The sequence below is a fragment of the Esox lucius genome, chromosome 16, assembly GCF_011004845.1.
Source record: "Esox lucius isolate fEsoLuc1 chromosome 16, fEsoLuc1.pri, whole genome shotgun sequence".
Lineage (NCBI taxonomy): Eukaryota > Metazoa > Chordata > Actinopteri > Esociformes > Esocidae > Esox > Esox lucius.
The window spans coordinates 15,529,787-15,757,289 of record NC_047584.1 but is presented as its reverse complement, the minus strand read 5'-3'; the positions used below and the strand labels follow the sequence as shown (position 1 = coordinate 15,757,289).

Below are 227,503 nucleotides of genomic sequence, written 5' to 3'. Positions count from 1 at the left end.
TGTCCCTCAAAGCCCTTCAAGTAGCCCACGTTGAATAGAGTGAGTTGACACTGCATGACAGTGAAACAACATAATAAAAAATACATGAGCACATGAATAGAAGTAGGCGCATAAATAAATAAAATGGGTGGCCAAAACTGGATAAACTGAATGACAAAACGGTGAAAGGGGAACAAAAAGATATTTAACACGCTAGATTAGCATTAGAATGCAATCTACAAGGCAGAACAATTGATGAATAGGTTTACCGGCCAAGAATGAAATGGACTAAATGCCTTTTGAATAGATATGCTTTTTTCTCCATGGAAGAAAAGGGGACTCAATGGGAAAGGTGGAGATGCAACTATACAAATAACTGGGAGAAAACTTTCTTCACAGAAATTGTTTTTCAAGAGTTGATTCCAAGATAGGCAGGCCGGAGAACTATACACGGACTTGCAAGACTTTTCTATGGGAATTACAGTTTTATTAAGGCCTAACCACATGTTCCTAAAAATATTGCATTTCTTTATTCCTTTGTTTTTAGATGTGATGTCTGTCAATCACATCTCAAATGTCTCTAATCACTTAAGTATTATCAAGCTCAGCCTCTTATCCAAAACAGTGGCCACAAAAACACCACCTGTCGTTTAACAGACACCTATACAATGCCTTTTGGCTGTGGTAGTATGTCTGTTGTGTGATGGTCTGAAAACACATTGTATACATGACATGTGAACTAAGAGATGGTCATCCCTGTCTGTCAAATTCATCACTAAACCCCATGGGGAATTTTGACCTTGTTGAGGTTATCTGACCAGCAGGTCAGCATGGAAGCAAACAACTTTTATCATATTGTTTGCAACTGATGTAGCTAACTTTTTCCACCAATTGATGTTGTCAGGTGTTTCCGACATTGATAAAACTTGTATCAGATTGACACAACTTGTATGAATCTTACAAATTTAACATTTTCCCATCCACCTGTAATTTTATTTAGGTTTGAAACCAAATATTGCAGTGCGTTATTTGTAAATAAACTACATGATTCTGATAGGTTACAAAACTTATTACAAAAAATATTTAACTCTGTGTGAAAGGGTCAAGCAGACCTGTGGTAATATATAACCTTTCTGTCTTACTATTGGCAGATGTTCACTTGCATACAGTTGGGAAATTAAAACAAAACGGGATATTTATACTAGCAACTGAATCTTTTTTTTTTTCTTAAACATCTTAATTCAAGCATGCTAATGAATATAAGTGAGTTTCCTACCTCTGAATTTGTCCTGTTTTTGTTGGGGAAAATGAGGGAATGTCAGTTTGGGTATTGGAGTGTGTTTCCTGCTGTGAGAAAGGCAAAGCATTTTTAGCCGTACCTGGGGTCGAGGCTTGATTTCCACTTTGAGGGGGGTGAGCAATGCATGCTCAATGACTGTCCAGTAACAGTCAGAATTGCATCCCAGAGCCAGCAAGGAGAAAAATCTTTAATTCTGTCCTTGAGCAAGACTGTTAATCTTAATTTTATCCATGGGTCCTCTTCAATTTAAGGGTTAGGGTTAAAAGTAGATGTCAGATTTTGGTCGGGGCTTGTTTTCAATTGAAGGCTAAAATAAGGTATCTCATTATGTAAAGCAATTGTGTAAAGCAATGACAGGTACATTTCCATATGAAATTTAGTACGTAAAAATAGTCAGTTAGAATGTCCACTCTGTTTATCACTGAGAAAAGTAATCCAAACAACATTTAAATCAGTCATGGAACTGAAGAGTTGAGTAGTCTCCATTGATATTTGGCTCATGTGTTGCAGTCATGCTGACTATACTATTAATGTATGTCTGGGACCAGTGGTTAACCAATGGTTTTGGGCATTATTGAATGGGATAATGCTTTTGTCATCACTTCCATGATTAACCTATGGGGTAAAACAATTCCTTCTTTACTCAAAATTACCTTTTTGTCACAGGAGTGGTATTTGTGATGATTTCACAGTGTGTTTAAAATAACTTTGCCTCTTCAGAACAGGGGGCCACACAAGATCAACATGGTAAATAACAAGGATAGCCCATTATTCAATATGCCACTCATTATCCAATAACGTTACACCAAAGTTAATCAGATAGAGACTAATTCATTTTAATTTAATGTCTTATTTAACATAACCTTGGTTATAGTGCATTTTCATTATTAACTCTATTTTTAGTAAAATAATAAATGAACAGTTTAATTTTTATGTATCAAAAATGCAATGTAGAAGATAATGTAGTTAGAAAGTCAAGCCTCATTGTTATCAATTTATGCAAATGTTTTTTTCTACTTTCACATTATTTAAAATAAAAATAAACTGGCATCATGCCCTTCAGTACATCAATTGAATATTGAGAGGCAACGTAAAGGCTTCTATCATACAATTTCAAGCCTCGGCTGTCTCAGATTTTATAAACCCTTTCTGATGCCCTGATATCATAAAGTCTTATGTTAAAGCTATTATGTGCCTGTAAGACATTTGTAGAGGAGAGATTAGGCAAATTATCATACATATGTAGCACTGGTTCAACTCTATGTTGACCTTGGATAGGATGTAGAGGTTTCTAAATTCCTAGTTTGCTCAAGGCTACCCCACAAGGGGGTGGATTAAAACCTGGCTTCAATGGCTTAGATAGATCACGTTTTGCATTTTGTACTGAGATGAATAATAATAAACTGTCATCAGCTATTTGTTGTTTTTATTTGAGTTATTTTGTTATTCTTTTTGGAACTCACCTGTATATTCCACTGTGAGTGAAAGCAGGTAGATCTACTGCTATAGGGCAGGTTTCTCTGTTAAGAACCTCAAAGACATCACTGACTTCTCTAGTTCATTTTAGGCAAATCAAAGTGTGAAAAGTCCTCTCCTGAAGCAATCTCTCCATCACCAGGTTGTGTCAAGAATGTTTATGAAGGCTGTGTGCCGTATTACCTGTAATCTACAGAGAAGGACCTGGTATATTTCTTACCTCTCTATGCTCCCAGGAGGGGAAAATGCCCCCCAAATTATCTTGCATTGCACCTTTTCCACTACACCTCCATGTCTCAAATCAAAGGCTCCAAACCATACATGTCACTGTGCCCAAGGTGACCAGAAGAAATGAGAAAATCTCTATACAGTACATTCCCATAAACATGCCTCGTCCTCTGAAGTCTGGCTTCACTTTTAGGAGGTCCAAGTTTGTTTAAAAGTACATAATGCAATGGGTATGAACACCTTCTGGGGCTCAGGGAAGCATGCTGAAATTAGGAATAGGGGCATAAGTTGAAGGTTCCTGAAGAGAGAAGATGGTATTTATGAAGTTTCTACTGATATTATCCATGGGTATCCTAAAAAGTTGAGATCATTTACCAAATAGTACTTTTAGGAATCCATATTATCATAGGTCACCAAAAGATGAGATGTATTTGCCTCAAATAACTAAGTTAACCTCGAAACAACTTGACCTGTGCTTGTATTGTGACTGTGGTACACTTCTTTGTTACTGCAGGAGGAAATTGTGAAACTACTTCCTCATTCTTGTGTTTGTGGAACATCATGCGTTGGAGTCACTGAGGAATGATACCTTTGATCATCTGTAAGTATTGTTGGCATAACTTTACACAATTATTCAGGAAAGGTTTGTTCAGCCTTTGTATAGTCATGAAATTGCTGCTCATTTCCCCCAGGCCAATCATTCATCCAATAAACTCAAGCAGCTCTATAATATATCATGAGGGAGATGACTTGGATTTCATTACGATTTTCGCACGGAAGGTCTGAAATGATGATATGTAGTAGATTAAGCAGCAGCAGTTGACTTAGTGGTCAGGGAACACCTACACCCAATCAAGATTAGACTGACTATGTAGAGTGGGTCCAGTGCCTTTTGTAAAAAAAAAAAAGTTTTAGTATGTCACATATTTAGAGTGTAATTCAAATTGGCTTCTGAATGAACTGTATCAGGATCATGTCTATACTCAACATTGAGTAGGAGTAAGAGGATTTGAATATTAATCACATTTTCATGGCTGTTAAAGACAGGTCGGACCAGGGCTACCCCACTGTCATCATGGCATGACTGTACACTTGTATCCCTTCTTAAACACACATTGAGGACTTTGTAAACATTACTTAGTGAGGCACAGACTCTCCTTTATCCTCACAGCAAAAGGCTGTCTAACACTAAAGCTCCCACTACTGCCTGAAATAAATTACTACACTACTATTCTTTCCAATCATAAACAGTAGAGCTGCATGATGGTTCTAGATAGTTTCATTTAAGTTAATTCAATTTAGTCGATGGGTTCATGGGGCAGTAAAGTGGATTGGTCCATGGGACACTATAGTGAATCGATCCATGGGGCGGTGTAGTAGATGGGTCCATAGGGCGGTATAGTGGATGGGCCCATGGGGTTTCATAGTGGATGGGTGATGGGACAATTTAATGGATGGGTCTATGAGGCAGCATAGTGGATGGGTCCATGGGGCAGTATAGTGGATAGGTCCATGGGGCAGTATAGTGGACGGGTCCTTGGGGCAATATAGTGGATGGGTCCACAGGGAAGTCTGAAAGCTTCTCATTGACACAATATAAATCCTTCTATAGTGCACACACTGTCCTGGTACTTGTAGAGGTTGCTGATTGATTGATTTCAATATCTAGACTACTGGGAATTGTCAATTAATCTGAAAGATAACTCTAATATGTTCAAAATGCAGTAAAATGAATAATATGTGGAACATCTACTGTTTGGAGAGGTTAGTTTTGTACTTCACACTGTATTTTATCTTAAGACACCTAAAGACAAATACGCAGGTTGATTTGATTTGGATTTAGTATGTCCTTTATTTTATAGTGTGATCAGATTGCCTCAGATGGAGACATGACAGATGGGTTATCGGATATGGTATGACTTCTAAACCAAATGTGTATGCATCGAGACAGTCAAAACATACATCTGGACCAAATGAATCTTCCAAAATGTTTCAACTCTTACAGTATGCTGCTTAACGTGTGCCACGCATCCTTTCCCCTCGTCACAAACCCCAAAGTGTATGGCATGTGTAGGATTACTTTGTGAATCCATCAATACATTTAAATAAGATGGAAGGTGTACAGCTTTAAAAAAATATTCTGTCAACTGACATGACATTTTTTGTTCCATTTCCAAATGACCGCTGGCAGAGATTGTCAGCTCTCATAATTCTCAGGTTTTTAGGGCAAATATATCTATCGGAGAGAGAAATAATGAACTTGAAGAGCTGATGCCCTGAGGTGCAGTCACAAAGAATTATATCCTTCTATAAGACAGGACACAGGCAAAAGATAAGTACCTGGCAGTTGGCACCCACTCTGCTACATGTGCCTATCAATAAAACAGATTATTTTCACTGGTTATTACATTGGGGATCTGGGGGGCTCTAGATTGCACCTTTAATGAGAAGGAATGATTCCTTCCCGCACTCTCCACAACTACTTGAAGTAAGTGAGATGTAATATTCTTTTTTTATCCATTTCTCCCAGCACTTATTAAAATGAAATCTTTCCCATGTTCAGCTTTATTTATTCACATTTCAACAGGATTATAATATGCAAAGCTTGATTTGGGATTCACTCTGTGCATTGTGATATCATGGTTTTGCACACAAAATCTGCATACTTGCTTAAATTAACAACAGCAGAAAAATAGATAATTGCTAAATGATATGTTGTTCCATTACTAATCTCCATGTCCTGAAATTTTAGCATCCTTAGTCCCTACTTTAGTGGATGACAACTTTGGCTTTATCAGTAAAAGGAGGTGCACCGCCTGCTTTACATAGCTCCTCTGCAGGAAAGCTGCAGTCAACGGATTCTAAAAGGTGAATTTAATCCCAATTTCCTGATGGCTGTTGATGTTGTTAATATCTTAAATTGCTCATGGCATTATCAACAACAGCCCAATGTGTTCTGTGTCAGAAATACGTTTGAACTATGTTCTGTCTTTACTTTGCCTTGTGAAATAGGGAAAAAAATCATGGCCATTTTAAATATGTAAATGGTTGCAATTATAATTGATTGACGACAATAGTTAAAATAGAATATAGCACCCGTTATTATCTGCTGGTGCTTCTGAAGTGTTCTGGTGATAACAAAGGCATAATTGTTACAAGACCCATGTCATATCCAGCAGCAAATTCATGTTTTCAATTTGTAAACATGGTCAGCATATGAAAGACTCCATTCGTTGTACTCATTAGGGGCATGACTTCATACTGTAATTTTTAAATAATGTCAAGGTCTTCAAAACGAATCTATTATTAATGGTCCACTCAGATTTCACATGTTGCTGTGTAAACTTATGGAGCGCAGAGCAACTGTTCCTTGGAATAATAGTTGAGTTGTATAGAACAGTAATGACTCTTGAACAAAGCCTGTATGTTGGCTTTGTTTAGAGGTGAAAACTGACCTGAATGGCACATGTCCGCGTGTTCATTGATTCAGCACAAGCCTGAATGAGGAAAGAAGGATAAAAAAGGTAAAGCTCATGAGATAAAGAAAATAACAGCGAAAGAGGAGAGGGAGAACAGGGCTAGGCTGTAGAGAGTCATCAGAAGTCTGTCTGCCCTTCCTTTTCCCTTTGTAATGATAAAAAAAAGCATCGCCAGGTCAGGTATGACATGTTCAAGTACCCGTGGACATTCCTTATTCTGGGATCTCTCTCCTCAGTCAGAGAGAGGCCCTTTATTTGGAATAGTGTGTTGAATAAAATTCCAGGTGCTACCTTAAAGTACATATAAAATAGCTGCCATATAAAACTGCCAATAGTAACATCAATGTGAAGGCTAGTTATTTGGGCCGGCGGTACAGTGGCAGCACTGCTTCTGCAGTCAATGAGGCCACAGATTAAACTTTCCTAGGTGGAAAAGGTTGGAAACTGCCTGCACACAAAGTTCTTCAAGCAAATAGGAAATCTAGTTGTTTGTTATAATCTGAAATGGGTCATGTGGAAAAGTGTTTCTTGAATTGCTATTTAAAAATGTGTTAAAGGCTAGAGCCTTTAGCGGCACCCTAACTTTTTCTTCTGACTGGAACCCATAGAAAGTGTCACAGATGACACACTGGGAACTTGAATACGTTCAAACCAGCTCCAGACTTGAGGGAGGAGATAAAGGAAAGCAGGTGTAAAAATACGCATAGTTGACATTGAGCAATAATGAGACATAGATTTATGGATGTAGGGCACTATGGAAATGCAAAGTCAATGACTGGGGCTGTCTGCTTGATTTTACTGTTGCGTCATTCAGGATGCCAGGGTACATTTTTGCCAAATAGATTTCTCACCTATGTCTTATAACGCAGACAGGTCTCGTACACTCAAACACCGCAAACAAACATTTGAATATCTCATGTTATGGGATGTCTCATATATCTTTATTGTTGGTTGGTGAACAGGGTGTAGACATCCTCGAATGTGTTTCTCTAATTTGATGTACAATGAATCTTGACTGCTTGGGTATTTCAGGCAGCTGGATTCTTGGCACAGTCAGTTCTTTCATTTTCCCCACACATGAACAACGTATCCTGCACAATGGGTAGTAGACAGCCCATTATGCTATCAAGATGACCCTTTGACTTAGTGATCCATTCAATCATTCCTATTTAGTCCCATATCTGTATCACCCAACTCTGGCTATCTAACCTATTCCTCACCTAGATGCCCGGAACCATACAGCCAACACAGCGACGGCACTGGAAGAGACACAGAGAGAATGGAAGAGATGTATACATTGCAGCCAGCAGCGATTACTGAGGTAACATGAACCCTTGGATCAGACACAGAGACACAGACCTTTTTTTTTTTTTGTCTCTTCTGAATTGGTGGACAGCTCCAGGGCTGACATTTAAAACATAACATCACAGAACAAAAAACACATTAAAGGAGAATGGCAGGGCAGGGGGTTTAAGCAAAAACCTGAAATTCTAGTTTTTGGCGAAGGAAGCTGACCCAAATTTCCTGCCCCTTTTTTTTCGGTAACGTGCTTCTGCAAGCCTGGGCCCGGGGGTGACATCGTATCCCTTACACAGGGACTGCCAGTGCATTTACATAGCATGGTTAATGAGAGATCAACACCAGGAAACCGTCTCGAATATAATGCTTTCTTGTAAAAATAATGAGCGAGCGATTGATCCGTACTCAAACAAACCGGTTTGCTGAGTTAATACCAAAGGCAGATTAAAGCCAGTGCCAAAATGTGCCCTGGCATGCAACGCCTTTCGCTTAGAGGTTCCCCAAACTTGTCATCACATTAGCACATGGTCAAGGAGTACATCCTACCACACTCATAATCTGCTTTCCTGCACAATTAGCCTTCTATAATAAGCAGCTGTCAGACAGCCCACAGAATGAAAAGAGGAAAAAGAGAAATCACTGAGTCTTTACAGACGAGGATCTTTTACTTCTTCTGAAATCTAGAGGCTACGGTTCTTATTTCCTCTTATTTCCCCACTTGCTATGCTGGTATTCAGTCTGAATGTTTTGACAACACAGAGACACTGCTGCTTTATTTTGCAGAGACTAGCCATTGTGCTTTGATGAAGCCACACAAAGATGGATAAAAAGAGAAGGAAAAAGCAAGAGACAGGCAGGAAGACCCGAAAACCAGTCTGGATCTTTCTGAGCTCCAGAAATCTGATTTTAGAGAGGGTCTGCTTGTAGTAAAAATTCGGAGAATAAAATAATAGATAATTTTCTACTGACAAAGGGGAGGAAACTATGGGTAAGAGAGGAAAATAGCAGGAATGTATGGCGAAGTGAAGGATTCCGAAAAGAATAAGGAGAATTCAGTGCTGCTTCTCGCAAGCAAAAAGAGAAAAAAAAACATTGATGACACCCGGTTCCATTCTTCCGCTCTCCCCTTTCTCTGCTCTTCGCCTCGCAGCGCGGCGGGCTAAGCTGGGAGCTGTAATGTCATTAAATTGCAAATGCTTTTTTTTTTTTTTTTCATTTCCGACACACACTGTTTACTTATCTGGCAAAAACATATGTTGGAAGGAATCCGTTAAATTCTGCCCATTGCCTTGGGTGAAAGTGCAATAGAAACGGGCCCACTGAGCTCCTTCTGTCGTCTCCTTTTAGCACTTTGCCTTATCTACAAGGCTGCTTAGCAGCAAACTGGCGAGTTCAATGAAAAATGAAGATACAGTGCAAGATTAGGGAAGAACAGTGAGGGGAGAAATGCTTGGAGAGAGGGTCATCCCATTGCAAATGATTTCACTCCTCTCCATCTGCATAAATGACTATTTTTTAAGGCATCTCCAGCGTCTGTATATTTTTCTCACTCTGCCACACATTTAATTTCACGGCCCGTGTTCTGAATATGCTTAAATGCATATCTCTGATGCACCTTTAAGCCAGAGGAAAGAGGATGGCGGGAGGGGGAAGGGGGTACGAAAGCAAAATTAAAGATAAAATGGTGTGATTTGCACTACAAGTCTATTACTTTATGGCATTTACATATAGTTTACCTCTGCAAATCCAAGATTTTTTTTCTAGCACCTTCCTATCAGCATTCGGGCTTGTATAAATATGTATACATCTTTGTTCCTCCAAAAAATATATAGAATTCCCAGCTGTAATGGAAAGTTTGAAGGGTGCACTTTCTTCCCTCAACTTCTCTTCCAGGGGTCTGAGCACAATGGGGGGTACTCTGCTGGCTGGCCCCACAAAGATACAGGCATGAACCCGCTTTGTGCCCCGTGAAGCCCCGGAGCTCCCCCCTTGGTGCCGAGACAGAGAGAGAAGTGGTCTGGGTCAGATTGGTAAACGCTGGCTGTACAGCGGCTTGATGACGGATCCACCCCGAGACTCCCAAGAAATGGAGCGCATTGCATAAACGGGGTCCTTGGCATTGACACTAATGGCGTCAAAAAGTACACTGTCAAGTGCAATGACAGACATGCTCTACACGAAGTGTACAACGCTAGCAATGTGACACACTGAATGGTCCCCATCTACATGTCAAATATAGCTAGGCTATCAGACGGCTGCATTTTGTTCTACTGTGTTGTGATGGGGAAGCTGGAGCCGAGAAAGGAAAGCCCGCCCCTCTATGAAGGAAAGGAAAAGGCCTTGGATTGGCCTGGGAGTGAAAGGGAGAGAGAGGGCTATTCAGAGCACGATTCCTCTCATTCATTGTCTGTCCCCCCTTACATTTGAATACTCTCACTCGCTGCAGATTAGAAAACGCTTCAGCCTTCGCATTGTTGGCTTTCTCTCTCTTCTTTTCTATTTGCAATTAAATGCATTTCAAATGGAACAACTGTACAGAAAGCAATTCTGATAAGAGGGAAATCCATTGCTTTTCAACCTTCTTTGTTTGGGTTCTGAGTTTTTTGGGCACATTTTATATGTGAATTGCACAATCAAAAACATATCATTGTGGGGAAAATGGCATACAACTTAAATAGTTCTTCATTGAAAATTAAAATGTTTTTTTCAAAATAATTATTTTCCTCTTATTTTCCCTGTAGTTTACCAGAGCCTCTGTCTTTTATAGCTCTTATATGTTCCCTCCAAAAGCAGCCTTGTTGTGCTGTGTGATATCATAGCCTCAACCTAGGTCCTGATCATGTAGCAGGATCAGTCGATTAGCATACACTCTCATCTGGTCATTTACAGCTAAACATACTCCGTATGCATTGTGTTTGCTTTGTGTGCAAAGCATCAACTGCAAAACCAATCTCTTCCCCCAGCCATGCATTTTTGAAGGATTTGAACACTGTAAATAACTCCAAAACCTCTTCTTACGAGGTTCACCCCTGGAGCACTTTGTAACTTATCAGGGCTGCCTTGTGCCTCCTCTAATGCCTGCATTATGCTCAAATGTAAATCGGTAAGCTGCCAGAGAGGTGGGCGGGAAGCACTGAAGAAAGAATCATTGAACGGTCTAGCCAATATTCTGATTTTGGCATAGTGAAAATATATTATTTTGTACCAGTTTTGTTTTCAGCAGCCAGGTCCAAAACAATATACCACATTTTGTTCCCTTGTTATACTCTAATTGTCGAACAATTCCATCTGTGCTTGGCAGACCTTAAGAGATGGGACAAGGAAAAAGAGGATCATAGAATGTTGTATAAATGACTTAGTGTTCCTGAAATCCTGGTTGTAGGATTCCATATTTCCTGCTTATTCTCACTTATTCGGGAAATTCTCTAACCAGGATTTTTGGAAAACCAGAGAATTTGTAGGAAGTTAGTGGAACTGTGCAAGCCTAATCATTATGTCATGTTGCTCTTGATAGGGTTTATGAGAAAATCAGTGAACATCCAAGCACTTTAAACACTCAACACTATTCTTATCCCTTTATAATGCAAGTTTAATGAATTCCGATTGAAAAGTGCCCACGGTCTTTTTTGTACTTCTAATTTCCATCTCTAATGGTACAAGGGGACAGATTAGTAATTAGGCCTGGCCCCTTAAATGCATGTAGCCTAATGAACATTGTAGCGTAGGCCTTCTTCTATGTTGCCCATATAGCCTACATCTCGCTTTGATGATCAAGGATAGCATCTAAATGGATTTGAATGCATGTTGACCTTTAATGGCAATTTATCTAACAACATTGCTTTTCATGCTGCTTGTCCTTGAATTGGCTTCACATTTTGAAGATAACATGGGAATCTTCAAGCTAATTGACCTGAAGCATTATTTCACGGCATCTATTAATCTTATTTTCCAGTGACTAATTAGGACAGTTTGTGAGAGAAGTTGGTAAACTGTACTAGAACCATATGTTGCCTCTAGATATTAGTTTGAAGGTGGATATAGAAGTCTTAAAGAGGATTAAGATGGTGTACTGGGACACTCAATTTATAGAGCTACACCACCCAGTCCAACGTATAGGCAATATCAAGTAACTCATTGCTTGGCATGGTTGGAATTTGAAATGGTGGCAGCAAAAGTACAAAGCTTTGGACCTAGGCTATTTCATGGTATGTTTAGGAAAGCATCATGAAGGCAACTTAGGTGGCTTGGTCAATCATGCCCCTGAACAATGAGCACAAACAACACAATACTGCCCCCCTGACGTCATTTAGATGTACTGCACCTCTCCGTCACCCTGTACACACTCTGACAATCTATGACTGTAATTCAATGTTTTTGTGGCAGATATCCAATTCAACTCATGGCACTGAAATTACAACTTTAAGCATATCATGACTGAATCATCTAAAAGTATTACACATGTATTGTGAAGCTCACTTACAGAAGATTTGAACACCATGCATGAAATGTTCCTGATATCTGTTCCATAACTTGAACAGAATTTGTGCCAAGACTGTTCTATAGACTGCTACAGACTACTTACAGGGTAAATAAACCAATATCGTACTGTGTAATTTTGAGGACCTGTTGTCATATGATGACAGATAGTGGTGCTGACACACTATCATGAAGTATTTCTCAAAAGTACAATATTGGCCACACCTGTAACCTTTTATTAACATATGAACTTGTCTTAAAGATTTCTTAAACTAGCACTAGTTTTCCATGTCCTTCTGCTGAGTAGATGTAAAAGCATAATTTTTGCCGTAAAAACACATTGTATCTGAATGGCTTTCAAAACGTACACTACGAAAGGGGTGGCCGTGAATTATGATTATTATCATTATGTTAGCAGGCATTTCCACCGTGATCTGAGAGGACAAGATGATGCCTTATCAATTAGGCAGAGGTTCTTTAGTCTGGGTTGAGTGATGGTTCCAATCTGGAGATTCAGCTGCTCCTCCAATTGGTTCTTCCCATTTTCAGCCCACTGAGCTCTGTTCTCAGTGGAAGGAAGTGAAGTGCTCTTAATTACAATTTAGAATGGCACTCTTTCTTCCAACCAACACATTATTAATCTCCAAATGTGCGCAGTGTACAACACACTAAACAGAATATTCACAGAGCCATTTAGTAGATGGATGCATTTGGCCATCAACATGGTAACAAGTAGATCATTTTGCAAATTAAGCATCACCTCCCGTGATATCTCTTTGAAATGCTATTAATGGAGAATTTTCATTTGCAGCACTTCAAAGGCTTAGCAGCACTTTCCCTTCATGCAATGCTGGCCTTTCATTAGGAACTTTACATTTTAGAACAATGGCACATCCATTGGGGCTGATACAGAGAACTCTCGAGACAACCGGGCAATATTGTCACCCAAACAAAAGAGGACAACATTACATGCATATTCCACGCTGGTGCAATTAGCAGCTCAAAAATCAACAGCTCTCAAATTGTCCTCATACATGTTCCCCCGACCCAGTGCAAAATCAAAGGGTAATATTACATTCATTTCAGGGCTGTCCTTAGCCTTTTCGAGGCCCTATTAGAGATTTTGTTTGGATGCCTACCTGTAGGCAAAATATTTAGTGGCCTACTCTCTTACAGATGAAGAGTTTGAAAATTACTTTTCTTACAAATGTACACCTTTTGCGAAGGGACATAGAGAAAACATAATCCCAAAGCACATTTTCTGCAATTATATAATTGTAAAGAGAAGATATTAGACACATTTAATGAAAATGTAACTTTGTATATATTGTATATTGTATGTATATTGCAGATATATTGCGCAAGTAAGTGGAGAAAAAACAACAACAGCATTTGCAATTAAAAATGCAATTCTGACAAGAAAGACTGCTGATGCAACCGAATAAGAAGACTGCACCTGTCGTAGCCTAACTGATTTGTCCAACAAAAAATTGGGGACCCCCTAGTGGACAGGAGTCCCAGGCGGCCGCCTAGTCTCCGAAAGCGATGGCCCGGCTCTGATTCATTTGAATGATAATGAGTATGAGGTATACAAATGGAAAGGAAAAATGCATTAATAGGCACAAAACTCCCTCTTTTACATTTTGCATTCAAATATACATTTTAGAATATTTGTAGAATACCTGTGCCAGACTAGTGGTTTTATCTGAAAGGTCACTGAAAGGTTTATTCATTGTATATTTTCATATAACCAATGTCACATGTGAACCTCCTTTTAGTACATTGTCACTTCATGAAAAAATCAGTAGGTGGGATTTAAAAAAATATCATACAACTGCACACACAGTTAGACATTACATATAATACAACTGCACACACAGTAAAACATTACATATAATACAACTGCACACAGTAATACCTTACATATAATACAACTGCACACAGTAAAACATTACATATAATACAACTCCACGCACAGTAAGACATTACATATAATACAACTGCACACACAGTAAAACATTACATATAATACAACTGCACACAGTAATACCTTACATATAATACAACTGCACACAGTAAGACATTACATATAATACAACTCCACGCACAGTAAGACATTACATATAATATAACTGCACACACAGTAAAACATTACATATAATACAACTGCACACACAGTGAGACATGACATATAATATAACTGCACACACAGTAAAACATTACATATAATACAACTGCACACACAGTGAGACATTACATATAACACAACTGCACACACAGTGAGACATTACATATAATACAACTGCACACACAGTGAGACATTACATATAATACAACTGCACACCCAGTAAGACATTACATATTATACAACTGCACACAGTAAGACATTACATATAATACAACTGCACACACAGTAAGACATTACATATAATACAACTGCACACAGTAAGACATTACATATAATACAACTGCACACACAGTAAGACATTACATATAATACAACTGCACACAGTAAGATATTACATATAATACAACTGCACACACAGCAAGATATTACAAATAATACAACTTCACACAGTAAGACATTACATATAATACAACTGCACACAGTAAGACATTAGATATAATGCAACTGCACACAGTAAGACATTAGGTATAATACAACTGCACACAGTAAGACATTTCATATAATTCAACTACACACTAGCACAATACTATTTTTCCAGTGCATTGGCCACTATGAAGTAGTATGTCAGGAAATAGATTTTGCTCCAAAGATGGCTCTCTAGCTCCACCATGTGTCTCAATGGAAGCTTTGGGGTACTATAAGAATGTTTGAAATTCAAAAGCTTCAGTAGAATAAAATGTATTTCTCTCAACGTGCTCTGAAAATAGATTGAAATGAATGTAAATCTAAAACAGTTCTTCAATCCAGAGAAAATCTGATTATTTATAGGGGAATGATAATATATTGTCATATATCTTGATAATATACTTCTAATGGTAATGAAACTGTTGAGTGATTTCTAAACCGGATCTAATATGATTTATATTTTCTACTCTATGAAGTTACAAGAAGTGTTATGCATATGTTCTAGTTGTTTTCTCTTCAGTTAAAAAGTGCATATTCATTGAGGTTTCGCGACATTCAGTAGAACCCATGATTGGAAAGAGCTCCCTCCGGGGTCTATCAGATGATACCAGTGTGACTGATCACTAGTTCCATACTGTGATAGAGTACATGAAAGGTTTAGTCATTCACTGGCAATTACGTAAATAAAACATTTTATGTGTGGTTTTGACATCACTTAATGTTTTGTTTTTACCTTTGCCAGCAACAAGTGACTATATTAAATAGCCAATACTGTATTAAACATACTATAAATCATCAGCCGCATTCTGAGTTTGTGGAAACCCCCCTCCCGTAGGTTTTCCAATGTGAAAAAAGAAATTCAGAGTTTTACAGGTACTGCTCTTGTTCCAACGATATTAAAACTAAAACAGATTCTCAAAGAATGCATGCCTAATGCTGAAAATCACTTAAAGCTAAGTGAAATTGAACTTAATCATTTTTTATAGCCTGCATCATTTACTGGCAACAAAACATCATTTTGCTAGTAAATATATCATGAAAAAAGCAGGTTTCCACTTTTCTGAAAATAATTCTGGGGGAAATGTTTTTTTATGGCTTATGTCTGGCCTGATTTCTAATTCTCAGTTCAGCTTGGGTGCCAGTGTTGTTGCTGTAATGGTAAAAATAGGCTATGCAACATTTTCTGGCAATAAGCTTTGTTGCCAGTCATTTACCTTAATAAATCATGGCTCAAACTTAAAAAGTCTGCGAAAGGATTAAAGCTCTGCACAGGGAAGAGATACATTCTACAAGCAATTCTGAGTAGATATTCACACAATATTTGTTTCATAGTGTAGGTCAGGTAATTTAACTGCACAGGCACTAATAAACACATTTCTAATAGAAATGTTGTGCATATCCATGATGAAATGTTGTATGCAGCAGGATAGTAAGGTCTTTTCATACTAGGCCTTTCAGAATCTAAAGACCACATAACAAGAACAAGTCAGTATGGTACAGTGTCACAGTGTAAAGACCTGATAACAGGAAACAGTCTATACGTTAGTATCAGAGAGTAAGGACCAGATAACAACAAACAGATCCAACAAAACATAATGAACTCTGTCATTTATATTAGCCTACAAAACAGAAAAGCAATTATGAATGTAAAATAATTAGTATTTAATTGTTTTTCATATAAAACAAAATAAATTACAAACAAATAATATTTAAAAAAGAAAGTACAGACTCCACAAACCCAAAAAGCAAAATGCACTCCCTCACTCCCCACTCCATCAAATAACATACACACGCACATACAGACACAAAACCATTGGGTTTAAAATAGATTTAAAAGACACCATCCATTTTTGGCCACTAGTTTCAAAATTGGTTTGTGCAAAAGCAAAAGTCTTCACAAATATTGTGTACTATATCATGTACATGCCAGTTTGTGCCCCATCAAAACCATTAACTTTTAAATTCTAGCTTTTAAAATTGTATGGCTAAATCAGGTATAATATAGATTCTACCTGTATACAAGTCACATATAAATAACATATTACAAAACATGCAACCAAATATGGGAGGTTTAAAAAATAAAAATAAAAGCCCCAGACTGCATCATTTTGGTGTTAAATAGTGGTAATAAGACAGGAATGGTTACCAGATGTTTTCAAATGATGGTCACTCAGAATATTGTATAATGTTGAGAGTGCTGTTGATAATGTTAAATGGAGTTACTTTGGTATCTCTGTTGATGGTACTCAGAACTTGATACACAGTCTGGGGAAGCAATAAAGCTTTTTCCGGAGGGTCAATAAATGTGCTTGTCTGTAACCTTTTAATTATCCCTACTGAGTATTATCTCATCTGCTACCACGGGATCTTAACAGCCATTCTTTAATTGAGGCCATGCACACAGCAGACATACTGACAACATTGTTGTCTGGGCTTTTATAAGACCCAGGGTAGTTTTTTAATCACTCGTCTGCAGAAATCTTTGTTGGCTAACACAATTATTTCTGGTTAGAGTGGTTGCTTTTACTGTAGGCCTGCAGCCCTCTGTCAGTCCATGGTGCTGAGTAGGTTGGAAATTCAGAAGTAAGCCATGAAGAGATTTTTTTCTTGAAAAATGAGAAAGACGAAGACCATTAAATTGAGTTAGTTCCATCCCTGTGTCTTATTGAAAATTGATCATTGCTGTGAACTAGTCTACAAATCAATTTTTAGGGTGAAGACTGAAGATTACACCGGTGTGAAAAATGATGAGAGCTCTGGTGCTGTGTTTGGTTTGTTTTGTGACATGGCCTGATTGTACGGTGGCTCAGTTTCCTCGAGTCTGTAGCACGGTGGAGGGGGTCGTTTCCAAACGGTGCTGCCCTGCTCTTGGCTCTGATCCTGCCAACGTGTGTGGAACTTTAACTGGGAGAGGAAACTGCTCCAACATCACAGTGGACTCCAAACCCTGGGGTGGACCGTATCGAATGAGAAATCGAGATGACCGTGAAAGGTGGCCAACGAAATTTTTTAATCAAACTTGCAAGTGCTTTGGTAAGTAGATAATATATTATTTGTGATTAAATGTTTTTAAATATGCTGTTAATGTGTTTTTTCTTGCTTCTAAAATCTTAAGTAAAAAATATCTTAGTATACAATTTTTCCTCGTTATCTTGTTTTTCTTTCAAGATAAATACATTCTCTGATTCATTGATATATGAAAAGCATCTCATGCATCACTCTTTGTTTTCAGAAAGTGGATGTTTGTATTTCTTTCATTTTTTTTATCATGTGTTGTGTTGATGCAGGCTGTGTGTTGGAATGAATCTTGAATTGACAAGATAAACTTAAAAGTCACCTTCCAGTCCCAGGCTTCCGTATTAGTATGTTGTACAGTTTTGTTATGATCTATATTCCTTTTCTGTATCTAGGTAACTTTGGTGGCTTTGACTGTGGCCAGTGCAAATTTGGCTGGACTGGACCGAACTGTGACGTGCGTAAAGCCCCAGTCGTGAGGAAAAACATTCACACTCTGACTCCAGCTGAGCTCAATGAGTTTCTGGATGTGTTGGACCGAGCCAAGAACACCATCCACCCAGACTATGTCATCGCCACACAGCACTGGCTGGGCCTGCTGGGGCCCAATGGAACCCAGGCCCAGTTCTCCAACATCTCAATATACAACTTTTTTGTGTGGCAGCACTACTACTCTGTCAGAGACACTGTACTTGGTAAATGTTATGGATCAAACAAAAAAAAAACACTGCTACTCTGTCAGAGACACTGTACTTTGTACATTTTATGGATCAAACAAAAAAATATAAAATGAAACAAACAAGAAATTATAATGATGTTTGGTAGTATGTGCTCAAAGTTCAGTAATAAAAAAATTGAAGGACTATTACATTTCTAAAACCAGTATTGTTCATCTTTCATAGCACCTGGACGTCCGTTCAAACACATTGATTTCTCCCACAAAGGACCTGCCTTTATAACCTGGCACAGATACCACCTCCTCAGTCTGGAGAGAGATCTGCAGGTGAGAATGACAAGGTCATTGTATTGTAGCTTTTCAGTTACGCAATCTGATATAAAATCTCTGCATCCTTGAATGTGTGTACCATAATGATCCCTCTGCAGAGACTGACCGGCAATGAGAACTTTGCTGTTCCATACTGGAACTTTGCCACGGGACAGACTGAATGTGATGTCTGCACAGATTCTCTACTGGGGGGACGCAACCCAGACGACCCCTCTCTCATCAGCAACCAGTCCAGATTCTCCAATTGGGGGGTGGTGTGTGACAAGTAGGTTTTTGGACCGAAATGTATTCCACACACTGTGCACCAGTTTCCTGTCCACAGATTATGCCTTGTCCTAGAAATGATCCATTGAAAAGGCTTTCTAGTCTGGGACTAGGTGTAATTCATGTCTAAAAAATCCAGTCCTGTAGGATTTATAACTTTCTAGACTGTTCATAATTCTAATGATATTCTGTCTTATTTTATATTATTAGTGTTCAGTCTATCGGGTCTGGAGCAATGTATATCCCAATGTTAAATGAATGTTTTTAAGCTGATTGAATAAATGTATGATTAGAATGGTTGCTCTTTCTTAATCCACATTACCATTCTTATTTTGATGTCTTCCAATATGTTTGTGCGTGTTTGCAGGCTAGCCCACGCGCGCAAGAGTTGATCTCTGTGTTTGTATGTGTGTGTACAGTGGCACTCAAAAGTTTTTCACCCCTTTGGACTTCAACATACTACATTACTGCGTTACCACATTTAATCAAAATGGATTTCATTTGGAGTTTTTTGCTCCTGATCAAGACAAAACTTTTTTCTTTTGTTCTAAATTAATTACAAATACAAAACAAATTGATGGATAAGTATTCACCCCATTTGATCAATATTTGGAAGAGGCACATTTGTCCTCAGTTTCAGCCATGGGCCTATTTGGAAAAGTCTCTACGTGTTTTGCACATTCTTCAATGCAAAGTTGCTCAAGCTTGATCAAGTTGGATAGATACATACTGTATATTCCACATATTTTTAATTGGATTGACATCCTTGCGGTTTTCTTGTGGACTTCAGTAGGTTGGCTTCCAGGATTTCTCTGTACTTTGCTGCCTCCCCTTTGCTCTCTATCCTGACAAGCTTTCCAAGCCCCTGATACAGAGAAGCATCTGGATAGCTGAACCCACAATGCTTCACAGTAGGTATGGTGTTCTAAGGATGATGTCCGGAGTTATGCTTGTGCCAAACATAGCGCTTAGCATTGATACCAAAAGCTCTAATTTGGTTTCATCTTCGTCCACTTGGTCGCAGTCTTCAACATGCATTCTGGCTGAATCGAGCTGAAATGATATGTGTTTTATAACAGCAGCCCAGCGGTGGAACTGGGCTGGAAGTCCTGGAAGTCCTTTAAAGTATCTATGGGCCACTTGATGGCCTCCCTGACTTAAGTCCTTTAAAGTATCTATGGGCCACTTGGTGGCCTCCCTGACTTAAGTCCTTTAAAGTATCTACGGACCGCTTGGTGGCCTCCCTGACTTAAGTCCTTTAAAGTGGCTACGGGCCGCTTGGCGGCCTCCCTGACTTAAGTCCTTTAAAGTAGCTACGGGCCGCTTGGTGGCCTCCCTGACTTAAGTCCTTTAAAGTATCTACGGGCCGCTTGGTGGCCTCCCTGACTTAAGTCCTTTAAAGTAGCTACGGGCCGCTTGGTGGCCTCCCTGACTTAAGTCCTTTAAAGTAGCTACGGGCCGCTTGGTGGCCTCCCTGACTTAAGTCCTTTAAAGTAGCTACGGGCCGCTTGGTGGCTTCCCTGACTTAAGTCCTTTAAAGTGGCTACGGGCCGCTTGGTGGCCTCCCTGACTTAAGTCCTTTAAAGTGGCTACGGGCCGCTTGGTGGCCTCCCTGACTTAAGTCCTTTAAAGTGGCTACGGGCCGCTTGGTGGCCTCCCTGACTTAAGTCCTTTAAAGTGGCTAGGACCGCTTGGTTGCCTCCCTGACTTAAGTCCTTTAAAGTAGCTACGGGCCGCTTGGTGGCCTCCCTGACTTAAGTCCTTTAAAGTAGCTACGGGCCGCTTGGTGGCCTCCCTGACTTAAGTCCTTTAAAGTAGCTACGGGCCGCTTGGTGGCCTCCCTGACTTAAGTCCTTTAAAGTAGCTACGGGCCGCTTGGTGGCCTCCCTGACTTAAGTCCTTTAAAGTGGCTACGGGCCGCTTGGCGGCCTCCCTGACTTAAGTCCTTTAAAGTAGCTACGGGCCGCTTGGTGGCCTCCCTGACTTAAGTCCTTTAAAGTATCTACGGGCCGCTTGGTGGCCTCCCTGACTTAAGTCCTTTAAAGTAGCTACGGGCCGCTTGGTGGCCTCCCTGACTTAAGTCCTTTAAAGTAGCTACGGGCCGCTTGGTGGCCTCCCTGACTTAAGTCCTTTAAAGTAGCTACGGGCCGCTTGGTGGCTTCCCTGACTTAAGTCCTTTAAAGTGGCTACGGGCCGCTTGGTGGCCTCCCTGACTTAAGTCCTTTAAAGTGGCTACGGGCCGCTTGGTGGCCTCCCTGACTTAAGTCCTTTAAAGTGGCTACGGGCCGCTTGGTGGCCTCCCTGACTTAAGTCCTTTAAAGTGGCTAGGACCGCTTGGTTGCCTCCCTGACTTAAGTCCTTTAAAGTAGCTACGGGCCGCTTGGTGGCCTCCCTGACTTAAGTCCTTTAAAGTAGCTACGGGCCGCTTGGTGGCCTCCCTGACTTAAGTCCTTTAAAGTAGCTACGGGCCGCTTGGTGGCCTCCCTGACTTAAGTCCTTTAAAGTAGCTACGGGCCGCTTGGTGGCCTCCCTGACTTAAGTCCTTTAAAGTAGCTACGGGCCGCTTGGTGGCCTCCCTGACTTAAGTCCTTTAAAGTGGCAACGGGCCGCTTAGTGGCCTCCCTGACTTAAGTCCTTTAAAGTAGCTACGGGCCGCTTGGTGGCCTCCCTGACTTGGGCACCTCTAACCGAGGTAATCTGTTTCCCTGTTATAGACAGATTCACAGCTCCGCAATCTTCTCTCCCTGATTGGTGCTTTCGAAGAAACTTATAAAAGATTTGCTTTGAATGTTTGTTTCTTTTCTGCATTTGTAATTAACCTTGAACAATTTGTAGATTTTATTCTTCACTTTGACATTATGGAATTGATTTGTGTTGATCGGTGACAAAAATAATGAAATTAATTAAAACACAATAATCTGTGTGTGGGGGGGGGTACTTTTGAGAGCCACTATATGTGTACCCATGTTGGTGTAGAATGACCTACCATCTGTTCTTCCTCCCAGCCTGGATGAGTATAACCTCCAGGTCACTCTGTGTAACGGGTCCAGTGAGGGACGTATAAGGAGAGGTCAGATGGGAGGACAGAGGACCAACATGAGTCTGCCCACCATGAATGATGTCAGGAGCTGTCTGAACCTGAGAGACTTTGACAACGCTCCCTACTACACTAACTCCACCTTCAGCTTCAGGTCATTTTCCTTTTATTAACCATTTCCCCCATGCAAACCCAGGTGAAGAAAATAGGTCTATATTCTTATATTTTAATTATTTTAATTGAAACCATTTAAAATACATTTAAAGGCTGACTTCACATTAGGTAAAAAAAAAGTTTTAATGCAATGCATAGCATACACAAAGCGAACTACTGTACACAAATCCATTATCACTTAGAGGTTGCTACTCAACAGTGCGAGAGAAAAGAAAAGGTATAGTAAGTGACTGAGAATATAGAACTACAGTATAACAATAATAATTACAACAGGACACAGCATCACCAATTGATATTTTTGTATATTCGTCCCTATTAAAACTGAGAGAGTGTGCGTCTGATTGTATGGGGTGACTGCCTGTGTGAGTATTTGTGCCCAGTTGAGCTATGTTGTTTAAGTTACAGCTTACATATGGAAACTGCCTTTGAGCCTCTTAGTCTCAGTACTCTGTCTACTGAACAGAACATGGCTGGAGTGAGAAGGGGGCCTTGATAATGCTGCAAGCATTTTTCCATAATTCTTTCGGATAGACGTCCTGGATGGGTGGGAACATGGCACCAGTGATGCTTTGGACTGTCTTCGCCGTACGCTGGAGGGCCCTGCTTTTGTTTGCGGCGCTGTTCTCATTCCAGGCTGTGATTGAGTTGGTCAGGAGACTGTTCATTGTTCAGTGAGGGTTGTATGCCAAATGTCTTCAGTCGCCTTAGGATATAGAGTTGCTGTTGACGACAATGGTGGCATTGATGGTTCATGACAAGTCACACAAGGTTATATGGATGTATAGGAGCTTAAAGCTGCTCACTCTCTTGTTGATGTGGATTGGGTGTGTCACCTCTTAAAACTTAAGTCAACAATCAACTCCTTTGTTTTGTTCATCTTAAGGGAGCAAAACGTTTCTTACAGCAACAGCCTAGGAAGATTTACAGGGATGGAGGAGTAGAGAGGATGAATGAGCCAATTAGAATTTGGGGATGATTAGGAAAGCCAGATTGGCACAGGGTCAGGACACCCATTTAAGCCAAGTTCACTCTACTGGCCCTCCTACACAACTTCCAGCATCTAGTCTACTGTCCATGGGCCAAACAACACAACGTTTGTTTGCATCACACCCTGCCGGGGGGCCCAAATTAACTGGGGTCAGTGAGGAGTAGGTGTTGTTGCCTGTCCTCAAAGGTCTGCCCTCAGAATGTCCAGTATCCAGTTGAAACTGGTGATGCCCAGACACCAGGGCTCAGAGATTGGTGACCCGATCTGAGGAAAAAATAATGCTGGATGCTAAGCTATAGTCAATGAACAGAATTCACAAATTTGTTTTCCCCTCTCTAGGTCCATTGCGGCTGTGTGAGAAGTAATGGAAATGGCATCCTCTGTTTATGACATCCTCTGTGCCAATCTGTCATTGTGCTAGGGAGATTCAGGGGTCCAGTAACCATGGCCAACTACACTGGATGTAGGCAGGGGCGAGGGTGACGGGACATCAGCTCTCAGTATCCAGCCTGGGATACTGAGAGCACATGGCCATCTAGAGTAGCAAGACCTTCCCTGGTTGGCTTAGCGTTGTCTGCCTGGAAGCAAGTGTAGAATGTGTTGAGATAATGTTGCCACGTTAGCTTGTGGTGGAATGTAAGCAGATTTTTTTTTTTTAATGACTGTGCCCCTTTTGTCCTTTTTGGGCACCTTTGGTAAGTAAGTTTGGTGTGGAGTTGAGAAGGTTGAGGCAGCATGTGTAATAATCCTGATTTGATAAAGATATGTGTGTCGCTTCTGTCTGCTGTATGCGATTAATGCACATGCATTTTGGGTAAACTATTTATTATAAGCAAAGCAAACGGCTCTAACATTGTAAGCATTTAAGGTACCAAATATTTTGAACCCATTTCTGATAGATGGGTATGTAGCATGTGTATGTCTTCTGTTTCCTTCAGAACGCCTTAGGAAAGTGAGGACAAGTCTAAGCAGTAAATCAGACTGGGCGAGCAAGGACATTATCAATTGTAATGTTATTTTCTACAAAGAAGATCATACATAATTGTTGCCTTTCTTTCCTTGAGGCCTTTCAATGATGACAACAAAATAATGCTAATAAAAAAGAATATAACAAAAATGTCTATAGAACCATAACCAGTTGAGCTAGAAACTATTAAGTTGCATTTGGTATTCTAAAATGAGAGAGTATAGGCAACAAGATACATTTTTTTTCACAATTTTCACGCCTCTCAAGATCGGAAATCGTTTATTTAATTTCTATTTATTTCAGAAGTTGCCGTCTTACAAAAAGGACAGTCAGGAATGGGTTTAGTTAGTACCTCAGTTAATCTCAGTGGACTCTCTGCAACATACAATTTACAGTTTTGATCTAACATGCACGTGCTTCAGAAACCATCTAAAGGTAAGTCAAGTACCTTGCTTTAACTATGGCAGATGGCATATTGGGTTTACTTAGTGGTAGTAAAACCCAATGGTTAAAAAAATAAAACATTTAAAATAATTGTGGCGTTATGTGAACTACTCAGAAAGGCAGAGATTCAGAAGTTTGGGGGAAATGGTTAAAGACTCTGCAGTCATAGACTTGAGGGGAAACTGGTTGCCCCATTGAGGTTCAAGGACAGAACAGATTTGACTGAGGTTAGCAGGAGCTTCCCACCTGTAGGGGATGACAGCTTTTCTAAAAGAAAAAATCTTGCAGATGTAAAAAATTTACTTAAAAACACAGTTTCATTTGCTTCTTTTTATTGTCTTATTATATGTTAAGCTATGTATGTATGCTATCATAGCAGTAACACATTTTTTTTTGTAACAAAACAAAGTGTTTACATACCAAATCAAAATAAAATTCCCAAAAGATCCATCTTAGGACCAAATTCCATGTTAGTTTAGTAGAAATAATTAATTATTAATAATAATTACTTTTTTATATACTTTCAAGAAATTTAAATGTGTTGGTATTAAATTCATAACATTTATATTTTTTCTCCACTTTATTTATTAATATTCAGACATGATAATTTATCCACTAAGATGGATACAAATCATAAAATAATTTAATATAATCTGATATTTGCAGGAATTCTCTAGAGGGCTATGACAAACCAAATGGAGAAGGTGAGCTTGACTCTTCAGTTAATAACCTGCACAACCTGGTCCACGCCTTCCTCAATGGAACCAGTGCCATGTCTCACTCTGCAGCCAACGACCCCATCTTTCTGGTAATGAATAATCATGATAAGTAAAATAAAATACACACCTATTTATATTATTATACTTGTTATAATAATTGTAAAATAAATGAATATACTTAACCAAGAAGCGTATTTGTATAGGTGCTCCATACTTTCACCGATGCCATTTTTGAAGAGTGGATGAAGAGGTCTGTTCCACCAAACTCAAGTTTTCCTGATGAGATGGCCCCCATTGGTCACAACAGACATTACAACATGGTGCCATTCTTCCCTCCAGTGACCAATGAGGAGATTTACGTGGCTTCTGATCAGCTGGGATATTCTTATGCCATTGCACTGGATGGTTAGTAGTTAGTAGTTTTTAAAACATTTTCAATACACTATCTTCTTTCTACAAAAATGGCAAAAAGACCAAACCTTTAGGGAGAAAAATACATTTAGGGTTTGGAGATAAATATTTATTTAGTGAATACTTTGCCATGTTTTGGTTGCTACGGATGTGACCTGGTTGTTTTTCTGTTAGTTGTATATTTATGAATACTACCCAGCTGTTAATCCACTTGTTACTTTATGCAGGCACATCCATTAATACAGTGAGAGAGAAAAAATATTTTATCCCCTGCTGATTTTGTACGTTTACCCACTGACAAAGAAATTATTAGTCTATAATTTTAATGATAGGTTATTTGAACAGTGAGAGACAGAATAACAACAAAAAAACACTAAGTAAATGAACAACTGGGTCATGTATGTAGCGACCAAACCATGCGAAAGCCCAAGTTTACTAATAAACATGCAAATATAAATGACATTTCTACCACTATAATTTAATTCCTACTACAAAATATTTGCTTACATTGTTGTTTGAGTTACTGCCGTAAAAGCATGATTAACAGCTCCATAAACGGAGCTTGTCCCTTACTGAAAATAATGTTTTTACTTTAACATCAAGATTAGGTATTATATGGGTATATTCGATTATATATATATATATACTGTAATACATTTATATATACACACAGGGGCAGTATTAGTTATTTGGAGGTCCTAGGCAGACAATCATCATCTATTAATCGTCATCTCCAACATCATCTATATTTTAACTATTGTCCTAATCAAAGCTATTCTGGCAATATTTATAACATACCTTCTTTCTTTATTGTTGAGTAGAAGTGCCAGTTCTAAAGACACTTGCATTGCTGCCCCTTTCAGTAGAGTAAATCAATTTGTTTTACCTGAAGGGTACTTACAACTATAGTGAAGCACAAAGCATTCAGGCACTTTTTTCAAGTGTACAGTTCAATAATCGACATCATGTGCACTCATATACCTTCATTTTCTCACTATGCTGCATCTTTCCTTATCTGTCAGCTGGGAAGGCCACATATACCTGGATCAGACATTATATTGTGTCTCTACACAGTCAGAGGTTTCTTGGGGAGCCAGGGGAGGGTAAACATTGCCAATGTGTGATCAGTTACACTGTTGCTAGCACCATCAGAATCAGCACTGGCGTCATTGTAATAAAAATGGGTGATATTAGAAGAACAACATGATGGAATTCTTATGCTATTTTCGCTATTTTCCTCCTTCCTTCTTTTTTCGGCCCCGCTCACATACCAGCATTTCATATTTTCAAAACTTTGCTGTCCATCTCTTGTGTAGTGTAGCAAGCTCGGGCTGCCTGTGTTAGCTACCTAAGTAAAAGAGGGCGGTTCGGTCTCAAACATAAAGTATCATTTTGAGTAACATGTTCAGATCTTAAGACAAAAAACATTTCTGTATGAATTTTCACGTGGCACTAGGCCTTCTGGGGACAAAGGCACCTTGCGGAATGTGCATTCTAAAACATATTTCTAGCTAATCAGAAACAAGTATACAACAATACTAGGGTATTCAATAAGTTATTACCTTGCATTTGGCAAAAATACAGTTCAGTAGCTAACTTTGGACGTGCATTCATTACGTTGTCCAGAGACTGCAAAATCAACAAGCCCCTTAAAAATCTCCTAGGTTCTCTGACTTTTTGGTTTTATCATATCCACTAAATGCCAGTTTACTTTTTGCAAAATCAACAAGCCCCTTAAAAAACTCCTGGGTTCTCTGACTTTTTGGTTTTATCATATCCACTAAATGCCAGTTTACTTTTTGAACTGCATGAATCCTGTTATGTCTGGTGAAAACCAAACACTTCATTAACCATTAACAATCCCATGCCAACAAACAATCAAGAGAGTTGGTGGTAGTGTGATCTGAGAAACTGATCAACAACTAAAAGTGTTCAGTTCAAGTCATTGCAAATTAGTTACTAACTGTAACTGGGCAATCACTATTTCACATTAAGTATCCAAATATGCAAATGAATCTTAATAGGGGGAAAAGCACAATATGCTTAATATGAGTACAATGTTATTTGGGAATGGGGTGGTAGAATATTAACTTCTTCAATGGAAATGTTAACTAGGTTGTTTAATATTTACTGAATTTAAGCAACTGTTTACCCTAATTTATTTTAAAGGTTATCCATTTTCTTTCCACTTTTTTTTCAGAAACTGACGTTGATCCTGTATTTGCCATGAGATCTACTTTGACAGGTATTTTCTTGGGTCTACTGGCTGTGCTCATGGGATTCATGGTATACACGCTGTACCGGAGAAGAAAGCGTGGCTTTGAACCCTTACTAAAATACAATACAAAGTACACAGACAACTCTTGATCTTTTCTTGAAGTGAAGCTTAACTAAAACTAACTACAGTGTAACTCTATGCCTGTATGCAGTTCATGTTATTTTAATGAATGATTGTATTACGAGGACCTATTGCAACATGACTCAGATAAGTCCTTACTGTATTTCTTAAACACTGAATCCCAGGGGTATAATATTAGCACTGTCACACGTCTATTCAACCAATCAGAATCGCTACAAGGGATGAGAGCACATGGCCATTCACAAATTTGGGATGAACCTATAACAATATTGCACATATACTGAATCTTTATAAATGGTTACTGCTTGTTCTTTTCTGTGCATGTGACTGAGTTTAATCCTTTTGTCAAAAATAATGTCTATGATTGACAATAAAAGTGAATTTAACATCCAATTCTAAAATGTTTTTGTCCTTCATTTTAAGTTCACCTTTTCCTTTCAAATTTCATACAATGATAAAATAACTGAAATAAAATAAGTATTCTTATTTGAATGTCTACCAATAACATGTCCATCCATTTGTCACAAATTAATACATTATTTTTAAATTATATACAGTGAGGAGAACAAGTATTTGATACACTGCCGATTTTGCAGGTTTTCCTACTTACAAAGCATGTAGAGGTCTATAATTTTTATCATAGGTGCACTTCAACTGTGAGAGACGGAATCAAAAAAACAATATCCAGAAAATCACATTGTATGCTTCTAAATAATTAATTTGCATTTTATTGCATTTTATTAGCAGTGTATCAAATACTTGTTCTTGTATTTCCCCTAACTAATGATTAGTAATTTTTTTATAATGACCTTTATGAAACATACTCATTATTGACAGCATTTAATGTAATTCCTTATATTCAAGTAATGATTAATACATTCCCAATAGGTTATTAACTGTTCTTTTATAAATGCTTTATTGTCTGCAGTTATAAGGTTATACCAATTATTATTGTAAAATATCATTACATATTTAGTATGTACTTATTTATGCCTGTGATATGCCTCTTCACTCTCCATTCAATAGTCACAAGCTAGGTCATAGGTGCAAGAAATCTAGTTGATGACACGTTTATGTCATCCTGTCTGCACTGACATACCAAGCCTCATAAGGTTTCATAATGTGTTTGGAGCTCATGTCACAGAACAAAGAATGTTTGGTTCTCAGATGAATTTAACAGTCGGTCAGCAGATAACTTAGATGCAAATAGTACTTAATTCTCCCAGTCCAATGGCCTAGGGTCCAGGGGTCAAAGCTGCTGCCTCTGGTGTATATGTTCCAATCTGGCCAACTGCTCTTTCAGAAAAATCTTCCCTTGATGTCTTTTTACAGTCAGCAGTTGTGTTGTGGTTGTTGAACATTCTTGTCACAAGGGTGAGCACACAATGTCATTTGTATTACAGCTCAGAGGAGAAATATCTTATGACCTAGATTACTTTTCACAGGAAACAACGTTTGGTACAGTATTACATCTGAAGTAGCCTACTGCATAGGCATACTAAAAATGTCTAAGGATTGTTTATATTGTGCAAGAGTAAAGGGAAATTATTGGTCAAAGTGTAACTTCAGACTAATTTCAGCCTGCACATTCCTAATCTGTTTGGTCAAACGACAAAATGAGAACAATCCGATCAAGGTAATCAGTTTTTCGCAGCGCAGAGCTGGTGCATAACTTAGTGGATTGGTTAGTCTTTCTTCTGTCTTTGAGTTCAAAAACAAACAATTAATTGCATGAACAGTACAAATTATGTTGCATTTAATAGACTGTTATGATTTAAATCATGATGTGGGAAATTAACAGGAAACCAAAAGTACAATAGATTAATTACGTTTATCTAAAATCGATTAATTTACAGTATATTTAATGTCTTGAAAAACCAACCTTATAATGTATGAAATATAATATAATAAATAGAATTCTAAACTTTAAAACTTTACTATATGTCTTTAACTCCAGTTCCCTGAAAGAGGGAATATGACTCGTTATGGGGCTGTGTTCACACTGCACTCACACATTCCAAGTAATGTAATCATGGCTCAGCCCGCCACACACTTCTTTAAGTCCAGACTTTATTGGACTTTGGTGACGCCCGGCCTACAGGGTGTAATACATAATTCAGCTCTAACCAAAAGAAAACTGCCTTAACACAGACAAGCACTTCCCTAGGGAATACGCAGGCCACCTATATGCAGGCTTCCTCTCCCTTCACAGATGACGGCATGCCGTAAGCTGTAACATCCGGGCAATGGAACCTAACAAACATGTGAAGTGATGCCCACCTGCCCGCACCACAAATGTCTGCAGCAACAGTACCCAGGATGCCACCACACCCTTAGTGAAGTGACTGTGCGGCGTGTTGGAAACCCTTGCCTTTTGTTTCAGTATGCTAGTCGGATAGCTCCCTGACAGGAGCGTCTGTCATGATCACCATCTGTGATGTGAATCTGCTAATTGGAGAACCCTGCAACAATAGTGGGTCCCTCAATGGAGCCGGTGCCCTGAGGCATAATGGGGATACCAAGTGGCTCTGATCTGCATGGCGATAGGTTTTCAAGCAATAATATTGTACTATTATGTATTCTTTTGAAAACATATTTTCAATATCTTCAATCTGGGTTAGAAAGAGAAGGGTAATACCAAGGAGAAAGAAATACATGAAATCAAGTTTTTTTCTTTGGTTGATTCTGGGTCTAATAATCTTAGCAGTTCTGCCAGCTATTTGCTAGGACTTCAAAATCTAGACAGAAGGTGCCATTCAACTGTATTACAGCATCATTGTGGAATAATTAAAAGAAACAGCCATCTCAAATCTCAATATTTTGTGGGAAAAGTGACATGTTGAGAACTTACAGGCACACAGATGTCACATACTTAGAGTAAATATCTAGTTGCCTAGTTGGCTCATAACTCCAGCAGGTATTATCATGAAGAATATGTTGGCAAATGTTTCACAGATCCTGGGCCACACAAGCACTGACACAGGAGTCAAATAAAATGTAAATATACAAAATGCAGTATTTATTTGCCAACATATCAAAATCAGTCCTGGACAGTTATAAACAACAATCTGATATGTAGACGTTTTGTTTCAGTGCTTTTTGGTTGGTCGGCCCCGCTGTTGTGTAGATCTGCATGTTTCTGTCCTTTAGAATTGTCTACTACTGGGGTTGTTGACTGTCCACCCACTTCCAAATCTCCAACCACACCACATGACACATGCCAGTCCTTAAAACCCCAGCATACATGGGCCTTTGGAATCACGCCCACCATCACTCAAGTTAATTTTGTGTGCCAGTCTGAATCAACGTAGTCCTGGAATACTGGAGTCATTGTTGTTGGAGATGCTCATCTCACTCAACATGGTCCTGAAATGCAAGAGGATAGTAAGGAACGTTAGCGGGATTTCCACCCCAGGTCTGCCAGCCTACAAATTGTAGGGACCAACTGATAGCTCTTCCACCCCTAGATCTACCTGCTTCCCACTGTTTGTATCTGAATATCTATTCTAGGGATGTAGAACCAACTCTAACTTGCTTGCAGTTATTTAGTTGCCAAAGGTCCCAAAAGGAACAATTTAGTCCATCATCCAAGTCCATGTAAAAAACACAGAATCTTGCAATAAAATCATAGCAATTAAGTTCATGAAATGCAGTGCACTATATTTAATATATACGTTTAAAAAGAATTCACAAGCAGCACACAGTTTAAATATTGGACCTCCATTGTTCACACTATGACACTGACATCAACCTTTTTAAGACAAATGTTTTCTTTACTTTGTTTTTCTCATCAGTTTCATATATCCAATTTCAAGATATCATGAAACTATATATTTTTTAAGATCCTGCTTCATTGCAAAGTACTCCCAGCAGACAATTGACGTTCACGTATGTGTCCTCCAAAGCGCATTCTGATGCCATGCTGGTTCTTATCTCTCTATCTCATCTCGCTGCTCGCTCAAGCAGGAAGTTTAACCCAAAATCTCTTTGTGGTGGAGTAAACCCATTCTCCTGTCTTCTACCTCAAACTCAGAGGCGCTCAAGCTGCCACAAGAATTAGCAACTTGCTTGCTGTTAGCTGTCTATTCAATTAATATGTGACTGTGCATGACTCTGAGAGATAGTTTTGCATTTGAAATTTAGATCCCTGGTTACTTTGTGTGTTGAACTTAAAATAATATCTGGGAAGTAACCATATTATATCTCAATTTAAATGGTTTTTTTTATTGTTATTTTAAGGCATACTTGCGTTTTTACATCCTGTGAATGGAATGCTTCTCCTGAGTTTCATTGTTGTGCATCAGGACAACAGAAAGTTGGTTGTGGCATGAACGTTTTCCAGCACATGACACCCTAAACTCCCCTAAGCAAATCCTAATCTCCACCGACAACTTTGTTTGGTAGATCTGCAACAATTTGATACTACTGAGGGAATGCTAGTGTAGCGACCTTGGTAGGGCCGCTACTCGCCCCTCCTAGTGTGCCCACCTGGGGAGCCGAAGGTCGCGGGTTTGAGACACTTGCCCTGCCAGACACTACATTGGTGTCAGAAGTGGGATTGGCCCGGACGGCCATCGGAGAGGCGTCTCTCCGTGAGGGACTTGGTAGAGTGAAGCGTGAGGACACGCTCACCTGTTTGGTGAGGGTAGGGTAGCGACCTTGGTAGGGCTGCTACTCGCCCCTCCAAATGGGATATCCCTATTTGGAGCAGTGGGTAGTGTGCCTGCCTGGGGAGCCGAAGACCACAGGTTCAAAACACTGCCCTGCCGGACGCTACACTATGTTTCTCTTGAAGCTTGTCAACCAAACTGCAACAGTTCATCAGATGATTCCCTGACTACCTCAGAGAATTGGTTTGCTGCTCTGGAAGTATCCTATTCAAGTAGTCAGATTCCCTGCTCACTAGCTGAGACAGCTTCATGATATCAGGCCATATACTTCTGGCCTTACGGGTAACCATTGACTTGGGCAAAGTCAAGTCAGGGGGATGGCAGAGACATCCATGGTGGATTTGTAAATATTGCAGGAACACAACCCATCTCAAGTGTAACTGGGCCATTTGGTGAACATTATTTAGAGAGACAAGGTCAGACGAATCATAATCCAAGCTGAGATACAACAGGCAATCTTGGGAGGAATAAGTGGGGAGTGAGTGTTGAAGCCTCATGACAAAAGATGTTGTATAAAAATCAAACCTGGATTGGAAGCCTTCGGCTTGTTCTGGCTAGAGGTCTTACCTATTGTTGGTGACTAACTGGATGAAATGCAACAATGGAATTCTAAGACACCTTACCGGAACAGCTCTTAACAACCTCATCCTGCAGGATAACTATACCTTCTCTATTGTAAGTACACAGGTAAGCTAAAGCAGGTAGTAAACTTCTTTGAAGTTAAAGAACCTTGTTCTGTTAGAAAACTGGGAGAAATGTTCTTCCTTGTAATGAAGAGCAGAGGATCAATGGTCATATTACCCGAAAAGGGGGGGCTTCCAGTTAAGCCCTCATTGGCCAGAATTTCAAAACATCTCTGATGCAAAAATTTTGATTACCAGTCAAAGTTGTTTTCATAACCAAATACAGATAAAACCAATATTTTACTACTCTCCTATGCTGCTGTGCCTGTAGAATGTTGTATAATTATGAGATACATGGCTCTTAATGGGACCTTTATCTCAATGAGGCCACCTGTAGAAGTTATTATAATCAAAGAAACCAAATTCATTTGTGGGAATCAAATCTACAGGAAATGTAGGTATTTTGGTTCACAAAGCTAACAACATTGCTTGGTTAAGGAGTTTTCTCAGCTTGGTAGGTTGCAAAATCAATAATTAACACCACTTAACAAAATAAAGGAAATTCATACATTCTAAAGATTTGGTTTTAACATCCTAGAATATGGGAAAAGGAATATAGGAGTAATTGTGCAAAGTTTCATAACATTAACACAGGAAGAATATTGCTCTTTATTCTTCTTGTTTAATTATCTTTGTAGTATTACATCAATGTATTTGTTATTAATTCTCTTATGCAGTATAAGTTGGTATTCATAAACAGTATGATATACCGACTGACATCACAAGACATACTGTACGTATATGGTCCATTAATGTGTTTGAATGTTCTCCCATAGACCAAATAATGTTTGGTTCTTATTTGAAGCCCCTTAACCAAAAGTCATGTGAGGCATGAGATGCATGTACCAGATTTCATGACTTTATGTTAAATGGATTAAGCAGTCTGAAATATCACACAGAAAGATGGAGACTTCCTTATGGGGGACATTGATTACATAAAGACCCAAGGCCTGTCCCTTGGACCAAAAGACCAGGCCCAGAATCAGGCCAAAAAGGAACAACAAAGAATGTTTCCAGTGAAAGTGCTTTCCAGCCCTGGACAAGGCTTATTCCATATCAGGAAAACCACCCCTTAGGCAAGCACACATTTACCCTTTCACCTACTACAAATGAAATGCATCAAAATGAAGCCTGAAATAATTTGCAGATTTTGTCATTCATTCAGACTACATAAAACACATTCCAATATTAGTGTACCAAGTTAAGATTTGAAATGCATTTCCTCTCAAAATAAAATCAATGTACTTTCAAAGTACTTTTTATTACCCAAAATAAATTGTTGTAATGAAATTAATGATTGGGTACATACGGAATTAATAAACAGATTCCAATACCATTGACCGGTATCGATTTAGGTTGAGCATTTCCATCATATGTTATTTCCCATTGTCCTCTGTGGAAATACACATTTTGTTAGAGACAAGGGGTTTAGAGTATATAACTCAATTTTGTTTGTTGAATTGTGTAAACTGTTCTTTGATTATTCGTGTGACTAACAAAGTGAAATTCTTGTAGATGGACCTGTAGATAATGCTACAATCATAACCACGTATTTTAGCCTGAAGCGTTTCATTTGTATGAGTCCAGCTTATAGTTCTCTGGAGTCAGGTGATTACCACGGGACCATGGTCTTAATCCTTTCTGGCCGTACTTAAGAGGGAGCACATGAATTGGATACTTTTTACGAGATGTATACAACTGACCAGAACACAGTATACTTTCTCTCAGGCTGTCTCTCATAGGTTAGTTTTTATTTACTTATAACTGAAGCTAAATGTTGAAGACTCGACTGAGGAGCATTCCTTATGTGATTCCATGCCATTTGGAGTAAATAACTGAGCACATCATTGCTGTGAATTGGTTTCTAAACATATTCTTCAGTGGACAGAAGTGAACAGAAGACCGAAGGAGTTGAAGATGATCTGGATTCTGTGCTTTGTTTGTTGTGTGACATGGCCTGATTATACAGAGGCTCAGTTTCCTCGAGTCTGTAGCACGGTGGAGGGGATTGTTTCAAAACGGTGCTGCCCTGCTCTCGGCTCTGATCCTGCCAATGTGTGTGGAACTTTAACTGGAAGAGGAAACTGTATCAACATCACAGTGGACTCCAAACCCTGGGGTGGACCATATAGGCTGAGAAATGTTGATGATCGAGAACGGTGGCCGACCAAATTCTTTAATCAGACATGCAAGTGCTCTGGTATGTAAAATGTAAATAAAGTGTTAATTGCCTTGGATTCCTTATAGGAGTTACACATGTTAAATCTGTAGACTTTTAGATGATCATAGGGACCCTTCAGTTAGCCTGAAATGGCTGAACTGTAGGTATTTGAAAATAATATATCAAATAAATGTATCATGTATATATTATTTTTCAAACAAATTCCCATTCATTTTGTTTACCAAAACATAATATTTCAGTGTTATATAGTTGACCTGCCTGGTTTACCTTGCCTCCCTGTATCTAGGTAACTTTGGTGGCTTTGACTGTGGCCAGTGCAAGTTTGGCTGGACAGGACCGAACTGTGACGTGCGTAAAGCCCCTGTCGTGAGGAAAAACATTCACAATCTGACTCCAGCTGAGCTCAATGAGTTTCTGGATGTGTTGGACCAAGCCAAGAACACCATCCACCCAGACTATGTCATCGCCACACAGCACTGGCTGGGCCTGCTGGGGCCCAATGGAACCCAGGCCCAGTTCTCCAACATCTCAATATATGACTTTTTTGTGTGGCAGCACTACTACTCTGTCAGAGACACACTGTTAGGTAAAGCTCCCATTGATTATTTTGTGTCAGTAATAAGTATATACATTGAATATTATGCCAGCGCAAAATGAAAATATACAAATATTGGATGAATTGAATGAAAACTAAAGATTATTTCTTATAGATTACTAACTTACTAAATTAATTGTGTAGGTACATACACTCGATGCCATCGATATATATTTGGAAAGTGAAGTAAATTCTAGATTTGAGATCAGAATTTTAGGAAATGTTTGTTATTTATTGGGGAGTTGGACTGGTTAAACTTAAAAAAAATGCTACAACCATGCAACTTTCTTCCTTGGTAACCCTCTAAGCTATGTGGTGTAGATGTCTTTACATGCCCAAAACTATAATATATAGAAACATCTATTTATAAATAAATAAAATCTCTTCCCTCACCACCTAATATAGAAACATATACCTAGATACCTAGAGATGGTGCCAACCAAGTACAAAACTATTCATCGTAAATAATTCAGTTTCCTCGAGTCTGTAAATACACTGTAAAAAATCTGTCTTATCAAGCATATTTCACTTGTTTTCAGGTAAAAAAAATCGAACCATCCTTAACAAGCTAGAATATACCGCTTGTTCTTAGAAAATATGCCTTGAATACTGTGTAATTTGTCTTGTTCCATTGGCAGATTATTTCACTTATTTCAAGCAAATATCTCCTCAAAAAAAATGTAATTGTATTGTTCCATTGGCAAAAATGTTTGCAGTGTACATAGTCATGTTATTACAAATGTATTAATATCACTGCCTTCATTAGTTTTTGTTGACATTCCCAAATTAACAGCTTTGTCAAAATTATTGAATCATTTAAAAATCTCATGAATGGCTAGAGGGTTAAGAAAAACAAAGTCTAGTAGATGATAAAAACGAGGATGTCATTTGAATGGGATACTTTTTCCTTGATCCAGTAATAGTTTTAGTGGCTACTCTTCATCTATGTATTCTGTAACCTTTTTCCTGGAAAGCTTAAGAGGTTAGATAAGCAGGTATCAGCTAACAGCCTGAAGTAAATGCTGGATCTCCTCTTCATCTAAACACTTCTATGCATGATTATAGGTAATAATGAATGAATCATGAATAATCATTCGGAAAGTTAACCCTTAGGCGTGTTTCCTCTGAAGGTCCAGGTCGACCATTCAAGGCCATTGACTTCTCCCACAAAGGACCAGCCTTCGTCACCTGGCACAGATACCACCTCCTCAGTCTGGAGAGAGATCTACAGGTAATAGTTGATTTGAATGATGAAAGACATGAAGAGCAAAAAATTATAAGCAAAAAAGTAAACCTTTCCTCTCTATGCAGAGACTGATCGGCAATGAGAACTTTGCCGTTCCATACTGGAACTTTGCCACAGGACAGACAGAGTGTGATGTCTGCACAGATTCTCTACTGGGGGGACGCAACCCAGACGACCCCTCTCTCATCAGCAACCAGTCCAGATTCTCCAATTGGGGGGTGGTGTGTGACAAGTAGGTTTTTGGACCAAAATGTATTCCACACACTGTGCACCAGTTTCCCGTACACAGATTTCGCCTTCTCCTGGAAATGATCCATTGAAAAGGCTTTCTAGTCTGGGACTAGGTGTAATCCATGTCTAGAAAATCATACTGGATGAAAGTACCAGACTCAGTGTCTTAAATTGTTGCATATGTGTCACTCTCCCCAGCCTGGATGAGTATAACCTCCTGGTCACTCTGTGTAACGGGTCCAGTGAGGGACGTATAAGGAGAGGTCAGATGGGAGGACAGAGGACCAACATGAGTCTGCCCACCATGAATGATGTCAGGAGCTGTCTGAACCTGAGAGACTTTGACAACGCTCCCTACTACACTAACTCCACCTTCAGCTTCAGGTCATTTTCCTTTGATAGCTCACCTTTTCCCTGTCCGTAAGTGGGGTCTGTACCCTAAACCTAAAATAGGATCTGTTATTTGCAGGAATTCTCTAGAAGGCTATGACAAACCAGATGGAGAGGCACAACTTGACTCCTCTGTGAACAACCTGCACAACCTGGTCCACGCCTTCCTCAATGGAACCAGTGCCTTGTCTCACTCTGCTGCCAACGACCCCATCTTTCTGGTAATTATCTAGTTTGTATGAATGCCGTGGAGTTCATGTATTTCACTTTGTGGGATAATAGAGAACGGTTTGTTTGAAAATTCAGCGCAACAATGTCAGCATGATAAAAATAAAAACTACAATGAATTGAAGAAAAACCCTACAACCTAGTCTTGTTTGACACTGTAATGCTAACAAGCTGTAATGCTAACATAATTTTCTGTTATTACATTAATATGTAATAAATTCAGTTCATAATTTATTTCTGAACAGCAAGGAGAGTGCCATAGCCAGCACAGACTTCTCTGATATTTTATACACTGAGGGGAACAACTATATTGTGTTGAGTCACGTGTGAATAGCCCGCAGATGTTAGACAACCTATGGTGTGACATCTGTGTCCCTGAGTGTACAGCCACTCAGTCCTAACCAACTTTCACTCACAACAGGTTTAAAGCAAATAACAGCCACATAACAGATTACAATTCATTCTCATAAACTCAACCACAAACCATACTAAAATATTTGATGTATTGTGCAACTTGTTGATTCTTACATTGTGGATTACTAGTCAACATGGGTAGAAATTGAGCCTTCTTGAGGCAACATGGATCTGAAGGGACCCAGTTTGAGGAGGGCTTAGTAGGTTTTCCAGATGCAGGAAGGACATGCTGAAGAGGTTTCATAACAGTATTTGATCAGGTTTCTGTGCAGAAGAGTTATACATTTAAATCTCTATATTTCTCTTTCTCTGTGTGTGTATATATATAAATACACACACAAATACATATTTTCAAATATATATAGGTGCTCCATACTTTCACCGATGCCATTTTTGAAGAGTGGATGCAGAGGTCTGTTCCACCAAACTCAAGCTTTCCTGATGAGATGGCCCCCATTGGTCACAACAGACATTACAACATGGTGCCATTCTTCCCTCCAGTGACCAATGAGGAGATTTACGTGGCTTCTGATCAGCTGGGATATTCTTATGCCATTGAACTGGATGGTTAGTGATTTCAGAATTAACACCGCAATTGAGTAATTGTCACCAGTGTTCTCTGTTGTTTTAACAAGTCAGTTTGATAAGAAAGCTTTGACAAAAGTCTTGAATTAAAACGCTTCTATTCTTTCCTCAGATACGGACAATGAATTTGTGTTTGTGCTGGGGTCCAGTCTCGGTGGTGTTTTCCTGGGTGTCCTGGTACTTCTACTCGTCCTAGTCCTCTACCTGCAACAGCGCAGGAAACACAGCTTCGAACCTCTTCTTAAAGCAGAGTTCACTAACAAAAAGTACACAGAGGAAGCCTAAAGAGGTTTCTTTTTCTTGTGTTGAAATGTATTTTCATGAAGGGTTAGGTAAAGTAGAACCACTAAAATGTGTATGCGATTAACGTTCATTGTGATGTACTTGAAATTCATGATAAAACCTGAAGTTGGTCATGCTCTAAGACATTACTGATGGTGATTTACAGTACACTGTATTACAGTAATGTGCTCATTCTTTTACCTACCTTACCCTGTACTGTTCTGTGAAAATTGAAGGAGTCCCTAATAGAAGATGCCAGTAAAATGTACCTGATTTTCTTCTATTATGATTTGTATCACAAATGTAAGTCATCAAATTGCAAAGTTGTTATCATCTTTTTTAACAAATATTTATTTGCAAGAAAGTGTAACAAAACATAATTTTAATTGCATTAAAAAACTGTAAGGCATATTTGTTTGTACAGTCTTCATGATATCTAGATTTTCAACCGTATTGTCTTGAACAAGTTCAAGCAACATAATGTATCATTTTTTTTTTTTTTACAATAAAATGCATTTGATTGTTCGAAATGGTGATTAATACTTTTTCGGAAACATTAGTTTTTGACATTACGTTTGCTGATTCATAAACATACATTTTCAAGACAAACAATAGCAAAATATTACCATTAAAAGTGCAATGATACTAAAAAAAATTTAAACGGCATCCTGCAAGATCATTATTCATAATAAATAATCTTATTTTAAGGACAAAGGGGCAACATATTTTCTTCTCCAGTATTTTGTACATCATCCTCACCATCATTTGCCTTACATTCAAACAGGTTTATCACTAATACTGGTTTATCAAGAGGCAACAAAGCAAGCTCACACAACTGACACAAAAAGCAATGATAAGAGCTGACCGATATTAATTAACCCCTTTAATATGTAAGCTTAGCTTAACTGCCCTTTGTGGTATATTGCGTTAACATGCCAGCCCTCTGAGAACACTGGACGTGACACTGGCTTTGTTTGCCTGGCGTTTGAGGGGCAAAACACAGTACGCCCCCTTCAGTAATGCCGATCCTCTTCCAGTCTCTGTATTTATGCTCTGCTGCCTATCTTCACTGGAGCATTCAACCATTTCCAGACACTCTCTACCTTCTATAATTCTCATTTCACAGGTGGCTGTGGCCGGTTTTAAGCCTGTCACCACTGACAGAACCACTCAGGCGCCACAGATAAATGGAGGGGCCTTTTTTGCCTTTGGCAATTTTTGTCTCCAATGTGCTATGTATTTAACTAGTACAATTTGGCACATTTTTTTAATCCTCATTTATTGTTTCTTGTTTTTAGTAGTAAATGAATTAATATAGACAGTTTTACTGTTAACATTTGGTGTGATTCAATGTATACTGTACTTTTATCAGACCAACTTAATGAATATAAATACATTAGTGATTACAGTTAAATACAGATGTTGACATTCATACACTTGCTATTAATTATATTTATCATCCATGAAAATAATTCACAAATAATCCTGTCAATAGATGTTTCTGTATATGAATTGTTAGAACATGTTAGAACAAGTTTTTTTGGAATTGTTAGAACATGGTGTCTAAATGTGTATCTGTATTTGCCTTTATAATGGCAGATGGGAAGTTAAAGACATCACACTGCAGCTAATGAAAACACTTCGCAAGGCAGAGGAACATGTGCTTATGAAAGTAAATTAACATAAAATGCACCTCAAACCTGAGTTATCAGGTAATGGTTTATATCTGAAGATATAGCAAATGGTGACAATTCAAAATAGGACAAAAGCAGGCCAATACTTTGCACATAGTGGTTGGCAATATTTGAAATTTCTCAAAATATGAGAAAATCAAGCAGTGGAACATAAGGTAAAGCAATATTTCTATGAGGTTCTTCGTGATATGATAACAGCTACACTCAAAAGAACAGAATGCAGTAAATTGTAGAATAATACAATATCTTACCTTACCTGATTAACATTAAACAAGTTTCATATGTAACATTTACTGTCAATGTAGAAAAATAATGAATTATATTTAAAGTATAGAAACTGTAGTGATTTTATTTATATGATTCTGGGGTAGAGGGCTTGTTATAGAAATTAGGACATGCACTTCAGACCAGTTGACAAGTAAAATACCTGCTAACTGAAATCACCTCATAACTGAAATCACCTCATAGTAGAGTGGTATATAAGGGTTATACCATAGTAAACATGTTCTAGGTCTGACTCTTGGGCACCTCTAGGTGCAGATTTCACAGTGGCACAACAATCCCCTTCTATAGTATTAAAAAATAAAAAGACCAAAAGTGCAAGGGCTTTTTCTCACGGAGACCTAATAGCATGTGCTTTACACCAGGGGGAAAAATGTAATTTGAGTTTCTTGAGCAACGTTTAACAGGAGAACATCTGTTTCTATCTCGGAGTGACGGCAGTCATGTGAAGTCCTGCCTAAGAATGGCAACAACCACCAGACCATCTTTGGGAGGGGAAAGGGGGAATCAAGATGCATGACTGCTGTCTCCGGAGCAGAGTAGACCCCTCTATTTATCCGAGAGGCCAAGGTTGCCTGAATACTGTCTGCTTGACTGTGGCTCCAGTCTGTTTGGGTATAAAACACAGCGTAAACAGAGACCCTGCTGTCCATGTTGGATGACTTCCCCCAGCATTATCTCCATAGCCTGTGCAGTGCCAGAGCCAAGAGGGCCAGGCTGGCCGGCAGGACTGCTGAGGGGGCAGGATGTGTGGCTGCTGCTGAATCCTCCACCGGGCCACTCCCGCTCCGGTCTGCTCCCACCATCGGGGCTTCGGTGCTGGCAAACTCAAACTCAGTGACGCAGGCCTCCGTACAGCCGCTGCCACTTCCTGAGCCACTGCCCTCGTCACCTGGACAACAGCGTAAGAGCACGCACACACACACACACATGCACGCACATGGCACGGTGAGCAGTCCACGCAGTGACAGGAATACTGATGTCAAAAACAAACTCTGAAACTCTGATCGTTGAAGCGAGCGAATGAACGGATTAATATAGGGCGTTTTTGTCATTGTACAATGTTTCCAACTGTAGGACAGCTAGAAATAAACGCACGGTAATCATACGTGTTAACAACACATAGCATTCCCAAATAATACCAATGATTATTTTCTGAAGCATTTCTTACTTGAGTCTTGGAAGTAGATGTCATTGCCGTTGTAGGCATTTTTTAACTTGTTTGTCATCACTCTCAGGGCCATAATCTGCTGGCGAATGAACGTGTCCGGCCTAGTAATGTCCACACCCACCTCTGGGTTATTCACCTGATTGGTCAATCCGTCTTTTAGAACCTCAGGGAAATACCTGCCATGCCGTACAAGAGAAAGAAGCCTTTTTATTTCAGACATTTTAATACAAGTTACCAGTGGTAATTTACCATAGTTGCAATGTCAACCCCTGCAACTGTTTTTAAAATGAATTATGTCTCATGCACACCAAAGCAAACACCATTTCACAAAGCAATTAGTGGAACATTTAATGTGGAATGTTGGAGCGACATAGAGACTTGGGGTAAATGCAAGTAAAACCAGAGCAGTTAATTACACTCGACAGCCTCATTAAAGCCTGTTCTGGCCTTCCTTGCATACTGTGCCTGTCACACAGAATTCTCTGGAAAATAAGCCGCGGGTTCTTTCCCCTCCAGTTGGATAAGAATACAAGGGCTGGACACTCGATGTAGCTCTGTGTGTTTTGGTTGTCTTCTTTCTTCCTGACAGGCAGGGATAGCACACATCTGTCGGGAATGACCAGGGTAAAAAGAGGAAACTCTTGAATTGGGAATGTGTTGAAACACTTCAAAGAAATTTCTCCTGGGAAATTGTTATGGGGTCACTTCCTGTTTACGTGCTTTAGCTGTCAGTGCCGCCCACCCACGGCTGTGTAATGACATCCTTTATCTCCCAACACTAACTATGATTTTCCACATCCACCTGTGATGTTCTGAGTACGTCTGACGGCTTTGGATAATGACACAGAAAGAGGTACACGTTTTACAACTCACAGTCGTATGTCAACTCAGGACCTCAGGAGCATGAAATAAAAGTGTTAACAGAAGAAACGTGTGTTATCTACCATTTACTAATGCAAAGACAACAACCCTAATATATATATATTTTTTAATCTGAAACATCTTTGGAACACTGACATATCTGATGAAAGGTCGTATTTTTTTAGACAAACTTAATGATGGCACCAGGGCCTTTATTCCATTTCTCTCAACCTCTCGGTGTCAGTTCAGTGTTCAAGACAGTAGGCAACCATTATGGGCAGCATCTTTCTGCTAGACAACCTGTCATTTCAAAGAAGACAGGGAACAGATGTTCAGCAAGAAAAACAAACAATCACAATAAGAATGCTGGTATAAATGTAACTGGTATAAAAACAATGCAGTATAGAATTATTATACACATAGGACACAACTAATTATTGCACTTAAAATGACTGAATAAGAAGCAGAAATGAGGAATGCTATTAATATTACTGAAATGAAATCACCCAGTAGTTAATATGCAGATGTAAAAGTAGTATTATGACTTTGAATAACAGTAGTGTATTAGTCTCCCCTTTTGGGATAAAGCAGCGTTTAAATTCAATTGTCAAACATTTTGGCTGGTAATGAAATTAGTTCCGGCAACGAGGCATCATGCTAGTTATAAAAAGACATCAAAGCAAATTAAAACAAACATTAAAGGGCCTCTCCAGGGAAGGAATCTGTTAAGGCGCAGTTTGGTTGGATGCTTTTATGTTTCCAAACTCCTCGGAGGACTTTAGAGTGCATAGCAGTGTTTTTCTTCAACTTGTTTTGCAATGTCTTGGCCAAAAATATTAGTAATCTCCAATAGCAACCTGCCGTATTGGGGTCAGTGTAAAAAAACGTAATCATAAAGAATGCTTAATTAGGGGATCAGACATACAGTGTAAGTCATAAAGCACTAGTTCACCAAAGTGCTTGGTTCAGACAGAATGTGTTTAGTTGTGATTACTGCAGATCACTCATCATCGATTACTAAAGTCATGGCATAAGATATTATTGTAGTCCACTTTTGAGAGTTTACTGTAGTCCAATCATTTCAGATTAGCCTTTTACAGGCTTATGTATTACCGTAGTCCAATCATTGAAAATGTTTCTATTCCAGTTTTGAGGCCAGTTTTGAGATTACATTTAACAAGCCATTACATATTACTGTCGTCCAGTTTTGAGAGATTACAGTCATCTTGTCATTAGAGATTTACTAGTCATACCTGCCCTTGGTGTGCCCGTTCCAACACTGTTCATCATCTGTGGCATTTCCTGCTGTCACCCTGTGTGGTTGACAGATATCTTCTGGCAGGTTGGACCAGAACTTCTTGAACAGCTTCAGTTTCTCCTTGATGTCAATTACCTGAGCATGTGAAGGAAGGGACGATTATTACAGCAGGGTAATAACATTCCTGGGAATGACTGAAGAACACTTTAACATGACATTAAACACAATAAAATAAATGGCCAAAAATATGTTTCATTAAAACAATGCATAAAGCATACTGAACAAATGTAGCTATGATTGCTTCATTTTCACATATATGAGAACTATCATTGAATAACAAACAGAAATATGATGAAAAGCGGGGAAAAAAACGAACACGGCAAAACCAAAACACCACCCCAATCCTAAATTCTCTGTCAAACCACATTGCTTTCTTATAGCACTGCTTGCTCACCCACGTAGTCAGCCAAACCAATGTGTTCGGAGCAAACATTATCTACATCCCAAATTAAACCCCTCTGTCCACTCTCGGGTTTCCAATTTCGAGTTCACATGAGCCTCCAACATTTGCACAAGTGTCCCAAAACTGAGGGTGTGAAATGAGCAGAGTATAGGGGCTAATTAGACCCTCCAGGGGCCCCGGAGCGAGGCTCCCCTAGCAAGTAGCGAAGTGGAATCCCTTACGGCACTGGGTTAGCTTCCACAGTTTCACACAAAACAATGGATAGACTTGACTAATGATGTCACATGCATTTGTTTATATTTGATTTAGAGACATGACAAAATATGTCCTAAATGAAATATGTCCGAAATTTTATTGTCAATGATGACAATTTCTCCTTCAGTGTAGGACAGATTGGAAAATTACATTTTCATTCTTGTTTTATGAAGTTACACTGGACAATTAATTGCGACATTCAAGTCATGAGTGTGTCCCAAAGTTTAAGTGTATTATTAAACCCTTAGCATCTCCAACATGTAGGGGGTAGGTTTCAGTTTGAGATTCTGTTTCGACTGTCATGCTAAAAGACAAGGAATGCCCTACCCTGACCATGAGAGCCATCCAATAGAAGACAAGCACCCCAAAGTTATTTACATATTAACAGTCCATCAACATGCTGACCGGATCACACTATAAACCTGGATAAAGTTCTGATTTACATGTTTCACAGAAGTTGAAGTGAAACCCGATAACATCGGGGCATCGTCATTATCTGTCTCTGCCTGTCACACTGTTGGCTGCAGGTCAAATTGTAGAGGACCTGTAGTTGAACATGAAAGGTGCAGTACTGACAGTGGGGTCGCTGCTGTAGGCCCCAATACTGACACTGCTTTTGATGTGTTAATCCTGTCACACGGATGCCAGAGTTCTGATACTGCTGCCCAGAGGGGTCAGGACTCCACTCAGAGCACTATCATCACTGGCCATGTTTAACTAAACCACCAATAAATGCACCCGGACATCCAAACTTCAGGGATGAAGTCCCAGATCACGCTTGAGTCCCAGATCACGCCCTATTTCATATATAAGAAAATCCTATATGAAAAGAAGGGAATGGGGACAACAATCTATCATACAATATGTAATATGAAACCTCAAACAAAATGTTGATATGTGTATAGATGTATTCTGTAGACTCTATATACTATACTGTACTGTTTGAGTACTATGCAATAATCTTGGGCACTTGAAAGACAAACTAAGGCAATTTATTTGGGTAATCGATGTTGAAATAAAATAAACAATTCAATGAAAATAAATACATGAATATAGTATATATTATTATAAATTTTTTCAAATAAACATTGTAAAATGTTGTTTTCCTACAGTGCATCCTGGTGCCATCACTTCCCCAGGTAAACGGCGCACACGTACACGGCCGTCCACGTGATGTAAATGAAAACGGTAACCAGGTGACCCTCTTCCACTACTTCAAGATTCAGTTCTGACGCTTGTGAACACATTTTAGGTGCTTTTGACAAAACAGGTGTCATCATGGGCACTCAGACCGCTCTGCAGCTACGCAGCTCCATTCGCAGTAGGCTGCAATGGCCTGTGTTGTAACACATTCCTCCCATAACCATCATTAAATTTGTCTGTGACTTGTGTAGACCTTCTGTCGATTCATATAAGACAGGATAGCCTGATAGCCGTCGTTGCCCTCATGCATGTATACATATATATATACCGATCAGCCATAACATTATGACCACCTGCCTAATATTGTGTACGTCGCCCTTTTGCCGCCAAACCAGGCCTGACCCGTCGAGGCATGGACTCCACTAGACCTCTGAAGTTGTACTGTAGTATCTGGCACCAAGACGTTAGCAGCAGATCCTGTAAGTTGCAAGGTGGGGCCTCCATGGATCGGACCTGTTTATCCAGCACATCCCACAGATGCTCAATTGGATTGATATCTGGGGAATTTAGAGTAAACACCTTGAACTCGTTGTGTTCCTCAAACCATTCCTGAACAATATTTGCTTTGTGGCAGGGCGTATTATCCTGCAGATAGAGGCCAATGCCACCAGGGAATACAGTTGCCATGAAAGGGTGCACATGGTCTGCAACAATGCTCAGGTAGGTGGTGCTTGACAAAGTAAAATCCACATGAATGGCAGGATCCAACGTTTCTCACACTGCCTCCGCCGGCTTGCCTTCTTCCCATAGTGCATCCTGGTGCCATGTGTTCTCCAGGTAAGCGATGCACACACACCCGGCCATCCATGTGATGTAATAAAACATTTGATTAATTAGACCAGGCCACCTTCTTCCATTGCTCTGTGGTCCAGTTCTGATGCTCATGTGCCCATTGTAGGGGCTTTCAGCAGTGTACAGGGGTCAGCATGGGCACCCTGACTAGTCTGTGGCTACGCAGCCCCATACGCAACAAACTGCAATGCACTGTGTGTTCTGACACTTTATGCACTGCGTGTGCTGATATTTTATCAATACCAGCATTCACTTTTTCAGCAATTAGAGCTACAGTAGCTTGTTGCTCCCCACGTGCATCAATGAGCCTTGGCTGCCCATGACCATGTCGCCGGTTCACCGATTTTCCTTCCTTGGACCACTTTTGATAGGTACTGACCACTGCAGACCGAGAACACCACACAAGGGCTGTAGTTTTGGTGATGCTTTGACCCAGTATTCTATCCATCACAATTTGGCCCTTGTCAAAATCGCTCAGATCCGTACGCTTGCCCATTTTTCCTGGTTCTAACACATCAACTTTGAGAGACTTCACTTGCTGCCTAATATATCCCACCCACTTAAAGTGGATATAAAAAGTCTAGGTTCTTGTGATGTAAAAGAATGAGACAAAGATAAATCATGTCAGAACTTTTAATGTGACCTATAACGTGAACAATTCAATTGAAAAACTAACTGAAATCTTTGAGGAAAAAAAAGAAAAAAAAATCTCACAATAAACTGGTGCACACACTTAAACTAATACTTTGTTGAAGCACCTTTTGATTTTATTACAGAACTCAGACTTTTTGGGTAGGGGTCAATTAGCATGGCACATCTTGACAACATGGCACCACTCTTCTTTGCAAAAGCGCTCCAAATCTGTCAGGTTGCGAGGACATCTCCTGTGCACAGCCCACTTCAGATCACCCCACAGATGTTCAATTGGATTCAGGTCTGGGATTTGGCTGGGCCATTCCAAAGCGTTATTCTTCTTCAGTTGAAGCCATGCTTTTGTGTATATGGATGTGTGCTTTGGATCATTGTCGTGCTGAAAGGTGAAATTCCTCTTCATCTTCAGCTATCTGACGGACGCCTGAAGGTTTTGTGGCAAAATTGCCTGGTATTTGGAACTGTTCATAATTCCCTCCACCCTAAGGCCTTGGTTCCAGCTGAAGAAAAACAGCCCCAAAACATGATGCTGCCACCACCATGCTTCACTGTGGGTATGGTGTTCTTTGGGTGATGTGCAATGTTGATTTTGCAACAAGCATACCTTTTGAAATTATGGCCAAAAGGTTCAACCTTGGTTTCATCAGACCTTAACACATTTTCCCACATGCTTTTGGAGGACTTGATGTTTATTTTTGCAAACTTCAGCCAGGCTTGGATGTTTTTCTTGGTAAGAAAAGGCTTCCGTCTTGCAAACCCTACCCCATAGCCCATTCATATGAAGAATAAGTGAGATTGTTGTCACATGTAGCACACAGCCAGTACTTTCCAGAAATTCCTGCAGATCCTTTAATGTTGCTGTAGGCCTCTTGGAAGCCTCCCTGACCAGTTTTCTTCTCGTCTTTTCATCAATTTTGGAGGGACGTCCAGTTCTTGGTAATGTCTTTGTTGTGCCATATTTTCTCCACTTGATGATGACATGTCTTCACTGTGTTCCATGGTATATCTAATGCTTTGGAAATTATTTTGTACCCTTCTCCTGACTGATATCTTTCAACAATGAGATAACTCTGATGTTATCAAAGCTCTCTGCGAACCATGGCATTTGCTCTAAGATGCAACTAAGAAAATGTCAGGAAAATCGTACTAGAACAGCTGAACTTTATTTGTGATTAATCAGAGTCACTTTAAATGATGGCAGGTGTGTAATGACTTCTTTTTAAATTGAGTTTGAATGTCATCATCATCATCTACCGCTTATCCGGGGCCGGGTCGCGGGGGCAGCAGTCTAAGCAGGGATTCCCAGACTTCCCTCTCCCCAGACACTTCCTCCAGCTGTTCCGGGGGGACACCGAGGCGTTCCCAGGCCAGCCGGGAGACATAGTCCCTCCAGCGTGTCCTAGGTCTTCCCTGGGGTCTCCTCCCGGTGGGACAGGACCGGAACACCTTCCCAGGAAGGCGTTCCGGAGGCATCCGAAAAAGATGCCCAAGCCACCTCAGCTGACCCCTCTCGATGTGGAGGAGCAGCGGCTCTACTCTGAGCTCCTCCCGGGTGACCGAGCTTCTCACCCTATCTCTAAGGGATCGCCCAGCCACCCTGCGGAGAAAGCTCATTTCGGCCGCCTGTATCCGGGATCTTGTCCTTTCAGTCATGACCCAAAGCTCATGACCATAGGTGAGAGTAGGAACGTAGATTGACTGGTAAATCGAGAGCTTCGCCTTGCGGCTCAGCTCTTTCTTCACCACGACAGACCGATACATCGACTGCATTACTGCAGAAGCTGCACCGATCCGTCTGTCAATCTCCCGTTCCATCCTTCCCTCACTCGTGAACAGAACTCCTCCACTTGAGGCAGGCACTCAATGTGATTGGTTAATTCTGAACATAGCCACATCCCGTTATAAGAGGGTGTGCACAATTATGTAACCAGGTTATTGTAAGGTTTTTATTTTTCATTTTTCCCCTTCAAAGATTTCACTTTGTTTTCTATTGAATTGTTCACATTACAGGTCACATTAAAAGTGGAAAAAGTTCTGACATGATTTATCTTTGTCTCATTCTTTTACAAAAACCTGCCATTTTAACAGCGGTGTGTAGACTTTTTATATCCACGGTACAGGTGCCATGATAACGAGGTTATACAGTGGGGAAAACAAGTATTTGTTACACAGCCGATTTTGCAGGTTTTCCCACTTACAAAGCATGTAGAGGTCTGTCATTTTTATCATAGGTACTCTTCAACTGTGAATGTTGAAGAGTACCTTCAACATTGTATGATTTTAAGTAATTAATTTGCATTTTATTGCATGACATAAGTATTTGATACATCAGAAAAGCAGAACATAATATTTGGTACAGAAACCAATTACAGAGATCATACGTTTCTTGCAGTCATTGACCAGGTTTGCACACACTGCAGCAGGGATTTTGGCCCACTCCTCCATACAGACCTTCTCCAGATCTTTCAGGTTTTGGGGCTGTCGCTGGGCAATACGGACATTCAGCTCCCTCCAAAGATTTTCTATTGGGTTCAGGTCTGGAGACTGGCTAGGCCACTCCAGGACCTTGAGATGCTTCGTTGTCATGCTGGAAGGCCCAGCCACGACCCATCTTCAGTGGTCTAACTGAGGGAAGGAGGTTGTTGGCCAAGATCTCGCGATACATGGCCCCATCCATCCTCCCCTCAATACGGTGCAGTCGTCCTGTCCCCTTTTCAGAAAAGCATCCCCAAAGAATGATGTTTCCACCTCCATGCTTCACGGTTGGGATGGTGTTCTTTATTTTTGTTTCATCAGACCACATGACCTTCTCCCATTCCTCTTCTGGATCATCCAGATGATCATTGGCAAACTTCAGACGGGCCTGGACATGTGCTGGCTTGAGCAGGGTGACCTTGCGTGTGCTGCAGGATTTTAATCCATGACGGCGTAGTGTGTTACTGATGGTTTTCTTTGAGACTGTGGTCCCTGCTCTCTTCAGATCATTGACCAGGTCCTGCTGTGTAGTTCTGGGCTGATCCCTCATGATCATTGATGCCCCACGAGGTGAGATCCTGCATGGATCCCCAGACCGAGGGAGATTGACGTCATCTTGAACTTACTCCATTTTCTAATAATTGCGCCAACAGTTGTTGCCTTCTCACCAAGCTGCTTGCCTATTGTCCTGTAGCCCATCCCAGGATTGTGCAGGTCTACAATTTTATCCCTGATGTCCTTACACAGCTCTCTGGTCTTGGCCATTGTGGAGAGGTTGGAGTCTGTTTGATTGAGTATGTAGACAGGTGTCTTTTATACAGGTAACAAGTTCAAACAGGTGCAGTAAATACAGGTCATGAGTGGAGAACAGGAGGGTTTCTTAAAGAAAAACGAACAGGTCTGTGAGAGCTTTCTTACTGGTTGGTAGGTGATCAAATACTTATGTCATGCAATAAAATGCAAATCAATTATTTAAAAAACATACAATGTGATTTTCTCGATGTTTTAGATTCCGTCTCTCACAGTTGAAGTGTACCTATGATAAAAATGACAGAACTCTACATGCTTTGTAAGTAGGAAAACCTGCAAAATCGACAGTGTATCAAATACTTGTTCTCCCCACTGTATATAATTTCAAAAGGCTAACTGATCAGTCGAAAACCCTTTTGAAATTATGTAATTTAGCAATAAAACAAGACTTCTTTAGTTTAGTTCAGTATCTTCAGCGTCAGTGTTTGTTTGTGGATTCGATTACAGGCTCAAAATGGCCAGAACAAAGATCTTTCTTCTGAAACATGACAGTCTATTCATGTGAAATGAAGGCTATTCCATGTGAGAAATTGCCAAGAAACTAAAGATCTCTTTGTGTACTACTCCCTTCACAGAACAGCACAAACTGGCTCTAACCAGATTTGAAAGAGGGCTGGGTGGACCCAGTGCACAGTTGAGCAAGAGGACAAATACAATAGTTTCCAGTTTGAGAAACAGACGCCTCAAATGGCTGCTTCATCAAAACACCAGTCTCAATGTCAACAGTGAAAAGGCAACTCCGGGATGCTGGCCTTCTAGGCAGACCTCCTACTCTGTCCCATGTCTGTGTTCTTTTGCCCATCCTTAACTTTTCTTTCTAATGGCCAGTCTGAGACATGGCTTTTTCTTTGTAACTCTGCCTAAAAGACCAGCATTCTAATTGACTCCAAAATTTGGACGGTAGTGTAGTAAATACTGGTTAGAGAAGGTTTGTCCCATATCCCATAAAAACAAAGGCCAGAGAGAGAAAACACCCAACAACAACATCCAAATGGAATTGGACTTTTCTACATAAACCTCAAATATGTCTGAACACCAGAATAAGAATAACCCTAGTAGATGGTGGGCTTTTCCATAAGTAGACCAGATGCAATTTACTTATAAACTGTTTTCAAAACGTTCCCCTCTTTATTATCCATTCCCTATTAGGACTGCATCTACAAGCGGGCTGGCAGAAATAGCATTCTATGAACACTAGATGGCGCTCCACCTTTGAGAAACAGAGTGAGCAAACACACAAGCGTGCACATAAACATACAAAAGAACATGCACACTTAGCTCCCCCCCCCCCCCACACACATACACACCCCGCACACACAAACACACACATATATTCAATTAAAATAATAAAGCATAATAATGCAAATTATATTCATAATTAATACTGGTGCATTAAAGTAACAAGCCCATACTTTAAACTGTGCTCCTCTTGCAGTGCTAATATGCCATGGGAATAGGAGTATCTACCCCAGCAAGTGATACTACACATCGCTTACATATCTCTATATATGAACATGCACAATTTCCTCATTACAACCTGTTGCAAGGCATTGTTTAATTTTAATATCCTCACATGCTTACTGCTTTAAAAAAAAGGCATGCCGAGATATAGATACTAAGAATTTCAAGAACAGCATCTCCATAGAGCTTAATACCAGGAATGAAGTTAGCATTCACTAGTGCGTATATGCATAGAAAGTGGAGAGTGCATAGGCTGATCGGCAATGACGGACAGGTTCAGTATGTGTGGAGTGCCAATGAGGAAGGAATATGGAGCGAATAGAGAAGAAAGATCGTGCTTAGAGCGAGAGAGAGAAAGAGAGAGCAAGACGGGGGGATGAGACTGTGTACATGACACTCATCGCTTGTCAGACAATGGTACGCACTCCCATTAACATCGGAAATCTTCTGAAAAGCAAACATCCCCCAGGTGGCAAGTGATTTGTTGAAATAGATCAAAATGTACCTCTGGAAAGTAACCAAACTAGTGGTTTTCCCCTCTGGAATTTGACTGTACTAGTGGTTGATAATGACAGAATGACGGAATCCACTTGACATTAGAAGTATGATAATTAAACAGGGTACTCTGATCAGGATAGATTATATATCTAACATGAAAAGTCGGAATTGTGATGACATACTGCCTGGGTACAGTACTAATTTATTTACATATGTCACTATGAAAAACAAATCACCAACATCAAAACAGACATGTGTTAAGGATGAATGTTAAACTGGTAGCTGTAGTATTTCAATTATCATTTTGTCAAATATTTTACAGTATAAACCAATCTAGGCTTAATTGGCAAACTTGCAGTCTGACATTGAAACAATGAATTAATCCCAAAACTGTAATAAAGAGAGCCCTGTTCAGATTTTGTGTACGCCACCAGATAATGTTATATATACACAGTGTATATATACATATTTCTTTTTACAACCTAGGACAACACTATCAAAGAGCCAGGGCTTGCGTCTGTTTCTGAACTCATATGTAAATTCTGTTTCATACATCACACCCATCTTTAATCAATTTCTCTTCAAAGAACGGAGACACCCTTTAGGCTAATGACAGTATATTTAAAATACCAGAAGACACGTGCCTGCTGATTACCCAAATGACTGCTGGTAACCACCAACTCGGAGGGATGGCCACACTATCTGACAAAGGAGCATAAAGCAATTAGGAAATACAGTGAAATGGTTTCAGGACTGCCGGGATCACAGGCTCCCTAAACTTCAAACGGCATTTCCAATCTCACTTGTTTGTATTCATATAGTGAAATGCATCCCGTTGACACAAAGCGTTTCTCATGAAGGTCATGGGGGAAAAAAAAGTGCTAGAGTTGGGGGCGGAATAATGTGTGAAAACATTTATTAAACATGAAATTAAACAGAGAGGATCAGAGGATCAAATGCTTCAGCAGAGTCCAGGCTCGCCTGCCTTCTGCCCCTATCTGTCTCTGTCTTGAGCCATACATCTCTCTTCATATCCCCCTCCTCTCTCTCCCTCTCTCCCAGCTGTCTGCCGGGGGGATTACCAGTGGGACACCAGCAGGACTAACTAATAGATGTAAACAGCAGTACTAGGGATTAATCATTCAACGGTAAACATCATTAAAAAGGAACTTGTTGTGCGCTAATGCGTTAACTAAATAACGCACACACGCTACCTTTCAGACAGTGGACACGACTTTAAACTTGGATCAACAAAAATGCCATTAAATTCAAAGTGGTACCTCCCAAAGTACACATGTCGTGCACACTGTATTTGCTCACTGTGGGAAATAATTGGGTAGTTCGGAAATATCCAAATAGGGAAAATATTTGCAGACGATGATCATTTACCTGAGCTACATGAGTGCAATGCATTATTATAGCACTCTAGACTGACAGATGTTATGCATAGAGCTATGTGTTGTCACATGTAGTAAAGTGATGAGCGGAGTGTATCTGTGTGTATTTATGAAATGTCACCTGCCGTCCTTCTCAGCTCAGCCTGCTATCGGTCAGTCAATGGGGTTCAGATCCCCATCCCGAGACCAAAAGCTGACGTGTCAACCGGCTTTGAAGCCAAAGTCACCCCCCTCTCCTAGGTGCTCTACAATGCTCCGACGGGCCCACGGCCAACCTCTTTCAACTGTCTATAGGATGATTACCAAGGTGACTAACCTGAAAATCCAAAATGTCAACTTCCATTGGCTGTCAGTCTGCAGAGGTGAGATAAAATTATTCAGCACTGCGTTAATTGCAGCACAACTTCAGACATTTTCATGTTTCTTATTTCCCTTCCACCGCAATGAGTTGCTTCAAAACTGAAAAAGCTAAAATCACCAAAACAACTCTAAAATCTCCTGGCTGCTACTCATCAGGTTGCTGGAAAATCACCTTTTAATACTACTTTCCCTTAATACGATCCACGCCAGTTCTCCTCCAGCTAATGTCCACGGCGTAAAGATGGACTCAACCTAGATTGCTTCAATAAAGTGTTATGCAACAATTTACCACATTTACTGCTAATACTAGTGCTGTTACTTTTACAACTAAAAGACTATGAAATCCCTATTACTACCTTTACTACTTCTACCATGACTTCCCCTTTCAGTAACACAACCCCCATTTATTACATTTATACAGAAGAGCAAGTCCATCTAAGGCTTTTCAGGAAATATATGTATATATATTTTGTATTAGGCCAAAAGAGTCACTTCCCCAGCGTGTCATCAGTGTGGGTTAATAAAATATGGTTTTAAAGGTACATTTTTTCCCCTGTCACTTAAAAAGTACACACAGGATGTCATCACTGGTGCATATAATAAGTATTTTTCAGTCACAAGTCTCTGGTAAATAAGTACAGGCTTAGGCCAATCATAGCTTGTAGAGAAGACCTGGTCTCAGGAGCCACAAGGGGCAGAGAACTCCGTGATGAACCTATTTTCCCTGGGAAATGTCAGTACAGTCAGCATTAAAATTGGTTTTCATTTGATACGAACGCTGTAATCTGGGTGCATCTCTCACAGCACAAGGCCCAATGAGCCTGCTCTTCGTATGCCACTCCAGTCATCCTTAAAGAGTCAGCCACAGGATGGTTTCGGCATGTTGATCAGACATTAGCCAAGAATGCTGGTTAACGATATTGAAAAATACTGATTCAGACACGGGACCAGGTATGAATTAGCCAGCACTAGCCTGTGGGCAAAGAGCAGGATTGTTGACAATTTCTGCAAGGTCATTCTGCTTCTTATCACACTGTTTGTTAAACAGGTAGTACTTTTGGTACCTATATGTGTGGATGAGAAGGGCCAACAACCACATCAGAGCTTCCAGGCATCTGGTCCCCCACAAGGAATCGACACATGATAACCCCATCCAACATCCACCTCTCCAACCCCAGGTGGTGCTTAACCAAATTAAACTGGCCGGTGTGAGACCCCCGGACACTGTTAGTATGCTGTAACTAGGATTTGAACTCCTATCCATTACGATGCAGCGGTACTGCAAGGCATTCAGGAAACCCAGTAACATAAATTTGCTGTCTGTAAATTTTGCATTTGGAAACATAAAAAAACTTAAGGTTTTCCTCCCATTCTGATTTATTTGATTAAAACCTAAGTTCAGCCTCCCTTCCTCTCATTGCGCTCTGTCGATAAAGGCTTGGGCTTGTGAGACGGCTTTAAAATGTATCTTAATCACCAAAGCTTTAGGAAAAGTGAGAGGACCCTTTTTATCTTGGCTATATTATCGGCATACATCCATTATTCAAGCCAGGTCCCTTTTAGGAGTGTGTAAAATCTCCTCTGTGTAGGCTACATGGCCATACTGAATGTCCATTATAAAACAAGAGATAATATAATGCTGGTGACTCTTTGTTTTATATTATATGATTAAAACAACATTTTCAAAAATGTTCAAGGAGAGTGTCCATGGCACGAAAGCAATGCAACTTCTTGAGAGTGAATGTATGTTTCTAAAATGTTTCTTAAACATTAGCCAGTTAGTTGGAAGCAGTACTGTCAATTTTTATAAAAGTGTTTATGTATATATGCACTCCACAGTCTGTAGTTATTTTAATGAAAAGAATGGTGCCTGTATGTATATTCTAGTTTTTCACTAACTGCAAACAAATATTTCATGAATGTGTACTACAATTTTCCCGAAACTGTAAACACAATTCTTGAATTCTTGAATTAGTTTGAGAGAAAAAACTAACTATAAATACTCAAAATCCTACATGAAACATTGCCCTCAGAAGTGACAGAAAAGGAACAAATACAATGACACTACTGAATAACCACTGCACACTGGTGAGAGGAATGTAAACAGTCTCATAAAAAGGTATTAACGAATCAATAGCCATAATACATTTAAGTATTTTGCACTTGGCATGATATTATAGATTGTAAAATGTCTAGAGAGAGTGCTAAAGTGTACAGGAAATACACAAACACCATAAATGTTCATTTTGTGGGGGATTTGCAATGTTATTCACCAGCACTTGAAATTCAACCGAAATGTTTTTTGACTGGTAAAGTGACGATCTGTATACTTTGAAAAATGCCATTGTCAAGAATTGTCAAGAAACTTCTACCACACATTTCCTGAATGTACACTACATTTTCCTAAAACCATAAACACACTTTACAAAACACACCTTACTGAGCAAGCCCCAGACTTAACCTAAATCTGGCATATAAATTAAACTCTGCCCTCAAAAGTCACACAAAGTGGGGTGTTTGCACTGCAATTCACCAACAGCTGAAATCCAACCCAGGTGTCTTTAGACAGGTATAGGGTTATAGTCATGAAAATAAATATGTATTCTGCCTCACCCTCAGCATCCTCTATCTTGCTTGGCCAGAGGTTTTCACCCCACTGCTCAGACTATATTTTCTTATGGTCTATAGACTTTGAAAAATGCCATTGTCTAAAATTATTATTCTTGACTGGCTTTCTCTAAATGTATAAAGTTGTTTTTCGAACAACCATTTTCACAAGTCTTGAAAAGGGCTGCAACAGGGAAATGGCTCAGGTTTGGCTTTAATGCTCAGCCCAGCTTCCCTCGTTTTCATGACATGTACAAGGCCATGGTCAAGTAGAGTGTCTTGAATGTCATTAGAGATCATCACTCTTATTCTTCTTCCACCATGTCCACTTCTGCTCATTCTTCCTCTACCTCTCCCTTTGATGTTGTCACTCATTGTTCCAAAAAACAGGTGACCTTTTCATCCATGCCAACATCCTGATTATCTGTGGACTAATTATGCTTTTTAGTGTTTACACATGGACAAGTGTTTATCAAGTTAATTAGAATTACAATAGTTTGAGTTTTGTTATTAATTGGCAATGTTTTCTACAAGAAACATGGTGAAAATTGTGCTTTACAAAAAGAGCTGTGTGCAGAGATTTGCAAAATAATTTCAATGGAAGAGAGATGTGTGATAACAGGGTTCCCACTCCAAGTCAAATGTCAAATTCCATGACTTTTCCCTGACTTTCACAGACTAAAAATTACCATGACCTATAATGAATGGAGAAACAAGCAGCCTTTGTGCAGAGCACTGAGCAGACAAAAACCAGCCCACAGTATTTTTAACCCATCAATTTGCAAGCTTAATTTACTAGTTCACAGATGTTTTCATAGAAGTTTTCACTGCTTAGACATACACCGATCGGTGATAACATTATGATCTCGTTATCATGGCACCTGTCAGTGGGTATATTAGGTAACAAGTGAACATTCTGTCCTCAAAGTTAGAAGCAGGAAAAATGGGAAGCGTAAGGATCTGAGCAACTTAGACAAGGGCCAAATTGTGATGGCTAGACGACTGGGTCAGAGCCTTCTCCAAAAATGCAGCCCTTGTTGGGTGTTCCTGGTCTGCAGTGTCAGTACCTATCAAAAGTGGTCCAAGGAATGAAAAGCGGTAAACCGGCGACAGTGTCATGGCTGGCCAAGGCTCACTGATGCACGTGGGAAGCGAAGGCTGGCCCGTGTGGTCTGATCCAACAGACAAGCAACTGTAGCTCAAATTGCTGAAAAAGTTAATGGTACTGTTACTGATAGAAAGGTATCAGGACACACAGTGGATCGTAGTTTGTTGCGTATGTGCCTACACTGGGCACATGAGCATCAGAACTGGACCACAGAGCAATGGAAGGCCTGGTCTGGTCTGAAGAATCGCGTTCTCTTTTACATCATGTGGAAGGCCGGGTGCGTGTGTGTCGCTTACCTGGAGAACACATGGCACCAGGATGCATTATGGGAAGGAGGCAAGCTGGCAGAGGCAGTGTGACGCTTTGGGCAATGTTTTGCTGGCAAACCTTTGATCCTGCCATTCATGTGGATGTTACTTTGAAACATTGTTGCAGACCATGTGCACCCTTTCATGGCAACGATATTCCCTGATGGTATTGGCCACTTTCAGCAGGATAATGCCCCCTGCCACCAAGCAAAAATGGTTCAGGAATGGTCTGAGGAACACAACGAATTCAAGGTGTTGACTTGGCCTCCAGATCTCAATCCAATCGAGCATCTGTGGGTTGTCCTGGACAAACAGGTCCGATCCATGGATGGAGGCCCCACCTTGCAACTTACAGGACTTAACGTATCTGCTGCTAACGTCTTGGTGCTGGTGGCAAAAGGGGGACCTACACAATATCAGGCAGGTGGTCATAATGTTATGGCTGATCGGTGTACATGCATAATATTAGGCAGGTGGTCATAATGTTATGGCTGATCGGTGTACATGCATAATATTAGACAGGTGGTCATAATGTTATGGCTGATCGGTGTACATGCATAATATTAGGCAGGTGGTCATAATGTTATGGCTGATCGGTGTACATGCATAATATTAGGCAGGTGGTCATAATGTTATGGCTGATCGGTGTACATGCATAATATTAGGCAGGTGGTCATAATGTTATGGCTGAACGGTGTACATGCATAATATTAGGCAGGTGGTCATAATGTTATGGCTGATCGGTGTACATGCATAATATTAGGCAGGTGGTCATAATGTTATGGCTGAACAGTGTAATGCACAATTATAATCTTCATTAAGATGATGCTCCTGTCTTTCTGGAATATACATAGTCCATATGTATCCAAACTGTTTGTTTTTAGGTTTCCAAACTACGATTATTTGCTCTGTTTTTAGGCCTTATCAAATAAATACTTCATATAATTTATACATTTAAACTAGCCATGTAACTACTACTCTGTTTCCCAAAAAGTTGGGACACTGTACAAAATGTAAAGAAAAACTAAATGCCATGATATGCAAGTTCAAAACGGGCATGTCTTTTTCCCAAAACAATAACAATTCTCAGTTTCAACACTTGACATATTTTCCGTGTACAATGTTCTATTAAATACAGGGATCAGTGATTTGCACATCATTGCATTCTGTTTTATTGGCATTTTACACAGCATCCCAACATTTTTGGAAACGGTGGTGTACTTCTGCAAACAACATATTCAAACATTGAGCAAAAATGGGTTAGGTCCTCATTTTTTCGTTTCTATATGCTATTAAATAAAATCATCTTCTCGTGGGCAAGTAACGGGTCAAAAGCTATAAAAGATAAATTCACCGGATCCTAGCCTTTTTCAAACCCACCGTTGCTTTGCCAATATCTTTCTTGGTTGTGGAAAATATCAGTACGGGCGTATGCCTAAAGCCCATGTCCTATGATTTCTCAGTGTGTACGCTTTGTTAAAACCCATATCTGTCATAGACTCCGGTACAGGACTGTCCTGTATTCAGCGAGAGGGGAAACCATACAGCCTCTGTATGTTTGGAATACTGCCCCGTTCACCAGCTCCATTCGGGAGGAAGGCGGTGAGTCCCTGTGGTTGTGAGTCTCTCGACACGGCTGTTTAATCACAGGTGTCTAACACCCCATAAACCCTTCCTCCTGGGCCTGGGTCTCCTCATAAACAGCAGAGCCTCTCAACCACAATACACCATCTGTCCCAAAACCCACTCTGCATACTAAAAACACCTAACAAAAAGAACACTGCCCCCACCCAGAAAAATAGAAAAATAAACGCTTAGGGAGGAAATTCATCTGTGATTTCAAATGAGACGTTCCCTACAAATAATTAGAATTGTGTACGTGTGTCCTTGGAAGGGACTCAGCTTTACCTGAGAGGTTACAGGGGTTGCTGCTCAGAGCACTGGGCTGGATAGGCTCATTTCAACCTAATCAATAACAATCAACAGAGGGCAAATGTAAACACGTTTCCCCTCTGTGAGCATGTTGGGTGACCCCTAAATGAGATCAAACAACTGTTTATGCTTTCAGTCTATGCGCAGATGGGATGGATATACCTGAGTAATTCCTCCTTCAAACTGATGTCATAACACAGACCATCTCTATAGTAACTTCCAACTGTTTTTTTTGTTGTTGTATTATTCCTATGAACATGTGGACACTGAAAGGTAAAAAATTCAATTTCTGGTAGAACAGATGCTGAACCCAAAACAAATGAACATTAAATAACATGTATTCCTAATACACGGAGAAGAGGTGGCTGCGGATCCAACTTTTTCTTTATTCCAGATTAAAGTAACCAGAGTTTCCAGACGCTTATCCTCATGTGAGGCTCATGTTCAGCAAGTTCAGTGATTCAAATAAAGTTACAAGAAAGCTGAATCAATGTCTGCAAGATGACATGATCACAGTATTTTACATACTTAATAGCATAGTGTTACTCAAGAAAAAGATCCCAGGGAATTTGATCCATGCATGTATTGTTACCAGTGATCTCAGCCCCATTCAATACATGTGGAAATGGATGTTGATGTTCTTCAGTTAAGTGATGTTTCAAAGTAACCTTCCGTGTTGTTGTGGTTAACGAACAGTGAACACATTATAGAGATGGTGTTAAACGGTCACATAACCAAGTGTGTGTTGCACGCTCTGTTGAAAATGTACATGTGTACAAATGTCAGAAAGCTCCAGATCTATTGGTCAAGGAAGACTAAAGATTCCGGTAAAGTCGGTTTGTCAGCCACACTGAAGAAACTAATTGCACAGCCCCCTTACATTTTAAAAATGTTTACCGTTCTCCCCTTACTCAAAACATTTGCACACTCAACACCTAATAAAAAGTACTTGTGGATAATGACAACAAAATGTCAAGGCCATGCAGGACTATGTTGAGGGTTTGCTGACCACTATGGACGAGCTAACTATGCCTACCTCATTAGCATATCTCGTTACACCAAAAAGAAAATGTCAATCTCAGCAAACAGAGCATTCTTCCCCATGGTGTACCGTGTCTTGACAATCTGTGAATGTCCATCAACATTCCCAGATGTGTGAGTTAATCCTGAAGTTATAAGACAGGTTTGAGAACCAATGGCTTTACCTAACTAAAACATTGTGACTGGTTATGCTTTTACCACACATACACTCAGCAGTCAGTTCATCAGGTACATCAATATGGATCACTACCAGACATGGCCACGACTTCCTGTATAAAGCAGGCAGGCATTCAGAAGCATTCAGTTACTGTTCCAGTGACTAGCCACTTTGAATGGGGTGTGATCATCAGAAATGTCTGCCCTCCTGGGTATGGTACAAACAATAGTATCTAGGCTTGATAGAGACTGGTGTGACAAACACATGGCCAATAACGGCTCTTTGATAAAAGAGGTAGAACAAGGGCCAGAGCCATGCAAGCCAACATGCGTAGCACATAAAGGCAAATAATGGGTGCAATACAAGAGAGGTGTTCAGAATGGCATCTCGGCCTGCTCAACTCTTCGATCCCTGTTACAGGTTGGCTGTTGCTACAGACGACCATGTGATTCACTCATATCCAGTGGGTATGTGAGAACCCACACTGAACATTGGAAAATGGCCTGCGATAACATGTTATAATAGTGACATGTTATACTGATAAGGACATGTTATAGTAATGACATGTTATACTAATAAAGACATGTTATAATAATGTCATGTTATAATAATAAGGACATGTTATAATAATGAAGAAGTTAATCTTTCGGGAAAGTATCTTTTGAAGAGAAAATAGAACAGAAAGTGTTTGAAATACACTCAAACAACCTTTCAGGACGTTTCCAAATCTTTTTAATCTTTTACAATTCATGCTTTACAAAACAATTCCATTAAAAGTACCATGTTTTGTATGGGGGATGTAAATGTTACTGAGTTAAAGAAATTAGCCAACTGCTGCAGTAGAAGCCATCACGTCAGCATGTACCATCATCCCTGTGGAACATTTGGACATCTTGTACACACCATTCCCAGAAGAATAAACACCTGTTCTGGAGGTAAAGGGGTCTGGAACAGTACTACATGTGGGTACCTAATAAATTGGCAGACGCGTGTGAAAATTAAATGGCAAATATTGAGGCTATGGTACATGGAAGTATTTGGATCTAGGACAGGAAGTTATCAGATGGGAAAGGGAAACAACAAGTAATAAGCCTTCCTGAATAACTGGGCCTGCTGGGAGCATGTATGTGGCTGATGGAACGACTTGGGAGAATGTTTCACAACACACTCAGCTCCCGAAGTAAAAAATATACACTCAGACTGGCCTGCTATTCTGCCTTTAGACATAATAATGTGTTGAGAGTAGACCTATCACTGATCCAAATCAAATGACATGTTCAAATAGGGCTTTTGCACAATTATTCAACTGACATTTCCATTGCAGTTTATCTTTGCAGCATAATGTCTTTACTGTTCTTTCGGGCGCAATAATGCATCTGGTCTATGCAGCTTCTCAGCTATTCCTCTATGTTCTTATGGATATACTTGATTTAGTTGCTAGTTAACCTTTACAGATCTAGCTAATTATCTAGATACCACTATGGTCACAGTGTGGATAGAGTGCAGGATTGACAGCTGATGGGTAGACAATACTGACCTACCTAAAAAAAGTATGCTCACAAAAAAGTCCCAAAACATTTTGTTAAAGGAGGCACATGCATGCACATGAGTACAATGGGCTAGGAAAATAGTTAAATGTTAACTTTAAAATATAAGGAACTAGATCCTTATATTTCGTATTTGTAATGGAGGGTTAGGGTTAGTTGGTTGTAAGGTTTTGCTGGGTTATCAATTGCAATTCCAATTAATTATCAAACAGTGTATAAGGTATGTTACACAATTCTCCAAAACACTAAGTGATTTCTTTGTACTCAATAAAATCCCACTGTGCCTGTAGATGATGCAACAACAACAAGAAAAACCAAACTATGCAAATATGGATTTATGGAACAGTGGGAGAAAAAAAAGTATCAATAACTGAGTGCAAAGACCTCAATCAGAATGGGGGTCTGATATTATAAAAGTTGGTTTGGGATTTTCATAGAATGTATATTAGTCAAGGGCAGCAAAATATTATAATCGATGGTTTTCTTTAAAGAATTAAAAAATCAAACATCCGTCAAAACATGTGGTATATCACTACATTTTACAATTGGGGATGAACAATACAGAAAGACTGAATATAACACCAAGTGTAAAATGGGTGAACTACCCCTTTAAAGCTGAAGAAATTGTAAACAATGGGAAAACAACACATTACCCTCCCGTGTGCACAATAAAAAAAAACACAAAGCAGAAAAAGTAAATGTTGTTAGACAAGCCTATATTGTATTATCCCAGTACATTACAAACTGTCTCCAGGTTATGTACCATTTCTTCCCTCAACCAACATTCTGCATTGCTACATCTTAAATTGTATTCCTTTCAACATTTATTTTAAAAATGTTTCATCACAATTGCTGCTGGAAAGCAACTTAGCTATGTAGACCTTGATTTAAGCATAAATTGGCAGGTGAAATAATGAAAGATATTGTCAATTTGTCTACAAGCTGCTACTGTAGCTTTCTGTGGATGAAGCAAGAACATGGTTCGTATTCTCTGAATATTTCTAGATTTGACTGCCAAATATGCCTATAGATGTGAAGACAGTCAGGACAGACACACAGCCAGAACCCAATTAAAAATGAACTAATTGCCAACTGAATGATGTTAAAACACGCTTAGGAGTTATTGGAAATATCATACAATCCTAATATCATGCAGGATAATGCCCAACTGCAAAACATTCCTTATGTAAATATGTTAAGTGAACCATTATTAACAGAATAACTCTGTTTCCGTATAACAGGCAGAAAATAACTTGTCACACTGTATTCAGCAGAAGTTGGTTGCATTTGGAATATTGTGTCAGCCATCCTCTGACATTGAATCGGACCCATACCTCAGACTCATCATTTAACCCATCCAACCACAGACCCATACCTCAGACTCATCATTTAACCCATCCAACCACAGACCCATACCTCAGACTCATCATTTAACCCATCCAACCACAGACCCATACCTCAGACTCATCATTTACCCCATCCAACCACAGACCCATACCTCAGACTCATCATTTACCCCATCAACCACAGATCCATACCTCAGACTCATCATATAATCCATCAAACCACAGACCCATACCTCAGACTCATCATTTACCCCATCCAACCACAGACCCATACCTGACTCATCATTTACCCCATCAACCACAGACCCATACCTCAGACTCATTATATAATCCATCCAACCACAGACCCATACCTCAGACTCATCATATAATCCATCCAACCACAGACCCATACCTCAGACTCATCATTTACCTCATTCCTAACCGTAACTCCAAGCTCAAGGACTAACATCAGTCCCCGTAGCAACCAAGAGCTTCAGTCACCCCTCCCACACAGGCCCTAGTGACCCCACGTTGGGTCCCAGGAGTCCTGATTATGTCTCTGCATTAAATCTGCCAGAGCGGAAGGCTATAATTTAACACAGAGATCTCTGAATATAGTGGCAACCTGCCAGTATATCGTTTCAATGTCCAAGAGTGATGGCACCTTATGTTTGTGACAGCCCTGTCTTTGTGACTGTTATTACAATTGTATATTCTTGATGTGGGTTGATAGTATTTTTGTTATTCACAACTCAAATATTATATATATATATATATATACACACATTTGAATTGCTTTGATTTAACTTTGGAGCAGTGAGAGAAATGTAGTGGGATCTTTCATTGTTTTTCGGTTGACAGAGATTGAAAAGATGACACAGCAAGGCTACTGAATATAGGCAATGAATATTTATCACCACTCAGAAGGCTTCACATATTTCAACTGTTTGAAATGTGCTATGCTAACGTTAGACAGGGGGATAATGCATACAGCAATGATTAAACAATATCTACAAGAGTATTTTTGCAGAGGGATTTTTCTTCTATTGCTTTTCTAGAATACAGAGCGACTTGATCCATGATCCTGTGCATCTTCAATTACAGTAGAAGAAACAAACAGTTATGTTTGTCAGAAGTTGTTTATTGTGACAATAAACTGCAGTTTTGATTGAATTACCAATTTGTGCAGTATATTTCTGAAATGCCCTAAGGACATTCATATTCTACACTATTCAACTAATATTTATTCATGCATTAGATGAATCCATCAACATGCATACCTTTTAAGTACTGTATTGTGGGCGTCAGTAACATTGGGGCGGCTGGTAGTCTAACCGTTAAGTGTATTGGGCCGGTAACAGAATATTCGCTAGTTCAAATCCTGGAGCGGGCAAGGTCAAAATAATGATGCATGTAAGCAAGGCACTTAACCTAATTGCTCCAGGGTCAAAGACAGTAATAGATTATCCTGAGGCCTTTACACCACTCTTTTTAAGGTTGTTTCAGGGAGAGTTGGAAGAATACGCAAAAAGAAAGCACATTCCATATTCACACGTGGGAAAAACAAGACAAAAATTAGAAGCCTCAATCCCTTCCTTCCTTATTTTCCCTGAAATAACTGTAATGGTGGTGTTTCAGGGGACGCATAATAACCTGAGGTAATTATCCCTCTAAGAGGGAACATTTGGTCAAGTTCCATAAAAATCTGTTTCCCTCTGTGATATCATGTAAAATGCTCAACCAAGGAACTACAATATGTTTCGGTTTACAAAATACACTGTAGAAACATACACTGTGTCAATGTGAAGTTGATGCGTGTGCTTGTCTGTAAGATCATGGGTTTCCACCCGCAGTGCATGTCTCTTACTTTGAACCCCCAGTGGGCGTGTACTAAGGAAGGGTGAAGAGGGTCCTCTAATAAGTGACTTCTTTCAATGAACTGTTGTGATCATTCACACAGTCAAATTGACCCAGCATGCTGCATTCAGAGTAGCCCTTTATTATATCCTTCCTTAGACCCTGAGCTCAGTCCCTCAGCAACTAGGCAGTTAGGCAATACACTTCATCATGGTGCACTCAATTTATCAAGTAGGGATCTCTTGGTGAGGCAAAATGACAGAATATTGATGAAATTGTTGTAAGTTTGTGCTTGTAATTTGCCCTAGGCTAGGAGCTGAGAAGTAGATGAGCCCGAGGAGATGATTAAAGGGAAGCTCCACACTGTTCTAAAGAACAAAGCAATCATGGGCCTGCTCTCCCCTGGCTGGTCATCTCTCCAGGGAAGCCTTCGAAGGCCAGGGTGTAATGGGGCCAATGTATCTCATTAATGTATTGACAGATATGAAAAGTAGCAGGGTCTTAATGGCAACACCATTAGTTAGGATGAAGGAATGATCCCTGGATGGACACCCTGCTAACAAGAAACCGGGAAGAACGTGGGGTGAAGCTGTCTGCAGTTATGAATTTCGAATCCCTTGATGATTGCAGCTTTTACAAGTCAAAAAGCAAATGTATGCACATAATGGCCATATTAATGGACACAGTTATTTGATATATGACATGCAGTTAGTCTCGAGCTCTGAGCAGAGGTTTCTGGTACTGCATATGACAAAGACTCTTAGTGGTGCTGGAATGATTGGTGGGAGTAGCGCTGTGTGCATGTGTCTTGTGAAAGGAGGGAATCTGTTGTGTGTGTGTGAACTCTCCTGTGAGAATGAAAAGAAAATGGTCTGTTCAGCTGTTCATGTTTGCCAGCGTAGCAGAGTGAAATCTTGACATTGTTGGAAACAGAAATGGCTTCCTTCTATCACCAAGCACAGCTGTGAGAGAGCAAGGTGATATTTCATCCTTACCATCCCTTTGTTGTTGTTCAGCCAATTCATACCATACCCGTCTTTTACAATATATTTTTGTGGATAGGATTTAGGATTATATTAGGATGCTCATTAGCTACTGCCAGAAGCAGCAGGTACACTTCCTGGGGTCCACATAACACATCAAAAATGAACATTAAACAGGTGCAGCACAAAGAAAAACCTTTGCTTTACTCTAACAATATTATTTTTCGGAGCATATGCTGAAATCATAATGTCACAGCACTCTTTTGTAAATATCACATAGTTTATCCTCTACCCAAGTGTGTGCTTCATTCTCTTTTCTGTAGCGTCAACATTGTGCCTACGCTAGCATTAATCTATACTTCGTAGTCTCTTTGCTATCTGTTTCTGTTCATTTTTACGATTATTTAACATAACAAGCAGCAACCTCATCAAAATCCTCCGCCCTCTGTTTTGGAATCTCCACTGTCTATTTTTGTGCATTGGACTGTTCAACAAGGGGCTTGAGGGGCAGGGTGTATGGTCAATATAGCATGGGCCAATATGGTCAATATAGCATGGCTAAAAGCTATTCTTAGACATTGCGGAATATCTAGATATACTGTAGCCCCGTACTATGTTTATATTGGCTATACTCTATACCACAAACATTTATTATGTCTTATTACTATTATAAACCAAATACCAACTCGTTATAACTCGTTATGTGATCTCATACCTTTGGTAATACAGTCTCATGTAGCACGGCTTTCAACCAATCAGGATTAAGGATTCAAACCATCTGTTTTATAACAAAATATAGAGAATGTGTAAATATTTTCTGAAGCTATAAGATAAAGTAGAAGAGACTAATGTTTCCCATGTTGTCACAGATCTACCCTGATAGAGGAACCGGGATGACAGAGCCATTTGCTAACTTGTCACCTGTTTGTTCTCTCTCATTTCCCTTGAAACTGGCTGGCAAATTATTTAACATATGAGAGACTCAAGAGGCCTTGAAGAAAACACTAAACTGCTTGTATCAAACCAATTTTGATTTCCAAAATTTCACGGAACGCAGTCTCGGGTGGTTATCCAAGATTGCTGGTATTTGCTGAATTTGTCAGGCTACCATTTTCAACCATTATATTTCTATGCCTGAGTACCGCCCTTCGTTTACAAATGCCTAAATACACTGTCAAATAATACTGTAGAAGGATCCATTTTTGCACTGTTTATTTTCATGTGGTTTGGGGAGAACCAACAATTATGTTAGAATCTGTGGAATTTAGATAATAGCATGGCTTACACTGGAATACAGAAATACAACCACTGTGGATGGATATGTGGATAGACCTACTTACTTCCATTAAGCCGTATCCAAAACAATAATGTTTTGGTGGTGTTGAGGGACTCTGGAGTGCAGATGGTTTATGTAAGGGTCAAGATTTTAGACAAAAAGAGGATGAATGCTCTCAGGAAGTATGACGCAGGCCACAACACTGGCATTTCAAATGAGTGAAATGGGATACGCGTTGTATGTGTCCAAAGGAACAATTTCATTGTGATTAACATTTTACTGTTAAACCTAATTCTATATCCAAAGAATTACATGTGTAGAAATACATGTGTGATATTATGAACTAAAGCCACGGTAATAAGTCATGTACTGACATAGCACAGATAGCGCATTGGACAGCATCTACTGAGAAAAGGGCAAGATTCGGCAGCACCAGATTGCTGTTTACCAAGATTATGCTCATCCAGGTAATGAAGGCAGACTATAGCCTGGTATCTACGGTTCTGGAGTTATCCAATTTCCTTTACTGCACATGAGGCGGCACATCCATGCGCTGCATTGCCAAATGCAATCAATGAGGGCAGCACAATTAATTTACATCCACACAACTGAATTAGAGCTGGCGAGCGAACAGATTCGAAAACCCATAAAATGGCCATGAGAGATACAGAAATCTAAAGCAAAGAGTGTAATTGCACAGACATACTCCACCTAATGGAATTTTATCAACTTCTTGAGACAGCCACATTGATTTATGCAAAAATGTACGTACCCAGTTGTTGAAGCAATGGCTAAATACAAAATAGTTAAGGTTGTACATGGACATTTTTTAATTCAATCATCTACACTTTTGGATTCATGATTCTTTTTTTTGTTAAATTACCTCAGAAAACATTTCCTATACAGTTATACAGTCGACTAGTTTGCATACAAATGTATACCACACTACGACAAGGCAGGATAAGACATTGGGTAAAACAATTGATACTACTTGGCACATTAAAGGTCTAGCCTGACACAGCAGTGCCTTCATTGCCCCTCGGACATTCAAAGACCCATTCCTCTCTTAGGACTGTGATGGTGGATTGTGACAGGATGTCAGGCAATTAAGCAGTCATGGCTCATGAAGCGGGGGGCTGGAGGTGGGCCTTCACCTTGGGGCTCCAATATAACCACGGCAACGCAGTCACACAACAACACAGACACTTCCTGGGTTCCTGCCATCACTGACTCGGCTCACATCCTTTGACTAGCTAATTCAGCGCTGAAGTCAGACACTAACTCAGAATCAAAGGACTGTTTAGCTTTGCAAACACGTAACATCACCAGGAGTGTCACTGGTAATTATGATGTTAAGGAAGTTAAAGGAGAACGGCGAGTGTAACGACAAAGCAGTGGAAGTGAAAAAGAAGGCTTCCCACAGGGAATCCATACACCACTGATGCTTTCAATGATAACAGCTGCAGCTGTGAGAGACTTCAGCTATTTTTGGATTTCACCTAAGCACAAAGCTGTGTGTAAACCACACGCACAGTCATTTTTAAGAGAAACGAGAGATGTGCCAATATAAAAGTTTGCTTGAGTGTTTGAAATACATGATGATGTATAAGCACAGTGATGATGTATAAGCAAGTGTTAGAAATGTTTATTTTTCAATTGAGAATTCATGCAGCTTTCCTTAACAGATAAGAATACGACCTTGTCAGAGCATTTGTGGTGATAACAATCCATATTAAGTAGAGTCAATCATTAAATTATTGTTACATGTAAAATCGTTGTTGACTTATTACACCAGACTGAAATGAATGGAAACTGAATAGGAGATAGCTGATGTACCTCCAATGGAAGTTTTGGCAAATGCTGCATTTCACACAGTATTTTGAGTTTTCAAACCTATAGTATTTCAGATAGGCAGGCAACGATATACACGCCACATGCAACCCATCCTCTGTTTTTTAGCAACACCGCTTTTCAGTAGGACTTGCCAATTAATTCCTGCAGTTTTGGGTGTAATCATCAGCAAAACATAGAGTTTTATAGACATGCCATTATAAAACTGATTGAATTCAAAAGAGCACATACGGAATTCAAAAGTCATAAACCAACAGCTACTTTGCAATTTCATTTTTTTTAAATATGTATTTCTGCCCATATAATTGAGCTGAAAATCCCTTCTCTGTGGGCAGTGTGATTCTTTTAAGACATTCACATTACATCCTAATGATGGGCTATGCATAAAAGAAAAGCATACCAGTGTGACTATTTAAAATGTGTCTCTCACCACTGGAGCAGAAGAGCATAGCTTAATTATTGAAATAACTCTATGGTATCATGAAACTAAGAAAGGACGACTGCCTCTGAAAGCTACAGTTCTCTAGCAACTCAAGCTTTTTATGGAGCCGGAAAGATCCATGAACCAACCAACACAGCAGAGCACTAGGCAACCCCTGACTACAGCGCACATGGATTCTCATACTGGATCCCCTCATCAGGTGTCCTTGTCTAGCCATCACATGTCTGCAATCAGCCTCTGTCACTCAACCCAACATCCAGGAGGAATCTCCAAGCAGGCTAATTGCCCAGTTATTCATGAGGCAGTTGGGAGGCCTCATTTCACTGTCTGGCATTTGAGCAGCCACCGGAACACCACCACCACCCCTCCCAGAGTTGTAGACCGCTTTGAGAACAAGCTCTGATGGACAACATCACCCGGTTATTGGCTGGGCTCGTCCAGGAGTTGACAACATTAGCTATGGCAATGGACGTCTCCGATGAGTCTGGAAAGATATAGCGGGTAGATAATATTAACCTCTAGGGAGGACACCTCACTGTCTGAAGGAACTTACACCTCCTTCAACGCCCTAGTCTACAGTACCGGTCTTGGTAATACAACTGAATCCTAATATGATATTTAAAAACCAAATGCTGTTACGGGAGACCCTAAAACATACAGGCCACGACCAAGTTCTCAAGAGTTCCAAAAATAAATCAAACACAAGGTACTCAAAATATAAAAAAGGTTATCTGAACGTTTAGTCTTATTGGAGTAGCTTCTGACATACTGGCAAAGGAATATATATCACATAAACTTACAGACGTCACTGTAGTTGCCAAGTTATATACAACCCTATCTAATTTAAGGCAAATATCAGTCTGTAATTATTATTTTGTCAATGACAGCACATGTCATTAACCCTAACCCTTAACCCCTAACCCTAGTAGGGCAGATGAGACAATATAACACCAAAGGATATACGTTTAAGCCCTGACCAGTAGACATCCACTTCACTGACCTGAAAGGCAATGGCTATCCATGATTTACCTCAATAGGTCATCATTTCAGACATGCTATTTGATATGGTCACCCAAACATTTTGGCACTCTTGTCTTAGATGGCCAAAAAAGTATGCATTAACAAGTAAGCCTGTAAAAACAAGTACAAATATTTTAGTTTCCCAATCTGTGGGAGATTTTCTTAAAGATTCAAGGCAAAATTATTCGTAGTATGTCGTGCATATCCCCCCTCAAGGATTTCTTATATTTACAAAAAAAAAAGAGATTAGAGAACACATTGGGATCTCAGAACATTACTCCATACAGAACCTTTTCAGGCCCATCAGGCTGCTCTATGGACTGCCCTCTTCAATTCAAACCACAGCCTTTCAATAGGTTTCACGTTCAGAAGACTGTTGCAAAAAATGGGATTTAACAAACTATTTGTTGATTTTGATGGGCTAGGGTGAACTGACTTGCATTAAGAACCAACTACCGACAAGTATCAGCCTCCTGGCAGAGGGAACCAGGATTTCGGTCAAAATATCCAGGTACTTGGTAGAGTTCTTGATTCCATAGAGGACCTCAGGCCTCAGTGGGGACTAAATAGCTGACATCATGGATCCACTCCAATATTTTATAGTAAGAGTTATTATCTGCTCATGCATTCCTACTTCGACGCCAAAATGACTACAGGGCGTGCAAGGCCAATAACCCACGTAGTTGGTTTGCCATTTAAATGAGAATGATACAGATTGGTGAAGGAAATCTAAAAAAGTGTCACCTCTTTCCGTCTGACACAACGCCAATATTCTTTTCAGCATACATTTTGTTTCAGGGCTGTGTGTCATGTTAATTTGACCACCCACCTGCATGGAAGAGTTTATTACTCATCTCTGTAAAGAGACTTTTTTCAGACCCGACATCATTATATTGATCTGATTTAACAGTATGCCTGTTTTAGATGGAGCGATAGTCACTGCTCACAGTAGCATGTTAGCTCTTTACACTGACAGGTGTCAGTGTATGTCAGTGCCCTGTTATTTTACTCTCTGCTACACCTGGACATCACTGAACTGTTCCCACACCCAATTTGTGAATATGTACCAGCGATCTTCATCTGCCTTTCAAGACAGAACCAAAATGAGACTACCCGGAGATGCACTGAATCATGTCAAAATAGGACGACTTAAGGAGTAGAATTCAGAAATCTTACACTGTGTTGCATTGCACTCCAAACATTCCTCTGGTAGGCAGAACAAAATGGGAAAGAGAAGCATGTCAATTAAATTCAGAGAGGCAGAAATACACAGAGATTAATTCATCCAAAAGCATCAGTCCTTTCAAAAGTTAAGAGGAGAAAAAAAATCATAATTACTATTTGTTAAAGGGATAGTTTGGCCCACATTTATATTTGAGTAAAAGTCCACACACCCTGAGTGGTTCCTGAAGGGGCATACAGTAGAGTAATTTTTCAACTTGCAGTGCATCTTTTGTAAAGCGGGATGCATGTTTCCATTTATGAATTTGTCCAATGTTAATAATGCTAATTACAGACTGGGACAGGGCTGAATAAGGGATTGTTTTTAAAAATGACTCTGCGTGCCGTCATGAACAACTCAGGGTAAGTGGACTTTTACCCAAATATGAATCTGGGCCGAACTATCCCTTTAATTAAATAAATGGAAGAAAATGTATCTTTTCTCATAATGGGATTCGGGCTTCAGGCAAAGCCATGTAGAGCATTGTAGGAGAATTACATATTTTTTCAACTCAATGTTCAACAGACGTAATTGGGGTGCGAGCATATAAATTCCTTTTCCTCCAAATGTTTGGTTTGATGTCACTTAAGCTGATAAGAGAACATGTTCACAGACCACCATTTCAGAGTAAGAACATCTTACATCAAGTGGAAAAAAGTTAAATTCTCCTTTAAGGCTATCATTATAATTGTATTTAAACAAGTCCACAATGACAATGGTTGATAAAGATGCTGGCTCACATGCCCATAGCCCTCATTGTCTAAGTTTGCCATATTATACATTGTAGGTACACAATCCTAGGACTAAGACAATGTTTTTTTGATTAAAGAAAAATGTAGATTGTGCTGATTTATAGCAACTTTGGCCACATAGTTTAACAAGTATAAGTAAGTTTATAAGAATTCCTCCATCTTTATGCACTTCTGCCACTGAAATACTGCGGTGATAATGAAAATAAGGTATTTATGTAGGTGGAATATTGTTCAACTTGTATTTTGTATATTTAAATTTAGCAGACACTCCTTTCCACAGAATAGTGAGTGCAGTCAATTTTTTTGTCCTGGTCCTCTGTACAAATTGAAGTTCTACCAACTGAGCAACATGGAAAAACGTGATGAAATCCTTTTATATTAAAACGATAAACACATTTAAGGGGTTTTCAACATAAATACTTATACTTATTTCAACAATAAATACTCTAGCATAGCATGATAGAGACTTTTCAGTGTGGGTTTGTGTGTGTGTGTTTCAGTCATTGTGAGGATAGTCCATGATGAGAAATGTCCCTCACTTATACTGCATAGTGACCTCTACAGCACCTTTACCAAAATAACAACTCAGTGTCACTGTCACGGCATGAGAGGAACATCGGAGGATCCAATGAATGTGATGAAATAAAAAGCTTCACTTTATACAGCAAACACACGTCTCCGTCTCTATCTCCTGGATCATATTCATCTGCTCTTTCTTATTCGTGAGGTACACAAACACACCAAGGGCAGAAGCCGCTGTACACTTCTCTTCGCCCTCCTGGGGAAGAACTGATGATTTGTTAACGAACATGGATCGATAGAGAAGAGAGTGAGGCCTGAACAGAGCACAAATAATTAACTCCCGTCCACGGGGGGCCCCAGCCATGGCAAATCACCAGCTTTAATCAACAGTGTCGAGACAGAAAGAAAAATGATGTTTACTCGGAGGCACTGTGGGCCGTGTGGGTCTCTGCCTCTTCTTACCAGTCTGTCCAGGCTTGTGCCAGCTGCAGTGGTGGGCCGCTCCTCCGGGCTGTAAGGCCTGAAGCGGGCGTTGAACACATCCGAGACGCCCCGGGTAGACCTGCTGCCCATTCCTGAGGGCTTTGGTTGGCCACAGCCTTGAAAAACCTTCAATTACACAGAGAATGACATCCAACTGTTGGACTGCAGGAAAAGCTAGAATTACTTGTGGATGTGGAAAAGTGGGCAAACAATGATGTTTTGTTAAGGCCTTGTGGATCCTACATCCCATGTATAACCCAACATGACAATGCTCAAAGTCACGTGAGTCTAACTGGAGCACGTTCATCTAACCAGAGTACATGAATCCAACCAGAAAGGATTGGTCAAGTGGATTTTCTTTTTAAATGATGCACGACCAACTTTGTGTAATATCCTAGACTTCACTATTTCAAAGGATCATGGGCAATTCACCACAGATACATGCTTTTTTTTTTTTTTTTTTAAATAAACAAAGCTGTATTAGTATCACGAGAAAGCCAACAGAGCATTTGGCCTTGAAGGAAAGCACCCAACATTGTGTAGGCTGAAGAATCTCCTCACAACCACAGTTTCTTTCTTGCAATGGCTACAATTTTGTGGGAAAAGTAAAATGCAGTAAAACACAGGAAACACATTAACTACTGTTAGTTGAACTAAGATTACCTAACCAAAAGGAAACATGTAATTCAAATACAAAGTCTTAAAATTGGATATAATTAGAATGGGTTGTAATACACCTAAAGCAGGACCCAGTTGATTTTCAAATATAAACTGTGACAGAATGCAGACGTGCCCTACTGCCTTCACTTGTTATCTACTCTCATATGAAGTGTCTAATGCCACACACGTTTAATAAGTGTTTAATGTGTGTTTAATGTGTGTTATGGGACTTCATCTACTTTTGGGAATCATATTTCTCTACATTGGTTGACATACCCTGTAGGAAACCTGGACACTGTTGTCTTGCATATTCATGATGCCCTCTGAGATCTTGACATCAATGGGCTCCATGACAGACTCAATGTTGAAGGGTCCCTCCAGCCTCTGTGCCACCAGCAACATGGCATCTGTCACAATGAAGAGGGAGAGAGAGGAATATAGAGAGAAATAGAGACAGGGAAAGAGAAAAAAAGACAGACATTTAGCCACAAGGACCTACAAAAGTGTTGCAAAATTTGGAGAGGTCTTGGCAGAATAAGCGTATTATCTTTCATTTGCATGCAAGGCTTTAGCTTTGTATAATTATGACAGTTAATGTATCTCTTAATGCGTTTTTATTTTTCAAATATTCTTCATAAACTATCATTATCGTCTATAACAAAGTGTCAGAGTTTCTGTGGTCCCATCATAAAAAGTTCCAATATTGGTTTGTCATGTCAAATGAATTACTGCAGCTCATAGCTGAAACACATATTGCAATCATGTTGCATTAATACTTATGGGGGTAAATCTGATTTCTATGTAGATCTCAATCTCAATAGAGTCAATATCACTAATTTATACAGAATAAAATGAACAGCGCTGATGCATCTTTGATTTAATTTAATTTCTAATTCACCCGAAGCATGGACGCTTTAAGGTCACTTATTATCAGTGGGTGGACTAAAGGTCCCCACTGGGTGGACTAAATCAAATTACGTCCAATTCAAAAGAAAAATTGCCACACACATCTCACTGTCTCCTTAATTATATACTGTATAAGAAAAATATGATGCATCCCATTGCTGTCTAGAATCACTTAGCCACCTAGTTATATCCTATAAAAACTGTGTGTTAATTCGTTTTGTCATGGAGCAGAACTGCTTTGCACTGTCCAGGGGGGATATCCATGTTAATTTGCCACTGTCTGGGACTGTCTGTTTAATAGGAGTTTTGACTGGAAATGGTGCTCTACAAACAAAGGGGGACCTGACACAGGGGGGTCCTAGCCAGTTAGCACCCCCAGTGGTGAACACCTACGCCTGGAATACAGCTCTGGGGCTCCCTTATCCTGGAGAATTTCTCAGCCTTGGACAGAGTCCCTGTCACTGGGAGACCTCCCAGTATAGAATCCTGCCACCCACACCCAGCCATAATTACTATATCATTACCTCCCTACTGAATGAGGTAATCATTTCATTTAGGGCTTGAAAAAACTGGCTAAACTCATAAATCTGCATTGCCATGATGTCTTCAACAGGCCTGCAATCATCCCAGTACTTTTTTCTTAAAAAAACAACAACAATACAAATGTCCTTTTGCGTTTCTGACAGCCTTGAGTTCATAAGCAGTAAATTGATTGCCACTTACAACAGATTTACAATTCAGCATAATCGTAACAGGGAAGACAATGTTTTGACACGTTACTTTCCCTGAACACAGAACTGACTGATTTGAAAGTCATCTTCCATTAAATAAGTAAAAGAGAAGCTTTGCTGATTTTTGAATTCATTTCAAGAAATGCATGATAATGAATCTCCCAGTGTCCCGTAACTACTACCGATGATTGCAGAGTAAGGATAACATAGTCTGTGGTCCTTGGGGACCTGCTATCGCTAATGGAAGGGGGAAAGAGCTGACGAAGGGCTTGAGCACATTAACTCAGTCAGCTCTGGTGCCATTTCCTTTTCAATTATCTGATCTGTTGCTGGCCCTTTGAAGAGCAATTGTGTTTGTTTACAATGAGGAGGGAGAGGCTCCGCTAGCTGTGTTTCTCCACCCGGGCTAAGGTCAGGGTCGCACTAGGATTCTCCTGGTTTCCTAGCTGCTCTCTGTGCAGTCAGTGACCTCAATCACAATTATGTTTAAAGTGCCAAAGTAAGGAACATGACACTGACCGGATACTGAAGGTTCACATTCTATGTTCGTACTTTTCTGAGGATACAGAAGTCTAAAGAAAACAAGCCTGTATTTTCAAAGAATGCACACCACGTCATCTGGTTTATGCCTCAACGGCACCATTTTGTACATTTTGGGCAAAATAACTTTCGACCAAGCAATTTTTAAGGTAAAACCCTAAAGAGACAGTGGAACCTTGCCCTCACAATTATTTCCCATGGCACTCTCCCAAAAACAGGCAACATTTACGGTTGACATCATCTAAAATAGAACACTCACCGGCAGCTTCACCAGCACACCGGCACGTTAATTCAACCTGCGAAACAGCAAATCGTGTGTCTACAACTCAATACATAACACATGCAGACGTGGTCAAGAGTTGCTGTTTGACCGAACACAAAGTGGCAATGCGTGGACAAATGGAACAGCAAAATAAAATGTGGAACAGAGCTGTGATCGCAGGTGGTCATAGCTTGAACCACAGTGCTACGGGAACACACATTCCTGAATCTAACAATGCCAATGCTGACAACTGAAATGTAATGGGAACGCACGTTACAGGTCTCAGGTATGTAGCAGTAAGGATACGAGCAGCTCACAGAGCTCAAATAAACACCATTAAAAATTCAAACGTGGACAATCCAGGTCAGAGCAGGCGGTGGCGAACCCCCTCTCAGATCTCCAGACTGTGAAGGGAGTTGCCGTTAGCAGCACCAGGGAAGATGGCAATCTTCCACAGCAGTGTGGAATTAAGATATGTTTATCAGATGGACCCCGCAAACACAGGGAGCCCAGGATGCAGTGCCTCATCACACACAGTCCCGTTGGGGGTGGGGGGGGGTGGGGGGGGGGGGAGAAAAGAGAGCGAGCAAAAGAGAGGAAGAGAGTAGAGAGCAGGGACTTGAAGAGAGGGTGAAAAGAGAGTCAGTTGAGAGGGGAAAAGAGAGCTGGTGCGTAGATGGGCCACACCGCGAGTCAGGAGCCAAAACTGCGACGCCGGGTTGGGTCGAATCCGAGCAGGCCGGTTGGAGCGCAGTTAGCCACGGCGACGTGTCCCTAAAGAGACGAAGGCACGCGGCAGTACTCACTACCTAGATGGAGGATTAATGAGTCTCATTTGTGAGGAGAGCACGGAGTCTGGTCCACTGTGACTGGACTGCCACTACATCCGGCCAAGCTCAGCTCTCCCTGCATCACTTTAGAGCGGAGATAGGCCACCAGCCAACAGGATGAAATCTGGTTATCATCACCACACAGCCAAGCAAACAGGACCCATCTTGTCCTATTTTGAGTTGAAAGGTCCAAAAATGATGATGAGGGTGCTACTAGTGACAGCGTATAAACGCACATGATATAAAGACTGGAGATCCTTGTGAAAAAAGACCATACAAACATTATTTGGGGAAGCCATCAGCCAAATGTATTTGTCTGCAACGCTCAATTACAGCATGTTGTAACACCAAAAAGGGAAGACCTGTCCAACAAAAATTATCTTATTTTCAGTTATTGAAAATATTACCCCCTGGAACCCTGGAAATAGAGCAAAACCTCCAGCAGACAAGGACAAATAAGGAAAGTGAAAAGGGCCATCATGCTCTGAAGAGATCCCTGGATGAAAAATGGCTCTCATGTAATTTAGATTCAGTAAAGCATAGCTCATCTGCGGTTCACTCAGCCAACTAATGGTGCTATATGACACAGAAAAACACTAGCAGGGGAAAGCATATTGTTCCTTGACCAAAGCTTTCCCTTGAGGACTCTCCCTTTTGCCTATTCGTGCTCCCACCATTGTGTTGCACTCAGACACACACATCAGAGAGTATAATATGACACCACTGCAATTTTGAAATATTAATAACTATGAAAATGCAAAAATAAATTGTTACATTTAGTTAATTTGAGACTTTAAATATTTGCACACATGGTAACTACCTTTCCCAAACCATACATTAATTTCCTAAAAAGCACTCAATTCATTCACACAGTTTCCAAACGGCCACATCAAACCAGATTACTGACACCAACTCGGGAGACTTGTTCCTTTGTTCTTTCTAGTCATCCAGAAAGACTAAACAACAGACACTTCATTTTCTGTCTGATATATACTAGATCTCATGAGGCAGGCTCTTTGACTTGCAAAGCATAAAAATAGTCAAACAAAATGTAACATGGAAGAAAGGAGTTATTGGGGGGTTGGAATATATTATTTCTGCAGGGGATTTAAATGCTAATATCAGATAGTGTGAACCCAAACGCTGAAGCCACTGGCACTTTTATCATGTACAGCTCTACAACTGGAGAAGAAGACAAGGTCTGACACAGGTTGCTAATAATCTTGGGATAACACTGGGGAAGTAACGTCATTTAAAACACACCTATGAATATTTAATTTACAGATAAAACAATCTACATGGAGGACATTCTCCACAGCCAAATGACAAAAATAATGTCACTTGCGAATGGCAGTAATCTCTAAAAAAGAGTTTGTGGATTGAAGAGACCAGTCCTGAACAGTGTTCATAGATTGTTGAAGTGTATTTCAATTATACTACCGAAACGAGCTGACTGATATAGTGCCACTCAGGGACACGCAAAAGCCTTTCGGGGGGCAAGTGCTCCAACTAATAAAGGGCACTCCCCTTAGAAAGAAATATTGACGAGTTGAAATTCAGATGACACCATATTCCTCAGTAGGAAAAATATTATATACAGTGGGGAGAACAAGTATTTGATACACTGCCGATTTTGCAGGTTTTCCCACTTACAAAGCATGTAGAGGTCTGTCATTTTTATCATAGGTACACTTCAACTGTGAGTGACGGAATCAAAAACAAAAATCCAGAAAATCACATTGCATGTTTTTTTAAGTAATTAATTTGCATTTTATTGCATGACATATGTATTTGATCACCTACCAACCAGTAAGAATTCCGGCTCTCACAAACCTGTTAGATTTTCTTTAAGAAGCCCTCCTGTTCTCCACTCATTACCTGTATTAACTGCACCTGTTTGAACTGGTTACCTGTATAAAAGACACCTGTCCACACACTCACTACTGTAAGTGACAGTGGATAAAATAATCTGCTAAAAGACATTCACTGGTGTGACATATTCAATAATATGACTATATACTAAATGTAGGAACAGACGACACCCAATGAGTTTTGTTGCTCTCTTGATGCAGTTCAGCCTGAGTTATTGAATCACGTTTTAACAGAAACACAGGTAATCTATCATTACCACCTGCTTAATAAACCTAGGTGTCATTACCCCCAGCAACACATAACACTAACTAATGTATCAATCCAAATTTTACTCTATTAATACAATGTGCTCACATGAACTAACTTGATACAGGAAAATGATGCATGTGTTAATTAGATGATTTTCATCTGATTCTACATGTGATTAATTCGTGCAACAGTACAATAGCTGAGCTAAATGAAACTCTATGCTTCCTGTGGAACCAGTTACTGTACAGAGAAGCTGGTCCTAATGACTCTTCTGTAGAAAACCAATAATGAACTATTCTCCAATGGATCTCATTACTAATGGGGTGAAGGATGTCATGGGATTGAGTTTTGAACAAAGCATTTGTCCACTGATTTCTAATACCCACTGACAGCGTTTAACTATTTTTGTCTAGAATTATGTAGAGGAAATACTTGTGTCCTATCAACATCCATTTTCTCCTCATAAAATCATGTGTTGGGAAACACATGATCACCACAAAATTAATGCAATCTGGACCCAGTCTTACCAGCTGAACCACTTTGAAATCAGAGGAAGAATGGATGTGACCAATGCAATGAAAAGCTTTTAGACTTACTGATTTCAGCAGGCACAGCTCGGAGACAAATTTATCTTATTTAAATCATATGAAAAGGATGGTTAAAAAATGATTCCTTTCAGGTGAATTATTATCATCTATTTGAATATCTGGGTCACAGATAACAATCAATCACATTTATTTTGATACAGCTTTTTAGATCAGCAGTTGTCACAAAGTATTTTTACCCAGCCTAAAACCCCAAGGAACAACATGCCCAGTGGCTAGGAAAAACTCCCAAGAACAGTTGAAACTTAGGAAGAAACGTAGAGAGGAACCATAAATCCAAGGGGTGGCCAGTCATATTCTGTCTGTGCTGGGTAAAGATATTAAGAGTACATGACCTTGTGGGCCACATACATGTTTTTCTTTGTTCAGATGGCTACCACTGTTTTCAGTCACTGCCACTTTACTTAATAAAAAAAAATGTATAAATTTATTTTTCCTGCCACAATGCCTTCAATCTGGCAACAGATTAGGTATAGACATTATTTCACAGGCTATGCCTACAGTCCATCAACAATGTGTTCTTAATGTGTTTGGGATAGTGTTCTAGTAAGACAGGGCTCATTAAAGAAGCAATTTCTTCTAACGGCTTTGACTATCCAACCCTCACCTTTCTCTACTGCCAGGGACATTAATGGATTTCAGGATTCTATCAACTGTGGTCACATATCACAAAGGATATAAGATTACTTATTTGTGTTTGCTTAACCCTGTGTCCCTATGTGGTGGAACCAGCCAACAAAGATTAGTCAGAGAGCATACAACCATTATAAATCCATTTAGCAGAAGCTCCAGTAGGGGGGGGGGTGGGGGGACGGGGACGGGGGGGGGGTGAAATTGTAAAAGGAGAAGACTTTACTAAATCACCCCAAGTCAGAAAACTCAGACTCAATGACTTACTTCTGAGCGAGAAGAAGAAAACTAAAACAATCCAATGGAGCAGAATAAAGTCTGAATAAATAGCTCTATACGTTTATTTGCTACATCGCATCACAAAACAAATGCAATACAATTTCAGGGCATACGTTACCTTTGGAAATATTCAGCAATATACACAACTTTTTGTTGTGTTATAGACTTACTTTATAATTCATTACATGTTCTTTGCCATCAATGAATAGAAAACACAACAGAACTGGCCAGTTTATTGACAAAAAATAATTCAGAACCTCTATTCAGTATTTAGTGAAAAATGTATTTTATTATATGGTATTGACAAGTCTGGATTACATTTATGGTTAAAAATCAACAAAAGCTTTTGCCAGTGTTTTTCACACTTTTTGTTGGTGCTAGTTTAAAAACTAATTTCAGTCATTTCAGTTTTGTCATTAGAACCATCACGAAGCCTTGGTTAGTGCCAAAAATATGGAATATTGGCAGTTATGTTGGTTTTATAAGGACCCAAAAACCAAGACAGCAGGAAAACAAGTTGAAGTAAATACATTTTGAAAATATTAAGAAATATGTATAAGTAACTAGCTATGGCAAGCTAAGTAAATGAGATGCTAATTAGTGTTACACCATATTTAGCTACATAAATTAAACATCATCAGCTAGCTAAATTCGTATTAGCTTGCTATTTTTATGTTATTATTGTAAATGAAAAACAGCCCCCAATTGCATTTGAAAATAGCAGATCAAGGAAACAGAAGGACATTACTACCCTTGGTGATTGTGATTTGCAATATGCTGAAAAAGTAATTCTTCCAATTGACTACTGATTGTTATGGACTGGGGAGTAATTTTTTGTTTGTTTGAATAGCTGGTAGCAATAAGATATAATAGGACCACTGTCACATGTACAAACAAAACAAAACTAAGGTTCAGGGAGTATTAGAGATTTAAAAAAAATACATATTTAGAATGTTTGATTGTATGGTACAGTAATTAATGCAATAAAATGTAACTTTGGTACCCAAGAAGGACACATCTTCTGACACTGGATGTGCACACAAAAGGTCTGTATTAGCAGTTTTTTTTGTAGTTCAGTTTGATACTTGAACTAATCCAATAATTGTATGAAACAATGAGCAGAAGTAACAGCCACAGGCTGCACAATATAGCCCACCTGGAAATTGGACCAATGTACAATTTATTTTCAGAAGCCCAGCATAAAATAATGTGTATCTCCATAAGTGAGACGTAGTATTTATGTTTCTCTGTTACTTACATTATCTTTTGAAATGCTTAATGGTTTGTCAATTTTAGTTTCCTAGCCACTGAGCATCAATTATTATTGTCGCTTAGCCTTTGGGGTTTCTGTAAAAAGGCTTTATAAAATACATCTGATTGAAAAATTAGATTTTCTGTTTCAAGTGTGTGGCACAAATATATTGTCCCACATACACAACAGCATCATTGTTAAGAATTTCATCTTCAAGGTTGGTGCTTGAAAACATATTTGACACACAGAAGAATGTATAGCAAAAGGGTTGATTTTGCATAACTACTGGCAATGGTGTAAACCTAGCAAACGTCAGTGTACTGAATGGGTAGATGCAATTTCAATGTTTTAGAAACAGGGAGCACCTTGAAATCAGTAATATGTGTTACATGTTTCAAAAGCACTTTAATGTTTAACTAGTTTTTTTATCCAGTTAGTACATGATGTACCGTAGGCTATTATTTTTCTGATAAATTTTTTTAAATGAGGTCCACTACCCAGTTATCTCTCAAGTGTTTCAATATTTTATCCAAATTGTGCAGTCCTTTCGTTAACTATACGTGCTTATCTCATTACCCTCTGTCAATCCATTCTCATTTTCAGATTACACCACTTTGGCCTTATCACTGACAGCATGGAGCGATGTACCATGGAGAGGTCAGAGGGGTGATGTTTTTGTGCCGTCAAACTGAACTCAACACAGACCAAAAAAAAAATGTGGAGGAGGAGGTTTAGCTTCAGGTTACACCCACCTGAGTTCTCCTCCTAGAGACTGAGGACCCAGCTGTTGGACTGGCGAAATGGTTCAAATCCCTAGGGACGATCATCCCCCACATCATCTCAGGTGGGATGACAACGTTACAGCCATTAACAAGAATGCACACATTCAAGGTAAATTTGCCTCTGGCAGGTGGATGGACAGTATAAGATCAATTAGGACCAAAAAACTGCTGCCACTTCAATAAAATTATTCCCCAGCACTGTAACACTGAAAAACTGTCAATGTGTCACACAGAGACTCACAAGGTCACAACTTCTCATCATTACTCCAAGTCAGAGACGTTTGTATAGCAATAATGGTTTGGATAGAGTGATTTCTTCCATCACTAAGATGTTACGTTTCCAGAAACCAGATTTAATATAGAAGACAGCAACCGAAGACCGGCATTGCAGGTCATGTTGTATCTTTTAAAGCTATTGCGTCCATTTATAAATAGTGTCTAGTAAAAAGTACAGTTGCGCTCAAAAGTTTGCATACCCATGGAGAATTGGTAATATATGTACCATTTGTAAAGATAACATGAGTGAGAAGGCAAAACACTTGTCTTTTATTTCTAATGGGATTCACATTCAAATGTACGTCATAACCAAATGGCACAATCATAAAACAAAACAAGGCAACAAAGAAAAAAAGAACTGACCCCTGTTCAAAAGTCTGCATACCCTTAATTCTTAATACTGTGTATTGCCACGTTTAGCATCAATGACAGTGTGCAGTCTTTTGTAATAGTTGTCTATGAGGCCCCGAATTCATGCAGGTGGTATAGCTGCCCATTCGTCTTAGCAAAATGCCTTCAGGTCATGCAAAGTCTCTGGTCGTCTTGAATGAACTGCACGTTTGAGATCTCCCCAGATTGGCTCGATGATATTAAGGTCAGGAGACTGTGATGGCCACTCTAGAACCTTCACCTTTTTCTGCTGTAACCACTGGAGGGTCAACTTGGTCTTGTGCTTAAGGTCATTGTCGTGCTGGAAAGTCCAAGAGTGTCCCATGCGCAGCTTTTGTGCAGAAGAATGCAAATTGTCCGTCAGTAATTTTTGATAACATGCTGCATTCATCTTGCCATACATTTTCACAAGATTCCCTGTGCCTTTAGAGCTCACACCCCCCCAAAACATCAGTGAGCCACCACCATGCTTCATTCCCATGGTGGGGATGGTATTCTGTTCACTCTAGGCCTTGTGCACCTCTCTCCAAACATAGCGTTAATGGTTTTGACCATAAAGCTCTATTTTGGTCACGTCACTACAAATTACAATGTGCCAGAAGCTGTGAAGCGTGTCAAGGTGTTGTCGGCATATGGTAACCAGGCTTTTTTGTGGCACTGCTGCAGTAAAGGCTTCTTTCTGGCAGGTATTGTCGTATTGTGCTCCTTGAAACAACCACACCATCTTTTCCAGAGCAGCCTGTATTTTTCCTGAAGTAACTTGTGGGTTTTTCTTTGTATCCCAAACAATTCTTCTGGCAGTTTTGGCTGAAATCATTCTTGGTCTACCTGACCTTGGCTTGGTATCAAGAGATGCCAGAATTTTCCACTTCTTAATAACTAATATCTTTTAATATCCTTTTCCATCTTTATATAGTTCCATTACCTTGTTTAAACAGGTCCTTTGACAGTTATTTTCTGCTCCCCATGGCTCAGTATCTAGCCTGCTCAGTGCATCCATGTCAGAGCTAACAAACTCATTGACTACTGTATTTACACACAGACACTAATTGCAATTTAAAAAGTCACAGGTGTGGAAAATTCACCTTTAATTGCCATTTTCATGTGTGTCACCTTGTGTGTCTGTAACAAGGCCAAGCATTCAAGGGTATGTACATTTTGATCAGGGCCATTTGGGTGATTTCTGTTTTTCATTATGATTTAAAAAGGAGCCAAACAACTATGTGACAATAAATGGCTTCATATGATCACTATCCTTAAATAAAGGACTTTTTTTTTTGCATGATCAGTCATATTTTCAAAATCAATGCCAAAATGTCACAATTTCTGACAGAGTATGCAAACCTATGAGCACAACTGTATATTACAATTAATTACCCAATTATGCTGCAGACGCATGACTGAAACTTCACACCAAAAGATGGATCTGGTGCATTTGTCTTGCAATCAATAGTTCCTTCTGAAATTCTAAGTGATTCGACAAAAGTCGCTTTGAAAAGTATGATACCAACTAATAAGAGACACACCATGCAAGGCACTGGTGCAGACATAGACCCATATTTCTATGAGACAGATGTAGCTTGATAAAAAAAAAACGTTATGTCCCTACTGACTGACTTCCTTAGCTGCTGTTGTGTTGAGGCATAAGTGGCAATTAATTATATAAATGTTTTTACAAATGTAAGGACACAAAATGTATGTAGAATGTGATGACTAGTTTAATTTCCCTCAGTTTGGTACCCTTGCAGAAGGGGAAACATACTGGCCCATTTCTAAAGCCTTATTCTCAGCCGGAAGTCCTAGTGGTGTGTTGCTGGTAAGTTTCTTTGTCTTTTATTCTATATTTTATTCATGAGATAATCTTCACAAAGGACAGGAAATATTATTGGCTAGAATCTTCATGAATTATGAGGTTGTGGCTAGTTCCATTTTCCCCACTAAAACAAATCACCCAAATTAAAATGAAACAAGCAAATAAAATCCATGCAGATAACTTCCAGGCTCAGGGCCCCAAGAGAAGGAATAACACAAATCAGTATTACAATGAAGCCAAACAAAAGTAGAGAAAGCTGATAGCTTGTCCCAGAGTATAAGCAAATGGGTTTGTGGTCATTGTGTGCATTGCAGTACAAAGGCAGGAAAGAAAATCGCTTTCTATCATCGGTGTCAACCACCTGCCAACACAAAATATTATAATGACACGTGGGGTATAAACTAGAAAGGGACACATTTATCACCACAGCATGAGACAGATGTCCAAACCTCACTGACTGATGGAGACATCAATTCTCTGGGACAGCCCAATTCCTAACCGCCTAAAAAGTTTCTGAAATATTACATTTCAAAACATTATGTGATAAAAAAGGACAATTCCCTACATGAAAATACTTCAAAGCCACCTCAAAGGCATGTAAATATAGCCTGTCATTATACAAACTGAGAGTTTATGCATACTTCAAGCCAAGTACATCATGTGATATTAAATCCTGGAGGAGTTGGTGGATCCAGTATATGTTCAATGAAGAGCAATCACGTGTGGACTGACAGATGCTCATCAGTTACTTAACACTTCAGATGATTCATCCCATGAAACAAAAACACCAGGCTAATCTTAATTTACATTACATTAGTATAGTCTCTGCCTTTAGATATTTACATTTAATATGAACACATTACATAACACCATGCAACCCCTGGAGTCATCTTATTCACATTCAAACCATAACTCAATGTTGGGATGAATGCAGAACGCATGTTGAATAAAGAATGACGTCTATCACCTGTTTCCATAATTCATAGATTGAGCAAATTATTATAATATTTTTATACAGAGGTCAGTATGGATTTATCCTCCAGTGAGAACTGTCTACTTAGTAAAACCTATATAATATAATTATTTATTCCTCATATTTTAATTACAAGTATACCCAAGGAAGGAAAACAAAGCATTTAACAAAATATTGCTTGAATTTAGGTTTGCACATTATATGTTCCTCCTTTTAAAACATGAATAGGTCTATGTTTGATAGATAAACCTCTGAAAATGATTTTCAATCCTGTAATTTTTAATCTGATACAGTACCTTATTTAACATCTGGTTTGGTCTGGGAACATATTGCACTGTGCTCTACATATTATCCTACTGTATCTATGATAACCTCATCATGACTTTCTACAATAAACTAACCTCTTCAGGTATAGCATGTTTCCACTCCTGTTATTCAAGACCATTTACTTTGAAAGAATGACATTAAGTTCTGGTTATTTGAGCCTTGAATTCTACTTGATTTGCTGACATTTTTACATTATGTTCAACATGAAATACCTCAGTCATATTTCATTTACAAGGCCAATTTGCTTCACGCCTAGGGCTAGAAAAGAATTTGAAAAAAGTGAAAAGTTGACAGTCTGGCTACTGGAGAGAGAACTACCACAAACTATATTTTATTTTCTGAAACAAATTACTGAAAGCAAGCCCCCGCAGGGGCACATCATTTGGTTAGTTGGTATTGGGTGCTAGCTGTGGTCTCCTCAACAGCCATATGCACAATAACACATGCAAACATAAAAAAACTAACTCAACTGATTTGTATTAGCACTCAACATACAACTAGTTCCATTGCATTGCTGTACACGGACCTTCTCTGTTTTTTTTTTTTATTGACAACATAATGAAGTCCTTTCAGGGTGGAACAAGAGGACTGAAAAAGATACAGATACTTTATAACGTGCTCCTCATACAGCCACTTGCATTTCTCCCCATGTTCGGCTGTGCATAAGCCAGCTATTCTGAGAATAGATGGGATGTTTTAAGAGCATCACCCATTTCAGTAGCTAGAATGAAAGAATGGAAGAGCAGAAGCCCAGCTGCATTGAATGAACATTTTTGGCCTGCTCTTGGCAGTGCCACAATTGGCACCACCCCCCACCCCACACAGACAGACACACACACCCACACACACATAAATGAAGGTCAGGCTGAGGGTAATGGCTGTCTTTTTGTCCAACTTCTGTCAGAAGTTCCAATGCAGTGTGTCAGAGAGTGTTATTTCCGGCTGGTGCAGCTCTACAGTGAGGAGGTGCTGTAGGAAAGATTGTCACTACAGTATCAGGAGCTCAGCTCCTAGCTGTAAATGATTTCTCGCTCCATGGCTGAATTAGCTTTTTACCTTTCTCGTATCTTGTCTCCTCTCCGTCCAGTGGGTCAGACATGCTTTTGGGCAGAATATATACCACTGGAATCAAGATTAATCTCCAGTGCATGTTCCATGTCAGTCTTCCATGCTTTTGTGTTCTAGATCATTCTATACCCTGCAGTCGCAGGCCTCTTCATTCACAGTGACTGAGGAAGTTAGGGGTCTCAGTAGTAAGATGTCTTTTATGCGGATGAAAAGGCATGTTGAGGTGTAGGATAATTACATATTGTTTAGTGAGCTTGTATGCAAATAAAACGTTTTCACAATCACAAATGAGCTATGCGGCAGAGCAAAGCCAAATTATCATCTTACCAATCGGAAAGCCTTTGGTTCTTAGAGGAAACAGTTCATTTTCACAGGACATATCCTCTTTGCTTCGCATGAGAAGAGTAAGAAGCTCAGAGGACATCTGGCAGACACGTAATCACTACTGTAGTCTCTGAAAGCCCAATCGATATCTCTTTGTGGTTGGACCTTCAGCTAATTGAAAATCTTTGAGTCTATAATGAATATGAAATGTCAGAGAGCTAAAAGATATGAAACTGACATTTAATGTACACCCTGGGAACAATCCTACAATTTAGAGTATGAAAAATTCAAACCTAGAAAAAGAGTTTTGTGCTACAGAAAACCGCTCAGTGGTGAAATATAAGGGCATAAAACTCACGACACCATAATGACGGTTTCTCTAACACACTTTAATAAATAGGATGATAAAGTGGTTGAAAGACGTGTACTGCTGGACCTTCTCTATGGGGTCTGGTGTAGCCTAGAGTAGACAACCTTTGAAGTGCCCGAGCTCTGCAATACTGAATCATGAAGAACACGATACAGCAAACACATGGCATTAGCTCCACATATACCTCTGGGTTACAGCACTCTCACAGTCAACCCATGGCACCCTTTGACTGTTAATCTGATGGACCACATGCTGCTTCACCAGCGTCTAAGTGTGCTGTACCTTACATTGGGTCTCTGGCGTTCTGACAAGGAACAACTATCCAGAGAGATGTGGCCCCGTTTCAACTGCATTTTGTCTGACAGCGGCATGCTTGTCATGTGTCTCTAAAGTGCAACTAGCTCACTGTTAGCCCCCTCTGCTTTGCTTCACTTCGGCAGTCTTGACATGTCTAAATCAAGGCTCTGAACTAAATTAGGCGTTCTATTAAATAAATAACTGCCATGTTATATTCATTTTTATAATCTCCCCGAGCTGAACAAGTTCTGGGTGGACTGCCTTTCACCAAGCTCAGCACTCCCTCCAGGGTTTCTACCTCTGTGCAGGCCCCTGTTTAACAACACAAGACCACCGGCCAATAAATAATGGCCTTTTCTTGCATTATATTGGCCAAGAAAAAAGAACAATACAAACAGTAAAAAAAATAAAAATTCTTATCACAGTGCCTAAGTTGTGCCTATGGAAAAGTGTCAGAAAATGCAACACAAAAGACATATTACCATAAAATGACAATTCCACGCACCCCCATGTTTTTTAATACAAAGAAAAAAGTCAAACAGTCCGAACCACAGTCAGGGACAACGGGATAAAGGAGTCTTACCAACGTACTGGTTCCATTCTGGGTCCAGGTCGGCCTGGTTGGCGAGGCAGCCCTTCATGACATTCAGACAGTAGTTGTTGCAGGGCTTCACCGAGGGCATGGCTTGGCAGTACGGACAGTACATCATCTTAGTCAGGGCTCGAATACAGGCTGGGGTGCTGCTCACCTAGTGGGTTAATAGAGCACAAGAGCAAAGATCAGCTATTAAACGGATTCACTATACAAGGCAGTGAGGATGAATTCTGTATAATATACCTCAGCTGTATTCATAATAACAAATTAGCGGGTTTAAAAAAATACATGTAACCAAAGGGAAAATTGTGTGAAGAAACAGGCAGCATTTGCGTCTCCAAAGGAGAACAGTAAAAGCATTCTAGTGTGCGTTTCTCTTCAATACAGCACTACAACACTATTCTCACGAGGTCAACTGAAGTTCAAAAACGTCAAGCTTAAGACAGTGTTCAACACGCAAAAAGAGAAGCCGATTCCTCCTCTGCGTCCTTAACGGTGGCCGAATTTCAGCAAACACAAAGAGTTTTAGCCAATGAATTAAAATACAAATGTAGCACCAGACTTTCTTGGTTGATAATGGAACCATAATCAACATACTTATGCTTTGAAGTCAAGGCTCCCAGGTTATGGACAACAGATTCATTTCTTTCAAAACGCTAACATAGACAGCCAGCTCAATAATTTCTTAAGCTTGTTTCTATATCTAAGGCCTATATGAAAAAGCAATTCCCTAAGCACCATTTCTGTCTCCATTTCTGCTTATGCGTTTTATGATTCATGTTACTTCTTTCCAGAATTGATATAATCACACCAATTTCAATAGATTTCTATCAAATGAATCTCACTGTCTTTAAAATAATAAGACAAAACCTAGTGTCTGTTCAGTAAACATAAAAAATAAAAACATTCTGATAACACACTTTCCAAATCTGTCCTCTTTTTTCCCCATCCAAACACAATAGGGTAGTAGGAGAAGTAAAGATGTGCCAAAGGGGAGTTCTCTTAACTTCCCTAAGCACCCAAACACTACACGAGTGAGGTGAGAAAAGAGCCGCCTCTCAGCTGGAAGCCTGTGTTTGGAGTGGTTTCTGAGCTGTCTTCATGTTTGATATGATTGGACCCCTGCCTCTCTCAACTCACCAGTGAGGATCTGCTAAGGAGTAAGGGAGTCTGAGACAGCATTGAAGACAAGATCAAATACACACACACACACACACACACACACACACACAAACACACAAACACACACACACACACACACACCCTTACTGACTGATATGCCTCAAACATCTCATGCTAGATGCGGTCTTTTGACTCCACTTGCCACACAGCCTGAACTCACAAACAGTACCCACTGACATCCCCACAAACTCACAGGTGTGGGGCAGCCAATAGGGTGGCAGATATTAAGGGGGTCAGGGTTTATTTTGACTCTCTAACATGTGCCTTCCATGTCCAACATCTGACCACTACCATTGACCCCACTTTATTTTAAAATACTCCTTTATGGGCATTTTAGAAAATGATCCCCCATTTTTCATGTTTTTGTCCTGACACCTGACCATTACACTTTTATTCCATCACAAATACCTTGAGGGTGTGTTGCCATGATGTCTGTTCCACTCTCCTCTTTATCCTTGGCTTTTTTGAGCGCATTACAGCATTAGCAGAGCAGGTATTATTCCAATGATAGGCTCATCAAAGAGGGTCCTATTATTAGAAGCGGTCAATAGCCAGATCACTGCTTTGCTTCGCAGAATAACAGAAACAAGTTGTTTACCCGCAATGAGAATGCCGTCTAATAACTTGGGAAATGTTTTCAGCCTTGTTTTCCATCCATGTTGGTATTACTTCTGCAATAGGTGTAATTGAATGAACTCTGATCAAGGGCGGGCGGGGGTGTATAAACAGTGCATGTGTGTGTCACCGCATCTTCCACTATTGTGTCGTAGTCTTAAGCTGCAAACTGCACTGATGTACTACACTGATGTTTTAACTGGTGTACTACATTGGTGTACTACCCTGATGTAGTACACTGATGTACTATACTGGTGTACTACATTGGTGTACTACACTGGTGTACTACACTGGTGTACTACACAGGCATACTACACAGGTGTACTACACTGACGTACTACACTGGCGTACTACACTGGCATACTACACTGGCGTACTACACTGGCGTACTACACTGGTGTTGTACACTGGCGTACTACACTGGTGTTGTACACTGACGTACTGCACTGGTGTTGTACACTGACGTACTGCACTGGTGTTGTACACTGACGTACTGCACTGGTGTTGTACACTGACGTACTGCACTGGTGTACTACACTGACGTACTGCACTGGTGTTGTACACTGACGTACTGCACTGGTGCTGTACACTGACGTACTGCACTGGTGTACTACACTGACGTACTACACTGATGTACTGCACTGGTGTTGTACACTGACGTACTGCACTGGTGTTGTACACTGACGTACTGCACTGGTGCTGTACACTGACGTACTGCACTGGTGTACTACACTGACGTACTACACTGATGTACTGCACTGGTGTTGTACACTGACGTACTGCACTGGTGTTGTACACTGACGTACTGCACAGGTGTACTACACTGACGTACTGCACAGGTGTACTACACTGACGTACTGCACAGGTGTACTACACTGACGTACTGCACAGGTGTACTACACTGACGTACTACACTGGTCTACTACACTGATGTACGGCACTGACGTACTACACTGGTCTACTACACTGATGTACGGCACTGACGTACTACACTGGTATACTACACTGACATACTGCACTGGTGTACTACACTGACATACTGCACTGGTGTAGTACACTGACGTACTGCACTGGTGTAGTACACTGACGTACTGCGCCGGTGTGAACCAGGACCTCATGTCCTCCTAAAGTTTAAAACGGGAGGAGACTGGAAAAGTTCAGATATTGCATTCCTCATATCAACAACAATTTATAGTGGAGAAGGAGAACTTAGTGGGGAAGGAGAACTGACCCAATCCCCCAGCACAATAGTATAGCAGCATAAGACCTTGGGACTGAGACAGGGGGGTTCAGCGACACTGTGGCCCTACCCGGACAAGGCCCCGGACAAGGCCCCGGACAAGGCCCAAAAGGCAGGAAATCAATCCACCCACATTGCCAGGCATCAACCAAAGGGACACCCACCAACCACAACCACCCTAATGTCCTGCACCGATGTCCTGCACCGATGTACTACACTGATGTCCTACACTGATGTACTGCACTGATGTACTGCACTGATGTACTGCACTGATGTACTGCACTGATGTACTGCACTGATGTACTGCACTGATGTACTGCACTGATGTCCTACACTGATGTCCTACACTGATGTCCTACACTGATGTACTGCACTGATGTACTGCACTGATGTACTGCACTGATGTCCTACACTGATGTCCTACACTGATGTCCTACACTGATGTACTGCACTGATGTACTGCACTGATGTACTGCACTGATGTCCTACACTGATGTCCTACACTGATGTACTGCACTGATGTACTGCACTGATGTACTGCACTGATGTACTGCACTGATGTACTGCACTGATGTCCTACACTGATGTCCTACACTGATGTACTACACTGATGTACTGCACTGATGTACTGCACTGATGTACTGCCCTGATGTCCTACACTGATGTACAACACTGATGTACAACACTGATGTACAACACTGATGTACTACACTGATGTACTACACTGATGTACTGCACTGATGTACTGCACTGATGTACTGAACTGATGTCCTACACCGATGTACTACATTGGCTGCTGTAACTCAATAAAGCCCCCAGCCTCACTAGGCATAGATCTCACAACTCACAGTAGCCGGCTACCAAGAAACCTCCTCCAGGGTGTCATATTCCATTATGCTTACATCCAATCTCTTCTGACGAGTTGGAGCCCCATGGATCACAGGGCCACATGACCTGTGTCTCGGGTCCTTGGGTAATGTCAGAGGTGAGGCGGGTACATCGGCGCTGCCAGGAGGCCCGGGGAGCGTCTCTATCACAGACACTGACAACTCATCCTCAGAGTTGGCTCATAAAGATGGTTTCACCAGGTGGCCCTGGTTGGAAATCTGAAACCGATACGGCATGGAGCTGCGTGACGTCATCGCCCATGATTGTGGTTCACAGAGTTCACCTTGCTTCCTGGTAATGAATGGCTTGCAGTTGAAAGGTTGAGTTTGTTGGTTATTGATGGTATATACGTCTGACTCCTCTGATGTACGAGCCAATCATATTTGGTTTCATCTCCTTGTGCCTTTGAATGAACCGGAGTGGAACTAAAGCACATGGTATCTATAGGTCTAGGTGGCGTTCTAATGTTGATATAAATGTAAAAAACTGTTGTTGTTGCTGGAGTTGAGTGGAGCCAACAGCAATTCTAGGCCTGGTGTACTGTACAACTCATGCGATGCCTTTAATCTTCTTTTACACAGAAACTACACACACTACCAAGATAATGATATAATGCAGCAGCAGCTAGTTGCATATAAATTACAGAACATCAAACAGAATACTTGAGGCAAGACTAATGGGATGGTATACTACGTTAACAAATATTGACCAATAGATATACGCATCAACTAAAAGTCTGGACAATTTTTTTGCCATTCAAGTGAATGGGTGAGTGTGCCCAAAGTTTAGACTGGTACTATATATATGTGTATATATAATGTCCCCATAGCTTGTTGCAAGACTCTCTACCCATGCCTTGCTCATGAACAGTGGTCTTGCAATATGGGACAAGGCTGCCCTGAACCTCAACTCAACAGCGTACCTCAAACTAAGAGGAGGTGCTGGTGCAAGTTGAAATCTGTGTAGGAAGATTGTATGGTGGGAAACACTACAGGGGATCTCCTGAGAGAGAAGAAAAGCAAAACACCCGGAAAGCAAAACAGAAAACCTTGGGCTTGTTCAACAAGGTGTTTGGATACACTGTAACATATAATATTTATATCCCCAACAGCAAATCAAATTCCAAAAACAACTCCAACATACTGCTCAGTTTCATCAACTCATATTTGAAAACATAATACTGATATGATCACAAGTCAATTACCAATCTATACCATTTATTTGACATGATGCAATTAGTTTGACATTTAAAAACAAATCCCTTGCTGCAACAGGAAGATGTTTATTCCATTAACTTGCAATATCTCCACTGCACAGTTAGCAAATTAGACACTAGCTTAGTTCACTTCTGAATGGAAGAGGTTTGGGCTTACCTTGGACACTCTGTTAGCCACCTCTCGGCCAACCGAAAGGCCCTGGACAAAGGTGCGTGCGGCGATGAAGGCCCTGGTAACCTGAGCCTTCAGTTTCCTGGGCACATCTCCAAAGGGCTTGAGCTGGTCCGTGTACTTGCTGATGCATTCCAGATAGTCCTCGGTGATGATATACTGGGAGTTGAGCAGAGTGAACATGCGCTCCAGTAGCCGCGACCAGAAGTCGTTAAGCATCTCCTCCAAGTTAACGTTGCCACCTGTGTAGTAGCGTTTCAGCTCCGCAAAAAGGTTCTGGAAGACCTCCGAGTTCTGCATGTAAGGCTTGCCATAAGTCCGCACGAACATCTCGTTCAGAGACCTCTCTGTGTTCTCCAACAACTCCAGGAAAAACTCTGGTTCAAGCAAAGAAACATGAGAGCATTACTATACTGTAGAGCATGTCTGTCTGAAACTATGAAAATACTGCATTTGTTAAACTGGGCATGCTTTAAAAATGTGGCATCTATTGACATTTGACATTTTCATTTTTTTTAAATCAAAAGGGCAATTATATTAGTTTGTGTTCAGGTGATGAAGGGTGTCAGGGTGGATCATTGGCATCCTGCCATGCTGTTATCTATTACAGAATGCAGCTAAAATTAAACAGTGAACAGACATTTTCAGGTTAGCACTTCGAGTGTCTAGTCACACCGATATTAGAGTGCCTATCTCACTATTCTCCTCAGAACTTTGGAAGTGTTTATGACACTGTACAATTCTATACCAGCCACTTCTGCTAGACACTTTCTGTTCACCTGGACTATTTATATCCATAGATTTATTTGGTTTTTCTGTGGTCATTCATATTGTGTAATAATATTTGGTATTTTAACCGCCGATTTTGCAGGTCTTCCCACTTAAAAAGCATGTAGAAGTCTGTAATTTTTATCATAGGTACTCTTCAACTGTGAGTGACAGAATCTAAAACAAAAATCCAGAAAATCGTATTGTATGATTTTTAAGTAATTAATTTGCATTTTATTGCATGACATAAGTTTTTCATACGTCAGAAAAGTTCAAACTTAATATTTGGTACAGGAACCTTTGTTTGCAATTACAGAGATCATACGTTTCCTGTTGTTCTTGACCAGGTTTGCACACACTGCAGCAGGGATTTTGGCCCACTCCTCCATACAGACCTTCTCCAGATCCTTCAGGTTTCGGGGCTGTCAGCTCCCTCCAAAGATTTTCTATTGGGTTCAGGCCTGGAGACTGGCTAGGCCACTCCTGGACCTTGAGATGCTTCTTACGGAGCCACTCCTTAGTTGCCCTGGCTGTGTGTTTTGGGTCGTTGTCATGCTGGAAGACCAAGCCACGACCAATTTTCAATGCTCTTACTAAGGGAAGGAGCTTGTTGGCCAAGATCTTACAATACATGGCCCCATCCATCCTCCCCTCAATACGGTGCAGTCGTCCTGTCCCCTTTGTAGAAAAGCATTCCCAAAGAAAGATGTTTCCACCTCCATGCTTCACGGATGGTATGGTGTTCTTGGGGTTGTACTCATCCTTCTTCCTCCAAACACAGTGAGTGGAGTTTAGACCAAAAAGCTTTATTCTTGTCTCATCAGACCACATGACCTTCTCCCATTCCTCCTCTGGATCATCCAGATGGTCATTGGCAGACTTCAGACGGGGCTGGACATTCGCTGGCTTGAGCAGGGGGAACTTGCGTGCGCTGCAGGATTTTAATACATGACGGTGTAGTGTGTTACTGATGATTTTCTTTGAGACTGTGGTCCCAGCTCTCTTCAGGTCATTGACAAGGTCCTGCTGTGTAGTTCTAGGCTGATCCCTCACCTTCCTCATGATCATTGATGCCCCACGAGGTGAGATCTTGCATGGAGCCCCAGACCGAGGGAGATTGACCGTCATCTTGAACTTCTTCCATTTTCTAATAATTGCGCCAACAGTTGTTGCCCTCTCACCAAGCTGCTTGCCTATTGTCCTGTAGCCCATCCCAGCCTTGTGCAGGTCTACAATTTTATCCCTGATGTCCTTACACAGCTCTCTGGTCTTGGCAATTGTGGAGAGGTTGGAGTCTATTTGATTGAGTGTGTGGATAGGTGTCTTTTATACAGGTAACGAGTTTAAACAGGTGCAGTTAATACAGGTAATGAGTGGAGAACAGGAGGGCTTCTTAAAGAAAAACTAACAGGTCTGTGAGAGATGGAATTCTTACTGGTTGGTAGGTGATCAAATACTTATTGTCATGCAATAAAATGCAAATAAATAATTTAAAAATCATACAATGTGATTTTCTGGATTTTTGTTTAAGATTCCATCTCTCACAGTTGTACCTATGATAAAAATGACCGACCTCATACTTACATACTTTGTAAGTAGGAAAACCTGCAAAATCTGCAGTGTATCAAATACTTGCTATCCCCACTGTACATGCAGAAAAGGCAGTGTTCTATCATTAATACAATCACAGGTAAATGTTATTTATCACCCTGAAGTGATTTTTGTCTAATATCAAACAATGGTCATGAGTTCTGATCTGGTCAAAAGACACAATCCATTACATGGTGTTAGAAATAAATCTGCCGGTAGAGTCAGCTGGTGAGCTTCAAACGTACATATGAATCTATCTCATGTGGGTGTACGGATATTCCAAAAATACAGAAAAAAGCTATATACACCATTAATTTGGTTAACCCGCCAAATCCTGACCATGCTGCGATATAAAGCTTGTGACTGAGAAGTTAAAGACAGCAGAATAACATGCATTGTAAGTTCAAAAGTTAATTCAGTAAAAACCTGGCCTGATAAAAGGCCTGTTGTTTGTTGCTTGGATTTGACATTGAGTTTGATCCACACCTTTGAAGATGTTTTAAACACCAATATATAGTAAATCCTAGTGTGATAACGCAAGGCAATGAGCCTTATGTTGGTCATTAAGGTGTCTAGATGAGACTTGGATCTCCAAAAATTATTCGTTGAACATCATAGGGATGACAATGTGTGAACTATGTGTATATAGCATTGCCACCTTCTATTTCTGTACATCTTTTCACATTGTATTAAAAATAAGTGGGGATATAGAGAACAATGAGTGGCATCCTCCTTATGTTTACCAAATGACCTCTACGGTTTGTCAGTAACAGGAACAAGGGGATATTATCTCCCACCATCAGCTATCAATGACGATAGACTTGCTTCTCAAAAAATCTTATTACATTTGAAAAGGGTTCATGCCACTTCCTTCTAATTAGGTTCACAGGGTGCAGTTCAGGACTAGTCTAATAGCAGACACCTCCATGTCTTCCATACTAAACCAAGGAAGGTTTCAGAGCTTTACTAGTGCCTCTTCGACATACCTTACAGGGTTCAAGACACGCCTTTATCAATTTAAACGTGTATAATGTACGTAGCATGAGCATCCTTGGCCGACTGTGAAGCAGTGCGCGCTGGGTCACATGCCGTTTAGCCAGAAGCTTCTCTCAATATGAGCTGTGTATTTCAATCAAATCAGGCCTGAATCAGAGGGGCCTCGTTAAAATGATAATGGCTCTAAGTGTTCATTAGTGCACTGCATTGCTGTGAAATTAAATTACATTAGGTGCAACATATTACCAAGGCTAAATACCAGAGAGAAACGATGCCTGAGAAATATGATCTGAAATTCTGCATTCCCGATTTACAGTGGATATAGAAAGTCACCACCCCCTTTTAAAATGGTCACCTTTTGTTGCCTTACAGGCAGAAAGACTATTTTACTGTTTTAAGAGTAAATCATTTTCCAATATCCAAGTTCTTTTCACTTGGATATTGTGAGCTACTGTGTGTAAATAAAGCCAGTTTTATTGTATTTTTTTCAGCCTGAAAGGCAACAAAAGGCCAACATTTTAAAGGGGGTGGTGAATTTCGATACCCACTGTATATTTGTGTTGAAATTGTTTGCTATCTCTAGGCAAGGGATCTGCATTTGAAAAATAAATAAAAAATATTTGACATTTATTTCTTTTTTCATCTATAAATGACCCTACCAGAAGGCATCTATGTACAGTAACAGCAAACACATATAATCTGTCTTCATCAAATGACCATGTCCTTCCAACATCACGTAGACACCTCAGTTATTGTTTTACCGTAATGTACACCTAAATGCATTTGCATCTCTCACACCTGCCTAAAACATGGAAGGTACCCTTGATTAATGACATTACTTAGTGGTTGTGTAAAAAAGATTTCTTCAGATTTACCAGCAATTTGTTTCCACTCAACATGAATGAGTATTTAAGATATCTAATGCCTAATGGGACGAGTGGGCTGATCTGTCTGCTTCTGTTCCTCTACTTCAAATAAGTACAGTATACTGTGTTAATATAAGTAAATACAGTAGTGTACAAAAACAAATAAGTACTGTGCACTATTTAAAATAACTAAGTACAGTAATCAGTATTCCTCATTGAGAACACAAGAGTGTCTGTCCTCCCATCTGCACTAACGAGGCAAACAGCCGCTATCTTCGTCCAAAAACGTATTAAAGAGCTTTTGTTATGGTTTGCAAGGCTGGAAGAGTGTGGTGGTTGACTATTTATACAGTACTTCTCCGAGGCATGACAGATTGAAATGTCAAATTTAGATGTTTGTAATATTGGGTGTAATTGTCATTTCTGGATTCTATTTTCACTGTACTATAAAACAAATCCTTTTTTTACCTGTTCTTTAATGTTGGACTCCAGTGACATGTTTTTGTCCCGTGAGACACAATTACATCAAATTATACTTCCACACCTTTATCTGTTACCAGCGTGATGCATTCAGAAGAATTACCAATAAGAAATAATATGTAAACCTTTCATTTATTCTATTTATTTGTTTACCCCTTCCACAATGAAGCTGCACTATTTTAGCAATTCCATGCACATTTCAAAAAGTTATGTTTTTCTTTCAATAAGGTTGTTCTTGGGTATCGTTGAAACAACTCAGAAATAATGTAATACTACACAGTGAATTATTTAAGCAAACATTGGTACTTATTGCCATTTACTTTTAGCTTGTCTTCTGCTTAATCAACTTGGATTCATTAATTAAGAATAAGAGTCTATGGCACCCAGTGATATCTATTCTGATAAATGTGAGCTTTGAAACTAATTTGATTATGAATGTGCAGTTGAGGATAAGAAAATATCTGTGTGCAGTTAATTCTTTCCCTTTCGGATCAGCTCAGCTATTAATCAAAAATAATCAACGTAATTGAGAGAGAATTAATAAAAAAAAATAAAGTCTGAAAATGTTATACTATTCTATTTCAGTACAGTTAGAATTAATAATTAGCAGATATATTATGGGTGACCTCAATACAGTTCAGTGAATAATGCATTTAGTAAAACAGACTACTTAATATAATTACAGCAAATCCATGAATAGGATCATACTTTACCATAGGGTATTAAGGGGTATGTCAGAAACCGCAAATTGCAAGTAGAACTCACTTAAGACCTCAATACATTGAAGTAATTAAGAGGTCTGCCAAAAAGAAATGACTCTGAAAGCTGTGAACCGTTAGGAAATGTTGGACAAGAGCAATGTTAATACCTCTAACTAACATAGAGTTAATTACTTTCAGCAGATAAAGCTCAATACACGCATAGCTACAACTCTGCTTCTCTGGGACACTCGCTGCAGTCACTCTCTGGCTCTCAATAAGGTGGAGCACTTGGAGCAACATACTAGAGCATCCGCAAAGAGGAAAGGCACAAGATGTTTATGACGACTCTTCGGAAATCAAGATTTCTTTTGTGAAACACTCCAGTGTCTTTGTCATTATTTTGAAGATAATTGATTTAGGGCCATTTGGGGCCACCTACCCATCAACAGTGCTTGGGCATAGTGATCACAGTGAACTGCGGTATAACATTGTTCAGGGACCTCAGTGTAGAGTGGGGCCCCGTGGGCTATAGTTAATTACAGCAACGGCGCTTGAGACGTGACCAGCAGCACACAGCTTTCAAAAACAACACAGTAGCTGTGTAATTGTGATTCACGAAAGCTATGGGACAAATCCAAATGACAGAGATTCACAGAGATCCAAAGCCTTTTCCACAAAAGCAACAAAAGAAGCCCCAAGTCTTCAACGCTACACTCGACAGTTGCAGCAGCACCCAGTGACACTGTGGATCCCGGAGGCACCAAAATATTTCTGATGTTGCTGGCGTGAGAGATTAGACTTCAAGCAAAGCCGCAAAGCCAGGAATGTTTAAGCTGACAGTAAAAATGTGGAGGTCACATAATTAAGGCAAAGTGCCATGATAACAGGAGAGTATTTCAGAGCTGCCATCAATCACCATTTGGCAGGTAATTTATAACAGCCTCAATATTAAAGATGCAGCCACCTCAACATTGACCTTACGTGATCATCATTTGGCAGCCCCGAGCATCAGAGCTTGAGAATGTGAAAATTTACAAAGCAGTTGAGTGCAAGTGAACCTCATCTACTCACAGCAGGGGTAAAACAGAGCAGACAGTGTAGATCAGTAAGACCAACATTATCTATTCATCATTATTTAAAACAAAGACTTCAAACGCTTCGAATACGGTTGGAATAAAAAATTTGGTAGATCCAGAAAATATCAACAGAGTTACCAGCTGGAGATGAACTACCCTTTCGGACAGGTTTCTGTCATGTTATAAACCACTCGGCTGAACTTCTACCCAATCCGCAAGACTAAAAAGCTGTAATAGTTCATACAAGAAAGTAATTCAGGAGTACTGTGTCAGTAAAGCTCCCCATTGTGTTTTATCACATCGTAAAAATGACATCGCCATTGATTTCTGCTAGAGCAGAGAGCACACAAAGCATCAAATCTCCATCCACGCTGCTCTGATCACTATCCTGCAGAAATAAAACCAGCCCACAGCTGAACACGCTCCCATTGTTTCTCACACTCACCTTCTCCCTTTACCACTCCATCGCTCCTATTCCCACCTCCCTCACGCTCCCTCCCTCTCTCATGTCTTTATCAGGGCTGGATTTAGGATACTTTGTTTCAACATATATAAGCCGCTTCTACTCTATCTTTAATGCCTCTACTTGAAACCTGTACTTTTCCTGCCAGGGGAAAAGTATCCCAATTCTGCCTGTCAATCAATGGCTGCTTGGCGTTTCAGAGAAGAGCCTGCCCTCTGTCAGATGGGGAGGAGGCTGTCTGAGGGATGGGAATGAGTCTGGGAGGACGGCCTCTGTTACTGCCAACATGACAGCCTGACCTTTTATCCCAAGCATGCCTGGAGATTATTCCTCCAGGGCTGCTGTCGTGAGTTACGTACTGGGGTAAGAGGGCTTTGGGCGTGGGCCCTGACAATTGAACACTGGAGAAAAAACGGAACAAATGACTGAATTATACGTCCTTTTAATGGGTGTAACCGGTACGGCCTAGTGTTCGCCCCTGTGAGGGCTAATGGAAATGTGATCGCAGGCAAGTAATATGACTATCGACAAACACCTCTTTATCTTAAGGAAGCTTATTGAAAGTCACTTTGATCTACAGATACGTGGATGAATCAGGATAATAACGACACCATGATGAAGACAACACCTCATTATCTATCTCAAATGGGAATTAAAGTAGGAGAGGAAAACGGCCAGAGAAAAGGCATTTACCATAGAATAGACAGACCTCTGTCAGATCTGTTTGGCAGTGACGGTGGATGCAGCTCATTTCTAAGTGTGAGAACCAAAAACAAACCAAAAAAATCGAAAGGTTCAACTAAAAGCACTGCGCCACAGAAATAAGGTTGTTTAAGAGTCTGCGGATCTAGATGGAATCGATTGTGTCGGTCTCACTACATTCATATTCTGTGTAGGTCGGCAGCACCATGGCATTAGTGGTCAGTGGAGGGCTAGAACATTGATTAGTAATTAAGAACCCCACCTCAGCATTTAATGAGCTAAACGGCAGAGAAATCTGCAAGTCTGTTAATTCTTTCATATCTCAGATTAAAACCGGATTTTTCTCCAGGGTCCTGGGACATGGGTTAATGCAAGCCACCGAAGAATATGCTAAGCGTACTTTAACTATCCACCAGGGCATAACGTCATAATAAACTGCATCAACAGAAGCTGTATTATGGATATAGGTGGTTGAGAGGATGGCCTTTTTTAGTTCTCTGTTACAGCTGGCATACGGAAGTCGGCAATATCCTTAGGTGGAGATGTTGGATATTTCTGCCGGGAACATCTTAGCAACAGTGCCCTCTCTCACCATTGTGGTAGCGACACGTAGGCTGTGGTGTCAGAAATGCGTGGGTTGCTCTGTCAGCTACAGTGAAGATCATGGCCCTCTCCACAAAGAGTGAAGGAAATACATAAACGCTCACTATGTGTGGGTGGGACAAAAAAAAAACAAGTGCTAAATACATGATAAATAGCATTTCAATGAGGCAGCTAGCCCTGTACATTAGCAGATAAGGCTTTCATGTCCAGTGTCCTCCTACTCAATCTTGTGGGATAAATCATTGTAGCCAGGGTAAATGCAAATCTTAACATTGTTTAACTTGAAAGATTATCAAGCTTTATGGTGTAGCCAAGATGAGGAATTTTAGACACATTAAATCTTCCTAAATGTGGTATATTTTATATTTGACCCCTGATTCCATCACTAGCTGATTAAACTCAGATAAAGACTTTCTAGAGGTTGGAAATATTAATTGGCCAGGAAGGTAAAAGCTGACCTTGCTAAAACAACTAAAAGTCTCCTGGCTTGAACATTTCTCTGAAGTGATTGAATTGATAGATAACCAACACATAATAAAATCAGAGACCAAATATTAAGGTCTCATGTTTCTTGTGTTGCTGGTCATCAGGGACCCTCTCTAGACTCTGTGTCTCCTGTACAGCTTCCAATGTGAAGAATGCTGGAGCATGGAAACCTGCACACCACGTCCATTCTGACACTGATGAAATTATGGAGACTGGCAGTGGGCCCCTAGAGGAAAAGGGGTGCCTGGAGCCAATGGTGTAAGTGCTGCTGGACAAACCCCATTTTCTTCCCCCATTCTCATCCGCCGAGACCTCTTCTACTCTTATGACATTCACTTTCCCCAACAGAGGCGATCAAAATAACACTTATTTATTTATTCATGCTTACTTCCAGGAACGGCACGTGTGCTAAAGATTTTGTTTTCCGGGAAAAAAAAAACACACTGACGTTCTGACATTGAGTTCCTGAGCAAATCTGCAATCATTTGAGTTACAGGCTGTAATTCAATAACCCATGGTTTCAGATAAGATATAACTAATGACGAACCGTTCAGAAGTTGTCATTGTGATGCATGCCACTTGCTGAAGGGAAATGTTTCAAAACATTCAAAAGTTGAGATGTTTAGTTTGTAAAATGTGCGAAAAGAGTCTTACATGAAAGTAAACTCGGGCATCATCCCAGCAACAATAACGGCCCCTCAGGCAAAGCTCAAACTCTACATCCCTAACCAGGCCCTTCATTCTGCCACTTCTGGTCTCTTGGCTGTCCCACCCCAACGGGAGGGAAACCCCCACTGAGCCCTGTCAAAGCTCTTCTCTTTTCCTTACACTCCACTTGAAACTAGGATAGCGAAGTCCCTACTTGTTTCCAGAAATCTTTGAAAACCTTACCTTTTAAAATTGAAAACAATTCCACAGCCAGGTCTTCAAACCGGATGGCTAGGCCACAAGTTCAAAATCCAATACGATGTAATTTTTCAAGTAGAGGACTTTTCTTGAGACTTCCCAACAACTTGTGTTACAAATTACCAAGCTGAGAGCAATAGAGAAGCAGGTTTAATGAGGACATCTCACATGAATATTTCATGTCATCATCTAAAGTAAGCTCTGACCTGGTGAATCAAAACATAACCTATACGCTCTTAGAAATCTAAGTTATTTTACATAATCATGGTTTGCACTTCAGGACCTATGTATACCATTGTTATGCAGTTTCCTTAAACACTTAAGCCATCATTCTGAATTAAAGTTTCATAAAAATTACATTTATGGCACCAAGTGAGCACGCTGATTTTAAAAAGGATTTCAAAATTGGGGGATAGAAACAATGGCATTTGGTAGATAGAAAAGGGTTATACACATTTCATATCTGCGAAATGGTGGTGTATTAAACAGCGTTTTCTGTCTTCCTCATAACAAATTGTGCTTTTTGTCAAGCTACAGAAATGTTCCTCATTCCTGATCGTGTGTGTTCTGTTCCCTTCAGAACCAATCAAAACACAGGACTAAGCATTAAATCAGACTGGCGGAGAATGAACACCAATGATCATGTTCTATTTTACACAGAGGATAATTCACAATTATTGACAGATCGTCTTCGATTTATTTAAAATCCTATTAAAACATTATTACGAATCAAATGTAAACCCTTTTTGACCGGCTATCATACCTCCAATTAAGAACATTTACAAAAAGAGATCTTAGAGAGCATGACAACAAAAAGTTAACCTACTAATCATTTGTATTAACCTACTTTTTTAAATTGTATTCTATTTATAAAACTTTGTTGGCACCACAGGCAAAGCTTCAGTGGGTGATATGGGTGCGCAGCACCAATCAAAGGGGTCGACAAGAATGGTTGTCTTAAAAAAAGATTGCAATCAGAATAAAAATACATTATTCATTTTGTGTTTGTCGATTAGCTATAGTGTAGTTAGTTAGGAGAATACACATGTTGACATTGGGGGGCTATGCCTCATACCTATGGGAGAGAAAGCTTAGCTAGTTTATTAAATAACAGAGGACATAATGACAGCAGTAGACTTATAATGCTTAAAATAAGTTCATCCCAACTGGTTGATTGATTATTTAGATTAGTCTACTGTAGTGTCCTAGCGAATTCCAACAGACATTATTTAGATTAGTCTACTGTAGTGTCCTAGCGTATTCCAACAGAAGACTGCAGATTATTATTATTTTTCAAGATTCAAGCATATGGCTTTGTTGCCATGAGATCCTTCTGCGGGAGAACGTGAGGTGGCCAAATGGTTAGGTGGCCAGTTGTTTTCCAGTCACACTACTTCAGAGAGAGAAAAAGCAAGAGAGAGAGCAAGTGGATGAGAGAATGAATGGGAGAGGGGCTAAGCTTGTGATTCTTAAGGAGCACTGCAATGTCACTCTGGACTAATTTATGGAAGCCCATAGCTCGTCACAGCGAATAGAGCACTGTTGAATCAAGGGCATAGCTTCTTGGCATAATGTTTACACACTCCCAACATCCCCTATGTTGACAGTGAACCACCTGAAGCAAATCAAATCCAACCCAAACAGATGCACAACATACAGTAGCTCAAAAACACAAGTAATGCTCAAGACCGCACATTTTGAAAAGGACAAGCCAAAACCTAGACACTTTCTCCAAACATATTCTCTAAAATACATATATTGAAATATTATTTTATAACGGGCCGTTAACTGAAACTGACAAGGACATGGGGATGGTTGTGTGATGGGTCGTTAAAATTGACAGGATTTCTTTACCTCAGTAGTGTACTGAAATATGTGTTTTGGAAGATTTGTGAAGGTGCAATGCTGTCTGGGGTTTCAACTCAGTGGGACATCCTAATCTCGTACCAATGGGCCTATATGCCTCCTGAAAGGAACAGACATACACTTTGGGGGCCAAGGTAGCCCATCTGGTCCGATGAACCAGGTGTGAGGATGGACAAATCAACAAAGTAGAAATATAACTTGTGTTGGATTAACTGCACTGATGTGTGGTCTTTTAAAGTGCATCCCAAAAAGGCATGAACTCGGCGATAGGTTTCAATGCTGCACATGTTATGTATTATTTGTTACAGGTAAATATTAATTGGATGCAGAATCTTGCAAGACCAAGTGTCTAGCTTTCGATGGTGCTAATTGAATATATATAAATGTGTGAATGCTGGTTTCTTTGTTTTCATTGTATTAGCCAAGGTGAGATGATTCTATTATAGATGCAATGGGGGAGTTTGGAATGGGTCTGTCTGGGTGGGATAACTAGGGAAGCTTGACTTAGTTCTACAAGTCTATCGTTAAACGGATGCTCCTAGCACACTTACGTACTATTGTGTGTCGTAAATACTTATGGTATACTTAGTAGACTTTTAGATTAGTTGGGAGGACGGTGAATTTTGCTCCACAACCACCAACATTGACAAAACGTTGTAGAAACCCCAGGCATGCGAATGCACAATCGCAATGGTGAACAACTGCACACAAATAAGTTTTAACCACACAAACGTAACCTGCGATTATTAGGGCCACCAGCAATGGATTTTTAAAGCAATGAACTTAAAGAAATAAACTTTTATTATATTATTTTCTAATTTAAGTAATCCAAGAAGAAATCATAAGTTTTTTTCAAAAGTATCTGTAATCTAATTACAATATTTTATTTGGTAATGTAAAAGATTACAGTTACTGTTTTGTGTAATCTGGATTACTTGTAATCTGTCACTCAACGAACTCCGTAAGAAACTGTTTTGTATTGTAATTTTATTACTGGATTGGAATAAATTGTATTATTCTGGATTACTATGGCATTCCTTCTTCATCTTCATAATTGAGCTCGTAGGGCTACTGATAATTCCACACATATAAGTAAGTATCAGTGACCATACTTGGCATCCCTGAGTCAAAGCAGTCTGTGTAGCCCCAGGAACACATGCAACTGACTTTTCATTGCTGGGTCAAGGGTTTTGTATCATTCTGTGTAGCCCCAGGAACACATGCCATTTTACTTTACGGTTCGTGTTAAACGACCTACACCGTATGGGCGTTATGATAACTGATGTAAGCACACACACATATAAATTGTAGACTGGGCATCCCTAATTTCTGGGTTGCTCCACAATGCATTATCTTCTGTACTTGGCTGGCGAGGAGCATTGAGTTTTCACGTATGTTAAATGTTTGGCTTGTGACAAAAGAGTAGCTACCTTTACTAAGAATGTCCAGCATATTACGGCCATTTATGACTGCGTATGTTAACAAACAATATAGAGAAAGATTATTAGATATTAGGTGATCACATGGGTCATAGATTCTCCTGCACTCATTTTCCTACCAGTCCCCTCAGTAACATTCTAAGGGGTAACTTTTATCCTCTCACTACACCTCCATCTCTTCGCGCCTCTATCTCAACAATAGTCTTGATGAGACACCGCTGCCCACCATGTTGAGTGTGCCAACACAGAGACATGTGTTATTTTTCATTAAACCATAATTTCCCAGGGCTTCCCTTGAGGAGGCTCAGGATAAAGTGCGTGGAAGTTGAGCTGTAAATGCTTTGTTTTATCTCTGCAAAGAGAATATCCATTCTCTGAGCTCAAGAGAGATAATGCGAGGTTAAGTTAGGGTGGCACATATAGCAGTAGCAGACCTACTAGAAGCTTTATTTGAGGTGGATGATTCGCTCTGCTCCCGATTCCAGCTGTCAATCTGTTGTGCAAGGGGCCATGCTTGTCAAATTCAAAGGGGTAATCACAGTCTATTCCTAAGTGTTTTCTATTTAAACATGCTCTTTAGCGAGGCAGCTAAACTGAAAATACAATCGTTGGCTAATTGCAATGGAAATTCACAAAAAAAGAACTCCAGGACACTCAAACGTAGTCTCAAGCAGTTGTGTATATATAAGTACCTCAAATGAAAGAATATGTGCGTGAACAATTAAGGAAATTGATACACAGATAAACAAAAGCAACGTTGTGAGAAACAAACACCAGAAATGTGTCTTACCGTCAAACTTTTTATGTCTGGAGACAAAGGTGCTTCGTAAATCATGACTAGTTTCTTCAACCAAGTTCTCAAACTCCCACTTGCTCTGTTGGCCGAACTTGTCCTCCATTTCCGAGGTGCAACAGGTGTTGCCTTGAGGACATAAACGAAGATGTTCACCTGGAAATAACAAAGATAGTTTTCAATAACCAAAACTAGAACACATCTATACATTTTTTTTTTATTAAGCTAAAACAAGCAGGGTTGGAAAACTTACAGTTCTACTCCGAACTGCTGATCAGCAACCCAAATGTCAGGCTAAAATAGCAGGGCATGTTTTACCCTACGAATGATGCAGCTAATCACCAATATTGAATGTGTAAATGCCGGTGGCAGGATGTACCATTCACATAAGTATAATACAAATTGGGCCAGTGGTGTTTGCAAGTGCACCACATTTGTTACAATACAAAATATTTATGAATTTGCCAGATCATGTCAACATGTACATGTACAGATGCTGGTCATAAAAATAGAATATAATCAAAAAGTTGATTTATTTCAGTAATTCCATTCAAAAAGTAAAACTTGTATAATGTATACATTCATTACACACAGACTGATATATTTCGAGTGTTTATTTCTTTTAATTGTGATGATTATAACTGACAACTAATGAAAATCCCAAATTCAGTATCTCTGAAAATTTGAATATTACTTAAGACCAATACAAACTTTTTTTTTTTTAAATGTTGGCCAACTGAAAATTATGAACATGTAAGGTTTGAGCATGTACAGCCCTCAGTACTTAGTTGGGGCTCCTCTTGCCTAAAGTACTGCAGCAGTGCAGTGTGGCATGGAGTCGATCCGTCTGTGGCACTGCTCAGGTGTTATGAGAGCCCAGGTTGCTCAGATAGTGGCCTTCAGCTCTTCTGCATTTTTGGGTCTGGCGTATCGCATCTTCCTCTTCACAATACCCTATAGATTTTCTATAGGGTTAAGGTCAGGCGAGTTTGCTGGCCAATTAAGAACAGGGATACCATGGTCCTTAAACCAGGTACTGGTAGCTTTGGCACTGTGTGCAGGTGCCAAGTCCTGTTGGAAAATGAAATCTGCATCTCCATAAAGTTGGTCTGCAGCAGGAAGCATGATGTGCTCTAAAACTTCCTGGTCGACGGCTGCGTTGACCTTGGACCTCAGAAAACACAGTGGACCAACACCAGCAGATGACATGGCACCCCAAACAATTACTGACTGTGGAAACTTTACACTGGACTTCAAGCAACGTGGATTCTGTGCCTCTGCTCTCTTCCTCCAGACTCTGGGATCTTGATTTCCAAAGGAAATGCGAAATGTACTTTCATCAGAGAACATAACTCAGCAGCAGTCCAGTCCTTTTTGTCTTTAGCCCAGGTGAGACGCTTCTGACGCTGTGTCTTGTTCAAGAGTGGCTTGACACAAGGAATGCGACAGCTGAAACCCATGTCTTGTATACGTCTGTGCGTGGTGGTTCTTGAAGCACTGACTCCAGCTGCAGTCCACTCTTTGTGAATCTCCCCCACATTTTTGAATGGGTTTTGTTTCACAATCCTCTCCAGGGTGTGGTTATCCCTATTGCTTGTACACTTTTCCTTCCCTTCGCATCTCTATTAATGTGCTTGGACACAGAGCTCTGTGAACTGCCAGCCTCTTAAGCAATGACCTTCTGTGTCTTGCCCTCCTTGTGCAAGGTGTCAATTGTCGTCTTTTGGACAACTGTCAAGTCAGCAGTCTTCCCCATGATTGTGTTGCCGACAGAACTAGACTTAGAGACCATTTAAAGGCCTTTGCAGGTGTTTTGGGTTAATTAGCTGATTAGAGTATGGCACCAGGTGTCTTCAATATTGAACATTTTCACAATATTCTAATTTTCTGAATTTGGGGTTTTCATTAGTTGTCAGTTATAATTATCAAAGTTAAAAGAAATAAACACTTGAAATATATCAGTCTGTGTGGAATGTATAAATTATACAAGTTTCATTTTCTGAATGGAATTACTGTCTAATCTAATTTTATGACCAGCACCTGTATTAGTCAATGTTGTTTTAGGTATTCATCTGAAGGATATTTCAATGAGTGAGCTGCATCTATAAATGCAGTAAGTACATTTTCTTGAAGATGTCAGAGGATTAGTATTTGGAGTGTGTAATGATTCAGGATAGAGGCAGGACACAAGCGCAGGGAGAACGAAAGACATTTAATAAAGTAAATAAAACATGATGAAACAAAAACTAAGAAACAGAACAGGGACCAAAGAAACAGCATTACACGTGGTGAAAACTACAACAAAGACCGACAAAACACAATGGGACAGCAGGAACTAAAATAGGGTCTGTGATCAAGGAAACAGGTGCGGGCAATAATCAACAGGTGTCCGTGATGAAGTGAGGCAGAGTTGGATTAACTGGCACAGCAAGCCTGTCGTGCCAGGACGTGACTAAGTGCATTTATATACTACTATACTTTTTTGACAATTTTTCCTCCCCTGGTATTTTTTTAATTTAACATTATGTCTATGGTCACAAAATTCTAATTGCCAGAAAATCGGTCAAAATTGACCTTATGGGTTCCTGAAGAGTTTTCTTGTCAGAAATAGGAAGTCCATAATAAGTATTGTAGTATTGAAGTATTCATCCCCTTTAGTGAATATTTTGTTGAGGCACCGTTGGCACAAATTAGAGCCATGATTCCATTTGTAAAACAGCTTTTCACATTTGGACACAGAACTTTTTTGAAACAGAATTCTTCCTTGCAAATTTGCTCAAACTCTATCAAGTTGGATGGGTGGTTTTGGTTGACAGCACTCTGCAACTTCTACCACATATTTCAAAGGGATAGAGGTTCGGCCTTTGACTGGGCCACTCAAGGACATTCACATATTTTTTTCTGAAGCAACTCCAGTGTTGACTTGGCTGTGTGCTCTGGTCATGGTTCACCCCAGATAAAGGATATGTGTGGTCTGGATCATGATTTCTGCAAGGAGCTCTCTGTATATTCCAATGTTCATCCTTCCCTAAATTCTTTAAAAAATCTGTCCTTACTGTTGAGAAGCATCCCCATTGCATGATGCTGCCACCACCTTGCTTCACGGTAGGCTTGTGCCATAAACAGCGCTCAGTGTTGAGACCAAAAAGCTCAATTAGTCCATAGAATCTACCACACATTTCACTTAACCTCAGGTTTGACAATTTGACACTCTCTAATGAAGGCCAATTCATGCACAGTGTCCCCTAGCTCAGCTGTGGAAGACTGTAACTCCCCTTGTTGACCTCTCTGACTAGCAGCCTTCTTGCGCGGATCATTAGTTTTTACAGCCTGCTCTAGACAGATTCAAAATTGTGCCCTATTATCTCCATTCTCAATAAAGTACTTCACTGTGCTCTGGGGGACATTTATTGCCTTCAAAATGCTCCTATATCCTACCCCTGGTTGGTATTTTGACGCCAATTACAGATTTGCTTTGATTTTGGATTTAGTTTTTGTGAGGAATTGTATTAACCAACTGTGGGACCTCCCACAGACAGGTGTATTTAACTTGAAATAAGGTGAAACACCTTGATTGCACACAAGTAGGCTCAACTAATTACATGGAACTAACTACATGACTTCTAAACACAATTGGTTGCACCACAGCTCATTCAGGTATGTCAAAGCAAAGGAGGTGAATACTTATGCAATCAATTATTTCTGTTATGTATTTGTAATTAATTTAGAACAGTTTGCAGATTACATTTTTCACTCTGACATGATGGACTTTTTTTGTGTTGATCAGTGGCAACCACTCCTAATTAAAGCCCTTATGATAACATGTTGTCACACAAAAAATGTGGAAAGGTCCAAGTGGGTGAATTCTTTTGAGAGGCATGGTACCTTTTATGACTTGGGGGCATCAGGTTAGCTTAATGGTCAAGAGCGTTGGGCCAGGAAATGAAAGGTAGCTGGTTCAAAGTTTTGTAGATGCCGAATCTCTGCTGCAAGACGCATTAGTCACCCAATTGTTGTTTAAATCAGGCCAGTGGTGTCTAAAATATTGGCTATGATGTACAACTGAATGCATAGAGATTAACAGCCCCTCCACATTTTCACAGTAGTGACAAAGTATACCATTGTCTTTCAACATTTATGGTATTTTTGACACACAAAAAAATGCTGTGAACTTTTTCCTTCCTTTCAAAGTGCCGTCACCTTTCCCTATTAAATTATTAAAGTCATTTTTGTCAAGCTGTGCTGCTCAATAAATGCCAATGTCTTTAACACAAATGTGGGACCAAAATCCAAATCTCTCAGACAAGCCAGGGGGTTAGCTGCTTAAAATGATTGAATCAATTCTAATAACAGCTTTTTAATACACTTTCGTCTCTCTTCAAGCAACCATTACTGGATTTAATTAAAGGGCACATTGTGGTATAACTACCAGATATGTTTATGGCAAAGCAATGACATTGTTTGTTGTGTTAGTTTGCTATGAAAACCATGGGGTGTCACCAGAACACCTCAACACGCTCATCCCATGATGACCTGGCTGAGCCCTGAATGACTTGCAAGTCTTTTGACATCCCCACCTATGAGACAAACTAACTCTGCTTGGTCCTCTGGTATGTTTTCATTTACTCTACAATGTTTCAATGGGTAAATTAAAAAGGGGTGTATGAAGGTGTGACTGGGAAATGTATGACATTCCCCTGCAGAACAAAGTCGGCTGTACCTGTTAGGAGGAATCCCTCCATGTGAATTCCCCATGGTATGTGACTCTGAAGTCAGCAGTTAAAGCAAGCGGCAACATTCATCCATCCAAAGCAGCATTAATACATGCAATATTTAGATCAGATATCAGCACTAGCAAGTATCACAATGTAAAAAATATATATATATGAAAACATGATACTGTAGTGATATGCCAGAAATAACCTGTAACAGTAATATTACAGTAGGTCTGGGGGATGAGACAGCACACACTGTTTCCTCTCTCTCTTTCTCTAAAACACACAATGGAGAGTGCATGTAATGTAGCACACAAACACATTTAGACATGGACAAAGTTGTTTCCTCTCTCCATGCAATCATTCCATTCTCACAATGTTCAGCCAGCTCCCTATGTTGCTAGCACACAAAGTGAAATTAAAATAAAAATTGCCAGGAGCCCAATGATGTAATTCATGCCAGGCTCCATTTATTACTTGAGGACAAAACGTGTTTCTCTGTTGTTTATCATCCTATTCTCGTACTGGGAGAGTGTTCAGAAAAATATGTTGTTGTTTTATTTTCCAAAAAGTGCTTACAGTATATAAATGGGACAAAATATAGGCGACAATATGGGGATAAAACAGTATAGGTGAAATATGTGGTCAATATGAGGAAAACATAGCCGACAAAATGTGGACATTATGGAGTCTATGCTGGGTGAATGTGGGAAACAATATAAGAACAATATAGGAGCAATGTTCTGTAGGTGCAATATAAGAAAAAAATAGGTCAATATGGGGACAGTATTGGTGACAGTACAGGGATATTGGCTGTATGATTTATATACATAAAATTAGGAACTACAGCATATCTATAAAAATGTTTTCCTTAGATCATAATGTTCTTAAATCGTTGTGTATTATCAACACATTCTATATTTTGTAATGAGCAGGGTTATTGCCAAAAAGTCATCTATGCAGCAGTAGGGAGAACAGAGTGAAACATGATCTGTAATATTACCATTCAGAAGGAAATCACATTACAGTTGATGACATGTATGAACTGAATTACAAGTTAATGAACTACATCATCATTTTGTTTTCCCAAACACCCATTCGCATTGCCATGAACAATGCTGATTCAGCCCTCTCTCCATATCACACTATCCCAACTGCAGTATCGCTATTGAAGAACAAATGATGAGAAATGAGAAATAATCTGATCACGTGATGACTAACCAAAGATTCTTGACATTAAAAATATCTTGTATAAAAATATGTGCAGAGTGTAACTGTGTACAGCTCCCTCGGAAAGCATTCAGACCCCTTCACTCTCTCCAAATGTGGTTGTTATCAAATTATATATCTATATGATACTATCAATATACACACAACAACAAAGCAAAAACACAAACAAAAATGCATCCAAATGAGCTCAGATGCATCCTTTGTCCTTTGATCATCCTTGAGATGTCAATAGAAGTAGATGTTGAGGCATAGATCAAGGGAAAGTTATCAAAAAATTGCTAAAGCATTGAAAGTTCTGAGGGGCAGAGTTGGCTCCATCATTGTGAAAATGAAGAAGTTTGGAAGCACCAAGACTCTTCCTAGAGCTGGCCTCCAAACGAAGTGACCGTGCACAAAGGGCCTTACTCAAGTCGGTGACCAAGAACCCAGAGGCCACTCCAACAGGGCTTCAGAGCATCTTTGCAGAAATAACCCCCGGGGATGAGGTCTGGATCCATTTTTATTTGCAATGTCCTTCCTTTCCTTAATCATGACCAGTCTCCAAGTCTGTGCGGCTGAGATGCTCCCACCACCATGCTTCACTGTAGGGATGGTATTAGCTAGCTGATGAGCTTTACCTTGTTTTTGCCAGATGTAGCACTTGTCATTCAGGACTGATAGTTTGATTTTGGTCGCATTAGAACAGATGATCTTGTCCCTCATGCACTCAGATGGCTTCAGGCAACATGTCACATGCCTTTTACTAAGGAGTGGCTTCCATCAATTGAAAAAATAAAATGAATGTCAACAGCTTTAGGTAGGTCACTGTCTGTGTATAAAGGAAATGTTTGAGAAACACAGGTTTACTGGACACTTTAAAAGACCATGGGTTGGAGGGAGTCAGATAAGTCCCACTTCTCATAGGTCTGAGAGCAGCTCTCTATCAGAGAAGTGTCAGACAAAAACAGTTCCTCTGACCTGACATGTAGACCTCACAATGTGTTCCCGCAGTCTCAGCAGAGCAAAACATCACTTAAAAATGAGTCTCTCGTATATCAACATCCCATAAGGGACCTTAAAGGGACCACTCCACTCAGCCAAGGTGACACGCCTGTCCTTCGGTCAAGGTTAAAACAGCTCAGTGGACACACAGATACCTGTTTGTACATATTGGAATAACATTCCCCATTAGCCAGAGAAAAAATATAATCTATTTTTTTTCCCACACGTTCATTCACTGTTCATTGTATGCAAATCTGGTGAAAGGAATGCACTGTCGTATGGATTCCAAACTACTCTCACCACATTTATGAATTATAGTGGAGAACAGTGTAAATCAAGGGAATCTGGCCTTGTGTAGCAGCGTGCAGAGCACCGAGTCTGACACGATGGCGATGACGAAGCCTGCGTTAGCTTTTGGCCTCACGTAGTGTTGAGTGGGAATGCTACCTGGAGTTGTGTGAGTGAACCTCACTGAGCCTGAGCGCTGATGGCAGAAGGAGACATCATTTCCTGCTAATATTCTGGTATCAAAGCAAGCCTCTGGCAAGTCATCTAGTATTAAGAGGGCTTCCTGTGAAGGGGAAATAAAGAGACGTGTCCCAACGCAACCTTGTAGCGGCACCAGCCAAATCCCTCTCCTCTCGGGTTGGTTTATCAGAGCTGTCAGGGCGCAGTACAGGTCTCCTCTGCTTCCTGCTTTCCCCAGACACAGCACATTTAACGCCTGCATGCAAGCATCTGCTTGTCCTCACGTTGCCATGTAAGTGAATTAAATGCAAAAGAGATATAAAAAGTCATTGCCGTGATTAGCATACTGGTGAGAGTATGACAAAGGATGAACAATGCCTCTCAGACTGGAGTTGTGTGTGTGGGCAATCGGGTATATTTGCATGTTTCAAAGGCACAAACATAAGATGTGCGGGGGCATACAGATTTCGCATTGTAACACTGAACATTTGCAAATGCGGCTGCAAGGTAATGGCGGGGTCTTATGCATGCATTCAGTGTTTTATTAAAGGCTATGAGCTGCCTTTGTGAGTCCCAATTACTTGCTGTCACTCCATTGTCTGTAATCAAGCAGAGTCAGTCAGATCATCTCTTCCATTATGTGTGTTGATGAAGTCTTTCCCTGCACCTAATAGAGGAAGACATTCATATTCCACACAATAAGGTCTTTACTTTGCATACCCAATGCCAGGTAGTGAGGGAGCTTCTCACTGCCACTTTTGTACATTTATTCGTGGACCAATTCTAACTCTGCTAATTATCTTGTAAGCTTAAAAAACGGTTATTGCACCGTTTATTGCACAACAATAAAATCATTACTGTGCAATTAAATCTTTACTTCACATTCAGACACTTCACTAAAAAGGATTTCAACTGTAATACAAATATCACGACCAACACCACTGTAAAATAAGTTACTCTACCCATTCATAGAAACTAGAACTAGTCAGCTACGAGAATTAAATGTGTACAAGTTACATTTTCATGCCAGAAAAGGTAGGCCTACTCTCAAAAGTACTCATCAGTGTACCTGGCCAAACAGACGCAAAGCATATGTGCACTGCCATCTGGTCTACCTGTCATGGCCCCTGCCAAATTAGTACAGGCCTGATCCTTAGAGCAAACTCTGCTCCTTAGAGAAATTAAACAATCAACATCAGTGAATGTCAATAAATGTCTGCTATTAATATGTGAATATTTGTCTTTTTGGGACAAAATTGTAATGTCCCCCTGCTTTTTAAGTGATTCTGTTTCACAAAATGACAGCCTAAGGTTAGGCATTAGTCAAGCATGCCGACAATTCCTGAAGTACGCCCGCACTGGACATTGATTTCTCGCCCCAATCAATCCACTCCCTGATAAAAATGTATTCCATGGCTAAAGGTTTATGACAAAGATATAGCCAGCATTACTCAGGTTCTGAGTTTGTGAAACACCCTGAGGTAACTACTGTAGCCACTACTCAGCTACAGTAGAGGCCTGAGTTTAGCACATCAACACCTCAATGCATGAATGTTGGTGAAAATGCCACATGAAATGTCAGAGACAGTAAGACTGTTATTTTAGGAAAACCCAGAACTATGAAGTACAAAGTACAACAAAAATCAATGAGTGTCGATTGGGTTTGTGTGTGAGTGTGTTAGACCGTTTGCGTGTGTATTATCTACCGCTACCATTATTCCCATCTGTGTTTTCTTCACTACCAGAGCCTTATCCTTTTAACCAAATCCCAGCAGGTGTTTTTGGAATAGCAGATTCTTGCTAGCACCAACATCAATCAAAATGGAATGACACTGTATTCCCCTAGTGTAATTCACCATGCCATGACTCTAAATGAGAGGGATGTCCCATGGCTTTAAATAACATTCGTGCTCATACTGTGTTCTAGTTTGAATGAGGATGGAGCGAGAGGTGACAAGAAACAATAGGCCAGAAGATGAGAGTCATAGCTGACCATTATCATAATGACATGGCAGTGCACATTCTCATGAGATCCAAATGGAATAGAGATGTTTAAATATCAATTGATAATATCTAAACCAGTGTCACAATGATGAAATGTCATTTTCAATGCATTTCAAATTGTGCTACAATCTTGCAACTCTCACGTCGTCGGCCGATGTGTGGCAGGAATATTTGATTTGTGAGCAAATTCAATCATAATGTAATATTTTACAAGAAGAAAAACCTTGAGGTAGTTCACACTGAACACATATTAAATGTTATAGTATACTTCCTCTGCTTCTACAAGGAAAGGCCGAATTTGAAAAAGCCTTTTTGGGGAAAAAGGCTATAGAGCCAATATGCCCTTTCAAGATCTGTTGGCCATGCCATACAAAAACAACTGCCATTAAATGTATATATTTTTTTCACCTGGAACATTCAATTTTCGTGGTACTACTGATGTGACTTGTATGTTATAATCTGATCACACTACTATGGACTCCCTGAAAGTGACAGGCTAACTGTTAAAGTAAAGTAATAATGACTGTTGGATCATTCAACTAATAAAAGTATGCATTTCACTTCAATTGAGCATTCTGTCAAAAACGTAATGTTTCCATCAAAGAAAAATACTACAGCAAATTATTACAGTACCTTTGTAAAAGTTTTCAGTACCTTTCATTTAAGGGCTTACATTAATACTGTATGTTTTCTGAGTGTAAAATCAAGCTGATAAACAACAATTACATTGGGTGCCAATCATTCTGGAGGGCACTGCCATGTGTGCAGCATCAAAAACACCTGTTCTGTTCCTTCACAGGTAATAATAAAACACATTAAATGAACGTCAACAGCTTTAGGTTGGCCATTGACTGTGTAGAAAGGAAATGCTTGAAGGCCACAGGTTTAGAAAACTAATTCAAAAAAATGTGTTTTTGCTTTGTCATTGGGTGGCATTATGTGTTGACTTGATGGCAAAAGCAGAGGGGTCTGAATACTTCCCAAAAGCATTGTACAGTACATACAGTAGCAGTGAAAAGTTGGAACACACTGTCACATCCTGGCACGGCAGGCTCCCTATGAGATCCAATGCCCTATCTCACTCATTTGGCGCACGGACACCTGTTTGCCCTCAGCTGTGTTCCTGATCACTGTCCCTACTGAATAACTTCCTTTTCTAGTATGTCTTGTCGGTCTTGGATTCCATAACACTGTAATGCTGTTCTGATTTCGTTGGTTTGTTTCAGTTATGTTATGTCTTAGTTCTTTTTATTAAGCATCCCACATTATCCCTGGGCATGTCCTGTCACATTTCTGTAATATAAAACATACCGAGGTGAAAATAAGCAACAATGAACAAAAGGAACTTAGGGATAAATATACAGACATTGATTATGGGAATGGGAAACAGGTGTGCGTTATGGGCATGATGGCGACAGAACAAGTCCAGGTGTGTTCAACGAAGGGCATTGAGACGGTGGCAGGAAGTAAACCAGTGACAACCAGTGCTGGTGCAGGAGTGGAGTTGGCAGGTGTCACACCTTTGCTAAGGACAAGGCTATTTCTGGGACCAGTGAGGGCAGGGAAATAAATAATTTTATATATATCCCCTAAAAATTATATTTCATCTAAAACAATACAACAAGAACAGGATTCCCTAATGGAAAGAATGTCCGAGATGTTTAATGCACATGGTTGACAGAAAACGAGAGAAATATGAGATTGGACCACTAATCATATGAAAAAATAAATAATGATTGTCAGAAATTACTTTGTCGAAGCCGCAAATAGCTAGGGCTTTAGCAAACCAGGAAAAATGAATTAAGTGGTTAAAGAGCTTCCTACAAGTGACAGAGGATTTAGAACAGCAACATAGCAAGTATTTCAAAAGACACATACACTCACCTAAAGGATTATTAGGAACACCTGTTCGATTTCTCATTAATGCAATTATCTAATCAACCAATCACATGGCAGTTGCTTCAATGCATTTAGGGGTGTGGTCCTGGTCAAGACAATCTCCTGATCTCCACACTGAATGTCAGAATTGGAAAGAAAGGTGATTTAAGCAATTTTGAGCGTGGCATGGTTGTTGGTGCCAGACGGGCCGGTCTGAGTATTTCATAATCTGCTCAGTTACTGGGATTTTCATGCACAACCATTTCTAGGGTTTACAAAGAATGGTGTGAAAAGGGAAAAACATCCAGTATGCAGCAGTCCTGTGGGCGAAAATGCTTCAAGCTGATAGAAGAGCAACTTTGACTGAAATAACCACTTGTTACAACCGAGGTATGCAGCAAAGCATTTGTGAAGCCACAACACGCACAACCTTGAGGCGGATGGGCTACAACAGCAGAAGACCCCACCGGGTACCACTCATCTCCACTACAAATAGGCAAAAAGAGGCTACAATTTGCACAAGCTCACCAAAATTAGACAGTTGAAGACTGGAAGAATGTTGCCTGGTCTGATGAGTCTCGATTTCTGTTGAGACATTCAGATGGTACAATTTTAAACAGAATGAGAACATGGATCCATCATGCCTTGTTATCACTGTGCAGGCTGGTGGTGGTGGTGTAATGGTGTGGGGGATGTTTTCTTGGCACACTTTAGGCCCCTTAGTGCCAATTGGGCATCGTTTAAATGCCACAGCCTACCTGAGCATTGTTTCTGACTACCTGCCAGAACAAAAGCATTGTTTCATGTCCATCCCTTTGTGACCACCATGTACCCATCATCTGATGGCTACTTCCAGCAGGATAATGCACCATGTCACAAAGCTCAAATAATTTCAAACTGGTTTCTTGAACATGACAATGAGTTCACTGTACTGAAATGGCCCCCACAGTCACCAGATCTCAACCCAATAGAGCATCTTTGGGATGTGGTGGAACGGGAGCTTTGTGCCCTGGATGTGCATCCCACAAATCTCCGGCAACTGCAAGATGCTATCCTATCAATATGGGCCAGCATTTCTAAAGAATGCTTTCAGCACCTTGTTGAATCAATGCCACATACAATTAAGGCAGTTCTGAAGGTGAAAGGGGGTCAAACACAGTATTAGTATGGTGTTCCTAATAATCCTTTAGGTGAGTGTATGTCAACACTGACTGTCCCAAGTCTCCATGCCTTCTGGGAGCACCTATGAAAAAGCATTGCCTTAATCAAGATTTGTAAATCACCAAATTGGGGAAAATAAAAAAATAGGGACAAAAGGCAAATGGGGAAAATGTAAGAAAATGCAAGAGGGAAATGTAGAAATGCAGAAGTTGTGCACTTCAGCAAGCCACTGGATAAAATGTAAATTAAGTTAGCGCTTAGTGAAAAAAGCTTTTTGAAAACTATTGTGGAAGTCACTTCAACATAAAAGAAATTCACATCCGTCTCATGTTGACCTAGTGCCAACGCATATGACTTGGAAAACCTTGCAATGGATGAGAAAGTCTAGAATTATATATTTGATATTCTAGCCACCTTCAATGACATCAAAAGCATATGACAACAAGGAATATTTTGACAGCACTGAAACTACGGACAGTACCGTAAAACAGCGGTTCCCAAACTGGGGTACTGCCGTAAAGAATACCCAAAGATCATGTACATTACAGCATGGAATGACAAGCAACGCATTATCAGCATACATACCACCATGTCTGGCTTTGATATTTATTGGGGACAGTGTAATAAAAGGAGTGGCGGGGGCATGGCGAGGCTGCTGAGGACATTTGATATACATGGGCAGCGGGCCTAGCAGCCCCAGAGACCTTGCAGCGGCCACAGCAGTGATTCTCATTGGCGTCAACTTGCTAACTAGAGCATGGAAAAGCACTTACAGGTAGAAGCTGGTGGCTAAGACTGGAGACTAAGACTGGAGACTAGGACTGGAGACTAAGTAGGCCCTAAGGAATGTTCAGATCATTACCTTTCACTCTGCATTTACAGATTACTACAGGCACTGGGCTTTATCAGTGCCTGGTGCCCTGTTACACTCCAGATATTGTAGTTCTGATATAACTTCACCCTCACCTCAGTGTCCAAGTGGGCAGACAGGGGGGGTGATGACCGCATACAGGGCTCCATTCCTCCCACAGTGCCCCTTACAACTCCCCTGTGTTTTTTGACCTGCTGGTCATCTGAACGTTTAAATATATTGATGTAAACTTATAAACTCTGCCAAGCACAGCCAGACCAGGACCCCCCGGAGATCACCTATATCTAGTCTATTGAGTTTCTCCAAGTGACCATGCTTCAACATATTTTTGGTTGTTCTCCAAATTTACGGTTGGGTATCTGTATAAGAACATTGTGCTGATCTACAAAGGGCCAAATAAAATACATTTGACTGACTCATTGATTCAGTACCACAATAGCAATGGCTAATGCCCTTCTCCATTCTCATTATTGCCCACACCTATTCAAAAATGACCAAAGAACTGAATCAGCATTTCTGTGACCCCATCTGGACAAAACATTTATGACTTGAGTTTGACAGAGTTTTCAATTGGAAACAGCTTGTAACCAACGACAACACACAACAAGGAATAACTTGGTATAAGGAGAATAAAACATGGAACACTGAGCAATAAAAAATAGTCATCTATTAGCCTATTTCCAACATCCAGATGGGTTTACATTTGGGAAAATCGAATGGAGACCTTCAGCCCACAATTGTCTGCTGCCACTGTTAAACATAGTGAGGGGGATTCATACTGGTATGGGCAGCCATCTTATGAGACTCACTGGGTCCGATTTACATGGTCGTAAAACCACTAATTAGGAATATAAGGCCATTATATTGGTCCAGTTACACCCTATGGTGCAAACACTGTTCCCTAATGATGTTCCAATATGCCAGAATGATAGAGGCCTCATATACCAGGGGTATTTAAATCTTACCCAACGAGGGCCGGAGCCTGCTGGTTTTCTGTTCTACCTCATCATTAATTGGACCCACCTGGTGTCTTAAGTCTGAATAAGTCCCGGATTAGAGGGTTGCAATGAAAAAATGGAGTGGAACTGATTTCGAGGGCCAGATTTGAATACCCCTGCCATATACACTGCTAAAAAAATTTTGCACTTTGAATCCCAGGATGACATCAAAAGCCTTCCATGGACTGCCCAATGACCAGATCTGTTAGATCATCGAACCTATACAAGACGTTCTGGAGCAGAAAGTACAAAATAGTTTTCCACCTCCTTCTTTCGTCAACAAACTGGAGGCCTTTTTTCTTAAAGAATTGTGCATTATGCTCTTACACACAGTTCAGGACTTGACATGGGTGGTCCTACACCTTATTAGATCTTTGATATTATAGTTAGATGTTTATGTACTTTTGTCCACCTTGTATTTACTGCATTTAAATGAGGAAAATGTGCTTGTGCGTAAAAGCACATCACATAAGGTATCCAGAAAAGCTAACAAAAGAAAGAAGTTGCTTCAACATATCTCACAACATTTAGCCTACTGAATTTGCATTCCTTTCATATTTATTGTGAATGTGAAGCTAACTGAAGTTGGCTAGCTTCATAAAAGTATCAGTTGTCATACTGTACACACTACTGTTTTATATCAGTTTTGCCCATGAATACCTTTTTATATGTACTGAGGTGTATGGATACAAAAGGTTGTTGAAACCTTCAGGGAACCACTGGACAAATAACATGCAGAACTGGCGGTCTTCACAACAAAAGGAAATCTGGTATCCTTATCTCTGTTCTTAGAAAATGAACATACAACACGGGACTCCAACTCCAAATCCTAAAAATGGTAAGAGTCCATTTGACATCAAACAAAAAAAGGAAGGTTCAACATAAGTCCATACAAAACAACAACAAAATGGGAAAAGTGCCCCAAAAGGCTTAACTGCTATGACTGAGACGAAAGGAAAAAGGAGCTTACAGTGAAATCCAAGGACTTGCAGGGACAGCAATTCCACACATAGCGCTAACCCTATAGTAATAAATCAGGAGCTAACAATACACCTAGCGAGGTCTAGAAGAATGTAGGCTGACCAGACCCTCCACTGAGGTTTAAAAGTTGCGTCCCTGCATGTAAACGGCTCATAACTTTGAGGTCTGTCCTCTTCAAATCACCCAGACAGGTTTTATGGGCAGAGAGAGACAAGAGTGAGTGACATTATTAGCAACAGGTGCATCCAATTGTACTCTACTTGTACTCACTAGTCAAGCTGGGGGAAAAAGTTATGCTATACTAGCCTGAGGGACAGCTACTTTAGTTCAGTACCTGTCTGTACTGTATGACAATTGCCAAAGAGTCTACCCTTTGTTGTCGAATATGAAAAAAACAAGCCAACAAGTTTTAACAAATTGACATTAAAAAAAAGTAAAAACACATTTTGAATTTTCAAGCAAATATCTATGAGTGATGTGTTAAGTTGTGACAATGTTGGCCAAAATAAAATAAAAACTATTGCATTATGCACAGTAGGGGGATTAAAGCCGAACCAACTACACACAGTTTATTTTAACATAGGATAAAGCAAAGAATGTTTTGAAAAAGCACCCCTGACTCAGGTCGATTGTCTTGAATTATATAGGATATTGTTGCGTCTACGTTTTGAAATTGCAAACTTTTAAAGGCTATCTGGACCCTGGTCTTTCATTAAAAAAACAATTTTGTAGGGTGTGTCAATATTAAAAAATGATATATTAAATATATTGTTCACCAGCTCAGACTAGAGAGATGTGTAAGCGGGGCAACTTCACTGGATTGCGGATGCCGACTCTTTGGCAAAGGTTGTCGAACAGGGTGCCCACCCATTCCACTAGGTGTGTGGAGACATCCTGGCCACTGTTCAAGGGTGGACTGTGGCAGATATCTGTGCTGCAATAAGCTGGGCATCCCCTCATACGTTTATGAGGGTGTACTGCTTCAATGTCACTACACCCAGCCAAAAACCTAATGTGCTGTCGGCCGGTGCGGGAGAAGATGAAAAGGTAGCCTGCGTATTTCCCCTAGGGGACCACGGTTGTGTCCAGATGCTTCCTTTAGGTAGGCTGCCATTGGCCGCAACTTTCAGTGTTCTGCCTGGTTGTGTTTGGATAACCCCATGTGTTGTCCCAAAGTAATCGATTGAAAAGTTACATACAATCCTGGTTCCAATTGGGGCGGGTGGGTGTAAGGGTTAGGATTGGGTAGTGTTAGTGTGAGTGTACAGGGTTAACAGGATTGGGGAGTGTTAGTGTTATTATATGGGGTTAACAGCACTGTGTAGTGTTAGTGTTACTGTATGGGGCTAACAGGATTGGGTAGTGTTAGTGTTATTGTATGGGGTTAACAGCACTGGGTTGTGTTGGAGTGTCAGTGGCGGCCTGCCATCAGGGCATTACTGATTGTGGGTGTATTCTCTTATACTATGGATCATGTAAAAAATTATGTAAAACCAGAAAAGGAAGCAGGCAAGCCTAGTTCAGCCAGCCCCCCAATTAGAAGTGATGAATGTTGTTGCCCTCACTGGATTGGAACCTGGTCCTCCCACATGAGCAGGTGTGTCTTTAACCACAATGCCATGGAGCTATATGTTTGCGGAGTGTCGGTATTACTTCTCAACATTAGATAATTTTGCCACGCCAAGTTTGAATATTTCGCTAGACACCATTAAGCATTGTATTAAACTGACTAATGTTTCTTATTAAATACCATATATGAACTGTATGGCTTTTGCCACGGGCAGTTTTAGAAGCTTATTAGCCAGTAATATACTTACTAGTATCAACTAACTTACTACTTGGAATAGTATAAGAACTGAGCAATTGATGACAAGACTGAAGATGAACTTCACACTGTCAAAGCTATTTCATTTCATGGCACAGCAACATTCGTTTTTCTTTTATTTGTGAATGACATTGATACAATGACAATCAATAAAGGTGACGATAACTGACTTTTTCGTCAAAAGAAAAGATGTTAGAATCTTGGAAACCCCTACTCTTTTACTGCCCAAGGGGTTGTGATCTAGTCTATATTACCCCAAAAAGCATGCACAGATGCATTGGCTACTTCAAAAAATCACCAGAAATAGTCACAATATAGCTGTTAAGTGTTGTATTTTAGGCTTACTATAATGTAGTTACTGAAGGTTGCAGACATCAAAGATTTTGTCTATCTTGAAATAACCAAATGCATAATATGTTTTGACTGTGAACAGTCTCAATCACAGGACCTCTGGCTCGGTAGTCAGCATCTCTAACCACCACGCTATTTAACAAGGGGTAGTCAGTCAATCAGTCAGTGACTCACTCAGTAAGAGACATTCACTCTTCTTGGCCGTCTCCGCTTACGCAGTCCAGCAAAAAGCTGCCTGCCAAGTTTGGATAGCTGGCACAAAATGCCGCTATCTAGCATGAAATGTGAATGACTTCTTCTGCAACAAATGTCAGTCAACCATTGGCAGAGTAGATATTGATAGCCTTAGACATATCATAGGTAGACAATAGATAAAATATAGGTAGCATGCAGCCATTATTTTGTTATATGGGTTGTTGTCAAATGTGCAATCATAGTTAGCCACACTAACCAGCCAGCTCATGTTTAGCGTTGGACATCGGCTTGACTATAACTTTGTTGTCATTGGTAGCCAATGCTGAGATGACAACCTGGCTGTGTTAGTGTTATGGTAATGCGTTAACAAGACTATGCAGTGTTAGTGTTAAAGTATAGTGTTAACAGGACAGGGTACTGTGGGTATGTGGATTTAGCTACAGTATAAACATTGACAGAATGGTAAATATTTGTTATATTATGATAGGCCTTATTTATTAAATTAATGTGTGCTATCTTCACTGACATTTAATGAGAGAGCTGAAGAAAGGTAAGTAAACATTCTGTGAATACCTTTAAGCAATAACATTTACAGGGACAATCCAAAAAAACATTGACAGACTTATACCATAAATGTTTTTGAGCTATTATCCATAACAATAAAAAATGAAAGGCATCTTTTATAGCCTTTATTGCTTAATAGGACAAGCCTAATTCCAAAGCAAGACGTGTGCAGAGTGGCTCATAAAGGAAAAAATAAATTGTGCTTATGAAAAAATGACATCACAAGTGCACTTAGTGCTCAAATCAGTGTCAAAGGTTTAATGGTACAGAAAGGAACATTTCATTACAACCTCTCACATCTAAAGATATCTCCCTTTTATGAAATGCATTATAATAACCTTGTACCATATCTAGAGAGATGGCAGACATTTTGATAAAAGCAATTGCCTGGAAACTATTAAAACTATAGATGCAGGCTGTCAAACCACAATGAAAACATTTGGGACTTCGCAGTACAGCACCAATTTGTATTTGGCCGCTACTGTATCCGGGACTTGTCTTTTCCTTAGTGGTATACATTTTCAGTTCAACAAGTATTATTATTATAATCATCATCATCTTTACAATAATCATTTATCCAAACAGCTGGAACGTAAATTTAAGGAACACTAAATCATATCAAATGCCTTTTCCTGTTACAGCTGCTGCGTGAGCATTGTTCAACGTGCATTTGCCAGACAAAACTGTTAAATTTATATTTTAGTTAATTAACAGATGCTGTCATTCAGAGTGACTGTAACCTAGTCCATTCATCATACGATAGCTAGGTGGGACAACACAGCCCAGTAATAATAAGTCAATTTTAATCTATTAGCTATTATAAAATTCTATGTCAGTTCTATGAAAAAAAGTTTTCATTAAATATAATTAGTGTGGTTTGACTAACACAGAGGACACCTTTGTTGTCTGAGAGTCTGTAATTTATTCTCATTCATTTAACAACAATTCTCATGTTAAGTACATGGCACCAATTTAAGGACATAGTTATGGCAGTTATGGTTTGGATTCACACAGGGAGTTGAGCCAAGTGCACTATTAGCAGAGAATGTGTTATGGGTAAGCAACCCTGATCCTTGATTGGCGCAGACACTTCACGTTTTTAATCAACACCCCGTGGAAGACCAGGTGTGTTGAATTTAGGAAATCACTGAAATAATCAAGTAGCTCAGTTAGGTCAGTTGTGGTGCCAAGTTGGAACAAAAGCCTGCAGTACCTGCAGCAATGCCAGGAACACTGTTGCATTGGAATTATGGGCAGTTTTATCCTTTGGATTAAATATAAACCATACAATTGCCTACTCATTTCATAAAGAGGTCTTAATGGCATATATTGCCAACTTCCCTTGGTTGGCTAATGGTTTGGACCAACTGCAAAGATTGGTGAGTGTAGGATGGCATGTATTTTAAATAAATGGACTGCAGGCTAGAATGCGTGTCACTTCATATTTATACCCCATCAAAACAGGAAGTCATGGATGACCAAGAGTTTCTAAAGACTCAGATTGCCTTTACTCAACTTTAATAATGGTACCAATAAAAATGGCATGCACTGTATATACAGAAATCATTTAATCGGTCAACATTATGTTTGGGCCAGCCAGGAAAAAAGGCTCATGTAAAAACTGGGCAAATCTATCCAAGTCACTGTTTCTGGTTCTGTATAAATGTAAGTACATTATGAGACACAGATCAGTTTAATCTGTGTGACCAAGTAATGTTCTGATGCCATCAACTAAAGATGTTGGTAGCATCAGCACTCGAAAACTTAAATGTTTTCAGTTTGAAGACACATATTACAAAATGTGCATTATACAAAATAGTATTGGGGCAATAAACAATGGTGAAATGTGAACACAACAAATTATTGCATGCTAACAAGATACAAAGAATGAACAAGGAAAAGTTGAAGTATCCACAGCAGCATCATGAACGCTCAATTACACATTTCTATTCATTATAAAAAATAAGCACAAAAGGGGAACAAAACACAGTACCGCTTGTCAACTTAATTCATTGACAAAAGATATTGCCACAAGCGTCTACTCAGCAGGAGCTTGTTGATATGCTTTAAGCAACGGCCCTGTTATTCTGTTATTCTCCCTGAAAGGCTGAAACACTAGCAAGCGGTTCCCCCTGCTCCAAGAGGGAACGGAGCGCCTGTTGAAAAATCCCATCATGCAGCCCATTTTAGTATTCATGAGCATGATTAATGGCATGGAGATGGAGGAGGCATTTGAGAAATCTACTTTGGCACAGAAAAAAGTGGCAAACGTTTGTGTTCCTGGCTTTCCTGATGATACCTCCTGTGTGTGCTGTAGTTGGAAACATTTGGATAAAATCGACAGACTATAGCCCTTTCCACCACTGCTATTATTTACAACACTTTCAACCACCTGCCAATACCAACAGTCCAATTAAAGAACAATTCCGATGCTAACAATTCCGTCGCTATCTTTTTCCAGCAGGACATTATAAGGCAAAACACCTCTACAATGTCACATGACACTGGCTAAGTTTCCCTGCACAAATCCCCACCCGAATCTGTGTATCTGTCGTTGGAATGGTCATCATAAACTGATAATCCAACATAGTAACGAGGACTTATGACACAGAGGCCAGCAGATTCACCTGGATGTGTTCAAATCCATTCCACAATTTTCTGCAGGAAGAGGACCTGTTCACATTACACGGCTCAGCAGAGATCATTTGGCTGCTTGTATGCAGCCATGGACCACATAAAATATCAGCAACGTTATTTCTGTCCCATTCCACTGCTCGGAACAGGGAGGCTGAGCTGGACATGAAATGATAGGGTCGAGCTGAGACAGCTTGAGAAGCTCCATAGACACAGTTCTGAGGTGTGTGTGCTCCTAAAACACACATCTACCAAGAAGGGTCTAGCAGTCTGACTGACTCATCTTCCAAGTCACCCTGTCGTCTCTTCTATTGGGTAATTCATTGGGTCAGTGAATGGAACCTGAGACAAGCATGCCTGTATGCAGGGCTAGTCTTTCTCCGGGGCAGTGAGGGCAGTGATGGGCTTGGATTAGGGAGGCCGGTATGTAATGAACTCACTGACAGTTTATTTAAATACAGAGGCAAGACCCTGTAGGAGAGCACCAGACAATTTTAGCTGCGCTGACAGTCCACTGACTTAGGGTGTAAAGCACTGCACTCTTAGTTTTTAAGCCTTCACCATTTTACTTGCTGACAACTTGGACCAGGGTCTCCTCAGAATGAGAAAGCGCAGGCCAGGTCCCATGGTATTACCCTACCAACTGGGTCGCCCGACTCTGAGTCATTGCAGCACTTCTGTCAATAACGCTGACACCACAGCTGACATTCCACCTGACCAGACTGATTGTGACCACACACGCTGCTCCAACTCCCATTAACCCATTCAATATAAACCGCTGGACTGGAACAATAGAATGGTGCTTTAGACTGCTCTCTGTAGACCAGAAGTCGAGCCGAATAACTAAGGCTGCAACAACCGATCGACAATGATCGACAACGTCAATTGACAATGAGAAATAGTTGGCAACTATATGGGACTCAGCAAAAATAGTTGCATGTATGTAGGACATTTTTTTTTTTTTTTAATGGCAGAAGCTGTCGCTACACCAGTGGAAGAATGTGTACAACACAATTACAAAAATACAGTTAGTGGAAATATTTTCAAAGCTGAGCTCACATGGCGGAGCGTGACAATAACGCAAGCACACCTCAAGAACACATTGGAACCAAGTGGAGTCACTGGCCTACTCTTGTTCCCACATTCCATCCTCATGCAATGGGGGTGAACTCTGTGGGATACACAGGGACCTCTTTCAGGGTGACTGCGGATGGTTGGTGGTCCTATAGATCTGATGCTTGGCATGATGGGTTTAGTACTGTAACATCCTATTCACTAGGCCATGGTCCAGGGTTCGCATTAGGGAACAGTGTCTCTGGACCCCCATCTCAGCCCCTAGTGTTATGCTTATTATTATGCTGGGGTAATTGGTTTAGTCTGTACTGTCTTAAGTCCCAGTTGTTGACACCATTCATGTATGTTGTCGGGGGACAAGGGTCAATCTGAAAAGCGTGCTCAGGTGTCCCTTTGAATCCAATGAATGCTCTCACTAGCTTACCTGCTGTCCTGTTTAACCTTGAGTCCATGGACCATGCCTCAGGACTACCTGGCCCAAATAATTCGTAGCTGTCCATGTCCAAAGTCCTCCTGGTTGCGTTGCAGATCAAATTGCTTGCCTGATGATTCAGTTTGCCACTGCCCACACCCCATCTGATTTTCCCTGTGCTTGTCCACCTTGTTCTGCAGCTGACTTGGATTCTGTTTAAAGACTCTGGACATACCCCACATGCACTGATTGACCTGCCTGTTTTATGAACATGCAAAAATATTGACGTGGCCCAAAAGGCACAGCCAGAAGAGGACTGGCCACCCTTCAGTCTGGTTCCAACCTAGGTTTCTTCATAAGTTTTGACCTCACTAGGGATCCACTGTGCATCAACTCTGCTGTTGCTTGCTCTTTGTGGGTTCAGGCTGGGTATCTGTAAAAGCACTTTGTAATGCATGCTCATAATAAATTTGTTTGATTGAAAAATGGATATTGCTACACCGTACGGTGTAGCAAACTACCGTACGGTAGGTCAGGCAGCTGTTAGCTCAACTGAGGTTGTTGTACAGTGAATGCATTCTCTGCCAAGTATGTAAATACTTCCTGGTTGAGCAAGTGGTGTGATAAGAAGCACAACGGATTGGCAAGGCCATAAGCGCAAACTGGCATTAAGAAACATGGGATACAATTGAAAAACATACTATAACAATACAAAATAAACATTGAGAGTAATTTACTTCATAGGTTAAGCCCAATACAGTATTCAGGTACTAAAATCAGCCAACTGAGCTCAATTAGCATACATTAAGTTAAAATCTAATGTCTGCATATAAATCACCACTGCAATATAGAAGAACCATGTATAATTGGAAGCCAAAGGGATTTAGGCATACAGCATGAGGGGAATTCCAGTGTCTTCCATCTAATTTGTTAATGTACATTACAACATGATCAGTCTCAGAGGCATCAGACATCAAAGCCGTGCTGGCATACCCACCTCTCTTTGACCACAATTAGTGGTTGATGGCCCTCCTCTTGGGGAAATGGCCAAAATGAAAACCAGCAGCTTTGTGCACACCAAATACAGACATACAATACATAGAGCTACTTGCTCAATATTGTAGTTAGAATTCACATTAAATATGTTAAGGTTTGGCATAACACCAATAGGCTGGTAAATTAAAATGTCAACCATGACTGATCATGCACCTATATCCTTGTTTATTTTTCTTTGACCTATAAATACAGAATCTATAACATTTGGCAAACATTTATCCATAGGGTGTTACAATAATGTTAACACTCTCAGCACAGCACAAAAAGTATAAAAAAAAGAGTTCATTTGGGCATATTCATATAACAAATATGAGTTGGGATGTGTTCAATTATTAAATATTAGGGCATCATATCAATCTCTGAAAGCCTCTATTATAATGAAAATATCTAAATCCAAAATGGTTTTCAAGCAGGCTATTAGGAGAGGCTCATCCAATGTTTAAAAGTAGGCTCTTTGCTATGGTAGAGATTAAAATGTGCCACATTAAATGGTTAGTTGATGGAACATTGTTTAAAACATCTACCTTTTTAAATTAATCCATACAGAGTTGGTGACAATTCCAGCTCTATCCTCCAGAAGACCAAGATCAGATATTACAGCAAATAATTTGTTTCAATAGAATAGAATAGAAGGTAAACCGATTTTCTGAGAAAAAGAAAGGTATCATGGTTGTCAAAGGCATAACTAGTACAGACGGTAAAATGCTTTCTTACAAGCAACTCGTTGAAGTATATGGAGAGTCATGTTCTATTCAAAAGTATAATTACATCATTGCAGCCCTGCCAGGAATGGAAGCAGAAATTAAAACAACAAAACAGGTTTGAATTACCAGGTCTGCCACCTATTAAAAACCATGTATGGTTAAAACCAGTATATACCCTTAATTGTATCTTTTCCATTTAAGGGCAAAAAGTTTAACTTCTACACCATGTGTAATTCAGGATAGTTGCTAAACAAATTCTTGATTTACCACTTCTATGGCATCAGTTGGAATTATATACAGAATACATTTTGATGCTTCAATATGTTCCTTCGAGTATAAACTCCTATATAAGATTATTGGAACAAATTAATTCTTAATATATGGTCAATTACACAGTGGGCACTGTGCAGATCATGTCACAATGAAATAGAATCAGTGGACCATCTGTTCCGTCCTGTTGTGGCAGATTTCTGGAATCAGGTTCAGAATTGGTCGTTGGGTTACAGAATTAGTTGCTGACAGGGGATTTAAAAATCATGATCAATCAATGGAAAATACAGTTATTCTGTTGGGTAAACCGTTGCTAACAGCTACATCAGAAGAGAAGGTTCGAATGGACAGATTCAAATATTTAGTAAAGCATCACAGCAAGACAGAGATCTATAGTATATTGCTAGGGGAAATAAAAAAAAATGGTAGTGTGCTATGGTAAAATATGGTAAAATCTATGTAATTTGGAAGGATGGGGTTAAAAGGGTCTCCAGTTAAGGTGTTGGGGTCGCTTTTGGGGTTAGGCATTACCGTAATGGGCTTGGGTTTGTCAAGAGGCTACTCAGTTATAAAGAAGATAATGAATAAAGAAGTCAATGAATATAATGAAATACATTAATGAGGCAAAACACTGATCAGCAGGCCTGTGACAGCCTGAGGGAACTAAGGAACAGGACTTACAGTGGATATAAAAAGTCTACACACCCCTGTTAAAATGCCAGGTTTTCGTGATGTAAAAGAATGAGAAAAAGAGATATAATGTCAGATTTTTTTCCACTTTTAATGTAACCTATAATGTGAACAATTCAATTGAAAAACAAACTGAAACCTTCAAGGGGGGAAAATGAAAAATAAAAACTTTACAATAACCTGGTTGCATAAGTGTGCACACCCTTAAACTAATACTTTGTTGAAGCACCTTTTGATGTGGATCTCAGTACTGTGGTCGGGGATATCCATAATAGTTTGGGTTTGTTTGCAGGTGTGTGTCTGTGTGAGGTGAGTGTGAGTGGGTGTGTAAGTGTGCATTAAAAAAAGTATAAATAAATAAGTTGAAATAATGTTAACATTGATGTTTTACAGGTTGCTAATGTCTACATGCTCACGGCTGATCTTCCCCGGCAGTGTATTGTGTCTTGACTGGTGTGCAAGTTTTATACTACAGGAAATGTGACATAATTAGACATAATAATGTAAGATGAAACCTGTTCTGGGTATATTGCACACACACTGGTACTGACAAAGGTATGTTTCAATCACTATTATGAATAATCAAAGGATATCTACACAACTGTGGTGAACAAAAACACCAGAAGCACAGCGCACCTTTCAACAGCATATCTACGTCTCTCTACAGCCAATACCCTATTTTCCTCAGCTCACTCCTCCAAATCAACCTACCTAACAATGCTGAGCTCTTGTAGATAGCTCACATTGACCATCCTCAAAGTAAAAAATGACTAGAAAAAGGTTCCCACACTTTCATCCCTTATGATCAAAATCAAATTGTCTTAGCTGCTATCTGACCACCGCACCTGCTAAGCACCATACCCAACAGTATTTGTCACCTCATTTAGTGAGCAACTTTGCACCTTTTTCCACTTGTATTTAAAAGTATCATTTCATATGGTGCTTGGTGTAACTAATTGATCCATTGCTTAATCCACTGCACATGTTTTTTACTGTCTTTTTTTGATCAAATTAATCTTTCAGCGAGCGTTTTGTCTTGCAATTTGTATGGCTTCGGCCAGGTCATCATTGTAAATGAGAATTGGATCACAATCGGCTTACCTGGTTAAATAAAGGTGAAATAAACAAAAGACACAGCTCACTCAGACTTTCAGCCATCAATTTGATGAGGTATTGACACTGCACGAATCAACGCCCATGTGGATGAGATCAAAGCACCTCCATACAGATGCATCACTCAGTGATGAGAGACACTGAGCTATTCATTCGCTGGAGATTAGACGTCAACGACAGGAGCATGCCTACATCTGGGGGTTTTAATCAGTTAGTCATTCAAGCCTGTCTATGAACAGGTGTGCCTGTTATCAAATATGCACCTTTTTACCTGTGCCAGATTTCCATCTGTAACTACAGAGTTGTGGGATCTAAGCCATGATGACATTAATAGTCTGGGCAGACAAAGTGCATATCCATATTGGGAGGGAACAAGGAAACAACATCAGAGAAGCATTGTTTTGATCAGCTTTAAACACCCAATCTATCATAATTTATAAACAAATACCTATACCAAATGATTTCAATCTTTCTTTTGACAACTCTCAGATCTACACTACAGAAAACATAAGCAATGTAGTTTCTACCCAGCCAGACAAATCTCAAACTGGGTGGATTTTAGAAATCCCAACTGCTATGGTCTGAAGTTTGGAAGGTCCACATAAATATCTCTGAACACCACTAGGCTGTTATTCTGTAAAAACATCAATTACAGATGTGTCATAGTATCATCATGCCAGCATTAACCTGTGGTTAACACACCTTTAAAGGTGAATAGATATTAAATGTTAATTGAAATGCACTGATGTTTGAAATGACCTGAGGAAGCATTACATGAAAGTGCCATTATCAATTTTTCAAGAGGACAGAAATCAGTCCAGTGAATGCATGACTGATGATGCATTATTTTGACAGAGAGATACATAGAAGATGCAGAGACCTCTACTGGATACGCCAGCAAATCTATTGACAAACATATTAATTACTGCTACTTTTTAAATACTGCGTTATGAAGCAAATAGAAATAAGACAATCGGTCAAAATAACACTTTGTCAGGAGCTACTTGAATTAAATTCTAGTGGATATATTTAAAATGTACTTTCAACTGAACTTTCAAATGAATGAAAGCACAGAGAATGGAAATGTCAGACTCCATAGGATCATGTAAATTACATTCTTCTTTGGCTTCAGACTAATTCTAAAAGTATTGGTGGTTCAAACAAATAATTTAAATATGAATTAATCAAGAGTTTGAGTGTTTTATTTCTGAGAGGTTTCTAGGCAGATTTAAATCTAACCTAAAACAATTATTTACAGGAATTTCTTTGAGAAGCCAAGGACAGTGTTAAAAAAACAGTGTTATAGTGGGCTAATTACCATAATATTCTTAGTATGGTAATTAAAATATAGAATGAACAATTTATATATTAGGATACATTTACCAAAATTAAACTTATCTTTTCTCTTTTTTTATTGTCGACAGTACTTTCATACAGGCTACTTTCACATGTCTACCATAGGCTATCTGTGAATTATCCTGAGGAATGATATCACTTAACGCGGCTCGTAGCCTAAAAGGCACAGGTTTCTAAATGAGCGTTCACCTGCACCATTATACCACCGTAAATGACCCCCAGGAGTCAGAGATGGAAGTCAGAACTTAACAATTTGCATACAATATTAGATTATTTTTCATATCGTATCCACATTAGGCAATGGGTAATTAAGACGTACATCCACTTTACACCGATCAACTTTATCGATCATTACTGACAAGCAGTGCCAACATATTACATACCTGATATTTCTTGCAGAGGAACATTTTCAAAGCTGAAGCCTTTTGAGACAGAAGCTTCTCTAACCTCACTGCAGTTACGTGGTTTAAAATCAGCTCCAACTGCAACAGACAGCACTACAAAGAAAGTCCAAAGGACGGTCTGTATTCTCAACATCGTGCACTTCTGTGATTAAATTCCTATTTGATCCTCTGCTGATTCGTATAGAGAGAACTCCAATTCAGTGCATCTGCACTTAGCCTAATAACTCAAGGTTTAGTAGTTGACAATTGTCTACAAGTATCAGCACATCTTTCTGAATCAAAATGTGTTTATTTTGCCACTAACTGTGGTAGAGGGTCCCGCGTTGCCGCAGAAAACAGAACGTTTCGAGTCCCGAGAAAACCACATGGATCCAACAGATCGCGGATTACGAACCCGTTCTCTCAACTTCAGTCAGAAAGTGACGTCGGGTAGGATAACGTAAAAAGTCGAAATGCTGGTGACGAGAGTGGAGACCGCTATGTGCTCCGACGCATTAAGGCAGAGCAGGCAAGAAAACGCGGACTGGAGTCGTCGTTGTCATTTTCTAAACCCCATTTTTTACACCCCCAAAACTGTTAAAATTATAATATAGTATTTAATGTCAACATAATTGCACTGCTTGATCAACCGTAACCGTTGGTAAGTTTACCATATAAATGCCTGTAGCTTTAGTTTTGTCTGGCTGTCATTGTAAGGGCATTTGATCATATCGGAGTAAGGCCACCATGGTAGATGGATTTTGACATTGATTATCCGTACATTTCAGGAATATCATTCTCAAAGATGTGGTGACTGCCCACAGATATACTGCACCCCTGTCTGATACTGGTATTTTGGGCTGTGTTGTGTGGAGAACATGCTTGAACCATTCTGTGCTTCATTGATTTTCTAGCAGCTTAGTCCTGGGGTAGATCAACAGTGGATTATCATCATGGTTGCAATGCCAACAGTGTTACAAGAGATGGTGTTGAATGCTACACATCCACCTCTGTTAGATGTCAGAATTTCATTCACTGCTCTTTTCAGACTGATTTGTGTACAACATTTCTACCTGCTGTAGCCAACATATAAACATGCATTGATGGGGCTATTCCCTGGTGATTATGAGTCAAATTGTAATATACCCAAATCCAGTACTCTGATTCTTTGAGGGTCATGACCAATTGCGGTTATTTCAAACAAGGGACATTAACTGATTACATGTAGTTTAAGCAGAGCAAATTATATGTGATCATAGTCTAGATTTCCTAATTGGTTTTGCGACATACTGTACATATGATTATGGCACATGATATTTTCGCATGGGATGAAGGCCATCCCTTCCAGCTTGTTTCCAAGGCTAAGCATAACCATTTCCAGGTTTGTTTGGAAACAGTATGGGCAGGAAAATGGGAGATGCCAAAATGTATGGGTGTTGAATATATAAATTGAATGTCAAAGTAAATTGCACACGAGACACTGAGCTACTCTAGTTCTTCTCTGGAAGAGTTATTCCACAATTTATGAGGGCTCAATACTATCAAACCTGCATTGCAGTATCTAAGCAGGTTGCCCTTTTATTTCATGCTCTGAGACTGATATTTGGTACTGTATAGAGATCTGCAACTACTACCAGGTCAACAACTACTCACAAGTATGCTTTCAATTTTCAGAATTAAAAGTGTGCGAGCACGGGATGGATATTGTAAGTAAAGACACTGCATAAACAATGGTATATCAGGTTTGAATGAAGTCTATGGGCGTAAGAGCACAGTCAGAAAGGTCCCACATACATTTGGAAATGCCTGAGGCAAGAGAAGATTGAGAATACATTTACATTGCTCACTCCTCCCTCACTTTCAGCAATTGCTCATTGTGTCAGAGACAAATACATCTTTAGGGTATTTTTGACGCTGACGCTGATAAGTAAATCTACTGAATAATGAAAAAAATAAACAACAGTTACTGAATGCAAATATAGTGAGCAATAACAACTTCATCCAAGATCCCCTCGACAGGCTCTGGCTCGTCCTTTTAATTCAATAGAGGAACATTACAATTCAAAAGAGTCCCACACCAATCGGACACACACACACACACACACACACACACATGGTTTAGTTAGTAAAAAGAAAAGGTTGGCAATCAACATGATGTGAAAGTACTAAAAATCATTATCACGGTTACTTTCTTTCTAAAAGCAAATCTAAACCCACCACCAGTGAATGTCAACTTTAGAAACCCCAATCAGCAGTCTCTTAACGGTGAGAGCATAGTAGGGCCATCTGAATGTAGTCAACACTGAGCATAGGAATTCACCTGACACAGGCTGTGAACCATCAGCAAACAGCCCGGTGAAGCAATAAAGCTGGGCAGATTAGGAAATAAAAGTAAGTGTACCACCATTGCCAGTGACTATTTTTGTGATCTATTCCTGGTGTATAGGTTACGAGCTGGAATAAGATAGCCTAATGTAGTCATGGCTGAAATGTTTATAACACTATTGCGCATAGATGGTAAAACCAATTACTGTTTCTTACTCTGTCACGGAGGACTGTTGTTATTCGGGTTGCCAGTCTGTCATCTAGCCTGCTGCTGTTGTTTTTTATATGCAGTGCAACACCCCAATAAACACTCTTGTCTGTAAGGCTGTGATAGTGAGAAAGAAAAAAACACTATTTCTTGGAGCAGTTGGAAATGTCTCGATGAAAGGTGGCTTCAGTGTAACACCTTTTATCATTTTTTACATGTATATTAAATGACCATCAGCGTGAGCGTCTTTAAACATAATGAATTAAAAAGTTCTATTTGTTTAGGTTTGCAAGAATTCTATCTTTTGATTCATGCCTTATTTTTGGAATTTCTTGCTGACTCATCTGGAGTAAGGAGGAAACAAGGAGGTAACAAGGAGGAAACAAGGAGGAAACAATGATGATTCAAGGAGGAAACAAGACAGAAACAAGGAGGAAACAAGGAGGAAACGAGGCAAAAAACAAGGAGGAAAAAAGGAGGAAAAAGGAGGAAACAAGGAAGAAACGAATGAAACAAGGAGGAAAAAGGGAGTAAACAAGGAGTAAACAAGGAGTAAACAAGAATGAAACAAGGAGGAAACAAGGCAGAAATTAGAGAACAGATTGCAAGGATCAGATTAACATTAATGAACCTGATGATATAACCAAATGTAGAGAATTACACATATGTTGAACATCAGTTGCAGCATTAAATAATTTACTAGATTGAATAATTACCTTCATACATTATTTTATAATTATGCTAAACCTTTTATAAGTATACATTTTCATTTTAAAAGCAGTATTTGAACGTGCTTTATTATGGTATGAATGTCATGTATGCTAGTACTTAATTAAGTATCACTCCCGTAAAAAGTATGTTTTCCCTAGGAAGGATGGAGACCTACAACAGATGAGTGGATAATCTGACCTCCAGACTTAAAAGCTCTCGGACCAAAGATACAGAATTTCACTCCAGCCAATGGTTAGATTTAATTTGGTTATCTGTCACTTTCAGTAGTCCCAGAATAAAGCCAGGATAAAGCATGCATGTATGCAACCCCAAATGGGACGTTAATGTGTAACAGGTCAATATGCACTTCTTAACCTCCATGTCATGTATCCAGAGGGTTTCTAAGTGCTGATTAAGACTCATGCTTAATGATTAGATTGACAGGAAATAAAATGGTATGTTAATTTCAAATAAAAAAGGTATTTATTTCTGATTTTACATCTGCATCTAACTTCTATAATACATACGATGCGATTCTTTTTGCCATGTATTAATGATTTATAAACTATCTTTGTATAGCGAATCATATTAAAGGCCAATGTTATTTTCAAACACTGCATATACTTAAAAAAAAAAAAATATATATATATATATATATATATATATATATATATATATACACAAAAACAAGTGTTTTAAAATTCGAAATTCAATTGCTAAATGAAACATTTGTATTTGCTGAATCCGTAAGTTTTGAATCAGTATAGTGAGAAGTACTACTTAGAATTACTGATATAATAGTAAACTTCTTTATCATCCTTTTGGTTTCCAGAATTGGGTAAAGAAAATGGACAGTGAACATTCAAAAAGTGTCATATTGTTTGATATCTTTGATTCTGCAGATATCACTGGGATTTGAAAAAATGCAGGACAGGTTTAAAATGCAGACAGTTCTTGCAGACAGAGGAGAGCCTTTAAGCTGTGAACACTATGGTCTCCCTGTGGGGAGTCATCTTAATCTCTACTGCAACTGGATGATTTGCTCATAACAATGATTCATATCAACCAGGAAATATATAAATCCTAAAACTTTTATCAGTAGGTTTCTTCTAGGTTGACAGATTGTGGTTCGTGCATAATTTTAAGCTATTGCTTGATTAATAAAGCAACAAAAATATAAAAACTGAAATACTCCTAAATGGATTACGCAAATCATATGTAAATGTCAGGCTAGATAGACAGGTTAAACATGATTTTCCATCTTTAGCCACACCACTTGCAGTGATGTAGGTTGAATTGGGTCACATTCAAAGAAACGTTCAAAAGATTATTTTTCTTTAAAGGTGGAAGAACATTTAAAAGATTGTTTCTTTGATTGTGGCTTTAATCGTTGCTTTTGAATTTCAAATGAAATCTATGCATTGACACCAAGTAATGACATGCTAAGAAATGATACTTATAAAGTAGCTCTTTCAATGTAATACATGCAGATGTTACCCTCAGGTTTTAAGACAGACAAGCCTTTAGGTCTCCCAGTATGGAGGAAGGATGATTGGCCAAGTGGTTTAAATGCACCTGAGACCTATATGAAATGGCTGTAGGTTTGAATCACAAATGCAGTCATTGGCGGTATCCTGAATAAAATGTTAGCACTTCATTAGATTTTATAGCTATAAAATAAAAAAGACAATTTCATTCAACAGTGTCAATATAATAAGCCATTGTGCCATTGGAAAACATAGCACTGATAGCTTTATTGTATGTCTCTTTTTGACACACAAAGAATCCCTTTATAGGCGATAATAAACTTGATGTATCTGGGTGATAACAGAGACCAACCTCAAGCTTGAATAGACAGGCTAAAGGACCAGCCCTAAAGTTACCAGACCCAATCCTCCATGTTGTTCACACACACAAACCCACACACGTTTGTTTTCAGTTCTAGTGGCTACCTTAAAAATGGTTCCCAATCCCTTAATCCTAACCTTTACCTTTAACCAAAATATTTAACTTAAATCTTAATATTTCTTCATTGGTCAGGTAGTACTTTCTTTTGAAGTTCCCACTTATATATTTAAACCTTGATTTCACATGGGTGCACAAACAATAACATCCACACATTCCTGCTTTCCTACCCCGTCTTCTGTGGAAGAACGTGACTGCTTCCAAGCCATTCTCATGGCAACTCAAGCAAAAGATGCTTTCCCAATACCTTCATTCATATAGCACATAATCAGTTCTCTCATGTAGCCCAAGTATTTCAGGCCGTCAACTCACTCTGACCAGCAGGGCATATCATTCCTGCCGGGTTAGTCATGAACAGGAATCAGACGGACAGATCAATACAACCCAATTAGAACCATTGCAATACTTAAATCAAAAGGCCCCTTTCTCATCTTTCCCATTAGCCTGCTAGAGAATGTGTTGTTAATAATGGATTAATAATGGATCCAGTTGTTCAGCTGTCAGCAAGGGATCCCAGAGTGTGACACACACTACCTTCCCACTGCCTGATATGAATACTAATAGGCTTTGATTGTTATTACTCTGATGCAATCAATTCTAATCTAGAGCCAGTGGTCAATCACTCTGAAACGGTGGACACAGAGAGCCTGCAGATGAGGACGGCTGGAGGTGAATGAGGTGGGTATTGCTGCTGAAATGCCACAGCTCTTTGCTCTCCTCAAGGCTGTGCTGAACATACTGGCTGTGCTATTGGAGGTGGTGAATAACCCAACAGGGACAGACAGACCCCTCCTGTCATACTCCCTGGCTCTCCTCTCAAGTTCAATCCGCCACTGAGTACTCAAGACAATAATGAAATGAAGCATTCTGGGTCCTGGAAGATGCTCCGACAACATCTTGAGGTTAAATTACCAGAAGGACGTTGTGGTTTACTGCACACCTGATGGCAAATAAACACTGATAAGGGAAGATGGATGATGCAGGGGAAGGGCATCAGGATTTAAGGAGAAATACTACATACACGGCCAGGCTACTGTACTTGTTACCACAAATAAATATTCCTATACCCCTAAACAATGTCCCTCATGGTTAGTACCATGTAACTATGAAAATAAATACAAATACAGAAACATGCCACGCTTAGTGAAATTTATCAGCAACATTTTACCTCACTCTGGGAACATCAACCAGTCACATAAATGTAATAAAGCAGGCGCACTCTAAATTACATTTAACAATAGCTGAGTGTGTCTGACGGGGGAATGAGAAGGATTCACTGGGGTTTGTTTAAAACGTTGTATCTGATCCAGTAATCCCAGGTGATGACAGTCAAATCAAGCTTTCCTCTCATTTACTTTTTAGAGGTGCCCTCCTTGCCTGAATAACTCTAATCTATTAACTAGCTAAACCCTGCAGGACAGGAAGTCCCTCATGTCTCTGCTTGTATTAGACCAGATGTGGATAACAGAGTACCTCACAGAAGCAGAGAATTCCCCCCAATGTGTGATATAAGAGGTGACTAGGCATTTTGGTGTGTGTGTGTGTGTGTGGATGGGTGTGTGGGTGTGAGGGGTTGAGTGGGATGACTACATTTTAACAAACTTTGGTTAATCATCTGAAAATAAGAGAGGCTAGTTTATTGGGAAATTAAACCTGATTATGGTAACTTTATTGAACCAATAACAACCTATTCAAGAATTAGCAATTTTAAAAATACTAGTCTAAAGATTTGTTCTGTATTTTAAGAAAAAAATGTACTAACCTCCTGTCATGACTGATAATATGCTTCTATCCTTTTGCAATAGTAGTGTCCATTTTATTTTCCTGATTGATTTTCAGGATACATTTCCTGTTTCCTTGCCATTTCACCAGAGGCATCTTGAAAGATCTGTCCCATAAGACAATAGCAAGGCAGAATACAATCTGTTTCAGTTTCTTCAAAAAACAAAGGCCATAAAACTACCACTCCATGCATTTACAAAAACAAGCACTAAAAAGGTTTGTATAGTTACCCTCGATTTGATTTCCAATTCATGATGCATTTTGACACACGTCTGTCCTACAGAATTTCTTAGTTTCAAATATGTTTCTATTTTATTCATAACCGTGAGCCGGGCATGTTCTCAAACTGTCCCAAACAAACCGTTTTCAGTATGAATGTAGTGATGCCTAACTTCTTTGCAGGTAAGGCATCGCACTCAAAGAAAAGCACTTTCACATTTTGACCAACATGGAGATGTTGCGAAAGTCTTCTGAAATACAGAGCCATTTGGTTGCCCAGAAAGAAACAAAGCAAACAGATGCAAACAAGTCAAGAGGGGACACTGAAACTTTTCCTGATGAAAGAGAATTTCCATCCAGGAAATGCCATGCTCTGTGAATGCTATGGTACACCGCCAGTCTATAAGGCCCCAGCACCTCGGAGACCCCAAGTCTGTACTGCCTCAAACCTAAAGGCAGATAATATTGCTGATCTGACAGTTGGCCAATTCCCAACAGCGCTCATCAAGGACACATCCAAATTCAGACAGACTGCTTGCAACATGAATGAGAATGCCTTTGAACGAAAGAAAAGACAGCCCCCACCCCCCCCCCCCAAAAAAACTCAAGAAATCGTTGATTCTGTTTGACAAGTTTTGAAGCCAGTGTCTGATCCACTGTTCTAAGTTAATGCGTACGGTCAGACATTTTAATTGGATGGGGGGAAAAAACTGAGATGTATTTGTTTCATTTTAGTAAATGAATGATTGGTTTACTCAAATCAATATAATGTTGTAGTGTAACGCTACAATATTTTCCCCTCGACAGATGGACAAAACTTACAGTAAATAACAATTTGTTTTATGGAACAAAGCTCAGATGCAAATGTATTCTTGCTAATTAATAGTATAAATAACAAAGACCAGAATACAAACAATCATTTATCTTACGGCATATAGCTCAATTATAATGCATAGTTCACTTACAGTATATAGCTCACTTATGATGCATATGACTCAGGAACATTGTTAGGCTGTATTGTTGCTAATGAAAAACAAATTGCATATTTGCATACTGGAAAGAGAATAAATGTGTAATAGATCATTTTCACTGTGTCAATGCAAAAAAAGCTATGGAAAGATAATGCTTTAGAACTGGAAGATCTTTTTCCGTTATGTCTTGGACTTGGGGTTTGGATAACCTACAATTAAAATTACAATGCAGGTGGGAATCTGGAAAGTCAACGGTGACACCATGATTTTGAATGGATTTTCTTTGCTACGGTTGTTTAGAGTGATGACCATGGTTAAAGGGGCTAAAACATAACGGCTATGTGGACCTTCTAAAAGGAGTAGCTGAACGATGTGTAGGGCTACTGTACTTGGACGTTCCATGGTCCATTACCAAAATGATGCTGCCAGCTGCATCCAAGCTGCAGCTCATTAAGTCAGCACTTGGAACCCTGATGGGGATTGAGTTTGATGTCAGAGTACCCCCTTCATATGGAGATCCAGAACTAAAGTGATTCTGGATATACATGGGTTAAGAGGGGCGTATCGACAAGACAGAGTATATTTTTTTGTTGAAATATGAGTAGCACTGAGAAAATGCATCAGTGCATTTATTTTGCTAAGTATTCTGTAACTGCGGGCACCTTACCAAATAAGTGGATTTTCTTTTTTTAAATAGAACTGAATGTAATTACAATTGAATAGACCTCACTAGGGGTAAGATCTGGGAAGGAGAGTATTATGGTTGGGCAAGTTATGTTGTCAGCTCTTGGGTGAATTCAGCCCAGGTGACGACCAGCCACTGAAAGTTGTTGATGTTTCTCTTGTAGACCAAGAAGTATGCCATTCAAATCTATAGTCTACACTTTGGGTAGCACTATAACGTAAAGAAATATTAAAATCATTGTAGTGAAAAATACTAATATGATATATCCTACTGACATCTCTTCTTGTCATAAATAACCAAAACCTTACTGGCTAGCTAGTGCAGAGGTGGAAAGAGTGGTTGCACTGCTATGAGAAATCTCTTGGCTGGAAGACAATGAGATGAAGTTTGTGTGAGGCAACAGACAGTCTCTGTACCATGATAATCATGATTCTGACAGTATCAGGAACATCTTACTCTCAAATAGCCAGACAAAACCCAGTGAAGGAAATAAGTGCCCTTAGAGGGGTACAGTTTGAAATCAATGGTGAATTAATTAAATTAATGCTATTGTGAGGATTAAAATGTCATTTTTGGATTTCCTCTGTTTACCATGAAGGGATCAGAATTCCAGAAAGCTTTATTGTATTGTACAGGTTATGAATCAAACTATTCAGGAATATTGTTGAATGGTTGCCAGGTGGCAAAACCGTGCAAATGACTGTCCTGATACTGTACTGGGCATCGATGAACTGGTTTCAGGGATACCATTATTGTTTTCATTGTTTAGCCAAGGTGAACTAACAAAAATTTGACAGGGATCGCTTGTGTGATTTTGTTTAAAGAGGAAGGGTAATGTTTGTTCTTGGAGTATTATTTAACAAGTCCCTCTAGGCGTCATTGCTAAGTATCTTAGACATTCAACATAAAATATGTTAGTTACTGTAAGTTGATGAGTGTTGGTGTGTCAACTCTGTGTGACATGATATAGTTTAATGTAAAGGATATTTTTTTTTTTAATATAGACACACAACTCTCCACATTACACGTTAGTCATAATGCAGGTTATCTATGATTGAATTTAGCTAAATACAATGTAGGCGAATTGTCTAGGTACTGACATACACATCATGTTAGATAACAAGACATCTCAGAGCTCAAGATTTGGCCCAATCTATAACAATTATGTTACATGCATTACAAGGATCAGCTGCATACATAGTCTTGAAAAATTGCATAATTAATCTCAGACAAATGCGCTCACAATGTATGGGTGAGAGTTGCAGCCTATCCAGACCTGATAGGTCATGGTGTTTATGACAAAATATGAAAACAAATTATTTAGGCAGATTTATGCAGGTAAGTAGTTTTGTGATAATACTTCTACCCAATTATAGTTTAGTCATATAGAACATGACTCCAGTAATAAACTACTTGAGTAGAAGTCTCAGTACTTGTGCAGTGGTGTTCTAGCTTCAAGGGGAGCTGTGTACACCATTTGTGTGAAAGGATGGAGAAAATGTTTAACTGAGCTGAGCAGACACAAGTTACAATGGCCAAGAGACCAGAAGTGGTAGAACAATGAGCTTAGGTAGGGAGTTAGGGTTTGAGATCTATTGCTTTGACTCGCTGGATCTTGTTGATTGCTTGCTAGCTAGCTTACTCAGATAGTGGAACAGATGACAACAACTTACTAAACTGAATGCTCAGAGCGAGGTCACTGAAGAAGAAGATGGTTAGTGAGTCACTGACCAAGTAGGTTTTCGCTGTGCTCGTAGTCCCAGGATGGCTGCCCCTATAGCCTAGCATAAGTAGCTTAGCTTGCTACTGGTACATACGGTACTAATGTAAATACAGACATTTTATAGCCCTACATATATGTTATATAGCCCCACTAGCCGTCTATGTTTGTAGTATATTGTTTACAGTATGTTGCAGGCTATATAAGGGATTATAGCATTGGGATCAGCGCATGACTTAACTTTTTGGCTCACCAGCCATTGTGGCTAGTGGTTTTCCAAAGTTACTTGCCACTCAGCATTTTCACTAGCCACCATTTTATTGTTGGGAAATTGTTTTATTTGTTCATCGTAGTCTGTCTATTTCACACTGTTGCACTGGCGTGCAAGGCAATAGGCCTAACACAAATGGACCAACATCAAACACAGTATGCAGGTAGTGCTCATGGGGGTTGTAGGGTTGTAGGTTGTAATGTGACTCTCATTGCAATGAGACTACATATACACACACACACACACACAGGGGTTTTCCTGGCAAAAAATTAGGCAAAGGTGGTACCCCAACCCTCGCACTCTACCGAAATACTTTATATATTATGTGGCTACACATTTGAAAAGACATCTATTAAATCTGCCTTATGTTAAGTCTGCCCTGTTGTCCATGTCCACGTGAGCAGCTAATGCACGCTGTAATGTCCTCCCTAATATCAACCAAAACATATAAGCAATAAATGTATTCTTAACATAGACCTATTAGCATGTTATTTAAAAAGAAATATGAAATCACTCATTAGCTATATATCAGCCAATATTATTGTTGTCTCTTTTCGTTGTTATGCTATATTCTTGTTAATATAGACTTGCATAAAAACGAAACAGAGCTGTATATATTACAATCTTGTCACGTTATTCTTTCCTCCATCCTTGCCTTGAGGCCACATCGTTAATCTCCCTCTCTCGACCTCCTTCATCTGTACTAGGCTCAGCTGCTGTCGATGATCCAAAGTCTTCTTCACGTTCATATATTTATATTCTTAGTGACTTAAATATGTTAATTGTATATTTATTTTTTCACTGTATATTGCAGTATTCTATAGCCCAAGGATTTTGGTGACAGTAAACACCCTAATCTGATTATCTTTTCACCTGTCATCTTAATTTGTCTTGCGATCTCTCTTTAAATAAATCTGTAATTGTAGGCTATCCTTGAATTCGTCACCTGAAATACAAAAAAAAATTGGGGCTTGGATGTAGTTTGATGTTATTACGCTTTATTGACATATTTTGACATGCTTGGGTGTAAAAGAAAACTAAGATCCACTTAATTACTCATCTCCGCGATGTCAGGACACGTGCGGTCCTGTATGCAAGGTTGCCAGATTTCATTGACAGTACAGCCCTTCTCCCGCACCAAACATGTTTTACCATGCCATGTTTTAGAAATCTGGAAAACCCCTGTATATAGAAATAGAACGCCACCCGCCAAAATGGCTAGTAAAAGTGACTGCGTTACACAGCCGAATTCCGGGCAGGTGTCAATGTCATGCCCTGATTGGGATATATAGCCTGGCCTAGTTTGCTACTAGCATATACTGCCTACATAGTTTGCCAGAGTACATTATCCCGATGCTATAATCCCTTGCTGTTGAGATAGCTAATACATTCTGGTAACTCTGTCCATGGTGTGCTTTTCTTTCTTGACCAATAATAATCCATCTTATTCCTGTTTGCTGTGTCTGTTAGTGTGTGTCCTGGGTGTTGAAAATCTGTATTGTGTACTGTTGTAATCTAGTGAGTTTACATTCAAGTTTGACACTGGAACAGTTGTTCCTTCTGTATTTTGTTTCTGCTATACAGTATTCTAAACTCTTACTTCTCCTCTGCTCTCTTTTCCAGCTGCCATACCAGGTACAGTGTCAATACGGTCTGAGGCCAATGTGCCCCTGTCTCCTCCCTTCACCTTTGCTTCTGTTGAGGTCATCATGGAGTTAATACATCACTCATCTCCCCAGAGCTGCAGAGGCTCTGTGGAAGCATCGTAGGAAAAAAACACAGACATCACAGATGCATGTGCACAACATAAAACACAAGCCAACCTACTTTTGAAAGTAAAGTAACTGAAACAATTTTACATTTTAAACAATTTCATTAGTAGTGTTATTTAGGTGCAATGGCTATAAAAATAGATAGGCCTATCAAAGGAAATCACTTCTGGTGATGTCGGTATGAATGCGATTTACCTGTGCTGCAATGCTGGACATTGCCTTTAGGAGTAGAAGTACCAGTGTGGTTGTCTGACTAATAGGGTCAGAACATCAATTCACCACCTCAATGAAGATGGTGTGACAGATAATTGCTTGCGGCTTTACTAAACTTCCTGAGAGGATAAGGCTGAAGTTCAATATTATAATTAATGCTGAGTAATTAGAAGACAGTGCTTCTGATTGTAATCCATGTAATACTGGCTCAGAGGGGAACCATGCGCTGATGGGGAAATTATGTGATTAACTTGGTGGAGTGTAACAAGACTATAAATGGGTCTGATGATGAGACAGATAGACGGAGGAGTATCACAAAGGTTTCATATAGCCCATTAGCAGAATGCATATGCATGAACAAATCAGGATCACGTATATTAGTTGTCATTAGCTCTAAATGCAAAAAAAAAACTCTGGCCTACTGGGACTTAATTTGGATTTTTTGCAGTTTTCAAATCTGATTTATTGTGCTGCTCTCTTTCTTCAAGCAGCTTTGATTAAATATTTATTTTAAATGAAGATCTAGAAACTTGAATTGACGGTTTATTCAATCAGACTTTCAGTGAAAAGGAATATCTCAGATTCTATTCCACTTTATTCCACTTTTGGAGTAGCTCCTAAATAAAGGCCACTGATGACAGATTCTGATATTATTCAGGACTCTGGACTTATTGGTGTTATTCGCCTGATCTAGTCTTTGCTAAGCTTACAGTAGTTAACCGGGTGAAGAATCCCATCTCCGAACTTCCTAGCTCAACCTGTCAGACACTCACTCAATATAACTGCAAGGGGACTCAATCACCACAGTGTTGTATAACTTCTTTACCCCCTGAGACAACATATTAATTAAGGTGAATACGCTGAGAGGCCCCAGACCTATGCCCTGGATTTCCTAGCAGGAAATACATTTCATGTCATTTTAGCTGCCAATAAATCCCACCGAAAAGATATATTACATCCCAAACCTTCAGGGGTTTATTGTACAGTACACTAAGCAGCACTGACAAGGAGCAGCTGAAACTGTGAGAGGATTAGGAAACACTTCCTGCCTGTTCATTTCCTGGTTTCCTGTCAAGTTCCAACAACACTGAGCTGGTTGAGGCTTATGAGAATAGGCCTAGACCTACTCTCACAGCATACCTTCTCATGTCAGGATGTACAGTGACACTCTGAAGTGACAGCATGATAGCATTCAAATGATATTCTGCTGTGAAACATTTGATGAAAATAAAGAACTTGTCCCAAGAGGGCTGAAAATGGAAACATGGAAAAAATAAAATATGTTAGAGAGTGGACCGGACAAGGCAGTAAATCAAACTGTAGAAAAAGATACATCATGAGTTATGACAGTGTTTTCCAGAAGGATTATACACAATCATTGCCTGTTCCATTTTAAAACATACCTTCTTCATATTAAAATATTATTACAAATCACAATAAATCACAAAAATGACACATTTTGACATACTGTCATGGCTATAAAATATGAACGTCAACATTGATCTTTCAATTCAAAACATTTTCCACTTAGAGACCTCTGGTAATGTCATGCTAGGCTTGTCTCACTTCTGTATGTATCTTTTCAGTTCCAAAGAAACCTAAGCTACTTGTCCCACTTCACTTGCAGCAAATACTTATTGTGAATTCTGGTATTACAAGATGGTCTTACATTACAAGTTCTGTTATTGGGTTGTTTATATATTGTGTCTGAGGTATTAGTAATTTATCCTTTGTTTTATTGATCTGTATTCTATACACTCTACCTGTGTATCATACACTCATGTGCGAAACTAAGTACAACCCCTGGAAATGTGTCTATTTTCTTTACTTATTTGGACATATGTAATCTTCACTTCAACACTGTTGACAGTAAAAAATTTATTTGATCCCCTGCAGATTTTGTACGTTTGCCCACTGATAAAGAAATGATCGGTCTATAATTTTAATAGTAGGTTTATTTGAACAGTGAGAGACAGAATAACAACAACAAAAAATTCAGAAAAACACATGTCAAAAATGTTACAAAATGATTTGCATTTTAATTAGTGAAATAAGTATTCGACCCCTCTGCAAAACATGACTTAGTACTTGGTGGCAAAACCCTTGTTGGCAATCACAGAGATCAGACGTTTCTTGTAGTTGGCCACCAGGTTTGCACACATCTCAAGATAAATTTTGTCCCACTCCTCTTTGCAGATCTTCTCCAAGTCATTAAGGTTTTGAGGCTGACGTTTGGCAACTCAAACATTCAGCTCCCTCCACAGATTTTCTATGGGATTAAGGTCTGGAGACCTTAATGGCTAGGCCACTCCAGGACCTTAATGTGATTCTTCTTGAGCCACTCCTTTGTTGCCTTGGCCGTGTGTTTTGGGTCATTGTCATGCTGGAATACCCATCCACGACCCATTTTCAATGCCCTGGCTGAGGGAAGGATGTTCAAACCCAAGATTTGATGGTACATGGCCCCATCCATCGTCCCTTTGATGCGGTGAAGTTGTCCTATCCCCTTAGCAGAAAAACACCCCCAAAGCATAATGTTTCGACCTCCATGTTTAACGGTGATGATGGTATTCTTGGGGTCAGAGGAAGCATTCCTCCTTCTCCAAAGCCTGCCATTTGAGTTGATGCCAAAGAGCTCGATTTTGGTCTCATCTGACCACAACACTTTCATCCAGTTGTCCTCTGAATTTTTCAGATGTTCATTGGCAAACTTCAGACGGGCTCATACATGTGCTTTCTTGAGCAGGGGACTTTGCGGGCGCTGCAGGATTTCAGTCCTTCACGGCATAATGTGTTACTAGTTGTTTTCTTGGTGACTATGGTCCCGGCTGCCTTGAGATCATTGACAAGATCCTCCTTTGTAGTTCTGGGCTGATTCTCCACTGTTCTCATGATCATTGCAACTCCACGAGGTGAGATCTTGCATGGAGCCCCAGACCGAGGGAGATTGACAGTTCTTTTGTTTCTTCCATTTGCGAATAATCGCACCAACTGTTGTCACCTTCTCACCAAGCTGCTTGGCGATGGTCTTGTAGCCCATTCCAGCCTTGTGTAGGTCTACAATCTTGTCCCTGACATTATTGGACAGCTCTTTAGTCTTGGCCATGGTGGAGAGTTTGGAATCTGATGGATTGCTTCTGTGGGCAGGTGTATTTTATACAGGTAACAAGTTGAGATTAGGAGCACTCCCTTTAAGAGTGTGCTCCTAATTTCAGCTTGTTACCTGTATAAAAGACACTTGGGAGCCAGAAATCTTTCTGATTGAGAGGGGATCAAATACATATTTCACTCATTAAAATGCAAATACATTTATAAAATTTTGACATGCGTTTTTCTGGATTTCTTTTTTGTTATTCTGTCTCTCACTGTTCAAATAAACCTACCATTAAAATTATAGACTGAAAATTTCATTGTCAGTGAGCAAACATACAAAATCTGCGGATTTAACTGATTCAACTGATTTAACAAATGACATAAAAAAATCATACTTTGCAGTAATTCATCAATCAAAAATCTACAGAAAAGCATAGATCATAAAAAATGAGTCAACCCCTTGCTTCATTAGATGGCTCAAATAACTTCACATTTCTTGTAACAGTCTCTCAGTCTCTTACATTTACTGCAAGGAAGTTTTGCCCACTCTTCTTTACAGTACTCCTTCAACAGTTAAATGTGTTGAGAGTTTTCTTACATGCATCAAGTCCCCCCACAACATTTTAATTGGATAGAGATCTGGAGTTTCACCCGTTCCATAACTCCCTGTTTCTAGTTTTTAGCCATTTTCTCATAGCCAAGAGTCTTTTGGATCATTGTGCTGTTGCAGGATCCTTACATTCCTGTAAAACATTATCTGGTACGTTATAGAATTGTTGACTCAAAGTTGGCCCTGCGGCAGCAACGCAGCCCCAAATCATAATAGTAATATTGGTTTGTATCTGGTTCAAAGCCAGTCTTTTGTTTTTCATCTAAAATGGTGCGTGGCATTGTGGCCAAACAACTAGAACTCAACTGTCCAGAAAACATTGTTCCAGTAGTTTTGGTCTTTATTTGGGTGTCAGTCAGGCCTTGATATGTTTTTGGTGAACTGGGGCTTCTTGAAACCTGACCTTCCATTTGGGCCAGGTTTGTGCAGCCTCTTTCTGACAGTTGACTCATGAACTTTGACATCGATTGTGGGAAAAGAAGCCTGAAGATCCCTTGAAGTTACCCTTGGCTTTTTAGAGACTTCTATGAGCATTTTGCAGTCAGGTCTTGGACTGAATTTGGTTGGACAACCTGTCCTATGTAGATTGCCACTGGTTTGGAATTTACTCTATTTGTAGATTATCTGTTGAATAATGGACTGATGTACATGGAAATGGCATTGTAAAACATTCCAGACCTATGGGCATTCTTCTGGGGGCCACGGATAGATCTTTTAATATTGCCATGATGTGTAACCACACACCTATATGGTTAAGACCAAAACAAACCAAATTTCTAATCATTATAGAATCTTCCAAGTTACTCTCTAATGATTTTCTAATAATTTGCATCTGTTTTGATGCACCTAATTTGAATCATTTGATGTGATGGTGAAGGTTGGGATGTTTTAAACTTTTCCACATAGGGAAATTGCATTTCTGTTTTAATTGCATCAATGTTTTGCTAGGTTTGTCAACCAAATTGTGTTTATCAATTAATATATGTAAAAAAATATATATAATAAAACTTCTCAGGGGGTGTACTTGAATGGAAACTTAGTGACACTATGATTGACACTGAAAAGCTAATCAATCAATGTCATTACGTACACTTCCACCCACTTTGTCCCCATTGTCTTATTTGAAATACATCAGTGTGACCTTTACACTCTGCTTAACTGGCCCTTCATATATGCCAGACTGACTTTTACTGGTTTATGTTTCTTGTTCTCTATAATATAATTAGATTTCTTTTGACATTTGGTTTTATTTGTTATTTGTTTTTGCATGTTTACTGTATAGATTTTTTTTACATTGTAGTATTTATGTGCATATGTGTGTTGTTCTGTCCACTTGCAACTTCAACTGACTTCCCTGTTTAAATAACCGTAATATAAATAAGATAATGCAAAGAAAATCTACGGAAAATGCTTATTTACATTGTCGCATTCAGTGGGTGAAAACTCATCGGGATGAGGCATCGACTTCTGCAGCTGCCAACTTTAGAGCACAGTTTAGACAACAATGGTGAATGTCACTGCACATAAAGAAGATTATGATGGTAAAATGTTTGTTCACTTTAAATTCTTCCCTAATATGTTGGCATGCATATCCTTATTGTAATCAACTAGCAATGACATTCTTATTTTAATGGCGTTATACGTACAGTACACCCACTCTTTAAAACATTCCCCACTAGCAGCCAGAGAAAATAAATGCTGTGGCCCTCAGCTACTGGCCATCTGTCCACAAAGACTAACAAGTCCATGCCCACCACATCAAGCCATCTTCAAACTGTCAACTTTTAACTAAACAGCTGAACTATACTGCAACTGAAACTCAAATCACCTCCCTGGATTTACATACAATACCGTTCAAAAGTTTGGGGTCACCTAGAAGTGTCCTTGTTTTCGAAGGGAAATAAAACATGTTATCCATTAAAATAACATCAAATTGATAAGAAATACAGTGTAGGCTTTGTTAATGTTGGAAATTACTATTCCAGCTAGATATTCCATTTTTTATGGAATATCTACATACAGTAGGTGTACAGAGGCCCATTATCAGCAACCCAACCATCAGTCCTGTGTTCCAATGGCACATTGTGTTTGCTAATCCAGGCTATGTGATCATTAGAAAACCGTTTGTTAGCACAGCTGAAAACGGCTGATTAAAGAAGCAATGAAACTGGGCTTCTCTAGTTCAGTATCTAGAGCATCATCAATTCCTGCGTTCAATTACATGCTCAAAATGGCCAGAAACCAATAACTTTCTTCTGAAACTCATCAGTCTATACTTGTTCTGAGAAATGCAGGCTATATGAGAAATTGCCAAGAAAGTAAGGACAACGTTGTGTACTACTCCCTTCACAGAATAGTGCAAACTGTTTCTAACCACAACAGAAAGAGGATTGGGAGGCCCCAGTGCACAAATGAGCAAGAGGACAAATACATTAGAGTGTCTAGTTTGAGAAACAGAAGTCTCACAGGTCCTCAACTGGCAGCTTCATTAAATAGTACTTGCAAAACACCAGTCTTAACATCAACAGTGAAGAGGTGACTTTGGGATGCTGGCCTTTTTTCCCAATCTTCTGTGTTCTTTTGCCCATCTTAGTCTTTTCTTTTTATTTGCCAGTCCGAGATATTACTTTTCCTTTGCAACTCTGCCTTGAAGGCCAGCATTCTGGAGTTGTCTCTTCACTGTTGACTTTCAGATTGATGTTTTGCCGGTACTAAATACTAAGAGATTCTTAAACTAAATATTAGCAATCACTCTTATTGCGCAGGAACAACTTCCTTTCTCTGCCAATTATCAAGACACTTCACTATTTAAGACAGATTATGAGGTGTCCAGCATCAAGCTTTAAGAAAACAACACTAATCCTCCTTACCTAAAGTTCTGACAGCCAGTATGTCTCCAGAGTATCAACCATGAATGAATGGGTGCAGAGGGCCTCAACACATCTTATAAACATCTTATAATGTTAATTCCACTAAACTGTGCTGAATTGGCAGGTGTAATGAAAATTCTAAAAGCAACATAATGACACATGTTAAGACCTTACACAAATATTTAAGTGGCAATTGTACTCAAATCTAAATAATTTACTCCTGACATTAAATGAAATATGAGAGGATTGGTTTCACTTTGAAACATGCTTATTGGTATGGTTTCCATACCTGTAATAATGTTTGCTTGTATTTACTTAGACACCTATAAAAAAATTACTTTTGTAATTCAGGGCAAACTGCCTTTGGTAGTACATTAATAACATCTTTGAGTCTTCTTGGGTATATCTCTACCAGCTGTGCACCCCTGGATTTGGTCAGTTTCTCCAATTCTTCCTTGTTGATCTTCTCCTGCTCTGTCAGAATAGAAGGGAAGCATCTGTGTTAGTTTCTCCCCAAAGATGTTCAGTCGGGATCAAGGCATTGTCTTGGCCACACTAGGACATTCACAAACATGTTTCAAAGCCACTTCAGAAATGCCGGGACAGTTGGATTTGGGTGATTGTCATGCTGAAAATAGTATTTTGGCATAGTCTGAAGTCCAGTGCGCTCTGATTTTCTTCAAAGACCTCAGTATTTTATTTGATTCATCCTTCCCTCAATCTTGACCTGTCGCTCAATCCCTGGTGTTGATAAACCTACCAAGAGCATGGTGCTCCCACTGCCATGCTTCACCTTAGAGATGGTATTAGCCACGTGATGAGCAGTACCTTCTTTTTCAACAGAATTAGGGCTTGGCATACATGCCAATTAGTTTGATTTTGGTCTGACCAGGCCAGAGAATATTTTCTCATCAGGTTTCAGATTGGGCACCCCTGAATTAGGCTCTTCTTGCCCAGTCTTTTACTTTGGCTGTAAGGCCATCAGAAGGAAGTGTGTTGATTTTCCAAATCATTTTACGAGTTCCAAACTAAGATATTAAATGACACAATGATGGAGCACACTGTATTCTTGGGAACTTATAATGCGTTATGCAATTGGTCATCTTTGGTAAATATTTGGACAGGTGGATTTTCTAGCTAAATGACAACCTCAGTTCATCATGTTTTATCAACTGTTGGATGCGGGATGCATCTCAGCTCAATTTGAATGTCATGGCAAAGGGTCTTACAAAAATTGTTCACAGTGAGTAAATACGATTTCAGTTTGGGATTTTCAATGAATGGGCACAATTTCAATTCTTTTTTTCACATTGTCATCTTTGGGTGCTATATGTAAACAGATGGCAAACATCTATTTATTAAGTCTACAGCACAACAACATCTGGAGAGAGTGAAGGGTTCTGAACCTTCCAGAGGCACATATAAAGTTACCAATAAATAGAAGAAAAAACCCGGAATGAATTGCGTGGAAACAATGTGTTTATTTGAAACACTAACAATGTAGAATGATTATTGCATGCAAGCTGTCCTGTAGGCTCTCAGCTCATCACATTACAATCAAATGGTAGAACACACTTTGCCACCAGAACATGTTATGTAGTTTTCACAAGGAACCCAACAATGTGCTGTGCGAGGTGTTAGTTGGGTTTCACAACAGTGTTTGTACCCTCTGGCTATTGATGCTCCAGCTGTGCTGTCCTCTGGCAGTGTTTGTTTCTCTAGGGGAGCTCAAATGAATAATGAGAATGGGGTAAATAGAATCTTACCATTAACTTGACTTTGCTGTTTTGAGAGAAATGACATGTCTGGGAATGATTTTGCTATTGGCTTTGTATTTGTTTATTTATCAGCACCAGAAAGAGTTGGTACTCACAAGAAATGTTATAAAAATATGTAAAACCATAGCAGCAGTTTGGTTAATTTGTAACAGTTTAAATATAATATCTAACCTTTAAGTTTCTCATATCCAGTACTTATCGTTGCGCTGTTCAACATAAGACAAATGATATTTGTACATGTTACCAGGACAGGAAAATATGAATCCCACTTATCAAAACTTCCTGTTTCACTTTCCGAGGCCCAGATGGAAGAGTTGGGATGCTTTACCCCATATAATGCTGATAAAATGCACACAGCTGTCTGCTCATCATTTGCCCTGTGTGGCCTCTCCAGCATTCAGTCCCCGGAGTGAATAGCCAATTTCATCAACACCAGAGAAAGCCTTAGAAATCCATCAGGAAAAACATTTCCGTGGAGACAGCTGCTTTATTAGATTCTGGACAGAGCTATTTTAGATAGTTGACAATCCGCTCTTTAGGAGCTACATTACCGACGGTTAAAATAAAAAATCTCTTCCTGTTTCTGGACTTAGCAGGACACGGTCATTTCAGATTTTCTCTATGACACTTGTGCTGGGATTTTCTCCCTTATGACTGTCACGGGCCAGAAAGCTGTTGAGAGCAGTTGGTGCACCAACATCTGCAGGCCTGGAATCTCTGCCAGTTTGATCTAGGGGTACTGGCAGGCCCACTGGATGTCAGTGGAACAGATAAAAAAAGGTTAGTGAACCAGAGACAGATAGCAATTGTCTCCCTACAGAGCCAAGCTGGGTGTGAGAGACTAGTGACAGCTGAAGCTACGACCAAAGGGTTCAGTCAGTTCGAGCATGCTTGAACATGCCTGGTCTGTTGTTTCACTTTAATGTACTGTATAGTGGAAATGTCTTAGAATTAAAAGGTTATATTGCAACACTTACAAACACATTCACTGTTTCTTGCAAATAAAGAACAGGAATAGATTTTTTTAATCATAATTTTTTTCCATTTTTCATTTATCATAAAAAAATGAGAATTGTTGTTTATTATAAAGTCGTTTTTATCCAAGGAAACATTGTTAGTCTGATCTGGGCCTCTGTAATTCCAAGTAGCTTTTTGTTCGGCAGCACTGATCACCAAACACAATGGATAGTTGCTTTTCTCTTGACAAATACAGGTTTTAAACTTCCTTTGTGGCTATAAATGCTTTGTGTGACACAAAAGAGCTACTAAAATTGAACAGAAATTTAGATTGAGAACAGACAGAAACCTTCACAAGGAACACAGCATTTATACTTAGCAATTAGTATGAATTTCAGTATCATTTGAAGACTTTACCTTGAAAACCCATTTCCATTTGCTTTTCTTACACATATAAAAAAAGATTAACAACAATAGCAGAACTTAATCAAAGTCATGTCAAAGCTTTATAGGTTTTAACTGGCATGCCTATTGCTGATTTAATAAGAGGCTTTAATTGTAGTTTAGACACGGAGACACTTGCATGTATGTGGCTTTGAAAAGTATAATATTTTGCCTTGATTTCTACTTAAAGGGGCACTTCACGCAAGGGGGACCTTAGGTGGTGTGCATGATGGTGTAGAGATTTTTATGGCAGTGAAATTTGTTTTGTACATAATCTGCCCGAAATTGCAAGGAATGTTTTTTTGCACACAAAATCCCCCACAGTATTAAGTCATGTTGTGGATTAAAAGGCAAACAAAATTAGAAAAATAAATGCAGCCATGTGTTGTTTCATTCCGTTAAGCCTCCATATTTTAATGATCGTGCTACAATACAATTTCATGTGTAGTGGCTGTTTTTCCTTGAGTGAGTTATCGGATGTTTTTTAGCAATGTCCTTATCAGCAGACAAAATTATGAACATTGTCATTTATCCCTTTCAAAAAGATTACAAACCTGAGGCCCTTACTTTCCACTCTGCATTAGTCCGTACCCTTCTGCAGGTGTTTTTAAAACATCATTCCGGTAGACTGGATATTTCTGGTTAACTATAAAATAAGTAACATCTGAATTTGAAGGAATCATTTTGGTAGTGATGTAACATGTATATACTGTGTCATGTGCTTTGCTTCTTGCTGAACAAACAGTGGGAATTTGTTGCTTATTTTTGTTAGTTTAAAAAATTTACTATTTAGATTTTTTCATAGCAATCTGCTGGAAAATGTATGTCCTACTATTTTTACATATAGCTAGTTACTTTTGTTATAATGACAAAGGATTTGTGCCTTATTGAAAACCATACCTGTGGTATTAACAAAGGGGATCTGTGGCCAGAATTCTACTGAATGCATAAACACACACAAATGCAGGTATTCGAGCTGCCTTAACGTTTAGTACAACAAACGGTGACATCCTTCATAGAACAAGCAGATTTAGTGGAAAGTTGAGAAAGATTTAGTCAAAAGGTAATGTTTGGGTTTGTGATAAGTAACCATGAAAGTATATCATTTGACTGTCAAAATGATATGATGGAAACAGTAATTTCTAGTGCTTGGTGTGTTAATGTTTGGTATGGCATATAAACCAGATAAAGCCATATGTGCACTTTACCAGTGAGATCTGTTGTATATTCCTGTTTCCAAAAGTTGGGACGTTGCGTAAAATGCAAATAAAAACACAATGATGTACAAATCATTAATCATGTGTTTAATAAAAAATTGTACAAAGACAACTTATCAAATACTGAAACTGAGATTTTCTGTATTATTTTTTAAACATGGCCATTTTGAATTTGATGCCAGCAACACGTTTCTAAAAAGTTGGGACAGGGGCATGTTTACCAATGTGTTGCATCACCTCTTCTTTTAACAATACTCTGTACGCATTTGGGAACCAATTGCTGTAGTTTTAAAGGTGAAATGTTTTTTCCATTCTTGCTTGATATAGGATTTCATCTGCTCAACAGTTCGGGGTCTCTTTTATCATATTTTTTGTTTCATAATGCGCCAAATGTTTTCAATGGGTGACAGGTCTGGACTGCAAGCAGGCCATTTTCGCACCCAGACTCTTTCACTATGGAGCCATTCTGTTGTAATATGTGCAGAATGTGGTTTGGCATTGTCTTGCTGAAATAAGCAAGACCTTCCCTGAAAAAGCAATCGCCTGGATGGCAGCATATGTTTCTCCAAAACCTGTATATATTGTTCAGTCATTAATGGTGCCTTAACAGATGTGTAAGTCATCCATGTAAGTCTAATGCACCCCCAAACTGTGTGCTGATAACAAGCCAGATGACCCCTCTTCTCTTTAGTCCGGAGGATGCGACATCCATGATTCACCAAAAAAATTTCATATTTGATTCTTCAGACCACAGGACAGGTTTCCACAGGACAGTTTTCTGGGCTCAGGCCCAGAGATGGCAACGGTGGTTCTGGATCTTGTTTATATATGATTTCTTCTTTGCATGGCAGAGTTTTAATGATGCAGCATTTCGGAAGTGTTCCTGAGCCCATGCAGTGATTTGCACTACATAATCATATCTGTTTTTAATACAGCGCCATCTGAGGGCCCGAAGATCACGGCCATCCAATATTGTTTTCAGCCTTGTTCCTTGTGTACAGAGATTTCTTTATTTCTTTAATTATATTATGTACCGTAGTTGATGAGATCCCCAAACTTGTTGCCATTGTACATTGAGAAACGTTATTCTTAAATTGTTGCACTACTTGCCTGCGCAGTCATTCACAGAGTGGTAAACCCCTCCCCATCCAAACAGACTCATCCTCTCTGGAATTGTCTTTTAATACCAAATCATGTTACTGACCTGTTGCCAATTGATTTAATTAGTTATCTGATATTCCACCAGGTTTAGTTTATCATAATTACAGAAATGTTCCAGTCTTTTTTTGCCATTTAATATGTTGTCTTTGTACTATTTTCTATTAAATTTAGTGTTTAAATGATTTGCATATCATTGCATTCTGTTTTTATTGACATAAATAAAACGCAACGTCCCAACTTTTATGGAAACAACAAACAAATGGAGAACAAAAGAATGCTTTTTTGCATTTGCATGTAATTACAGCCAGACACAGAACACAACAAGGGCATTATTAACATTAATGTTTCTAAAATAACTATTGTTTCAAAAAGAGTATTTTCTGTCTTCTAAAAATTCAGGTCATATTCTTTGATGGCTATTTTTTTATTATGTTCTCTTTGGAGGTTGGAATGTTGTGGTATTTTATCAACAGACCAAAACAGAGGGTTTTTCAGTGAAATTTGAACTTGTTCATTCTGGATTGTGTTGAGGAGATCTTGTGTTTTTATGACAAACATGTATCATTGCTAACAATGGAAATAAGTACATAAAGGAGGTAGGGAGTGCTACGGTGAAATGCCCCATTAAGACTCGCAGTACTAATGCAAAATGTCATATCATCTAAACGCTGTGAGGCGCGTGCATTTTTTTTAACAAATAATTACCCTAATTAACCTGTACTTTCTTATAACCTGTTCATTTCTGCAAACAGGTCCCAAAAGCATGTAAACCACAATTGTCAATTAACTGACCCACTCTGGTAATCTCTTGGAGGTGTATTAGCAACGCTTACAATCTGGGACGTTCTACTTGAATTATATCACATGCCTCAGGCCTTACTACCCATAAAGCCGACAACTGGTCTGACACAAAAGAGATACACCTTCTGGGACTCTTTCACACATTTTCTGAGAAAATATATGTTGTCTTCAATGGCTCACTGGGGTGTGCCATGTGATCACTTGAAGCAATGAGTTAAATTACAGGTTGTGTGGAGTGCCAGAGATGGACGTACAGTAAACTCAGAAGTTACCTATAGGAAGCTACCCCCTTCAGTGTGGATGTCAGCAGTGGGGTGCCACCTCAGCATACTGGCTGACACAAGGCCTTTTCCTGTCAGCTAGCAGAATTACATCGCCCCCTGGGACACAACATCAACACAGAGACAAGGTCCCTTCTGAATCTTTAATTAGGCCATGGAGCGAAATAACATGAGTTAACCACATCTCGACAAAATCAATGACACTCTGATAACTATGAACACCCAGTACATGACAATGCTCTCTAGTGGTATAGAGTTATTCAGGTTGTGAGTCGCCTCCGGATGAAAAATCCATACCTGTCAAACTGTGAGACTGTTGTGTCTTTAATACGTGTTATTGTGCTGGTCGGGGGACAAAGACATCTGGTAACAACTTCTGTGGATGTCTGCTTGAATGTGTGAGAGGAGATACATTTGTTCACGTTTCCATCCACTCTCATTTTTAATGAAACTTCTTGCTTTGCTATTCTAGGCTGTATTCTCAAATTGTTGAAGCTTTGAGCTAAAAGAGATAAGAATAGAGGCCTACAGAATAAAACACACATCAGAAAGAATTAAACCTTCCCCGATCCCTAAAATGATGCTGTATATCAAACTGATGTTAAATGCTCTCCACCACTACAAAGTGCTGAAGATGGAATTTCTCCCCCATGTGGAAGACACGGGAATTACAGTTTGTATTGGTCTCTCCATTGAACGTAACCACATAGCACCTGTGATAGATTAGGTACCACTGGCCAGATTTTCATGATGCTTCGGTGAAAGATGTCTTACCATAAATATACAGCGGTTATAAAATGACACTGATTGGCCAGCCGCTGGCACTATCTCAAGCAATTTCGGCCCAAACTTGATTTGCCACACCTATGCATGAACATCCCATTACACATCCCATTTTAGAGTTGTGTCCAAAACAAAATGACCAATGCTGACCAACAAGAACACCTGTGTGCATGATGTCATACATACTATGAATCAGGCCCGGTCCAAGACTGCTTTGATTGATTGGGCATTGGGAAATGTTGGGGGGCAGGATTTTTTTCTATCCATTATATAGTATGTGATGTAAAATTCAGGCATATTGGGAGCTTTCCCTTAATTCCTTTAAGTATTGTCTACTGGAAAAGGTTTCAGTGATGCCTTCACCAAAACGTGGTCTAGCCTAAAAGTAAGTTTTCTGATCATTTAAGGAACTAAAGCATATTAGAAGGGTTTACAACAAATACATCTTTTTTTACGCACCCCTACCCCCTCTCTTAGTGGGACAATATTACAAATATGGCCAATTTTAAACATCTTGAATGCTAGATATATATTAGACAAATTAGATGTTAAACCATGTTTTTATAAATGTTAGAACCTTCTCAATATTTCTACCTGCCACCACTCCACTTAGGAGGACATATCTTTCTTAAAGTTATACATTAACTTTGAAAATGTGCAGTATATACTTTTGTGATTCTCCTTGCTTTAGCCATTCCTAAACACTTTAAACATTCTCAATCCTTAGTGCATTTTTCCAATTTATTAACCCTCGATTTGTAAACATTACATCTCTATCAGCTATGTGCTCTGAGTTTTATACCAGAACCAGCTCCGCTATTAGTGCATGAATCAGTAAAGCATATTAATAAAAAAATTTCACTTGTTGAAGGCACTGTCAACATACACATCTGGACTCAGAGTGATGGTACTTTAGGTCTAGCCAACCCGTGTGATATGTCATACAATTTTAACTTAATTTAGGTGAATGTATTGTTTTGTGAAACAAAGCGTTTTGACATGATGACATGATTTGTCCAGAAGAGCAACATATCATTTGTGAGGGATGACACATTTACTGTTGTCAATGTAAATATATTATACATCGATACAGATGATAAAATGATTCCATAAAGTATTTGATGATTTTCTCATATAAATACCAATTGAATGACTTGTTCTATTTTTATCAAACAGTATAATTACTATTTCTACATTAGCCACTTCCACCATCATAAGTAAGCTAATCACAACCGCGACTTGTAAGAGGAACATGTATCTCCCCAGTTTGTCCATTGATCTTTGGAATTGATTAGAGTTTACTTTTGTTTCAGTACTAAACAAAAATGTTGATGTTTAGATCATTTGGGATATAAAAGCCATTAAGAGACATTGATTTGTCATGTTAGAGTGGTATTATTAAATATGAGGGTGCTTATATTTCTCCTTTTTCATAAGTTAGTGTGAAATGGAAATGTGTTTTTTGCATTTCCCAATTACTCAATCGGTGAGGCATGGAATCACCAATGAGTGAAACAGTCTAATTTGTGAGTTCTGCTGTGTGTTACAACAATCGCACTTCAAGGTGATGAAGCTATTAATGTAGAAAGAGGGTAGATGGGGCTCCAGTGAATACAGATAAGCTGGGAATTGGTCTGTCGGGTAGAAGACACAATTAGCAGCTGAGCAGAAAGCACCAATGTCTCACCAGAGACTTGTCTCCATTGTACTGGAAGAGAGAAATGTTTTTGAATGACTTGAGAAAGGCTGGCTGGCATCTACAAAGAGACATAGGCATTTATATCCCCAGGCCAAGGGATTAGTTATTGATCATATGTCCTTTTTTCTCTTACTCCAAAATATGATGTCATTATATGATTATATGATGTCATAGTTAAATTCCATGAATATGAAATAAAAGGTTTTTTTTATCTACTATTAACTACTGTACTTAAATTACCCTACTATTTGAATCTTAATATTATTCAATTAACTAGGTGAACAGATCACTTTATCATAGGATAGAATAAAATAAATTGGGAAATTACACATTCACTTCTGAAAAAATAAATGCAAAACATTTTGGAAACTGCTTCATGTCCCAGGATATTTAATATGCATCCCCAACATTGCCATTACGTTTTGTTGACATCACATTAAACAGAGGTTGTGGATACAATTAGCATTAGCTGGCCAGCAGAAATGCATGTTTAGTTGAAGTGCTGTGTCTGGATGCTTCTCATTTATCTTGGCTGCCAAGTAAAGGTCAGCATTGGGAGAGGTGAGAACTTTAGCAAACAGATCAGCTCTGTCACCATAGAAACTCCCAAAGCTGCCAATAAAATAATGAAATGACAAAATTCAGATGGTTAAAAAAATTGCTTCACAACAGCCAAATTTAATATACGCCGTTTTTCAAGCGGTACTGATACAGTGGACTACTGGACAAGTGCTGGCAATCCTCTTTCACAATACTAAATACTTTTTTTACAAAAAATGAGTGGCACATTCACATCGTTTTTTTATTTATTTACTGCTCTAGGGCATAAAAACTGTACTATCCCATGTAGTGTATACACATACACCAATTCACAACAAAGCACTATGATAACACAATCAGTAAGTGGGTACTTAGCCAGCCACTAACTAACTAGAAGAATGAATAGACAATAGCTCAGGTTGATTTAGAAGCTATTGTCTATGCAGTAATATGTAATATGCAGTAATTTAGAAGCTATTGTCTATGCAGTAATATGTAATATGTAGTAATTTAGAGGCTATTGTCTATGCAGTAATAAGTAACATGCAGTAATTTAGAAGCTATTGTCTATGCAGTAATATGTAATATGCAGTCATTTAGAAGCTATTGTCTAAGCAGTAATATGTAATATGCAGTCATTTAGAAGCTATTGTCTATGCAGTAATATGTAACATGCAGTCATTTAGAAGCTATTATCTATGCAGTAATAAGTAATATGCAGTCATTTAGAAGATATTGTCTATGCAGTTATATGTAATATGCAGTCATTTAGAAGATATTGTCTATGCAGTAATATGTAATATGCAGTCATTTAGAAGCTATTGTCTATGCAGTAATATGTAACATGCAGTCATTTAGAAGCTATTATCTATGCAGTAATAAGTAATATGCAGTCATTTAGAAGATATTGTCTATGCAGTTATATGTAATATGCAGTCATTTAGAAGATATTGTCTATGCAGTAATATGTAATATGCAGTCATTTAGAACCTATTGTCTATGCAGTAATATGTAATATGCAGTCATTTTGAAGCAATTGTCTATCCAGTAATGTCTATTACATTTGGTGTGAATTCATTAAATATAATTACACAAACACTGCACAGAATTCCATTAGGGAACCTTCTCCGAAATGGAAACTGGCGGAATAACCAAAAAGCAACCCAGAGTAATATTATTTATTACTGCTATTGTCTAAGCAGTAATAAGTAATATGCAGTCATTTAGAAGCACTGAAAAGAACCTGAAAGTCATTTTTCCCTCTCTGACGTACACATCCCATAATCCCTTGCGGGTGGAGTTCTGATTGTGTGGAAGGTATGCTGTAGCGATGACGTCTCACTCAGCTGAGGAGGCCAGAGTTGTGCTTTGATGGGTGTCATCGCAAAGATTTTTTAATCTTTAATCCTGTTCAGGTATAGCTCCACAATCTGGCCTCTGAGGAGACATCAGCTTTTGAAACTCTTTTGGCCTCATGAAAAGATTGGATCCGCCATCTATCTAGCTTTGAGCTGCCCTTTTACCCTCCTCAGATCATATACACTCAATAGATCACCAGCATGAAAGTCTTGATCTTTGACTGACTCTCTTCTGTCAATGGAATGAATAAAGGATTTTGCATTGCTGGCATACAGTGGGGAGAACAAGTATTTGATACACTGCCGATTTTGCAGGTTTTCCTACTTACAAAGCATGTAGAGGTCTGTCATTTTTATCATAGGTACACTTCAACTGTGAGAGACGAAATCTAAAAAAAATCCAGAAAATCACATTGTATGATTTTCTAATAATTAATTTGCATTTTATTGCATGCCAAGTGCAAGTATTTGATGACCTACCAACCAGTAAGAATTCCGGCTCTCACAGACCTGTTAGTTGTTCTTTAAGAAGCCCTCCTGTTTTCTTCTCATTACCTGTATAAAAGACATCTGTCCACACACTCAATCAAACAGACTCCAACCTTTCCACAATGGCCAAGACCAGAGAGCTGTGTGAGGACATCAGGGATAAAATTGTAGACATGCACAAGGCTGGGATGGGCTACAGGAAAATAGGCAAGCAGCTTGGTGAGAAGGCAACAACTGTTGGCGCAATTATTAGAAAATGGAAGAAGTTCAAGAGGACGGTCAGTCTCCCTCGGTCTGGGGCTCCATGCAAGATCTCACCTCATGGGGCATCAATGATCATGAGGAAGGTGAGGGATCAGCCCAGAACTACACGGCAGGACCTGGTCAATGACCTGAAGAGAGCTGGGACCACAGTCTCAAAGAAAACCATTAGTAACACACTACGCCTTCATGGATTAAAATCCTGCAGCACACGCAAGGTTCCCCTGCTTAAGCCAGCGCATGTCCAGGCCCGTCTGAAGTTTGCCAATGACCATCTGGATGATCCAGAGGAGGAATGGGAGAAGGTCATGTGGTCTGATGAGACAAAAATAGAGCTTTTTGGTCTTAACTCCATTCGCCGTGTTTGGAGGAAGAAGAAGGATGAGTACAACCCCAAGAACACCAGCCCAACCGTGAAGCATGGAGGGGGAAACATCATTCTTTGGGGATGCTTTTCTGCAAAGGGGACAGGATGACTGCACTCTATTGAGGGGCGGATGGATGGGGCCATGTATTGTGAGATCTTGGCCAACAACCTCCTTCCCTCAGTAAGAGCATTGAAGATGGGTCGTGGCTGGGTCTTCCAGCATGACAACGACCCGAAACACACAGCCAGGGCAACTAAGGAGTGGCTCCGTAAGAAGCATCTCAAGGTCCTGGAGTGGCCTAGCCAGTCTCTAGACCTGAACCCAATAGAAAATCTTTGGAGGCAGCTGAAAGTCCGTATTACTCAGCGACAGCCCCAAAACCTGAAGGATCTGGAGAAGGTCTGTATGGAGGAGTGGGCCAAAATCCCTGCTGCAGTGTGTGCAAACCTGGTCAAGGACTACAGGAAACATATGATCTCTGTAATTGCAAACGAAGGTTCCTGTACCAAATATTAAGTTCTGATCTTCTGATGTATCAAATACTTATGTCATGCAATAAAATGCAAATTAATTACTTAAAAATCATATAATGTGATTTTCTGGATTTTTGTTTTAGATTCCGTCACTCACAGTTGAAGAGTATCTATGATAAAAATTACAGACTTCTACATGCTTTGTAAGTGCAAAATCAGCAGTGTATCAAATACTTGTTCTCCCCACTGTACGTATTGATATAAAGATTTCCTGGATCTTGGGCAATGCACACCAAGTCCTGACACAAAGCCTGCTTCAGGGTTTTAAAGTGTCTGTTGATCTGTCCCTGTGTGTCTCTATTAACAGGGGGCATCCTATGGGCACTTAGCATGGGGTCCCTTAAGGACGTTGGCATTACATTATCCAGGAAATCCAGGGTGTTGTCATGTGGGAGACCTTTGTGTAGTTTGTAGGACATCACTGAGGATAGTTTCACTGTGCGTGCACTTTTAGGATATTCTCCACACTTGTACAAGTGATTAGGGCACTGCATGATATCCAAATGGAAAAATCCCCAAATCAATAGCAAAAGCACAATGAACCATGGTCGCAGGTCCAGCTAAATTATCCAACAGCCACTTAAAAACCAGCCTGCAAGTTTTAAAAACCAGCCCTGAGAAATGTTTTGCAGAGAGGACTCAACACATAATGAAACATCACGGATCATGACATGCTCGTCATTGAGCTATATAAGAACAGTGCTGGGGATGCTCTCCTCTCAGTTTCATTCAGCTGCCAGCTACAGCTTCACTACTGCCTCAGCTTGCAATGCCTTCTCAACACAAATAAACCCCCTCCCTCCAGCTCACTTATTCAGCAACAGCCTGCCTCACTGCCTGGTATTCAGCAACAGCCTGCCTCACTGCCTGGTATTCAGCAACAGCTGTATGGCAGCTGTATGGCATCATGGCTGTAGTGCAATCTAGTGGCTCAAAGAAACACCACCCACATCCAATATATTATGACATAGGAGAAGGCGACAATCGTTTTAAAATACCAGGGGTATTCAAAAGTTTAATTTTCACACTAATACACTTGGTCAATTAATTGGTATTTTTGAGAGATAAATATTTTTTCTCTTCCTGTTCCTGCTTCCTGTTTAGGGTGTAAAAGTCCTTGTCACCTAACTCAGTGGGGAAAGGCAAGGAACACAAATTGGATGAGAAATTAGGCAATGGTTAAAATAATTACTCAAAACCCTAATAATACTAAATAACATAGTTGTCTCAGAACTACAAACCCATTGAAAACCTGGGGTTTAAATAGAAGATGGTCAGTAATCACAGACTGAAGGATCTCAAAAGGTTCTGTATCTCCAATCTCATAAAGACCAAAGTATAGGAGCGGCTCAGTGTCATTATCCTTGCAAGGGCTGGGTGCAAAAATTACTGAACATTATTTTAAATCACAAACTTTTGGTGAAATACCTTTATAATTTATGAACTATATAATTTTTGTTGATTCCCTTCTGATCATTAATGAAGAACCATATGGCTCTTTGAACAGTCTGCCATGTGACTATTTTGGTGCTGTCCATTTGGAGATGGTTTCTGCAGTCAAGTCCATGATTGGCTGTTAGGTCAAAATATCAGTCAATAGAAGACATGACTTCTAATGTTTCTGGCCTTCGAAACAAATCTTGGGAAAGATAGAAGGGTGAATGGATGGATTCTAATGTCTATGTTAACATTCAACACACAGTAATCAGTCAACTATAGATAATCCACTTTCATTTAGTAGGAGTTGGTCCATCACAAAATGTATGTACCTTCATGTAATTACATTTGCATAGGCACATTACTTTAAGTTTTTGAGGATCTCTTTAAATGTCTTTACAGAATGTCATTTTTGTGGTTTTTGAATTTGCTTCCCTCTGCTGGATGAATGCAACCATAGCTGTATCATGAGCATGAATTCTACACTCACCTAAACCTAAAGGATTATTAGGTACACCATACTAATACTGTGTTTGACCCCCTTTCGCTTTCAGAACTGCCTTCATTCTACGTGGCATTGATTCAACAAGGTGCTGAAAGCATTCTTTAGAAATGTTGTCCCATATTGATAGGATAGCATCTTGCAGTTGATGGAGATATGTGGGATACACATCCAGGGCACGAAGCTCCCGTTCCACCACATCCCAAAGATGCTCTATTGGGTTGAGATCTGGTGACGGTGGGGGCCATTTCAGTACAGTGAACTCATTGTCTTGTTCAAGAAACCAATTTGAAATGATTCGAGCTTTGTGAAATGGTGCATTATCCTGCTGGAAGTAACCATCAGAGGATGGGTACATGGTGGACATAAAAGGATGGACATGGTCAGAAACAATGCTCAGGTAGGCCGTGGCATTTAAACGATGCCCAATTGGCACCAAGGGGCCTAAAGTGTGCCAAGAAAACATCCCCCACACCATTACACCATCACCACCAGCCTGCACAGTGGTAACAAGGCATGATGGATCCATGTTCTCATTTTGTTTACGCCAAATTCTGACTCTACCATCTGAATGTCTCAACAGAAATCGAGACTCATCAGACCAGGCAACATTCTTCCAGTCTTCAACTGTCCAATTTTGGTGAGGTCATGCAAATTGTAGAATCTTTTTCCTATTTGTAGTGGAGATGAGTGGTACCCGGTGGGGTCTTCTGCTGTTGTAGCCCATCCGCCTCAAGGTTGTGCGTGTTGTGGCTTCACAAATGCTTTGCTGCATACCTCGGTTGTAACAAGTGATTATTTCAGTCAAAGTTGCTCTTCTATCAGCTTGAATCAGTCGGCCCATTCTCCTCTGACCTCTAGCATCAACAAGGCATTTTCGCCCACAGGACTGCTGCATACTGGATGTTTTTCCCTTTTCACACCATTCTTTGTAAACCCTAGAAATGGTTGTGCGTGAAAATCCCAGTAACTGAGCAGATTGTGAAATACTCAGACCGGCCCGTCTGGCACCAACAACCATGCCACGCTCAGTTCAGGAGTTCAGGAGATTGTCTTGACCAGGACCACACCCCTAAATGCATTGAAGCAACTGCCATGTGATTGGTTGATTAGATAATTGCATTAATGAGAAATTCAACAGGTGTTCCTAATAATCCTTTAGGTGAGTGTATTTATCACTTTCTCTATTCTGTCACACTCAAAACGATGGACATGCCATTTGTCAACATTCCAGCAGTACCTGATGCTGGTTAGCCACAGCTGGTGGCTAAAACAATTAATCACACAGTCAGGACGCACCTTTTCCAGGAAGTCCACAAGGCTCTAATTGCACCTTGAAGGTACCTTTTGCTAATTGACCATTCAGGTAAGCAATTAACAATGCAATACGACAGCAAATGTTTGGAGATGATAGACGGGTAATGATTAAAAGAACAATGCGATGCAATACAAGCCTACAAACATTTCTTTGTAATATTTTTCCACAGCTTTAAATGTCGTTAAACACATTTATATGAATTTACTTGAAAACAAATATTATTACTGAAATAGCAATGATTATATACACAGCCATCAGATCCACAATACAAATTCAGCATAACTCAATCACAGTCTATGAACAGGGATTTGGTGTCAGTCTTTATTAATTTGCACACACATTGTTCGATTAAAATCTGAGATAGGTTTCGATCCTCATAATACAGGCAGCAGATCTGTACTCTGAAAATATCTTGAGGAATACTCTTGTCTGCCACTATCTTCATTGTGCTTGCTTGTAGTCATGATACAAAGTGTTTAATCCAGATGTTCTAGCCAGGGGTATTCAAATCGTAAAACACATGAGGTCCAGAGCATGCTGGTTTTCTGTTCTATCGCATCATTAACTGCACCCACCTGGTGGTTTGCAATTTTTAAAAAAATGGAGTGGAACTGGCTTCAAGGTCCAGAGTTTAGTTTGAGGATTCTTGACTTTTCAGAGTACCAACATAATACTAGTTTGTGGGTTGATTTGCCCTTACCTGCCTTGTTGGCTGCTTTCACTCTTAGGCTTTATTAACATGGCCAGGACTGAACACCACACATTTGGTTCTTTGGGAGAATCTTCACACAGGCAATGTGCAATTTGATACACCTTCAACAACACTATCATGGATAAGAGTACTTCACTGATTCAGTTGTCGTTTATCTCTAGAAGGCGTTTAGGGCCTCTTCTTCCTAGAGAAATTATAACAAAGACACTTGAGAAGACAAACATTGAAACATTTCATTTACACTAAATTACATCAGTGAGTTGACATGCTAAATGTTGCAAATAGTTGTCTTGAATTGAGATGAAAAAATTTCTTCCTTTAAATATCAAAGAGCCAAATCACGTATTTGCATATATATTCTCATGAACAGGGATAGAAACAATTTGTGCAAAAGAATTGTGAGAAAAAATATATTGTAGGGATCTTTTTTGTCAGCTCATGAAACACAGGGCCTGCACGACATGTGGTGTTTCTCTTTTTCTTTTGTGTCATTTTGTATGTTTTTTTGTGTTGGTGACAAAATATGTAAATGCCAGCAGTGGAGAGAATGATTCCGATCCTTGACGGAAAAATGTGTTGGCACCTCTCCTCTGGGCCAGGACCTGTGGATGTCAGCACAATCAGAGGGCCAGCCAAAACAGGAAGATGTAGTCATTTCACTTACCGCCTGTGTTGAGTGCCATCCCGGGAGAGGCTACTAATTACTTCCCAAACCCTGGCCCTGTGAAGTCCTGCTACAGCAGGACTGATGGTTAGAGACAGATCTCATCCATCCACATGCCACCTGGTGGACAATAGAACATCAACAAGACATTAAAAGGCTAAGACTCAAAGTAGTAAGAGAAGGAAGGCTTGAGCAACCCAATCCTTAGATTACTGCCTGAACAGCCACCTGCTGTCCTCATACATATAGACCATGCAGATTTCCCTCATTATCTCTCCCTCATTTGAGGTTTTGGTCTCTACCAGTGCACCTGTACCCACGCTCTCCGCTCAGACATAAATGGACACCTGAGCAGGTGAGTGCTGATTGAAGAGGTTTGCCACTCAGCGGGGGGATCAAATGACCCCACACTTTCTCCTCCAGGCTTTGGGTTACATACGGTGCAGGGTGTGTGTCCTTCTCCGGACCAGACCACGGGACACGGAAACAGAGGGAGACGTGGTCGCTGGTCCTTACAGCCTAACTGGCCGGCTGGCAGTCTGTTAGCCCATAGAGACTCTAGGTCACTTTGATGTTTCCAGAAAAGTCCGAATTTTCCCCTACAAAGTTTCACTATTATGAATAATGTTACTTTATTGAATGGCCAGTATCCTACAATGGCTTTAATAAATCAACAATTTTGTAGCAATTTAGTTAAAATAAAATTAGACAACAACAACACATTTAGAAAAGGAAGTAATTTAACAACAAAAAGGGGTAATCCCTAAACAGGTACTTACAATTAGGTCTGGAAATATTTGGACACTATTTTCATAATTTGGGCTCTGGCTTTTTTAGATGTTTTTTTGCAAAGTCTAATCTGACTGTTCTATTATTGAGGCTTATGAATCATTTGCACCTTGTGGTGAACCCACTGTATTTGCTCTCGTGAAGTCTTCTCTTTACGGTAGACTTGGATAATGATATGCCTACCTCCTGGAGAGTGTTCTTCACTTGGCTGGATGTTGTGAAGGGGTTTTTCTTTACCATGGAAAGGATCCACCACTGTTGTCTTCTATGTACGTCCAGGCCTTTTTGTGTTGCAGAGCTCACCAGTGTGTTCTTTTTTTCTCAGAATGTATAACACTGTTGATTTGGCCCCTCCTAATGTTCCTGCTATCTCTTTGATGGATTCTTTTTTGGAGTCTAAATCAGCGGATGCCGGTTTCACTTGCATTAAGAGCTCCTTTGACCACATGTTGTGGGTTCGCAGCAACAGCTTCCAAACGCGAATACCAGACCTAGAAACAACTCCAGACCTTTTACCTTCTCAATTGATGAAGAAATAAGGAAAGGAATAGCCTACACCTGTCCATGAAACAGCTTTTGAGTCAATTGTCCAATTACTTTTGGTCCATTGAAAAAGAGGGAGCTGTAATTCCTAAACCTCCCTCTAATTTGGATGTGAATACCATCAAATTAAAACGGAGAGACTGCACTTTCAGCCAATATATTGATTATTAAATTGTAACTTGAATATGTTTTGGTAAACAGCCAAATTAACAAAACTTGTGTCAGTGTCCAAATATTGTCAGATTATAACTGTATATGTGTGTATTTAAATGGTTAAATCATATTTTCTTACCTTGGTGAAATGCATAGTTTGTGAATTTCAGTATTTTTGAGATCACTTAATGTATTTGCCTGCATGTATAGCCCTAATGGTGGTACAATAATTATATTATGGTAATGTAGGTTTTTCTATATACTTCACAATATTTTTCTATTTAATGACTGCTGATTCAGCCTCCAGCATACATCCTGTAACCTAGCGCTGGCTTGCATCAGATGCTAAGTAATGTCTGCCTCTAGAATTGTTGATCTACAGTCAGCAAGATCTCATTACACCATGCCTTTCAGGTCCTTTACTTATTGCCCCTGTTGTCAGTGTCACTGGTCAATTCAAACATTGCTGTGTTCTATTGTCCACCAGGTGCCCTTGGAGACTTCCTCAATGGTATTCCCTGATTAATGTTTATAAGCAATATTACAGATGATGTTTCAACTATTACAGATGATGGCACACTAATTACCGGGTGATTTCAAAGGAATGATGAGTTGCAATACAAACCTGGTAACATTGCTTCATAGAATTAGTCAACACTTTCTAATGTCAATCAATACTTTGAATAATATTCTGAAATTGAAATCATGGTATAAAGCCACAGTACAAATAAAAAAAATCCCAGTGTATAAATGCATGTACATTTTTCATGTGTAAATCTTTATTAATGTACACACACTCCTGCATTAGAAGTAGAGCACAGTTTTTATTTTTATCACAGGCAACACATTTGTCCTCATAAAAATACCACTGTGGCTGATCTAGGGTTAGTTTTTAAGAATGCTTTTCATTTGACATATCTTCTATTTTACAAGGCAGAAGCAAGATAATTTATTATTGGAAAAACCTGCACCAATGTCACCAAAAATGTGAATATTCCAAAGCATTACATCCTCCCAACAGGGTCTGTACTCCAAAGTGACTGGTAATGTTTAACAAACAACTGGCTTCTATATACATGTGTTTATTACACTAGCTTCTATTTTAATAGCTACTTAATTTCAACTTTCAAGTTTCAACAATTACTAGTTATTATTACTATTAAATTGACCACTAGCGATACTTTTTAAATATAAGAGTTTAATGAATGAACTATCAATTATTTTCATTTCTTGTTCATTATTACAGGTATACAATAGAAAATAATTATGATAATGGACTAGTTGTTAAAATAAGACAATGTATTAAATAGAGACTAGTAACACTGGGAGATGTCTGTGAAATACTGAAAAGATACTGGTTTATGAAAATGCACGAGTAACTATTACTTTGGTACAGTGACTAGTAAGAATTTGAATTCCACTAAGCCACAGTAGCTGATTTCTAAATCTACCGGTCAAGTGCAATTATGAAAATGTAACATATAAATATGAATACATGCACTGTCTTACATATCGGCCATCTCTGTCACTTTGTGTCAGTGTTTTCACTTTTCTCTGTCTCATTCCCATAGAGTGTGTTTGGAATTAACAATGCATAGCCTCTACTGTTGAGTGTGCCACTACCTTCGTTGTGATTGGATGTAGTAATGATAAAGGTTTACTGTACTGAATTGTGATCCAGATGTTTTCAGACATTTCTCTGCACCAACATGTCCGTCTGGTTGCTGTCTGAGGGCCTGCCCTGAGGGCTGCTGTCATTGTTAGGCTGTAAAGTGGCCAATACTATACAGTACATCCCACATTTGGTTCTTTGGCAGAACTCCCGAGTTACAGGCAATGCAATACAACATCGACAGCACTATCATATATGAGAATACTTCTCCACTGATTCAGTTGTCCAAACTAACTTCTGAGGGGTTCACTGACTCTTCTTTCTAGAGAAATAGAAAGACAGGCACATTAGAAGAAAGCACTGACATGGGTTGGAATTATATTTATTGTCCACTAGATGGCAGTGACGTGACACGCTTGAGCACTGGGCTGCCAAGTCACATATTTCATATCCGAATGCAGCCTTCTCTGCCTTACAGCTAGCTGCTGGACTTGGGAGGGGGATGTCACAGTATGTGAATAAATACAGCTGTCAATCTTAGTTTATTGAATCGATGGACATGAAAAGAGCTGGCCTTGTGAAACAGCATAAGAAAAAAACAGCCAAGGGACAGAAGAGGATGCTCAAGATTTGCAACCTTTCTCTCCTTCCAAAGCTGCATTGCCTGGAGCGCCCCTTTCAACACCAAAGCTAAATATACTGGTGTCAATACTGCGTGTAACAGTACAGATAGTTTCCGATTGGTACCTTTTTCTTAGCTAATCGTTTTTTGAGGAGGCAGAACACGTGTTGTGAAGCGCTGAATCACTGTTTTGCCCCTCAGGTGGGTCAGGCAGACTGTCAGTATAGGAAACTTAGACATAGGTTTCACTGGAGCTGTGACCCAGATCGGCAGTTGGGCCCAGCTCAGTGGTGAGGGAATCTTGTTGTGTAGCAAGTTTAGAAGGGGGTGAGTGCAACCAAGTAAAGAAAACTCCACAGTAAATGTTACCAATGGTGCATGCTGTTTTGGTACCCTTAGTGTATTGTTTTTAGTAGTTAAAACATTGTCAAGGAGGGTTTTCAAGTGTGTTGAAAAGCAAAGGGTCACCATGCCCATTGTGGGATAGGCCAACTATCAATGGAGGAAGGTAGATTTTGACAAAGGATAAACGCTCACTAACAGGGCTGTTAAGAAATATTTTAGCAAAAAAAGCTTATGGAAAATGTACAATTTACACGCTTTTCTATATAGACCCTGATTAATAAGATGTCTGTTGTTTAAGACAAAACTCCTGGCCCTTCTCATCTAGAGACACTTTCAAGTACGATCCCCAAGTCATTCCATTCCCAATCTGCAACTCCTGCTTCCCATCCCAACCTCCATCTGTTGATGGATCCACTTGAGGTATTGGGTGATGCGTGTGTACACCCCGGGCTTGTTCATTTCAGCACAGCCCTGGCCCCAGCTGGTGGCACCCACCAGCTTCCACACTGACGACTGCTTGCAGGCGAGAGGGCCCCCACTGTCCCCCTGGCAACCGCAAACACATCAATGTATCAACACACTGCTACACAGAAGAACAGGCGTCAGGGAAATACACCCCATGATAATGCTTTAACAATAATGTGATGTACACATTTTATTGTATATTGACAAATGCACTTGAAACATTTGAAACACAATGTACATGTACATCACCATCTACTTACCTGACAGGAGTCTGTTCCCCCCTCCAAGTAACCTGCACATATCATCCCGGAGGAGATGTAACCCTGGTAGACCCCTGGTGCTCTGCAAGCCTTAGTGGAGATGAGAGGGACCCGGGCAGAGAGTAACGAATCACTAGCATTTCCTGGATCAAAGAGTAGACTCCACTCAGTCAGAGAGTATATATTAACATAGAGAAACATTTTAAATGGCTATGACTCCACGGTTATCCTAACCCTTCGACATGTCACATGCATGAAAGCCAGAACTCACCCCCCTCTAAAGTGGCCCCCCAGCCTGAGATCCAGCACATGGTCCCGACCTCAAAGTCCTCCCCAAAGTTAGGTAGGCAGATGGGCTCCACTAGACCTGGAGTACGAACGGAGGATCAGTCAGGCACTTCTCAAAAGTGTTTTAGGTCACTCGCTGGGGTCAGCCACAGAGAGGTGAACAAAAAAACATTGACCTAGCAGTAATGGCTGACAGCGGTAACGCCCAGAGGGAATGTCGCTCAAGATGGACTGTTAAATTACCATTGAAGCAGGCAGGAGAGGTGTGTCGAAAGACCTCAGGAAAACTGCTTGAATTTCTTCTTGAGAATAAGAGAAAGCCTGAGAAGGCTGTTAAGTCTTTCAGTGGGCTTAGATGTGAGTTGGGTTATGACACCTGGGGAGATGGGGTTCTAGGCTAACCCAACACGTAAAAAGGCATACTTGAAGTTATATTCAGGTTGTGCTTGTGCGCATGCTTCTACAGATTGTTACACAGACTGACCAACCAAAATGGAATCGAGAGAGAAACAACCAGGTGATCGGCCTCACTTCCTCTGTTCATTACCACACATAGTGAAATTATGTTTATTATGTTTAAAGACACCAGCTCATCTGATGTCCATCCAGTTGTGTTGCTGATCTAAAAACTCCTGCTGTCATTGGACACAGCCATCCCGTCCTCACCTGCATTTTTTATGACCTGTTGGTCTTCAGAACATTTGAATATCTTGAGGACCTAGCCTTAAAAGGTCAAGTGGGGTACATGACCCCACACAGCACAGCCAGAATAGGATTAGCTACATTCCAGAGACTGGCTCTACTGAAAGTGTCTTCCTGGGTTCCAACCTTTCTAGCGGGGTTTTACTGCCCCCTGTGCTTCAACATCGTATTGCTTACTCTTTGAGGTTTCAGGCTGTGTTCATCTATAAGCACTTAGTGAAACCTGCTGATGTAAAAAGTGCTTTGACTGATTTATTGACCTCGTACCGTTAAAAGTGAGTGGCTCGGCCAGCTTCAGAAGAGCGACGTCATAGTCCAGGGCCTTTGGTCGGTAGAGGCCATGGTATATAATCTTATCCACTACCAGAGCCCGAGCGTCATTCGCCGGCTGCTTTATCAGTCCTACGTGCACGGACCACAGTGTGGGGAACGGCAACCTGAGGACGAAGAAACAAACAAGTTTTTTTTATGGGAGGCACAGTGGATCTCACCCGAAGTCAGGTTCTCATTTATTTATTTTTTGCCGGTCCAGGGGTTGTAAGCGGCATGCTCTACCACCTGAACGACATGGGTTCCATTAGAGGTTAGGTTTCAAGTTTGGTGTTAGGTGTACAGTAAGTTAAGTTTAGGCATAAGGTAACAGATACAGTTAGGATTAGGACATGGGTTAGGTTGAGGGATCGGGGATTGGGAAATATAATTACTCTGAAGGATAGAAAAACAGCCATGGTTCTCTTTCAACTCACTCATACACGCAGTGTGCAGCTGTCAGTATCCAGTGAGCTGCTACGACGGAGCCTCCACACAGGTGTTCCCTCTGGAAGTGCAGGCTGACCTGCCAGGGGAACTGACCGGAGGCGGACACGTTACCCCCCACGATACGACTGCTGAACTGGGGTCTGGAGCCACACTCTGCAGATACATAAGGGGGAAAAAATGTATTTGATATTGCTATAATTACCCCAAAATAATCTCAAATTTGTGTAGCTATGTAGTTTCCCACTTTCCTTAAATTCCCTCACCCAGGCATTTAATTGCAGTCACCATCCCTGAGATGCACTGAGTCTTTCTAGGGAAGAAAGAAAAGAGAATGAGACAAATGGAGGGAATTGTAGGCTAATTTAAATAGTAACATACATTACTTTTGTTGGTATGATGACAGTGGGCTACCTGACACTGGTGGCGTTGTGGATCTTGATGGTCTGTTGTTCTGACTGGTTCAGGTGGATTGACACCAGGTTCTGCTGGAAGTCATCCTCTATTGAGGAGAGGGGGATGGAGCTGGAATCCACATAGCTGAAAGGTGAATATAATAGATCATATTAACATAGATAATATTCATCAGATATACCCATCTGATCCTATCATATCACAAGAGACAAACCTGAGAAAAGGAAAACTCACAACAAAGTCCAGTAACACACAACATGTGAAGCTCCCCGTATGTACCTGGAGTAACCTAACTGATGGCAGGCAGAGAAGCCCAGAGCATGGTTCCAGTCTTCCGAGCAGACTGTCCTCCACAATCCTTCACTGAACACCTGGAGCACAGAGCTCTTCCCGCTCAAACGCACTTTAGAGACAGTCAGGTGGAGGAGATGACAGAAGCAGAGACACAGGCAGCGAGAGTAAGGAATACAGGCTTTTAATGGAGGAATTTCTTGAGCTGCTCGGTATGTATCAGCCAGCGTATGCCTACAGTGTCCGTTGGCGCGCTCTGCTCACCACAGCTAAGTTCGTCCTCTCCTTTCTCACAGTCCACCACCCCGTCACACTGCGCTAAGCCACTGATGCAGGTCGATGACCTATCACAACGAAACTTTCCCACACAGCTTAGACCCACTGTGGAGACAGGAAACACTCCTTAAACTCTAAGCGGTTTGTTGCAAACTGACACCTGATATCAACACTGACTACTGTGCAAAACGGGCTCCAGGTCTAGACTGACTTTATAGCCGCCCCCCGAATTGCAGAATTGGAAGGTGTGCATTAAATATTTAATATATAAATATTTAAAGACCTGGTGTTATGCATTATAGATTTTCAACATACAGTAATGCTCACCTCCCAGCCCAATGCCCAGTGTGAGAATGAGCACCACTAGAACCAACACTCCAATCAGCAGCTCCGTCCTGCGAGCCATCAGCCGGCCACGCCATGTTTTCTCCTCAGCGGGATCGTCCTCTGTCAAAGAATGTAGGCAAAAATGTAAAAGAAAGTGCCTGCTCTATTCCATAGTCAGTGATGTTTATACAAAAAGACACATTGTACATAAAATCGTGTCACAAGCTGACAAGACAAGCCACTACACATAACAGCCAAAAGCCCCTACCTAAGGAATGTTTGCCATAGAGTTCCGAGGGCAAAACTGGTAACAAAACCAGCCACTTACACGCCCTCGTCCGCATGAGCAGATGTCCCACCTACATGCTTAGCCGAGGCCAGGGTCGGGACCAACCCAGTCTTATAGGATGTTAATATTGATCGAGTCCAGAAGCTCGAACAGAGCCACATAGAATGCATTCAGAATTAAAGCCCGGCCCCAAGCAAGGAAGCAGGAACTCAACCACTGTCAGCCAAAAACTGGACAATGAGCACTATTCCCACATGAAATAGACGCAAGGTAAACCTTTATTGTGGAAATATCAGTCCTTCCTAATGTGGGCTGAGACAAGATAGGGACACCCGGACCACCCTGCCCAGATCGGAGTCAGATTCCTATAGTTTGGCTAATTTGCCTTAATGCTTGTTTCTATTTCTGTTCAGGTTTGTGTGCATCCATGTGAACGATCCCTCAGATGTGTTGTACTAACAGACCCACTGCTAGGGAACATCAAACAGATTGTTATTTACACTACATACATTACGTATCCAATATTATTGAAACAACAGATTTTCAAACACTGAATAATTGATCAAAGACACAGCCTGTATGCAAATATTCTATACTGGGGACATTTCCCAGAATGAATCAGTATATCATATTGACCCTGACCACCGATATAATGGCGGGAGGAAAATTAATTGGCTGTTGTATTTTATCTGTAAACTTCAGATTCAATAGGACTATCCTCTTCTATGACTGAATATATTTTCTTTGAACTATGCTGCATCGAATTATACTTAGTTCAATGCAAGCTTTTTGTAACACTAATTCTACATTCTGTGGCAAGTGGCAAATTGAATTATAATGTAATGTCAGAGTGGAAAGGGGCATCGCTTCCAAAATCCTTTTTTGGCCCAACCCTGTCACACTCAACTTTTAGATTTTTAAAGAATGGATTCTCAAACCCAGGTCTATGGACCAATAGCATTGGTCAGTAGAGGAAAGGCTTCTGGTCCATGGCATCACTGCATTGATGCTTCCTTCATAGAACCGGAGTTACAAGACTTATTCAGTATTTATGTCCTCCATTTAGCGGTTAGCACATAAATTGCTTTGTACAGAGTACTCTCCATTTCACTCCTGCAAATTTCGACAGTCATTTTGAAATATTTTGAGCTACCAGCCAATGTGACTTTAATTAAAGGTATGACTCTAAAGGTATGATTTTGTATTTGTCATCTTCTAACCCCCTCTATTATGCATTCACAAAATTGTTTGAGATCCTCCCTCCTAAAGAGACCGACGGAGAGTGCAAAGCTAAAGGAGTACCAGTCTCTTACCATTCATGAAAGGCTGGACCTTAGTGATTGGCATGACTGGACTTGGTGGGGCCGGGGCTTTGGGATCCTTTGTGGGTTCCTGAGTTTGAGCAAATCCTTCAGCGTCTACAGTGTCGTGCAGAGGCTTGTGACTGGGGCCGTCACTCGATGTGGTCGTGGTGCGGGCAGATGGGAGATCCTCATGAGACACTTTAATTACGTCTAACCTGCCGGTGTCTTTCTGCTCCGCCTCGGAGGTCTCAACGGCCTACGGAATGAAATGTATATTTACCCAGCATTTACAGAACCAAGTCAACGTCTTGCCTGTAGATCTTCATTCTAACTATGTGTTGACAGGACAACAGACATAGGTAACGTAATATATTCTGCATCGGGTGGTTGACAATTCAGCACACCAAGCATAGACACAGGTCGGAAGGATGCATTCTTACCGTGTTAATGGCTGCGCTCTCCTCGAAAGCAGATCCTGGCTCCTCAGTGTTCTCCTGGTCTGCCATGTCTCCCCTTACACCTCGTAATCTATATCATATCTCATTCCATTTCAGAGTTGCTTACAGCAATAATTCACATCACAGAATGAAAGATATGAGTGAAAAGTTGAAAAGGCTAAGAACCGGAGAGAAGGAAGGCAAACCGATCTGTAGATAGCCTTATAAATGACTGCCTGGCGAGCTACCATTCTTGCCAACCTAGATATTACTTGATGCTTGTATTAGTACCTGTAGTTTTCTTCGTCTCCAGCATTTTTTATTTATCTTCCAATCTTGATGCCAATAGACCATGCAGATGTCACTCTATCTCTCCCTCATTTGAGGTTTTGGTCTCTACCAGTGCACCTGTACCCACGCTCTCCGCTCAGACATAAATGGACACCTGAGCAGGTGAGTGCTGATTGAAGAGGTTTGCCACTCAGCGGGGGGATCAAATGACCCCACACTTGCTCCTCCAGGCTTTGGGTTACATACGGTACAGGGTGTGTGTCCTTCTCTGGACCAGACCACGGGACACGGAAACAGAGGGAGACGTGGTCGCTGGTCCTTACAGCCTAACTGTCCGGCTGGCAGTCTGGTAGCCCATAGAGACTTCCAGAAAAGTCATAATAAAAAAAGACATTATTATGAATAATGTTTCTTTAAGTCATGACCAGTGTCTTACAGTGGCATTAATCAGTGGACATGTTTTTAGACATGCAGTAAAATAAGACTAACAGACAAAAACGAAACATTTAAAAGGGAGAAGTAACACGACAATAAAGAACCAAGTGAACATAGGCTAATTCAAGTATTCTTTTGACATTGTGTACTGTAGTGTTATATTACTCTCATATCGGAGGAACATAGAGAGGTGTGAGGTGACTGGAGGTTCTGTGTGGTGAATCTATCTCTCCTCGCCGCTTGTATCTGGCAAGCACATAGAAGGACTCTGTGTACCACAGACCTGTGATCAAAATATGTATTTGGGTATTATTTATGAAAAATATTTTATCTAAAACAAAACCTAAAATGGGTATTCATACACACTTAGATGATTATTACATACAGGTCAAAGACATTCAATTCAAAGTTAACATGTGCAATTGTTCTAGATTTTGCACAGATAATTTGCTATTTTGATAAGTTGTATGAGAGTTGTAGGACCTAGGTAGCTTTCCCAAGAAATAATGGAAAATGATTTGATTTAACAATTTAGTTCCTTTAATTGTGAGGTCTGGAATGTGCCGTTTCCCTTCGTTGCTTTGAATGTAGCCTATATGTGAGGTCTGGAATGTGCCCTGTTTCCCTTCATTGTGTTGAACGTAGCCTATCCATTCCCCATTATCATTTGCACCTGTGTCTCGCTAAACCCCTATATGAGTGCTGTGTTTGCCGTCAGTCTTCGTGAGGTATTGTTTGTGTTTGCAACTCTACTGAGCGTTCTCTGCCAGAGCATGTCATAGTTTGATATAAGTATCTGAAAACAGTCTGTTTTGATATCCTGACCTTCGCCTGCCTGTGGGCCGCCTCTCTGGATTACCCCACCAGTACTTCTGCCTCCTACCTACGTGCTTTGCCTATTACCGACCCATCGCCCACCCCTTTGACTTCGCTACAGCCTGTTTGGACTGCTGTGTTTTCCCCTAATAAAACATCCATCCATCTGGCCTGTGTGCAATCATTGCATCAATGTCATTTTGCAGGAAAGCAGATTCTAAAAAGGACTAATACATTTGGAAAAAACAAGTTGTCACTTTTTTGATTATTTACTGCTTTGCCTGCTTTTTATCCAAAAAATGTGGGGAAAAGTTTATATTTATTTTTATATTTTATTTTATTGTTGGGGAAAACATCAGAATCAGAAAGAGTTTTATTGCCAAGTACGTTTCACAACAAACTAGGTTTGTTCTGGTCCATTAGTGCAACAATTTTGTACAAAAGAAATAAAAACAATAAGAAGAGTGGACTGAGCATAAAAACAGTAGACTGAGCATTAATACATTACTAACAAATATACAAAAAAATATGTAAGGTGCAAGAATTGTCCAGTTAGGGGTTGTGTGTGTTTGTGGGGAGGGGTTGTAGATTTATCCAGTTGAGAGTTATTGTGTGTACTCTCATTGTCCATTTTACCACAGTGTACTGAGCATCCCCTTACCATTGTAAATCAGCTGGTAGAGCAAAACCAAAACCACCAACGGGTCATTTTTAAGGAATGTATTTGTAAGTGCGCCTGATGAGGGTAATTTTCGACTGACTCCTTAGCTTAGTTTCTGGTTGATAGAATGGCTTGATGCAAATACCTAGCAATTAAATTTTGATCACTGGAATTAACACATTAATAACTGTAGTTTAAGTTATTAAAATGCAACTACAAGGTAGTAAGGTGACTGCAGATTCAGCAGTTGTGCAACACACTGCATTCTTTTTTTCTAAGTTAAGGTCCGCTACATGCCACTGAATGTAGTGTTTGAAGGCCAGTAGGGGGCACTCTTCCCTCTACAGATAAAATCCCAATGCTCTAGGCTAGGGTAGCGATTGGATCACTACCCTGTGTGGGGTCCTGTCTTTCAGATAGGACATGGTGGACTATTCTAATTTGCAAATATCACTCCTCCCCCTCTTCACCTCATAACTGATCTGTGGACAGTTTTCTAAGTCAAATTACTGGCAATGCATCAACCAAATGTGGTGGATAAAGTGAGTTTCCTCTCAACAATATTAATGTACATTGTGCATCTTGGGCCGCCCATAAATCCAATTCAAGACTATTTATTAATTATTATACACACATAGTTACGTAGTAATACTAATGTTGGTACTACCATTTTATTGTTTTAGAAATTTGGAGGAACTAAATATAAAGTGTTATCCATATTTTTTAATAATTTAAAGTATATTTCCAAATAATTTCCTATTTAAGAGATTACTTGTCTTTTCAATTAAAGGATATCTGAATTATTGTTTTGTATTGAAAAGTAATTGTAATGCATAGAACACTATTCCAACCCAGGTCTCATGTACAATCCATAGATGAATATACATCATACATGTAACTTACAAACATGGTACTGTCCAGTATAGTCATAACATAAATTACATAAATAACGTGAAAAGTAAAAAAAGTGCAATGATCACATCTTCATCCATCAGACTGATTCCTACGACTTAATACACTTTCATTTCACAAATGTAAGAGGATGATATCCGTTTAACACGTTTTCATGAATCCAATCCAGTCCAGTTCACATACATCCAGCTGTGTAAACACAACACCAGGGCTGTTTGTGCGTTTACCTTTGGAGCTAATCTCAGTTAGGCTACTAATACGCCAACGTGCTTTAATCCCCTGCTGGACTTTATCCAATGTCATTTTGAATGCATGTATTTCAGCCATGCTGTGTTTCAGCCACCAGTTTAGATTTCTTGAACCATGAAGAGTTTGGGTGATTTGCCAAATTCGCCTCACAATTAGAGTTGCAAGCCATGGTTTTTGGAAAGTCACTGGTTGTCAAAGTTACAAATAAACTGTAACAGGGTTGCAGAGTGCTTGCTTACGGAGCTCTGCGCGGGAGGAAGTGTGTGCAGGTCTGGTGTCTCCCCACGCTAGTCCCCCTCTTGGCCTCTCCTTTATGGGACAGGGCCAGGTAGATGCCTGGATGAGACAGGGATGAGAAGGTGGTGTAGAAGTTCTCTTCCAGACTCTCCTTGAACAGACAGTCAGATGAAAACTGTCCCTGCAGGTGATATGATCAGAAACGCAAAGATCTATAGCTCATTGATAACATTCCTGTTATTTTATAGTACAATATATTCTATATATTCTATATTGTCCTCACCGCTCCATGTGCAACACCCTCTCGGCTCATACAGAGATATAAGCCACTCTTGATGCCCCTGATTCCCACAACACCGCCGCGCCTCATCGCAAACAGCTTCAGAAAGCCTGTAGCAAAGGGTGTTGAGATGCGGATGGAGAAAATGAGTGACAACACACACAGCTGTGGTTTTGCATCGAGGGGAATCTGGGCGATTCATTATTTCACATCTGTTCTGGGAATTGCACAAATAACCTGACACTGATATGACAACGGACTTTTTCTTTTTAAATTAAGGGATGTCTGCAAAACATACTATGCTCATTTGGTTCATGCACTCCTCCTATAGTGCCATTGGACAAGATCTGGAGATGGTATCCAATCCCAACCTGGCAGTAGAGTAGCTGTTGTTCGACCGGTCCTCTGATTGGATGAGGTGGAGACAAACCTGCTGTGGAGACAGAGAAAGGGGGAGTTGAGAGAGAGCATAGGTCTAGTAAATGGCGTGGCTATATTTCCGCTAATGTTCCTGTCCGTTTGTTAGAGTTTCTCCACACAGTAATAGTGCTAGGCAACGTCCATCTGCCTAGTACTGCGTTCAACGCCATCATCCCACACCTGTCACAAGACATACTCTCCTGGCTGAATGTGTTCAACACCATCTGTTCTGTGGATCAGTGGCTTCCTCACAGTCAGGACACATCGTGTGGTGATAGGAAAACACAGCGGCTGTGGCTACGGCAATTCAACTGTGAAGTCACTCAAGTTCTCGGATGACACCGCTCTGCTCCGTCTTATAACTAACGACAATGACAAGCGGCCGATAACCTGCTGCAGTCAAAATAACCTCGAACTCAGACCAGATAGACCAGCGGATGCACCACTTGTTGCAACTGAACAACGGTCTGCAGAAAGATTCACCTCCCCTATGTAAAGGTCCTACATGACCCTTACGGCACGGATGTTTGCTGGCAAGGTCATTGCTGACCCATTCCGACCCAGTCACCCACTGTTCCAAAAACTCTCCTCAGGCTGGTGGAGGCATGGCAGGCAGTGCAGGTAAATCGTGTCCTGAACAGTTTATTTCCCTGTAGTGTCGCCATCAGCAGTCAGTCCCAAATAGACAAATGACACCATGCTCACCACATCAAGCCATCTCCAAATTTGCCCATTGTGAAATATTGCATGCCAAGTTGTTGCAGATATTGTTTGCCTCTACACCAAGTAAAATGTCCTGTATTTGTACAGTTAGTTAGTATTTAAAGGTGAATATTATTTGCATCATTTATGGTCATGCTAATGTATTGTACTTACTAAACAGGGCAGACTAGCTCCGACATAAATACATTATAGGAGAATCTAAACAGCGACCTCAGTCTGAGCCGTTAAAAGCTCTGTGAGAGGACCTCACAATAGGTGACTGGTCAACCTTCCTAACAAAACCTCAAATAAACATCAGCAGCAGGTAAATAAGTAAACATGTAACAGTGTTTGGGACCAAGTCTTTCTAGGAAAAACCCTGGTCCCTGGTATGTTCATACAGTATAAACATCTTACTAAAAGGTTATTTCAGCTCATGTCATCATCACCTTTGGTTTTCCACTTTGAGTCTTTCACAGACAACTTCCAAAGGCCTCGCAGTCGACTGCCCTGCTCCTCGTTGGCATCCACACACTGATAATCCAAGAACACGGCCATCATCATCAGGCATAGAAACAGCAGCAGAGCATCCATACTGGCATTACATGCAAATCGGCGGCCACTGGTTATTCATGCCATGCTGACAGCTGAGCTTTGCACGGGGACAGTGAAGTAGGCCACACAGTCCTTCCGTTTGGCCTGGTGTTTCTCCTGACCCACTGGACAAGGTGCGTTCAACCCTCCATACCTGACATAGTCACCCTCCAACAAATGCTCCTGAACGCAGTGTTCTCCGGGTCAATATAAATAGCTCTGCTCCACAGGGTCATTATGCCTCCTCTCTGTCCTATCCACTTTCTCCTTATCTACTCTCACTCTGCTCTGACATGCTGTACTGTTCCAAACCCACACACACACACACACACACACACACACACACATAGACATACACACCACCGTCCATGTTATTGTTTTCATAGCATATAATCAGGCTTTAGTTACACTCCCATACACATTGTTTTACACTACAAACACGAAAGATATTTTTATAACCAGTCAATTTAATAGCAAGAAATGTAAGACAGAAGATGCCTGATTAATAATTTCCCATTCAATGGGAAAGTCTATAGTACTGTAAATTCATTACACTGTTTTTATTAGGATATTCACTAGCACTACCCATCAAAAGGTACAGAAATTCTAATTTCCACAATTTAATTTTCTCGTGTGATCAAAGGTGATGTTTGATCATCTTTCACATTAATATATGCAAAACACTATGTATTGTTGAGATTGCTCAAAAACCGTTTGGCATGATGACTCAAAGACTGACATTGGTCTGGATGGACATCCATGGACTGGAGGTTGACATGCTAATGGGGATAGCAACCCTTCCACCTGTTTTGTAATCATGCATTGTATCTTACAGTATTATAGCATTACCTTGTTTGGCTTAGTTTTTAGTATCATTGAACCTGCAATACCTAAGTGGTGGTTCAATTCCAAAGGACACAACACAAAACATATGACTCCCCGTTTTCATTTTCATGGAAGCATCTGCTGCATATTATATTATTTAAGGTTTACGCAGATTATGCTTGCTTAATCAGGAAATTACATTCACATTTATTTTATGCAATCTGTAATGCTTCAGCAAAACCAATCCACTGGTAGTGTAATTCCCTATCAACAAAGAGACTCCAGCCACTTCCTTTCATATACAATATATGGTTTTTATATGGATCATGTTCAGGGGATGCATTGGTTTCAGACAGTACATTTTTGATCCGGTCAATATACACGCTGAGCAATTCTGCTTTTTCTCACACTGCTTGCTCAACCGGGAAGCATCACACACATGCCAGAGGAGAGCAGATTCCCCAGCCAACAACCATGATTGAGATCACAGATGGCCAACCCACCACAAGGACTTGCAAGAGCTTTAGAAGACAAGGCAACCCTATCTGACTTTCAACCCATCCAACCCACACACAAGTTAGACGAGTCAATTCGCATCACCCTCTGCCAGACCCTAAGGCATTGTCGGTATTCCATGTCCAGGATTCAAACTTCTGGCCATAATGAAGTTAAATATACATTATTGCGCATAGACCATCTGGAAAAATGGTTTGGAACTTTAAAAAAATAATAATGTATTATTTATCAGGACAGATTGTAAAAACACCATATAAAAATATTAATACAAATAAACCTGAATACAACTAAGAGTAACCAAAATGCATAGCGTTGTCCAAAGAAAAAAAAGAAAAACAAAACTGAAATAATTGTTTGGCAGAGCCCAAAGGCACCCAATATTATGGGCCCAAAAGATGAAATCATGTGAAATCATAAAAACAAAAAAAAGCTGAATGAAATCTATATAAAGTAAGTAGTTATGGTATGGTATTAAAAAACAATTTTCTCTGCCTAAATGTTATACATGGGAAATCAGGTAGCAATAGTACTATTTTATACATAGCTATGGGTGGGGATTTTGGCTATGCCACACATCCTAAACTCCATCCCAGGTTCGTGGGTTCTTCTTGGTGACATACATGATGCCATAACATGGGCCCCACTCAGGATTAATTAAAGCAAACCATCCCCAAAACATCAAAGATCCACTACCATTAAGAAATTGGGGTATTGGAAACATGTTGCTTTCTTTCTAGGATATAGATTGTTAAAAGGACAATAATCTCAAGTAAAAAGAGACATGATGTACTGTCATCTCACAAGAAAAACAGCCTATCTCTAATCTAAAAGGCAGCAGTATACGGTAGAGCCAAATAAACCCTTTTAGCTTTCCTGTCCAATTAAACAGCCTATTGTTTAATGTTGAAGTGCAGATCAACCATGATTAAATGTGTATTTTAAGAGAGAGATCATTACAAATCTATAATAGAAACTTGATTTGAGCTGGCAAAATACAATTATTTTGAAAACGTTTATCAAGAAAAAGTACAGACACAGATTAACTCTAATGTTTTGTTAAGGCATGTGTGCGTCTTTGATTATCTTAGACGTGCTGTATGTTTGACAGCCTTTAACAAGCATAGATATGGAAATTCAACATTATTATATATAAAATACAATACAATAAAGTCATTGGAAGGGAAGACACATGCTCTATCAGTTCAAGGATTCATTGTAAAAAAAAAAAAAAGTTACACCCGTTTTATATTATCAATAATTTCTCTAGCCACCGGAAATGCGTAATACATATGCCATACTCGACAGTATCATTATCAGTGAGATTGCATAGCAGGCCTAATCACTGGGCTGAGCTACAGTCAGAGACAGAGACAGACAAAGAGGGTGTGTTTCAGTGCATAGTCTTTTATTACGTCTCTCAGACAAGCTGCCAGACTGTTGGTGATACTGGAAATTTCTTGCGTAGCCCCTCACGGGAGAGTTCAGTCTGTCATCTGAGAGACTGATCATTGAAGGGAAAGGTTTTGGTCACTCCTGTCTCTGCCTGTGAGTTGATGATATCATACAGCACAGAATTTATGACAGGCAAAAGCACATCATTCAGATATCATGGCAAGCAAAATGTTGACTGATAAACAAAATTTGAGGTTGTCTTTTAATTCACTAAATTATTGCCATTTTATATAGCGCCACCAGTAAATTACTGACAATCATATTTTAGCAGTTTTTCATTAATAAACATAATACAAATTATTTGCATCGTCATTCTGAAAACACTATAATTAGAGAAGTTGCCAAAGATGCTGGATAGATATTAATTCCTCAGTTGGTTTACTATTCATGGCTTGCACATTTTGTCATAATATCATTTGGAACTTTCATTTCAGACAAATGTTCAACTCAACATTCTCTCAATTCCCTCATTACACTGACTTGAAAACAAGAAAAAAAGACTGATCGAAATAAGTTCTCGAGCTCATGGGGGTGACTTTAATGAATTTGATGGCAGATCTGCATCTTCTTTCAATTTAGATGAATCCAAGGAAAGGTTCCTAGTGTGGAAGCTGAGGGAGGAGGCAAAAAATGTTTGGGCTGCAGCCCAGGTCTAGTAATTGGAGTTCAATGTTTGTAAGCTGTAGATATATTAAAGATGAGGAATACTGATTTCACAATGTAACATTAGTTACGTTTCTGCATATATGTTGATGTGCCCATCTCTTATTAATGTTTCAACCTCTATGTGGAGAAATTGTGTTTTTAGGCAGTCCTGGTTTCTTAGCACAACATGTCACTAACTATGAGCATTTCATCCCATATAATCCAGTCACAGAACAGACACAAGTCACAACACCTGTTAACAAAAGTGTGTTCAAGTAATTAAATATGGTTGCCATGCATCATTGCATTCTAGCGACTCCCTGTGGTTCCTTGGACGCCTGTGAGCTCAATCGAGATATAAGACCAAAGAATTCGCAGGATTCCAGTATACACTTCCTGGTTGAGGACGAACTGCAACCGACATGTATAATATAAATTGCTTGAAGTGCTGGACTGCTTGTCTTGAAACACGCTGCTCTCCCACAAAGGAAGAGCAGTTTAGAGTCAGGACAACGGCACATATTTCTCTCTTCCAACTGATTAGCTTGATAAAACCTTTTGAAGAAATAGGTTAACTACGAGAAAAATGAACAACAAAAAATGTTATGTTAACTGACAAATGTATAAGTAGTAGGCTATAGACTTTTCCCACCACCGATGTTCTTGGAGTTCTATACATTCATAGAATTAGTAGGATGTTACACCACTCTGCGCTGCGTAGCTTAGTGGTCAGAGCAGCGGTCTTTATAGCGCAGGAACTGAGTAATGGCTGGTCTTCACATCCCCTCCCCTGTTCACCACAATCACTATCTAAAATGCTATTTTTGTTGGTAGCATATTCGATTGTTTTAAAATATTGTTTGATTTTATTTGAAGAATGAGGGGAAAAAAGGTTTTCTGTTTAGTAATTTACATTTATGAATGTGAACATTGTCCATTAGAATAATGAAATTAGTTAGTTATTAAATAGTTTAATATTACTTAAATAGTTTAATATTAAAACAAATCCAAGCAAAGCATCTTCACAGACTAGGAAATCATTATCAATATTATAAAATTTTAATCTAAGGTAAGCTTGCCACAAAGTTTTAATAACAGATGGGCCACTGTCTCTGGGTGTTGGTCACATGTATATATTGTTTTCATTAAGTAACTGACAGTAGCCTATATGGATTATTTTAAAGGAGCGATATGTACGATGTTTTGTGTGCATAAAAATAAGCAAAAATGTCCAGTAGACATCTGCAGTTAATGCTTTAAATTAATGTGTAAAATAATATTTCCACATAATTAATCAGCGACTGAAATATTACCCATTTAAACTTTATCGCTAGTAATTTTTTGCAATAATTTGTGTACTCGCTTTAGACACTGGAATTTCTATCGTGTTGTTTAGAAGTTGTATTCTATAGTGCCCCATTCAAAGTAAACGTATTTAACTTTGTTAAATAAGTATTTGGGGCAACATGCATACCTTTCCCCAATAGATAATATCAGTAAAACGATTCCAGTGGTACAGGACACATAGGATTGATATAAAATAATGTTGAAACAGGACGCTTATTGCTCTACTGCTACGGACGTTTTTTTTTCATTTTTTGCGTCCTCTTACTAGCTCTATGATCTTGACAACGCTAGTTCAAAGGACCCCACTTCCGTATCATCGACTTTCCTGAATTAGTTTATGTAATCTGATTTTAGGTAACTTCGACTGCTATGCAACTTGTCCTTAAATCAGTTGCAATATACATTTTAAATCGGGTATTTTGATTGAGTAATTTAAAAACTTAGTATAAAAATCATTATAGCCACTTGAGGCACCGGTGACTTTTCTTAGGTGTCCATGTAGTTGCCTGATGTATTGCAGCCATTCAATTTTCTGGAATTGTCAGTACTGTATCGTGTCCTTGTAGCTCATCGTAGCACGGCTTTTTCCACTCTCTATCTTCGTAATCTAATGTTAGTAGACTATTGCTGGAGTTCTCTCCCTCGATTTGAGTTTCCGCATGTAAACGCTCATAAGCAGGATTTTTTTGCTCACTGAGCGTCATTAAAGCACGTGCACGGAATAGGTATTAAACATCCCTTGTTTTTATTAACTTAATTTTTGAAATGGAGTGCCGTGTGTTATCTATACAGAGTCACGTTGTCAGAGGATACGTAGGGAATAAATCGGCATCATTCCCATTGCAGGTAAGACGTATGTTTTTGCATTGCCGGGTTTACAATTAACGCATTTATGTTTGACAAGTATGGTCTACTGTACCAAACTGGATGAGTGATTCAATATGCAGCAAAATTATAGTGACAGCGTAGACAGCGGGTTTGAAGAAATTCACAAACAGTTTTAATATTGTGAGCGTTAATTCTAATGCAAATACAGTGCATAAAAGGTATGTGTTAGCATTCAGATTTATTGAAATAATGTTATGTTAAAGAAGCTTAGCTGTACGGGGACTATTCTGTTGCCTGCACTTATTGACGTCATTGGGGCTATGCACAAACTGTTGAGTCGGGTTTGGCTAAACCTGTCGAGTCGGGTTTGGCTAAACCTGTCGAGTCGGGTTTGGCTAAACCTGTCGAGTCGGGTTTGATTATACCTGAACCCAGCCCGTAGTTTTAACACGTTGTACTCAAATCATTGTGTTCAGATCCTCACTAAGATAATTAATAATTCGTAGAGAAAGATATCGAATAAGTCCAAGAAAGTGAAATGGTATTCGAAACTATTGTTTTAATTTGGTGGTCTCGTCCAGGTGCTGGGGTTCGAAGTGGACTCGATCAACTCGGTGCAATTCTCCAATCACACAGGTAGGATAACATGGGGGAAGAATCTCTATGATCAATGTATGCTGACATAAAACCAATGTATGTTGTGTGTAGATGTGTGTATGTTCAGATGGCTGTCCTTAGGGGTAACAAACTATAGAGGAAAATACAACCCAGTTTGCAAATCTTTCGTACGCTGCGTAAAATGCAGATAAAAACAGAATGCAATGATGTTCAAATCATTTATCCCTATAATTGAAAATAGTAAAAAAAAAAATAATAATAGTAAAACACAACACCAAATGTTGACACTGAGAAATGTTATTGTTTTGGGAAAAAAACGTATTTGCTGCCATCACTAACCAATGTCAGGGGATTTAAGATAAGGACTGTGTCTCCCAATTAGATAACCTCTTCCACCACAGTAGAGATCTGTTCTTTCTCTACTTTCCCCTTTTTACCCAATAGCCCCTGTTCTTTCTGCTCTTGGGTCTTGACCAAGGGGCCCTCTCCTGAACTCAGTTGGAAGCCAGTGTGTGTCCCGGTTGGAAATGTATTATTCCCATCATTCCTGGAATGTTGATTTTATATGGCCTAGTTAGCTTGTGGTGAAATCCAAATGTATGTTTTATAAAGCCCTAAGCCAGGTGAGATTATAAGAGTACATTACCTTTTTGGGCCAACATCAATATTTTTGCATGTTCGGTTGACCAGAAGGTCAATAAATACAGATGGGCTGTGTCCAGAGCAGTGTTCATTTTGGCACCTTTTTTCAATTTAGTTTAGTTTGTTATTTTCACAATTTTTTTTAGTCACATTTAAGTTTTAGTCATATTATGTCAGTTGAATGATTAAACTTTTTTTTCACATTCTTATTGAATTAAAAATGAAAAAGAAAAGCCTAATGCCACGGATATGCATGCATTTTTATGTAATTAAATAATAACAAACTGATCCCAGTGAAAAGCTCTCTCTTTCCAAAAATCCCTGTCCAGTGAAGTTAAGAATTTAGTCAACATTTTTATTGTCTTGTTTTAGTCCTTTAGTTCATAATAGGATCTAACAGCAAATCTCTATTTCTTGAGACCTTAAATTAGCGTTTAATTTTTGTTTAGAAGTAAAACATTTGTCATCTGTCATCCACTTTATATCTGAAACTACTGTATCAGATCCCTACTGTTTTAGTGTAGGTTTGTGAAAACACACTCCTTAGACGTTTGAGTTCTTATTCTTCTTTCTGCCCCTGCAGTTGGTTTACTGAATGTGTTTAGAAATTCTTGTTAGGCCCAAGTGTTGCTTTGTTGTCAATGACTTTTTTTCTATGAGCCGCTACGTCTGCCCAGTGTCAGACGCAGCTAACTAAATGTCTAACAATACAGAACTCACTCTTTCCCTGTCAGCATGTTTGTTTCTTTTAGCCTTCTTAATGTTTCTACAAAAATCTCCCAAATCTAAACCGTGATATACTGCTGGGCACTTTCTACTTCACTTTCTACTTCAGAAGAACTGATCAAAGCTAGGCTGTTATCATTAAGAATTACTTACAGATCTGTGTTTCTTATTTCACTTCAGCAACTCTGCCTCTCTGGAATTCCTTCAAAGAATCCAGTCTGGCCACATTCCCAGTCTTCATTGTCCCTCCATAAACAATAGCCCCCTTGTGGTGTAATATTTTTGTTCCTGGTATTAGCAGGCACCGGCAAATTATTAACTTGGTAAATTTTTGTGTGCTTTAGGTATTACAGTGATCCCTCACCTCTGACCCTTTAACTTGTTTCCAAGGTTACGCTCATTGGAAAGGACAGGTGCTGACTGCAGAGGAGCTGAATGTTCTCTATGATGGTATTAAACTTAACAATGTCCACCATTATGACTACGTACTCACAGGTGAGAAGTGCCAGCTTTTCTGTTGTCAATATGGATTCTGTATGTTTAGGCAGTTTAATATCATTGATGGAGTAGTATGTCAATTGTATTGATTAAGGAGGCAAAGGAAGTGTATATTACTGGAAACTTCTGAAGTTTACCAAAACATTTTTCCAGGATTTTGTTTAGTCTAGCATTAGACTTCTAGTAGCATCTGGGTGCCTTAGATTTTCATTATGGCTTTGGGTTAAATTGGTGGCAGTTTTAAAGAAGTCAATATGTATTTGAAATTAATTCCATTGTTAATTAAATATTTTATATTTATATGAATATGGTCCAAAGCTGGCAAAGTGAAAATTATATTTCCCTAAATTGCATCTAGGTTGTTGCTGAAAACAAGAATGTATCCTTATCTACAGTACAAAAGGTTACACACACAAACTGAGATTGCAGTTCATTTAAAGACACATCATGTCAAACCTTTTACACGTTTAATAAGATCTTGTAAATACCAATATTTAAGGGAAAAACAAATAGGCAATTTCTCTGAAAGACAATACAATGATGATGTCAATGCCTTTGTTGTATAAGACTGGACAAATAATGCTTTGCGGAAGGACCTTTTGCTTTGATTACATCAGGAAGTCAGTTTGGATAGGTCTCTCCACATTGCATACCTGGATTTTGCAATGTTATCCCACTTTTCTTGCAGAAGATGTTCAAACACTGTCAAATTGCTAGCGGATCCCTGGGGGAACAGACATCTTTAAATAATTTATTAAAGGCGAAAGAAGGTCTGACAAGATATGTCTTGATTTTAGCCTTTACATCAACAAAAGCTGCATTTTCAATACAAGTGTGTAGAATTTTGATATCCACTGTATCTGGTGAAATTACAGTAAAAAGTATATTTTCTAATGCACCATATGTTTCACCAACATGAAACTCATGGAAGTTATGGGCACAGATAGAAAATAGCCAAGATGGTTATTTCAAGTTGAATTACTCAAATACAAAACTTGAATAAAAATAGGTAGATGGGTATAGATAGATTTGCTTGTTAATTACCAAAATTATAAAATGTAGTGGTACTTTCTGTAAACAACCGGTAGCTTTGCAACCCACTTATGGTTGTTTTTGTGCACTTTTGTTTTCTTTAATGTTTACCCATTAATGTGTGTGAGCTTTGCTTAACCCAGAGATCTCCTCTTACCCAAGGGTACACTAGGGACACATCATTCCTTGAGACAGTGGTGGACATTGTTCAGGAGCTGAAGAGGATGAATCCTAAACTGGTATATGGTGAGTAACCACTGCTGCATAGGTGTGCATTTCACATAGCTAAACAAATGTTTGGGATGAATGCAGAGCTTGGAGTGTGTTCTTAAATCTTTGTTTTCTGTTGGTCATCAGTATGTGATCCAGTGATGGGAGACCAAGGCTCTATGGTAGGTATATGCAAGAATTTGTTTTATTAAGGTTCTCACTGTTAGTGTGCAGTGGGCGGGTAACCCCATTCATTTTCAATTAAGCTTAGCTGGGTGTCAGCAGTGCTCATGCACGTAAAGGCTGTTCAGCCAGGTTCAACGGAGAGTGAGAGTCAGAGAATCCTCTAAATAGATGTAACTTTTCGTTTACATTTTGTTTTAGAGTATATACTTTTCCCATGTGAATAATGTTTGTTTTTGTTGCTATGGTCACTGGCTGGTGACCATTGGTAGATTGCATTTTATTCAACAAGGAACTGTGGATATGACCTAGTGCTTTTTCAGCAAAACTCACTCCTCTCTTCCCCACAGTTTCTGAATAATAAAACAAACAATAATGGCTAGAAATACATTAAACAAAATGGAAAGAAAGTGAATTAAATAATATTAATTTAGGGACTAATCAAGTAGTTTATGTCTATGCTAAGCAGCTTGTTTATGTCAGTTGAATTAGAGCTAGCTATCTAGCAACATCAATAATGTCATTGGTTAGCAACAGATATATTTTGCTGGCTTAGTTGTGTGAAAATTAATCACAACTAGGCATTTATATTTTGTGAAGATATCTTTGTTTTTTGGGAGCAGTTATCAGCAAACTTGGTGTCAATTGCCATTTTTGTGATGGTGATGGCTCAATTCTTGCGCTACAAGGCACTAACCTAAAGGTCTAACACAACAAAATCTGGTTGAAATGTGACATTGCTGGGCCCTAGGAATAGTCATTTAAACATGTTTAAACCACTGTAATATGTGCACTCATGAACCACCCTCTTCTTTTCCAGTATGTCCCTGAGAATATATTACCTGTTTACAGAGATAAGGTTGTAGCTGTGGCTGACATCCTCACACCCAACCAGTTTGAGGCAGAGTGAGTACAGTGTCTAGTAGGGTACATTGGGTTACATTTATTTCACTGCTATGGGTTCTGCAACATGCAATAATGTAGTTATCACACTTTGGAGACAAAATACTTACTGTAGTGTTACTATACCAGTGAAAAGCCTGAAAGAATTACATTAAGCCTGGAATAATACTCTAACACTACAAAAGGATTTCAGACACTCCAGAGAGAATTTTTCCAGCAGTCTATTTGTTTAGGTATTTAATTTGCATCTGCTTTAGCAGACACAATAATGGTGCCATATTGTTGACAAAAAAAACACTTACATTCCAGGCAAGAAAATCATTACATACATTTTCCATGAACAATACACATTTCAATAAAGGTGTGTGGGTTTGAATCTGGCACATTGCTCTTTGACCTTTCACATCTTCCCTGTCTTTCCAACACTTACTATCTCTTCAGGCAAAAGCAAACATTTTAAAGGCTACCACACTCCTTGAAATATACCTTATTTGTACAACCGTGGATCTAAAAATTCTACACACCCCTGTTAATATGCAAGGTTTTTGTGATGTAAAAGAATGAGACAAAAACTTTTTCCACATTTTAATATGACCTATAATGTGAACAATTAACTTGAAAAACAAAATGAATTCTTTGAGGAAAATAATTATTTAAAAAAACTCACAATAACCTGGTTGCATAAGTGTGCACATGCTTAAACTAATACTTTGTTGAAGCACCTTTTGATTTTATTACAGCACTCAGTCTTTTTGGGTAGGAGTCTATTAGCATGGCACATCTTGACGTGGCAATATTTGCCCACTCTTCTTTGCAAAAGCGCTCCAAATCTGTCATATTGTGAGGACATCTCCTGTGCACAGCCCTCTTCAGATTACCCCACAGATGTTCAATTGGATTCAGGTCTGGGCTCTGCCTGGGCCATTCCAAAACGTTTATCTTCTTCTGGTGAAGCCATGCTTTTGTGGATATGGATGTGTGCTTTGGGTCATTGTCGTGCTGAAAGGTGAACTTCCTCTTCATCTTCTGCTTTCTAACGTACGCCTGAAGGTTTTTTGGCAAAATTGCCTGGTATTTGGAACTGTTCATAATTCCCTCCACCCTGACTAAGGCCCTGGTTCCAGCTGAAGAAAAACAGCCCCAAAGCATGAGGCCGCCACCACCTTGCTTCACTGTGGGTATGGCGTTCTTTGGGTGATGTGCAGTGTTGTTTTTGTGCCAAACATACCTTTTGGAATTATGGCCTTGGTTTCATCAGACCATAACACATTTTCCCACATGCTTTTGGAAGACTTGTTTGTTTTTGAAAACTTTAGCTGGGCCTGGATGTTTTTCTTTGTAAGAAAAGGATACCGTCTTGCCACCCTACCTCATTCATATGAAGAATACGGGTGATTGTTGTCACATGTAGCACACAGACAGTACTTGCCACAAATTCTTGCAGTTCCTTTAATGTTGCTGTAGGCCTCTTGGAAGCCTCCCTGACCAGTTTTCTTTCTTGTCTTTTCATCAATTTTGGAGAGACCTCCAGTTCTTGGTAATGTCTCTGTTGTGCCATATTTTCTCCACTTGATGATGACATGTCTTCACTGTGTTCCATGGTATATCTAATGCTTTGGAAATTCTTTTGTACCCTTCTCCTAACTGATATCTTTCAACAATGCCTGATGCCTTGGAAGCTCTCTGCGAACCATGGCTTTTGCTCTGAGATGCAAGAAAATGTCAGGAAAATCCTACTAGAACAGCTGAGTTTTATTTGTGATTAATCAGTCACTTTAAATGTTGGCAGGTGTGTAATTAGTTCTACTCAACATGAGTTTGAATGTGATTGGTTATTTCTGAACACAGCCACATCCCCAGTTATAAGAGGGTGTACACACTTATGCAACCAGGTTATTGTAAGGTTTTTATCAAAAAAATGTCCCCCTCGAAGATTTCAGTTTGTTTTTCAATTAAATTGTTCACATTATAGGTCACATTAAAAGTGGAAAAAGTTCTGACATGATTTATTTCTCATTCATACATCACAAAAAACATTTTAACAGGGGTGTGTATACTTTTTATATCCACTGTAAGTATTTAATGTCTGCCTTTAAAGACACATTAAAAATGAAATTCATTACACAAAGCAAAAGTAGGTGGCGCATGTTTCTGTCTCATTGCACTCCCTGATTTGCTCTAAGATCAGATACACCCCTCACATTTTTTTAAATATTTGATTATATCTTTTCATGTGACAACACTGAAGAAATGACACTTTGCTACAATGTGAAGTAGTGATTGTACAGCTTGTATAACAGTGTTAATTTGCTGTCCCCTCAGAATAACACAACACACAGCCATTAATGTCGAAACCGCTGGCAACAAAACTGAGTACACCCCTATGTGAAAATTAGCAATTTTTCCTCCCTGGTGTCATGTGACTTGTTAGTGTTACAAGGTCTCAGGTGTTAATGGGGAACAGGTGTGTTAAATTTGGTGTCATTGCTCTCACACTCCCTCATACTGGTCACTAGAGGTGGCACCTCATGGCAAAGAACTCTCTGAGGATCTGAAAAAAAGAAAATGGCATAGGCTGTAAGAAGATTCCCAAGACATTGAAATAGAGCTGCAGAACATGGCCAAAACTATACAGCGGTTTAACAGGACAGGTTCCACTCAGAACAGGCCTTGCCATGGTTGACCAAAGAAGTTGAGTGCATTTGCTCAGTGTCATATCCAGAGGTTAGTGTCATATCCAGATGCTGCAGATGTTGAAGGGGTGGGGGGTCAGCCTGTCAGTGCTCAAACCATATGCCGCACACTGCATAAATTGGTCTGCATGGATGTCGTCCCAGAAGGAAGCCTCTTCTAAAGATGATGCACAAGAAAGCCCGCAAACAGTTTGCTGAAGACAAGCAGACTAAGGACATGGATTACTGGAACCACATCCTGTGGTCGGATGAGACCAAGATAAATGTATTTGGTTTAGATGGGGTCAAGCGTGTGTGGCGGCAACCAGGTGAGGAGTACCAAGACAAGTGTGTCTTGCCTACAGTCAAGCATGGTGGTGGGAGTGTCATGGTCTGGGGCTGCATGAGTGCTACCGGCACTGGGGAGCTACAGTTCATTGAAGGAACCATGAATGTCAACATGTACTGTGACATACTGAAGCAGAGCATGAACCCCTCCCTTCAGAGACTGGGCTGCAGGACAGTATTCTAACATGATAACGACCCTAAACACACCTTAAAGAAGGTGGAGGAGCGCAAGGTCTCTAACATCCACCAACTCTGTGATGTCATCATGGAGGAGTGGAAGAGGACTCCAGTGGCAACCTGTGAAGCTCTGGTGAAATCCATGCCCAAGAGGGTTAAGTCAGAGCTGGAAAATGATGGTGGCCACACAAAATATTGACACTTTGGGCCCAATTTGGACTAGCTTTTGTTGCCAGCGGTTTAGACATTAATGGTTGTGTGTTGTGTTATTTTGAGCGAACAGGAAATGTACACTTATACAAGCTGTACACTCACTACTTTACATTGTAGCAAGGTGTCATTTCTGCAGTGTTATTACATGAAAAGATATAATCAAATATTTACCAAAATGTGAGGGGTGTACTCACTTTTGTGAGAGTGTATGAATATGTTACATATTAGATACTTTTTTTTTTTTACATTTGTAGGATTTTACCCTTGTGTTTTTTTTTTTTCTCCTCTGCCTGTCCAGGACATAAACATGTTATTGGATTTATGTTCATCCAGCCTATAGTTTCTGCTTGGCTATTTTCCTAAGCACCAAACACATTGGCTCCACAATGCTTCTAGCATACAGAGCATATCATTTCTTCTTCATTATATCTGAGACATCCGAAAACATTTTCCATTTAGCATCAAAACAAGGAATTAGAAGATCTAGGAATAACATTAAAAAAAAATTGATATAATGAAATATTTTGAATTGCTTGGTTCTAAAAGAAAACTAGGTTCCACTTGTTTTTCAAGTCAGGACGGGTACGGTCATGCAAGGTTTCCAGATCAGTGACAGTAAACCGTGAAATCTGCACAAACGGTATATCTCCTATATGACCCGATCTGTAAATCGACCCACCCAAGGTCATTACATATAGCCCAATTGATGAGGAACCCTCCCATCTGGCAACACTGCCAATATGAAAAAAGGTTTCCTCCTACCTTCACATTTGCTGCAGTTAGCTGGTGGGCAATTTAGTATACAAGTGCAAAATTATGATTTACCACAGAGGCGGTGTGAGATTTTGGGAAGATGGCTGCCTTTGAGTTTTGTATGCAGGAAAATCACTGGAGGTGTTACTTTCAGTTATTCACAGTTGACTGAATTTCTGTGCTGTATCAAAGCATGACCTTGCAAGGTAGCCACCTATTGCAAGCAAGTTAACAAAATATCTAAGTGTTAGCAAGCTGGAGAAAAATGTTTTTGGCAATGTTTTTGGCACATCTTTGAAAGTTAGCATTTTTTTTTAACATTGAACATTCTGTATTTTAACACCCCAGTAGATGGTATACCACCCTATATAACCAAAATGTTTCTGTCATTTATTCAGAAAGTATCAGACTTAAACTTTCCCCCAATCCTGTAAATAAACTGTAACCTGATTCATGCATTCAGAACCCACATGGCTTGGCTTGCCTTGTACTTGAGTTCACTCTTTGGACTAAAACCACATTGGGGGTAGCGGGGGCCAGTTTTACACAGAGCATTTTGAAACATTTATGTCTTGCACCTTGACTTTTTGTAACCTCGTAAGATGTGTGCCTTAGGCTGCTGACGGGGAGGAAGATCAACACAGAAAAAGACGCGCTTGAGGTGGGTTCTGTTGCTCATTGTAGAACTAATACCGATATTGATAATGATGATAGTTGTGTCGGTCAGAATGATGGTTTTAATCTTGAGTGATGGTTTTGATGATTATGTTGATGGTTTCATTGCTCTTTCAGGTAATGGACTTGCTCCACCAAATGGGCCCTGATACGGTTGTACTCACCAGCACAGATCTGCCCTCTCCTCGTGGGGACCAGTTCCTTGTGGCTCTCGGGAGCCAGAAAATAGGTAAAGCAAGAGTAGGAGGAAGGGCTCTCACTGGTAGAGATTCCTTTAAGGTCTGGGTACTGCATGTGAAATTTGAACTGGCCATCAGTAACAAAGAGTCATTTCTGCAGTGAGACCAGATGGGACCAAGTCCACCCAGAAGATTCGAATGGATATGCCCAAAGTGGATGCAGTGTTTGTGGGCACGGGAGACCTGTTTGCTGCCATGCTTCTAGCCTGGACCCACCTTCACCCCAACGACCTGAAGGTTAGTAACACCGCTTTAATCATTTAAAACATAAGCTAGATCCGTCAGTGAACAGCTCTAACACACTTTGACATCTCTTTCAAGGCTGCCTGTGAGAAGACTATCTCAGTCATGCACCATGTTATCAAGCGGACTATGACCTACGCCAATGGTGAGATGAGACAGATCCCACATAAATGCTGGTGTAATCCAGCAGGTCTCAAACCTCTCCTGGGGACCACCCCACCTTCTCACAGTTGGGCTAAACTAGCTCACCTTAATCAAACAATCAAGAGCTTGAAGTAGTTGACTCAGGCGGTATAGGTCTGTAATGTATATAATACATAGAACTGCTGGTGTTCTCCAGCAGAGGTTTGAGAACCAGTGGTCTATACCCTATATCAGTCTTTCTAACATCTCCTTCCCTCCATCAGAAATGGCTGGCCAGGGTAAGAGACCCAACCCTGCACAGTTGGAGCTGAGGATGGTCCAGAGCAAAAAAGACATTGAGGACCCTGCCATTGTAGTGGAGGCCACCGTCTTATAACACCTCCTGAATAGGCATTTGTGTATAGGAGTTTTATGTCATGAGATTTAATCAGACTTTGCCTTATAGGATCTTGTAGAGAGCACAATGTTTTCATGATTGAGGTCAATGAGGGTATTTGCCCCATACAGTCCATACACTCATACTTGATCACTGCCACATGTCTTTACTACGACCTGAGCATTGTCACTCGTTGTGAACATAGTAGATGGTCATTTTGGACCACAGTGGGTTTATGGGTATTAACATAAATCAGAGAGTCATGGATGTCTGATTGGAGGACAATATGGCATGGTCTCTGAGTTTCCCGTTGACAATGTGAGTTGACTTGGTGAAAGATCATACTGTAGGCTTTTAATAGAGTTCCATCACATGTTGTGCTAGCATTAAACATGTTATGCAATACTAATCCATGCACATTGAGCATCACCATTTCAATTGTAATTATTTTTTTGTTTTTGGTCAAAATAATATTTTATCATTTGAAAATGTTAATGTTGTTAATGTTCACACTTTTTAATGATGTGAATGATCCATAAATGTCTTTGACTGTTGTTATTATTAATGTACTTTGTCCGTCCTAATACTGTCATTATATCATACTTACATTTCTTAAAAGTTACCAATGTTTGCACAGATAATCTTGACACACGTATTAATGATTAATGTTAATTACTGAATGTTTTTCGTGGTCATGTCTCGCTATTTTCATATCATTACTAGAACAATGGCTTATGCCTTAGCAGGGTTCGTTAGTGGAATAACGGCGGTGAATGTTTTGTATCTATGCCTGCCAAGGTAATACAATAAATCTTTACACAATGTTAGAAAGATAAGTGCCACGTCTGAAGCTGCTGCTCTCAGTAAATTATTAAAAATTAGGAATAATAAAATAGAAATCTTTTAATTAAAACTACACGTCTCTGTTATAGTTTCTTGTATCTGAGGTGATAGCCTCTGTGTGTCCTGTTTCTGTTTTTATGACTCCCTTTGTTTGAATTACAGATAGATTACAACCAATGTTCTGGGATTGATTCCAGCGATACCAGTACAAAAATCTATGCACTCACTACTGAAGGTAATTAGGGATAAGGTAATCTGGTCAGCTGAAAAAATAAAACGTAAGGTGTTAGGCCTCTATGAGATGCCAGAACGTCTTCAGTGTGCATTGGCATAGATTCTAAAATGTTCTGGATCTCTAATGGAGGGAAGGAACTCCATTCTTCTTGGAGATGTTTTGATGATGGTGGTGGAGAATGCTGTCTAAGGCATTGGTTCATAATCTCCCATAGATGATCAATTAGATTGACTGTCAATGCCATAGCATATGACTCACATTATTTTCACAGTCATTTTCAAACTCTTAGATGCCATTCAATGGCCCCTCGTGCCCAGTGGATGGGGGCATTGTCATCCTTGAAGAGACCACTCCCATCAGAATAGAAATGTTTCACCATAAAGGTGATTTGCATTTGTTATTTTCCTCCACTCATGTTATTTTTTCCTTTAATTTGACCGGTCTGTATAATATACTGTAATTATTAGGATATTAAGAATGTATTGCTCTTTTGTCTATAGTACAAAGGTGTGGATTTGAAATCCCAATTACTATGTTGTAAAAGTATAGATAATCAGTTTCTATGTTTTTTGTATGTTTTGGATTCACAAATTTAGACAGGACGACACTTTATAGATAGTCCCCCATTTTAGGGCAGTGAAAGGTATATTGAGAAATTAAAATAGTGCCAGAATGAAGCATTTATGTTTAATATTTGGTCGCAAATTGCTTTGCATGCATAACTGGTCAAAGTCTGCAACCCATTGGCCCAACAAGTTGCTTCTGGTTTTTTTCTTTACCAGGCCTGCACACCAGCCAACTTCAGTTCTTCAAAGTCTCTTGCCTCAAGTTTTTTCTTCAGCAAATGTCATTGTATTGTTTTATGAAATGCTGTCCAAGAAGTTGGGAGGCATTTGATGGTTGCAGACAAGATTTCTGTACCATTAAGAATGAATTCTGCTGCAGTCAGGGGTACCATCATCAATAAAGTCAAGTGAGCCACTTCCAATGACAGGCTTCAGTTCGATGCAATCCCAACATCGGTAGTCTGCATCTAACCCTAACCCAAATAAACAGACCAAGTAAAAATTGTCAGTTTGCTGTGCCTTTTCAACACCAATCAAAATGCTGAATCATGCTTTTTGTGTGAGTGTTTTACAGTGGCTTGTCCCACAAGGTTCAAGGAACCATACTTCCAGAAACACCTCTGGTATTCCACATGGCTTGAAGTGGTGGGAGGCTGTGGTTAGCTCTAGTAATCAGCAGAGGGCAGCAACGACAGTTATCTTGTGTAATACGTATACCATCCTGCTCAGAGTTGAACTATGCATGACTCAGAAAATCATCAATAATAATTTGTGAAATCACATGCATTTAGTTGAATATTAAAATTACTATTAAGACATGCTCTATTCGGCAAGAATCATCATGTACAGTATAGTGATTGGCTTTACTTGCACAAAGTGAATTGAAAGAAGCATTGTGTGGATGGAAATTCATTGTAGGCCTACTGCAACTGTTATTTGGGCACAGTTAATCAATCACATGTATGATGATGAGTATTGCTAACATTGGAACAAGACAATGTCACACTTTCATAGTTGTCATTTTTAAAGTATTGCGGCAATTGTCCTCTTAGCAGACCCACAGTTCATTCGGAACCAAAACGGTATGGTTTAAATGAACGTTGGTTAGGGACCGGACCGGAAGTTTCATATTGCCTCTGCTCCGATTCACTTTGACAGAGGAGAGATGGTAATTTCAGCAACCTTTCTGAGGGATTTAGCTGGGTACTGAGAATACATTAGCTCTTAAATTGGCAGCACTAGTGAGCATTCCAGATAAGTTTCGAACTAGCTAAGAACCTAGCTTCTGTTCTGCACAACTGGACCAGATTCGGCGACTGATCCCTCGCAGAAATCAGGTAGGGCACCGTAATAGTGCTAGCATTTCACGCCTTGTAGGACGGTAACGTTATCTATGCCAGCTTCTTGCTGTTGTTGGGTAGTTAGTTAATATTAGCTAGATACACCAACAATTTGAAGTTGTAGTTATAGTTTGCATGCAAACCAGTGTACACCATCAATACAACGTTTGTATTATTGTTGTAGGCTAGCTGGTAGTAGTAGCAGCTTATTGTCATGCTTTTACGTGCTTAAACGTTACGTGTACAGCACAATCGACAATACTAGTCAGTAGCGATGACCACGTTTGTATAACAATTTATATCTGTTTGTCTGAAAGTAACGTGTGATAGCTAACGTTACAGTTGCTGAGAAATTATTATACTAGTTAACGGGCATCACGCCAGTCCAATCTGAGAACCACACAGCATGTGTCCGTTGCTTAGAGTAACTAATACTATATTATAGTACAAGACATTCGGTTCTTCTTTATGGCATGTAAATTCAGTGAAATTGTGTTGCCACAAGCAGCACCACGTCCACATATATTTAGATTAGTAGTGTGCAGACAATTTCGCAAGCGAGTTATTCCCTTTGAACGACTACATATGAGTACTTTTTGTGATTATAAAGCAGTTCAAGCTCGGGAACGACAAAGTTAGCTGTAAGCAACATTTCGGCAATGAGTCTCAAGTAGGATGACACTGACACCAGTTGTGTTTGTGTAGGGGAATTCCGACTCAGTTCAGTAATGGGTTTGATACAAAACCATGGTAAAACAATTTTAGTATATCGGTTGAGGTCTGGGAAACGCCATGAGTGTTTTATCTGGGAGATATTAAAATGTTTGTGTAGTTGTTCTTAAATTCCCCTTTAGTACTGTTTGGTTGGAGTAATAAGGCACTGAGTTTTCTTTTTTGCACTCTAACACATTGTCTTTTAGATTTATTAGTGATATAATGGTACATTGTTTGAAACAAAATACGAATTTCCAGGGTCAGTTTGAAAAAGTAACTTCATGAGATTGTCCTCTATGCTGTAGTCTTTATTTTCACGTTCTACACGAGTCCACTGAGAATCCCGGGTTTCGACAGCTCGTGCTGCATTTTGTTGTGACAAAATGTAATTTAATCTAATCTCATCTATACACACACACACACACACACTTTACTATCAAAGTGAGGACCGAATTTAGTCCCCCTGTTAAGTAAAGTCACAATGGTCCCTAAATCAAACCATTAAGTATTTATAACGCCCTTTTTACATGAGCATGTGTTACATATTGCACACCAGCTGGGGTGTTTTGCTTTATGTCTAACCTTCACCTAGCCCGTAATGCCTACATTTAACTCTAATTTTAACCCTAACCCCTGTTCAGATAATGCTGTATGTCCTCTGCTTCCTGCGGGCTCAGAAATGTTTCAGGTGAGGTGTGTGAGGTCGTTGTACTGTACTCGATGGCCGTCGACAGACGTTAATAATCAAAGTCGATGATTCGTTGTAGCCCTAATGCTTGAATTTTATTTTATTTATTATTTATTTTTACAATCGAAGCATTATAGTTTTTGTTAACAAACCGAAATTGCACATTTTAGAATGTACTTTGTAGCCACCCAAAATAATTTGTGACTAAATGTCTAAAACATTTATTCCATTAATGTGTAAATCCTTCCTACAACCCTAAAAGGCATACTACAGGTGTCCAGCCTAATAAGCCATGCTAATGATAGCAGTTAGAGGCTACCTACAGATATTTGACTAACCCAGCCTAGGCCAATTAAGCAGTATAGGGCATGGATAGATGATTCCCAATGCCGAGTTATGCAAACTCATTGACCTGTTCAATGAATGGACAGGCAATTGCTGCCTTGCTTCTCTTCCTCTGATTCTGAATTTCCTTTGTTGTGCAGCTTTCACTATGAGTTCTTATCTCCTTGTTTACCCATGGTTTGGCCCAAGCAATGAAGCCAGAATGATCTTTGACCCTGTATCTTTAGCATCAAATCAGTGGTACCTAGGCTTGACTGGCTATTTCAGTCTCTCAACTCCTGCTTATGTGAAGCATCATTTGGCACTGGTACTGTATGTTCAACCTAAGGGCACTTTTCTGGTGACAAACTTTACCCTAATGTTGGCTATTCACAATTAAATTGAACCTCCTTTACTTTGAATATTTTGGCTTAAGTAACTGCTTTCTGGAATTTTTTGTTTTTTAAAAAAACTGACCACAAGACAATGCCAGAGAGAAATTAGTTAGCTAGCCCTTTACTTGGCTCCAAGTCACTTCTCCTGCCCTTTCTTGGGTTTCACCTGTTGGTAGTTAAAGGAATAGCAAGGTCAAAATCAATAGCTTTTGACCCAACTCTAACCACAGTTGGTTATGTACTAACTCCTCCCTTTTACAAGAGATTCCAGACCCCTCGAGGTTGATGGAAATGGGAAGTGACTTATCCAGGGTGCCTGTAACTCCCTAATCATTGCTAATCTGATCCACCCAGGATTAGAACTCAATAAGTAGAAGCTAGTAAGATTCTTTGTAAATGTCTCTGCTGGAAGGGAGACACTATTTTGCCTCCTTAGTTCTCATTATCTTTGTCCCATGAGAGTCTGAATCAAAGTGGACTAATGGTTAGAAGTAGACCTATACTGCTTCTTGGGGTGATCTGCACTGGACTTACTTTGGCTCACTGTAATTGGGGAGGGTTGTCTAACAACTCCAATTGCTTCTCTCGCTGAGTGGGCAGTTATGTGAGCTGGTTGAGTTCTTGCTGTCATCATATTCTGGCTATTTCTTTTGGCTAATGGCTTTGCAGCAGGACAAATCTTGAGTGAGGTTCCGATCTGTGCCGTTATTGGTTTGATTTTGGTTGGATACTTTTTACTTCTATTTTGGTTGGATACTTTTAAAAGCCAAGATGCTGAGCCAGAGCACGGTGATGATCTTCTCCGGGATATGTGGGGCTTTTGTGGTCCTTGCCATGGGCTACTACGTCTATTGGTAAGTCATGGGAAGGTGATTGTTGGACTGGCCACTAACCAGGGCTGTTCAAACGGCCTCCTGTAGTTGTACTGTGACAACCCTGGTGCTCAATACCACCTTACATGATACACTTTTTCCAGTGCATTGTTGTTGTATTAGCTTAAGTCAAAGAATGGCACTTTATCCATACGGAAAAACCCAGCTGTTCCTCTGTTCAACTTTTTGCGTTCAGTGTAATTTTTTTCTCAAATGTGCATTCAGTTTATTAATGAATCAAATATACAATTTATTTCTAACTAATATAAATTAATCAATAATAGTCCAATTTTAATGGCAGTTTTGATAATTGAAATAAAGACCTAGCCCAGACCTATTCACCATAAAGGAGAATTAATATTCAATAGTTAACCCACCATGTGATATTAGTTTATCAACTTGTTTTAGCTGATATCTTTTTTAATAATTTGCATACAATTACACATCTTATACAAGCCGGCCAATATAAATTAATCTAAATAAATCTATCCGGGACGTAGCCAAAATATCATGCATGGCAAAATCAAGTATTTGGAACCTTAAGATGTAGAAGCAACAATGAAAGCACTTCTTGGCTCCACCACAGCAAGCGACCTGCATGCTCAACATAATGAAGAAACCGAAGAACTGTCCCACAGATTAGTAGCACTCTCCTGGTGGTAGGTGTGGATGTCAGCCATAACCTTATGCTAAATATTTCAGCAACTGTAAGATGGAACGGTATAGTTATACTTAAAACCTATATGGTCAAAAATATCAACATGACATATTGACATGTACTAGGGTGATGGCAAGGGGAATATGTTGAGAAAAATACAAACTGGCTTTACAACTTATCTGGGAAATAAGGTATTCATTGATGAGTTAACACTACAATAAATTCTGAAGTGTAGAGAAGCATATTGTCTACTCAGATCCAGCCAAATGCCTCTTCTTGCAGATTGTCAATTCACATTGCAGCAAGAAAGTGACTCCTAAAATACAGTTTATAGCAACTACACAGGTTTATTTCAGGGTCAGAAAGTGAAATGTTTTTGACTGGCCAAGACAGTCACATGACCTGAATCCAATTGAGCGTGCATTTTACTTGTGGAAAACTATACTGAAGGCAAAAATGGCCAGAAATTAACAGGAACAAAAGATGGCTAAAATAAATATCAAGTATAGCATTCCCAGGGAAGAAAACCTGTCTGGTGATGACTATTCAGGCACTCATCAAATGTAAAGGATTTGCAACCAAATACAAAATATTTAAGTTTATATAAGTTTATCAAATTTTGTTGTCCCTTAATTGAGGGACTATGTATACTAGGACCTGTGTTTCATAAACGGTTTATGGATGTTAAAACCCCCAAATGAACGTTGTTACAGTCAGTCTGCATAACCTCTTAGTCATTGTTTCATTTCAAATACTGTATAATGTACAGAATCAAAACAACAAAACCTGTTCAAGTACTAATGGAATGTTCTGTGTCCACTGTTAATTTAGACCGTGCGAAGACATTCACCAGGCACTTACTACATAACCTATCTAAGGGGCGTGTCCTTCCTGCCCTGCTCTTGCACTGTCACAATACCTGTCTTGCAATAGGCTACTTGTCAGTATTGTGTAATGGAACCTAAACTTCTTGAGGAAAAAAACAATTTTGAAAAACATCATAAATGTTTTACAAATCGAATGTACTTTGAAATACTTTGTTTTTATTATGCAAAGCACTTTCTATACCGGATCGTGATCCTGCCGCTTTAACCGCTATACCCCTCACGGTGGATCTCCACGGTTCCGGCGCGAATTTGCCTGCAAACGCGCTGCTTTGCCCCAGATGGTTGCTTATCGGCGTATCCGCTATGGGTGTTTGTTTTTCGGCGGGGGAGGGCAATGTTGACATCCCTTCGTGGAACTTTTTTGATTTAAGATGAAACCAACCAAAAAAAAATCTCACTCATGGGCAAAATACACTATAATAAGCACCATGCTAGCAGGCAGAGTATTTCTGTGGTGCTGCCATATAAAACAAACAACTCAATGCTAAATAAACACAGGTCATTTAACAACACAGAGCTAACTTATAAAACTGACCCGAGTCACCAACAATTTCCACCATCCTCCAATCCGTATTGCGCTTATCCCCCGCTATAATTAGCATTTCCTCCAGTTGGTAGCAGAACTGTTTACCGTGTGCCGTTGTAGTACATCGATGGACTAACAAAGACCGTCTCTTGTTTATGAAATACTCGACTTCCATTACGCATGGCGTAAGCTGGATTCATTTGGATAATATTGACCGTGGCCCAACTTCTTAACGCGCCGGAACGGCTCAAGCGGCCTCGGTGTCTTCCCGAGATGCAACCGTGAAAACTCCTTGACGCTATTAATAGAAAAATTTGTATCCGTCGGAGGCAGCGAGCGCGCCGGACCAGTGGACATCCACAGTCATTCGCACACAAGCGACATGCCGTTGTTGAAAGTGGAAGCGTCCCATTGCTAGACATTAAAAAAAAGTATTTCCGTCCTTGAACCGGACGGCAGCGCTGGCCGTGGCGGAACTGCAGATGGGGAAAAAATAGAGCGGTGTTCTATTGTTTTTTCCTTCTCTGTCGCGGAAAGCCAATCAGAGCACCGCGGAAAACCAATAGGAATGCTTGCAGGAGGTACTACATTACTGAATAGTCCATAACCTAACCAACATGTCAGACGAACAGCAAATTTTACTGGTACAAGAACTCCGAGCAATCCTTCACCACGCTATATTGTCTCTATAGACCTTGAGTGTGACGTTTATATATTTCTTGTCCTAGTGAAATTAGGCTAGTTGTTTGTCCTAGCGGCAATGGGCAAAGCTTATAACTTCATAATAATGTACTGAAAGTCTGTACTGAAATGTACTGAACCGTGACTTTTTGCGTACCGCCGGATTTACACCGGGCGCTTCTGCGGAGCGTTCTGTCTCCAAGGTTTTGTTCCGTTCCTTGATATAGCAAATAATCTCACCGGTCCTGTCCTGTGTAATGTAAGGTTACTGAACATTTAGTTTTTTCAAGATTCATAAATACTGAATGGTTCTATGCAAGTAGGCTACTTTTATCAAGTAGGCCTGTTATAAGGAAGATTATTAGGTTGTAGTACTCACTTTCTGTACTCCCTCATAGTACACATTTTTTGTATTTGAACTGTCTGTCAAAAATAGACAAGGCGCCTATCTTTAGCGAAGCAGAGTGGAGAGCTGCTTCTGGGACACGCCGCGACTCGTCTGGTGGAATCACAAGCATTGACTAGAGTGGCCGCTATCAGCTCCGGCGACCGCCGCAGAAGCTCCTGGTGAAAGGCGTTACACCCCTACTTGCAGCTGATCAAGGCATGCTCTTGGTAGTGCAGTACACATTCCAGTTGATGGTGGTAAAGGTGATTGGTTAGGCATGAATAACAACCAATGTAATATTGCTTGGAACGGTGCTCTACATCCAGGATCCAGAAACACTGTTTATAATTGAGCAATAAGGCCCAAGAAGATGTGGCATATGGCCAATATACAACTGTTAAGAGTTGTTCTTGTTCACCGGGCCTGAGGCGTGGCAGCTGTTCCTTTACTAAGTAGCTTTAACCCCATGTCTGTAATCCTACCCCTGGCTTGTACAAGGCCACAGGTGGGCTTTGCCTTCCTTTTCAGGCCCTTGAGACTAGAATGTAGCTCTGCCAAAAGTGGCTGTGTACAGAACATGATTCCACTGGTCTTACTTCCAATCAAATTCCCGGACCCAAGGGTTCTACATTGTGGCCTTCTAGCCCTTGTGGAAAGAGCTGGTCTGAGAGGCTGAGATTGGATATTCTGAAGATGATTGGTAACTTGTGCTGCATTTCCACTGGTGCTTTACCCTGGTACCAGGGCTACACAGGTGATTTATGCTAATGTTGGCTCTAGACTTTCCTGTTTCGACGATACATTTGGTACCAAGGACTTGAGGAGGGGCTCAGGTGGGGAGGGGGGAGTAAACTATCAATGTGATTTGGTATTCCGTTTAGGAAAAATAAAAGGCATTCTTTTCTGTTAGTAAAATAAAAACGATATGCTCACTTTGTTTATAATATGTCTATAATGTTTATAATAAATCTGGTCACTTGGGGTGATTATCAGTAGCCTTATGAGCGTGAGTGTGAAGATGAACGAGGAGTACCGTAGTAATCCTTATTCCAAATCAAGCAACAGTACAGGGAAGCAAGGACATGAGAAGTTACAATATATACAAAATATAGTTACATACATCCCGATTTAATGTCATCACAACTAGTCTAAAAGTATGTTAAGTATACAATACGATAAAGTAAAACACAAAGGTGTGCTAGGAGCTTCTGTTAATGATGCACTCCTAAATATGACTGCACCACAATGTGTTTGGAGGTCTCTTTAATGAGGACAAACTCAAATAACTTTTTGGAGACATGGCTATTTATCCTAAAATCAGACCTATCTGACACACTCCCCCGAATAGTCTTTCGCACTACTTTACCTTGGCAAACACAATGAACACACAGGACAGGAACTGTCCTACTTAATCAATGCAAAATGGGCATGGTGGTGCGGCCTGTTGTTTTCAGACAAGCAACAAGGACAATCAATTAGTTCTTGCGAAGTTTGATCCATAAACCGTACAGTACAATAAAGCATATCCAACTATTCCGCCCTTTATGGGGAACAGGGGAATTCCTGACACTACAGAGGAATGTCCACAATCTCATGCATTTAGGTACATTCCAGTTTCACACCTCTCCGGGTGAGCTCAGGAGGGTGGGGCTGATGGCCCACACCTGGTGTTCCAGATCTTTAGGGAAGCAAATGTTATGCAGGACCCCTGATTTAACATCACCAAGAGTGTTTTGGAGACTTGGTGGAGCCAGACGTGCCTCTTGGTCGAATATACTTACACTCTTCCTCAACAGACAATTTTCAGTACACTACCCAGCTGTAGACCAGGTGTATTCATTAGTTTAAATATTTTGTCAAAACTATAACAAAACGTTTGTGTTGTTATAGGTTCTGTAGGCTACGTCTTGGTCTCAGCGCTCCGTTTTTTTATTGAGTCAATGGCATCGTACTGCCTTCGGTCGTTCCAACTCTTTCAGATGTTGTTGCTTCCCTGTACTGTTGCTTAATTTTCTTTTATCAGGGATTTGTTCGTTAGATCGGATGAAAACCATTACAAGAAGCCTAAAGACTAAGCAAATGATACACATCTCTATTCGAATAGCACAACATGCAGCGTTTTTGCAGCATGTAAAGCGTCAAACCACAAACCCCCTTATCGTCTTTGTAAAGTGTGTTTCAATTGTTTTGTTAAAATATATAGATTGGCCAATCAGTGAAATACAGCGATTTTCTTTTAGGGTTTCTCACAGTCAAAGCATTTAATTTGGTGACAGATGTTGAGCAAGTCTTCTGTCCCTCAAGATATGGACCTTTTAATTACTGATCACCAGATCCTGTCTACTTTTTGGGTCTTGCACTGCATTTTCTATCCTCATCTGGTCCATTTTATTATTGGATAACACAAGAAATTGGTTACCTTTGACTGTATTAATATTATATATACAGTATGTATTCTTTTTATTGTTTACACAGACAAAACAGCACTTACTGCCAAGATGAAATGCTTTTAACCACTTTCTCAGGTGTCTTTGTACTGAATGTAATTAAATGTATCTTTAAGTCTTAAGCCAGTTACTTGACAAAAGCCCAGCTGAGACCCTCTGACCCGCTAGGAATACCCATTGAAACCAAATTTGCCGTTCGACATTAAGGTTCCTTGCAGCTGTCCTCCAAATGGATGATTCCTGGGGTGCTGCTAGCTGTGGCTTAAGCTTACTGAAACCCAAAGAAATCTGAAATATACTGTGAATTCCATTACATACCTTTCAGTCCCATCAACTCATGCATTTCCCATCTGAACAATATTATTATTATTATACATTATTGCTATCCTCTTTACTTTGTATTACATTTTTATTTTTGGCTGATGTTTCTGACTCACTGATGATACAGTATTTTTACATCTGGCTTGTTACCATGGCTACTTACGTTTCTTTCTGGATGTCACAGGGCAGTTTCTTTTAGTATTCCCAGGTGATTGAGTTTTTCATGAAAATAAATTGGATTTCTGCCACGACCATTGCCACTGTTTGTACACATGCACACAAAGCATTTTTTTCCCAATATATATTGCAGTGAGCTGGAAAATAAATGGATCCAGGGGTCAGACCTGTGCAGGCTTTAAACCAAGAGCCTTTTTTGCTTTGGGAACAGACTTTAATTTAATTACCAAGTTGCCATTTTGGTACCTGAGTTCATGTCTTAAATGTTGTTGATTATTGTGCAAGCAAAGAAAAATGTATTAATTGCCATGGTTTAGGCATAAATAAAGAGCAGCCAATTCTAGATAAAGTACACCCACAATTAGTATGACAGTGACGTTTTGCTTTACATTCCACTGTATCTTCTCCTGTCCTCATGATCTAAGCTAAGCCAATTGTGAGGCCAGCACTTATCCTTTCCAGACCTTTGTAATGAGCCTTGAGCTTCCAGGGGTGTTTGATCTTGTTTAGAGGCCCCAACATGGATTAAAACCCCACCATCTCCTGCTGTGTAATGGAAAATACACAGCAGGTGTATTGCTGGGCATTGTTAAATATACACTTTACAACTCATTCCCTTTGAGATGAGGGCCTGCAAGTTCCAGGCATTGTTTGGTCTTCTAATCCAATAGCTTGAACACAGTAGTGCTGTGTTTCCTTACTGCTGGATTGCAGGTCTTGAATGGGTCTGTGTAATTTGTGATAGTTCTTGGCTGATAGCTGAAATTCATGTAACACAATCGGCAGATCTAAAAACTAAATAAATAATCCTCATAATGAATGTGAAGACAAAACAATATATTATAAACATTTATGACATAAAACAATAGATAACATATAACTAAATTATTATTGAAATGACTGGAGCATATTAGACACCGATTCAGACAAAAGCACCATTTGTCTTTAATAATACGCCAAATATAAAGCAATCGGCTTAATAGTCACTTTGTTTATTTGTGTATTAATCAAAGTAATCAATCAATTGTTAATGCGTTGCCTCTGTTTTTATTTCTGTTAATCCCACCTAGCCTTGTGATCCTGTTCTACAGATCTGCTGCCAGCCGTTTAAAAGAACTTTTCAGCTGAAGTCACTAAAAAGACACTAAAAGAGTTGAGTCAGTTAAGAGCCATTCAAAACGAACAAATCGTTTGCGAACTGCACATTACTAATACACAGTTAGTAACAGGCTAATTAAGAAACGGCAAAGGCCCATGTTGATTCCTTAGTTGTGTAAACCAGCTTCATAACTACCGCTACCGTTCACTGTTCTGGTTTACAGCAGTAGGCACTGGTATACTGCCCTAGCCCGGCGCTGACATCCCCCTCCCTCTCCCCTCAGGACCATCGTACTGAGTGAAGGGCCGTGCAGAAGGGGCTTATAAAGGCAAACCACCCCGGTAAGATTAAAACAAATTGAATCATTTTAGCTAAATTAGCTGTACACTTCCTGTCCTAAAAAAAAAAAATGTTCCTTGCACATCTTTCTCATTATTTTTCTCCTGTTTTTTTTCTTCTTTAACTGCTTTCTCCCCCCCTGCTCCTCCCCATCTCCCCTTTGCCCTCCTGTTGTTCCTCACCGGGATGGTCGTGGTGGAGAGGAAACCCCTCAGTAGCAACAGACATGGGTCTTTTAGCCCAGCTGAAGACCCACTTTGTACTGCAACTCCTCATGGGCTTTGTGTTTGTGGTGAGTGGCCTGATCATCAACTTCATCCAGCTCCTCACCTGTGTCCTGTGGCCCATCAACAAGCAGCTCTACCGCAAGATCAACACCCGGCTCTCCTACTCCCTCTGGAGCCGTGAGTCAACTTCCATTGCTTTGTCGGTTTGTTTCCGTGTGTATTTTGAAGACATTTGCACTCGTCCTTGTGCATACTGAGTGTTTGTTTCACGACTCAAAAGCCAAGCGTGTTCCAAAAGATGTGTGGTGATTGAGCGCCGGTGATTAATGACTACTGTCTTTGGACGGGTTGCAGAGTTGGTCATGCTGCTAGAGTGGTGGTCAGGAACAGAATGCACCCTCTTTGCAGACCAGGCCACGGCGGACAAGCTGGGCAAGGAGCACGCCATCATCATCCTCAACCACAACTACGAGATCGACTTCCTTTGCGGCTGGACCATTTGTGAGAGATACGGAGTCTTGGGGGTCAGTGTGGCTTCTGTGTCACTGATAGCCGTCACTAGATGAGTGCCGTTTCTATAGTCCAAACTCAGCAGCTTGGTCTCCTTTCTATTATCTGCTCTGATCTGAAGAAATTAGACTGGCGCCTTCAATATTTCTGTTGCTTGTTTACAGTTGCAATAAAGTGATGAGATTGACTAGAGACACTCTTACTGCTCTTAATTTTTTACCAGAGTTCCAAAGTGCTGGCCAAACACGAGTTGCTTAAGGTGCCTCTGATTGGCTGGACCTGGTACTTCCTGGAGATTGTGTTTTGTAAGAGAAAGTGGGAGGAGGACAGGGACACTGTGTTCAGAGGACTGAACAGACTCAAAGACTACCCTGAGTTTATGTGGGTGAGTATGGCACCTTAGTTTTGGCCTGCGGTTTTCTGTCCTTGGCTAGATTCCTCAACTTATTATTCATCTGGGTCTTCAAACCCATTACATAACACCATTACAGTGAATCTACCGAATGGAGTAAGCTTCCAGCTTTCTGCCATATCATGTCATTGTAATGGTCTTGCAGATCACTGTTGCCAAGAGCAGGTCTAATTAGAGAACAGTACAGTATGTCTTTAGTATTATTCATCACCAGAGGTGCCACAGGGGATATAGGTTCTCTTAATAGCCCTCTCCGGAGATTTTCAGGTTTCCACCTCTGCCCCTTGTTGCTGTCACCGGCTCGAATGGAACGACCAGACAGATTAAGCCAATCAGGTTGTCTGATCTGACTAAGTGCTATGTAGAAATCCCCAGTAGAATCACATAGCTGACCACCTCATCTCCTGAACAGGTGGAGAACAAGATGTTCAAAACAGGCCGCCAGGTCTGTCTTTGAGGACTTTATGCCTGACGCTGTGCCCCCTTCTTAAATGGACTCTCTTAGATGAGATGAAGAGTTTTAGAGTTTCCAGGCGGTGCACTTGATCTGTAACCAGCTGGCCCTGCTGTGGGAGTATGACAGGAGGAGAGAGGAAAGGAGGTCACCTGAACTTGTTTCTGTGTGTACTGTGCCTGTTTGTGTGTTTGCTGCCCGGATTGTTTGGTGTGATGACATTCTCTCTGACTCCTCATAGTTCCTGCTGTACTGTGAAGGCACCCGTTTCACTGAAAAGAAGCACCAGATCAGTATGGAGGTGGCGGAGAGTAAAGGCCTGCCCAAGCTCAAATATCACCTGCTGCCGAGGACCAAAGGCTTCACCACAACGCTGAAATGCCTCAAAGGCACTGGTGAGGCCCGTCCACACACAACACCTCAGGAGAAATGTACTTCTTATATTATTACTGATTCTCTTTTCTGTTCTCTCTCGTCCTTTATCTATCTATATACATTTTTTAGTTTCTGCCGTTTACGACGTCACTCTGAACTTCAGAGACCACCAAGTCCCCACTCTGCTGGGCATTGTCAATGGGCGAAAGTACATGGCAGATATGAGTGTGAGGTGGGTACTACTAGTCAATAGATATGACTCTGATGTGGTTACTACTAGTCAATAGATATGACTCTTGGGGGGGGGGGGGGGGGGGTCATTTTCTTTGTTGAATGGTTATGCAAGATAACCATATGAGGCCCTTGGCTTTGTTCAAAGTGCAGTGGTATTTTCATGGTGAAGTGAGACAGGGGATGTCTCAACTTAGCTTGTATCTTGCCTAACATTCAGTTTCCGCTCTATAAACACAGCAGTAAAGCAAGGCTGAACGGGTGGAGTAGAGGAGCGGCGGAGAAGGGGTGCTTAAATCACAGAACACTGCAATAGAAGGCTGTGACTCATGTCCTTCAGACCATGATGCAATCTCAGTTCAATCTAGGTTTCAGTAAAAATGTCAACTCCTAAAAGGGAAGAGGGTGTACTTTTTTTCATCATAGTGAGCCATTTGTCTTATTGCATCAATGAAAGTATTTATTTTAGATTCACAGAGACCTCTTGGAATGACAACATGGAGAGACCTTTAGTCTTCGTTTGATTGCCTTAAATTTGATTACGTTGAGGGCAAATACCTCCCCTGCATGAATACGTTTAAACAGAGAGTTGCATATTGCTTATGGCAACAAAACACGTACTTGAGTACTTCCACATCATTCCTTGTACAATAACATTCAAACTTTTTTTTATTTATTGAAACATCATTCTGCTAAATCTATTCAGATAGACATACCACAATCCCCCTCAAATCTCATCCCCAGACTGTGTTCAACTTGTACATGCAATATTTGACAGAAGAGTGGTCTTTCAAACGTGTATGCTGCCTATTTGCAATTCACCTGTGTGTGATTAAGAATGTGCCTGTGTGGGATAGGGAGTAGGATGAAGGATGTCAAGTTTTCAGAAGGATGTTTTCAAATTTACTACCACCATTAAGTGTAGATCATTATCATTTTATTACTGCCAAATCACAAGTTTGGATGTGAGCAAATCTGTGACTTCATGTTTAGCACATAATTCTAAGAATGTATTGTATCTTATATGGAAACGGGTTTCCAGGGAGGTGAACAGAACACGAATAGTAATATTATGTATAATGACCATTGTCGTGTTTTCTTTAGTGAAATGTTTGGGATAAAAATACACTGAAAAACAGCATGTGCTTTTGTGCTTTGGCATACACCTGCATTATCTGTGATTGTCCTCATTTTTTTTTTTTAGCTGGTAAAGACATTTTCTTCAACCACCGGCCACAGTGGCTGGTAGCCCCAAAATGTTATTCCCTTTTTCCAATCCCTCATGTATGAGACCAATCTAAACCTTGACTGGCCCCTGGTGGTGAAATGTTGCTATAGCAGCCTCATGCATTCTGTTGCCATGGCTGATTCCCCCTACTATATCCTGCCTTTTCTTGACTCTGTCCTCGGTTCTCTCTGCAGACGGTTCCCCGTAGAGAACATCCCAGAAGATGAGAAAGAATGTGCTGATTGGCTTCATAAGATCTACCAGGAGAAGGTAGGGCTCATTTGTGCTCGAGGTACAGAATATTGTTAACTGGAAAGCAGTTTTGATCTGTGTAAAAGTGTCAAACACAGATAAATACACATCAGATTACAGTAATAAGGTTTCCATCGATCCAACCAAGACTATAGTGGACACATCTGGCTGTTGAATGTTTCGACATTATTGATTTTAACGATTATTCGTTGCAGGCCTAATGTATTGTTGTAGGCACTAATGGATGTCATCTTTGTTAGTCAAAATGTAGTTGGAAAAATATAAAATGTTTGCATAATGTAAACAGACTTAGATGTTAGGGTATATGGAAGGAAGATAATCATCTTTGGCATGGATCATTTTGGGAATTTTGATGGATTTATTTAACAAAGAAAGTCCAGCTGTGCTTTTGACACCTTGCTAACAGATTTGGCTTACCTTATCAGAAGGACCCAGTGTCTTAAGTCTGCATGTCACTGTTCATGAACCAAAACCAATCACCTTCTCCTACAAGAGCTAGGGTTGCAGTCTGAAGCAAAACAGTGTATACTATCATTGTCAATAAATTTGTAACTCAAGCTTAATCCCTGTTTATGCCAGCTTTCTGTTAGCAGAAAGCTAACAAGTTAAGCAGTTTTTTTCATCAGTTTTGGTTAATGAATCAAATGTATTTATAAAACCCTTTTTACATCAGCTGTTGTCACAAACTGCTTTTACAAAATATGAAGTTCCCTTTCTCCAAAGGCTAGTGTCTAGTTGGCCTGTTACGGCTTCAGGATTCATAGAGATCCATCAGCTAAAGTAGTTACATATCTTCCACTTGGCTCATTCAATTCATCTCCTCCTCCTGTAGATATTCCACTGGTTGTTTCTGTAAAGGAGGTTGTTTTCAGTTAATAGTAAATTATGTTTTTCAGTTTACCTGGTAAATTATGTGTTACCTCCTTTATTCTTCTCACCGTTTTCTCCAAGGAACAGTCCGGTGGACCTGAGGAAGAAAATGGCACAACTAGTTTTCCAAGGCTCTGTACTAGTTCGTTGAAATGTATTTGTTGTTCTTTCCCAGGATGCTCTCCAAGACCTCTACCATAAAGAGGGCACTTTCCCAGGCCCTTCTTTCACCCAGCCACGTCGTTGTTGGACGCTACTAAACTTCTTTTTTTGGGCAGCCCTGCTGCTCTCGCCCCTCATCAACTTCGCTTGCGGGGTAGCGGTCAGCGGCTCCCCTCTCCTCATCCTCGGCTTTAGCCTCTTCCTCATTATAGGTGCGTAGAAGAGACAGCCGCTCACATCGCCACAGCTGTTACCTTAGCCTTTAATCCAATGACAGGGGTTATTGCCAACTCTCAGATGTATGCAAGTGTAGCTGAATGGCTTAACAGTATGCATTATTCCTGACAAATGTTTTAAAGAAAATACACTTAATGGCATTTATTCAGTGAGATGTGGTCCTTCTTGGTCTCTTTCAGCCTCCATAGCCATCCGGCGCCTGATTGGTGTCACTGAGGTTCATAAGACCGGTTCCAGTTACGGTGACGAAGGAGCCAAGAAACAGAATTAAACCTCTTCCTCCATCCTGACAGCGGTTCGGTTTGTTCCTGGGAGACCCCCCCTCCCCCCATTCTATTCTGTTGTCCCGTGGGTGTCGGGTCATCTTGCCAGGGAGGGGTGTCAGACCTGTTAGACAGCCAGCCAGAGCCATGGAAACCGTATTAGGGAGGGAGAATTGAGAACATCTGGAGACTAAGAACGACTAAGGAGGTACTTCTGAGACCATCATTCTTGCCCCCTTATCAGCCTCCTCTTATCCCGTCCACTCCTCGACACCTGAGACCGCCAGGGTCAACACTACTGAACACAACAGGAAATGATCCACCAAAGCCCTTTGACCACAGAATCAATCCTGTCGACCAATTTCCTCTATACATTTCAAATGTAGTTTTGTAGTTTTCATTTGACATGGTGTTGCTGCGGTTGTCACTGTTTGTAACATACAGTCTTAATTAGGGACCAGTGTCTTTGGACCAGCCTGGTGGTTGTTTTTTTTCTGCTTACCTCTAAATATTAAACATTTTACTTTCACTTGATTCATGTGTCTCTTGTGGGGTCCCAACCCTTTGTGTTGTTCAGATGCTTTAAGAAATATGACGGGGTGATTCTACACGTCTATGCATTCTTACCAAGACAGTCCAGTTGGGTTGCTCAAATGCAGAGATGAAACTTCCAGTGTTTTTAATACTGAGGCATATTTTTTGGGTTCTGTTTAACTGCCTTCCTACCGAATAGCGTCTGTTTTCATTGGCATGATATTCTACTCAGGTTCTAAACGTAATTCATATTTAGTGTATGTACAGTTTGAGTCAAAAGTTTAGACGCACCCGTTCTCTTTAAAATTTGACTGCTACTGTATGTATTTACAGCTTGATTCCTTAGTAGATGTCTGCACAACTGCCATGCCATTTGAAGTGAGGAGCCTTTTCTTGCTTGCTCCGCTCCACTCAGATTTAAACAAGCTTTTATAGTTTAAATGAACTAGGTCCTGTAATAATCTAAACTGCCGATCTCTCTTCCATCCCCCTGTTATTTGAACTAATGTGTGGGAACAGCCAGCTGTAGATTGTAGCAATGTTTGCCTTAAAGCTTGCCTAGGTTAGAGGGACTTTTATTTTATTTTTTTTGTTCCTAAGGTCCTTTCACCATAGTTTTGCTTTCAGACACTCCGCAGACCATTAATGACAGTGGTTTTCTCTGGTGTAGTACTGACTTTGACCAGGCCAATAATACCATATTTCACTGCAACCAGTTCATGTTTCTAATGCTGCTTAGTCCCAATTTTTTTTTTTTTTCTGATTCATTGAACAATTTAAACCTTACTTCGGGGCACTTACCCTGCAACATGCTGACATGGTAGCGACACATCACCTTCCAGATAGACCTGTTCTGTATTTCAATGCTGCCATCTTTTCTCCCCATGTTGGTAATGTATTTTTTTCTACTTTTTATTTCATGTTAGCAATAAATAATTTTTAGCTGGGATGGATTCATGCAAGCCTTAACAGACAGGTGTGTGTGTGTGTGTGT

General features: G+C 39.8%; 7 protein-coding genes and 2 long non-coding RNA genes across 19 annotated transcripts; 5 read left to right on the top strand and 4 right to left on the bottom strand.

The window, feature by feature from the left end:
• Nucleotides 1-17,343: 17,343 nt before the first annotated feature.
• LOC105024769 (L-dopachrome tautomerase-like) lies at nucleotides 17,344-28,536 on the top strand. The gene is made up of 8 exons (XM_020054670.3): nucleotides 17,344-17,863; nucleotides 18,241-18,540; nucleotides 18,748-18,848; nucleotides 18,950-19,116; nucleotides 22,121-22,306; nucleotides 25,392-25,533; nucleotides 25,648-25,849; nucleotides 28,056-28,536. The coding sequence occupies exons 1-8, from the start codon at nucleotides 17,575-17,577 to the stop codon at nucleotides 28,220-28,222; spliced, it is 1,554 nt and encodes a 517-aa protein (XP_019910229.2). The 5' UTR covers nucleotides 17,344-17,574; the 3' UTR covers nucleotides 28,223-28,536.
• A 6,479-nt stretch (nucleotides 28,537-35,015) lies between these two features.
• LOC105024741 (L-dopachrome tautomerase) lies at nucleotides 35,016-40,140 on the top strand. Its single transcript, XM_010894854.4, has 8 exons — nucleotides 35,016-35,767; nucleotides 36,036-36,335; nucleotides 37,475-37,575; nucleotides 37,656-37,822; nucleotides 38,020-38,205; nucleotides 38,291-38,432; nucleotides 39,219-39,420; nucleotides 39,551-40,140. Exons 1-8 carry the CDS (start codon nucleotides 35,485-35,487, stop codon nucleotides 39,721-39,723), a joined length of 1,554 nt encoding a protein of 517 aa, XP_010893156.1. The 5' UTR covers nucleotides 35,016-35,484; the 3' UTR covers nucleotides 39,724-40,140.
• Nucleotides 40,054-139,197, bottom strand: LOC105024740 (glypican-6). 2 transcript variants are annotated; one of them, XM_010894851.3, is made up of 10 exons: nucleotides 138,781-139,197; nucleotides 110,864-111,022; nucleotides 97,117-97,508; nucleotides 91,807-91,972; nucleotides 76,724-76,854; nucleotides 75,767-75,913; nucleotides 73,985-74,014; nucleotides 44,982-45,121; nucleotides 42,868-43,043; nucleotides 40,054-42,588 (listed from the first exon to the last, which is right to left on the bottom strand). In XM_010894851.3, the coding sequence occupies exons 1-10, from the start codon at nucleotides 138,932-138,934 to the stop codon at nucleotides 42,371-42,373; spliced, it is 1,713 nt and encodes a 570-aa protein (XP_010893153.1). In that variant the 5' UTR covers nucleotides 138,935-139,197; the 3' UTR covers nucleotides 40,054-42,370. The 2 variants fall into 2 exon arrangements, with proteins under 2 accessions (XP_010893153.1, XP_010893155.1); XM_010894853.3 differs by lacking the exon at nucleotides 73,985-74,014.
• Nucleotides 139,198-178,665: 39,468 nt separating this feature from the next.
• On the bottom strand, nucleotides 178,666-185,440 carry tmprss3a (transmembrane serine protease 3a). The gene is made up of 13 exons (XM_020054693.2): nucleotides 185,375-185,440; nucleotides 184,944-185,190; nucleotides 183,342-183,461; nucleotides 183,003-183,119; nucleotides 182,727-182,943; nucleotides 182,448-182,573; nucleotides 182,300-182,346; nucleotides 182,024-182,189; nucleotides 181,545-181,714; nucleotides 180,559-180,654; nucleotides 180,288-180,430; nucleotides 179,956-180,108; nucleotides 178,666-178,917 (listed from the first exon to the last, which is right to left on the bottom strand). Exons 1-13 carry the CDS (start codon nucleotides 185,438-185,440, stop codon nucleotides 178,873-178,875), a joined length of 1,713 nt encoding a protein of 570 aa, XP_019910252.2. The 3' UTR covers nucleotides 178,666-178,872.
• A 1,991-nt stretch (nucleotides 185,441-187,431) lies between these two features.
• On the bottom strand, nucleotides 187,432-190,988 carry fgf9 (fibroblast growth factor 9). Of its 5 annotated transcripts, none has more exons than XM_020054508.3 (4): nucleotides 190,824-190,988; nucleotides 189,551-189,685; nucleotides 189,256-189,362; nucleotides 187,432-189,153 (listed from the first exon to the last, which is right to left on the bottom strand). In XM_020054508.3, the coding sequence occupies exons 1-4, from the start codon at nucleotides 190,966-190,968 to the stop codon at nucleotides 188,971-188,973; spliced, it is 570 nt and encodes a 189-aa protein (XP_019910067.1). In that variant the 5' UTR covers nucleotides 190,969-190,988; the 3' UTR covers nucleotides 187,432-188,970. The 5 variants fall into 5 exon arrangements, with proteins under 5 accessions (XP_019910067.1, XP_019910069.1, XP_019910068.1 ...); XM_020054510.3 differs by having other exon boundaries at nucleotides 187,432-189,071; XM_020054509.3 differs by having other exon boundaries at nucleotides 189,551-189,682.
• Nucleotides 189,838-192,357, top strand: LOC109616701. The gene is made up of 3 exons (XR_002197944.2): nucleotides 189,838-190,293; nucleotides 190,844-191,102; nucleotides 192,223-192,357. It is a non-coding gene; the product is annotated as an uncharacterized LOC109616701 (long non-coding RNA).
• Nucleotides 192,358-193,693: 1,336 nt separating this feature from the next.
• LOC114828795 lies at nucleotides 193,694-198,937 on the bottom strand. The gene is made up of 2 exons (XR_003777183.1): nucleotides 198,721-198,937; nucleotides 193,694-193,852 (listed from the first exon to the last, which is right to left on the bottom strand). It is a non-coding gene; the product is annotated as an uncharacterized LOC114828795 (long non-coding RNA).
• Nucleotides 196,068-208,140, top strand: LOC105008768 (pyridoxal kinase). The gene is made up of 11 exons (XM_010868125.4): nucleotides 196,068-196,599; nucleotides 197,163-197,217; nucleotides 198,958-199,062; nucleotides 200,260-200,343; nucleotides 200,455-200,489; nucleotides 201,311-201,396; nucleotides 206,172-206,217; nucleotides 206,349-206,460; nucleotides 206,571-206,707; nucleotides 206,792-206,858; nucleotides 207,121-208,140. The coding sequence occupies exons 1-11, from the start codon at nucleotides 196,519-196,521 to the stop codon at nucleotides 207,231-207,233; spliced, it is 921 nt and encodes a 306-aa protein (XP_010866427.1). The 5' UTR covers nucleotides 196,068-196,518; the 3' UTR covers nucleotides 207,234-208,140.
• Nucleotides 208,141-209,978: 1,838 nt separating this feature from the next.
• Nucleotides 209,979-226,565, top strand: LOC105008767 (1-acyl-sn-glycerol-3-phosphate acyltransferase gamma). 6 transcript variants are annotated; one of them, XM_010868122.5, is made up of 10 exons: nucleotides 209,979-210,214; nucleotides 220,678-220,735; nucleotides 220,952-221,137; nucleotides 221,315-221,484; nucleotides 221,694-221,855; nucleotides 222,578-222,731; nucleotides 222,841-222,943; nucleotides 224,365-224,440; nucleotides 225,489-225,687; nucleotides 225,892-226,565. In XM_010868122.5, the coding sequence occupies exons 3-10, from the start codon at nucleotides 220,960-220,962 to the stop codon at nucleotides 225,981-225,983; spliced, it is 1,134 nt and encodes a 377-aa protein (XP_010866424.1). In that variant the 5' UTR covers nucleotides 209,979-210,214; nucleotides 220,678-220,735; nucleotides 220,952-220,959; the 3' UTR covers nucleotides 225,984-226,565. The 6 variants fall into 6 exon arrangements, with proteins under 6 accessions (XP_010866424.1, XP_010866423.1, XP_010866425.1 ...); XM_010868121.5 differs by having other exon boundaries at nucleotides 220,949-221,137; XM_010868123.5 differs by having other exon boundaries at nucleotides 220,618-220,735; nucleotides 220,949-221,137.
• The last annotated feature ends 938 nt before the right edge of the window (nucleotides 226,566-227,503 follow it).

Bases quoted from the DNA above. Each gene is read 5' to 3' on its own strand.
- LOC105024741 (XM_010894854.4), top strand. From the start codon at position 35,485: ATGATCTGGATTCTGTGCTTTGTTTGTTGTGTGACATGGCCTGATTAT. The intron at 36,336-37,474 runs GTAAAGCTCCCA...TTTCCTCTGAAG, and splicing joins TGTCAGAGACACACTGTTAG to GTCCAGGTCGACCATTCAAG. The intron at 38,433-39,218 runs GTAATTATCTAG...AAATATATATAG, and splicing joins CCAACGACCCCATCTTTCTG to GTGCTCCATACTTTCACCGA.
- LOC105024740 (XM_010894851.3), bottom strand. From the start codon at position 138,934: ATGTTGAGAATACAGACCGTCCTTTGGACTTTCTTTGTAGTGCTGTCT. The intron at 97,509-110,863 runs GTAAGACACATT...TGCTTGAACCAG, and splicing joins CAGACATAAAAAGTTTGACG to AGTTTTTCCTGGAGTTGTTG. The intron at 45,122-73,984 runs GTAAGATTTCTG...TCACATGCTCAG, and splicing joins GGAGTGCAATGCAACACAGT to GTAATTGACATCAAGGAGAA.
- tmprss3a (XM_020054693.2), bottom strand. From the start codon at position 185,440: ATGGCAGACCAGGAGAACACTGAGGAGCCAGGATCTGCTTTCGAGGAG. The intron at 183,120-183,341 runs GTGAGCATTACT...CTGTCTCCACAG, and splicing joins ACTGGGCATTGGGCTGGGAG to TGGGTCTAAGCTGTGTGGGA. The intron at 181,715-182,023 runs GTGAGTTGAAAG...CTTCGTCCTCAG, and splicing joins GCTGCACACTGCGTGTATGA to GTTGCCGTTCCCCACACTGT.
- LOC105008768 (XM_010868125.4), top strand. From the start codon at position 196,519: ATGGAGTGCCGTGTGTTATCTATACAGAGTCACGTTGTCAGAGGATAC. The intron at 196,600-197,162 runs GTAAGACGTATG...GGTCTCGTCCAG, and splicing joins CGGCATCATTCCCATTGCAG to GTGCTGGGGTTCGAAGTGGA. The intron at 199,063-200,259 runs GTGAGAAGTGCC...CTCTTACCCAAG, and splicing joins TTATGACTACGTACTCACAG to GGTACACTAGGGACACATCA.
- LOC105024769 (XM_020054670.3), top strand. From the start codon at position 17,575: ATGATGAGAGCTCTGGTGCTGTGTTTGGTTTGTTTTGTGACATGGCCT. The intron at 17,864-18,240 runs GTAAGTAGATAA...TTCTGTATCTAG, and splicing joins TCAAACTTGCAAGTGCTTTG to GTAACTTTGGTGGCTTTGAC. The intron at 18,541-18,747 runs GTAAATGTTATG...CATCTTTCATAG, and splicing joins TGTCAGAGACACTGTACTTG to CACCTGGACGTCCGTTCAAA.
- fgf9 (XM_020054508.3), bottom strand. From the start codon at position 190,968: ATGGATGCTCTGCTGCTGTTTCTATGCCTGATGATGATGGCCGTGTTC. The intron at 189,686-190,823 runs GTGATGATGACA...CTGTCTCCACAG, and splicing joins CTCAAAGTGGAAAACCAAAG to CAGGTTTGTCTCCACCTCAT. The intron at 189,154-189,255 runs GTGAGGACAATA...TATCACCTGCAG, and splicing joins AGGGTGTTGCACATGGAGCG to GGACAGTTTTCATCTGACTG.
- LOC105008767 (XM_010868122.5), top strand. From the start codon at position 220,960: ATGGGTCTTTTAGCCCAGCTGAAGACCCACTTTGTACTGCAACTCCTC. The intron at 221,485-221,693 runs GTCAGTGTGGCT...ATTTTTTACCAG, and splicing joins AGAGATACGGAGTCTTGGGG to AGTTCCAAAGTGCTGGCCAA. The intron at 224,441-225,488 runs GTAGGGCTCATT...GTTCTTTCCCAG, and splicing joins ATAAGATCTACCAGGAGAAG to GATGCTCTCCAAGACCTCTA.